This window comes from Canis lupus, chromosome 33 (genome assembly GCF_011100685.1).
Source record: "Canis lupus familiaris isolate Mischka breed German Shepherd chromosome 33, alternate assembly UU_Cfam_GSD_1.0, whole genome shotgun sequence".
Classification (NCBI taxonomy): Eukaryota; Metazoa; Chordata; class Mammalia; order Carnivora; family Canidae; genus Canis; species Canis lupus.
In genome coordinates this window covers 24676330-24906094 of record NC_049254.1, presented here as the reverse complement: position 1 = coordinate 24906094, position 229765 = coordinate 24676330, and the positions used below count along the sequence as shown (strand labels likewise).

The 229765-nt window shown below is 38.8% G+C and overlaps 5 protein-coding genes and 2 long non-coding RNA genes across 27 annotated transcripts; 2 read left to right on the top strand and 5 right to left on the bottom strand.

Annotated features, from left to right (window-relative positions):
- Window positions 1-53308: 53308 nt before the first annotated feature.
- Window positions 53309-153254, bottom strand: GTF2E1 (general transcription factor IIE subunit 1). Of its 10 annotated transcripts, none has more exons than XR_005383374.1 (8): window positions 109326-109458; window positions 104199-104667; window positions 85599-85800; window positions 78887-79125; window positions 74720-75143; window positions 59317-59431; window positions 53914-54095; window positions 53309-53456 (listed from the first exon to the last, which is right to left on the bottom strand). XR_005383374.1 is itself a non-coding variant. In XM_038582964.1 (8 exons), the coding sequence occupies exons 4-8, from the start codon at window positions 104644-104646 to the stop codon at window positions 59362-59364; spliced, it is 1383 nt and encodes a 460-aa protein (XP_038438892.1). In that variant the 5' UTR covers window positions 104647-104667; window positions 139230-139281; window positions 143612-143867; window positions 153134-153254; the 3' UTR covers window positions 59196-59361. The 10 variants fall into 10 exon arrangements, 9 of the variants coding, with proteins under 9 accessions (XP_038438892.1, XP_038438895.1, XP_038438896.1 ...); XM_038582964.1 differs by lacking the exons at window positions 53309-53456; window positions 53914-54095; window positions 109326-109458 and adding exons at window positions 139230-139281; window positions 143612-143867; window positions 153134-153254 and having other exon boundaries at window positions 59196-59431; XM_038582967.1 differs by lacking the exons at window positions 53309-53456; window positions 53914-54095; window positions 109326-109458 and adding exons at window positions 107723-107871; window positions 108616-108820 and having other exon boundaries at window positions 59196-59431.
- RABL3 (RAB, member of RAS oncogene family like 3) lies at window positions 109393-146975 on the top strand. Of its 4 annotated transcripts, none has more exons than XM_038582974.1 (9): window positions 109516-109669; window positions 114712-114803; window positions 128888-129017; window positions 133069-133183; window positions 136294-136444; window positions 140557-140628; window positions 143710-143748; window positions 144295-144400; window positions 146608-146975. In XM_038582974.1, exons 1-8 carry the CDS (start codon window positions 109540-109542, stop codon window positions 144358-144360), a joined length of 795 nt encoding a protein of 264 aa, XP_038438902.1. In that variant the 5' UTR covers window positions 109516-109539; the 3' UTR covers window positions 144361-144400; window positions 146608-146975. The 4 variants fall into 4 exon arrangements, with proteins under 4 accessions (XP_038438903.1, XP_038438902.1, XP_038438901.1 ...); XM_038582973.1 differs by having other exon boundaries at window positions 144933-146975; XM_038582972.1 differs by having other exon boundaries at window positions 144295-146975.
- Window positions 153010-194736, top strand: HGD (homogentisate 1,2-dioxygenase). Of its 2 annotated transcripts, none has more exons than XM_038582962.1 (14): window positions 153010-153199; window positions 158310-158381; window positions 159220-159308; window positions 162981-163086; window positions 175819-175878; window positions 177765-177856; window positions 178958-178992; window positions 179796-179875; window positions 180628-180727; window positions 182811-182935; window positions 185512-185616; window positions 188041-188167; window positions 191608-191789; window positions 194425-194736. In XM_038582962.1, exons 1-14 carry the CDS (start codon window positions 153185-153187, stop codon window positions 194572-194574), a joined length of 1338 nt encoding a protein of 445 aa, XP_038438890.1. In that variant the 5' UTR covers window positions 153010-153184; the 3' UTR covers window positions 194575-194736. The 2 variants fall into 2 exon arrangements, with proteins under 2 accessions (XP_038438890.1, XP_038438889.1); XM_038582961.1 differs by lacking the exon at window positions 153010-153199 and adding an exon at window positions 157868-157948.
- Window positions 159607-188996, bottom strand: LOC102151423. 8 transcript variants are annotated; one of them, XR_005383377.1, is made up of 7 exons: window positions 184356-184876; window positions 182170-182458; window positions 179154-179235; window positions 174082-174178; window positions 170015-170112; window positions 168601-168706; window positions 159607-161946 (listed from the first exon to the last, which is right to left on the bottom strand). It is a non-coding gene; the product is annotated as an uncharacterized LOC102151423 (long non-coding RNA). The 8 variants fall into 8 exon arrangements; XR_005383380.1 differs by lacking the exons at window positions 179154-179235; window positions 182170-182458; window positions 184356-184876 and adding exons at window positions 187607-187909; window positions 188784-188996; XR_005383376.1 differs by lacking the exon at window positions 179154-179235.
- Window positions 194737-209341: 14605 nt separating the features above from the next.
- NDUFB4 (NADH:ubiquinone oxidoreductase subunit B4) lies at window positions 209342-216392 on the bottom strand. Its single transcript, XM_038582960.1, has 3 exons — window positions 216152-216392; window positions 211328-211471; window positions 209342-209463 (listed from the first exon to the last, which is right to left on the bottom strand). Exons 1-3 carry the CDS (start codon window positions 216329-216331, stop codon window positions 209401-209403), a joined length of 387 nt encoding a protein of 128 aa, XP_038438888.1. The 5' UTR covers window positions 216332-216392; the 3' UTR covers window positions 209342-209400.
- Window positions 211730-216114, bottom strand: LOC119877834. Its single transcript, XR_005383373.1, has 2 exons — window positions 215796-216114; window positions 211730-214748 (listed from the first exon to the last, which is right to left on the bottom strand). It is a non-coding gene; the product is annotated as an uncharacterized LOC119877834 (long non-coding RNA).
- Window positions 216393-224145: 7753 nt separating the features above from the next.
- LOC478576 (40S ribosomal protein S15a-like) lies at window positions 224146-224589 on the bottom strand. Its single transcript, XM_038582484.1, has one exon. The coding sequence runs from the start codon at window positions 224568-224570 to the stop codon at window positions 224226-224228; it is 345 nt and encodes a 114-aa protein (XP_038438412.1). The 5' UTR covers window positions 224571-224589; the 3' UTR covers window positions 224146-224225.
- Between the last annotated feature and the right edge of the window lie 5176 nt (window positions 224590-229765).

Genomic DNA, 229765 nt, shown 5'->3' with positions numbered 1-229765 from the left:
CCTATACATCAGTGATATTTGGGATCAAACTCTCTGACTCTGATTTTTACTCTGTGGTTTATTTAACTCACCAGCCCCAGCCAGGTCAGTTTTCAGCTACTCTAAAGAGTCTTTATCAGAATGTAATTTTTAGTTTTATCTCCTGTAGGGCATTGAAATGAATGAAATGAATGAGAATGAAAGCAATTCACTTACATAAATACTATTTGAAAGACAGAAAAGATAAAATTTGGTCATAGTATTGAAACAACAAGTAAGTTTAGTGTTATTGCTTAGGTTAAGGAATAAATGGATAACTTAAATCTAGTTTAAATGTATTTAATTTGAAAACTACAATCTAATGTTTTTAATTGAGTATATTCTGCAGGGTGGCTATTGAACAGTTAAATGACAAGAAAATAAGTAAAATTTTCAGAGCAGTATGTAGGTAATGAGCTTCACTGAAGATGGTGATTACCTTTCTTTCTTTCTATCCTTTCCTACCCTTCTTTTCTTTTTCCTTTCTCCATTCAGCCATGGCTTCCTGACAAAGCCCCCAGACTATGTGGAATTTGGCTCCTCTGTGTTACTGTCTGGATAAGCTGGAGGAAAAAGGCAGGCTGTCTGAGAGAAAAGGTTTAGTAGCTCAGGCACCAGAAGGGGGTGATAAGAGATGACACTAGGTGATGGGATTTCCTTTTCCTTTTCTTGCTTTTCTTTATCTTTCTTGCTTTTTATCCTTAAACACACACACACACACACACACACACACACACGTATTTGACTCTCACTCTTCATTTGCATTTAGCCGTTTAAATTCTTGTTTCTTGTTCCTCTTTTAAACTTTCAAGATAACAACCAAAAAGTATGAAAGTAGAAGGAAAAGAGAGTAACTATTTGATAGTTGGGAGAATGGAGTATCCTTAGTCCCAAAGAGAACTTTTTAAAAATTAACATATAATATATAGAAAAGTACATGTATCATAAGCACATACCTTGATGAATTTTCACAAATTGAATACAGCTATTTAACCAATACTCAGATCAAGAAACAGAATATTAGCATTCTAGAAACCCTAAGCCCCAATGCTTCCTTCTAGTCCCTACTTTTCTCTTCAAACATGACTGCTATCCTGATTTCTAACAGCATAGATTTGCCTATATTAATATTTTATATCATTTGAATCATATCATATACTCTTGGTACCTCATGGGGGCGTTTGTTTTTTGTTTTGGGGTTTGTTTTTTTTGTGTGTTTTTTTTTTTTTTTTTTTTGCTTATTATTACATTTGTGAAGTCTTAAATTGTGTACAGTTTTAGATCTTAATTCTCTATCACAGGATAGTATTTGTTTATTTTTCCTTTCTATTTTTTTATTGGATATTTGGGTAGTTTTTAGTTTGAAGCTACTATAAATAGTGCTCCTATTTACATTCCAGTACATGCTTTTTGGTGAGTATATGTACACCTTTCTTTTGGGTATATTCTGGAAATGGAATTGCTGAGTCATATGGTATGCACATACTTGGCTTTAGTTCAAGAGGAACTGTTGGAATTGTAATGGTTTCACACTCCAGGAAAAGAATTTTTTTCCTGTGCACACACAAATAAATGACATTCCTCTTCCTCCCCTCTTATAGTCACACTGTATTCACATATACCCACCTTCATATATGTGTTATTCTTTTACTTAGAGCTTATTTGCCTTTCCTGGGTTTAATAAAGTTGAGTAGTCTAATCCTAATGGAGCTGTCTTCTGAGAACAGAGACTGAGAATGTTGCCTATAAACCTTCACCATGTTCCTGTTTTCCCTTCTCACAACTATGACTGAAAAATAGCTTAATTTTGTTCAGTGCTGTTTTCAGGGTGCTGTAACCATATACTTAACTTTTCTAAAATTATGCAGAGTTCCATTCCTTAATCATGCCATGCTGTACTTCTCTCCATTCACTTCTTGATTCACCTACAGACCTCACATCTGTTTCTTTAAATGTACTGAAAAAAATCTAAAAATCAATAGGGGGTAACCTTTTCAGTCATATACAGGAGCTACAGCAAATAATTTAAAGGCAGAGAAAAAGAATAATCTTTCAAGGGACATACTAAGAGAATATGAATGGCTTATATGAACTTTTCAAACATTTGAGCCAAGAGGCATCATTAATCCTCTGTCTGTTAATCAGCAATTGATCATGCTTGATGGTCTCAGGAGGGACTCAGTAAAAACTGGGTTAAGAGACCAACTGTGCTTGATTGCTTAGTCTTGAAATCTATTTGGGGTTTTTGGAATTATAGAACTCCACATGACTCTGCAGCCTTCCCATTCAGCCTATTTCAACTCAGAGTTTTGGACCTCTATCCTCACTGAGAGGCTCTTAAAGCACTCTTTTGGTTGAATTAATTCAGGCATATTTATCTTCTACCAAGGTTAAATTCAATTTAAGCATCTATTCACACATATTTATTGAATACCTACAATATACCATGCTGGTTTATATATTTATTTGAATCAGTATGCTGGTGATTTAATATTTGGCTAACCAGACTTGGTTCCTGTGTCCTATAGAATTTATAGCTTAGTGAATAGATTAAAAAATAAATAAATAAGAGATGAATAAATATATATGCTCAATTTGTGATTAGGTTATGAAGAATACAAACAGAATAAAGTAAGCTTGATGAAACAAAAACATGAAAACTTCTTATATAGGACTGCAGGGTCCCTGAAAGGTGATACTTAAGCTAAGACATAAATGATAAGAAGGAATGAACCATGTAAAGAGCAGTGGGGGGAAGTGTTCAAAGGAAACAGCATATGCAAAGGGCCAGTGCAGTTGAGGATTAGTGGGTCATCTTTTAAAGAAATGCATATTCCCCTTCACTTTATTTTGAATCTAATATGAAATTTGGAGTTTTCCAACATTTTTTAAAGGTAGCCAAGACAGTTTTTTAATAGTCATGTACAAATGTGAGGGTTGTCCCTAATTACTCTATGCCAAATCTTTGTGGTTTAACAGCAGGTCTGTGAACTAGAAACAGAAAATGGGGACAGAAATAAGGATTCCAAATTAAGTGGCAGAAAATAATCTGTTCAATGGCACACCTAGGCAGTTGACAAAGACATAGTGCTAACAGAGCTGAGGTCCAAAGTACTTGTCAGGAGCCTGAGTGGCAGTCAAGGGAAACAAAGTCAAGTAAGACTCGAAAGGTTAGCATTTTAAAACTCTAAAATATTGCTATCAGACCAACAGGGTTTTCTTAGTTCTTTGCAAAGGAAGCAAAATGGTGAGTTGGAGAGGTAAGGGACTAGAAGTATATCATGAGAAAGTGAGTCAGATATTGGAGAGCAACCAAGGAGGGAGGTCACAAAACTAAACAGGGAGAAAACCAAATATAATTGGTATGAAGCATCAAGAAGACAGTAGAATTTTGGTAACAGAGGAAAGAGATTTTAGGCATTCATTTTATCACCTCAGAGGAAGAGAGCTACAGTTCCAAAACAGGGACCAGAATTTTAAGAGCTTAAATCTCTGTAACTTCCTTATGTTTATAATATTGCTATAAACATAGTAAAAAAATTGTTTTGCCAAAACAGAAAGAACGCCCTTAAAAGCAATAGTGCCTGTGGACCTCAAGAGACTTTGAGACTAAGGAGCTAAGAAGCCTGTGTCCCACTCTGTGACCAAGCTAGGAGTAAACAGATATCCAAGGATGGCAATAGCTATAGAAAGAAAAACAGAACACAGAGAACTGCTTTGGAAACTTTGAAGCTGAGTGATTGGGGTGGGAAGGGGTGCTGTGTGAAGTTCCCTGACATTTGATGAGGAAATATGAGGTTAATTCTACTTGGACTCATGTTGAATCCCTAAAGAGGTATAGCTGGAAGCTCAGGGATCAGGAATGTAAGTGAAAGGAAGCATAACTGGGCCAGGCAGATACAGTGGTTGACCACCACCTCATCTTCAAATGAAGTAGCTTACTTAGAACTGAGCTAAGATAGGCCCCCAAGAAGAAAATCTTCAGAACCTTGCTTCTTAGAGTGTGATTCATGGACTATCAGCAGTGGCTTCACCTAGGATACTATTACCAATTCAGAATCTCAGCTCCCAGACCTACTAAATTAAAATCTATGTTTTAACATGACCCCCAAGTGATTCCTATGTAATTTAAAGTAGGAAAAGCACTGGTCTAGGATATCCTTGGAGAATCCAAAAGAGGATTACAGACTACGTAAAAAGAAGATGGGAGAAAGGGGTTAATCTGAGGAACTGGAGGTAGATGAGTTGCAGTTTGAAACAAAGCTAAACTTGGGAAAACCTGAAAATAGAGAGGGAGGAATGGGGTAGGATGGCACCTTTTGGTGAGAGAACAGATCCTTCCTTTGGCCAGCAAGTCAGGCAAGAGTTTAAAAATATCAGAAAGCTCTCAAGACCCTCTCAGGACAAAGTTCCAAAGGCAGTGTTCAGGCTAAAGATAGAGGACTCTGAGAATGGCCATGGAGAACCAGAGATAAACTGGTGACAGACTCTGTTACAGGACCAAAAAAAAAAAAAAAAAAAAAAAAGGAACAGAAAGATGGAGAGTCCAAAAAAGGCAAATGGCAGCATCTCATCAAAAAAAGCCAGCCCAACTTACACCAAAAGATTTCCAAGTATGCAGAACAAAGAAATCTGTTTGCTTTTCTTTGTTCCCCTGAACAAAGAGCAGTTCTGTGGAATATTCCTATGAAGACTAGGTTCCATTTCATAAAACCATATTATGAAGAAATCTTACAGAGATCAAAGAGATCCAGTATGAATATTTGACTTCTCCTTGCTTGTTCATCTTTATATGCTACTAGGCTTTCACTCCATACTTTATATTCTAGCAATATTGAAGTAGGTTTAGATCCAGACTTTTCCATGCACCTTAGTATGTAAAAGAGATGCCATGTGGTAGCTGAGAGAAAACATGTGACACTTCTAAGGGATCCTAAACTATTTTGGAGGCTTTTGAAAAAGCTAGATTTTCTGCTAAGCAGGTTGAGGACAGAATTAGAGACATAATTTTATGATGAATTTTGTATCCTGAATTTTACCCTCAAAGAAGGATAAAAGTAAGGTTTCACTGGTAATTATATTTTGTATAACTGTTTGGATAACTACTAAGAAGGCCATCTTTTCATCTTTGTGTTTATAGCATTCAGCATTATTCCTAACACAGGAAAGTTACACAGTTCATATCCCTTGGATGAATGAATAAATCAAAGAATTGCCTTGGCTCAGAGGCTCATACAGTCTTCCTATGAAGGTAAGGATCAGTCTAAAATTTGGCGAAAGCCAGAACATAAAACAAACAAACGAACAGAAAACCATTCCTAGAGTAGATAAGCAATCAGACTGAGAGGAAGGAAGATACAGCAATCAGCCTTGATTTCTCCTTGTTAATTCTAAATTTCCAGCTACTTCCAGAGGTAGCTATTTTAATGACACTAAAACTTAATAGGTCCCTTTCAAAACAGTATACCTTCCTAAATTCTCCTATTCACTAATAACACATGTATTGGGCAGCCTGGGTGGTTCAGCGGTTTAGTGCTGCCTTGGGCCCAGGGCGTGATCCTGGAGACTCAGGATCGAGTCCCGGGTCGAGCTCCCTGCATGGAGCCTGCTTCTCCCTCCACCTGTGTCTCTGCCTCTCTCTCTCTCTCTCTCTCTCTGGGACTCTCATGAATAAATAAATAAATAAAATCTTAAAAAAAAAATAACGCATGTATCCTCAATCTCCCCTTACTCACAACCTCAAATTTACTTTTACTTTTCTTTGGTCCTGGTACAAAGTTCTATGGTTTGTTTTACTAAATTGTCTTTCATTTCTCTTTTCCTATCTGAGCCGACAGTCATGCTTGTATAGGCCCTAATCACTTCACTTTTATATGATCACAATATCCTCTTGGCTGGACTTTTTTCTCTTGTCTTCAATTCTTCCTGGCACACTGTTAAACAAAAATAAAAACAAAAAAACCCAACTATTTCATCTTGTAATTCTCTTGCTTAAGAACCAATTTCTTCTGATTGCCTATTGACTCAAATATAAATGGATAAGTAGAGTTTATGTATTAATATTTCCTCATTTCTTAGTATTCTCTGCTTGGTATAAGTCAAATGGATAGTTTTACCATTTTCCTTCCCACTCTTGGTAATTCTTTTTATTCACTTTTTAATGATTTTCCCTTTGCTTGGGTGGCTCTCAGTATCTCTCCATCAATTCATGGCCATCATTAAGTTAAAATCAGACTCAAGGTATACTTGCTGCAGTTAAACATAAGTCACACTAATAATAACCTTGATTTTCATTTTCATGTACTATCATATATACATCCATATCTAAATGGATATACATAATGTATTATATATAGTTCTTTTTACATATTAGTATTATTTACCTTTCAAACTAATTTATGTAAAATTAAGAGACTTTACTACTTTAATATTTCATCATTTTAACCTGGAATTATACATGAAGTATGTCGTTTTTGGAAGAACTAAATAATTTTGCCTTGAAATTTGCCACTCATTTTTCTTTGTGAATAGATAGATTACCTGATTCATTTGTTTGTGGATTCATTCATTCACTCATCAGTTACTTATTACATACCTTCTGTCCTGAACTCTGAAGTGAAATTAGGAGATCCCAAAATGAAGGAGACACAGTTACTACCATCAATGAGCTTATACACTTGTGATGAAGACAAAAAAAATCTAGATAATTGCAAGTGTATCAGACACCTGTAATTATCATCTACTTTGCAGCAATTCTCCCCTTACTCACCCACACAGTCAAAAAAGACAGTATTACCTACCCTCTTCTCCCAAGATAATTGATCCATCAGTAAGCAATTGACTCAAGAGCATTTTACATTTTTATTGAAGCAATGATTCTTCACATTAATGGAAAAAGGTTATGTTTCTCTCAGTTAGAATTGCTTTATTATTGTAATTATTTTTATTCTTGGGGCAGGCAGAGGGAGAGGGAGAAAGAGAATCTTAAGGAGGCTCCACACTCAGTATCGAGACCCATGTAGGGCTCAATCTCACAACTATGAGATCATGACCTGAGCCAAAATCAAGAGTCAGATGCTCTACTGACTGAGCCACCCAGTGCCCCTCAGTTAGAGTTTTATTTGGTACCCAACAAAACAATAGCAGTTAGAATGAGTAAGCAACCACTGGTGATGTTGGTCTAAAAAGAATGATTAGGGCAGCCCAGGTGTCTCAGCGATTTAGTGCCGCCTTCCGCCCAGGACGTAATCCTGGAGACCCGGGATCAAATCCCATGTCAGGCTCCCTGCATGGAGCCTGCTTCTCCCTCTGCCTGTGTCTCTGCCTCTGTGTGTGTGTGTGTGTGTGTGTGTGTGTGTGTGTGTGTGTCTCATGAATAAATAAATAAAATCTTTTTTTAAAATAAATAAATAAAAAGAATGATTAGAAGAGCCTTTAGAACCTGAACAATATTTATTCTTCAGTGATCACAAAGAATAGTGCTCTGAATAGCATCACTTAAACTGAATTGTTTTAAATTGGATGAGCAGGGGACTTCTAAATAGCCTATTAATTGAGATAATCCACATTATATAATTTATCTCTGGATACTTAGGAATCATTTTATTTTCTATAAATTCTCTTTTCCTCTTTCCTGGTACTCTTTGGTGAGTGGTTCCTATATGATTTTCAGTTACTGAATTTCTCATAATATTGTCTTTTTTGTTCCTTCTCATCTATGTTCTTCAGTGGAACCTAGTTTTTCTTGATTCTCTTTTGGAACATATACGTTAGTAGTGCCATGGTTTATGACCTTCTGATACTACAGGTCCAAGTACACATCTATTTGGTAATATGAGGTGAAGAAAAAGCATTCATAGTGACCTTGATAAATGAGAAAGTAGAATAACAGGATGAAATTGAAAAAAGAAAATTCAAGTTGATTTATAAGACAGAAGCAGAAAAATATAAATGTCAGGTAGGGAACAATACTGTGCAACTGTGTAGAACTTTGCAGCTAATATAATAATTTCTAAAGGGAAGAAGAAAAGAAGAATTAACTGTATTAAAACTTTTTATATACTTGAAAAATTTTAAGAGACTAGTGCTCACCAGTTGTTCTCCACTGACAGGAAGAAAAGAAAGAAAAAGAAAGAAAGAAAGACAAAAAGAAATTGGCTTAAGGAATATAATTTTTGGTTGTATACCAATGAAGCTCTTTACTATCAGAAAGATTAAATACTAAGATGGGCTCCTGAGGGAGATTGGGAAATCTCTAACCATTCAGTAACTATTGCTATCCCTGGGGAATCATCATAAAGAGAACAGGAAATTCCTTGAGCTGGAAGATTTAGTTCTTCACCTCCTTAAAGAAAGATAGCTGGACAATCTTTCAGCATTCTCACCCGGTCTAGAATTCTTCCAAAAACATGATTAAAGGAAACCCAGCATTTTAGAAAATGAAATGTTTAGAGCTGTATATGGAATTGATTCCCAGCTATAAACTGACCTTCTAAACAAACAACCAAACACACAAAACAAGAGGCACCTACATAAGCCTTTCTTCTAATTTTAAGTTTGACTCAAAGGTTTGAGATTAGCTGTGATTTGGAAAAATGGTTTCTATTTTATACAGCATTTTCTTATGACAGCCAGCATTTTCTATCATTAAGCTTGGAATGAAGATTAAAGATAGAAATAATTTTCTCTAATTAGCATAACAACCAAATCAAAATGGCCTGTCTTATAGTTGCTAAGATATGCCTTTGTAAATCTATGTTCTATCCCAGGAATCTAAATTCCTTTTCTTCTCCTGCTGCTACCACATTGTATCTTAATTATAGCCCTAAAGAATCCTGAATTCTAGAAATGTGAACCCTATGATTGCAACCCTTGGCCCAGAAGCCACAAGGGGAAAACTTTTGAGGAATACCAGAGGAAGGACATTCAGCAAAATGAGAGATGACTTACCGAGCACAGCAAGACTGACATTTACTCTAACAGCAAAACTTCCTGTTCTACATAGGAGTTGCCCAATAGAAATATAATGTGAACTACATGTATTATTTTAAAATTGCTGATAACTATACTAAAATAAGTAAAAGGTATTTTTAATATATTTTATTTAACCCAACAGACACAATATTACCATTTCAACATTTAACCAATACAAAAACATAAATGAGATATTTTACATTCTTTGAAATCTGGTTTATATTTTACCCTAACAGAATATCTCAGTTGGGACTAACTACTACATTCAAGAGCTCAACAGCCACATGTGGCTAGTGGCTACTCTAACATACTAGAGAGAGAAGTTCTAGGTCACATATTTAACTTTGGCTGTAAGGAAAGGAAGCAAAGCAAAGAAAGTTTGAACCATCTCTGTGGTGTTTGCTAGCACATCTCTAATTCTTTCCCTTCTTACCACATAGGAAGAAAATACTTTGAGAGGACATTGGACAGGGCTTTATCAAATCTTTGCTTAAATGGCATTTTCTCAGTCCCACCTGATCACTATATGTAGAATTGCAACTTATCCCTTGCCTACATTCTAGATTTCCCCTTACACTGTGCTGTTTATTTCACAGCATTACAACCTTCTAATATATTATTTATTTATTGTGTTCATTGTCTGTCTTCCTCCCATAGAGGATGTCAGAGAAGAGGAAGGCAGAAACATATATCTGTTTAGGTCTAAAGTAACCTAAGTAACTGAACCAGTACCTCACATATAGTAGGTCCCTTACGAATAGCTGATGAATATTGGAGGAATGAGTAGAACTCTAAAGCTTGGAATGTTATAAATGAGAACACTGGAGCCTAGAGAAGCAAAATGACTTATCAAGGTACAACAAACTGGTCAATGGCAGAGCCAGTCCTAAGACCCAAGCTTTTGGACCACCTGTCTAAAGCTTTTTATACTATTCTATGTATAACAAGAAAGAAAGGCAAAAAATAATTCAGTTATTAGATATGAAATTTTTGTTGGATTATGAGTTCCTAGAGGACAGAGACTGTCTTATTCTGTTTTGAACCTTCCTTCCCACCCCCATAATTACGAAGAATATTTGACACTATTTAGGTGGTAAATTAACAAAAGAATGACTGGTCAGTGGTATCTGGCTTGTGATATAATGTGTGGTTTTCTTGCACTAGGAAGACATTGGAAAGACGTTATTGTGTTCACCACAGAAGATTATTAGCTTTTGATCATGGCTTAAAGAGTTTGTAATGAGGTCGACATCTGCTACTATTAGCAACTAGCCTCTGGAACTCAAACACTAAAATCCAAGAAAGGAGAAGAATATTCTAGAGATAGATTTTAACAATTGTCTAGTTTCTAATTCTCCTCAAAATTCTGTCAGGGCGATTAGTATTGTTAGTTTGAATCAACTCTCATACATATGTTTCTGAGAATTTGACTCAACTTTGATATTTATGTTTCTGAGAATCTGACTTTTCAAACTGACAACAATGTGATGATGACAAAATGCAGCTAACTAAATGAACAACAAAAACTGCCCATTGTATGTACCTGGAATAAAATTCAGCTATTGCCGTAACGTTATTATATTCATGAGATTATATGTAATAAAATATAACCTCTCTTTTAATAATGTTCACAACATCTTTAATCCTTTGATACCCCTGGGAGAATGAAAAGAGACAAGTGTTACTTTCCTTCATTAGAAAAGGAAATGAAGATGGGGAAAGACATCTGTTAGTTATTCAGCAAGTTTGCAGCCAGATCACAAATACAGATCTCTGCACTTTAAGGACACCTAAGAAAGACTTTGGATGAGTCTAGTAATCTTTGATATCTATTTAAACTAAAAGGTCATGTCTTTATTTAAAAAAAAAAAAACAACACTAACCAGAACTCTGAGAAGTCCTATTTGCATAGGAAATCTACAATCAAAAGTTTACAGAAACATACTATTGGCATCCTAGTAGCTTGCTCAGCTTGAACATATGCTATCTGATCCTTTTTTAGACTCATGAAAAAAAAAAAACAGTGCTGGAACTTTGGGTGCAGCTTAAAGTACAAACCTAGGACAACTAGGAGCAATGCCCCTACAATTTAATTTAAATTTGGATAATTCAGGACTTTGAAAACCATGGTGGGCACCCCATGATCATTTTTTTTTAAGTTTAGGTTTTCTTTAAGGAACTACAGATGAAAAGCTATTAAAATTAATTTTTCAGAATAATTTGGCTGGGTATGTCAAAATGTCTCCATTTGCCATGGCTAGGGTCCAGTATAAGGGAGACAGTCTTCAGAGGCTAATGTTGTCCTGAGCTGGTAGTATTTTATTATCAGGCAGACACCACAAATGCATTTTGAGTTTCCATCTATGGATTCTATCCTATATTAATCTGATTCTGAAACCAGCAGTTGGGGTTAAAGAAAGAAAAAACTGTCCGGAGGATCAAAAGAATAGGCTTAAATCCACTGAATCACTTGTAGTACAGTCTCAGGAAGATCATTCAACTTCTCTGAGCCTTGGATTTTTCATCCAAAAAAAAAAAAAAAGGGAGAAAATACTAGAACTTTATGAACCGAGAACTGGAGGTAAAGGTGACAGAAGATCTTGGGCTTCACTAGGGCAGAGACAACAAGGGGTGTGGGGGAGGTGGCTTGGTAAAGTTAGATAAGTAGAGCCAGAATAAAGATATGGGCTTAATCCAATGGGCCATTGGCAGTCAGAAGAACCTGAGTAGAAGGTGTGTAAAAGATTGGCCAAGGATGGTAGCAGAATGTATCAGAGAGCAAAATGCCTGGAATTGCGATACTTCCCCAGAAGTGAAGTGCAATAATTTATATATGAGGTGAGGAGATCTGAAGTGGCATTACAGCAGAGGGAATACAAGAAAGAAAATCCGTAGGACTTGATGAGTCTTCCTCATGTTTATCTATGAAAGGAAGAGAAGGATGAGTCAAGGATGACTGCAAGTTTTAAGTCGAGGTAGTGGCAAAGACAATGATGTAATGCACACAGAAAGAAGAATGGGAGAGGAGAAAAGAAAGGATTTCCAAGATATTGAATTAGAAAATGGTGATGGCAAATCATCCATTGGGAAATATTAATTGAGCTTTTGGCATGTGAACCTGGTGGTGTGGACATATGCAGATTAAGTGAGATGGTGACAGTTGAAGCCATTGGAACAAACAGATGAGCTCCCCTGATGAATGGAGAAAAGAGATTTAAGATGGAAAGTTGGAGAATTAGGGATCCCTCAGTGGCTCAGCGGTTTAGCGCCTGCCTTCAGCCCGGGGCATGATCCTGAGGTTCCGATATTGAGTCCCACATTGGGCTCCCTACGTGGAGCCTGCTTCTCCCTCTGCCTGTGTCTCTGCCTCTGTGTGCGTGTCTCTCATGAATAAATAAATAAAAATATTTTTAAAAAAGGAAAGTTGGATAATTAAATGTGAAAAAATATGTAAAGTACTTAGCACAGTGGATGGCATATAGTAAAAGATCAGTAAATGACAACTTTTACTATACTTAAGAACCCACATATTTATTTATTTTTAAGATTTTATTTATTTATTCATGAGAGAGGCAGAGACACAGGCAGAGGGAAAGCAAGCTCCATGCAGCAGGGAGCCTGATGCAGGACTCAATCCTGGGACTCCAGGATCACGCCCTGGGCTGAAGGCAGGCACTATACCGCTGCGCCATCCAGGGAGGGATCCCCAAGAACCCACATATTTAAAAGATAAGGCAAGCAAGGAGCTTTCAAAGGAGAGAAGCATGCGTGGTGAACCATACTAGCCAGGCTTTCTGATAGAAAGTGTAGCTTTCATGGTAAGGGAGTCAGACCTTAGTGCATGTACTCCAAGACTCCCAAAGATCACTTCCACAAAACTCCTTACAAACCATAAAGAGAATTGAATATTAACAGCTTTGTTAGTGTGTTGAATTACTGAGAATTTTTTAATTGATGATTCAGGCATTAGCTGGAAATGATATAAAATATGACCCTCAGATCTATCCTCTCTCTTTTTAAAAGATTTTATTATTTACCTGACAGAGAGAGAGCAGGGGGGAGCGGCAGGCAGAGAGAGAGAGAGGGAGAAGCAGACTTCCCATTGAGCAGGGAGCCCAATGTGGGGCTTGATCCCAGGACCTTAAGCCAAAGGCAGATGCTGAACTGCTTAATCCAGGCACCCCCTTTTTTAAAGCAAGAATCTGTAAGAGTCTTCCATTATTCTCCTCCTAGTCATCTAAGTGTGAATCAAATTATTTTTGCTTGGTCTGAATCCATGGGGAGTTAGCATCAACTGGAATAGGGACTTCGTATTTGTAGTATCTCTCCAACTTCATAGCCATTTGACTTCAGCTCTATACACCTGGACAGCTCTCTAATCAAGCAGCTCTAACCTGAGGCCTCCTAAATACTATAGTACCCATGGCAGATACTTCTAGAAAGTCATCTATTTATTAACTCTGATCCATGCACAATGTCACTCATACCCGAAAAAAAAGGTTCTAAAAAAAGTAAGTCAAAAAAACAGATAGGAGAGTAGAAGGAAAACGAAAGGTGAGAGCTAAAGAGATATGGGCTGTTAATAAAATGCCACAAAGCATTTAACTTTGCATCAGTCTTCATAAATTCTCTCCACTTTATAGCATAGAAGACAATTAGATGTGTAGGCTACTCAATCCTAATTTCTGAATTCAAGAAGAAATTAATGGTTCCAAAAAAAGAAGTTTTTCTACTTTTCCTATATCAATCCAGCATGAGCACAAATGTATCTCTGTTAAGGCTGGGGGGATAATGGGAGGAGAATATGATTACTGCCAGAACAAGCTCAACAGACAGGAACAGAAAAGAATTTTACTGGCAGAAATTAGAAATTGTTCTTTCTCACTCCACCAACACATAAGTAATAAACGCAGAACTACCTTCTGCTGCCTTTATAAGCTGTGTTACAAAAATGATGCCTCAAGAGATACAAGTAGAATCTGCCATGTGATAGAACTACAGCACCCCACCTAGCACACCTGAAACTATTCTAAAGATGTTTAATTTTTGCTCATAATATTTTAATATAGACCCAGCAGTCTAAATAAGTTTGCTAATGAGGCTAAAACTTTTTGACCACAGGCCTTTGCAACCTCTCCAGAATAGACTGAAAGTGTAAGATGCGATCTTTAGAATAAAAACTGTCACACACACACACACACACACACACACACTCATACACACACAAGTTAAGTGAGTGTTTCATGCATGAGACATGTAATGTTTCAGAGGGTACCAGACATGTGGCATGAAATGTTAAAATGAGACTCTGTCTGCCTTCGGCTGAAGCCTATTAGGGTAATAAATGCCAACCATTTCTACATTCCAGGATGAAGTGCTAGATCCCCTAACTAGGACCTGATGCTTTATAAACATTCGTTGATCACCCATTTTCTGCCTAGAAAAAAGAAGTTTGAAGATGCTGAGACAGTTTTTGAGAGACTGAGAAAAGGATTTCTTCTAGAGTGAGTTGTAGAAATGTGGTAGCATTTTCCTTCCTCATCATGCCTACCTTGCACCAACATAGAGCTCTGTTTTGTGCTTCAAGCCCAATGAGGGTGTGTCAAGAACACCAGAGTTCACTTTGTGTCTCCAGGTTAACTTAGAGAAATCTAAATGGTTACAGACTGCTTGATATAACCTGAGACAGCAGGATAGAGCACTGCACCTAATAGGTAACCGTATCCCCACTGACAACAGAGCCAAGGAGCTTGTTTGCAAACACAGGAGGGAGGCTGCTGACCTAAAACTGGTTAGAATAGTGCCCAGGAGGGTTTTCTGTGAGGGACAACTTTCAGCAGAAGGAGAAATATCAGTGGGTATAGAAGTTCTGGGGAGGTACAGAGAGGAATCAGCAGCAGCCAGGGGAAAGAGCCACAGTTGACTACCCACTAGGGGGATCTTTAAAGAGGCCACAAAACACCAGTAGAGAGTGTGCTTTCATCTCTGCCACAGCTAGGGGAAATTAAGACCACTATAGTGGTGCTAGTTACACTTCTCTACTCCACATCTCTCCTGCCTCCCCAGACTTCAATAGTAAAGGAACCAGAGCAAGCCTAGTGAGTGGGGCAGAAGAAAAGGAAGTAATCCACACCCACCTGCATAGCAAGCTTCCAGTTGAAGCAGATCCAACTTAGGGGAAAGAAGATGTAACTGAATGAAGTTCAGAATTTTTACTATTACACTGGCCTATATATATTAATTACTAAACTAAGACTGTTTTAGGAATTCAGATAACCAAAGGAAACAAAATTTTATTATCTAATTGTAAGCATAAAGGGATCCCTGGGTGGCGCAGCGGTTTAGCGCCTGCCTTTGGCCCAGGGTGCGATCCTGGAGACCCGGGATTGAATCCCACGTCGGGCTCCCAGGGCATGGAGCCTGCCTCTCTCTCTGTGTGTGTGTGACTATCATAAATAAATAAAAATTTTTAAAAAATAATTGTAAGCATATAAATTATGAGGTCTGCCCAAGATTATATTTGCAAGCAGAGGAAGATATAACTGCACAGAGTGTAGGCAGTGGAGGAAGAGTACAAAGTTGTTTTCTTATATCATCCTAGTTTTTTCTGTATGTCCACAGCTCCTGCTGATAAAATAGTCCCTAGAGAGACACATTTAGCCCCCGGTGACTTCAATTCACTCCCAATTCCTGGCCATAGTTAATTACACCGGGAAGGGTATCTGATCAAATTCAGCCAAGCAATAGCTCAGCCAGAGACCTGTAGCATGCCTTTGAACAAAAAGATAAGTCAGGACAAATAATTTCCTTGCATGGAAATATAAGAAAAAGAAGAATATGAATATACTTAATCATAGGAGTTGAAGCTAAAACAGTATTCATTCATTCAGCATATATTTAATGAAGGCCCTAAATACCATGTTATAATAAAGAATAAGAAACAAAAAGTCCCTGTTCTGAAGGGAGCTAACATTCTAGTGGGGAAGCAGCGAAAAAGCAGTTTAAAAAGTTAGATAATTACAGATTACTTTGCTATAGGAAATAAGAAGAAAGCAAATAGGATATTTGAATAAGGAACAGCAAGGAGGAGGGATCTACAGTAGTTCCCAAGATAAGGTGGTCTGAAGAGGCCCTGCTGGGTGTGATATCTAAACCAAGACCTGAAAAGTGATATAGATCCATATTTGTGAAGATTCAGAGAAAGAGTGTTCCAAATATAGAGAAAAGCAAATGCAAAGACCCTGAGGAAGAAAATTGCTTGGCACATTCCCAGAATGGACAGGCAGCTAAGGCAACTAGGTTAGAGTAAGCAAGAGAGAAAGATGAGCTCAGGGAGGAAGACAGGGGCCAGACTATGCTGAGATTGGGAGGCCATGTTGAGTCATTATGACCTAATGAGATACAATGGAGACTAGTGTGAACTGATAAAGGAAACAAAGGCAAAAGAAAAAAAATTAAATTTCCTTACTGTCTAGAAACCATTGACAAGTCCTTCACACAAGCAGAGTAACCTCCCTCTCAGAACTCAGCTGCCTTGATGTTAATACTTTGCTAAGGCAAAAGGCAATCTTAACATTATCCTGATGCCCCAGGATCCTATCAGTCTACTTTAACATATAAAAATTCCTTTGGAGACTTTCTTTATCTCTACTGCCCCAAGACATATGTTGGCAATCATCCCCCAAGCATATGACCCACCATTATACATCTGAAGGGTCTCATGACAAGTATTTTATTAGACAGTAATAAATGACCTTTTCCTTACAATAGCTAGCCCCCTCCAGGTCCTGGAAACCTTGCTTCCAAAATTCCTTAGAGACTTATGCTATCCCTAACCCCTTCCCAACTTGGAAGTATGTAATGGGCCACTCCTCATGACCCTAGTGCAGCTCTTTTGCCCAAAGGTCCTGTTTCCATGCTTTAATAAAACCACCTGTTTGTACTGAAATCATCTCAAGAATTCTTTCTTGGCCATTGGCTCCGAACCCAACCAGAGACTGAACAGTAACTATGAGCTATCTAGTAAAACTTATAGCTAATGATTATTGAGTACTTTCATGCCTGTCAATATACTGTATTAGAAATCTACAAACTTCCTGAAAATAGTTAGAAAGTAAGGATTTGAAACTTTCTAGGTCTTACAGACTTGATCACACGACTCAACTCTGTTGAGTTGTTTTAGTGCAAAAGCAGCCATAGATAATATGTAAATAAATTAGCATATTTATGGACACTGAAATTTGAATTTCATACACTTTTTATGTGTCAGGAAATATTCTTTTGATTTTGAAACCATTTAAAAATGTAAAGATCATTTATGGGCTCTTAAAAAAGAAAATGTGAACAGGATTGGCCTACAACCCATAGTTTGCAACCAGTGTTCTACATGATTTACTTATGATTAACTCATATAATACTCTCAACAACCCAATGAGATAGGTTAATATACTCACTTAATAGAAGAGGAAACTGAGGCAAAAATTCCTCACAGAACTTAGAAATTAGCAAAAACAAGAGAATCTGGTTCCAGGTTATATGCTATTAATTTTGCTAATAAATAGTAAATTTAACTTATTCAAAAGAAGCACTTCTGGAATGATGGAGCAAAAATCCATTCCTCCATAAAATCAAAGAGAACATTAGGGAAAAAATAGTCAAAATCAGCTTTTTTTAGAACTTTGGAGATTCACTAAAGACCTGAAGCAATCTGAGAAGCATCTATTCAAGAAAAATGGTCAAATCTTAGTAAGTGAGTTTTGTGGTGTTCTAACTTGCCTTATTTCTACCCCCTCTTCTCAGTTCCTCAGTACCCTTGAAAATTAATAGCTTTGCAAATACATTAGCTGTTAAAATCAGCAGCCTAACAGCCACTGGAGGGAGATATAATTGTTTTGAAGCACCCCCATATCAAAATTATCATTATTTGATTTGTTTCACAGCTCCTTGGGAGCCTCAACTCATGGGCTCTTATTTAATCTGTCTCAGATCTCATTCAGTGGATACAGCCTTTCCCCAGGAGCACTTGTCAAAAACAATTACTGGTAATTGCTTAATGTCACAACTGCCTGAAAGGAAGATAACTGTTGGGACAAATAAAAGGCTGACCAAAAGACTTAAGAAAAAAAAAAAAAGAGCTGGAGAATGAAATACCCATGGGGTGCTGTGAGAAAGCTACAACATATTCCTAGAAATTTAGACCAGCTACATACATGTGCAACTCTGTATGTATGCCCATGAAACACTTGAGAAGGCCCTAATCTCTTGAGTTTGACTGACATTAAGACTGTACATCAGCAGGAAGTGAAGGATAAGGCAGGACTGCAAACTACCAGAGCATTGAAGGTGCACCACAATATGTATGCAGAGCCTATCAGCGAAGGCTAGGGGACCTATTGGCTCAAAGCATTTAAGAAAAATCACTGTGCAATCATTAAGCTGACCACTATGATAAACAAGGAGACTTCAGTAATTGGAACATGACAAAGAATGCAGAATTTACAGAATTAGTTTACAAACAGCAACAATAGCAATAGGGCAAAACCATCAAACCCTAAGAAAGGGGAGGGCAATCTGATGTCCAGAGTTATCACATTATATTATTTAAAATGCCTAATTATCAACAAAAAAGTAAGAGACATGCAAAGAGTCCAGAAAAAATAGTCAGTAGAAACTTCCTGAGGAAGCCTCGACTTTCTAAACAAGAATCTGTATCAGCTATTATAAATATGTTCAAAGATCTAAAGGCAATTTTGTCTAAATAATTAAACGAAAATATGAGAACAATCTTTGCAAATGGAAAAAATCAAGAGATAGAAATTATAATTTTTTAAAGCAAATATAGCTTTATAGAGTTGAAAAGTACAATAAGTAAAATGGAAAATTTACTACTGTGGCTCAACAGCATATTTGAGATGGCAGAAGAAACAAATCAATAAACTTGAAGGTAGGTCGATTGATATCATCCAGTTTACAGAACAGGAAGAAAACAGCATGAAATAAATGAACAGGGTGTCAGAAACCTGTGGGATATCATCAAACATATGAACATATGCATAACTGGAGTCCCATAAGGAGGAGGATAGGGAAAGGGGCAGAAAGAATATTTGAAGAAATAATGGATGAAAACTTCCCATATTTGTTGAAAAACATTGATCAACTCATCCAAGAAACTTAAAAACCCAAGTAGGAAAAACTCAAAGAAGTCCACACTAGAACATATCATAATCAAACTGGTGGAAGCCAAAGACAAATAATCTCAAAATTAGTAAAACAAGCAACTCATTATGTACATGAAGGCCACAATAAGATTCACAGCTGATTTCTTATCAGAAAACATGGAGAGCAGAAAACAGTGAGATGATGTATTCAAACTGCTAGAAGAAAACCAGTCAAAAGAATTCTATGTCCAGCTTTTCTTTTAAAAACAGAAATTAAGGCATTCCCAGATAAACAAAAATGGAGAGAATGTATCACTAACACATCTGCCTTATAAGAAATACTAAAGAGAGATCTTTGGGCTAAAATAAAAGAATACTAGACAATAATGCAAATCCACACTGAAAAATAAAGAGAATCAGTAAAGTTAATTATTTAAGTATGAAAAGCAATGCAAATGTATTTTTAAACTATAACTCTTCTTGTCCTATCTTACTTGAAAGACAACTGCATAAAGCAATAATTATAAAACTGCATTGACAAGTCTATAATGAATAAATATAGAAGTTGTATGACAATTAGAGAAAAAAACAGAATAGGGAACAAGTTTTTTATATATTATTGAAATTAAATTAGTATTAATCTGAGCTGGATTGTTATAAATTAAGATTTTAATAGTAATGCCTAGGGTAACCACTAAGAAAATTTAAAATACAGTAAAAGAAATAAGAAAAGAATTTAAATTGTATACTTTAACACAAAAAAGTCATGAAGGAAAAGAGGCATAAAAAATATGTGAGTCATAGAAAACAAATTATAAAATGGCTGATATAAATCCTACATTATCAGTAATACATTTCAGTCAAAAGGTAGAAATAGGCAGATTGGATTTTAAAAAACATAATACAACTCTATGCTGTCCAAAAGAGATATACTTCAGATTGGAAGACAAAAATTTATTTTAAATATAAGGTATAAAATAGTATACTGTGCAAACTATAACCAAAAGAGAGGTGAAGTGTTTATAACATTACCAGACTATTTTGATTTTAAGACAAAAATTTATACTAGAGACAGACACAAATACTTTTATTTCTTTATTTTAATTTCAGTGTGGTTCACATATAGTGTTATATTAGTTTCAGGTATACAATATATAATTCAACAGTTTAGTATATTACTTAGTGTTCATCAAGATAAGTGTAATCTTGACTGGAGCCCAAGGTAGTGGAGGAGTAGGAGACCTTAGTTTCATCTGGTCCCAGGAATTCAACTAGATAGCTATCAAATCAGTCTGAACAACAGCAAACTCAACCAGAGAGCTCAGAAAATAGCTGCAACTCTACAAATAGAAAAATAACCACATTTGCAAAAATGACAGGACAGAAAAACTCATCTTGAAAAAGAGAATGAGGCAGTACTGACTGCCAGAGATCTAATCAGTATGGATATATATAATATGTCAGAACTAGAGTTCAGAATAATGATTATAAAGTACTCACAGGGCTTGAAAAAAAAAGCATAGAAGATTCTAGAGAATCCATTTCTAGAGAAATAAAAGAACTAAAATCTAATTAAGTTGAAATTAAAAGAGGCTAGTTATGAGATGGAATAAAAAATGGAGACTGTAACTCCTGGGATAAAAGAGGAAAAGAATCAGTGACATAGAAGACAAATTATGGAAAATAAAGAAACTGAGAAAAGGAGAAATAACTACTGGGTCATGAGGGGAGAATCTGAGAAATAAGTGATACCATAACGTGAAACAATATTAGGATAATTGAGATCACAGAAGAGAAAAGAGAATGAGAGAGGGTGGCAGGAGGTATATTGGAGGAAATTATAGCAGAGAACTTCCCTAATCTGGGGAAGGAAACAAGCATTCGAGTCCAGGAGACACAGAGAATTCCCTTCAAAATCAATACAAATAGGTCAAAACCCCAACATAATAGTGAAATTTGCAAATCTCAGAGACAAAGAGAAAATCCTGAAAGGAGCGCCAGACAAGAGGTCCATAACCTACAAGGGTAGAAATATTAAACTGTCATAGCTCTATCTACAAAGACCTGCCAGGCCAGAAAGGGCTGGCATGACATATTTTGGGTACTAAATGAGAAAAATATGCTCCCAAGAATACTTTATCCAGGTAAGCTGTCATTCAAAATAGGAGAGATAAAAAGCTTCCACAATAAATAGGAACTACTAGAATTTGTGATCACTAAACCAGCTCTGCAAGAAATATTATAAGGGGTCCTTTAATAGAAGAGGGAGTCCAAAAATAACATAGACCAGAAAGGAACAGACAACATACAGAAACAATGACTTTACAGGTAATACAATGGCACTAAATTCACACCTTTCAATAGTTGTTCTGAATGTAAATGGGCAAAGTGCCCCAATCAAAAGACACAGGGTATCAGATTGGATAAAAAAGTAAGACCCATTGATATGCTGTCTATAAGAGACTTATTTTAGATCCAAAGACACCTCCGGATTGAAAGTGAGGGTGTGGAAAACCATTTATCATGTTAATTGACATCAAAAGAAAGGTGAAGTGGCAATCCTTATATCAGACAAATTAGATTTTCAACCAAACACTATAATAAGAGATGAGGAAGAATGCTATACCATAATTAAAGGGTTTATCCAACAAGAAGATCTAACAACTGTAAATTTTTATGCCCCTAAGATGAGAGCAGCCAATTATATAAACCAATTTATAATAAAATTAAAGACACACATTGATAATGATACAAAGTAGTAGGGGACTTTAACACCCCATTCACAACAATGGACAGATCATCTAAACTGAGAATCAACAAGGAAACAAGGGTTTTGAATGATACACTGGGCCAAATGGACTTCACAGATATATTCAGAGCATTCCATCCTAAAGCAACAGAATACACATTCTTCTTGAGTGCTTACGGAACATTCGCGAGAATAGATCACATACTGGGTCACAAATCAGGTCTTAACTGGTACCAAAAGATTGGGATCATTCCCTGCATATTTTCAGATCACAATGCTTTGAAACTGGAACTCAGTCACAAGAGGAAATTTGTAAAGAGCTCGAATATGTGGAGGCTAAGTAGCATCCTAATAAAGAATGAATGAGTCGACCAGGAAATTAAAGAAGAATTTTTAAAATGCATGGAAACAAATAAAAATGAAAACACAACTGTTCAAAACTTTTGGGATGCAACAAAGGCTGTCCTATGAGGGAAGTATATAGCACTACAAACTTTTCTCAAGAAACAAGAAAGGTCTCAAATACACAAGCTAACCTTACACCTAAAGGAGCTGGATAAAGAACAGCAAATAAAGCCTAAACCCAGAGGGAGAAGAGAATTAATACAGGTTAGAGCAGAAATCAATGAAATAGAAACCAAAAGAACAGTAGAACAGATCGACGAAACTAGGAGTTGTTTCTTTGAAAGAATTAATAAAAATCAATAAACCCCTGGCTAGACTTATCAAAAAGAAAAGAAAAGGACCCAAATAAATAAAATTATGAATGAAAGAGGAAAGATCACAAACAACACTGAATAAATGCAAACAATTATAAGAATATATTATGAGCAACTCTACACTATATTTTAACAACCTTTGTTCATCCGATCCATAAGCATGGAATGTTTTTCCATTTCTTTGTGTCTTCCTCAATTTCTTTCATGAGTGTTCTACAGTCTTCTGAGTACAGATCCTTTCTCTCTTTGGCTAGATTTATTCCTGGGTATCTTACGGTTTTAGGTACAATTGTAAATGGAATTGACTCCTTAATCAATGGAACAGAATGGAGAACCCAGAATTGGACCCTCAACTCTATGGTCAACTAATCTTTGACAAAGCAAGAAAGAATACCCAATGGAAAAAAAGACAGTCTCTTCAACAAATAGTGTTGGGAAAATTGAACAGCCACATGCAGAAGAATGAAACTGGACCATTTCCTTACACCATACACAAAAATAGACTCAAAATGGATGAAAGGCCTAAATGTGAGACAGGACTCCATTAAAATTCTAGCAGAGAACACAGGCAGCAACCTCTGTGACCTCAGCTACAGCAACTCCTTGACAGACACATCTCCAAAGGCAAGGAAACAAAGGCAAAAATGAACTACTGGGACTTCATCAAGATAAAATGCTTTTGCGTAGCAATGAAAATAATTGACAAAACCAAAAGACAACTGACAGAATGGAAGAACATATTTGAAAATCAATCATTTATCAGCTAAAGGGATCATTTGGCATCAGGGAAATACAAATCAAAACAACAATGAAATGCCACTTCACACCAGTCAGAAAGACCAAAGTTAACAAGTCAGGAAATGACAGATGTTGTCAAGGATGCAAAGAAAGGGAAACTCTCTTATACTGTTGGTGGGAATGCGAACTGATGCAGCCACTCTGGAAAACAGTATGGAGGTTCCTCAAAAAGTTGAAAATAAAGATCCCTGGGTGGCTCAGCAATTGAGCATCAGCCTTTGGCCCAGGGTGTGATCCTGGAGCCCCAGAATCGAGTCCCGCATCAGGCTCCCTTCATGGAGCCTGCTTCTCCCTCCGCCTGTGTCTCTGCCTCTCTCTCTCTGTGTGTCTCTCATGAGTAAATAAATAAAATCTTTAAAAAAAGAAAAAGAAGACATGGTGTATATGTGTGTGTATATATATATATATGCACACACACACACAGTGGAATACTACTCAGCCATCAAAAAATGAAATCTTGCCATTTGCCAACAATGTGGATGGAACTAGAGGATATGCTAAGCACAATAAGTCAATCAGAGAAAGACAATTATCATAACAGAGGATTATGGGGAAGAGTGGAAAAAATAAAACAAGACAAAATTAGAGAGGGAGACAAACCATAAGAGACTCTTAATCATAGGAAACAAACTGAGGGTTGCTAGAAGGGAGGGAGGGGGAGGGGGGTAACTGGGTGATTAACATTAAGGAGGGCAGTTGATGTAATGAGCACTGGGTATTATGTAAGACTGGTGAATCTCTGACCTCTACTTCTGAAACTAATAATACATTTCATGTTAATTAAGTGAATTTAAATTTTAAAAATTTCAAAAAAATAAACATTAAAAAAGATAAATGTACTCTTAATCCTCTTTACCTATTTTACCCATTCCTGCATCCACTTCCCCTCTGGTAACCTGTTTATTCTCTATAGTTAAGAGTCTGTTTTATGGCTTGTCTCCTTTTTCCCTTTGTTCATTTGTTTTGTTTCAAACAAAAATATTTTATTTTTTTTCAAACAAAAATATTTTAAAATGACAAAAGGCCAATCCATTATAAAGATATAATAATTATAAATATAAATGCATCTAACAATAGAGCCTCGAAATATATGAAATAAAAACAGAATGGAAGAGAAAAATAGACAATTCAGCAATAATAGTTGGAGACTTCAATATCCCACTTTCAAAACTAGATAGAACACCTAGGCTGAAGTTCAACAAGGCAATAAAGATTTGAACAACACTATAAGCCAACTCAAACAGACATTCATATAATACTCCACTCAACAACAGTAGAATCCTCATTTATTGCAAATGCACATAAAACATTCTCTGGGATAGACCATATGTTTTACCACAAAAAAGCCTCAATATGTATTTACAAATTCTTAACATACAACTTATGCTCTTTAATCACAGTGAAATGAAATTAGAAATCAATAATTTAAAAAATTGAGAAATTCATAAATGTGCATAAATTTTTTCAAAATCTTATTTAAATTCTAGTTAGTTAATATATAGTGTAATATTAGTTTCATAAATAGAATTTAGTGATTCATCACTAACATATAACACCCAGTTCTCAGGATAACAAATGCCCTCCTTACTACCCAATACCCATTTAGCCCATCCCCCACCCACCTCCTTCCATCAACCCTCAGTTTGTTCTGTGTCATTAAGAGTCTCTCATGGTTTATTTCCATGTCTCTTTTTCTCCCCTTCCCATATGTTCATCTGCTTTGTTTCTTAAATTCCACATATGAGTGAAATCATATGGTCTTTGTCTTTCTCTGACTGACTTTCTTCACTTAGCATAATATACTCTAGCTCCATCCATGTCATTGCAAATGGCAAGATTTCATTCTTTTTTTACAGCTGAGTAATATGCCAATGTATATCTATACCACATCTTATTTACCCATTCATCAGTCAACAAACATTTGGGCTCTTTCCATAATTTGGCTACTGTTGGCAATGCTGCTATAAACATCAGGGTGCATGTATCCCTCTGAACCTGTGTTTTTGTATCCTTTGGGTAAATGCCTAGTGCAATTACTAGAGCATATGTAGTTGTATTTTTAACTTTTTTAAAAGATTTTTTTTATTTGGGAGAGAGAAAAGAGAGAGTGGAGGGAAGGGCAGAGGAAGAGAATCTCAAGCTGACTCCTCATTGAGCATGAAGACAATGTGAGACTTGATCCCATGACCCGTGAGATCATGACCTGAGCCAAAACTGCGAGTCAGGTGCTTAACTGACTGAGCCACCCAGGTAACCCTATTTTTAACTTTTTTAAGAACTCCATACTGTTTTCCAGCGTGGCTGCACCAGTTTGCATTCTCACTAACAATATAAGAGGGTTCCCCTTTCTCCACATCCTCACCAACATCTGTTATTTTCTGTGTTGTTAATTTTAGCTATTCTGACAAGTGTGAGGTGATATCTCATCCTGGTTTTGATTTGTATTTCCCTGATGATGAATGATGTTAAGCATCTTTTCATGTGCCTGTTAGCCATCTGTATGTATTCTTTGGAAAAATGTCTATTCATGTCTTCTGCCCATTTCTTAACTGGATTATTTATTTTGGGGTGTTGACTTTGCTAAGTTCTTTGCAGATTTTTGGATAGTAACCCTGTATCAAATATGTAATTTGCAAATATCTTCTCCCATTTCATAGGCTGCCTTTTAGTTTTGTTGTTTATTCCCTTTGCTGTGTAGAATTTGATATCTTTTTTTTAAAAAAAAAAGATTTTATTTATCCATTAGAGATAGATATTGAGTGCACAAGTGGAAGGGGCAGAGGTAGAAGGAGAAGCAGGCTCCCCATGAAGTGGAAGGCCAATGTGGAGCTCAACCCCAGGAGCCTGAGATCATGGCCTGAGCTGAAGGCACACAGTTAACCAGCTGAGCCACCCAGGTGCCCCTAGAAATTTTTATCTTGATGAATTTCCAATAGTTCATTTTTGCTTTTGTTTATCTTGCCTCTAAAGAGGCAAGAAAAGACTCCAACATGTCTAGTAAGAAGTTGCTACAGCTGAGGTCACAGAGGTAGTTGCTTGTGCTCTCCTCTAGAATTTTGATGGCTTCCTGTCTCACATTTAGGTCTTTCATCCATTTTGAGTTTATTTTTGTGTATAATATAAGAAAGTGGTCCAGTTTCATTCTTCTGCATGTTCCTGTCCAATTTTCCCAACACTATTTGTTGAAGAGACTGTCTTTTTTCCTACTGGATAGTCTTTCCTGCTTTGTCAAAGATTTGTTGACCATGTAGTTGTGGGTTCTTTTTTTCAGTTTTCTATTCTGTTGCATTGATAAATGTGCAGAAATTAAACAACATGGTCATAAATAACCAGTGAATCAAAGGAGAAATCACAAAGGATATTATAGGTACTTTGAGATAAATGAAAATGAAACCAAAATGTACCAATACTTATGGGATGCAGCTAAAGTAGTATTTAGAGCAAAATTTATAGCTGTGTGTATGTTAAAAAAAACATAGGAGTGACATCTCCCAGATGGTAACACGGGAGACTCTTGTATTTTCCACCTCCCATGGATGCACCAAATAGATATATAAGGATCAAATCTCTCTAAGAAAAAATTGAGGAACTAGACGAATGATGCCTACACATTATGTGACTGAGAAACTACATACATCAAAATAGGTAGGAAATGCTGAGACGCACTCTTGTCGTAAATCAACATAATGCTTTATAATCATGAGGGAATCCCCAACTCTCAGTGTCTCCCTGAGGAGTGAAGAGCTAGGACCACACATATCATGCCCTAACTTTTAAGTCTGCCACTCAAGAGGTGGACCTCAAGTTACTTATCTCTGGGAGCCAATGGGATTTGCATTCACAAGTCTGCCAGGACAATAGCAAACAAAGAAGCAGTTATTAACTAGGTACATGAGTTATCCTCTCAGGCTCAGCACAGAAGGAATAGATAAAAATGTCCATTTCCCAGTTTTCCCCTGGAAGTAATTTGCATAATTTACCAGCTGCTACCTGAGAGTCTAGACTCTAATAAGCCCACGTCTAGAGGCTGACTGGAATCCTCCCCAGAGCCTGAAAGAGCCAGGAGGCACTTCCCTCACCTCTCTCTGGCTCATTCCAACAGTGAAAAACAGCATCAACTGGGAAGGAACTAGTTCATGCATCTAGGACCCCAACTTCTATGTTCTATGGCTGCCAACTGAGGGACAGATCTCCAAATCACCTAGCTCTGATAACCAATGGGGTTTGTATTCAGAGTCCCACAGGCTAAGTAATTGCAAATAAAGAAGCAGTTCTTAAATAGGCATATATACTCAGGTTCAGTGTAGAAAGAACAGGCAAAAATGCCATCTTTGTTTCTCCTTAGAAGAAGTTTACTGCGTAGTCAACCAGCTGCTGCCTGAGGGTCTGGCTTCCAATCAGCCTAGATAGGTAATGATGTGGATTGTCCTGGGAGCCCAAAAGAGCTGGTGATTACCCTACATTCTACTTTTGGCTCACTCCAACAATGGAACAAGTCTCCAGCTTCTCCTGGAAGGAATTTGTCCGCATACCTAGCATCCCAACTTTTGCATCTGCCTCCCAAAGGGTGGACCTTCAAATCACTTAGCTCTCTCTGATAGCCAGTGGAGTGTAGTATTCACAATTCCCCCAGGACCAAATTAAACCAAACAAACAAAAAAAAAAAACAAAAAACAAAAAAGGAGTAGTTTTCAAATGGAGTTACAGGCACTACACCCTCACACACTCCCAGGCTCAGCAAAGAGGGAGCAAGCAAAAATGCCTACCTCCCAGTTAATCCCTAGAAGGCTTTTGCCTGCATATTTTACCAGATGCTGCCTGAAATTCTGGCATCTAATCAACCTGCATGTGGAAGCTAATTGGAATCCTTCCAGAAGTCTAAGTAGGCATATTCCCCACTGCATCCCCTTGTCTCACTCCAACAGTGAAACCAAGTCCCTAGCTTCTCCTTGGAAGAAGCTTGTTCACACATCTAGAAACCCAAATTTTATGGCTGCCACCCAGAGACTACCTTCTAAATCACCTATCTCTAGGAGCTAACAGGGTTCAGCATTCAGGAGTCCCCCAGAATCACACAAAACAAGGAAGTGGTTCTACTTGAACTCATAGACACTCCAAGTAACCTATTCCCTCTGGTTCAGTAAAGAGTAAGTATCAAAAAACAAAACAAAACAAAAATCCCTGCTCCTGGTTTCTCCCTAATAGGGCTAGATTACATATTGAATGTCCTAATTTTCCAAGCCACTGCCTGAAAGTCAGGCTTCCAATTAGCCTGCACCATGTAACTGGAAGGGCAAGCAAAATAAGGTCCTCTGGGAGCCTGAGCAGGCATGCATATGGGCATTTCCCATGTCTTTGGGACACTGACAGGTCTCCATGCAACCTCAACTTCTGGTTATAGGCAATCAGGAATTAGGGCTGGGTCGATTGATGAGGCTCATCTCTTACATGAGAGCAATCTGTCAAGGCTAAGAAAGGTGGCTTTTAATTTAATGGGCAAAAATTCAAGGAAAATGAAGAAACAGAGGAATATGTCCAAATGAAAGAACAATATAAATCTCTAAAAACCAACCTTAGTAAAATGGAGATAAGTGATTTACATGATCAAGAGCTCAAAATATTGGTCACGAAGATGCTTCCTGAGGTCAGGAAAGGAAATGAGAATTTCAATAAACAGAAAATGTTTTTAAAGTACCAAACAGAAATCATAGAACTGAGGAATGTAATAATTGAACTGAAAATTAAGTAGAGGGATTCAACAAAAGACTAGTTAAGTGGAAGAAAGAATTAGTGAATTCAAAGATAGGACAGTGTACGTTTTTCAATCAGAAGACCAAAACAAAAAAGTATGGGACTTCAAGAAGACCAATATATGCATTTTAGGTGTCCCAGAGGGCATAATACTATAGAGACAAAACTCTAAAGATGCCACCAAGAAACTACTAGAACTGATAAATGAATTTATAAGGTTATGGAATACAAAATCAATACAGAAATCAGTCATCTTTCTATATGCTAATAATGAAGTAGGAGGTGGAGAAATTAAAACACAATCCCATTTAAACCAAAAATCCCATTTGCACCAAAAATAAGAAAATACCTTGGAATAAATTTAACCAAAGAACTGAAAGACCTGTACTTCAAAAACTATAAAACACTGATGTTTTGAAAATTATGCAAACAAATGGAAAGATATCCTGTGTTCATGGATTGGAAGAATAAATATTGTTCAATATCCATTCTATATGAAGTGAGCACCGGATTCAATATAATCCTTATCAAAATATCAATGACATTTTTTATAGTACTAGTACAAATAATCCTGAAATTTGTATGGAACCACAAAAGACCCCCCAAATAGCTAAGGAAAACTTTAAAAAGAGGAGCAAAACTAGAGATATCACAATGCACAGTTTCAAGATATACTACAAAGATGTAGTAATCAAAGCAGTATAGTACTGGCACAAAAACAGATAAAATGACCAATGGAACAGAATAGAGAGAGTCCAGAAATAAACCCATGCTTATATGGTCAATTAATCTATGATGAAGGAGGCAATAATCCACAATGGGAAAAAGATTAGTCTCTTCAGCAAATGGTGTTGGGAAAACGGGACAGCTACATGCAAAAAAATGAAACTGGACTACTTTCTTATACCATACACAAAAATAAACTCAAAATGGATTAAAGACTTAAATGTGAGACTTGAAACTAGAAAATCCCTAGAAAAAAACAAAGTAATTTCTTTGACATCAGTCATATAAACATTTTTTCTAGATATGTCTTCTCTGGTAAGGAAAACAAAATCAAATTGAACTATTAGGACTAACCCCAAATAAAAAGCTTTTGCATAGTGAAGAAAACCATCAAAAAACAAAACAAAACAAAAAGGCAATGGGAGAAGACATTTGTAATTGATATATCCAATAAAGAGTTAATTTTCAAAACATGTAAAGAATTTATACAATTCAACACCAAAAATCTCCAAATAATCAAATTTAAAAATGAGGAGAGGACCTAAATGACATTTTTCCAAAAAAGACATAAAGATGGACAACAGACATATGAAAAGATGCTCAACATCACTAATCATTAGGTTTTCCTAATGATTTGCATTTCTGCAAATCAAAACCACAATGAGGTATCACCTTACACTTATCAGAATGGCTGACATCAAAAACACAAGAAACAACAAGTATTGGCAAGGATGAGAAGAAAAATGAACCCTTGTACACTGGTTCACTGGGAATGCAAATTGGTGCAGCTACTGTAGAAAACAGTATGGAGGTTCCTCAAAAAATTTAAAATAGATAGATGATAGATGATAGATTAGATAGATAGATAGATAGATAGATAGATAGATAATAGATAGATACTATCCAAATTGGAAAGGGAAGTAAAATTATTGCTATCTGCAGACAACATGATATTATATATAAAAAACTATAGACTCAATCAGAAAACTGCTAGAACTAATAAAGGTATTCAGTAAAACTGCAGGATACAATACATAAAAATCTGTTGTATTTATATATACTAATAATGAACTATTAGAAAGAGAAATTAAGAAAACAATCTCATTCACAATTGCATCAAAAAGAGTAAAAACACCTAGAAATAAATTTAACCAAAGAGGTGAAAGACCTGTGTATTGAAAACTACAAGATATTAATGAAAGAAATTGAAGAAGACACAATTAAATGGAAAGATATTCAGCTTCATAGATTAAAAGAATTAATACTGTTAATGTCCATACTACCCAAATCAATATACAAATTCAATGCAATCCTCATCAAAATTCTAATAGTAGGGGGCCTGTGTGGCTCAGTCAATTAAGCATCCAACTCTTTTTTTTTTTTTTTTTGCCTTGTAATCAGTATATTAAGGAGATATTCATACATTTCAATTGCTTAATTCTGATTCCAGATTTAAGCTTGTGAACATGACTTTTAAACATACAATTAAAGCTATTCATCATAATTTGCTATACTACCAACATTAAATTACAGTTACTTCGGAGCATAAATTAAATGGTTTAAAGTAAGCCTGTCACATACCTAGAAGACACCTTCCTGTCTCATACATGAAAATTAACTTCTCCACATAAATGTCTCTTCACTCTAAATTACCCTGCTCCTGAAGTCATTACTCTGAAGCTTATCATGGTTCAAAGAGATATTGTTTTTGTTTTAATATTCAGCTATAGTAGTGTTTTAAAAGTTAAATGAAGAATAAACTCAAATATAAAAGCTCTGATTTTGCCCTGTATGTATGAGGACTTAAGCATCCAACTTTTGGTTTTGGCTCAGGTCATGATCTCAGGGTTGTGAGATCAAGCCCTGCCAGGAGCTCTGAACTCAGTGTGAAGTCCACTTGAGATTCTTTCTCTCTCTCTTTCCTTCCCTCTGTGCCCCTCTCCTTGCTTGCTCTCTCTCTCTCTCTCAAAGAAAGAAAGAAAGAAAGAAAGAAAGAAAGAAAGAAAGAAAGAAAAGAAAGAAAGAAAGAAATGCTCTAAAAAAAGAAAATTTTCTGATTTAAAAAATTCTAATGAGGGCAGCCCAGGTGGCTCAGCGGTCTAGCGCCACCTTCAGCCCAGGGAGTCATCCTGGAGACCAGGGATCCGGTCTGATGCCAGGCTCTCTGCAGGGAGCCTGCTTCTCCCTCTGCCTGTGTCTCTGCCTCTCCTCTGTGCCTCTCATGAATAAATAAACAAAAAAAAATTTTTTTAATTCTAATGATTTTTCCACAGAACTAGAACAAATGGTCCTTCCATATATATGGAACCATAAGAGACTCCAATTATGAAAGTAATCCTGAGAAAGAAGAGCATAGTTGGAGGCATCATGCTTTCTGATTTCAAACTATATTTTAAAGCTACAGTAATCAAGCAGTGTGGTATTGGCATAAAAACAGACACATAGATCAGTGGAGCAGAATAGAGAGTCTAGAAATAAACCCACATATAAATGGTCAATTAATCTTCACCACCAACAAAAAAAAGCCAAGAATATACAATGGAGAAAGGAGTCTCTTCAATAAATGGTGCTGAGAAAATCAGATAGCAAAAGAATGAAGCTGAGCAACTATCTTACACCATACACAAAAATTAATCCAAAATGGATTAAGAGCTTGAAATAAGACCTGACCATAAAACTCCTAGAAGAAAATATAGGCAATAAGCATCCCAACTGTGTCTTAGCAATGAGTTTTGAAATCTGTCACCAAAAGCAAAAACAAACAAGTGGGGCTACCTCAAACTAAAAAGCTTCTCCACAGCAAAGGAAACATCAACAGAATGAAAAGACACCCTATTGAATGGGAGAAAATATTTGCAAGTCATATACCTGGTAAAAGACTAATAGCCAAAATACATAAAGAATTTCTACAGCTCGATAGCAAAACAGCAACAACAAAATCCAATTAAAAATGAAAAGAATTTCTGAATAGACACTTTTCCAAAGAAGACATACAGATGGCTAACAGGTACATAAAAAGATGGTCTACATCATTAATCATCAGAGAAATGGAAATTAAAACCACAATGAGATATCATCTCATCCTGGTTAGAATGACTATTACCTAAAAGACTAGAAATAAGAAGTATTAGTGAGGATGTGGAGAAGAGGGAGCGCTTGTGCACTGTTGTTGAGAATGTAGATTGATACAGCCATTAAGGAAAACAAAATAGAAGTTCCTCAAGAAGTTAAAAAAAAAAAAACCAAAACTATCATATGTTCCAGAAATTCCATTTCTGGATATTTATTTAAAGAAAACAAAACCACTAATTTGAAAAGATATATGGGTCCTCATGTTTGTTGTAGCATTACAATAGCCAAGATTTGGAAACAACCTGTGTCTATTGATGGATGAATGAATAAAGAAATTGCAGATACACACACACAGGAATATTATGCAAAAAGAATGAAATCTTGTTATTTGTGACAAAACAGAAGGTCCTGGAAGGCATTATGCTTAGTGAATAGGTCAGACAGAGAAAAATACCGTATGACCTGTATTATAGGTGGAATCTAAATATAGGTGTGTGTGTATCTCCTAGCTCATAGATACAGAGAATAGATCGGTGGTTGCCAGAGGCAGGGGGTAGAGGTAGGAGAAATGGGTGAATTGTTTTGTTTTTCTTAACAAAAACAAAAGTTTAAATAAATTTTTTAAAAAGGAATAGTATTGAGAATTAATAAATGATTTCAGAAATTAAAATAAACTCAATATGAGAAAAAATTACTATAATCAAAATCTTGATATCCCCTACTTAAGCCTACTCTTCCTCAAATGTTTTCTTTCTGAGAAAATGACACCATATGGTTTTTCAGGCCAAAAAGAACTTTAAGTTCTCTTTTATTTCTTTTTATTTCCCCTCATATTCAATATTCAATGCACAAATTCTTCAAAAATCATCCCTATCTATCCACTTCCTACCTACCTCAGTCCAAGCTCTCCTCATCTTTCTTCTGAATTATCATGCTACCTCCTGACTGGTTTCTCTGCTTTCACTCTTGCTCCCATACATGTTAGACTCCACACAACAGCCAGAATCACATGTTTATTAAAAAAAAATTATTTACTTGAGAGAGGGAGTAAAAAAGAAAGCATGAGCACAGGGAGGAACAGAGGGAGAGAGAGAAGCAGACTCCTCGTTGAGAAGGGAGCCCAACGTGGGGCTCAGTTCGGGACTCCAGGATCATGACCTGAGCTGAAGGCAGATACTTAACTGACTGATCCACCCAAGCACCCCAGAATCACACTTTTAAATTGTAAATCGGATCATGATTGTTTTTCCATGCCTTACCTGCATAATCCAGTCCCTGGATACTTTTCTGACTTCTGTTATCTAGGAACTTTTCCCCTGGTTTCAGCGCTTCCACCACAATTGATTTCGGACTGTGTTGATCCTCTAACATGACAGCATATTCTTGTCTTAGGGTCTTTGCACTTGCTGTTTCCTCTGCAGGAACACCTTCCCTCATAGCTCCCTCTCTCAACTCACTCAGATCTGTATGCAAATGTTACCTCCTCAAAGAGGCTTTCTCTGACCATTCTATCTAAAATAGGTCTCTTCTACTCTATCTTTTTATCCTGGTTTATTTTTCTTCATAGCATTTACTGTTACTTGACATTGCACATTTATCATTTTTTGTTGTCTAATTCTTCCCATTCAAGTTTAAACTCCGTGATCTTGTCTGTTTTGTTCATTGCTGCATTCTTGGTGCCGAGAACATTAATCAGCACGTGGTAAGTAATCAACAAATATTTGGCAAATGAGGGAAGAAAACTCTAATCAGGAGAGCAAAAAGAAAGTAGCAAAGACAATATTATTTAGAGAATCCATATGTTTCTTAGAGAATTGGAAAAAGCAGCCAGTATCCAGGACCGCTTTGGCTCCCACCAGATTTCCAGGCTCAGTTATAGTCCAAGTATGTCCTCAGAATAGCCAGCCAGCCCTCCTCCTCATTTGTCTCTGTTCCTTACAATTAAAAAAAAAAAAAAAAAAAAAAAGCTTCCAGAAATTGTTAGGAGAATTAGGATGTCAAATAATAGGCCTGAAGAAAGTGTGGCTCTGGCCTATTACCAGGGTAAAGAGCAGTAGCATCTCCTCACCTTAGTATGAGAAGGTGGAAGTGTGGAGTTTGCACTTAAGGCTGGAAAGATAAGCCATGGGCTGGGATATCTTGGGCCCCTGATATTTGTCCTGAAAAGACAAATTTTTCAGGAACTTTGTGGTCACTGCCTTAGAGCATTTCTGAGGAATGAAAGTAAAGAACAGTAGTTTATTACTTTTCACTTTCTTAAGTGCAACAGGAAAGGAGCAATCTTTGTTTCTAGGTTGCCCAGCTGGCTGCAGATGGAGAAAAACAGGAGCGGTGTGTACTCTTTTTTGCCTCTGTCCTATTTCTTACAAATCAACATGGTAGGGATCCCCCACACCAAATGCAATGAAGAGACAAATTATTCTGCCCAGTATTGGAATATCAGGAAGAAAAGGTCTTCTGCAGGGTTTTCCTTCACAAATAACTCCTACAATAGTGTGAGAATTTCCCTCACAGGTAACTCCTACAATAGCATGAGAATTCAGGCAGCATGACTGGCATCCAAAGTACAAACTCCTCTACAGAAAATGGGGAGTGTAAACTGATACCTATAGGGATCCCCTGGTCTTTATCTTGTATCCTACTGTCCAAACAAAGCTGGCCTTGGTGTGCAAGCTTGTCATGAGGAATCAGGCATTGCTGTGGATTGCAAGCCTGGAGTGGCAAGTAGGCAATGGATGAACTGTGTATACACCCATTGGGTCCTTCCTAGAGGTAACTGTTCTATTCAAGCATCCTGATGGTGTCAATTTAATCTGGTTATATCGCATAACCTTTGCCCTGTTGTTTTAACAATTGTTGCTGAGAGAATCAGGCAGGCTCCAGAACCCCGGATCGCTCGATGTGTTAGTAAATGTTTCCCAGTTGCCTCTATTTGTTATTTGAATTCATAAGAAGCAATGAAAGTTTATAAGCTATAGTACAGACTTCAATAAATTCAAATAGACACCTGTGCTCTCTTCTGCCGCATTTAACAATCATGAATATTCAATGCTTTAAATCTTAAAATGATCATTGTTTTTTCTTAAAATAGTCATTTTAAAAACTATAATGAAGCTCATCTCAGTCTTTGTTTCCTTTTTTTTTTCATATTGAAAATTTGAACATCTAAATATATTCATTCGGATTAGGTATGGTTGTAAGTAACAATGACTAAACCAAGTAGAGCTTTATTTCTCTATCTGGTAAAAATAAGGTGGCCCAGGCTAGTATGAGAGTCCACAATCCTCAGGTATTAATTTTCCTTCCAGCTCACTGTTTTGACATCATTGTAACAAAGTCTTTTTTTTTAATATTTTTTTAATTTTTTTAAAATTTATTTATGATAGTCATACAGAGAGAGAGAGAGGCAGAGACACAGGCAGAGGGAGAAGCAGGCTCCATGCACTGGGAGCCCGACGTGGGATTCAATCCTGGATCTCCAGGATCGCGCCCTGGGCCAAAGGCAGGCGCCAAACCGCTGCGCCACCCAGGGATCCCTATAACAAAGTCCTTGTCTTCAAGGTCCAAGAGGGTAGCTGTGAGTTCATCACATCATTTTTTCAGATAGAATGATGGAGAAAGGGATGAAGAAAAAGGGGGAGAAGACACTTACCGGGTGGCTTTTCAGATGGTTTCCTGGAAGATGCTGCACAATATTTCTTTTTATTTCACATTAGCTAGAATTTATCACCTGGTCATCCCAGCTACAAAGAGACAAAGTGACTGGGAAATATCTATACTCAGAGTGGCTATATATCTTGATAAACATTGGGAGTTATATTATTAACAAGAGAAAAGAATAAATATTGAGGTTAATAACTAGCAGTCTGTGCCACTCCTCAGGATAGAACTCTGGAAATCCTGTTTCCTGAGCAGATTAGCCACAATTGTTGCTAAAGATGAGAAGATTAATTCATGTAATCATTAAGATATGCCTGGTTAGAAGTAGAATAAAAGTGGAGGGTGAACATTTAGGTTAGAAAGCAGGGGTAGAATGTTTTGAGTTTAAAATAAAAAGGAAATTATTGATTAAAAAATACAAATGGGAGTTGAAAAGAAGGCAATGCTCAATGAATACCTCAACTACCCTTCATGTTATAGAAGTGAGAGGGTAGCAGATTGAGGGAGGGTCATGTTAAAATGACAATTGAAAGCAGGGGTTGACAAACTATGGCCCCTGGACCAAATTCAGATCACTGTTTTTGTGAATAGTTATTAGAACATAGCCACACTCATCATTTACATCTTTTTAAAAATTATTTTTATTATTTTATTTAAGAATAATTAACACACAGTGTTACATTAGTTTCAGATATACAATATAATGATTCAACAATTCTATACATTATTCAGTTCATCACTTAATCACTGAATCCTCTTTACTTGTTTTACCCATCCCTCCATCAACCCCCACCTCTGGCAACCACCAGTTTGTTATCTGTACTTAAGAGTCTGGTTTTCTGTTTGTCTCCTTTATTTTTGTTCATTTGTTTTATTTCTTAAATTCCACATATGGGTAAAATTATATGGTATTTGTCTTTTTCTGTCCTCACTTAGCATTATATCCTCTAGATCCATCCATATTGTCATAAATGGCAAGATTTTCTATGACTAAATAATATTCCTCTGTGTGTGTGTGTGTGTATGTGTGTGTGTGTGTGTGTGTATTACATCTTCTTTTTCCATTCATCTGTGGGTGGACACTTTGGTTGCTTCTATAGGTTGGCTATTGTAAATAATGCTACAATAAATATAGGGTGCATATATCTTTTTAATTAGTGTTTTTATTTTCTTTGCATAAATAAGCAGTAGAGGAATTACTGGATCATATGATAATTCTATTTTTAATTTTTTGAGGAACCTCCATACTGTACCAATTTACATTTCCACCAATGTGTGTGAGGGTTCCTTTTTCTCACATAGCTGCCAAAACTTGTTATTTCTCATCTTTTTGAATTTAACTATTCTGACAAGTATAAGGTGACATCATATTGTGGTTTTGACTTGCATTTCCCTCATGGTAAGTAATGTTGAGCATCTTTTCATGTGTCTGTTGTCCATCTGTATGTCTTTTTTGGAAAAATATCCATTCAGTACTCTTCCCATTTTTTGTTGTTGTTTTTTGAGTTGTATGCGTTCTTTATATATTTTAGATATTAACTCCTTATCAGTTATATCATTTGCAACTATCTTCTCCCACTCAGTAGGTTGCCTCTTTATTTTCTTGATGGTTTCTTTGACTATACAAAAGCTTTTTTTAGTGTCTAGTACCAATAGTTTATTGTTTTTGTTTCCCTTGTCTGAGAATATATACCTAGAAAAAATGTGCCTATGGATAATGTCAAAGAAATTATTACCTATGTTTGCTTCCAGAAGTGTTACAGTTTCAGGTCTCATCTTGAGGTCTTTAATCCATTTCAAGTTTATTTCTGTGGATGATATAAGAAAGTGGTCCAGTTTTGCCAGCACCATTCATTGAGACTGTCTTTTCCCCATTGTATATTATTGCCTCCTTTTGCCATAGATTAATTAGCCATATATAAGCATGAATTTATTTCTGGGCTCTTGATTCTGTTGCATTCACTGATGTGTCTATTTTTATGCCAGTAACATACTCTTTTGATCTACAGCTTTGTAGTATATCCTGAAGTCTGGAATTGTGATCATTCAAGCTTTGTTCTTTCTCAAGATTACTTTGGCTATTCATGGTTTTTTATGGTTACATACAAATTTTAGTATTATTTGTTCTACTTCTGTGAAAAATACTGCTGGTATTTTGATAAGGGTTGCATTAAATCTGTAGATTGTTTGACATTTTATTTCAAGTATGGATATTTTACTAATATCTGTTCTTCCAATCCATAGCATGGAATATCCTTCTATTTGTTTGTGTCATCTTCAATTTCTTTCATCAGTGTTTTATAGTTTTCAGAATACAGGTCTTTCACCTTCTTGGTTAAGTTTATTCCAAAGTATTTTATTCTTTTTGGTGTAATTGTAAGAGGATTGTTTTTTAAATTTCTCTTCCTGCTACTTCATTATTACTGTATAGAAAGGAAATTGATTTCTATATATTAATTTTGTGTCTGCAACTTTACTGAATTCATTTATCAGTTCTAGTAGTTTTTAATGGAATCTTTGGGGTTTTCTATGTAATCTTTTCATGTCATATGCAAATACAGAAAGTTTTATTTCTTTTTTTACCAATTTAGATGTCTTTTATTTCTTTTTCTTGTCTGATTGCTACAGTTAGTATTTCCACTACTATGTTGAATAACAATGGTGAGTGGATAGCTTTTTCTTGTTCTTGACCTTAGAGGAAAAGCTCTCAGTTTTTCACTACTAAGTATGTTAGCTGTGGGTTTTTCATATATAGCCTTTATTATGTTGAGGTATATTCCCTCTAAGCCCACTTTGTTGAGAGTTTTTATCATTAATTGATGTTGTACTTTGTCGAATGTTTTTTCTGTATATATTGAGATGATCATATGGTTTTTATACTTTTTCTTATAATATAATGTATCACAATGATTGATTTGCAAAGGCTGAACCACACTTTATCCCTAGAATAAATCCCACTGGATTGTGGTGAATAATTTTTTAATGTATCATTGGATTTGGTTTGCTAATATTTTGTTAAGGAATTTTGCATATATATTCACCAGAGATATTGGCCTGAAGTTTTTTGCTTTTTTGTTCTGTTTTGTTTTCTTTTGTTTTTTTTTTTTTATTTTTATTTTTATTTTTATTTTTTTGTAGTGTCTTTATTGGTTTTGGTATCAGGGTAATGTTAGCCTCAAAGAATGAATTTGGAAGCTTTTCTTCATCTTTTATTTTTTGGAATAGTTTGAGAAGAATAGGTTTTAACTCTAAATATTTGGTAGAATTCGCCTGTGAAGCCATCTGGTCCTGGACTTTTGTTTGTTGGGAGGGGTTTTTGTTTGTTTGTTTTTTATGATTGAATTTCATTGCTATAATCAGTCTTTTCAAATTTTCCTGATTCAGTTTTGGAAGATTATATGTTTCTAGGAATTTATCCACTTCTTCTAGGTTGTCCAGTTTGTTGGTATATAATTTTTCATAATAGTTTCTTATATTGCCTTATTACTTCTGTCATGTTGGTTATTTTTTCTCCTTGCCTCTGGTTGCTGTAATGGTAGAGTTGAGTGATTGCAGCAGAGACCATGTGGCCTGCAAAGCTGAAATGAAAATGTTTGTTATCTGGGTCCTTACAGAACACGTTTGCTGACCTCTGGTTAAAATACCTGAATGAGACAGCTCAAGCTCTAACTTTAATACTTGCTATGTTTTTAAAGCAATTTCAGTGGACTATAAATAAGATCCAAGCTGTGATCACAAGGAGGCAATAGTATTATTAGAGAACGGGCAATATTTCTTTTCTTAAATAATGTGTTGTCATTTGCCCTGGAGAAGTTCCTGTTTCTTATTATAGTTTGCTGTGTTCTCTCTAGTTTGTGCATTTTCTAGTTTCCATTAGATGCTCTGCATGGCTGAGCAACCATGGCTGGAGCAACCGAATGTGGACCTTAGCTCTTTTATTTTTTTTAAAGATTTTATTTATTTATTCATGAAAGATACAGAGAGAGGCAGAGACACAGGCAGAGGGAGAAGTAGGCTCCATGCAGGGAGCCTGATGTGGGACTGAATCCCGGGACTTCAGGATCATGCCCTAGGCTGAAGGCAGACACTCAACCGCTGAGCCACCCAGGCATCCCGAACCTTAGCTCTTATGGATAATGATAATATCCCCAAGGAGTCATCACATATACTGTTGCTGCTGTTGATTTAATATAAAAATAGAGATATTTAATTTTCTTAAGCTAATAAATTTACCTATTCAAATAAGCAAAAAAATCAATGCAAAGAGCAACGTTACAGAAAATCATCTTTCAAATTCCAGATTAAATGTCACCTCCTCTGTGAAGGTTTCATGATCTGCTAGATGAAATTAATATTATCCTCCTCCAACTTCTCTAGCATGCAGCTTGTACTTATATTGAATTACACTTTGAGATTGTCAAAATATCTACCTCCTCCTCTAGATGTGAACTCCTTAGTGGTTTAACCTTCATCTTAAATGCCCGATGCCTGGTACAATGCCTAGCACCTAATACGTGTTCAATAAATGTTGGTTGAGTTGAAATGTGAAAAAAAGCCAACTATTAACCTCCACCACATCTCTTCTCTTTCTTCTGCATCATAGAGGCCGTCAGATCTGACTCCAGTCCACATTGTTTGAGCCATTATATTTTTTTCCCCTTCTCATTTTGTTGGCTCATTTATGGATCTACATAAACTATGTGTGTGTGAAAATGTGGTTTTCACAGAGAAATTTTGAAAATATGGCTTTTCTTCTATCCCTAGAAATTCTCACTCTGTGATACTTTTCTTCTCTGGACAATATTTTACCTCGCCCCTTCCCCCGTCCCTAAATTATATTTATCTTTATGCATTCTGCCAAGCAGTGAAACAGAAGAGAGAAAAGGGGCTTTATTTTCCAATATTCCCCATTTCCCTTCCTCTCTATCGATTCAAAACACTTGGACTTGTCTTGGCAAAAACTGACTGAGGCAAGTGCTGCAGCTTCCCTGCCCTGAATTTTAAGCTTCATAATACAGGAAGCATCTCTTCTTACTCCACTTCATTTAAAAATGGCTTTTGCTACAAAAGCATATGATTCCTAAGTTTTAAAAACAAACTTATGAAAAACTAATCATGATGAAAATGGGACCCCACAAGAATAGCTCCTGCCATGATGCCCTCCATAGGCCATGGAGTAGCACTCTTTATTAGCAAGGAGCCCATGAGAAAGGCCAAAGAATGGGCTCCTTTCTGGCTCTCATCTAGCATCTGTGGGTTCTTTTACCCTTTACTGGTGCTGCTGCCAGGGCTGTCTCTTAGTGTCTCAGCTTCCTAGGCACCCACCAGATGCAACTGCCAGGCTGAAAGGAAAGAAGAATTGATTTTAGTTTCCAACTTGAGAATGTCCTTACCTGCTCTGACCTTGAACAGGGCTATTTCACTTTCTTGCCAATCCTCAGTGCATAGCCAGAGTTTTGCTCTCAGCACTGTTTGGATCCATTTCCCCAGGACTTTTTTTTCTTCACTTCTTCTTTGTGGCCTCTCATCTTGGCTGGCCCTGTGCCTTGACCCTCTCCAAACCCAGCAGGGCCTCCTCGCCAACCAGGATAATAATGGGCACTAAGAGAGCTGCAGCACTGGCTTTTGGCAGGCTGACAGGCACTGGGGAGGACCAGTGGCTGGGAGAGAATCAGGGCTACCTGGTCTATCTCTCCTAGTCTGAGAATCTCCTTGACCCTTATAAACAAAGAGAGACTGGTCCTAATATCGAGGTGATGTGACCTTTGGCAGGACCTATTTTTGCCTCCTTTTTTTCATTTATGTATAAGATGAAAATAAAACCAGGAAAGCAATCACACAGACACAATCAATGTCAGAGCAGTAGCAAGAGCTCCTTGGAAAAAAAGCAGGGATTGCTTTGGGCTAGAACCATTAAAGATTTGAGAAAGTAGTGCAGGAACACTCAAATCTGGTCAGACTTTCCACAATAAGATCCAAACTAGATTAGGTAACTTTGTAGTCAAGCAATTGTTCTTCTCTTTTCAGGGAGGGTATCTTATTTTCAGAAGTCAGGCTCATCTAGGAAATACTGCTTCTTGCAAGTACTGCTATTCTAGAACCTTCTAAGTATCCCCATGGCACATTCCTCTGCCCCTGGACCAAGCCCATCAAAAGGTGGCAGCATGACTCTCTCTGAAGCAAACTTAGCTTTACTGCTAGGAAACAAAATGGAGATTCATAGTTTCCTCTGCAGGCTGGAAGTCAGGAATAGAGAGACATATGATCTGGTACCAGTTATACCTCAGCTATGTGGGCAAGTTGCTTTACCTCTCTTGGTCTCGATTTCTTGTCGCTACAAAATAAATAGGCTAAATCTTTCTCTTAGTTTCCTTTTAGGCTCTGCTGTAATAATTCATTCTTAGGTGCATCAAGTGGATCACAACTCTGAAGGCCAGAGGAAAATGGCTCTCAGATGCACTGATTTCTCTTCACAAGACAAACAGAAGCTTTACAGAGGACATTGCTAAGTAGCTTTAGACATGGTGGGGGGGAGGGGAGAATTATGATTAAAGAAAGTTATGCTCCAGAGTCACTGGACACTGATTCCTCTTGAGAATCTGTAGCCTTGATTCACCTTCCTCAACTGGCATCTACAGAGACAGCAAGAATCATCTTTAAGCATCATCCCTACCCTCTACTGCCCCTCCAGTTACTACACATGGAGTGAGCACTTCATGTGCCAAGCACTGTGAGAAATGCAAAAATTAGTAAGATTCCTTTTCAAATCGAGCTCATGATATACAGTAGGAGCAAGGGCCTAGCAAGGTAAAAACCCAAGAGTCCTGCTTGAAGAGTCATTCTGCTCCTCTTTTTCACTGCTCAGGAGGGGAATTAAGTAGAGGTACAGAAGATCTTTGACATCAGACACACCTGCATTCAAATCTAAGCAAATTAATCTCTGTCAGTTTCCTCATTCTTCAAAATGACACAATAACAAAACCTCTCTCAAAGTATTAGTGAGATAATGCATGTAAAAGTTTTTCACTGTCTTGCCACAAATAATTTTTGAGGGGTTCTATGTACTTTGGAAGATAACTAAGTATATAATTTGGAGTGGACAAGTGGCCCTTCCCCTCATGAATTTTTTTAGTGTGGTGCAAATGCTAATTAGATACTATACAAATATATATGTTTAAAGAGTGATAAGTACTATGTATCATTTGAGTCCTTCAGGAAGCAGATGAGAAGACCGAATTAGAAGCATAAGAGATTTACTGGGGTTAATGCCTGAGAACCATTAAGAGCAGAGGAAGCAGAATTGGGCAGGAAGAGCTTCAGACTGCAATGCAGATCTGTCAAAGGCTCAGATAGTTTGAGAGGACTTAGAAGCATAGGTTGCCCATTTAAGGAATCCGACATCAGACAGAAATGACGAGGCACTAGGACCACCCACTATGTCCAGGCATTAGCTTGGAGCTGCCCGGGAAGAATGTGGCTTTGGCTAGAAAGCTGAGCCTGAAGGCACTAGAAGAAGGGGATGTGGTAACTGAGTGATGGGCACTGACAAGGGCACTTGATGGGATGAGCACTGGGTGTTATAGTATATGTTGGCAAATCAAACTTCAATGAAAAAAAGAAGGCAGTCAGTCAAATGCACTCTTTGCAGCTGAATAGCAAATTCTTGAAGGGAGATCCACTTGGCATACCTCCATGGGTACCCATGCTATGAAGGAAAGCTATAAGAGAGATTAATGTGGAATCTAACCTAGGCTTCCCTGACAGGATTATTCAAATGAAGATGTTCAGGACAGGTAGTATGAGCTAGACCAAGAGGGACAAGCAGGAGCTGTCCAGGGTAAGAAAGAGCACCTGTGAATCACCAAGCCAGGAGAGGGCAGGACTTGTGTTAAGAGACCAAAAGAGGGGCAGCTGGGTGGCTCAGGTGGTTAAGCCATGGACTCTTGATTTTGGCTCAGGTCATGATCTTAGGGTCCTAGGATTGAGCCCCACTTTGAGCCCTGCATTGGGCTCCACGCTCAGCAGGGAGTCTGCTTGAGGAGTATCTCTCTCCCTCTCCTTCTGCCCCTCTCCCCACTCATGCACTCTCTCTTTCTCTCTCCCTCTAAAATAAATAATTATTTTTTTTACCAGAGAGATCAAAAGAGAACAAGACTTGAAGCTCAAGAGGTTGGAGCCAGATCTGGCAGGACCTAGAAGGTCATGTTAAGAATTTGGTCTTTATCATAAGAGCAAAGGAAAGCTGGTGAAGGATTTTAAGAAGGATAGGGGAGGAGTCAATAACATGTCAGATTTGCATTTTAAAAAATTACTGTGGCTGCTATGTTGAGGAAAGAATTAGCTGAAAAACAAGAGGAAATGCAGGGAGACCACTTAGGAGGTTCTTGCAAAATAGCTTGTACATAGTAAGCCCTCAAAAAATAAGACTGATCATCATTGTTAACAATAATAAGCTTGAATGGCTTAATCTTACTTTTGCTCCCTGCATTAAATCTAGACACTTCTGCATTTGCTGTAAGCTCTCTACCAATTGGCCTAGCCTTCATCACAAATTACACTGTTTAATAACCTCATTTTATTGCTTTGTTTTAAACATTCTGTTTCATTATAAGGATCTTACTACTGCCCTAATACAACTTGTACATTTTTACTACAAACCAGAGCTCATGTCTATCTGAATACCCTACCCCATTCTCTGCCAAAAATTATTTTCTTCTCTTCTCAAACTCTGATAAAGTCTTCCAGTGCACTCTACCTAGCCTTATAGTCCTTCCATTGCATTATCTTTCTGGCACTAATAGATCTCTCTGTGAGGCTATGGTATTATAATGTGTTCCTTTCATATTATTTTCACTTCTTTTGAACTCCTAGAAATCAAGGACTTTAGGAAATTTTAGGCACTTAGAATAAGGAAATGTAGAATATCTTATCTTTCCAAGAAGTTTATCATTTAAAATTTTTCTTTTAAAAAAAGGAAAGAAGAGTTACAAATGGTCAGTATAGATTGTTTAAGATAGAGAACAGGAGCAAATGGGAAATAAAAACTGACAGAAAAGGAAAAATAAATGTGACATGTCAGGAAAAAATAGCTAATAATAATAATAGAAACAAAATTGTATGTAGCACTGACCTTGTACCAGTCACAGTTCTAAGAACTTTATATTATCTCATTTAATTCTCACAACAACTATATAAAGTATGATTCTTGTTCCTATTTATAAGGTCAAATGATGAAGATCACCCAGTACCCTGAGCTCTGAAGAGAAAGAAAATCTTCTTTAGCAAATAGTTATTGAGTCTTAGCTGTACCATGTGGGATGGAGGGGAGAGGGTCACTGGAAAAGCTAATGGAAGCCACATGACTTCAGAGGTGAAGTTGAATCCCAGAGGTAAAGGGGCTGTGGGAAGTGCAGGGAGGAGAAGCAGATATGAAGGAAGTAGGATTTGGAAAGGAGAAGAGTTCACAAGCTATTTTCAGGAAGGTTTGCCTATCCCTTCTCCAGCTCCTTAAGAAACTTTAGTGAAGATCTATATTGCCCTTTAGAATTTTCGGCCTCAGGTTTTCTTTAGTCTCTACCAAAGTGCTGAATCTGGCCTTGTTGAGAGCTAGATAGTCCAGCTCCTTCAGATTTATCAGGAGGTAAGGTCTCTAAGAACATCAAGAAGGTGTGAATTATGGAAATTAACTTTAGACAGGAAGACACCTCTTTTCCTGGATCTGTAGAGTTAGATGAAGAAATAAGGATGGGAAGGTTTTCTCTATGTCAGTGAAGGAAGATTTTGAAAGAGCAGCTTCATGGAATGACGTCAGTGCCATGTGCTAAAAATAAAAGCAGAGACTTGGAGCAGAAACATTAGCATCTCCAAGTTTATGAAAGCAGACTGAAGGCTTAGGGAGACCAAGGAATAGAGGCTACTTTGAGGCCACAATGTAAGTGGGGAGCCTAAATATCCACTGAAATGGGACTAAATCTGCCCTGTTCTGCTTTCTCTTCCCTAACATTCTACTCATTGACTTTCCCCCAAACCGAAGAAGCAGACTTCACCTCTTCATCCTCAAGTTGCTGGTGGCAGGAAGAATGAGTGAAGCTTTGCTCAAAGAAGAGCTATTATAACTAAATAATTGTAATTAGTGTGATACTGCAGGGAGAGAAACTCCATTTCTTCTGCAAAATTCAGGGCCTTATTTGCATTTGAAAAAATCTCATTAGAGCAGTATATTAGATTATAAGATATTTTCCAGGAAAGTATTTCAGAACAGCCACAGCAGTCTCTTGAATGTGCATGCACACACACAGATGCACACTCTGAATTTTCCAATTAAAAGTACATACATACTTTTTTGAATTAAAAAGCATTCAGAAAGTAAGATAAATTGATTACTGATATTTCTAAATTTAAAGAGAAGAAGACTTGTGGGGGTTTAAAGAGAAAAGAACAGCGGGTTTAGAGGAAAAAACATTAGGGAAAGCTATATGACAAGGTTAAGAAACTTATAGAATTAATGTTATTTAAAAATAATTATGTTAAAAATCTTTCTAAAGGAATTAGTACATTTCATCAAGTAGATGATTATAAAACTAATTCCTTGTTTCATGAATTTTAATTGGGTGGCCACAATCAGATGTATATGGAGATCCTCTCCTGGTGCTAGTATTGCAATCAGCATGTTCAATTCTTTACTGGGGTATGGTAAATCCCCTAATCCAAAGGGGTTCCATATAGCTACCATGCACCAAAAACCACCCCCAAAGGGTTTTCTTGTTTTCATGTGCTTCTTCCAAGTTTTTTACTTTTGGCTAAGCCTTTTCATATGTTAGGCTACTTAACCTTCCTTTCACTCTCTCTTATCCCTATCTTGAAACACACTTCATAGTTTTCTCTTTGTTCAACAATCACAGAAAATAAAACTAGGATTGCAAAGAATGGTAACAGTCATCTTGTCGTATTCTCTCATTTTATAGGTAAGAAAACCAGGACAAAATAGGTTAATTTTCCCAGGATTGTGCAGCTAGTTGAAGGCAAGAGTGGTGAAAGTCCTAGAACCAGGGCCCCCTCCCACAGGCTTCCTGCTGTGCTACCTGTTTTCAGTAGCTTTCCAGGGGCAGTTCTCTCATCTTCTAATTTTCCCTCCTGGGGGCCTTTGCCAGCTCATTATGGCTCCCTATGACATGGAACTCACTATGACTCACACACACAATATGTTTATGCAAGGGCAATCTCAAATGCCCTGATTTGTTTCCTAAACACATTTTGTGGCCTTTTGGCCTACTTTGCACATTGGGCATATGTCTCACTGTAAGTAGGCTGGCCCAAATGCCTTCCTTCTACAAGGAGTCTTAAAATAGGAAAAAGGAACTCAAGAGAAAATCCTCTATCTTTTAAAAGAAAATTTAAAATAAAACAAATGCACAACAGAACACTAGAAAAGTCATGCTATCATTACTTTACCTTTCACTGTAAATAATCACTATGATATACTTTCTCCAGGCTGTCCTCCTAGGCATCACTTTTTAATATCCTTGTATCTGATCTTCAACTTGATTTAGCTCACCCCAGTGTTGAAATAAACAGTCTACAAACTGTCTTGCTCTTCCTCAGAATAGTGAAAGGACATCCAGAGAACACCTACATCTAGAGCCTTACCCAACACATAATTGGGAGTTGAAATAATTTTTTTCTGCAATTTCATGGTGTGGGATTGTGGCAGTGACCGCTACTTCTTAATATCCATAATTCCCTTTTAACTTACACCAATTTTATTTAAGGCAACCAAGTGCCAAACTTAAAAACTATACTCCTGCAGACACTCTTTCAGCTAGTATAGGTCATAAGAAACGGATTTGGTGAAAAGATGTCAGTAGAAATCACAGGGTATAATATTGCAGGGAGTGGTTAACTTGTTGATAAGTGTGTGTGCCCTTCCCTCTTCCTCCTGCCTGCATTGTAGATATGATGGCTGGAGCTGCAGAAATCAACTGTGACCACAAGGCAATCTTGAAGATGGAAACTACAGGCTAGGGATGTTGGCCTCTGAAAGAATAAGACTGGGACATCAGTCACATCTTGGTGCTACTGCACTAGCTCTGGACTACCAACTTCCCAACTTGATGTTATTTGAGAGAAAGTATGTGTCCATCTGGTTTAAGTCACATTTTCATCTGCCTTCTTTTCTTTTTCTTTCTTTCTCTCTCTTCCTTCCTTCTTTCCTTCCTTCCTTCTTTCTTCCTTGTAAACGTTACAAATTGATACCAGGGCCAAACAACCCTGAAATGTTTCCAGCAAGAGTTTCTCTTTGAATGCTTTTTTGGTTGCTCTAATGGTTCTTCTAAGTCTGGATCTTTTGGTTACTTGGGATCTCCCAATCCTCCCTTTGCATCCCTACCACCCAAACTGGTGCCTTGGCAAAGCCAGACCCTCACACCTTGGACAATTTGGACTTGACTCTCTGGACTCACATGGCTGGACTCTTCCCTCTTACCTTTGCTATTTCAAGTTGCATTTCTGAAAAAGGCCTGGCTTTACCTACTCCTTCTAAACCTCACCCCCCTGTCACTCCTACCCTCTTCTCAATTTAGTTTGTGTACCAGCTACAGGTCATTCTGACCAACTTACCACTAAATGCTTAGCAGAAGGTTTACATGTAGTCTTTCTTTGTAGGATATCCTCTAAGGTCTTCTTAAATTTTACCTAGAATTTCCAGTTTTATTTTTTCCCTTCCTAACAGTCTCTAGCAAACTGACTAGTTCCCAAATACTTCCAGGAAGGGGTAATCATGACTGATTAGACCCAGCTTAAAATCTATCCATAAGTGGCTAATGAAGAAGCTTCTGGTTCTATGAAATTTTTTCTCCTAAAGGTTAGCCATAGAAATAGGGAGATCCTGGGCAGCTCCAGTGGTTCAGCGGTTTAGTGCTGCCTTCAGCCCAGGGTGTGATCCTGGAGACCTGGGATCGAGTCCCGCATTGGGCTCCCGGCATGGCACCTGCATCTCCCTCTGCCTGTGTCTCTGCCTCTCTCTCTCTCTGTGTCATGAATAAGTAAATAAAATCTTAAAAGAAAAAAAAAAGAAATAGGGAGGTCCTTATTTCATTTTATTATTTTATCCCTTAATCTTTTTCATTGAGTTATAGTTCTGATACCACAGGATCTGCAATCCTTGGGGTCCAGGTTTACTTAACAGATAGTAAGAACTTTCTTTAAATGCTATGGCTAGAAATAAACATGTAAAGCAGAAAAGTAAACAGTAACATAGGTGCCTGGATTTCAGTGGTAAGTAAAATTCTTCCCTAGGCTATCACTCCACAACATCAGCCTGTGATTATAAATTAGTTTGGTCAAGTGTTTTCTCCTTAGATTCTGGTGGCCATTCATAACCCAAGCCCTCAGGGAAGTGATCTTCTGGTCCAGGTTTCCAAATAATAAAGCACACACAGGACTATTAACTAATGTGATTTAGGTTGGCTCATGTCTGTTCCACACTTCTATGTGGCTTGAGATAAGGAAATGAACACAAGACCTTATTGGCTGCCCCTGGGGGGAGTGGGTCAGAGAAGTCTGAACTGGAGGAGATGGAGGGCTAGAAAAGTGGCTCTCAGCACAATTGTCTCAGGCTTGGCTCTCAAAAACTTATTGCTCTCAATGAATTGAGAACTGGTGTAAAATACATCACAAAGGTAGTCCATTCCCATGAGGACAGTTCTAAAACTTGGAGCCTTCAAAAAAAAACAAAAAAAAAAACCAAAAACTTGGAGCCTTCAGTGGCTTCCTTCTCGGTCTTTAACAGGCACTGCTCGGAAGATCTAATCTAGAAATTAAATCATTTCTTCTCTGGGGAATGTCATTTACCTCCCTGTATAATGCAGAGCAATCCTGCACGCGCGCACGCACACACACACCCCAACTCTTAACCCTGTCACCCATCATGACTTGACAAGCAGAGAGCATTCTAGCTACCAGGACCTTCTCAGAATTTTAAATACCAAAACGTTACTTTCTCTTACACATAGATATAAGAAATGAAGAAAATGGCTCCAAATCTGTTCAGGCGGGGTAGAACTATGGGTGGTTACTTTTTTCTTTTATCTTTCTACTTTCAGTTTCCCCGTATTTTCTTTGATTATATTACATATTAATGAGCCCTAACATTTCCTAAATACTGACTACTGGGCTAGGCACTCTGCTAAGCACATTATATATTTTCTTTCACTTACTCCTCTTTACAAATCTATGGGTTTACATGTAAAGAAACTAAAGAAATTAAGTAACTTATCAGTGGATAGCCTACATATGAAGCCAGATTTATCTGATATTAAAGTCAACTCTCTTAGTTCCTACACTATACTTTTATAATGGAAAAAGTACACATTTATATATATATATTTTAAAGATTTTATCTATCTATTTATTTATTTATTTTTCTATTTATTTATTTGAAAGAGAGCAAGAGTGAGAGAGTACAAGCAAGGGGAACAGCAGAAGAAGAGGGAGAAGCAGACTCCCTACTGAGCAGCGAGCCCAATGTGGGGCTTAATCCCAGCCAAAAGCAGACACTGACTGAGCCAAAAGCAGACACTGACTGAGCCACCCAGGCGCCCCAAAACCATACATTCTTAGAAAACATTATAAGATGTTGAACATAGGAACTTTATTCATGGATTTATCTTAAGGTTTGGTAGTATATATAGTATTGTGGTTAAGAGTGTGGATTCTGGAACCAGAACTGGTGAACTCCGAGCCTCCCATCTTGCTGGCTCTGTGACTCTGAGCAAGTTACATAACTTCTCCATGCCATATTTTATCCATCAATTAAATGGAGATAAAATAGCACCTACCACAGGGTTACTGTGAAACTTAAATGAATTATATTTGTAAAATGCTTAAATAGTGCCTGGCACATAAGTGCTATTGTTGTTATTCTTGTTGTTCATTATTATTGGTATTTTATTCCAAAAGATTTTGAAGCCAGGCTTGTTTTCTCCTGAAAAGAAATTTGGGCTATAATTCTCTGAAGCTCCTGAATCAAGGCTTTCAAGAAGGAGACTGCCTGCCTTTCCCTATGGGATAACTATAAGATAAGGAATGATGGGGGCATGATCAATCTTTTTGAGGGTTGAATGGAAGCAATTTGTGGGGAGAAATCTCCTGCCATCATTTAACTGCAAGCCTTAGAGCAGAAACTTCCCGTTCATCTTTTTTTTCCCCCCTTTCATGTGATACATTTAATTAGTGTGAGAACTATATTATCAAAAGTCTGTTCATCCTTTTTAAAAGCAAGGAAGAAAGTTTCTAGGAATTATCAAATAAAACTCAAAGAAATTAAGGCCCAATATATGAAATAATAAAAATATTTCTGCAGCAAAAACAATAATTGCCTAATATATGCTCAAAAAGCAAAGCAGGTCTTTCTGTTATAAAGAAATGTCTGAGTACAAAAGCTTGAGTTTCTCTACTGAGAGAATGCCTAAGGGCCACATCCTTAGCGGTGGCCTCTGCTCAGAAAGTCACAGGCCTTGAATCCTTAGGCCTGGTCCTCCGGCTGATGTCAGTGGCTTCCATGTTGAGGCCCAAGAAAAAATATGAAATATCAGGTGAAATCAGAGAAATGAATCCAACTGTGGAAAAACAAAGACAGTTGTGGCTCCTTTTGTCTAGGGAATATAAATTAAACAAACAATGCTTCCTCACCTCTCACCTCGCCTCTGCCTCGTGTAAGTAAGGTGTAAGGTCCCCCCAGGTGGCCTTTCCCACAGTACTTCTAGGATCTAGGAGCTCCTTCTCTTTGGGACAACGGCTCAACTGTTAAAGAGCTCCTATGTTAAACTGATACTGCCGCCTTAAGTTTTACTCTTCAGTTTAGCTCTACATCTTGACAGAGGAGAACAAATTTATTCCACCTGTCACAGAAAAGCCTTTGAAATATTTGCAGACAATGACACGGTGTTTTTTTGGTTAACTTTTTTTTTTTTCCTCCACACTAACAGTGACCATTTCTATCAACTATCTCTGATTTCCTGACTGTCATCATTATTTGCCTTGCTCTAGTTGGTTAATATCCCCCAAGAATTGTGGTACCTACCACGGAACCCAGTAGTTCAGTGTGGTCTGACCACAGCCCACTGCAATAGGACCAGCGCTGCCTGTTATCACCACTTCAATTCCCTTCATGCAGTAAAAGATGGGGTTGTTTTTTTCCCAGCAGACACATCATGGTGTTGGCAAATATTCCACTTGCGGTTAAAATTCCCAGTTCTTTCATATGAACACTGTCCAGGTAATCTCCTCCATTCTTTTTTTATCCTAGATATAAAATCCTGCAATATTTCTGATACACTTCATCTTATTGAGATAGACAAGACACTCTAGACTGTCTAGACAATTTTGAATTCTGATTTAGCTCTGTGACTATACTTTCCAGCTTTGTGTCATTTGTAGGTTTCGTAAAAATGCCATAACCTATTGATGCATTGCAAAATAAAGCAAACTTTTCTGACATTATTGAAAGTGTAGGCTTGGGTACACTGTGCAGAATGACTTCTAAATTAGGTTGAGCAATTTATAGACAGCGTTTTTCAATTCTCTCCAGCCCACCTGCATGACATATAATACAAGGCTCACAAAGAAGGAAAAGAGGCCTCATTAGTGTGCATAGTGAGCAAGGAAGAAAACAGAAAGTAGTGACACTACCTGCATCTTACTCCCTATTCTTCTACTTTTGGTCTCAGGATTGGACCTTCTTGTGGTCTGATCCAGGTATCCTCCCCTGAGGGTAGATGAGACTCATGATGTGCTTATAGTTCCTTGTAGACCATAGTTCATGACCACTCCACTTCCCTGTACAGGAAGATCAGAGGCAACAGGTTGGTATCAGGGAATCATTTGAACAGAATGATCATAAATGCAGCAGCTCCTGTCTGTGCAAGATTCAAGCCTCTGATTGTTCTCATCTCCCTGACAGAACCATCACTTCCTCCCTCTTCCCTTCACCTCCACAAGATCAGTACCAGACAGAAAAGGAATTTTTCCCTCATTGATTTATTTCCTCTTAATTCGACCCAATCAGAGGAACTGGAGCCTCACTTTTATTAGCTTAGGGCTAGGAAAACAAAGCATACTAATAAAGTTAACAAACAGAAGCCATTTTATGGCCAGGGTCTGCTGACCAGTATAATAATTTCTCTGATACCATTGAACTGAAAATATACTCTGAATCTCAATATATTCAGCCTGACTTTTATTCCCCTCCCAAAGAGACATAATCATAACAATCATCTCTAGAAAGTTTCCTTACCTGAGCTGATATGGGCTCCTTTTTCCTCATATTCCAAGGTCAGATAATAGCTGTTCTACACAGTCATCAGAGCGGGAGCCATAAAACAAAAGCATACAGGGGACAGGAGAATATTTGGGAGCTGGCCCCAGAATCAGGCCTGGATTTCAGTACTGGCTTCTCTATCGACCAGTCATGGGATCCTGGGCAGATAGAAGTAGAATTGATATGACAAGACTTATTCAAGTTTGTAAATTAGTACAGTCCTTGGCATCTATAAAGTACTTAGTAAATATTAATTATTTTCAAACAGTTTTCTAATATATATGTTCAGCTTGCTTTTATTTTTAAGATTTATTTACTTATTTGGGAGAGAGAGAGAGAGAGAGAGAGACCATGAGCAAGAGGGGCAGAGAGAGAGTGATAATCTCAAGCAGATTCTGTGGTGAGTGTGGAGCCTGATGTGGGGCCCAGTGTCTTAATCCAGAGATCACGACCTGATCTGAAAACAAGAATTGGAGGCTTAACCAACTGTACCACCCAGGCTCCCCCAGCTTGTTTTTCTCTAGTATTTGGTTGCTATGCTTTGACTAAAACAGTTAAGAGACATAGTAATAGTAATAGTAATTAATAGTAATAGTAATAGTAATAATTCTAAGAGACTCTTAGAATCCTAGCATATTAGAGATCTAGTATGAACCATCTTTTTGCAGATGAAGAAATTGATGCCCAGGTAGGAAAAAGGAGTTTTTCAAGGCACACATTGAGTAAATGGCAGAGCCAGTACTCTAAACCAGGTATCCTGATCCCTAACCCCCAATCCTTCCTCAGTTATAGCCTTTTTTTTTTTCCAGGAAGGAATCAGAATTATCTGTATAGCCAAGTGCAGATTTAGATACTGGCATATATGATATATTTATTTATATATAATTTTGTATAGAGAAATTTAAAGTATTATCTACAATGCTTGTGCATATGCCTAGCACAATGAATCTTATGCTGAAGACTCTCACTTCAAAACCCTGTTTACTAAGCACTATGGAATCATGGAAAGAACATAGAACTTGGAATTGAGTAGGTTTAGATTCAAATCCCAATTCTACTTCTTACTGCTTCCATGACCTTTAGCAATTTATTCAACCACTTTGAACTTTAATTTCTTCATCTGGAAAATGGGGGTATTAGCCCCTATTAGTATTTTTGTGATGCATATGGCATATCCAGTATGGGAGCACAATGGCCATCATACATTGGCACCGCTCCTTAGATGCTTCTCTCTTGATTCCCCTGATTTTGGTGCTCTGCTGGAAGTAAGACACTGTCAGGTGCTTGTGAGATGGGAACCATGCTTGAAAGGAAAGACAGTTATCTGTTTTCTTTGTCATGAGTGGAATGGGAACACAGTAGTTGGATTTTTCCCACAAGTCTGCTTGTGAGCTTTTGATTGTTTTGTAGAGAACATCAACTCGGGAAGTATGACAAGACCCAGAGTTGCTTACCATGGGGATATTGTCTCTAGATTGTTCAGTGCTGGGCCTTGGTTTTATTGGCTAGACATAGAGCCATCTATGCATCAGGATAATATATCCTAATCCTCACAACCTTCCCTTGGTAAACCTTATGCATTAGGTATTTATAAATATTTGTGGAAGGAAGAAAGAAAGGAAAGAAGGGAGGAAATAGGGTTGTTTCAAGTATTCAACAGTGACTGGCCTTTGAGAACTAGGAAATAATGTTTTGTTCTGAGAATTAACCTATATAATCCATCCATAATGGATCAGATCAGTATACGCAAAGTCATCTGAAAGCAATAGTGTAGATTCTTAGAAAAATAAAACTTTTTTATCAGTTGCTCTCCAGCCTGGCTAATGATCCCTTAAACATTCAGATTCCTAAACCCTTCCATAGACCCAATAAATTAGACTTTCTAGAGCCAAAAAGGTCTTTATTTATTTAAAGTCTTCCAGGTGCTTTGGGGGCAATCAGCTGCATGCTAGCCAGTAGATTGGCTTTGGGAACCATAGTTCCACTGTAAGAGGTATGAAAAGGATTAACACATATGAAGAGCAATGTGTAGGTAAGAAGAGGGTTGTTCAGCAAAGGAAATGAGGGGAAAGGACATACTTGGCACACTCTAGCTAAGGCAAGCCGGATTCTGGAATTGGGTCCCCTAACCGAAACATCTAGACCATCTGGAGGGCAGATTCCTGTTGAGGGGATACCGAGCCAGATGAGCCTGACATATTGAATATTTGAGTCACCTAACTCCCCTAGTCAAAGTTCCTTGCTCACTGAGCAACCTTCTGATGATCTCTCTTCCCTTGCAACTGGTAATAGGGAGAAAAGGAGTGGATCAGGTCAAGTGTTTCCAACTGTAAATTAATAAACTGGCATTCTGGTTATATATCAGTCTCTTGTGAGTTAGTATGAGTCAGCATCCCTGAGTCTAATCAACACAGAGTCTCTGCCAAGATCAAATTTCTGATGCTGTAAAACTGAGGGCATGACCTGGGACCCCAATGAATTCTTAAGAGTGAAAGTATCCCATTCAGTCCCCAGAAAGCGAGCCAGTTACCCTCTCCTGGGGAAAGGGGTGAAAAGGAGCCCATTTCCTGGGGAAACACACTCTGGACAACTTTCTCAATACTGTATATGCCTTACCGGGTATGTGAATTTGAAAAAAGGGATTAGATTCTTATAATAGGAAAGTTATTTAGAATGCTTTTTCTGTTGTCAAAAGCCTTTCATATGTATCGCTTACTTGACACTGGCACTAGCTTAGGAGGTAAGTCAGGCATATATTTTTATTACTCTTATTTCGGACATGAGAAATCCGGGCATAGTCACTTACCTCAGACCTAAAGTAAATGGCACAGCTAGGACCAGAATCCGGATCTTTTGACTCTTTTCTTTTTCTCACTTCCTCTCTAATAAAGAGAATACCCTAGACAGAACCCTAATAGAGTACTACAAACACCTAAACAAGAGTGGGACTGTGTTTACATGTGTGCATAGGGGCTGGGTTAAGGACACAGATATGGAGAGACAAGTTGACAGAAGAGCAGAAGAGAAATCAGTAGTGATAAGAAAGCACATCAAAGTTTTTTTTAGCCAAGAGAACTGAGAAATGATTCAATGTAATTGAACACATTATTTATTGAGCACCTATTGTGTGCAAAGCCTTTTGTGCTGGGTACTACCAAGAGGAGCAAAGCTTATGAAAGAACATTTTTTAACATGTATTTTGGTGTGATGAAGAGGAACCCACCCCCAATTTTTTTTCTTCTTTATGGTAGCATCAAAAGACTGCAATCCATACCCAGACTGTTTATAGGGAGGTGGAAGAGGGGAGATTGGGGTCCTTAAGAGGCTGACTATGATTAGAACTCTGGCAGACAAGATCATTTGGAAACACAGGCTTGATAACATCTCATCAGGGATAGATGCTTGTGCAAAATCCTTGGGGAAATAAAAAAAAAGATGCAGCTTCCTTAACACTTTTCCATCATTGTATTTTATCTTAGATCTTTAAGTCCTTGGTAACTTCACCAGTGACAGTTCCCAAAATAAGTCCTGTTTTTTAAAATGCTTTTTATAACTGCATGAAAACAAAATCCAGATTTCAGAGGCATAAGAATTATGAAAGGGGCAAGTCCTGGGGCAGCTCTTTCTCCTACATTGACCCATGTTCCATCATGACCCACAGTTGGGACAAGGGGCTGCAGCCAGACCTCTTTTAATTAGCTCACAAACGCTGCCCTGTGGCTTGCGTCAGTCCTCATATTTTGCTAACTGGTTGATTCCATTTTCTCTGTATAAATCTGTACATTCTGATGTGAGCACTCTGGGGTGGCAAAGGGAGAAAGAGCTGCTTGTTCCCCACCCGATCGGTTCATGTCTGGCTGGATCAGCCTCCCACCTCTCAGGCTGATTCATCAGGCTCAGTCTATTCAAACAGATGGGACTTCTATTTAGGTATTTTAATAGCATGTATTTAAGATGCCCTATTGAGAATCTGATCTGACAGAGGTTTGATGAAGTGTTGATGGGCTAAGAAACAAGGCTTACTAGGCAAATAGCTTCTTCTCAAACCAGATAGTTTATATCAATTCAATCAAGTACTTAACTAAGGGCCTACTGTGTGCCAGTGTGCCCAGTGTTGAGTTAATAGAGCCAGAAAAGAAGTAGAATGCTTGGCAGACAGGCCCTTGGAAGCTTCTTTTTCTGGGGAAAAATGGTACATGCATGAATGTCTTTGTAATTTTACAGACATCTTTGACTGCCTACTAGGTGCAAGAGGTTTGCACAAGTAAGCAGCTAAATAGGATAGTGGCCATACCATGTTTATATCAAGCCTACATCAAACATTTCAAGGAAAATGGCTCTTTTGTGTCATGATGAGAAATGTGAAAAAAAAACCCGCATATTTATTGAGCACCTAAATTGAATGTACTGAATGTTCTTCAATGCATCATGTTCCTTCTTGATACCATGCTGTTACTTTTACTGCCCTGACTTTAAGTGACATTCACTCTTCCTTTTATGCTTATTCAAATGTCATCTTTTTTTTTCTTTAGATCAAATATGACCTTCTCCAAAAACCTTTTACACCTAACTTTCCAGCAATAATGGTATCTCTTCTTCATAGCTTTTTTTTTTATTAGTAACATGCTCTTTAGAACTTCAACTTAGTACCTAACAGCTTATACTGTCTTGCATTGGTCTCTAATCTTTCAGGTTTGTGAGACCTGTATAATCAATACTGCAAGCTCTTTGAGGTAAAACTCAATTCATACTTGTATAATCAATATTTGTTGAGCAACTACTTTGCCCCAAGTCACCACTGTAGGAAAACCAAATATAAATAAGATTCCTGCTCTCAAAGAGCTCATATACATTTGCTACTCTGAAATGGAATCAGAATCTCCCAGAAAGTACTTATCATTGTGTCAGATACATAGTAAGTTTTCTAAAAATTGACACCATTATTAGTTATTATTTTGCTGAAACTGAATGGGAGGGTGGAAAGTAGAGAGAAGAATGGATGGGGATCCCTGGGTGGCTCAGCGGTTTAGCACCTGCCTTTGGCCTAGGGCTTGATCCTGGAGTCCTGGGATCAAGTTCTGCATTGGGCTCCCTGCATGGAGCCTGCTTCTCCCTCTGCCTGTGTCTCTGCCTCTCTCTCTCTGGCTCTCTCATGAATAAATAAATAAAATCTTTAAAAAAAAAAAAAAAAGAATGGAGACAGGAAGCTACAACTGTTAGGTTTGGAGGTGTGTAACAGAAAACCCAAATCAAATGGCTTAAGCAGCAAAGGGAATTTATTGGCTTTTCTAACTGAGAAAGACCAGAGATACAATGATGATTGGTTATGATTCAATCAGGGCTTTGGCTTCATCTCTTTATGACTCTTTTCGGTACTACCTTTTTGTGTGTTGGCTTTATCCTCAGGATGGTTGCAAGATGACTCTAGTAATTCCAGGCTTCAAATTTACACATAACATCCAGAGGAAGGGAGACTTCATCTCTTCTGGTGGCTCTGTTAAAAATAAGGAAATTTCCTTCCTCAAGACTCCAGCAAATCTCCTTTCTTACCTCAGTGTACCAAGTGAGTCAAAAGCCTTTTTCTTAACCAATTCCTTGGCCAAGGACTGTCATAGATTGCTAGGGTTAGGCTAGGTTCCTAGTGCAGACTAGATGAGATTACTGTCAATTAGGATAGCCTGCTTATACTGCAGTTACAGCCAACTCCCAAATCTCAGTAGCTTAATACAGCAAAAATTTGTTTCTTGATCTCTGCATGCCAGTGTAGGTCGGCAGGGGGAGCTCTACCATTATGGTCACTCGGACCCAGTCTGATGGAGGCTTTACCTTGGCAAATGGTTTAGCAATCACTGCAGCAGGGGGAAAGGGACCTGCTGAATCCTACACTGGTTCTTAAAGTCTTCTGCCTACAAGTGATATAGATCACTTCTAGTCACATTTTATTGGCCAAAGCAAGTCACATGGCCACATCTAACTGAAACAAGCTACGAAATGCAGTCTTACTAGGTGTCTAGGAGAACTAGAATATTTACAAATAGCCCCAATCATGACTACATTACTCTTGGCTCAATCAGGACCAACTGTATGGAGGACTCTGCCTGGAGCACATGTACTTCTTTGGAAAGGAGATCCCTTAGCAAAAATCAGGTATTACTAAGAAGGGAGCAATGGATATTGAATAGGCAACCAATAATGTTTATTACAGAGGTTATATGAAGGCAAACTGATCTCAGACATCAAATAAATGGAGAAAGCAAGACCACAAACAGTTTGGCAAAGGTCAAGAAGGAGAGGAGCAACCACTGTAGGAATGTAGCCACCTAGAGATCTGAACAGCAGGAAGGGCCCAGATAAAAATAAGCTGGAGTGCATGTGTTAGTATCTTTGCTGCTGCACTTCCTAGCCCAGGCATAGAAGCACAGAAAGCAGATTAGGAACATATGATTTGAGGGGCTTTGGGGGAGATCTTCAGTTGTTAAAGAAGGTGGAGAGCTGAAGAAGTCAAGGGGTTCTCAAATGGGCAGTGGGGCCAAAGTCATAATATAACCCAGAACCAGTCACATTCTCAAACTAGTTTTAAGTCTTTGAGAAGTAACCTCTAACAGTAACAAAGACTTGTGGAAAGTGGTACAGACAGATGGAATGGAATCCAAATCAGGGAAAATGGAGGGCAGCCAATCTGAAAGAGATACTGAAATAAAGATGAGGCCTTTTGTCCCATTGGGCCTACAGATATTGGAAAAAGAAGGTCTCCATGGGAGAAGGGAGTGTGAATTTAGAGTAGAGCCATGTTTGTACCCAGGGGAGGCAACACAAAATAAAATAAAGAATTCTTCTAGATCAGCAGTCAAAAAACTTGGGGTTGAGGCCCAAATACAATATGGGCAAGTCATTATAAATTCTTTCAACTCGTTTCCTCAGCTGAAGAAAGAAGGTAATAATCCTTTCTCTTCCTTCCTCAGAGCTTTATGTGAAGATTGAATGAGATAGAAAAATGTCTTGGTAGACTACAAAGCCCTAGAGAAATGTATGTATGGGACTATAACACTGATGTGGATCAGTGGGAAGAGTTGAAGAAGTTTAGATTTAGGTGAAATGCTGTCTCAAGTGAACAGGGCCCAAAGGGAAGTACAGAGTGAAGGTGGAGCTATCAGTGGGCTCATAGGCATCATCTAAGCTAAGACTTTTTTTTCCTTTCAAGATTTTATTTAAATTCAGGTTAGTTCACATATAGTGTAGTACTAGTTTCAGGTGTAGAATTTAGTGACTGACCAGTTGCACATAACACCCAGTGCTCATTACGTCATGCCCATCACCCAATTACCCCATCCCCCCACCCATCTCCTTTCTAGCAACCTTGTTTGTTCCCTATATTTGAGTCTCTTATGGTTTGCCTCCCTCTGTCTTATTTTCCCTTCCCTTCTCCTATGTTCATCTGTTTTGTTTCTTAAATTCACATATGAGTAAATTCATATGGTATTTGTCTTTCTCTGACTTATTTTGATTAGCATAATACCCTCTACGTCCATCCACATCATTGCAAATGGCAAGATTTCATTCTTTCTGATGGCTGAGTAATATTCCATTATATATGTGTGTGTGTGCATGTGTGTGTGTGTGTGTGTGTGTGTGTATACACCCCACATCTTCTTTATCCTCTCATCAGTTGATGGACATTTGGGCTTTTTCCTTATTTTGGCTATTGTGGGTAGTGCTGCTATAAACATTGGGGTGCTTGTGTCACTTCGAATCAGTATTTATGTATCCTTTGGATAAACAGTAATGCAATTGCAAGATCATAGGGTAGCTCTATTTTTAACTTTTTGAAGAACCTTCATACTGTTTTCCGGAGTAGCTACACCAGTTTGCATTCCCACCAACAGTGTAAGAGGGTTTCCCTTTCTCTGCATCCTCACCAACGTCTATTGTTTCCTGAGTTGTTAACTTAGCCATTCTGACTGACGTGAGGTGGTATCTCACTGTGGTTTTGGTTTGTATTTCCCTGATGATAAGTGATGTTGAGCCAACAAATTAGGGAATCTGGAAGAAATGGATAAATTCCTAGAAATATACAACCCACCAAAACTGAAGCAGACAGAAATAGAAAACTTGAACAGACCCATAACCAGGAAAGAAATTGAACCAGTAATCAAAAATCTCTCAACAAACAAGAGTCCAGGGCCAAATGGCTTCCCAGGGAAATTCTACCAAACATTTAAAGAATTAATACCTATTCTTCTCAAACTGTTCCAAAAAACAGAAATAGAAGGAAACTTCCAAACTCATTCTAAGAGGCCAGCATTACCTTGATTCCAAAACCACAGACCAATATCCCTGATGAATATAGATGCAAAAATTCTCAATAAGATACTAGCTAATTGGGTCCAACAGTACATTAAAAAGGATTATTCACTACGACCAAGTTGAATTTATTCCTGGGCTGCAGGGGTGGTTCAATATCCGCAAGTCAATCAACCTGATACACCACATTAATAAAAGAACCATGTGATCCTCTTAATAGATGTACAAAAAACATTTGACAAAATATAGCATCCATTCTTGATAAAAAGAAAAGAAAAACTTCAATAAAGTAGGGATAGAGGGAATATACACCTTAACATCATAAGGCCATATACTAAAGACCCACAACTAATATTGTCCTCAATGGGGAGAAACAGAGCTTTTCCCTTATGTTCAGGAACAAGACAGGGATGGCCACTCTCACCAGCGTTGCTCAACATAATACTGGAAGTCCTCGCCTTAGCAATCAGACAACAAAAAGACATAAAAGAATTCTGAGTAGGTAAGGAAGAAGTCAAACTTTCACTCTTCACAGACAGAATGATACTCTGTGTGGAAAACCTAAAAGACAGCATTCAAAAATTGCTAGAACTGATACGGAACTCAGCAAAGTTCGTAGGATACAAAATCAACACACAAAAGTCTGTTGTACACACCTATAATGAAGCAGCAAAAAGAGACATCAGGTAATCAATCCTATTTACAATTACACCAAAAACCAAAGATACCTAGGAATAAGCCTAACCAAAGAGATAAAAGATCTTACTCTGAAAACTATAGAACACTCATGAAAGAAACTGAGGAAGACACAAGAAATGGAAAAACATGCCAAGTTCATGGATTGGAAGGACAATTATTGTTAAAAGGTCTATACTTCCCAAAGCAATCTACACATTCAATGCAATCCCTATAAAAATGCCACCAGCATTTTCACAGAGCTAGAAGAGACAATTCTAAAATTTGTGTGGAACCGAAAAAGACCTTGAATAGTGAAAGCAATATTAAATAAGCTAAGACTTAATTGCAAGAAAGAGAAACCCAACTCAAATTGGCCTAAGAATAAAATATATCAACTCACATAATGGAAATAATTGCAAGGGTAAAATGACTTTGAGTGTGGCAGGACTCGAGTGTTATGGTTAGAAATTTGTCTCTCACTATTTCTAGTATCTGCCTTCTTCTATGCTGGCTTCATTTTCAGACAGGCTGTCCTCAATTGGTGACAAAGATTGTCCACTAGCAGCTACCAGTTAAGTAACTCTAGTAGAAAAAAGAGAGTGCCTTTTTCTCATTTCAACAAAAATCTTGAGGTAGCTCTGTCTGGCCTGAATCACATGCTCCTCTCGAATCGATCACTATGACTGGCATCAATCCCAGCTGAATCACATGGATGGAACATGGGGGAGTAAATGAAAACCACCCACTCCTACCATAAGGAAGTAGGCTAAAAGGCTTGTTCCAGAGTGATGACTGTGGATACACAGGACAGAGGAGGGAAGAAAATCAAGGGAGAATTCAAGGCAGAGGGAAAGTTGCACTTATGGAAAAAAGGCAAGTTTAATAATGAACTCACCAAGTGCACTCGGGATGCGGAGGTGGTGTGTAATGAGACAGCTGCTGAAACAGAGATCTGTCAGTCAAAAGGACATAGTTAAGAATTCCCAGAGTGGCCAATGCACTCTTTGAGAAAAAGTAGTTTAGGAGGCAAGAGTAGCCACTGTTACAGACTTTCAGTTAGTTCTTTGCTTGGTACGTGTTTTTGTTCCTGTTAGGGGTGAGGGAGAGAGGGCATAGACAGTGTCTGTCTTGAAGGAGTAGACTAATGCAGGAGGCATGGACATAGATGCCCATAACACTGCCATAATTTTATTGCTCAGCAGGAAAAGCAGCAAAGAAATTATCACTAAATTTACTAGAAGTTATAGCCTGTCAAAGAGATGTGAAATGTGACTGACATACACAGCATGGTGAGTCCTCCTCACCCTTCCCCCCCAAACATAAAGGCCCACCCTGTTTTGCCTTTTTTCCATCCTCTTACATACACATTACACCTACACACAGGCACATAACAGCAGGGAAGCATTCTCTTGGAACACTATCAGAATCATTCTTTAGACCTCCCGGGTAGGTCACTACCCTGAAATGAAAAGCTGCCAGCCTCCTGTTTTTTTGAAGCCAGTGGAATAAGGGCAGCTTAAAGCTAACTGCATACTGAGCCAATACTTGTGAAAGGCAATTTAGTTCTGGATCCCACCTCTGGATCTTAACAGTTGCCCTCACCACCAGCCCAGACTGGTATGCTTTCAAGCATGTTCAAAAGAAGGGCCTCACCTCCTGCTTAACCAAACGAAGAGGTTAGTCCACTTCTGACCCTGGACTTGAAGGTGTGACTATGTGACAGAGCATAGGAGCAAAGAGATCACAGTTCCAAGTGAGGGCACTGGGAGGCCAGGATTAGTCCCTGTTATGACTTAGAGTCCGAATCCCAGAAACAGATGTAAAGAGGAATTCAGAAGTTCCTCCAGGAAAGAAAATCCAGAACTCTTGAATTCTTACCTCATATGCTGGCCTATTACTGTGTTCTCTGTAGCTGTTGCCAGAAAGGCTCTCAGGTCAGATACTCTAGAGTTCTGGTATTCTCTGATGACCCTCACATCCAAAACAGACATCTGGGATTATAAGCCCCACTTCTATTCCCCAATAAATGACAGTAACTATCACACACAGTTCTGGCAGATGTGTATTACTTTAAAAACAAATAGCACAGAAACATGGAATTACTGTATGACCCAGCAATTTCACCCCCCCCAGATTGAAAATAGGTACTCAAGTGCCTGTACACAAATGTTCATAGCGGGATTATTCACAATAACCAAAATGTGGAAACAATCTAAATGTCCATCAACAGCTGAATGGATGAACAAATTGTGGTATATATACACAATGGAATACTATTTAGCCAGAGAAAGGAATACAGTACTGATATATGCCACATGGATAAGTCTTGAAAACAATATGCTAAAGAAGGGAAAGAAGCCAGACACAAAAAGTCACATACTGTACAATTCCATCTATACAATAGATGTATAGATGGAATAGTACCCAGAATAGGTAAATCCATAGAGAAGACTGGTCGTTGCCAAGGGCTGGGAGGAGGGGAGAATGGGAACCAACTGCTTAATGGGTACTGGGTTTTCTTTTGGGATGATGAAAATGCTTGGGAACTAGGTAGAGATGGTGGTTCCAATATCTTGCGAAGGCACTAAATGCCAATGAATTGTATACTTTAAAATGGTTAGTTTTCTGTCATGTGAAATTTTACTACAATAAAGACATCTGATAAAAAGGGGGAAGGGATACTGATTCAGTTGGCATATACCTTTATCCCCTTACTCCCTCCCTTCTTCCTACCTGAAGGTGTAAGTGGATCAGTCAAGAATGGCAAAGCAGAAAGATAAAAGAAATCTGGGTCTTTGATATCATGAAGGAAACTATGGTAACATCAATTTTAATATGAGCCAAATAAAACCCCCAGTTGAAACAGCACAGTCTTTGTTCTTACAAACTTCCTCTTTAAAAAATGACCATAAAAAAAAAATGACCATAACACAGACTAAGTGAACAAATTCAGATGTCAGCCTTGGGTTAGATTTATTTGTTATATGTACTTTTGGTTAGATGGTTTCACCAGTTGCTTGGAAAATGCCCTTTGCTACGCAGATCCACACTCCCCATCTGTAAGCATTCTAAAAGGGAAGATCATTAATACAAAACAGCATCACAAACATTAGATCTACAAGCAACAACAGAAACTGAAAATAACTGTCTTTTATGTAAAGGCCATAGTTTTTACTCCTGGCCTGAATAAAAATAATCGTGTGGTCATTCAGTATGTATTGATGACTACTTACTATGTGCCAACCCCTGAGTCAGAGATATAAGCCAGAAAACTACAGTGACCAAGGAAGATAAAGTCTCTGCCCTCATGGAGCTTACATTCTAGCAAGAGGGAGATGCAAACAATAAGCACATAAAAAATTTCCCATACACTATATATTAATACAATGCATAGGGCTTCCAACCATCCTGATTTCAGTACTGGCTCTTAGCTCTCCCATCTCTGGCGTGGTTCTGCAGGGTCCTCGGGCCCCTCTGTCCCCCACAAGTCAGCAGCACTTTCAACACTGCAGCCTTGATCTCAGTAGTCAAAACGTCTCAGTTCCTCACCCAGGAAAAAAAAAAAACAGATAAAAAACCCTCCACCTGACGTTATCCCCAGGAAAAAAAAAAAAACAGATAAAAAACCCTCCGCCTCACTCTAACCAATCCCACCCCAAAAAGGCGAAAAATTAAACCAGAAGCAAAATCCATCATTGTTCTCAAGAACAAAGAGCCTAAAAGCAGAATGAAGCCTACCTTTATGGTAGAGAGCCAAGGAGGGAAGGAGGGCACACACGGCATTCAGGTAAAAAACTTGTATATAGGGAAAAATGCAAATACTAAGTACAATACATGTAACTCTAGTGCATGAAGAAAATGCCCTGACCAGTGCTGTCCAACAGAAATATAATGCAAGCTACACATGTGAGTCATTTTACAATTTTTAAATCTTCTAACAGCTACATAAAAAGTAAAAACAAGTGGAATTAGTTTTAATAGTACATTTCCTCTAACCCAACATATCTACAGTATGATTTTTTAGACACATAATCAATAGAAACATTATTAATATGGTATTTTACATTCTATTCTGTATTTCCATATTGAGCCTCCAAAATTTGGTATGTATTTTATATTTACAGCACATCTCAATGTGGACTAGATACATTTCAAGTACTCAGTAGCCACATGCAGCTAGGCGCTACCCTAATGGACAATGCAGCCCTAGAAAAAATACTCACTAAACTGCCTTTTCCATGAACATGAAAGCTAATTGTTTCACCAGAATTGAAGCTTCTAGATGTCTCACTGGCTGTGCCCAAGAAGCTATATACCAGCACCCTCCACTGTTAGTCCTGGGTTCACAGGCCTAGGTACTGTGAACCACAAGTAAACATAATTAACTGATTAAAAGACTATACATATATTCATAATTCAAGCAGGGAAAAATGATCAGGCTTGGTGAGAAGGTTGTTCGCCTTGCCAATACATCAGTCCATCCATCCATTCAACATTGATTAGGCCTGCAACATGCCAGAATTAATTCTATGTGCTAGTATCCTGCCTGCAGAGTTTACAGTCTTTTAGGGGAAACGGTGAGAGGCATAAATAATTACGTAAGAAATAAACAAGTTCATTTCAAATAGCAATTTTGCTATGAAGAAAATAAAACAGGAAAATACCGTCATGAATGGAAGAGATTAGTTAATAGCGCAGAGGCTTCTCTGAGAAGGTGGCATTTAACCTGAAAATAAAGTAAGAGGGACAAGGATGGATTAGAGTGTTTCATGCAAAGAAAACAAGGCAAAGACCTAAGGCAGAAAGCAGCTTGGCATATTTGCAAAACAGAGAGAATGTCAATATGGTTAGAGAGTAGTTAACTAGGGGAGAGTAGGGGATGTGGTCATAAAAGTAGTCAGAGGCCAGACCACTTAAGGTCTAAGGAAAAGAGTTAGTAAGGAGTTTGGAAGTTATTCTAAGAGAAAAATCAATGAAGGATTCTAAGGGGGGGAGAGAGTCATCTGATTTACATTTTAAAAAGTCTGTGTGTGGGAATGATCAAATCCCCCCCGCACATTTGGGTGGTAGTTTAAGAGTAGAAGTTGGGGGACCAACTGGCAGGCTGCTGCAGTAGCCAAGGAGAGAGGTGCTGTGGCATGCATGGAGTAGGCTGGTAGTGGCAGTAGTGAGAAGTCAGATTTACAATATACTTTCAATTTACCAGCAATTCCTATCAGCTCTACATTCAAAATTAGATTATATAGATTATATTTTGAATCTACAAGGACGTGCTGGTGAACTGCATGTGAGATGAAAAAAGGGAAGGATGGCTATTAGAATTTCGCCTTGAGTACAGAGTTGAAATGATGGTGCCACTTACGGAGATGTGGAGCTGAAATAGGAGCAAAACCTGCCCCTTCTTCTGTATTTCTGATCTTGATAACTAGAACCACCATCCAGTCAGAAGCCTGATCTTCATCCAAGGTACTGCTCTATCCAGTTACCAAATCCATTAATTCTATCACCCCAGTTTTTCAAATCTGTCTCCTCCTTTCGATCTCCACTGACTTGGACAGTTCATTAGACCAAAATACTCACCAAGACTACTGAAACGGCCCTTAATAATCTCTAGTTTTAAACTCCAACTTAACATCAATGCTACAAATTGTTCCCTTGCCTGCAATTCTCCAACAATCTATTTGAAGAGTAATTTGGCATTACCTATCAAAGTTTAAAATGGACATGCCCTTTGGTTGACCCTCCTTTATGATTCCATCGTTTAGAAATACTCAAAGAATGAAAATATGAGGGCACATTAACAGTGAAAAAATAGATACTACTTAAGTGCCATTCAATAAGGAAACTATTACATAAACCAACCTATAATACAACTACATTATAACATTCTATCCAGTCCTTATTTATTTGGCCCCACACCCAGTGTGAGCCCATTGCGGAACTTGAACTCATGACCTCAAGATCAAGACCTGAGCCAAGATCAAGTGTCAGATGCCTGACAGAGCCACCCAGGCACCCCTAGTACTTATTTTTTTAAATGAAGTAGATCTAAATATATTGATATGAAAAGATACTTCAAAAGCAAATGGCAATGTGGATGTGGTTGCAATTATTGAAAAAGCACTGCAGTACATCTGGGGGCATGGTGTCTATGTTGTTCCTAAAGGCCTTAAGGTCCAGGATGATACACATTAAACTATCAATAATTGTTTGCCTCAGGGTAGTGAGATGGGGATGGGGATGGGCTGGGAGGGGTTCTACTTTTTAAAACTATATATATTTATTATTGGATGAATTTTTAAATAATTACTAATACATTTATATAACAACAAAACTGTACAACCATCCTGTGTGTCTTAACATGATTCAAGTCAGTTTAGGACCTGGCACTAGCCTTTTTTCAGACTAGTTCCTCAGATTTATTTACATTAGGTGGGCGATAATGTACTTTTGTGTGATGGGAAATGTGGGTTGATTGTTGGAACTGGGTTGTGTACTAGGCCTATCTGCTTTGCAACTGGAAGAAAGGCATCATCTAGTACTCAGAGGATGTGAAGCTTTTTCTAAAGAGAAGTTAAGGTACTCATTTCTTTCCTTGAGGGCACAGCAGAATCAGTTCATTCCTTTAACTCTTCAAAGAAAGAAAGAAAATTTCATGACTCTTTTCTCAACCTGTTTGGCTTTACATGGTTTAAGAGGACCTGTACTGATCTTGTTCAGTTTGTTTCTTTCACAATATAGAAAGCCAACAGAATAGACAGTAAATTTGCCATAACACCAGTTCCTTTCTGAAAATCTTCCTCATTTCCCCAAGCAATTTTTAGGTAAAGAAAAACAAAATGATAGCAGCCCAGCTAGAGATCTCCTAGAGATAACACATGTGAAATAGCTTTGGTAGAAACAAAATGTTAAACAAATAAAACAATTTATAAATTCTAAAGATTTTCATGTTTTTTGATTTCCACTTTTTTTTTTTTTTAAATTTTATTTACTAATTCATGAGAGAGACACAGAGAGAGGGAGACATAGGCAGAGGGAGAAGCAGGATGCCTGTGGGAAGCCAGATGCAGGACTGGATCCCAGAACCCCAGGATCACGCCCTTGAGACAAAGGCAGACGCTCAACCACTGAGCCACCCAGGTGCCCCTGATTTCCACTTCTTAATCATTTTTTTTTTAACTCAGGAAAAAAGAGAACAAGAAGGTACATATTTAAGTCTTTCTATTGTTGTCCTGGCTGGGAATCTAGCCTTAGAGCCAACTGGTAGAAAAGAAAATGAACTGCTCTTCCCAATCTTGTTTCCATTCAGTATCCAATTCTCTCAAAATGATACCAAAAAGAGTTATGAAATATTCAATTATTTCTTCCTCAGTCATTCAGATGATTAGAAATGAAGTATCTTGGCAAGATAGGAAAAGAGAAACCTAATTAGCAATTGTTTAGGATGAGGTTTGCTACCTTTTAAATCCTAAACCTACCACCTACACTAGTCCCTTAATTGAAATATCCTTCACCTGGCTGGAATTGCTTTTTGCACATCAGAAAACTTCCTGGCTTGTGTTGTTGTTAGGCCGCATTTAAAAATCTTTGACCTATCACTTACCTCCATAAGACAGCAGAGCAGAAAAGAATCACTGTGATCCTAGCATAATCCTCTCCTTATTAACAGCTGAGAAACTGGCCTAGAAAGACTGCATCAGGTAACAGTGTTGACGTGCAAGTGTCTATTTAACTGCAGCTGGGACCAGAACCTAGTCTTCTGAGTTCCAGGCATGCCAAATTGGATACATTTTTTTAATAATCTAAGCTTATACTCCTTAAGTAGTGGAAATACTCCCTAAGCATTGTTTTGGGGAAAAGGGGCAACTAAGAAAAAGGCTTCCACTTCAAGCACAGATAGAATGAAAGTAGTTTTCCACAAGATATAAGGTTATGATTACCTAAAGTCCCAGGCTGTTATGAATAATGTTTTTTAGTGTGGTAGGAAGAGAAAAAAGTTCCTTTGAAAGCATTAACCTCTCATGCTGACTCTTAGCAGTGGGAAGATGGCACCCCCCTGGTTAGGGAAACATCTTGGAAAGGCCACTTTGGATATAAGAGCTTTCAAGGCCTTACTTGAACTAGGAATAAAATAAAGACATTATTTTCTCTATTACATTTATAACTTTCTAAGGCCTTTGGGGGGAAAAAAGGCTGATAAAGAGAAGAAAACAGGAAGTTGAAATTTTAGCAAGATTTGAAGGCAGGACTCTACTTGGGATGAAACAAAGGAGGATGGTAGAAACTCTTTAAGAACGGGATGTATATGATCTACTCTTACATTCCTTGACTCTGCAATGCTGAGATAAAACACTCATTGCCCACCTCCTGCCCACTACTGTAAAAACTTCAGTGAATATCTGCTACATGGACTTGTGCTGATGGCACTGTGGGAGTTGGTATAGGTGGTGTGGAGGAGAGAAACCAGGAAAGCAAGAAGGCAAAGCAGGATATAAACCACCAGCCCCTTCCACAACTCTCCCCATCAAAAAGAGAAATGAAAGTGGAAGAAGTATCCCATGATATTAAGATAAAAGTGTTCTATTTAAATCTTACAGGAGAGGGAAAGGTTGGGACACCTGGGCAGCTGATACTGGAGTTATAATAATATGGTCAGCTCCATTCAGAGACGAGTTCCTGGCCATACCTTATCATGGGCGGTGGGTAGTAACAATTCTAGCCATCCTGAGATCTACAGACACCATGACTACATCTATCAATCAACCTCGTGTGTGAACTTGCCCTCACTAGAGCTTCAGAGGCTAAGTGGCAGGGTTACCATTTTTGGTCATTTCTGTCACTAACTGGCTCTTCTCAACAGATTATTGTGCCATTCAACAGACAAAAATTTGTCTGATTAAATAATATCAAACTCAATTATTGAGTCCTTAGTATGCTGTTGAAATATGGTAGTAATGTCCAAAATTTTGCATACTGAATTATATTTCCCTACTAATTCTGAGCATAAAATCAGAGATATTTCTCTGAGGAGAAAGATGAACCCAGAATTTTTAAAAAGTAAGTCACACCTGAAAGTCCTAGTATTAATATAAAAGTTTGCTTTTGTTACCCTATTTAATTCTATTGCATATTTTCTACATGAACTTCTGTAAACATCCATTTGATTTTTTTTCAAAATGGAAGTATCTTTTCCATTATAGCACACTAAGACCAGTTAATTGTCATCTCTAATTTTATATATATATCTTTAAATACAAATATCTACCACACAAGTTTGTTATAAAGGATTAAATGAGTCAACATATGTAAAGACATACAGTAAATACTGTGTTAGATACTTTATACATACATATGTAGAAAAACAGAATTCTTAAAACATAATGGATATCTTTTCCTATCAATACATTCTTTTTAACAGCTACAGGACTTCATGGGAGCATAATTCCTGATCAATGCATATTTAGTATATCTATATATCTATATTCTATTTCTAATACTGCTGCAATAAATACTTGTGTCTTCACTTATATTTTTCTGTAGCATAAATTCCATACACACACACACACACACACACACACAAGGAACAAGGCCTTGAGGTATGCTCATACATACAGCAGAGGAGGAAATAAAATCTGAAGACTGAGAAGGAATAGCCAGTGAAGCAAGGAGAACCATGACAGCATAATGGCTAGGATACCAAATGAAAATGTTTCAAGAAGAAAGAATGAATTGACAGCATCAAAGACTGAAGAGCAGTCAAAAAGACTGAAGAATAAAGGGCTGTTACATTGGACAGTTATGACTGGAAAAAGTCATTTCAGCATAATAATAGGGCAAGACACAAACTGCAAGAGGGAAAGAAATATGCAACCAGTTTATATGATTCTCTAAGAAGCTGGTGGATGACAGGAAGGAAAAACTAAAACAGTAGCTCTAAGAAGCAGAACATGCAAGTTAGGCTCAAGAAAAAAATAGCAACATTTATTCACTGAAATGAAGAGCTGACAGTTCATGTACAACTGTTTTTTGTTTTTTTTTTTTTAAGATTTATTATTTATTTGAGAGAGAGAAAGAGAGTGCAAGCGAGTGAGAGAGCAGGGCAGAGGGAGAGAGAGGGAATCCTGAGCAGATTCCCCACTGAGTGCAGAGCCCAACACAGCACTCAATCCCACCACCCTGAGGTCATGACCCAAGCAGAAATCAAGAATCAGTGGCTTAAACAACCTAGCCACTCAGGCGCCCCCAAAACTACGTGTTTTTTTTGTTTGTTTGTTTTGAAACACTTGATTAATATTCTATTTAAATGAACTTTTCTAGAACCATGTAAGTTTAAAAATAATGTTTAAAAGTTGAGTAGACCCATATGTACAAGATACATAAAAGTCGTTCTTAAGGCAGCTTATTGCCAGAAAAAATTTAGACCACATACCATTCCATCTGTTATTTGAAATACGACTATTAAGAGAAAGAAGTCTGAAACACTGTTTTAATGGGAAGAGTATTCATTTTAATTATGCTCCAAGATGTTACAGAGCCAGAAATTAATGAATTTCAGTCAGTACAAAATAGATTTATTGTCAATATTCAGCCATTACTACAACCCAGGTAAATGAAACATCACTTCATACAAGGCTCAGATACTCTAAAATCTATCTTCACGCATGTACTGTAAAATGATAAATACTTAAAAATTACAGTGCGAGGCAAAATATTACAAAAAATACAATTGCTATAGACCCTTGCATGAAAGTTCTTTATTTTTAAAATTCTGCTTTATAGCAAATAATACCATGCTACATATCAGAACCAAAAATAAACTATGTTCCTTGAGGTTACAAGGTTCAACAAAGTACTGGATGCACTCTAAAACACCATGTCTGACAAGAATCAAGAGAGACAAAGAAAACTTCAATGATGTTGAGAGAAAAGAAAGAGAGGAGTAATCAATTATTATATGCTGATTTTTGCTGGAATGGCCTCATTAAACAATTTATAGCACTGTAGAAGACAGGAAAAGGAAAGGGACCAGTCTCAGCTTTCCATAAGGGATTTCTAAATCAGCACAAACTCAGGCAATTCTAAAAGGCACTGTTCCCAATGCTCTCCACTCTTCAACCCTGTACAGGAACTCCTTGTCCTGTATCCATGTTTTCTCCTAATTTCTTTGTAAGGGTTTACCAAGTATACTTGGTAACATCCAAAATCCAAACCAAAAGGCATTAAGCAAAACAACAGACTATTAATCAAGTCAGTTCAAAAGTATTAATCAAGTCAGTTCAAAAGACACAAATTTTGGTTTAGATATTAATCATGAGATTTAGGCATATTCCTCCCCTTACAAAATGGCAATATGAAGTTTTAAGATTTTTTTGTCTCTCACCAATGATCTGCCTGTTGCCAAGCTGCTTACAGCAATATCAGGAATTGTTTGGAATGCTCAGTCAGAACACATTTTTTAAAAGATGTGATCAGTTAATTACTGTAACTTGTCCTAGTGGGCACACAGGAAGAGTTTACCTCACAGGTCTCCTGCACTCATTTCAGAAGGGAGAAAAATGGGTCTTAAAAGTAAAAAGATTAGGTAAATATGAAATACAGTAAGATATTAATACTGTATAGATAGCAGGGAAGGAAATGCTTAAACCTACCTATGGGGAAGCTTCTGGCATAAGAAAATCAAACTTTCTCTCCCACTATGTTCTTTGAGAAGGGCAGAATGCCACTAAACACTTTGTTTCAAAGGTAGGGAATTTCTTTTTGAAATGAGCATTAGAGAAAGGAAGAAAAGGTAGAGAAAGCTCACTCAAAAAGGTCCTCAAACATGCGCTGTCCCATTGCTATGTATGCTTCTTTCTCCTCTGGTGTCATCTGGGCCACCAGCTCTGGCCGTTGGCTCACTTCACTGTAGGAGAATGGACGGCCAGCCACCATAACAATGGGGTCATCTGCTACTTCCTCAAACTCATCCTCCTCCTCCTCGTCATCATCTCGATGATGCGCTGCCACAGCTGCCGGTCGAGGTGGGGAGTCATCATCTGACTCACTGGTCTCACTCTCTGAGTCACTGCCATTGGCAGTGGTCACGGGAGCGGCTGTCCCCACTGAGCCTGCTGTGGCAGAGGGGGTCTTCTTCTCGTGAATGAGCAGTGCTCGCATGACCTCCTCATTATCATCTGGCCCTGCACGGCCCTCTTCACGTTCCTGAAATGCGTCTATATCTATGCCACCTGGAAGGAAAAGCCCAGAAAGTCAGTGTCCTTCAATATAAAAGGCATTCCTTTATAACTAATGGACTTCACTGGTTCCAGTTTTGGGGCAACTGTCTATAAGATATTCAAAATATTTCTCACAAACTGGAACTTAAGTAGCCTGGTTTAAGTACACATGAGTTTTAAGAATGACATAGTCTGGATCTGAATCTTGGATCTTTTATACACAAGCTGTATTATTTCGGGCAAGTTTTGATCTATGCACCTCAGCATCTTTTCCTGTAAAGCAGAGTGATAAAAACATCTACCTTATAGAACTCTGGGTAAAAACATATGTAATTATGTCTACGAAGGATCAAGTACAGTAGTTAGGAAATTAGGAAATCAAAACATGGCTCCTCGTCTTGCTTAGAATAAAAGCCAAAAGCTTTACAATGGCCTATAGAGTCCTACATTACCTGGAACCCCTCAAGCTCACTTGCTCGCATACTTCCCGCTTCTCCTTCCCTTTGCTCATTCTGCTATAGCCATGCTAACCCCATGGGATTCCCTGTATGTATCACATTCACTCCGACCTTAGGGTCTTTGTACTGCCTGTTTCCTCTACCCAGGATATTCTTCCTCAATGTTATATAACTCTCTCACATCCTTTATGTTTTTATTCCAATGTTACCTTCTTTTAATTCACCCCATCCCACACTCCCAATGCTCTATTTTTCCCTGATAGCACTTACTTTCTAACAAAATAACTCATGTCTATAGTCTTTGTCACCTCTTTTCCCAGGATGTAGGTTCTCCACAAACATATTTATCTTTTTTATTTAATGATATATCCCATGCACCCGAAATAGTACCTATCACTTATTAGCCTCCAAATAAATATGTGAGTGAATAAATGCAGTCTTATTTTCCTGAAACAAACTAAGTGCACTTTGAACTCTTTATAAAAAGGAATCTGGTATCAGGAATGAAGATTCTCTTACCACACACCTCCTATCATTTTGTGTACATATCAGGCCTGAAAAATTTAAGGAAAACCATTTGTATTCTGTATCCTAAATACCAAATATACTGCCATTTAAAACATATAAAAGGGTTAAAAATGTTGTTTGGAACCTAACTCCCTGATTCAAATCCTGACTCTAACACTTATTAACTATGATTTTAGCCAAGTTACATCATCTCACTTCGCTTCAATTTTCACAAGTACAAAAAGGGTGGGTAAATAAGGGTATATACCTCACTGGATAATTGTGGTGATTAAGTGAATATCTGTGAAGTGTTTAGACTAAGCCTGGCACTTAGCTCAGTGTTATCTATCATCATCACCAAGAAAAGGCCCAGAAATGACCAATTTGGCCATGAATGAAGTGAGAGCATCTTCTCATTAACACATTAGAATGGATTAGTGTATGTAACCTTAGACACTTATGAGATTGGGCAGCTAAGAGACAGAAAGGGAAACAGGAGTTGAGAAGTTAAAAGTTCAAGTCAGAGAAAACAGGCTTTTGATAACCTGGATGTAAAAATGAGAATTAAAATCAAACTTCACTACTTTAAAACACTACCAAAGGTTAAGGCTCACCCCTAGAGTCCTCACTGCCATCCAGTATTTCAATTGGGAAAAAAAAGACAAAAAAATTGTCTAAGTTTATCATTGCTTCTATAAGAATTTTCCAATAAGCTTAATATTACCAACACAGTATTTTGATTAATGTAAATATAAAATGAGGGGAAAAGCAATTTAGTTTTGTAAACTAAATCATCATATCTGAAAGATTTATGACAAAGGTCTTGAGAAGTTTGGGGGGAAAAGGAACTGCTCTGTTACAGATGAAGACAGACAACAAAAAAGAAGGATAAATGAGCAAATTTCTGGATAGTAACGTGGAAACCCTAGTTCTAGGAAGTCTTACAACAGAGTTATAAGTCACAAAAAAGACATGTATAACAAGAAATTGTTAAGTTCACTGATGATGCTAAGCAATTCTGGATGCTGAAAGGCCAGGCTGATGGTAAAAAATACATAGGAAGAGCTGAAGGCTGTATAAGTGGGCAGAAAACTGGCAGATTTATTTCCATACTGGAAAGTGTAAGAAAATCTGCCTATAGAAAAACAATCTAAAGTATATTGAGGGCAGCCCCGGTGGCTCAGCGGTTTAGTGCAACCTTCAGTCCGGGCATGATCCTGGAGACCCAGGATCGAGTCCCACGTCAGGCTCCCTGCATGGAGCCTGCTCCTCCCTCAGCCTGTGTCTCTGCCTCTCTCTCTCTCTCTGTCTCTCATGAATAAATAAATAAATTCTTTAAAACTAAAAATAAATAAATAAATAAAGTATATTAAAAGACCTGGTCTAAGCTATCTGATACAGGGCAGGTGAGGGTCTTTAAAAATCCCTGCACATGTTTCTGAAGTTGTTGGTCTTAATATGCTTTCAGACCCAAAGCAACAAAGCATCAGAAGGATATTGGAAGTAAAACTCAAATCATTAATGAGGAATCCATACATATACATGTATTACTCTGGCTAATAGATCTCAAGTACAGTATATTATGGTTGGAGATGGTCCAAAAAAAAAAAAAAAAAGACAATTAAAATAAAATAAAAGGTAGACTGAAGTGGCTTGGGGGGAAGAGGACTATTTGTAAGGAAAATAGAGGCAATTGGAATTAGAATAGATTACTATGCTTTCAGTATAGTAATGAGCACATAATTAAGTCTAAAAAATATTAAAATAACGAAGTCTGAGGAAAATTAAGTGTAGGACAATCAAGACTCACTTCTCACATTCACTAGAGCCTATTCTATCATAAAACTTAATAAGAAGGCAAATTCAGACATGAGAGTATACTATCCTGTTTTATACAGAAAGAAAATATTCACAAATCTGAATTGGGTGACTAGGTAACTTTTTAAAAGCCCCTTATGATTCAAATTCTATCATTCTAGGAATTGTAAACATCCAATTTGTTAAGCTTATGAGCCTAACTGTATATAATGCCAGCTAACAATAGTTTTATTTTACTCAATTCTGTTTCTAAGTTCGAAACAAAGAAGGTTTGGTAGCTTTAAGAACAGGCAAGAAACCACGTTGGAGAAAACAAGCCTACTAAATAGTGACACCTGGACTCCTATAGGATCTAAAACAATTGTTTTAAAAAGTAAAATGCTAGAGTTCTCAAATTACTGGTTACTATGTAATTCTTAAGTCTTTAGGGATCAGTGAGATTTCTAAAATCCTCCAGGATGGAGTTCTGTCAACCTTGGATGGTAAGAATACTTAATCCTTTACTCAGGTGGCTTCTTTTCATTCATATATTTTAGGTAGCACAATCACCTTGGTATTTATGAGAAGACAACATAAAAAAGCTTGGAGCAGTATTATAGTTTTGGGTCCCAATTCAGAGAAAGAAAAAGGATATACGTTAGGGCAACAGAAGAATAAAGAGCAAGTGAACTTAGCCACTCTGAATGTAACAGCACTTTTCCATGAAATTAAGACAAAGAAATGCTAATTTCTTCATTCTAAAAATGGAGATTTAAAAAGTGTCTACTTGTTATTTCAACTAAGTTGAAGGATAATACAAGGATATATTGGTTGGTTTTAATGCTTATTGCTTAATTTCTTCCTTCCTGCTATAATGCAATTATTTTGTAAAACAGATATGAATTACCAATAAAACTAAGAATTGCCCACTAAGTCCAGTTCATTTTCCACTGAATCCAAGACATACTTCATTTTACTGACTTCTACTCTTACCTTCCTTCATCTCTTCAGAACTATATGCTCCTTGGACAGTGCTCTCTCTCAACCAAATGGGTCTCTCTTTGGCAGATTTCCCCTCCAGTGAGGCTCGATGATCTTCTTGGTCATCCATGTTAATGACAACATTCTGAGTGTATAAGTCCTCATAGGAGGGACCTTTGGTGGCCCATGCTTCCCGGTGGTGCCCACCTGCCAGGCCAGCAGCTCCAGCAGTAGTTGCTGCACGGTCCTTGCTATAAAAAAGATGAGGGCAGGAAGAAGAAAAATTAAAGTCTTGGTGTTGGAAAAGAAGCACAGCTGGGGAGGTGGTTACTGAAGAATCACAAATAAATGCTATCTGGAAATCATGCATACATGCTTCAGCAATTCTGAGAAACCCCTCTTATAACTCAGGGTATCATATTTGTATTTAACAATCCTCAAACACTGGGTCCTCTGGTGTATATACAAATGAATGAGGTATCATAACTTAAGATGTTTCAATAAATCTACGTAAGGAGAGGGGAGAATAATAGAGGTGACACAATCCACTTAAAGACACCAGTCACAAGAATCTCTCACAGTCACACCTTTCATGAGCATTCTGTTTAAAAACAAAAAGCCCCCAAACAAAACACATTACATTTCTAAAAACCTCTTGCATCTCAACCAAGATTGATTGAGGGTGGTTCTGTGTGCTTTTCTTTGTGTGCTGAAAAGCTAAAAAAGCATTCTATAAAACCAGGCCTCAACTCAGAATTAATGTTCCGCTCCTCCTATCCACCAAATAAGGTATATCGTTATGCATGATTAACTTCTTTTTTATTGAGCTGTATTTTCCATTTCTGTACCTACGCCGACGCTCATATCTATCCCCACCCATTATTTCTACCCTGTAGTAACTGTGATTACTCAGTATGATTTGTTCTGTATTTTACCAGTACCACCCATGATCTTCTTAGCCTCTCCCAGGCCTGATCATTCCTTATCTTTCTCTAGTCACTTACGTTTCCTCATCTCTATTAGTTTTCAGACTTTCTGCTGAAAGTCTATTTTATCTGCTTGTTTCACTTTCAATCCATTTCCCATTGTCTAGATGTACCTGATTCTCTGTGTCTAGGCTCATGCCTTGTCTTTTTCTGCCTGCTACTGATGTGTTCTCTGCATCAACTCCTATGTATAACTCTCCCTCGATCTCTGTTTAGACAACTCTGTTTTATCCCATAAACTATCTTCATGTTTCATGAACTGCTCTCTGCGTGTTCTTGATACGTTTTGCTGTATTCCTGTAGGTACCTACTGACTGACTCTCTTGGCCTGCTTCTCCTTTACTTCTCTTCCATGGGTCCTAGAGTCTCCTGTGTGGAGCCTTGTCTCATTTGAGCCTAATGAGTATTTCTTCATTTGGTTTTATGTTCTGTATAACTTCTCTCTCTCTGAAACCATTCACTATTTTCCCTTTCCTTTGGTCCTACTCCATCTCTGCTTACTCCATGGCTCTTCATTTCCTCCTGGACCCACTCATATCTACTTGAGTTTTTTGTCTCATGCTTGGTTGAGGTTTCTCTGATGTGTATCTCTGTCCATGTATCTGACTGGCCCATTACATCTCTGAGAACACTATGTCTGATCATCTCCTGGAGGTAATTGTGGGCTTATCCTATTCCTCCCACTCTTCCTCTGGATATTTATAAGCCCACTGTCACTTTTGCTATATATATATATATATATAAAATGTGTTCTTTCCAGTCATCCAAACCATGCTGATCCATGCCTGTAGCTATACCCAGGGCTGCTTTGTAAACCATTCTTTCCTATAGCCTTTGGACCAGTTATGTGCTCTCCCATTCTATGTCTAGGCCTACTAGGCATCTCTCCGTACCCAATCCAGCTTTTTGCACATTATATTTTAAAAGTCGTATGTTACAGATGCAAATAACTGGTCTCTCTCTACCTGTTTCTTTCTACATTCATCTAATGTTACTTTTTGCACTACTTACTATGTCTGTCTCAATTTTATCCTTATCTGTTCCCAGTCACTCTATCTCTATCCTGCTTCACGTTGTCTTCTAAAAGGCTGCGCCACTGCCTTCACTAGAATCAGACTCTGCTTACTCTGGTAAGACTTGGCTTTTTGAATTTTGGTCTCTCTTGAGCATTCACTTTTCTTTCTCTTCTTTTCTCTCTTGGCCTGATCTGTGTTTGTATGTTTCTGTGCTCGCTCTATATTTTGACCCTTTCCTTTCTCATCCAGTTTCCTTGACTGTTTTTCATGTCTCTTCCAACCTTAGCCAGCATCCTATCTTGCTGCACTGGGCCTCAAATATGTCTCCATGAGCTAGCCATATGCCTTTTCTGTCTCTCTCCACCCACTCAATGTTTCTCTAGCTTTGACCTGACCAACTACACCCCTGTCCTTATTGGTCTGTCCTTCATTCAGACTCTTAAATGATTTCCTTTCTGAAGCTACGGTTTCTCCTCTATATAGCCTAGAACATATAGTTTTCACCTATGCTCTATCTTTAGCAGTAAGTCTGAAGACTATCTTCTGAAGGTCAGCAAGTATTCAGTACTTGAGTAGAGAACTAGAAGAGTAAAGAAAAAGAACAGGAAATTTAACATAAATGTTAGCATAAGGTTACTTTTAAAAAGTCTTTTGTTTTCACTACTCCATTACAGAAACTCAAGGTTGGTTTTACTCCAGTTAGAAGCAGGAGAGATCTGACCCCAAGTCAAACAATATATATTTTTTAAAGATTTTATTTATTTATTCATGAGAGACACAGAGAGAGAGAGTCAGAGACATAGGCAGAGGGAGAAGCAGGCTCCTCGAGGGGAGCCTGATGGGACTTGATCCTGGGACTCCGAGACCACACTTGGAGCTGAAGGCAGACTCTCAACCACTGAGCCACCCAGGCATTCCCTAACAATATTTTTTAAAAGACTTATTTATTTATTTTATTGTGGAGAGGGCAAAGGGAAAAGGAGAGAGAATCCCAAGCAGACTCCCCACTGAGCACGGAGCCTGATGTGGGGCTCGGTTCCACAACCCTGAGATCACAACCCAAGCTGAAATCAAGAGTCAGATGCTCTACTGACGGAGCCACCCAGATGCCCCTAAACAAAATTTTAAATTTGGAAGAATTTTTTTAAAAGAGAATTTTATTTATTTTTTTAAAGACTTTATTTATTCATAAGAGACACAGAGAGAGAGAGAGAGAGAGAGAGAGAGAGAGAGAGAGAGGCAGAGACACAGGCAGAAGGAGAAGCAGGCTCGATGCAGGGAGCCCAACGTGGGACTCAATCCCGGGTCTCCGGTATCACACCCCGGGCTGAAGGCGGCGCTAAACCGCTGAGCCACCTGGGCTGCCCTAAAAGAGAATTTTAACCATGGAGACTTGATTGCACAGATTTTATTTCTACCTTTACCACAGTTACAGACAAATCTAAATTATCAGCAAATGTGACACTAAGGAAAATCCACATGATAGGTAGGTTCAGTCCTACATATATAAATTTCTTCTATGAAAAGAATGTACACATTCTACTTAAAGATGACAAAAGTGACGATTCAGTTGTGAATTTTTTTACATTATTTTTTTAATTTTTAAATTTTTTTAAAAAATTTTTTATTTATTTATGATAGTCACACACACAGAGAGAGAGAGAGAGGCAGAGATATAGGCAGAGAGAAAAGCAGGCTCCATGCACTGGGAGCCCGACATGGGATTCGATCCCGGGTCTCCAGGATCGCGCCCTGGGCCAAAGGCAGGCGCCAAACTGCTGCGCCACCCAGGGATCCCTTTTTTACATTATTTAAGAAATTTTAGAACTTTCAAGACATATAACTCACCCAGGATGAGGGTGGAATATTATTTCAAAACTAAAATTTTAAAGATCTTTAAGGTGAGTGTTAGGTAAGAGATGACAAAAAAGGAGACATTACTGACAAATAATTCCATTTAAGAAAGAAAGAAAGACTTTGATTATCACCAGTGAGTTGACTTGCTGAAAGGCTGGAACTGTCCATCAAGCTCTTAGGTAAGTCTACTGACAGTTCTACAGAGGCAGCCTCTGGTTTCTAATCTAGGGATAAGCTACAATTTAATTGGTTACAGATCAGTAACCAAAGTAACAATGAAGCCACTTAAAAAAAAAAAAAAAAGTCAATGAATTACTATCATCTCTGAGCTCTCATGCCACTCTACTGATATTTCTTTTCTTATACATAGGGCAAGACAGCTATTATAGAACCGTTATGCTCTGAAACAGATCCTATAGTGCAGAAAGGCTAACTAAGTCAATACCACTTTCAAGATGTCATATCCGGGCAGTGGAGCTTGGCAAATGCTTGGTGAGGCCATCTCAGCCAGGGTAACACCTTCTAATGTAGTTCCAATGGTCCTTCTTCTGACCACATAGAAGCAATTGGATTTAGTTCTGGTTGTCAGCTCCAGGTACCCCATTCTGTCTCTCTTGCTTGCCTCCATTTCTGCCTTTCTTCCCTAGTGACCAACTTGTCAGCCTTTTCTGATCAGTTTACTTCCTCTATTTCCTAATTCTTCTTCATCCCTGGAGTAACCATCATTCCTAATGAGAAACCAGGTGACTAGATACAGAACTACCATCAGGTCTCTAGCATTGCTGTACCACTAGGACTTGTTTCTGGCATGGAGTGAGAGATAGCCTTATAAAGAAAGATCCTGGAATGGGAGGTGAACTGTGGTAGGAGGAGAATATTAGAGATGGGATGTCAATGGTGGTGTTAAATGAATACTATTGTAATGGGAAACCATCTTTATAAATAGGAAAATATCTATAGTTAGAGGAGGAAACAAGAATAATTCACTGATAGGATTACATTGTGTAGAAAACAATCAGAAAATGATGAAGCATGTCGAAGCAATACTTCGACATGAAATAACCCACAGGCTTAAAAATTGTTTTTATAAAATCAATTTTAACTCATAGGCTTCTATGCCAGAGTTATGGTGTTACTTAAGTCAACAGAAAAAGATACGAAAATAAATTCTTGATAAGATACCAAATGAACAGTAAAAAAAATTTAAGGCTGTGATGTGGATGACATTAGTTGCCTATCAAATGTGGTTTCTTTCTTTCTTTGCTTATTGATCTTATTCAAATACTGATGGTTGGAATGCCTGGGTGGCTCAGCGGTTTGAGTGTCTGCCTTCAACTCAGGGCATAGTCCCCGGTCCAGGGATCGAGTCCCACATCAGGCTCCCTGTGAGGAGCCTGCTTCTCCCTCTGCCTATGTGCCTGCCTCTCTCTCTCTCTCTCTCTCTCTCTCATGAATAAATAAATAAAATCTTAAAAAAAAAAAAAAATACTGATGGTTGTTTGCTCCAAAGGACTCAGGGGCCTTCCCCAGCCGTAGGAGATAAACCTTAACTAGTCTAAGCAGCAATCAAATGATCCCACTTCCTTTGCCGATGCTGGTTTAGAAATAAACATATACAGACATTCTAGCTAGTGTGGCATTGGAGGACAGAGTAGGATGAAAGTTTTCTTCTGGGAAAGCCGTCTTCAATCTTAAAATTGGACACTAGGAAAAGAGTCCTTTTTTCTACATTTGGATATTTTCTTCTACATGTGATACCTAGAAAGACACATCCATCTTAGGCTAGTTCCTCTTGTGGTCCCAAGAGGAAAACCAAAAGGCTAACTTCTTCAGAGTATAAACATGGAACAACCTAGATCCTTGAGTATGTAATTGAGTTGTGAAATTGATTCTGAACTATACTGTACTGTACACCTTAGCATTTCTAGTCAGACAGGTTTTTCTTACTGTCCAAGCCACTTATAGTTTGGTTTTCTGTTATCACAGGTAAAGGCATCCTAAATGATCCATGATGCTAGACCAGAAAATTCCTAACAACTTATATAGATACAAAACTTTCTTTACAATTGGATTGTTTTTAACCATCCAAAAGAAACTCAATTTGCTAAGGTCTGCCCAGAACTGGCTTTCCTATAACATCAGTACCATAGCATTTAAAATACTGACAGTGCCCCTGAAAACCACACAATTACACAACACTGGGTTCTATGGAAGGATATAAACTGTGAGCCCTCAGCTTGACACTAGAAAGAAAAAAGAAAAGGGGTAGAGTAGGAGACACTTCTTGACCCCAATTCACATTTGTTTTTCAAAACAAAGAACATAGACCACTGTCTATGGCATGCCAAAACAAAGGTTGCCTCTGTAATTCAAACATTAGAGTACACTGTAAGTTGGGAGCCATAGTAAAAACTATTAACCCATATTTAGACAAGAAATGTACAGTTAAATGCTTCAAAGGAAAAAAAAAAAAAAAAAAAAAGCAAATGCTGTATTCCTTAAAGAACTTCATCCTTCCAAAGTTGGCTAAGAAAATTCAAAAACTCCCAAGAGGCACTTCTAATTTAGGATTAGCTAACAATTGGCTGATTTGCAGCAGGTCCAAGCAGAGTATATACTTGAAGTCAAACTTGACTATTTAAAGATTTTTGCCCAAGGCCCACACTGTTCTGCATTCAGTACAAACAAATTTCATCACAGGCACAAGCTAATAAGACAAATGTGGTAAAACTGAGAATCTATTTAACATCTGTCCTTAGTCTCCTGGGTATATAACTTACACATTCCTGCTCTCCAAAGTACAGGTAGTTTAAAAAAGGGCAAGCTTAAAAGTGTTCTTGGTAAGAACACAGGGTCTACACTCACCTTTGTTTCAAGGCTGGTATTTCTGTGGGTTCTGGCTCAAGTATTTCATAGGCCAAGTTCACATCCTCTGTTTCCCGAAGCAAAGCATAAATGGGCTCAATTTGTTCATTAAATCTTGCCAAAAGTGTGCGTGCATCTTTTTTGGGCATTGCTGATTCATCTTCTTCTACCTCTGTATGGCAAAAAGTACAGCGGAAAGTTCCTACAGAGAAAACAAAAGTCTCAGGTCAAGCAAGAGAAATTATCAAGACTAGCAAACAATTTCTAGCTCTATCCTTCTCTAACATGTTATTATTAAAACTTTCAAATACAGAAAAGTTGAAAGAATTTTATAGTGAACATCAACGTTCTCACCAATGAGATTCTACAATCAGCATTTATCACATATCTATCCATCATTTTTTATGCATTTCAAAGTAATTTCACCTCTACGTGCAGTATAGCAAAGTTGTTTTTAATCCTATTTCTAACATATTTACACATATTCTAACTTAAAACCAAAATCTTTACAACTTACCACTGAAACCTGTACCCTTCTCCAACAGCCTTCCTTTTTTGCACATTACAAATTGGGGCCTGCATTACGAGGAAAGCCAAATACCTAAAGCCAAGTCTCGAGGCATCCTGTACCTTGTCACAAAGCCATTTTTTCAAACTTATTAACCATTTATATCTAAACAAAATTTAATCAATCCATTTCCAAAGTTAAAGTGCAAGAAGTCTTTATTGATTTTACTTCTATATCCCTCACACTCAACTTATAACTAAATTGTAGTAATTCCTTAGAAACATCTCAGATTTTTCACTTCTCCTGTCACTTCACTCATCTAGGCTACTATCACTTAGCCTGAAACAGCTGCCTCAATCTGGTCTTTGAATCCCTAGGTTCTCCCTCTCCAATCCCATATCCTATTACCACCACTTTTGTCCTCTCATTCCCCTGCCCTTAGTTCTTAAGGCTATCTGGTAGCTGAAATTCTAAAATCCAAGCATCAAATCTAAATTTCTTTTATTTATTCATTTTTTTACATTTTTAAAATTTAAATTCAATTTGCCAACATTTTTTTAAAATTCAAATTCAATTTGCCAACCCAGTGCTCATCCCATCAAGTGTGCACCTCAGAGCCCATCACCCAGTTACCCCATCCCCACACCCACCTCCCCTTCCACAACCCTTTCTTTGTTTCCCAGAGTTAGGAGTCTCTCAAGTCCCTGTAAAATTTGGCCCAAAACCATGATAACCCAACCACAGTTCTTTACATGTCAGGCAAATTCAAACACCTGAAAGTTAATATCCTAGACATTAATATTTATTTTATTTGTTTAGTGCTTTCCATTTATAGAATGCATCCATATACACTTGTTGATCCTTATACAAACCTGTAAAGAAAAATCAGAACTGAGGCTCTGCATTTTGTGACTGATCCAAAGTCACAAAGCCAATTAAAGCAGTTATGAAAGCTATTATATACCTTGTATTTATTAAGTTACTGCCAACCCTCTGAGGTTGGTATAAATACAGAGTTTCTAAGGGGTTAGGTAACCTGCTTAAGATCATACAACTACTAATTGTGTGTAGCGGGTAGGATTCAAATCCAAATTTTTTTTTTAATTTTTATTTATTTATTTTATGATAGTCACAGAGAGAGAGAGAGAGAGGCAGAGACACAGGCAGAGGGAGAAGCAGGCTCCATGCACCGGGAGCCCGATGTGGGATTCGATCCCGGGTCTCCAGGATCCCGCCCTGGGCCAAAGGCAGGCGCCAAACCGCTGCGCCACCCAGGGATCCCCAAATCCAAATTATTATGTTGAAACTCACACTCTTGAACATTACTTAATAGTCTACACCAGTAGCCCCACTTGGATCTTTAATTTGGTTCTTATCCCCAGTGCCGGAGATATGCATCCTTCATTTCTAACCCAATTTACCTGAGGGATTAAAAAAGATCATCTACATACTTCGTGCCTGCCACACAATAAGCATGCACATCTAGCTTTAAAAAGCTCTATTATGTGATTGATACACCTTCTAACCCCTCTTTTCTGGTCAAGGAATAAACAGACCAGGCATCTCTGTCTCAACATAAAACTAGATCCTCCTGATACATTTCCAGTAGAGTAAGTTTCTCTGCTGCTTTTCACACATAAACAGCCAATATCATGCAAATTCTTTGTTCTTATACCATCTAAGATACTCTTCATCCATCTTCCAACTGCCAAAATGGTTCCTGGTCTTTTACATCTACTCCAAATAAGTGAGAGAGAAAAGCAGCCCCTTACAGCAAGGAGGTGGCTTGGCATTCAGAGCAAGGCTGTGATGTTCTTCTGTCAGACAAAATCTCATAGGTTACCAACATCAGATGGCTTCTGTGTGCCCATCATAGAAGTGAGGCAAAAACAAGCCTGTCTGAGTCCGAGTACAAACAAAAGCAAGGTTTCTGTAAAATTACAAAAAAATCCCAGCTACCACGAGTGACTGCGGCTTTTTTTTTTTTTTTTTTTTTTACCAATTATGGTTCTAGCCTCACACTGTCCTCAACTCCTAGATAAGGTTTATTAAGACATTCATATCATAAAATTATCCCCACTCCGGACGGTACCAATGCAAAGCAAACCACCATCACTTCCCTGAATTCTCCCCAAATTATCTAACAAAAGCCTAAATTCTAAGTCTGTCCAGCATGGTCTTACTGAGACACTCCATGGTTCCCCATGTGGTTTCCCTTGCTACAGAAAGCAACAATAAACCCAACTTTGTTTACCTGTGAGTGTGCACCTGATGGTCTTTAACTAAATGGACATCAGCATAAAGACTTTAGCTTAACCAATTAGATAAGGATATTATTTACCAAAATAAGGAGAGAAAGAACAAGTTCTTTTTGCTCTATAGGGAAAAGATAAAAAGCTGTTTTAGATATCTGAATTCCTATTGTCCACTAGCCATCAAAATGGGTATGCTAGCTACGTAGAGCTCAAGAATGGGTTTTTTTTTTTAAGATTTTATTTATTTATTCATTTATTCATGAGAAACAGAGAGAGAGAGGCACATGCGGGGAGCCTGACTTCGGACTCGATCCTGGGTCTCCAGGATCATACCCTGGGCTGAAGTCGGCGCTAAACCATTGAGCCACCACAGGCTGCCCAAGACAGAAAATTTGACAGGAGATTCAACAACGTAGAGGTAACTAATGCTGTAAAGTAGGTCAGAGTATCCAAAGAGGTAAGAAGAGTACTATAGGTGGTCAATAAATAAACCCAAGGAAAGAAGTCTTGAGATAAATGGTATAACCAGAAGGATAGGATGGTGTTTCAAGGAGGAAATGATATGGTATTAATTTTCAAAGTCATTAAGAATTTAAAAACAGCTGTTACATTTAGTAACAAAGGATAATTAGCAACCGTGGCTAGAGAGGTTTTAGTTGGTATGCGTTCTTATTCTCTAACTATTCCAGGTTGCCTCAGCCTCTTCTCTTCAACAGAAACATAAAGAACATAAACCATGTGAAAGTGAAAAAATAAATCATATAAAGGTCCAAGTCAGCATTCAAATACCTGCTGAATTAAAAAAAAAAAAAAAAAAAAAAAAAACCACTGTTCATTGTTGAAAGATGGGCAGTTATAGAGACCAGTAATGAAAAACTAGAGAAAAATGCAGAAGTTATCTAATTCAGTAGTCTTCAAAATTATTTTTAAAGGAAAAAACCCCCTTCCTCAAGTGAAGAAGTACCTAACAGATAAAAAAGCAAGTGCTCTGGTGAGGTACAAAAAGGCAGCTAAGACAAATTGTAACACTATAATCCTCTCAATATATGTCTTCAAAGCATTACAGCCCAACCTTCTCAATGTCTTGCACCAGACACACTTGGCTGCAGAGCCTTTGTACTTACTGTTCAGGCCCACAGAATGTTTTCCCTCTAGATAGTCAAATGGCTAGTCTCCTAACTTACTTCAGTTCTTTATTCAAATGTCACCTCAATGAGGCCTTCCTTAGACAACAAATCTAAAATTTCAGCACTGTTCTGTCCTCCCTTTTTTTCCCCCTTATTTGTCACCATCCAACACATTATGTTATTTATCTAGTTTATTAGGTTATTTATCATTAAAACTGTCATGTTACAACCAATTAAAAAAAATCTTCTCAGATATCCCAATTCTCTTTTGAAGACAGCATACATTCCAAACTTCAGCTTTAAGTAAATGAATCAAAATGCCTGTCAATGTAACTCCTCCATATAAAATAGCAAAACGCTTTTAGACTGGAAAAAGAAGAAAAGAGATTACTGTTAACACCATCATTTGACAGAAGGAAATCTCAGAAATCAGTCCTTTAACTTGATTGGTGGAAAGCAAAATAGGGGGAAAAGAAAAGACAGTATGTAGTCATAAGAAATTCTAGCCTCATCCAGGTAAGTTTCCAGAGACCAGGCTTAATTTAGACTAAGACTTAACAAGTTATTTTCAGCAGGGCCTATTCTGCAGCTCTGAAAAGAGTGGCTTTTATATTACTGTCAAAAACAGTGGAAGATCCGAGATGTTTACCCTACTTGTAAGTTAAGTTATCCTGGCAGTTTCATGGATGTTGGAGGAAGACGTAATACTCCTAGGTCAGAGGTAAAGAATTGTATTACTCATGGCAATAGAAGTATGCAATGGAGTTGCATATCCCCCAGAAATGCAGGACTTCCATGTCTGAGAGGATCAAGCAGCTCTTGGAATATATGTTAGCTGCTAACCCACAGGACCGGCCTAATGCCTCTGAACTTGAAACCAGAATGGACCAGGTCACATGTGCTGATTAAAATTCAGGGCAAAGCATCTTGAGTGTTTTTAAACTAGGTGAGTGTACTCTTTTTGTTCTGCATGCCCACTTCCTGGACTGGATTCTTCATCTCGGGGCCCCACGGTTGGTCCTGTGGAGCTGAGGGGAGATGCAGGGTTGAAGACCACGAAGTCCTTGTTATGAGAGACCCACACAAGTCTTGAGATCTGTGGGGTAGAATAAGAGCTGGAAAGTCTAGAGAAGTTTTCTGAGTGGACATGGCATTTGAGTGGAGTCTCAAGTGTTGCAGAAATACTTCTTATCAATTAATAAATGTTGGGCAGCCCAGGTGGCTCAGCGGTTTAGCACCGCCTTTGGTCCAGGGCATGATCCTGGAGACCCAGGATCGAGTCCCATGTGGCTCCCTGCATGGAGCCTGCTTCCCCCTCTGCCTGTGTCTCTGCTGCTGTTTCTCATGAATAAATAAATATAATATTTTTAAAAAATTAATAAATGTTTACTGGAGAAAATGTGGAAAAAAAAAAAAGCCAGTGTCAGCTTCTGTGCTAGTTCCCTGAGCCCAAATTCCTGCTGAGTGACAGAAAGAGGGCCAGGTGACAGCTATACATGCAGTGGGTTATGTTACAGGAGACTCTGAAGTTAAGGAACCCAACTCTTTTATAATGGGCATAAACATGCCTGTCCTTTGCTCTAGAAGGTGATGTTATCTTTATTATACAGGACACTAAGAAAATATGCTCTGGAGGGAGACTATTTTTATTATACTGAACAGTAAGCAAATTTGCCCGTTGCTGTAAAAGAAACAACATTATCTTCCCAGGCTGCTCACTAAATAAACATCCATGAAAAAGATATTCCAGAAAAAAAGGCAGTCACTACTTCTGCTTGCAAGACATGCATAACATGTGACAAAATCATGTACTGTCTCCCAACAATTATCATGTCTGGATAACATTATAAGAGGAAAAGATAGCCTGACATCTTGAGTCCTATGTTTATCACAAAAACAGGAGTTGTAAACAAGAACCATCCTGTCAAAAGCCAGGTCTGGCATTCAAGAAGAAAAATAATAAAAGATTGTACATTTTATGGAGAAAGATTTAAGATTACCTTAATAAACCAGTTGCAAAAAAAAAAAAATAAAAGCGTTTTTAAGAATTTCAATGAACATTAAAAAATGGAAATCAGCTTGAGGCACCTGAGTGGCTCAGTCAGTTAAGCATCTGACTCTTGATTTCAGCTCAGGTCACAATGTGAGTTGTGAGATGAAGCCCAGCATTGGGCTCCATGCTGGGCAATGCTTAGGATTCTCTCTCTCTTTACCTGACTCCTTTCCCACCCTCTCTTATTTACTTAAATTCACTTAGCCAACATATAGAGAAAAAAGTTGAAAAAGTGCCAATCAGCTTTCCCAAAATAAGAGGTCGTGGTGGAGGGGGTGGGATGAGGGACTTAGCACAAACTATGTACTAAGTACACTTCTACTGAGTGGGTGGTGGTAGAACACAGATAGACACAAAATCTATCATCAAGAAGCTTAAAGTTTAGTAGAGATGAAAGATATCTGGAGATAAACATCTGGGATCAGTGCAAAAATAAGGTATATAAGTGTTCCAGAGTTCAAAGAAGGAAGAGGACTTCTAGCTGGGAGCATGATGGAAAGTGTGCCTTTTGAAGTAGAATTTAGAAGAAAAGCAACTGTTACAGAGTTCAAGGAAAGGGAGAAGAGAATAGGACATTCTAGATCATCAAAAATAGGTAGTTGAAAATAATGCTCAGCTGTGGTTTCGGTGTAGTAGGAATAGAGTTATCAAAAAAGAATGGTAAAAGACAGAATTAACAGGATAAACTAATGTGGTCATAGTCTTGAATGCCACCCTTTACCTTGACTTTATTCTTGAGTAAAAGGAAAGAGACTTAAAGATTTTGGGAAAGAATACAAGGTGATCAAAACTAACATTTATAAATACTGATGGGCTTTAGAGGCTTGTGATAGTCTTCCAACAAGCTATTTCTTAACTGTTAACACAAAATCACTAGTAGAATTTTAAAATAATACTCAAGTTCCACCCAAACATGCTGATTCAATAGGTCTGGAGTGGGACTCAGGAATGTAAATTTTGAAAGTTCCACAAGGAAGTTTAACACATACTCCTGGTGGCAGCTGCTGTTAAATAATCAATATGATAAATATCCTAACTCTTCTTGTAATTGGACCACTCTTCACTAAGAAGGGTGCACGGAATGTACTACTTAAGCATAAGAAAAGAAACAAGTTGAAACTCAGAGCTCTGTATCATCTTTCAAGACCAAAAGGGCAAAAATCAGAAATAGCAAATCCAAACCACATAAAGGAGAATATGCAAGCTAGATCTAAGAATGTAGCAGCAAGGAGAAAATGAGTCTACAAAGACTCTTAGGCAAAGCGTGATAAATGATGGGATTAGGAGAAAAACAGTTCAACAATCACACATTTGTTTGATCATCTACACTCAGAAACTACAAAAGAACTAAGAAAGCTTTCACAAATACTCCCGTGTGTTCATCACAAGCCAAGCCTTTGCCAACAGTATTATCCAAATCTAGCATATGAGGAAATAAAGACTCAAGAGTTTTAGGTTTACTAGGTCATAACTTAAAAACAAAAAGCACTAAGCTTGGACGCAAATATAAATCCTTCTGACTCAAAAGACGAAATGCACTTCACAATCCTGAACTGCACATCCCTTTCCCACTTTGTCCTTGAGCCCATCATCTTCTGAGTTGTTTTTGTAGAGCTCTCATACTAGTGGAATAAGTCAAGACAAAAAAATAACATCAGGTGTTGATAAGTGTAATAACAATTTAGCAAACTCTCCCCATGTATATACATAGGTTCTAATTTCAAAATATAAAATAGGAGAGAGGATTTGTAAAGTGCCTATCACATGCCCCACATGCCCAGCATTTACTCAGCTGAGTCTTAGTGCATCAGGTTCACCAGAGGATCAAAATGTATCAGGTTGTAGATAATTAATAGGTATTGAAAGTAGGGAGAAAAAAGATCTTTTACAAATACAGATTTCAAAACTATAGTCTAGGGTTATCTAAATATTAACATATGAATACCCCTATTCTGACTCAAGATTCTTCGAAGGAAGGTTAGTTACCACTCCAAAATGAGAAAAGAAATGGAGACCTAATTGTGGGCATGAGACGGAGGAGGAGAAAGAAAGGGGGAGGAAAGAGGTGTATACAATTTTAACTTTCTCCCCAAATAAAAAAATGTCAAAACAAAAATGAATTGAGGGCAGGTGGATGATGAGATGGAAAGGGGAAAGAAGGGCTGGAACAAAAGAAAAAAAAAAAAAGCAAAGTTAAACAAAATTCAAACAATGTTTTTCTTTTGCTTCATGGGAAGGACTGGCCAAGGTCTTCCACTTCACTGTTTCAAACATGTTATTCATTTTAGCAAACATCACACTGATTTCAATTATGGAATAGTAAGTATAAAAAAAATACTGAAAAAATTGTTTATATTCCTTAGTTTGAAAAAGAGAAATTGTTTTGGAAGTTTATCATAATTGAAGAAAAGGGCAGAAGATATGAGTGAACTCCCTAAACAATTAGACATTATTTAAGATTATATTTTTTCCCCTCTTCACTCTGGTACATACAATGAGGTCATCAGATAATGCCCAGAATTCACTGTCAAAGATTTACCAAGAGTATTAATAACAAATGGAATATTTTTCAGCCATTTTCCTACAAAAAAAATCAAAATATGCCCAATGGCTTTGATATGGCACAGGTGCTACAGTACTAAAGCTGGAGTCATGCTGCAGCCCAAATTTTCAAGGCTAGCCAAGGAAACAGGGAAGAGCAAATGTCTGCTGCTAAACAGCTCTCACCCCAGCACAGTGGGACTGATGTCTTAAGATTCCCACCTTCCTTTATTTTTTTTTAAATATTTATTTATTTATGATAGTCACAGAGAGAGAGAGAGAGAGGCAGAGACACAGGCAGAGGGAGAAGCAGGCTCCATGCACCGGGAGCCCGATGTGGGATTCGATCCCGGATCTCCAGGATCGCGCCCTGGGCCAAAGGCAGACGCCAAACCGCTGCGCCACCCAGGGATCCCCCCACCTTCCTTTTTAAAATAAGATTTTATTTATGTATGTGAGAGAGCACATGAGTGGGGGGAGGGGCAGAGGGAGAGAGAGAAGCAGACTCCCCACTGAGCAGGGAGCCTGATGTGGTGCTCCATCCCAGGACCCTAGGATCATGACCTGAGCTGAAAGCAGATGCTTAACTGACTGAGCCACCCAGGCACCCCGATTTCCCACCTTCCTAAGTCTAGCCCATCATCTTCTGAGTTGTTTTTGTAGAGCTCTCATACTAGTAGAATAAGTCAAGACAAAAAAATAACATCAGGTGTTGATAAGTGTAATAAAGAAAAAGCAGAAAAAGAGGATAAAGAAAAATGAGTGCAAAGGAAAGGGGTATGCTCTATTGCGCAGGAAACTTGGGGAAGTCCCCTCTGATACAGCAAGTGAGAAGAGATTTGAAAGATGTAATAGAACCAGCCAGTCAGGGCAGCCCCGGTGGCTCAGCGGTTTAGCTCCACCTTCAGCCCAGGGCCTGAGCCTGGAGACCTGGGATCGAGTCCCACATCAGGCTCCCTGCATGGAGCCTGCTTCTGTCTCTGCCCTGCCCCCTCTCTCTCTCTGTGTCTCTCATGAATAAATAAATAAAATCTTTAAAAAAAAAAAAAAAGAACCAGCTAGTCAAGCAGATATTTGAGCAAGAGGAAACGGCATGTAAAAAGGCAAGAAAAGTGAAGGTATGCAGACAAGGCACAAATAAGATGACCAGTACAACACAAGAGAGAGTGGTAGAAATAGTGTCCAAAATTGGGGGGTGGGTTAGGGGGCAGATAAAAGACCTTATAGGTATTATTAAGGACTTTGACTTTTCAAAATGATGGGAGAAGTCTTTAAAGGGTTTTACAGAAGAGTAACAGAGTCTGATGTGCTTTTCAACAAGGGTCACTGGCTACTGTAACAAACAGTCCATATGGGCAGCAAGAGTGAAAGCAAGGAAACTAGCTAAGAGAATAGTGCAAAATCTAAGCAAGAGAGAATGGCTAAGATAACTTTTCTGGACAATCCTGTGAAAAACTGAAAAAACTCCCCCTCACTCAAAAACTTCCAGAAAAAAGAAACAAAAGACAATTGGGATGCCTGGGTGGCTGAGCGGTTGAGCGTCTGCCTTCAGCTCAGGGCATGATCCTGGAGTTCCGGAATCAGTCCCACATCAGGATCCCCACAAGGAGCCTGCTTCTCCCTCTGTCCATGTCTCTGCCCCTCTCTCTGTGTCTCTCATGAATAAATAAAATCTTAAAAATAAAAAAGATAATTAACAGTTCCATTTAAAACCAAGTAACAAGGACGAGAACTCCTAGGATTTTAATGAGATAAGAGGAAACTATAAAATTTCAAGACAAATCACTAACATATGGGATTAATTTTACCACACTGTAAAAATCCAGTCACCATACATATATACCTTAGGAAGCATATTTGGACATTGTTTCCCTTCCCACTGAATATTTTATTGTTTATGTAAACATGGGGAAAGGGAGTGAACTGGAAACTTGGGAAAATAAAACTGACAAAAAATTGTAAATATTATTTTCCATCATGCCACAAAGTGTTTCTGAAGATGGCATTATTAAACAGAGCATATTTTCTACATGAACACTACTATAACCAAGAGTTTCAATTCCTAACCAAGGCTTTCAAATGAATTCAAAATGACTAACATCATCTTCTAAAAGCAGTGATAAAACCCTAGCCTCTATATACTTTTAAAATATCAACTCTTCCCCAAAACAAAGGGTGTTCTGAAATTAGAGTTGAGAGAAACCATATATGGTATAGAACAGACTGAACTTATGATTTCACACATGCTAAAAAAAAAGGGGGGGGCCTAGAATGATGACAGGAATCACCCAAGGTGATGATTACGAACACAACCCAAGACTAGAAGTCAAGACTCTGGAATCCTAATACACTGTCACTTTACTGTGTTGGAGTCATTGCTTAAAGAAACAAAACAAAACAAAACTTCTAAAAATGACATTCCGCTGAACACACTGATTATGCAAAAGGACTCCATTGTAAGAAGTACCTTAAAAAAATCCTGACAGTACTATCAGAATTGACCAAGATTTAATATCCATAAGCTGTTATAGCAACAACATATTTAATTAAGAATTACTCTGCTTTCTTAGACATCAAAAGGCTTGGGGGCAATGAGGTGGGGTTGGGATGTAAGGTAGAAGAATTGGAAGGATAACCACAAAACAATAGTTGTTTTTTTTAAAGATTTATTTATTTATTCATGAGAGAGACAGAGAGAGGCAGAGACACAGGCAGAGGAAGAAGCAGGCTCCATGCAGGGAGCCTGCAGGGAGCCTGATGCAGGACTTGATCTGAGAACTCCAGGATCACACCCTGGGCCAAAGGCAGACGCTCAACCACTGAGCCGCACAGGCACAGGTGTCCCACAATAGTTGTTAACACAATGAAAGGTGGTGAGAATGGGGATTAGGTACGTTAGTGGGAGAGCAAAGTGTGGAAAAACTAGGTTTGCCATTTCATTTTACATATTTTTCTACTACTGGAGTCCTTAATACATTTACATTAATATATTAGTTACGTATTTTTAGCAGAAAGAAAACAAATGTTATTCTGAATTCTCCAAAAGCACTCAACTCCCTCTTAACTAATATGAGGAAGTCACACATTCTTGGATTATTCTTTGAAAGCATCATTAAGTCCTTTGTTATAACTTTTATAACTCAAAATACTCAAGTGGCATATATATTAAAATGCTAGTCTCAAAAGTCACCTCTCATTCTAATTTCCAAACTATATTTCATAAAGCAAATTTCAGTTTAATTGGCCAAGGGGAAATGTATGGAAAAAGGAATTGTTATTACAGAATAGGTACAGACATGACAGGAACATAGATATTTCCTCTAATTATTTCACCTATAATAAAAAGGTACTTGAAAAACTATCCCTTAACAATTCACTGTAGAACACATAATACTGTAAAATACTCATTTGTTTCAATTCAGAACATCTCAAATGTATTTGTGATGTACATAGTAAAACCCCACACTCTAAAAGGTCAATTTATCAATGAAATTGGCCTTTGTCCTCCCTTAAATGGACACATCTGGATTTGGTATAATCATACAACATTCCCAGGTTCTGGAACTCACTATAAAAGGGAAAAAAATGTACTATGCCTGAGGTGGGGGGGTGGGGGGAGCAATAAATTGAAGTATAGTACTTATGTAAATACTAATGCCTACAATAACTTCTCTATGTTAGGCCTAAATTGAATCTATCTCAACATGCAGTGAGAAGGCAAAAAACCTGTGGCTTTGATATGACTATTTGAAAGACAATAATCAACAGAATATTATATGACAACGTCAAACTAAAAAGCAACTCTTTACATATTGGCTTCTATGTAATTAGCATCAAAATACAAAAATGATAAAACACAAAAAACTTTTAGTTAAAAAGAAGCCCTCAAATCCTCAAGATCAAAGCAACAAAATTTTTTTAAAAATCAGACTTAAAGGTTTGAGAGAGGTAGGAAGGATAGTAGTCCCTTACTATCTTTCCATAACTTGTTTTTATTTTTATTTGTTAATTTATTCTGATAATCATCTATCCCCCATCCGAAACAAATCCACACCTCTGAACTTTCCAGTATGATTTTCTGATGAATCCACCCTGGGCAAGATTCCAAATCAGCAAATGAGCAAAATAATTCTAGAAAGATTTGTGTGTGTGTGGTTGTTAGCATTTCAGAAACTGAATATACTATTTTTGAGACATCTCATGTCCTAAGCAAAAAGAGATGAAGACAGGAAAAAGTGGTTTGATGTATGAAATGTAAATATTATTAACAAGTCTTTAAGAGTCTCACAAACACAGGACCCTAACAGTTTAAAGATATCCACTTAGGAAACTGAGGAATTTTAATGATATGGGGATCAAGAAACTGATCTGCTTATAAATCAAAAACCTTTACCTGCAGTCACAAGGCAATAAAGGACTCATATGATTTAATCCCAAATTTATATATGAATATCCCAAATAGATATAAAGTTTACTTGACTATTCCAAGTGACTCAGATATAACCAGTAGAAGAGTTACAACATTGTGACTATTTTTAAGAGTTATATATTAGACACTTATTTTCTTTTACAGTTAGTTATCAAAGACTTCTTTTATACTAATCCTAAAATCTGTCTCTAAGTCTTTCCCATGGAGCCACACAAAACAAGCTCAACATTTTTTTCTTAATATTTAATTGTAAACATCCTATGTAGCCTTAGATTTATTACTTTGTAAGATCCTCCAAACTCTAGAGTAAAACACAGGCATATGAAAGTGTACCCGGCCCACACATCATTTAATGAGTCTAACTAGATAAAATACTCTCAAAATCCTATTTCTAAGATCTTATTAAATAGTTATACATTCTTCTTTTTAAAATTTAACTTATTTAAAAGTTTATTCAAAATGGGATTCTTGGGTCTCTAAGTAAATTCAGTAATAGGAACTCCCAAACTATTTCTAATTCAAACCCCTAATGATTTATCTCCTCCTCAGCCCCAGTTAAAACTAGTGTCATAAATGCCTTTAAAGAAGTATAAAACTCTATTCTTTCACCCACTATTCCTACTGCTGAGAACTCTTCTTAGGGAAAAACTTCAATAGGAATAAAATGCTATATCCAAAAGTGTTCAAAGCATCATATCTTACCAACAAAATACAGATAAAATCAAAGTGCCCAAAGGGGATTGAAAGGAAAACTAGGGGGGAAGAAATCATAACTATTAAAACATAGTTTGAGGGCAACCCCAGTGGCGCAGGGGTTTGGCGCCGCCTGCAGCCTGGGGTGTGATCCTGGAGACCTGGGATCGAGTCCCACATCGGGCTCCCAGCATGGAGCCTGCTTCTCCCTCTCCCTCTGCCTGTGTCTCTGCCTCTCTCTCTGTGTCTATGAATAAATAAATAAAATCTTTAAAAAAATAAAAATAAAAATAAATAAAACATAGTTTGAACGATAGAAAAAAACAAGAGGGTTTGGTATACTAAAGAACCAAGAAATCACACTATTTTTAGCTATGATAATTACAAGTAATATGCAAAAGGACAGTGGTTCTGTGGGTAATTTTTTTTTCTCTTCAAAATTTTCTCTGGCATTATGGTTGCATAATTTTTAAATTAAAAATGAAAAATATAGCCTGGGTGGCTCAGTGATTGAATGTCTGCCCTTGGCTCAGGGCGGGATCCGGGGTTCCCGGATTGAGTCCCACACTGCGCTCCTTGCAGGGAGCCTGCTTCTCCCTCTACCTATGTCTCTGCCTCTCTCTCTGTGTGTCTCTCATGAAAAAAATAAAATCTTTAAAAAAAAAGGAAAAATATAAAGCTTTTTCCATATCCTCTAACCTTAACATCTAAAAAGAGAATACGATCTCCCCCTTTCTTTTGGTGAAGCATGTTGCTGAATTAACTTAGAAGTGCCATTAACTAAATTACCTATAGTTAAGACTATCAAAGTAGAAACAGAGATACTAAATCTACCTCCATGGTCACAAAGCTTGCTAAATCTAAAGCACACATTTATGAACCACAGATACTATTTTGCTGATTTGAGAAATTTCATGTCATGTGGTCTTTGTTTTGATTACATGAAACTCGTATATTTCACTACAACAGCTGGTTTTGCCTGATGAAGTTTCTGAAACCAGGTACTAGTGGGCAAAGGCTAGGCCATTCCATTTTAATGAAATAAAGTATCTATACATACATACTATAATGGAAAAACCTCAGTCTTTTTTCTATGTAGGGAAAAGTCCAGCTTTTCCTACTGTGTGTTTCTTTATTGTATGTCTCCTTTACTAGTCACACACAACATGATACTTCTGACCACCAAGTGTGTCGAGGTTTTACCCTAAGCAATTCCCTATGACACCAGCTGGGTTTCCTAACATTCAACTCGATTATGACTACCTGGAGATAGCATCAGACCCCGCAGGTTGATGGCTTAGTCCCAAAAGACTGCGCAGGAGTCCCCTCCTGCAAATTCAGATGCCAGACATAAGCCTAGGTTATCATGGGTGTTTCTGACTCACAAGCTATATAAATGGGAGGTTCCAATGACCTTCTGCTCAGATTCAGCTAATTTGCTAGAGCAGCTTACAAAACTCAGAGATATACTTACTTATGTTTACCAGTTTATTAAAGGATATGATAAAGGATATAGATGAATATCCAGATAGAAGAGATGTGCAGGGCCAACTATTTAGGAAGGGGTGCAGGGCTTCCATGTCCTCTCCAAGTGTACCAATTTCCTTTATACCTCCACATATTCACCAACCTAGAAACTCCCTGAATTCCATAATATTGGGATTTTTATGGAAGCTTCCTCGAATAGGCATGATCACTCATTAAGTCCATTTTCAGCCCTTCTTAAGAGAAGAGGAGCTGGGGTTAAAAATCCCAAGCTTGGTCTTGGCTTGGTCTTTCTGATGACCAGCTCTCATCCAGGAGCCATGCAGGAATCCACCCAAAGTGACCTCATTGGAACGAAAGACACTCATCACCCAGGAAATTACAAGAGTTTCAGGAGCCCTGTGTCAGGAACCAAGGCTAAAGACCAAATATTAGAATAAAAGATGCTGAGTGCTTTTATCATTTACGAAATTACAAGAGTTTTAGAACTCTGTGCAAGGAACCGGGAGCAGAGACCAGTATGTATTTTCTATTATCTCACACATACCAAGCACCAAATATTTGTAGAGAGTTCAACCCAAGAATAGCAATGGCAAAATCCAAACACAAAGTATGAAAAGAACCTATGATCCCTAGGGAAAAAAAAAAGGAGATGGATAGGGAAAAGCTACAGACTGAAGTAGAAAGATCACTGGTTTCTGTCAATTAACACTAGTAAAATAATTCTTGCTAAACTCAGAATTTCCTGAGCCCAGATTTCTGGACACTCATCCAAGAGTCATGACTCTTTGTCTAGTGGCAGAAAGCTGCCCATACACTTGAATGAAAAACTTTTTAACAGGGAAACAGTAAAGTCTAGAAAGCCTCAAATCTCCTTCCTGAAGGCCCCTTGATTGCTAATATAAACCACAGTTCAACTTAATAATTGTTGAAATGGAAATGGAGATAGATGTCCATCAGTTATCCCCTTCCCCAACATTTTGTCAGAAATATCATCAATCTCCAATAACAACCAGGAAGTAAAACAGTTCTGTACAAGACTGGGCTGAGAATGAAAACTATTATCCTATCAATTTAAAGAGAGCATAAATAGTACAGCAGAAAAAGTTCCCTCCTCCTCTGATACATACACCAAATGTTTATTTCCCATCTTCTTTAAAAACTCACTTATGAAAAAAAACTTACTTCTCCCTTACTTCTGAAAAAATCAGCATAAGGGAGCAGAGAGAAAAAGACCAAGATTTCTAATGGGAATGTACAATCAAGGAATGGTCCCAAGGCATCAAGGCAAATGAAAACACAAAACACACCACCAGAACTGACAGACTGGAGCCTAATATCACCCAATTGGCACATGCTCTCCTTAAGGGAAAAGTCCAAATGAAAAGCTAAAGTATAATCAAAAGGCAGGTATAGTCACAGAACAAAGTTTCCCAATGACTAAGAATTTTCAATCATGGTACCTTAGGCTTCACTGTAGGGACATAAATGACAATTAAGTTGACTATTAGTGTTGGCTGATCGGTGAGTGATTCAAAAACCTTGATTCAAATAATCTTGACTACATTTCGGCGTTAGGCCACCTCCTACACAAGTCAACTGACAGCTAGTTTCATTCAGACACTAACCCTAGGTGAAATACAAAGAGCTTCATGGATCAACTTCCTAAATACTGATATATAAGTAGTGGGAATTCTTCCCTTTAGAAAGTCTCAGGAAATTAAATAAGAATCAAATGAATAAATGTAGTAGCAGCACATTACTTTAGACTACTTTCTCTGAGGGACTGGATCATACCTTCAACTGTAGTCAAGAGTGATGAAAACAACCACTGTTAACACCAGCATCTGCAGAGAATCACAAAACCCAGACCCAGAGCTCCTTTAAGAAATCTGTTAGAGTGAATGGCAAAAATGGCGAGACTTTTCTAGTCTATTCTGAAAGAGCTCCAGATATATTCCGCAACATCCCTCTATAGCACACACTCAAGCAATTCTTCTACTAAGGATGGTTAAAATTTTCTTACAACCAAGATCTCTTCCTAGTTAAGCCCTTTTAAGGTAAACAGTGAGGTTCTGACAAATTAAACATTTAATACCAATGTGCTTTAAATCACCTTTCATCCAAAATGACTGCTTCACAATAAATAAGCTATTTCTAGCTCTTTAGGTCAATAATTTTAATTGGTATTGGGATTATTTCCCATTAAAAAATAATTGTAAAATTCTTTAAGATATACAATACATAACATGTACAAAAATTAGAAAATTACAGGTACATAAATCTTTAACTTTTTGGCACTAAAACATTTCATGTGTGAAAGTTCAAATTATATTTTTCAAATAGCTTTTTAAAGATTTTTATTTACTTATTCATGAGAGTCACAGAGAGGCAGTCACTCAGGCCGAGGGAGAAGCAGGCTCCCCGCAAGAAGCTTGATTCAGGACTCGATACCAGGACCCTGGGATCACGACCTGAGCCTAAGGCAGACACTTAACCACTGAGCCACCCAGGTGCTCCTCAAATAATTTTTTAAAAGGCAGATCTATGAACTAGTAGCCTATATTCCTGAATTCTGCATAACAAGGGACAATCTAACTTTACAACATTTGCTCTCTCCATAGATTTTTGCCTCTAGAAAATAATACACAATTATTATCATAATACCACTGAGTAATTAGCAAAAAACTGTAGTCTCTTTTCCAGTTTACAAATGGACAACACTGTATGACATATGTAGTTACGTCTCGTTATGACAATAAGACAACACTACTATACAACCTGGCACTTTAGTTTCTCATGTTAATACTAGATAGATTGCAATTTTAGAAAATGCATGTTTTACAATTTTATGTTGGTAAGAAAAAATCCTTAACTAAAGCATTTAATTAAATGAAGCAAATTACAGATCATGTTGATAGTTCTCTTCCACTAATGAATGGCTAAGAGAATAAATATCTATCTACTTATTAATTTGGAAGATGTGTCCATCTAATTTCATCATGCTAACTCTTATCTTTTTGGTCTCAGCTGTTACTGAACTTCTTCCAGAGGCTTTCTCCAAAATGCCCTAGTTACACATACTACCGATTAACACTTTGTACTTCCACTAACAAAGCATTTAAATACACTGTATTATAACTTTCTGATAGCAAATGGCACAAGAAGGCATTCAAATAACTGTTGAATGAAGAGGTTAAAAGTAAACCTGTCAGGATGGCTTCAGAGTGGTAGAGAAGTCAACCTTTCATATTAGGCTTCAAGGGTATATAAGGGGTGATGGTGGGACAGAGGTAAGAGAGCCATAGGTAGGACTCTGCAAAAGCTTCTAAAAGTAACATGATGATCAAACCATGACCGAAAGACTAAGAATGACATATGTGGACTTACACTAATTCAATCACCTTTATAATGATTATGCACGATTGGTTTAAAAATTAATCAATTTAAGACAAATAATACATATCTTAAATTACTTAAAACACTCATTAAGTTGGGCAAAATCTTACCTGTCATGGGATCAAAGAGTTGATTAGCTTCTAAGTCAGTAAAAGTACTACTACAGACAGGACATTTGAAGGAAGCCCGGTTGGTGGAATCCCTCTCATCAGTTTCAATCCTCCTTCTCATGTGGTCCAATTTATATTTTACCACATTAACAAGAGTACGATAATTAATGAAGTAGTAGTTATGGCGAGTGGTCTTCCCGTCTGCAGCAGTCTCTACCCTCATTCTGCATTTGATGAACTTATCTCCCTTTAAATTATTCAAAACTGATCGAAGTTGCTTCCGATCAAACTTGAGCAGCTCCAGCATATCCTCCTCTTTCACACAGGGGTTCCGGATCAAGATGTCCAAGGCCAAAGCATGCTCAATGCCATAAAACCCCCGGATCACATACTTGGCTAACCTCTTCAATGCTGCGGGAACCTCGGTGAGGACATCAGGATCTGCCATCTTTAGCAGCAAACTTCAACTCTAAATAAACCAAATCCAGGGGAAAAAAAAAAAGATTAGCTAGGCATAAGGACATAGTAATCATTTTAAGTTCAGAATAACCAACCCATTTGTTAGCTGGCAGCTACCACCCTTGAAGAGCCACAAAGGTATCAAGACATTGTTTAAAAGACTCATAAGGCCTAAGCATTTAAACAAAGAATAAGATTTTCCTCTAGAATACAAAGATTATACTTAAAAAGCTTGACATATTTCTTAAATGTTAATCTTCATGATCTACAATGCTTGATTCTACAAAGTAACTTACTACTTATAGGAATGATATATTATATCAAGCCCACTTTATTTTGGAAAGAGAAACAAGATAAATGAAAAAAGATAAATGATACCTCACTACCCTTAATGCTACAGATCATTGGGAACACTGGTAAACCCCCAAGAAACCCATCAGTCAGCATATTCTTAAAGTGTCTTTATTTCCTTTCTCGAGTAAAATTTTTCTACCAAAATCTATTCTAGGATGTTTTATATAGTCATGCTCTCACAATAAGATCACAACACAGGGATCACATAAGTAATCCCCAGATGGGTGTTAGCAAAATTCCTGTTATAAATCTGAAAGAAATTAACACTTAGATCCAGATAACTTAACCAACCTCGCAAAGTTACATCTGATGACCAATTAAGTAAAGAGTTCTTCAAAAAAAAAAAAACCCCAAGATATATTTAAATACAGGATCTCTTCTTGTAGAACAAAGCAAGCAACGGCTAACTGTACCCAATTCTCATGTCATGACCCAGAAGACTGTCTTCCACAAGCCCAAACAGTCATGGGCTAGACTCATGTGGCTGCTAAAAAGTCTAGGCTTTGGAATTCAGTTAGCGTGAGTTTTAGTAGCTGTGGGATCCTGAGCAAACCCCTTAACAACTTCACATTTTAGTCAAGGAGAAATAAATATAACAACTACCTCACTGAGGTTGTTATGGTACATAAATGAGAATATTAAGCAATATCCTTATGAGGAAGTACTTGTTGATAAGGATAGCTTTCATATTGATTTAATATATGTCTTATACTAAATATGGCCAGGCTATATAAACACACTACATCTAATGGAATTCCCCTACATTATAGGGAAATTCTTAACAGTGACATTCCACTGAACTACTTCAATACAAAACTGTATTCTATTATTAACACTAGTTTATATTGAATCCTTTATTTATAATCAGTGGTTATCAATACAATCAGATTTAATAATCTTTTTCAGAAGAAGTATTTTTATACCCACAGCACTATAGTATCAAGGTATTCCTAAACAACTAACCTATTTACATATTTTTTGGTAAAAATATAACACCCTATGTGTAATGAAAGAAAAGTCAGTTATAATATTTCAGATTGTAAGTAATCAAGCATTACTATATACAAGAGATAAAGCAGCACTTAGATCCAAATCTGTCGTCCTAGAACCTTCCTGTCATCCCTGCACTTAAGGATGCTGAGCAAGTGCCTGGGTTCAACACCATAGTAGTATCATAGCATAGTACTGGATACTTTTTGTTCTCCTTTCCAATTTAATCTATACATTATACTTTATACCATTTTTCTGTTTGCTTTGTTTCACACGTTCAACAGTTGGCACAACACAACATAAAACCTCTGAAACATCCAAGCATGAAAAATGGCAGACAAATGTCAAAATAAATTACTTTTTCAGTATTATTTCCTACTGTTATACTGCCCTCCCTGACCTGTCACCCCATACATTCCATTTTCTAGACCAATGGTTCTCAATCCAGGCTATAAAACAGAATCATCTGGAGAGCATTTAAAAATACCCATCCTGGGCCCCATTCCCAGAGATTCTGTTTCAGCTGATCTCGGAGAGCCAGAGTAGGCTTCATGTCATAGTACACGCTGTTTAGGCGACTCCAGTACAGAGAAAAGTCTCTGGCCACTGTTGCAGACAAATTTGGTGGGTGGCTATTACACATCCCGCCAATGCACATTATCATTTTTCCTGTTTCCCTTGCCTGAAATGCCTTAGAGGGCCCTAAAGATCTGAGCAGGGAGTGTGTCACGAGGGACTCTGCAGAACAAAAGTTTGGGGTTTTGAATTCCAATTTCACCATTTCCTAGCCTGTGGCCCCAGAAAATTCTCAGTTTTCTCATATACAAAAGAGATTGACAGCACCTTCCTCATAGATCTGAAGTAAAGATTAAATGAAATAATTCACATAAAGTGTTCTGCTTTCAGGGCTGGAATCATAAGAGTACCATTAAACACTGGCATTAATATGACCCTCTATTTAGAAAAGTGACTCTTAGAACAGTATGAGGAATGGCTTGAAGTACTGAAGATGGCGGCACTGCAGAAGTTATTAGGAGTCATAGTAACCAAACCTAAACTAAGGAAGAGGGCAGGATGAATGAAATTTATTTTAGAAACAAAACTAAAAGAATCTGATAATATATGGGAAATGGAGTAACAGAGTGGGAAAATTTTAAGTAGCCATTTGGGTTTTTTTCTTTGACAATATTTTTTACTGTGGTAAAATACATATAACACAAAATCTATCAATTAACCATTTTTAAGTATACAGTTCAGTGATATTAAATACAATCATAATGTACAATTATCATTACCAGCCATCTCCATAACTCTCTTCATCTTGCAAAACTGAAATGCTACACCCGTTAAGCAATGATATACTTACTGCTATTAAACAATTAACATAAACCTATCTGCTTTGAGCCAGTGCAGCTACGAAGAGATTAGTACTATGAAAAATGGGTTAACCCCTTTAAAAGGAACAGGTTTTGTAAGAAATGAGGCATTCACTTTTTTAAATGCCTGTCTCTGAGGAACTACCACAGAATATTCCGTGAAGACGTCCAGCAGGTAGCTGAACGAACGAAAAGTGGATTCAGGAAAAGAAGGCATGCTGTTCCAGCTCACGTAAAATGTCTACGTTCTAAAATCATCCTTCATGACCATTCTGTTCTCTCCTCTACCACCTCTTCCCCACTTACTATGAATCTCCTACTCAGTCTTTGGATTTGTTACGTTACCGAAGTCAGAGGTCTTCAGTAACTGGCAGCCTCTGTCACACAGGTTGACCCAAAAAACATTCTGAAAACTTCCTGAATTGATTGTCAACGTTTAAAAGTCGTTGAGATTTCACATAAATTTCAACTTTAAGCTTGAAAAGTGGAAATAGCTAAAGGAAAAAAAAAAAGTGAGACTTGTGTTCCCACATGGAAACCACCTGCAGCTCAAGGGCAGCTGACAGTTTTAAACAGGGAAGCAGATGGGCTGGGTCTCTGGAGACTTTCGAAAAGTGTGACCTTTTAGTACCAACCTCCGCCCATCAGTGACCTCCCAGCCTCAGCTTCCTCACTATCCATCCAGACCCTCAAAGACACGTTGGTTTTATTTCTGAACCCTACGTATTTTCATCATACAAAAATTTAGCCAGGCACCAGGCACAGGTTTGGAGAAACAAAGCTGAAATGCACGCTTTCTCCGCACCACCCTACACATCCTTCTAAGCCTCATCTCCAGCCACGCTGGCCTTCCCTCAATTCCAGGAGCCACACATGCTTTCTCCACTTCCAGGCCTGTTGTACTTGCTGTTCTTTCTGCCCACAAAGCTAAGCTCAAACTCTCTTCCCATCAACCTTCACGTCTAAAATTTCTCAGCGAGACCTTCCCAGATCCCCCCGCTTAGTAGCTTAAAAATGTTCCCCTTTCATACAGTGCTTTCCCTTTCTACCTTGCAGTGAGCGAGCAGACTGGTAGCTCCTTCGTGGCTTTTTTCTTGTTCGCCACTTCCCAGCTCCAGCCGGGCTAACCAAGTACTTACATAAAACTTCCCCTGAGTCCGTCCGAAGCACGTGTTCACCCAGTATGCCCCCCCTGCCAGCCTCCCCCACACACACCCCCACCCCCACCCCACACCCACCCAGTTCACTTCCTCCCTTGCTGCTTCCAGGGTATAAGAAAGGCAGGCTACTGAAAACCCTCTCCTGAAACTTCAAGTGGTTTTTAAGCAGGAGGGAGGGGACAGAATCGAATTCGCTGTTTTAACAGACTATGCGGACGGCAGGATGGGAGATACAGGAGAAAAGCAGCGGCTGCGAGAGTCCGGTTACATTATTTCAGGATACCCGTATTCCAGTTCTAGAACGTGGATCGTACACGTCTAACTGTGGGGTTTTTTGTTTGGTTGGTTGGTTGGTTGTTTTGAGGTTTTTTGTTTTTGTTTTTTGTTTTTTGTCACCACGGTTCATGGTACTTTCCATACCTTCATACAGAACGCGGCGTTAACCCCGCAAAACCTGCGGACCAGCTGCCCTCCGCGAACTCGGTTCAGTAATGTTCTCTCCTCCCCAATGACAGACCCGCCCCCCCCCCCAAGCCTCTAAGTTCCCTCGGACTGTGCCAGGGGAGTCCTGGGGTCACACTCGGCGCCGCCGAGCCCGTCCTACCCGAGGTCGCACACAGGGCCGCTCCGGGGTCAATGGCTCTTTGGAGGACCAGGTCAAGAGAGTAACTAAGGGGAGGCGGGTCGCTAGGGAGAAAGGGGAAAAAAAAGGGGGGGGGGGGAGAAGCCCTGAAATGCGACGCCGGACCAGGGAATCCAGAACAAGAAAACAGGGGAACAAGGTTTACCAAAACGAATCCTCGAACACTCCCACTACAGCTCCCCTCAGCGCCTCAACTACCGGCTTAAATGAGCCACGCCACTCGCGCGACGAAGAAAACGCCTTATTCCTGCGACCGGCTTTGGAAGCCCCACCCCACCCCACGCCCCCCGCTGTGAACCGTGCGGGCCAATCAGCACAGCGAAGCCTTCAATCAAAGCAGTCGCGTCCGCGATTAGCCAATGAAATTGAAGCTGGTCCCTTCCTTACCGAGCTCTGGTTGGCCTGGCATCCCGGAAGAGGCGTTAACCCCCGGCGGTAGCAAGATGGCGTCCCTGGATCGGGTGAAGGTACTGGTGTTGGGAGACTCAGGTGAGCGGTTTCATCCACCTCTCGGGCTCCCGACACTTTCGAGTTGCCTGATAATGACCTTCTTCCTTCACAACTCTCCCCCCCGCTCCTCTAATGATCTGGCCCCGGCCAAGGCTGAAAGCCCTCTCAAGGTCTAAAAAAAAAACTACACTTCCCAGAGGACTTTGCTCGGTTGGACGCAGGTGGCGTTGCGCAGGCGCAGAGCCCCGGCCTTTCTCCGCCTTCACACTTTTGCGGGTCGGTCTCCCCGGCGACCGCAGGCCTGCCTAGTATTGTCCTTTTGTTTTAAAAGATACGCAGTGTTGAGTATTGTATTGGGCGCTCTGCTAAGGATACGTAAGTTGGGGTCGTGCCTTCAAGAGCTTTTTGTTCATTGCGGAACTCAAAACATGCGCTGAGGAGGAGGACACTGTGCCAAGTGCTTTCCATATATTGACTCATGTAACCCGAGAGCAGCCCTCTTAACCCCATTTAACAGATGAGAAAAGTGAAGAGGGGAGAGAGGTAAATGACAACCCGTTTGACCCAGAGTCCGCACCCTTAAGCACTGAACCATATGATGAAATGAAATCGTGGGTGGTAGTCCTGTTTTACTCTCATCGGAGCTTCTTGGTTTCTCTGCTCTCTGTAGCCTTAACTGCAAACCTATTATGTGCTAGGTTGTAAGAAGTAGAGCAATTAAGATTTAAAAAACCGTGTGACGAGACAGCTGGGATTTAGTGCTGAGCGCAATTTAATAATCCTAGCTGTCAAAATTCTTCTTTTGACACCTTGGACTTTTGAGAACTAAAATGGAAGTCTGCATTGCCTCCTCCCACCCCACCACCCTTCTCTTACTTCACGATAACTTCCACATCTATTGCTCTTTAAGAACTCGGAATAAATGCTAACCTTGCATTTCGCAGATGCGCTTTTCTGGAGTCAACCTATGAATGTGTGTGCTGTGAGCAAAGGCATTGTACCAGATGCTCGGAGGTGGAGAGGGCACATACCCCAAACAGCTTGAAAACTTAGCCTCACAGACCGTGCACCATTGTGGTAGAGGGCAGGAGGTTAAGAACGTTTCCACGTTGCCTGAAGATCATTTGCATTGCAAAATATTTTATAGATAGCATTATTTAATATTCCCTTAAGAAAGCTGCATTATGAGATTCTATGAATATAATCCAGTTTGTCAACTCCAGTCCTTGAGCTTGAAGTGGTGCTGAAGTTAATTTAATGAAGCCACTCGGTTTTATACAGATGAACAAAGCAATGATGGTCCAAAGGGACTTGGCAAGAGTATCATCACCAAGTAGAATCTGAGACTGGAATCCAGAGGTAATATGGTTCATGATACCTGGAAGTGGGTGTTCTCTCTCATTTTTAACTCAGTTCTCTGTTGGCATCTAACAAACCTTTGATGTTACATATTGTTGGAACTAGTTGATTTTTTTTTTCTTTTTCACAAGAAATGCATAAGTACCTGCTACACAGCAGGCACTATAGTAAGTGCTGAGGCTGTAACTGTGGAATCAGTGCATTACACAACAGGGTTGAATTGGCTGCTGCATTAAATGTGGGAAGGTGATTAGGCAATTAATAAGCTTCTCTTTTTCCTTATAGTTTAGTTGTAAAACAGAAGACATAATCATGCCCACTCGGTTGGATCTTATCACACATTTACAATGTTAGGCCATGTGTGCAGTTACTGCCTTTTTATCAGTTCCCTTTTAACATTGATCTACTGACTTTTTACATTCATCTCCCTTTGTATTCAAACGTCAAAGTTTACTTATGAATAAAGGCTGTTTCCCCTGTGAAATTTTGAGGATTTCATAAATACATGAAAGAATGACTTGAAATTTAGAGATGTGTTTTGTATCCCCTAGGGATATTTGATAATTTAGTAAGGAATCCCGAAAGTCTCATTGATATGCACATATCTTTTTCTTCTTTGTTCTTTCCAAGATAAGGAATGAGCTTTACATATTACTGACAACTAAATTTGGAACCGGTACTTATTTAATTATATTGGATCTTTTTTTCTCCACGCGAATCAAGTGTCTTTTGATCTAATTTGGTTGTAATGGTGGAAATATAGAATTAGCACCTCCCAAAATTCTTCTCTTTTTTTTAAAGATTTTTATTTATTTATTTATGAGAAAGAGAGAGAGGCAGAGACATAGGCAGAAGGAGAAGCACGCTTCACATGGGGAGCCCAATGCGGGACTTGATCCCAAGACCCCAGGGATCACGACCTGAGCTGAAGGCAGGCACTCAACCACTGAGCCACCCAGGAGTCCCACCTCCCAAAATTCTTAAAGAATAGTTAGGGGCGCCTGAGTGGCTCAGTCAGTTAAGCGTCTGCCTTTGGCTCAAGTCATGATCCCAGGGTTCTGGGATTGAGCTCTACATCAGGCTTCCTGCTTGGCAGGGAGCCTGCTTCTCCTCCTCCCTCTTGTCTGCCACTCCCCCTGCTTGCTCTCTCTCTCTCTCTCTGTCAAATAAATAAATCAAATCTTAAAAAAAAAAAAAAGAAAGAAATGAATTTGTGTCAATTTTCCTGGTACTTCAATTGTTCTGTTGACAGTCTATCCAGTGTTAGTCAATTCTTATCACCGAAAGCAGTGAATTCATGGAGAACTATACAGTATTGCTGCATAGATATGTTTACTGACACAAGTTATGCTTAATTGGACGCCGAAGCCTTGCATCAGGCTCATAACTAAGTTCCAAGATACATGCTCGGATATAAACAGCCTACATGTGAACACAGAAATCAACAATGTGCCCTGAAGATCACATATCCGATGCAGTGCAGTAGATACAAAGACAGTGCCAAATTTGTGTACTCAAAAATCTTAAATGTCTGTATTGAAAAAAATAAAAAGTAAAGAGAGAGCTGGGAAAATATTTGATTCAATTACAGGAGACAGCTAATATATAGAGAAGTTAAGCACATCGATAACACTAAAAGCCGTGAAATAAATGGGCAGAGATCATCAACAGATAATTCATAAGAGAGGAAAGAACTGATTAACACAGATAATTGTAATATAGATCTTTACCAGAGATAAAGAAGTGCAGAGTAAAGCAAGATGTCCCTTTTTTTCTTTTATCAAATTAGCTTAGGTGGCTCGGTTGGTGAAACATCTGCCGTGGCTCAGGTCATGGTTCTGGGATGTAACCCTGAGGCGGGCTCCCTGCTCAGAGGAGAGTCTGCTTCTCCTGCCTCCAGCTTGTGCTCTTGCTTTCTCTCTTTCAAATAAATAAATAAAATCTTTTTTAAAAGTTAACATAGATGTAAAAGCAACTACAGAATACTGTTGAGGTGCAACAAGACCTGCAGGCTCATATGTATGGCTGGTGACAGATTAACCAGGTGAAAGTTGTCAACATATATCAAGAACTTTAAATGTTCATTTCCTTTTACATATTAATTTTGCTTCTGGGAAGGTATACTAAGGAAATAATTTTAATTTGAACAAGTCTTTTCTTAGCGTAGAGAAAAAGTTAAATACCTAATAGCGAGAAGGAATGGTTGAGTAAATTGTTATGTCTACTCTCTGAACTACTGTGGAGGCATTAAAAATGTTTATGAAGATTCTGTAATAACATGGAAAATTTTACCACTAAATAAAGGCCCTGTTCTGAATACTGGAGATAAAAACGATAGGTAAAACCCAGTCCCAACCCTCAAAAAATTTAAACAGAGTGAATAAAACCTATTAACTAAGAAATGTAATAATGTGTTTTCAGTGCTTTGTAGAAAAATGTAAAGGGTACAGTGGAGACCCAGAGGATGGTAGATAGTGTCCGTAGTTCTATCTGTGGGATTCAAAAAGACTTTATAACTAAACAGATGCTGAGTCTTGAAGGATTGGGTCACCAGGCCGATGGGGAAGGGGAAATGAAATGAGGATGGGGAGGATATTCCAGATAGGACCAGCTGTGCAAGCAAAGGCATATATTTTATTGTTTTTAAGTACACCATGTACATATTCACAGTAACAACCTGCTTTTAGAAAAACCCTGCTTATGATATTAAATAAACTTACATATTGCCTATAGGGCTCTTCAATTTTTCCCTTTTTAAAAATTCTTTCTAGATTGTAAATACAGCTTTTTATAATAAATAAACGTAACTGATAGGTTCATACACAGTAATGCACACAAAGAGATGGTCTAAGTTTTTGATACAACTAGTGTTGCATAAAGATTCACCAACTCTGCTTGTTATAATGGCATCCCCAAATGCTGTTAATCTAATGAGTGATTCGACACACAGGCATCAGAACTTCCCTTTCCTCTTCATTTGGATGTCCTAAATGCTAGTTCTAGCATTAATAACTACATTACCGAGACGCCTGGGTGGCTCAGTGGTTGAGCACCTGGCTTTGGCTCAGGCGTGATCCTGTGGTCCTGGGATTGAGTCCCACATCAGGCTCCCCGCATGGAGCCTGCTTCTCTGCCTCTCTCTCTGTTTCTCATGAATAAATAAAATCTTAAAAAAATACATTACCTTGAACCCAAGAGATTTACAAGAAAATAAAGTGCTATCTTAGAAGAGGGAACAGAGTATTTCTCTTTTTCCAAAGGGCTAAGTCTGAGCCAAGTTGTTGACTCCCTTTTAAAAATCACTATATACAGGACACCTGGGTGGCTCAGTGGTTGAGTGCCTGCCTACTTCTCCCGCTGCCTGTGTCTCTGCCTTCGGTCTCTCATGAATAAATAGATAAAAATCTTTAAAAAAAAAAAAAAAAAAGAAAGAAAGAAAGAAAGAAAGAAATCACTATATGGGGAGAACTAGAGTGTCTAAATAAGGTATTGTAAAATGGTGAATCCTGGTCACTGACAGTATTCAAGAATAATTTGAGAGAAAGCTGGCTTTAACCATCTTTTTATCATTAAAACTAATTAAATGGTTGGTATAGTGTGACCACCCTTTAAACAACCATACTTTACATATCATTATTACTGCATATGCTCAGACTTACTTTTGTCATAATAAATATTTCAGCATATCTCTTATATGACTAGAATTCTTATATCTTTTGCAGGTGTCGGGAAATCTTCACTGGTTCATCTTCTGTGCCAAAATCAAGTACTAGGAAATCCATCATGGACTGTGGGCTGTTCAGTAGATGTCAGAGTATGTGTTTCTGATATTTCAGTTTTTCTATAATCATATTAAAGATAAGCCCTTTAAACTACAATGATCAAATTATACTACTGTAGTCAAAACTAATAATAATAGCTGGGGTTTTATTAACCACCTACTCTGTGCTAGATACTATGCCAATGCCATACATGTCTTTTCTAATTAAATCTTTTTAAACTGTGAGGTATAACTATAGAAACTAAGGCATAGAGAAGTAAAGTACCTTGATGAAATTGACTCAGTACAGAAAGAAAGCCAAATCAAGATGTAATCCTATATAGTCTTAATCCAATCTACGGCCTACTACCCTGAAGACCCGATCTTGTCTAAGTAGTCTTAATCCAGAGACTTCAATTTTAATTATGTATGTAATTATGTGCTATGTATCTAAAGTTCACTTAAGATGCTCCATAAATAATTCTGTTTACTTTGGCACTAAGACAGACAACGTTTCGCTACAAATCTATGAAAAGGCAGAAGCTTCTGGAGCCTAAGATCTAGGTCTTCTGTTACAGCTCAAATTTAGGAAATTCAGGCGCAGTTTTTACCAAATTAAATGTCTTCCCAGATACTGTTGGTTTTGCTAATCCCAGCTAGGCCTGTTCAAATGTCTCTTCTACTAGTATAGATCTCTCCATTGAGTTAAGAAATAAATAGGAGGGACGCCTGGGTGGCTCAGAGGTTGGGCGCTGGCCTTTGGCTCAGGTCGTGATCCCCGAGTTCCAGGATCCAGTCCCGCATCAGGCTCCCTTCGAGGAGCCTGCTTCTCCCTCTGCCTATGTCTCTGCCTCTCTTTCTCAGTCTTTCTCTCATGAATGAATAAATAAATCTTTAAAAAAAAAAAAATAGGAAAGGAATGGTAGTTAGCTCAGTGGGCAGTTCTTTTCCTTTAGTTCTTTGAAGCTGTTGTTCCACAGACTGACTTATATTTCTGCTGATTGGAACTCTTTTGTCAGCCTAATTATTATTTCCTCTGAAGGTAATTTTTTTCTATTTGCTTTTAAAAGATTTTGGGGGGGGATCCCTGGGTGGCTTAGCGGCTTAGCGCCTGCCTTCGGCCCAGGGCATGATGGTGGAGTCCCGGGATCGAGTCCCACATCGGGCTCTGTGCAGGGAGACTGCTTCTCCCTCTGCCTGTGTCTCTGCCTCTCTCTCTCTCTCTCTCTCTCTCTCTGTGTGTGTGTGTGTGTCTCTGTGTCTCTCATGAATAAACTAATAAAATCTTTAAAAAATAAAAGATTTTTTTTATGTTCTTTTTTTTTTTCAATTTTATTTATTTATTCATGAGAGACACAGAAAAACGCAGAGAGGCAGACGGAGAAGCAGGCTCCATGCAGGGAGCCCGATGTGGGACTTGATCCCGGGTCTCTGGGATCATGCCCTGGGCTGAAGGCTACACTAAACCGCTGAGCCACCAGGGCTGCCCTTTTTTAATGTTCTGTAGTTTTACTAATTTAATTTATATCTATATATGGATTCATTTTTAATCATTCTATCAGAAAGTTTTGGCTCTCATGTCTGTCTTCATTTTCCAGAATTTTTAGCCATTATCTGTTGTTTTCCATCAACCCTCTATCATCTTCTTTTGCACTTCTGTTAGATTTTTGTCCTATCTTTTCATTCTACTTCCATGTTTTTTGTTCTTTATTTCTCCTTTATTTCTGTATTCTGGATCATGTACTCTTATCTGCCTTCCAGTTAATTAAGAATCTCTTCAACCATGTCTAATCTGTTTTTTAAAATATCCATTAAGCTTTTCACCTTTGTAACTGTAATTTTTTATTTCTAAATATTCCTTTTGGTTCTTTTTCAAATGTCAAAATTTTTCACAATATCTTGATTTTTCATTATGGTTTTACTCTTTATTTTAATCATTTTTAACATACTATTTTATGGTTTCTTTTGGATTGTTTTATTTATTTATTTATTTTTTATTTATTTATTGAGTAAATGGTAGATATTCTACTTGCTGTGTGTGCTGACTGTACCTCATGGAAATGTATCTCTTTGTATGGTTTATAATTCTTTGAAGATGATTACATCTTCAGCAGGATTTTTTTCCTCTTCCCTATGGAAGATCTGTATGCTGTGTTGTGAAAGTGCAATACCCTTTCATTTCTGTTGCTTCCAGAGCCCTAGGGATTTCAGTGATACTTGAAATTTCAAAGCTAGGAATTTCCATGCTATCTAGATAATGTATACTCTCCAAATATCTAATTACAGTACGGGCCTGTGGTTTCCATTTTTTGTAAACTCTTTATCTATTCTGTACCAATCTTACCTGAGGTTCCAGTGGATAGTTTTTTACTACTATCTGTCACTGACTGGGCAACTCACCAAGGGTCCAGGTTTCATGAAGAGAGCTATAGTCTAGTCTTTGTCACCCCCCCATATATATTCTTGCCTTTAAAGCCAGAAAACAGATCTCCATTCCTGAATGGATACTAAAACTGGAGGGTCTGGCCCCTGAAGCTATCTCTGCCTCTGGATCAGTTCTTACTTCTTACTCTGTTTTTAAGTTCTTCGTTTCAGTTATTATTTCTTCTGAAGGTAATTTCTTCTATTTGATTTTTAAAGATTTTAGCATCTGAGGATTTCCCTTTGATTTTCTTGAGTCTACCCTCTTTATTTTTAAAAAATATTTTTGTAGCATTTCAGTGAATTTGAAGTCAGAATGTCTATGAATGTCTACGTCATTTCCATCTGCCACATTCCCAAATTCTTAGATGTAGAAGAAAAACAAATACTAGAGAATGAGTTCAGTTGGCAACTTGCCAATAGCAAGTTCTGGAAAAAATTTCCTTTTGGACTTTTCTAAATCCCTTTCTGTGAGAGGGCATAACATTGAAAAGAAGAGAGACAAGAACAGATATTTCTCCAAAGAAGACATACAAATGGCCAACAGATACATGAAAAATGCTCAACATCACTCAGCATCAGGGAAATCCAAATCAAAACCACAATGAGATACCACCTCATACCAATCAGAAGCGCTAAAATTAACAGGTTGGGAAACAACAGATGTTGGCGAGAATGTGGAGAAAGAGGAACCCTCTTACACTGTTGGTGAGAATGCAAACTGGAGCAGCCACTCTGGAAAACAGTATGGAGGTTCCTCAGAGAGTTAAAAATAGAGCTATCCTACAACCCAGCAATTGTACTACTGGGTTTTTATCCAAAGGATACAAACACAGTGATTGAAGGGGCACATACACTCCAATGTTTATAGCAGCAATAGCCACCAAAGCCAAACTATGGAAAGAGCCCAGATATCTATCGATACATGAATGGATAAAGAAGATGTGGTATATATATATAGATATATATATATAGATATATATATATGTATATACACATATATATGGTTATATATGTGTATGCACACACACACACACACAATAGAATATTACTTGACCATCAAAAAGAATGAAATCTTGTCATTTGCAATGACGCGGATGGACCTAAAGGGTATTATGCTAAGCAAAATAAGTTGGTCAGAGAAAGAGAGATCCCATATGACTTTACTCATATGTGAAATTTAAGAAACAAAAAAGATGGGACACCTGTGTGGCTCAGCGGTTAAGCAAGCACCTGCCTTCAGCCCAGGGTGTGATCCTGGCGTCCTGGGATCAAGTCCCACATCAGGCTCCCTGCATGGAGCCTGCTTCCCTCTCTGCCTATGTCTCTGCCTCTCTCTGTGTGTGTGTCTCTCATGAATAAATAAATAAAAATCTTTAAAAAAAAATGAAAAATGAACATAGAGGAAGCAAAGGAAAATAAAGCATGAAAAAGAGGAAGGCAAACAATAAGAGGCACTGAACTCTAGGAAACAGGTTGCTGGAGGGGAAATGGGTAGGGGGAAGAGATAATTGGGTGATGGGCATTAAGGAGAGTACTTGATGTAATGAGCAATGAGGGTTATATTCAACTGACGGATCACTAAATTCTACCCTGGCAACTAATAATATAGTATATGTTAAGTAAATTGAGTTTAAATAAAGAATTTTTAAAAAATTAAACTTCTACTTTCTGGGTCAGTGACCACTCAAGAGTGACCTTAGACTAATCAGTCTCTGAACTTTAGTATATCTTCTACAGAATAGAGGTAAATAGTACCTGCTTTAGCTAGCCTACAGGTTTGTGGGTGGTGTTTACTGTGACTAATTTTACCAGAATGAGTGTGGTACTAATTAACTCCTATAAAGCCAGGCTGCCTGAATTGCATTGTCAATGAATGAGGCATGGAGGTGAAAGTTACTTTGCTTTTATTACTCTTCACTGTATCTTGGGCTGGTTGGTCTGTCTTCCATCTTTGAGAAGAATGCATTTCTTGAATGACAACATAAGTAAAAGGCATTTTAAAATGATAATCTTAAGTAAAGTTGTCATAGACGTAAATTGACTATTGTCATAATAAAGGGAACAGTTCTTTCCTCTAGCAAAAATGATTAAATATGATAAAACCATTACCTAAATAGCTTGGAAGAACACTTTCTCCTGTAGCAGCTTTACATTGCAGTTCCAGCTTCTGTGTTATTGAAAGCTGAGGGAGGGTATCTCCAGAATCCTTGTAGATCCATGAATACACCCTCTTCAAAAACTGTTTGAAACAATTTTCCCTTTTAGCTCATTTCACATCTAACAGCCAACTAAGAATAGAGATGATAAAAGTGATAATGTAATTGTTTAATTTCAAGTACTGGGGGAAACTAATGAGCTTAATGTATGCACTCAGTAATTACTAACATTTTGGATTTAGTATGCAGTAGAGAGGTGTTCATACTGAATTGAAGGAAAAAGAAAAGTTTTGTTTTGCAGTATTTTTCATTCATTACTGTCTTCTAATTTTGTTGCCCCAAGTCTAATGTGACTAATATAAATGCATGGCTACTCCTACTTATGAAAACAAGACTTACAGAATTTAATCTTTTCACAAATTATAAAAAAGGAAATTGACTTGTCATTTCTAGTTCACTTTAATGGGATTTTTAACTCTAATTTACACATTGCACACAATCAATATTTATTGACTTCCTCTTTGGGCAGCATAATAATGTGCAAGCACTGGGGAGAAATTTAAAAAGCAAAGACAATCTCTATCCTTGCTAAAAATGTGAAGTAGGATCTAGTAGGTGAGATAAGGTTTATATATGTGAATGATTTTAGAAATGATAATAATAATAATGGAAGATGGCTAATATTTTCTAGTGCTTACTTTGCCTAGGCACCCATTTACATACTAATTCTTGTAATTCCCATAACAAGCCTTCGAGGGAGGTACTATTAGTGCCCCTATTTGATACCTGAAGCAGTGGAGGCACAGAGGTGTTAAATGTCTTGTTTAAGGTCACATTGTTGGTAAATGATGGGATTGGGATTCAAATCCAGGCAACCTGGTTCAAGAGCCTATGCTCTTGAGTACTACTCTGTCCTGCTTCTTGTTCCAGAAGAGTATTAAGAAAAAACTATTCTACTGCTATTAAATACAGTAACCACTAGACTAATGTGGCAATTTACATTTAAAATAACTGAAATGAAAAATTTAGTTCCTAAGTTGAACTAACCACATTTAAACTGCCCAACAATCACAGTTTGCCATACTGGACACTTCTATCATTATGGAATGTTCTGTGACAGCACTGATAGAGAATATAAGTGTTACAGCAGTTCAAGAGAAAAGGTGAGGTGTTTATAAAGAATGGAAAATTATATTGGGTGTTAACGACTCAATGGACTATTTCTTCAAGAACAGGAATATACAGTATCAGCAAAGGGGAAATAAAGGATAATAAATTCAGTTCTGGACATGATGAAGCTATCGAACTGACACTGTCCAGAAGGCATTCAGAGATGAGGTAGAGAAGCTCAAGAGAGAATTCTTTTTTTTTTTTTTAAAGATTTTATTTTTTTTTTTAATTATGATAGTCACAGAGAGAGAGAGAGAGAGAGAGAGAGAGGTAGAGACACAGGCAGATGGAGAAGCAGGCTCCATGCACCGGGAGCCCGACGTGGGATTCGATCCCGGGTCTCCAGGATCGCGCCCTGGGCCAAAGACAGGCGCCAAACCGCTGCGCCACCCAGGTATCCCTCAAGAGAGAATTCTGAGTTGGAATCATCTGCATGGAAATAATCCCAGACCATGAGAGTTGATGAATTTTTCCAAAAAGCAAATTTAGAAAGAGGAGAGCTGAGGGAAAACCTTGGGGTAGATTTGGAGAGTTGCAGATGAGAAGAGGGGTCAGAGAAAGATTGATCAATGAGGTAAGAGGATAACCAAGATGATGAACTACCACAAGAGCAAAGGGAGATGAGAATTTCATGAAGGAGAGATTGAGTTTTGATATGAAATACTGTAGATGCATAAGGATTGAGAGAGAGAAAAAAATGATGGTGATGAAGTCATTGCTGACCTTTGAAAGTGCAATGGAATGTTAGTGGCAGACACCAAATGATGCAGGTAGGCGGAGAGGAAATAGAGACAAGTTTTAATCAATCTTGCACAGTTTAGAGGTTAGATAAAGGAGTGAATGGGTACAGAATACAAGGGAAAAGTTGCTTTTTTGGTAATAGGCGACATGAGCTTGGCTAGAGCAGCATAAGATTACTGGAAAGGAAGAGACCGTTAGCAGTAACCCTTCTATTCATTCATTTGTTCATTTAGTACATATATTGCATACCTCCTGGGTATCAGACACTGCAAGGAATTGGAAGTATAGCAGCAAAATAGAAAAGTGCGATTCCCACTCCCCTAGTATATTCTCCTAGTTGCTCTTTTTATCCTTCGCCCTTTTCTCCCAACTCTCTCCTAAAACCTCTTGCCTTCTGTCTCTCTTTAGTAACTTTGCAGGCATACATAGTAAACCACATTATTAGAGAGCATTTACAGCATCCAGTGTTTTTAATGTGCATCATTTTCTTTACTAAATTTCTTTCTGCTTTTTTTGGGGGGGAGGGGTACAGTATATTGATGGTATGTGACAACGTAGGGCTTCCCAGGCCTCTCCTCTTCTTTAGAGGGTCTGGAATGGAAACTGTGTAGAAGTCAGGAGATTCTCAGTGTGTTGGTGGATGAGTTGGGGCAAAGACTCTCCAGCAGCTGAGGGCCTCTCTCTTCATGCTGGGGCTAGTGGTCCAGGGAGCTCTTACTCATTGCAGGACATGTGGACCATAAGGTCTACTACCCCATTGGCATGGTGGCCAAATTCATTTTCATACCAGGAAGTAAGCTTGCCAAAGTGGTCACTGAGGGCAGTGCCAGCCTCAGCATCGATGATGGAAGAGTGGATGTCACTGTTAAAGTCACAGGAGACAGCAATCCTCAGTGCAGCCCAAGATGCTCCTTGCTTCACCACCTACTTGATGTTATTGTATTTGACAGCTTTTTCCAGGTGGCAGGTCAGATCCATGACTGACACGTTGAGGGTGGGGACATGGGAGGCCATGCCACTGAGCTTCTCATCTCAGGGAAAACCTTGCCTATTAGACTGGCGGTGCCAGTAGAAGTAGGGATGATGGCCCTTGGCCGTCATGTCACAGCTTCTTAGAAGAGCTGTCCATCATCTTCTAGGTAGCAATGATGGCATGGACTGTGGTCATGAGTCCCTCCATGATGCCAGAGTTGTCATGGATGATCTTGGCCAGAGGAGCCAAGCAGTTGGTGGTTCAGAGGCATTGCTGACAAACTTGAGGGAGTTGTCATATGTCTCTTGGTTCATGACCATTACAAAGTTGGGGGCATCAGCAGAAAGGGCAGAGATGATGACCCTCTTGGCCCTACCCTTCAAGTGAGCCACAGACTTCTCCATGGTGGTGAAGACCCAGTGGATGCCACGACATACTCAGCACCAGTATCATCCCATTTAATGTTGGTGGGATCTCACCCCTTGAAGATGAAAATAGGCTTCCTATTGATACAAATTTCCCTTTCTCAGCCTTGACTGTGCTGTTGAATTTGCCATGAGTGGAATCATACTGAAACCTGTAGACCAAAATGTAGTTGAAGTCAATGAAGGGGTCACTGATGATGACAGTTACCCACTTTGCCAAAGTTAAAAGCAGCCCTGGTGACCAGGTGCCCAATATGGCCAAATCTGCTTACTCCAGTTTTCACCATTGTATCTCAGGGTCCTGGTTGTCACTGCACCAGAAGGGGTAGCTGTCTGTCAATTGGGTAAGAGCAGAGAGCCTCTTTCTGCTTTTTAAAAGTTACAAATAATAAGTAAACTCTTCAAATGAGGCAAAACCTTTTGTACTCAGTCTTGATTTAGTTTCCAATAAAAAATCACAAGGTGAGTAAATGAGAAGTACCAAAGTAACAGCAGCATTGAGAAGTATGGTTCCTTTTCCTACTTAATGATCAGCACATACTTTTGCTACCTATTGAGAAAATCCTTCCTTGTATAGCTGTCAATCTGTAATGACTCTAAGTATATCAGATCCTTGATGACCTGATTTAAATATAAAACATATTTCTTATAATTTGCCGTAATTGTCCCATCATGTTGGGCTGTTAGCATAGCATCAGCTTACCACTTACTATGTCCAAAGCAATACTTGTTGTAATGTCAAGCTTTCCCTTCGATCATTCACCCATATAAAAGATATAATATCATAGCTACAAGCTATAAGCTACTGGTTGAAAGTTCTTAGACTCATTCCATTTGAAATAAGTAAAGCTAAATATTGATTGAGCAAATTGGAAAGGAAGAAGGGCACCTTCTCTTGTAACTCTGCAAGGAGACATGAAAAGAATTGATTAGGGAAGATATTTTGTGGTAGAGAAGAATATAGTTGAGGAGGTCAGTGTGGCTTGGGAGTATACGTAGCCTAAGGGAGCTGCTAACAGACTTAGTACATTGCAAGACTAAGAGAGCATGCTACCTGGTGTATTACATGGTGGCTATTCTTAAAAGAGTCACTAAAATATTTTAGGGGAGGCAAAATTAGACATTTGAAATAATTTTAGAGAAAAAAGGTGATGTACTGCATTGGTTGCCAAACTTAATTATGTTACAGAATCACCTAGGGAGCTTTCTTTAAAAATACAGATTTTTGAGTTTCACCCCAGAAGCTTCAGGAGTGGTCTAAGAATCTGTAATTTTTTATTTATTAAATCAAAAATGCAACTTGAGTCTGTATTTTTTAACAACTTTCTATTGGTTCTGTTTTCATTTGTTCTCAGAACTGTACTTGAGAAGCACTGGAATTCAGTAAAAGAATAAGCTTAATGTAATAAAACCTTGGAAGATGAAATATCCTGAATTTACTCACTGATTTAAACAAACATATATAAGCATCTAATATGTGCTAGGTATTATGCTCTTTTCTAGGTCTACCAATACGAATAATGCGCAGCCCCTTGCCTTATGCTTACAATCTAGTAGAATATACATCAGCAGATAAATAAAACAATATGGTTAGCGAAATAATAGATGGATCTTAACGTCTTATCAGGGTGCGATGGGAGCAAATAGTAGTACCTAACTGGCTCTGGTTGGTTTGGGGCAGGGAAGGGAGGCAGAATCAAGAAGGCTTCACTAAAGTGACTAAGGTTTTCAATAGCAGATAACTGACTCCTTATTAATCGTCTCAGTGGCTTTGCTTAGAAATCATTATAAGATATAAATTTCCCTCCTTTCTCAAACAAAACTCCTATAGTTTAACTTTTTTATTGATGACTTGGCATGATCACATCTTATCTTAATCAGTTATTTTGCCATATAACAAAATAGTGATACCTTTATCATAGTATACAGGAGAAACTTTCATTGTCCACAAGGGTCCCAACTGCTATGACTTTGCTATTCTCATTTTTCTGTCCTATCCTCTTTGTCGTCAGTCTAATAATTGTCTTCTCTTGTCAGTATGGCTGTCTGTAGAGTATCTTACTTAAATTTTTCCTTAGACAAAAGTATTTGGACAAAAAAAACTGTGAGTAAGTAAAAAGTGTGAAGTATTCTGTTAAGTATAATATGTGAATTTTAGTACATTTTCTGATATCTATTTTAACTTATCTGCTATCTTTTTGTTAATTCAAAGACACTAAATACATGATGCAACTTCATTGTATAGATAGGTAAAGAAACTGAGGGTCAAAGATAATGGTGATCAAGAATTTAGTTTAGGTCTCCTGATAACCAAAGTAGTTCTATTTTATAAAATTCAGCAGTTCTTAACTAGGGGTTATAGCAGAATCATTTGGAGAATGGTTCAAGTTACACATGCCCAGAACTAAACCCAAAGGTCCTAATTTAGTAAGTCTGGCTTATGTATTTCTTTTTGTTCTCTAAGGATTTTTTTCTCTCTCTCTTTTTCATCTTTACTGAGGTATAATAAATAAAATTGTAAGATATTTAAAGCGTATATCATGACTATTTATTTATTTATTTTAAAAGATTTTATTTATTCATGAGAGACACAGAGAGAGAAAGAGGCAGAGACACAGGCAGAGGGAGAAGCAGGCTCCATGCAGGGAGCCCAATGTAGGACTCCATCCCGGGTCTCCAGGATCACGCCCTGGGCTGAAGGCAGGCGCTAAACCACTGAGCCACCCAGGCTGCCCTATCATGACAATTTAATATAAATTGTGAAAAGATTCCTCTTATCCAAATAATTAACAAATCCATCACTTCACATTTATTTATTTATTCAGTGGGAACATTTAAGTTCTACTTTCTTAGTATATTTCAAATACACAATACAAAGTTATCAATTATGGTTAGAATGTTATCAATTAGATCCTAAGATTATTCATCTTATAACTGAGACCTTTTTACCAACCTTTACCATCCCCAACTTCTGGCACTTTTCTACTCTGCTTCCATGAGTTTGACTTTTTATTTAGATTCCACATGTAAGTGGTACTATGCACTATTTGTCTTTGTCTGGCTTTTTTCACTTCGCATAATTCGCTCAGGGTTCATCCATGTGTTTGCAAACAGCAGGATCCTTTTCACATAGCTGAACAACATTCCTGTGTGTGTGTGTGTGTGTGTGTGTTTACAGCACATCTTTATCATTCATTCATAGACTGACTGGCACTTAAGTTGTTTCCATATCTTGGCTATTGTGCAATGAACAGGAGAGTGTAGATAGCTCTTCAGTATCCTGTTTTCATTTCTTTTGGATAAATCCCCAGAAGTGCAATTGCTGGATTGTGTGGTAGTTTTATTTTTAATTTTTTGAGGAACCTCCATATTGTTTTCCATAGTGGCTGTACCAATTCATATTCCTGCCAGCAGTGTGCAGAGTTTTTTTTTTCCTCCACATCCTTGCCAACACTTATCTCTTGTCTTTTTTTTATGAGAGCCATTCTAACAAGTGTGGGGTGATACCTCATAGTAGTTTTGATTTGCATTTCCCTGATTAGTGATGTTGAGCACTTTTTCATGTACTTGTTGGCCATTTGTATGTCTTTTTTTCAAAAAAAAAAAAATGTCTATTCGGTTCCTATGCTTATTTTCAAGTCAAATTGTTTTGGTTTTTGCTATTTAGTCATGTGAGTTCTTACATACTGGGATATTAACCCCCATCAGATATATAATTTACAAATATTTTCTCCCATTCCATAGATTGTCTTTTCATTTTGTTGATAATTTCCTTTGCTGTGTAGAAGCTCTTTCATTTGATGTAGTCCCACTTGCTTATCTTTGCTTTTGTTGGCATGTATATATAAAAAAAAAAAAATTCTTGGGATATCTAGGTTGCTCAGTTGGTTAAGCATCTCCCTTTGGCCTGGGTCCTGATCGGGGTCCTGGGATTAAGTCCCACATTGGGCTCCCTGCTCTGCAAGGAAGTCTGTTTCTCCCTCTCCCTCTACCCCTGCTCATATGTTCTCTGTCACTCACTCACTCTCTCAAATAAATAAATAAAATCTTAAAAATTCTTGAAAGATTCTGATTTATACCTCTCAACCACCATGCTGTAATCTGGCTCTTGGATATATTCTAATAGATATGATTGCCATATATCAGAATCTGTTTCTGAATAGTTACGTAGTACAGTCAATAAATGTCTATAGAATCTAGACTACAAGAAAAAGAGAGATTTGAGTTTGAATTAAAAACTGTTGCTGAAGCGTTTTGAGCAGAAGAGGATATGATCTAACTTGCATTTTAAAAGGATCACTCTAGTTACTGTATGGAAAATAAATGGAGTGGGGGGGGTGTGAAAGGGGGAGAAGTAAGCAGGCAAGGCTGTAGTAGGGATCATTCAGGATATGATTACGTTAATTCAGGCAAAGAGATGAATAGAGGCTTTGATCTGGATGTTAATAATGGAAATGGTGAGAAATGAACCAATTTTGGATATATTCGTAAGGCAAAAACAGCAAGATTTGCTGACAAATCGGATATGTCATATGAAAGGAGTTGAGGATCACTCGTAAGTGTTTGGCCCTTTAAGTAACTAGGATAGAATTGCCTTTTACTGGGAGAATAGGCTAAAAGAGAAGATCAGGAAATTATTTTTAAATTGTAGTCTGGTGGATATGGTAGCCTAAAGTTCAAGGGACTAGTTGATGGATTATAAATTATAAATTCGAAATTCATCCTAATAATGAATGACATTTAAAATCATAAGATTAGATGAAGTTGTCAAGAGAGCCAGTATTAATAGAGAAGAAAAGAGATCCAAGAACTAAATGTTGGGACACTCCAACAATTAGAGGTCAAGAGAGGCAAAGACCACTGAAATGGAGACTGAAAAGGATTAGCCAGTGAAATGGAAAGAAAACCAGAAGAGTGTGATAACCTGGAAGCTAAGTGAAAAAAGTGCTATAAGTTGTATCAGATGGGAGAGTAAGATGAAAACTACTCATTGATCATTGGATTTAACAATGTGGAAGCCATTAGTGATCTTGATAAGGAATATTTCAGTGGATGATTGGGGCACAAGTATAATAGGAATGAGATCAAAAGAGAATGTAAGGAAAAGAATTACAGGCTGTCGAGAATAAACAACTCTCTGGGAGGCTTTTGCTGTAAAAAGGAATAGAGAAGTGGTGTGGTAGCTGAAAGAGGACATGAGTTCAAGAGAAGGTTATTTTAAGATGGGAAAAATTATGGTATGTTTGTATGCTGATGGGAATTGGGGGCGGGGAGGGTTGATGTAAAAACGAAGAATTGATAGAGCTTCACCTTTGATAAGAAAGGGGAGATAGGATCTCATGCATAAGAAGGGACTTTGGCCATGGGGATACAGAGAGCTTATCTGTAATGACTGGAGGGAAAGCAGATTATATGGACACAGATGCAGGGTGGTGGATAGACATATGAAAAGCAGGATGTAGAAATTCTTTTCTGATTGCTTCTGTCTCCAAATGCAAGGTTCTTAGCTGTTATCTAAGTTTTTATCCTTCTTAAGGGTAGGGAAGAAATTAGAAATTTGAAAAAAGAAGAGAAAATATGAAGTGGTTATCTAGGAGAGGAAAAGAGGAAATGGCCTACGAAAGTGATTAAAGTTCAGCTCCAAAGGTAGACTTGAATTTAAAATTAATCCAGGCAGGGGCACCTGGATGGCTCAGTGCTTTGAGTGTCTGCCTTTGGCTCAGGTCATGATCTTTGGGTCCTGGGATCAAGTCCTTCTACTTCGGCCTATGTCTCTGCCTTTTTCTCTGTGTCTCCAATGAATAAATAAATAAAATCTTTAAGAAAATAAAATTAATCTAGTCAGCTTGAATGTGTTTTTTTTTGTGAGCTTCTCATCCAGTTAGCTGGCTTACAGACATGGAATTGGGGAAAAAGGTAGATATAGTCAAGATTGGAATTTTGTCTGATGAATACAATGTGAAAGAGGGGCAAAGGAGTGACTAAATTGATGAATCACGGAATTCATACTTAGGAAGGAAGTGAGAATTTGGAAGTGGAAGGGGAGCTGTAAATAGTGGTAGGATTATTATGAGAGCTAGAGTATTGAAGGAAGGAAGCTTCAAAGACAGGAGGCGATCAGAGTCAAGTGGTATGGGAATGATGAAAAAGTCATGCAGATATGGAATGTCCAGTGTTCTAAACTAGCATGAGGGTGCTACCAGTGCTCTTAGTGGCTATAATAATTATTTTGATGGATTAATTTGTCAGGTTCATGACTACAAAGAAGGAACCCCAGAAGAGAAGACCTACTATATAGAATTATGGGATGTTGGAGGCTCTGTGGGCAGTGCCAGCAGTGTGAAGAGCACAAGAGCAGTGTTCTACAACTCTGTAAATGGTAAAACATTTTTATTTCTAACATATATTAATGACCTAGGAGTATAAATAATCTGACATAGAATGCTGTGGGTTCCTAGATAGGTCTTATTTTAAGAAAGATCTGATACACTCCCAACTCTTAATTTATATCTGCATATCACATTTGAATTCCTGTTTGTAGATTCTAACCATGTAACTCAGAACATTATTTCCTTTGTTTGTATTGATATCATTGTCGTAAACTAAATAAATAATATTTTATTTTGGGTACTTGACCTAAAATTTAGAACTTTCTTGGGGTGCCTGGTGGTTCAGTGGTTGAACTTTGGCTGAGGACGTGATCCTGGGGTCCTGGGATTGAGTCCTGCATCAGGCTTCCCGCAGGGAGCCTGCTTCTCTCTCTGCCTATGTCTCTGCCTTTCTCTCTGTGTCTCCCATGAATAAATAAATAAAATCTTAAAAAAAAAAAAAAAAAAAAGCAGAACTTTCTAAACACTGTCCCCTGGGAGTGCCATGTTTCCAGTCAATGGAGTAGGTCCAGTAGAACCATTAGGAGTCCCATAGTCTAAGCCAATGTCGCAGAAATATAGGGATTTCTTTCATCTAGTCCTTGGAAGGAATCCTATGTAATTATAAAGAGCTGCCTAAGAGTGTGTTTAAGGATGCAGATAGTCAAATACGTGGAACACTCTTCGAGATGGAGGTATATAATGGAGGACATAATTGGAATTCATAAGGTACCTATTGTGTCAAGGGACTAAACCATTGGCTATGGTTTACCTATGGAGGGTTTTTTTTGTCTTCTGCCCCCTTTTTAATTCATTTTTTAAAATTATTTATTTATTTATTTATCCATTCATTCATTCATTCATCTATTCATTTTTAAAAGCTTTTTTTACTGTGAAATATGATTTCAACTTGTCCCTGATTGATGTCCAAGATTTTACACATCACCCTTTTCCTTCTGGTAGATGCTTAGCTCTTAGTTGCACCTCATTTATACTGCTTAGATCATACTATCAGGTAAACATTGTAATTGGTATCTTCTTTATTCCTTATATTCCTCTTTCCATATCTTATCTTCCCATATCATATTGTGTTGTGGATACAAAAAGAAGTAGAGAAGGTACTTGCCATTGGATACATACTATAAAATACAGGATGAGTTATATTAGTTCAGACCTGTCTCCCACTTAGCTCAGAACTCTATCTGAAAGTGTCACAATCTATTTGAAGAAACAAGACATTCATAAATGAAACAAAACACGGTTATAAGATGTTGACACAAATATATGACATTGTCATGCAAGAAAGTACATGATGAACGGCATATATTAATAGAATGTATATAAGTGAGAAAAATAGGTAAGACTGGTATAGTGTTAGGTGACTTCTTAGAGAATAGGAGAGAAAGAAATAAAGCCTGGCTTTGATCTAAAATCAAGTGATAAACTTGGATTATATCAGCCAAATGACTTCTCAAAGTTGATATCAATCTGGTCTGACAAAGAGAAGTTTGGATATATAACACTTTTGCCATTTAGATCTTTTTGAGAAAGAGTTAAGATTAAAAATTAAAAAGTTAAATTTAAAAACTATAAATTATTATAAAGTTAAAGACCATTTAAATCCTAGAAACTTTATGGAGTTCTGAGTTGCATATTCATTAAGTACTGAAGAAGAAAGCCATATAAATCCATATTTATCTTTTTTTATCCCTACTATTCATTAGTGATTTGTCTCTTCCTTGAATATTATTGAAATAATTGCATTTACCCTATGTTAATTTTACAGATAAGACTGAGAGGTATTCCTATTTAAAGTTTAAATAGAAATTCCTGTTAAGAAAGACCCAGTTTTTATGTTTTTTTATCCTAACTCTGGAACATTTCCCTTGGTAGAAGCACTAAAGGTTCCTTACTCTATCTCTCATCCTTAGTTTCCTAAGAAACAGAGCATAAGGATCAGTCCATTTAAATGTGCAGTCTTTATTCTTAGCATTAACATTCTTCTCTCAATATCCTACCTTCCTCCCACTGTGATAAGACTACTCTGGCAATCCCTATAGGAGGAAACCTGTCAAGTATCTCTACCTCTTTCTAAGGTCGGAACATATTCTGATCAACTATCACACTGACTTCTTTCCTTTGAGCCCCACTATGGCCCCCCAAGCCCACAGTCTACAGACCAAGAACTCTCAGCCCAAATGAAAGTGGGACAATAAGCGAAAAGGGAGATCCTTAAGAGAGATCCCTCAAGAGACAGAACATAAAGACTCCTAACTCTGGGAAACGAACTAGGGGTGGTGGAAGGGGAGGAGGGCGGGGGTGGGGGTGAGTGGGTGACGGGCACTGAGGGGGACACTTGACGGGATGAGCACTGGGTGTTATTCTGTATGTTGGTAAATTGAACACCAATAAAAATTATGTTATTAAAAAATAAAAGAAAAAGAAAAAAAAATAAGAAAAAAAAAAAAAGAGATCCCTCAAAGAATAGACTCCTCCCTAATAGCTCATCTAGGCCTTTGTAATCCTTTCACCTCTTAACCAAAAGTTTCACCCATAGTTTTTTGATATTTTTATCTGGGAAGTAAGGGAGAGGAGAAAATATCTACCACAACTTTGCCTTAAAATGACTTAATTCTGCTTTCCCCCAATCTTTTACTGTCTGTTACCTGAGTTCAAATTTTGGCTCCCTCACTTACCATGTGACTTCAGGCAAGTTACTCAACCTCTGAGCCTTAGTTTCTACATCTGTAAAAAAGATGATTCTCATAAGACTATCAAATTAGATAACACATGTAAGGCACCACATGTAGCACATAAGTGCTGAATAGATGTTAACTATATTCTTTAATGGCAGTTCTTTATTCCTTTTTTAAATCTGTCTTGTGTCTTGTGTCCTTAATGCCTGATAGAAGCCCTTATTAGGGAGTGCAGTAGATATGGGGCAAGTGTCAGATCTCTATTTCTCTGTTTCTCCCAGATGCCAGGGGGAACAGATTTACCTGAGCTAGCTAGACCAAGACAACTGTAACTTGCACAAATATCTGTAAAAGCCAGAGGAGCCAAATAATTTTAATTCTTCTGCCCTTCTTTTTCAAATTGACATATCTCCCATCTTGAAGAAAGAAGAATCATCAGTTTCACGTCCTCTCTTCACGGTAGAATCTAGGTAACATAGGAAAGGGCTAGAGGTTTGAAAATCTAAAGTCTTTTGACCACAAGAGCATACTCTAAATTCCACTAGGGCATTCAAACTTTTCTTCTTTTGTCTATGATATTGTAATCATTACCTGCTTTGCCGTTCTGTCTGCTATCATATCTGATTCAATTTAATTGTATTTCTGAACATCATTTTGTTATTTTGCTCAGTCTCTGAAAAATCTATTTTCTACTACTCACACTTCTTGAATATCTTTTCCTACCCTCTTCTAGTGACATATATCTTTTGCTCTATTAACTAAGGTATCGAGCTTTTATAGATAGCCATTAATTCAAAGAACTAAAAAAAACTAGACTTTTGAGTTGATTAGGCTCAGGTGATTTATAGGAAAATATTTTGTCAGCTGAAAAATAGCAATTAAATCAAGATCTTTTTAGATTTAATAGTTTATTGAGTATAAATAATAGAGTGTGTGTAATACCTATGACAGTACTATGCACAGTGGAGAAACTGAACTTTTGTGGAAATATAATTTCTTATATACTTGAAGTACTTTCAATTCCTTTTATTGATGAGGTAGTTCTACAATTAGGACCAGACAGAGCAGGCACTCTTTAAGTGGTGAATGAGGGGAAAAAAGAAAAGACATTCTAAAAGCTTAATGACATTTTGTCAGCCCTTGTAGAATTAAAAAGTGTTATATAACTGACGGAAAAATTTGTCATTAATTATTCGTTGGAATTTGTATATGACATTTTAAATTAATTGTGTCTGAGTTTGTTAATCATACTGAAATGCTAGGTGTATTCAGCAGCCTAACTCATATACACTAAGCCTCCCTTTGCCAGTTGTGAAATGAAGAGGAATTGCTGCAGTACTGACATCATTTGCTTTGATTATTTTAGGTATTATTTTAGTACATGACTTAACAAATAAGAAGTCATCGCAAAACTTGTATCGTTGGTCATTGGAAGCTCTCAACAGGGATTTGGTGCCAACTGGAGTGTTGGTGACAAATGGGTAAGCCCAGATGACTTCACTTTTAGTGTGAAATGGTACAGCAACCATCGGAATATACCCTCCAGATTAACACTTCGTAAGATGTTTGATTTGCAAACTTTTTCTCCCAGTGTGCAGATCATCTTTTCATTCTCTTTAACAGTTGTCTCTCAAGCATTAGTTTTTTGTCACAATGCAGTCTGATTTCTCAGTTTTTTCCTTTATGTATTATTGTACTTTTGATATAACATCTGACAACTCTTTGCCTAATCTCAGATCATGTAGGTTTTCTCCTGTGTTTCTTTTAGAAATTTTGTTGTTGAAGGTTTATTTGTAGATCTGTGATCCATTTCAAGTTAGTTAAATGCATGAAGTTTTGATTGGGGTTGACTTTTGTATATGAATGTCCAATTGTTCCAATACTGTTTGTTAAAAATATGATCCTTTCTCCATTGAATTGCTTTTACTCCTTTGCCAAAAAATTAGTTGACCATGTTTATATCGTTCTGTTTCAAGAGACTAAATTCTGTACAATTGATTATTGTAGCAGTATAGTAAGTATAGGCAGTATGGTTGCTTCGTTTTCAAATTTGTTTAGCTATTCTAGTTCATTTGCTTTTCCATATAAATTTGAAATCAACTTGTCTGTATTGACAAAAATTTGGCTTGGATTTTTATTGAATTGCATTAAGTCTGTAGATAAAATTGGGGAGAATTTTTGTTGCATCTTCCAATCCATGAACACAGTTTGACTCTCCATTTATTTTTGAAAGCAAATCCTAGATGTTGTATCATTTCATTTACATATATACTTCTGTGTTTAACTTTAAATGATAAGGACTTTTTAATATAACCAAAATATAGTTGTCACACTTAAAATTTAACAATAATTCTTTAATATTAAATATTATTTTAATTCCCTAAATGTCTCATAAATGTTGTTTATATACTATATAATACTATTACTATACTATAGTAATACTATATAGATAGTATTATATATATAAATATATACTATGCTGTATTATATATATACTATATATACTATACTATATAGATACTATATTGATAAGGTCTACTCATTGTATTTAGTTAATTAAGTTTTTTTTAATCTTACATTCCCCTTTCTTTTTTTCTTTTCCCTTTTACTCTCTGACAGTTTATTTGTGAAAGATGGCTTGCTTGTCCTGCAAGTTTCCTTCCCTGTAGTGAGTGTCTGCTTAATTTGTTTCTCTGAATCCTAAATCTTCCCTCAGAGGATAATTAAATTAAAAAAGAAGGTCTAAAACATGCAGGGCTTTTGGTTTTTTGTTCTTGCCAAAGTATTGTGTATATAATTACAACACCTGGTTGTCTGTCTCTTTGTGATGTTGTCATGTTACCAGCCTTATCCATCCATGATAAAATTCCCTATTAGTTTTTCATCTATTGAATTTTTAAAAAAAAGGATTTTGAGATCAAATTTCAAATTGGATATAAGATTAGTGAAAAAGTGAATAAAAAGGAAAGCTAAAAAGACAAGAGAATCAATTAAATATATATGGCAACATATATATGTTACATGTGTAATACGTATATATGTTAATATGCAACATATATATTACATGCCATGTCTATACGTTATGTTACATATACAGTACATATAGTTGTTAATGTATGAGAGATTATGCAATACCAGTGACAGAGATATATGTCTATTAAAGATCATGGTTGATAAATATATACACAAATTTGTATGTAAGCCGGAGTTAGTGAGTGTAGGAAAAGGAAATATTCTTAAAGGGGACACTCTCAAAATTTTATTCTCTAATAAAGCAAATTTCAACTTTGGACCATGTCTCCTAATTGATATTGTCTCCTGTTGATATTGGTAAACAGAATCAGAGGCCTTGAACTCAAGCTATTATTGGCTTTGATGCAATAAGTATAATGATAATATTTTTAAGAAATGGAAGGTTTAAAAAAAATGGGGATGTTACATAGTTCAAAACACTTATGTTCCAAGGCCAAACAGTAGCTGAGGCTCTGTAAGATTATTATGAAGGGCAAAAAGATTTGGTAATTTTGCACATACTCTCTTACACACCCCTAGTTTAGATTATTAAAAGAGAAAGAAAAATAATGTCAAAGGAAGAAGAAAAGCTATGCTTAACTGGGTTATATTGATTGTATCATGCAATATTGATTTACTGTCATAAGGTGTTTGCAGCCAGATTTTACTGACTGTTGTAAATTGAGCTTATAACATGTCAGAAATCCAAATCTGTTTTATTTCTCATACATGAATAGAATTTAAGTTAAATGGTCAACATTGGGCTCTAAATTCCTTTCAGTAGTAGAAGGAATACTACTCTGTTCTTTTGGTAAAACTAGGGAGGGGGAGGAGGATTGTAATAGCCACTGACCCAAGGCCCCTAACCCTAAGTGATTCATATCGCCGCTCTCTTCCATGGCTCTAAAAAAATTATTTGGTGCTTAATTCTTTTCTTTTACTCTTCATTTTGCATTTCAGCTGCTTCTTTTCCTTTCCATGTTTTGAATCTACCTTTCCCTGGGCTATAGCATCATCTGTGGTCGATTTTTCTGGCCATCAGCATCCTTATTTCTCAATTTCATAAAATGATATATTTCTCTTTACTGTTTGTAGACAGAAATGTGTATGGTGGTAGGTATAGAATTTATGCATACCCCTGACGTTTGCCATTTTTCCCTCTGACCAAAGGTTTGAATATCATCCTAGATTCCTGTTTTCACTCCACTGAAGTTTGAATCCACTCTCTGTATCTACCTAGAAAAATTCTTGAGTTGTTAGCCTTAGAAGACAGAGCTTTGGGAGAAGTCAAGTCAGCCTGCTTTCATATACCTGGTGGGCATTCAGTTAGTCTATAGAGAGTCAAGAAAATAAAATTTGAGTAGTTAGATGAATAGCTGCAAACTCTGTAGATGGTGAGGATGGGTTGATAAATAAACAAGTAGATGGAAGAAATTGGGACAAAATAGGTTTATAGGTGGGGGCCGAGCAAGAGTCAGTAAAATATCAGTAAAATAGTATAAGCTACTTGCATTTAAACATTAGACATCTATATCAGAAAGGTAAATTCTATTCACCTCTTCATTATTACTTATCACAGGGATTATGACCGGGAACAGTTTGCTGATAACCAAATCCCACTGTTGGTAATAGGGACTAAACTGGATCAGATTCATGAAACCAAGCGCCATGAAGTTTTAACTAGAACTGCTTTCCTGGCTGAGGATTTCAATGCAGAAGAAATTAATTTGGTATGTATTTTCACTAATGCATATTTCTGTTATCATTAGTTAAAGACTTAACAAGTCATAAATTCTCACAAAAGCAGCTTTATACTAAAATCAGGCATTTGGGTTCGGGTCCAAAATGTAGTGAAGATTGGAACCAACATAGACTGTCAGAGGAGGACAGGCAGTTCAACTTCCTAATATGCTGATCTGTTAGAATGTTCAAACTTTGTTCTATGAATAATATAAACATGGGCTTTTTCTTGAAGATATTTTAAGATCACACCAAAATCAAAATAATTAAAGTAACAAAGAAGGGTCACTGACACCTTGATTATTCTTGCTTTAGAAAAGCTTCTTAAACTACAGAATTTAACTTAAAGAGCAAATAAATAGATAAATGAGAAAACTACAGAGTGTAAACTAGGAGTGCTTCACGAGCAGTAGACAAACTTGTATGTATATAGAGCATTGAGTTTCTTCCTGAGATACATAGCTCAATTAGAACTGGATGCTAAAAAGGATAAGAAAAGTTCTCACGTAAGCTAGATAGATTTGCCTAGAGAAAGATCTTGGCCAGTGCTTCAGTCACGGTTTATGTGTCATTATTCACAGGTAGGATTTCTGTAACATATTCAGTGCCCTGGCAATTCCAGGTGGAATTGGTAGTGGTGGTGGTAGTGGTGGTTTAATAATACTAATGACTATAATTTACTGACCACTTACTATGTGCCACACCCTGTTCTACTGCTTTATGTACATTATCTCACATGTTTGTCGTCATATCAACACTATAAGGTAGGTACTGTAAGTATTTCCATTTTAAAGATGATTAGAACCAAAGAGAGGTAACTAGACCTAGTCAGGCACTCTGACTCCAGGGCCAATGCTCTACAATTAAGTCTATTTTCCACTTAATTATTCTCCAGCTAACATTTAGAACCTTAGAGCTGAAAGAACTCTTAGAAATCATCTAGATCACCAATTAATACCCAAAATTGCCTGTAAACTCATGTTATCAATGTAGCTGTGAAAAAATTTGAATAAGTGTTCCACAGCTGGAACTTTTTTTTTTTTTTTTTTTTTTTTTTATTTATGATAGTCACAGAGAGAGAGAGAGAGAGGCAGAGACACAGGCAGAGGGAGAAGCAGGCTCCATGCACCGGGAGCCTGATGTGGGATTTGATCCCGGGTCTCCAGGATCGCGCCCTGGGCCAAAGGCAGGCGCCAAACCGCTGCGCCACCCAGGGATCCCCACAGCTGGAACTTTTTATTCATAAGATCTGACAGGAGGACCAAGACTCCGTAATTTTAATTAATGACTCAGGTAATTCTGATGCCCTTACTCTGTGAATAAACATTTGTGAACACTGGTTGGTTCAAACCAACCTCTATCCCATAACTGAATCAACTTCTGCCTGCCATTCCATTGTTTTTTACATTCTGCTTTGCAGTGGGTGGGTGCCTTATTTTTCTCACCTGCCACCATGGAATCTTTGGTGTAAATGTCCCAGCTAGTTACACTGGACCATGGTATTCCAGAGGACTCCTGTTACATAGAATATATAATAATATCCTTGTTGAAGAAGTGCTGAAGTTCCTTTGTTTGAACATTATTTCCCATGGAAATTACCATTGAATATACTTAATTTGTTCCAGTAATTACTTTCAGTGTATTTTGGAATGTATCTCTTTGTAGTGCCTGTGGGTTTCTGTGACACTACCCTGATATGTATTTTTCCTATTTTTCTTGCAAAGGCAGAGCCGTCTCTTAATTGTTAATAAGATATAAAGGTACTCAAGTAATGGTACTTTGACACACATGGTTTCCATAGAGTTCACACACAACATACTTTTGGCCTTTATCAGTGTACAGCTTCAAGAACACAACAGAAATAAGAGGGTTTTGAGGATGCAGAAGAAGGAAAAATGAGGAGGAAAATTTGATACAAGCTTCAAAAAGAGACAGCAGTCAGAAAGACTTAGCAAGTAAATATAAAGCCTCAGGTAAAAATGTAAGGTGACATATTAGCACTAGCATCTTCAGTTACTGTATGAATTTACTTAAAACTATATATTAGAAAAAGGGAAGACTTGAATGTATATATCAGAGATGAACTCAAAGTTACCATCTCGTGCCTGAAAAACAAATTGGTTTAAATTATAAATAGGGAGACAATTGCTTTTTTTTTTTTTTTTTTTTTTTTAAGTCCTATTAGGCTTATTGTGTCTAGGACAAATTTTTCTTTTTACTTCAAAATGATTATATTGAAGCATCTTCCCTACTTAATATTCCTTTCTCAAGCTTAGCTAAGCTATTTAAAGCTATTAATCTTCAATCTTTGCCCTCAGCCATGATCAGTGGCAGATGGCTCTTTAAACTCTAAAATTCTCATCCTAAAATCATAGGGTTTCTATAGCCTACTCAACCTATAACTGGGAGCCCTTAGAATTAAGTTTCAGGAGGTTCTGCTTGTTTGCTGTTTGATTTAGTTTTCATATTTAGCACTATAGCTCGATTTGGAATCATCTCTGAAGTCTTTTGACACCATGGTGACTATGTAATCAATATCCATTTTGTAAAACACGTCCAGCACGAGTCTACCTCAGGTTTCTCTTATGTGCCCCAGCTGCCATATGAATGTGTTCAGACATTATTTCAAGTACAGCAGTTTATACTGTGATGTTTCAGTTTTTTTGATCCATACATGGAATTAACTTTTATTGTGTTAGGTGCTTTTGTACCTGAAAATTCAATCTGGTAGCATTTTCTTAGAATGAAAAGAAAAGGGAACTAATATTTCAGTACCTGCTATGTATGTGCATTATCTTCTTTATCTTCTTTAATTTTCACAAAAATCCTGTGGAAAAAGTATTATGTTATCCTTATTTCACAAATGAGCAAGCTCAAATTTAAAGGCAGAGTAACCTAACCAATGTCACACAATCTAGAGATGTTGGGACTGATAGTCAGATTCAAAACTTGGTGGCTTCAAAGACCTAATTTTTCTAGTACTCTGTGATTTTTGAAAAATTTCTCATAGTCTTCTTTTTGGGTGATTTTGGAAAATTTATTCTAGTTTCCAGCCAAAATTAAAAATGTGAGCCTCGAAATGTTATATGTAGATAAAATAGGTAATTATTACAAAATTTACCGGAAAGGACTCGTGTCTTAGAGATTACAAAACAGAATAAATGCAACAACAGTGATTTCAGTAATTGCCCAAGGGACACAGACCATCTACAACTGGAAGACAAATACTATCTTTGTAATGGAGCCTACACAATATCCTCATAGTTTGGTCTTAGGTGGCATTTGTGGTAAAATTCAAAGTGCTCTGTCTCTGGAAATAGATAATTATTACAAGCAAAAGCTACTTAACATTAGAATTCCAGGAAAAGGATAATAAACCTTATAAGATCTTTACTGATCATTGTAATTTACTAGTTATCTCGTAATGTTCATCTCTTCTGGGCCCCATTTTTTTTCCTATTTTTCAAAATCCTATTTAATAGTAATGCATCTATTATTTATTATTAATACTTAATGATATTTAATAATAATAAACTTACTCTTTATTGTTTATTATTATCAAAAATGTATCTATTATTACCTTTATGGCCTACCAGGTGGTATAGTACTTTGCAATTCGATGAGTGAGAAATACCTGGCAGCAGTTGTGTGTGTTCTTTGCTCTAACTCCTTATTTCCATGATTCCTGCTGTTCATATGAACTGCACAGTACTTAGATGGTGCTGGTTAATAACTAGTACTAAAAAGGGAAGTATTAACAGTTTTTAATGGCTGTTTCTGTTTTTAGGGTAGGTCACTTGATTAGTGTCTTAGTTTTGTTATTAGTAAAATTAGCAATCCTGTCTTCCTTTATGAATTATTTGATGATGAATACATTGGTTCAATGTCCTCTAATATTCAATAAATAGCCAAAAGTGGCCCTATCTTCCTTTAGCACTTTCCTCTTTGCTTTGTGCATCCTAATTTGAAAATTACTTAAATATTTTAGAAGAGTATTATGCCTAACATTTGATTATAGAAATGTGCAACAGGAAAAGTAATGACTAACAAAGAGCTTATGTTTCTTAACTTTTAATCATGCATCTTATGCTTTATCTTCTAGGATTGCACAAATCCACGGTACTTAGCTGCAGGTTCTTCCAATGCTGTCAAGCTCAGTAGGTTTTTTGATAAGGTAATAGCTTCAATTAAGTTATTTTTAAACTTAATTTATATAGTATGAGAGTTAAATTCTTTGTAGAATGCTTTGTCCTTTTATTCCTTCGTCCTGAACTTGATAGCCTGAATACTTGTTTTGATCTCTCTTATCTGTTGGTATAATTGCTCAAGGCTTGCTGACGTATTTATTTTATCACCAGTGTTCTCTAAGCAAAGGATGAAAGCTACTGGATTTAAGTGAGTTATTTTAAAAGATACCTAATTTCCCTCCTTAAAACAAATTATGTTTTTCTCTTTTCCAGCTCTTTCTCTACTTATTCACATCTTCTCCACCCCCACAAAAGGCACTGAACCCAGGAGATTCTGCTTAAAGCTCTGAGTTCTTTTTGCTCTCCCAGCTATCATAGTTGTTCTCCACATAAATGTCACCTGTACTTTTAAGGTTATGTCATCTCCTTGATTCCCTCATTTTCCCTCTCAGAACACTTGCATTCCAAATATTGACTCTTGCTAGCATCATCTTATGTCCTGAACTGGAATGGAAGTATAGAATGACTCAGCATACTGGTAATTTAGGGCACTGTTTGTCTTTCCTTCACAAGGCCATGTGGCTGCATCATACACAGTATTGACCAAGTCTAAAGTGTTTGCCTAATGTTGGATTTACGTAGTAAAGTAAAAGAGAGTATATTTCTGTCTGTATTACTGAAAAAGACCAATTTCTGTATTACGTTTCCTTTAAGGGTACAAGAAAAACAGTGCCCTCCTCATAGCTCTTTATGATAATCATTTTTCTTTTACCCACTTAGGGATCTAATATTTGGCCCTTTTGCCCATAATGTCATAAGATAAGCCCCACAGCCCTCCCTGTTTAATAGTAGACCCCTGGGAAATGTTTGCTTCAACTCAGAACTTCCCAACCAGAGTGTGGCAGATAGAGTACAGGTGTGCCAAGATAGCAAGTCCCTCATTTCGAGTAGCAAGGGTTCCCCAGGCTGAGTGATCAGTAACCCCCTTCATTTGGCCCAACATGCTGTGCAAATATTAGCATTTCCTAAATGCACCATGACATGAAGAATGTTGCAAAGCAGTGCAAGGGACTGGATCTTCTTTCCATGCTATTTTCAAACTTCAAACATAAGAACTTCCATTTAGTTTAGATCCAGGGCCCCCATCTGATACTCTCTTCTGTTGCCTGAGAGCAACAGCTTATAAATCTTTGTCTAACACAGGAAGATCCTACAATATATTGCTTAAACTTGTTAATAATTTATTAATTTGGAAATTGTTGAAAGGAATAAAAAGGTACAGACTTTGAGTTATAAAATGTGTAAGTCACAGGGATGAAAAGTACAGCACAGAGAAGATGGTAATACCGTAATAGCTTTATATGGTACAGATGGTAACTACACTTACTGTAGTGAGGTTTTGTCATGTAAATAATTGTCGAATTATTATGTTGTAATAACTGGAAACTAATAGAATACTGTATGTCAACTATACTTCAACAAAAAATAATTTTTAAAAAATGTAGTAAGTTAGATCCTAGAGAAACAATGGGTTATGGACTAGTGTGACCTGAGTTGTCAGGGAAGACTTGATTCAAAAGAAATCAGAGCGAGCTTGGTTAGTTCCAAGAAGAGAGCAAGATTTGGTAAGAGAAAGATACTGCAAGTTGAGAGTAAGGACTTAAGAGCAAAAGCGAAAAGGTAGCTTCTCTCTTCATTACCTGAATCACAGTGAAACATATGTGGATTAGGAGGGTGGCCAGACTTCCAGACTAATGTGGTTGCCTGAAACCACAGTAGCCAGCAACTAAATTTTGCCCATTTTCTATCAGATCTTCCAGAATTTGGTATAAAGATTTCTTTTCCAAGAGGGAATCTAGCTCCTCCTCCAGACTCCCTTAAGTAGTAATTCCTCCCCACTTTAGAATGATAGAATTTTCCTGACCTGCTATGGAGGGAAAGAAGGTCACCCTCTTTTTTGTGTGTGGGATTGAGTATTTTGAGATATATACTGATCACAAATCAGCTTTTCCACCTTTGGGCCCAGTGAATGCAACCTTACCCTGGGTCACCTGTGGCTAAAAGTAACCCAGCCATAGTCTGAAAGATAGAAAGAATCTAGATAATTTGGCCATCAAGCCAGTGAAAGCAGGGTGGCACAACCCTGGAAGAAGATACCATGCTCTTATTCAGGGAAATTCTTAGCTTCATAATTCTGGATTCCAGCATCTTAAAGTTAATCTGCAGCTAATATGTATTCTTATCTGATTGGCTTTTCTTAATCACAACAGCTCTGTGTAAAGAAAATCATACTGCCTCTGTAAGCATTACAGTTTCTCAAGTGTTAGAACAAAATTCATTATTTTTTAAACATTTATTTATTTATTTGAGAGAGAGAGAGCACAGCTATCATCTGAAAACATAGTGCTCTTAAACTCATTATATTAGGGCCTATATTTTAAGAGGTTTTCTTCAGCAATAGTGATGGATTTGTGCAGATACATCCACTGCTTTACCTCGTTTCTCCTGTTGACCAAATACAGACAGTTCTAAAACTACTGAATTAAGGATACAGATTCACTCCATGGAAGGAAGTTCATTGAATGCTTTTGACCTACCAAATTTATCACTGTGTTTACTCCAGGGGACATGGCAGTTGACTATATTACACATTCCCCTGTAAGGAATAGCTGTACTATTGTAGTAACGGTAAAAGTGCTCTGCTTTTCTTATGGATTCTATTTTGTATCTTTGGACTGACTAGTAGGAAATTTTGAGCAAGATTTGCTTCTGTACACTGGAAACTGCATGGATTATTATGTCATTCTCTGGTTATTTAGTCATTTTTGTGCATTCATTTATTTTTTTGATCTATTATTAATGGTTTGGGGAATAAGGCAAGCTTTTATGGAAATACGCCCACACTCCTGATCTTAGCACTAGATTTAACTCATTGTACTGGATGTCCATAACTATTGAAAAAACTCTTACCTTAGATATGCCTTTTAGTCCCGTTAGTGGCAACTGCAGTGTACCACTTTTCCAGGGATGTTTGCTAAGCCCTTAAAATCTTTATTTGTTTCTCACAGGTCATAGAGAAGAGATACTTTCTAAGAGAAGGCAATCAGGTCTGTATTCTTGATAAAGTGGGTTCTAAATTTGGATAAGTGATTTCAAAATTTACTTTCAGAAGTGGTTAAAAAAAAAGTAAAATCTTTTGTAGGCACAAGCATTTTCTTCTGTCCTGCTAAACACAAAAGAAAAAAAAAATCAGATCAAGGGAAAATAGGGTTCAAAGAAACAAAAAGAATGCTGGGACAAGGTTATATTATAAACTAATAGAAGAAAATCATTTGCTTAAGACTCTATAGGTATCTATCCAGAACCTGTCACAATGCAGGCAATTCATATAAAAGTGCAATTGATATATGTTATGAGAGTCACCTTCATCTTCCCTGATTTAGATGACACTATCACCAATTTGTTGGCAAATATTTTCCATTTTGATAGAATTTATTTTATTATTTAATCTAAGTAAAACCTCAGAGAGATGGTTCTTTGAGGAACAACAGGCCGACATACAGAAACAGAAAAGAAGGGAACAAATCGAAAAGGCTATTAGTATTTGAACTCTGCATGCTAAGACGTAACATGATTATCTTTCTTGCCTACAGATTCCAGGCTTTCCAGATCGGAAAAGGTTTGGGGGAGGAACATTAAAGAGCCTTCATTATGACTGAATTACACTCATCCTCTGGAAGAGTGAGCAAGCAGTGGCAGGTTTGCACAGCTTCCTTCTTGCTGTGTTGATTATTAATGTTTCAGCCTTTTCACAGAACCATCTTAAAATGCCGCCCTTCAGCCTCACCCTTTAATGGAAAGCTGAAAGGAAGTGACCGTGTGGGAGGTCCAAACTCTGTCCCCATCATCTCTGTTCCTCACCTTTCTGTCCCCATTTATAGATTATGTCAAAGCCTCATGGAAATATGAGATGTTGTCAAAATGATGCAGGAAATGAGCAGTGACAGAGTGCTGCAGAGAAAATTTACTCTTTCCAGAACTGGAAGGTTTTTATGGGTCTGTAATTTTCCCACACTCCTTGCTGAAGGCCTAATTAAGTACTTCAGAAATGTAGCTCTGTTGTTTTACCTTTTGAGGGGAAAGGTTATGTTACCCTGGATCGTGCACCCCAAACAGCCTCTCTCATTTTCAAAGAAGCAAAATTGTGTTATTTAATTGCGTCCACTTTCATCACACACAAGGATGCCTAATAATAGCAGCCCTCATCTCCCTCTCTCTTCTCCTTTGCAAGTCGTTCAGTGGCTAGAAGAGGCGGACTCAGAGCTGGAGTTAAATATAAATAGATTAATAATACATAGAGAACAGCAGTACCGGAAAAGAAGAGTTCTCCGAGAAATGGACACCTCCCTAAATCCTTCACTCTATGTTCCAGTTGTCTGCACTGTCTTACAGATTTCTATTTGGAAAGAGGTAGGGTGAGATCTCAGACCTGCATGAGGGCAGCAAGAGAGATTTACAGCCTCTTCAGTTTCCATGCTTTTAAAGGAAAAGTCAACTCCTAAAATGTCTCTTAAGTGCAGTTGGTAAACTAAGAATATTATTCTCTGTGTCAACAATGTATTTATGGGGAGAAGTAAAAATAAGTTCCACAGCAACACATTTACATGAATTATGGACTAGGATTCTTAGATTTCATAATCCAACGTCTTTTGGGTGGTGTATGTGTGTATGTATGCATAATTATTCATCGTTTCTTTTTTTACCCATCTTTTCTGCTTGTTTAATTCTCTATGCCCTGGTTCTTCTTTAATATATAGACCTGGTTTCCAAAAACTGCAATTTGCTGCTTTATTTAACACCCATTTTTGCTCTCTGGCTCTGCAGCAGGTCTTTGCACTCCTGATTTTGTTCCATATTAAAAAAATAATAATAATCACACAATTTCAGCTTCTCATTTTAAAACTAGGCAAAAAACCCACTAAATTCATTTCTATTCCATTTTAATTACATTTCAGAAATACTTTGGAAATCAAGGTATGCTAAAAGAGGATCTTAAAATAAAAATGTTAGCCAGTGCTTTTAGAAAGGCAGTTGTAGGAATTTGGCAAAGGATTTTTAAGGCACTTTTCATCAACCAGAATATTCTTTCTCTGCATCCTTGCCACTAGACTTAACCCTGATTTCTTTTTTGATACAAAGGAGAGCTATGCAAATCAGGCTCTGTATGTGTAGTTTGGCACAACCTGTTGTGACAGAGGCCATGCAGGTAGGCAGCAGAAACCAAATTCATACACAAAGACTTGACCCAACTAAAGTTCTTTGTGTTCTGTTTTAAAAAAATTAATTAAAAGAAAATTATACTTACAAAAAAAAATACAACACCAAAGCAAAAATCAATATATAGCCCTTTCCTTCCTCCCCCCTTTCTTCCTCTTTCTTGCCCTTAATTTAAAAATCTATCTCAATTTATTTTCTCCCTTATTAAAAAAAAAAAGTAACCCATCACTGATTGCTTCAGGGTCAGCCTTGAAATCTTAACAGTACTCCACAACTCCCATTTCTTCTTGCTGTCAGACTTGACTCCCCGGATTATAGTTTTCTGAGAAAAAAAAAGTTTTTAATCTATGGTGAATTTATTGCAAGTATTAGTATCAGCAAGACCAGGCTCTTTGCCAAAATGAATGTTATTAGCCAAAGTTCTTCAAAAAGAATGTTTTGAAGCATAATTTTTGCTAAGATTTCCTGAGATGTGCTCATCAAAATTGCTTTTGATAATCAACAAATGTAAATACCAAAATACTTCCTGAGAAGTATTAATTAAATCTTTAATTTTCTTGATGGAACAAGTGGCTAGCAATAGAGAAAGATTTTTTTTTTCCTGTTGTGATTTAGATGTCTAACCAATGTTATTTTTTGTGGAGGCAACCAGACGTGAAGGCATATATGGTCATTCATCTGTCCCTCAGGTGACAGGGCCTCTCATTGGAAACCAACTAAAGATTTGGGTTGTCCTCTCCACTCTGTGCTCTGAAAAGAATTGCTGCTCCCAAAGGGATTGATCCATATCAGCGTTATCTCGGGTTCTCAGAAGTCCCTAAACTTGAGGCATCCATGGCGGATTCCAAGTGCCTTAACACTGCTGTTTTTCTGTCCATTCTGAAAATGGACTATGTGGAACGGATGTACTGGACCATCAGACTGAGATGAAGAACCCCTAATTGCTGCCATGACCAAGCTTGAGTGTCTGTTTTCAATAGTGTATGCTGTAGCACCCAGCCCAGAGAGGACCTTGTATGGGTTTTTAATAAATGTTGGTTTAATTGAAATTTTTAAAGCATGTGTACCATCTATTTTAAGAAGTTTGAAGGTCTAGCAGGATATCTGCATTGATTTAATATTTGTTAAAATTCAAAGGAGGATACTGTTTGGGGGAAGGAGGAGAAGGAAATAAAAAATTCATTCCTCTGTAGTCCCCAGACTGAGGTAAATCGCTGTGGTAGGAAAGGAAAGAAAGGTTCCAGATGATCCAGCCCTGAAAGAATCCTGAGCCTCCAAAATAGTCCCTGGTATGTTTGTCTGAAGCAAACTTGGAGCCTACCAGAGCTGCTCCATAGAGTATGACAGGGGTCTGACTTTCATTATTATTAGCACCTCCATTGAAGGACTCAGTGGCTTTTAAGTTCAAATGTGCATAAAAATCCTCTGAAGTGTTTAAAATGTAAATCTTGGAATTTCATCTGCCCCCTCTTGCCCAATTCTGTATATATGGTATAGGGGAGGATTTTGTATTTTTTAAAAGGCAAACCAGATGATTCTGATGCAAATAGTCCAGGATCTATGCTTTGGTAAAAATAATACATATCACAAAGCAGAGAATACAAAGAATGTAGACTCTGCTTAATGGCACCTTTACATCAGAATTCACCCTCACCTTAATGAATAAGCCATTCATTCCTCTCAAGGTTATACGTGCCACAGCAATCATGAAATGGTTGTCACATCCTCTATTGGCAAAACAGGAAATGGTTGTTTGTGACGTACTACTACCTTTTTTATTACTATGTTCCAGGTGTATCTATTTCTATTAAGATGTCTTGCCATCTTACAGTCCTCTCTTGTACCACATTTGTTTTCTCAGCTGGCTAATCATTAAGCTTTACCAAGGTAATCAGTAAGAACTGGTGAAAAACAAAATCCCTGAACTCCCAACAAAGTTGTAAAACCTGGCTCAGTCTCGGCAAGTACATCTTTGAGTTCCATCTGTTTCTTGGAGACCCTCTAAAACTCCTCGAAGTCCATCCTGGAGTGATTGCTCTGCGTCACATTGCTTCACCATTACCCTGTAACAATCCCTACTTCCCAGGACGTAATGTTTTCCAGTTTGCTGGTGTGGATCAGTGGTCATCCAACGGGGATGGGTACAAGTATCCCCTCCAAGAGGTACATGGGCACAAAGAGTTTTAGGGAAATCATTTTACAGGTCATCAATCTGCATACGTATGTTAAAATCGATCAGCTTATGAATGCAACTCAATGCCAATTACTTCCCACCTGTGCATGCTTTCACACTCTTTTTCTGGGGCAGCCCCGGTGGCACAGTGGTTTGGCGCCGCCTGCAGCCTGGGGTGTGATCCTGGAGACCCCGGATCCAGTCCCACATTGGGCTCCCTGCATGGAGCCTGCTTCTCTCTCTGCCTGTGTCTCTGCCTCTCTCTCTCTCTCTCTCTCTCTCTCTCTCTCTGTGTCTATGAATAAATAAATAAAATATTTTTTTAAAAAATCTTTTTCCCACAACAGAAATGGAACCTCTTAACATAGGAATATGTTATATTGCCCCAGGGTGTAAATGTCTTAGGATGCCAACAAAAAGACAATTCTCAATATTAGCTTTATTTAAGGACTCTGTTCTACTCACATAATTATTTTTTTAAAAAAATCAGACTTCTCAAGGAAGAATTCCTGAGAACAAAGCAAAGAGAGTTTTGGTAGGAAATATCCAAGGCTGTGGCACATTCTTTCACAGCAAGGCTTCTTGCTTGGTCTATTCAAATATCAAAATAACATTTTTTAAAAGATTTATTTATTTATTTATTCATGAGAGAGAGAGAGAAAGAGAGGCAGAGACACAGGAGGAGGGAGAAGCAGGCTCCATTCCGGGAGCCCAACGCGGGACTCCATCCCGGGACTCCAGGATTGCGCCCTGGGCCAAAGGCAGGCGCTAAACCACTGAGCCACCCAGGGATCCCCTCAAAATAACATTTTTGTGAAAAATAATTATACAGGCAAAGGGGAATAAAATTTACATCTATTATTTCAGCTCTTTCTGAGTAAATGAATTAGAAAAAGCACATCTAAGTGAAAGTAACATTTAATTAAAGTCAATGATTCCAGGCATCCCTGGGTGGCTCAGCGGTTTAGTGCCTGCCTTTGGCCCAGGGCATGATCCTGGGGTCCCGGGATCCAGTCCCACATCAGGCTCCCTGCATGGAGCCTGCTTCTCCCTCTGCCTGTGTCTCTGCCTCCCTCTCTCTGTGTGTCTCTCATGAATAAATGAATAAAATCTTTAAAAAAAAAAAAAAAAAGTCAATGATTCCAGTAGCTGAATAACCAAGCCTTTTCCAATCAGGTTTCCTATTATTTCCTTGCAACCAAATTAAATAAGAACCTAACTGAGTTGTTGATAGGTCATTAAAAATGATGTTTAATGATAGATCCCTGATTTTTGATATTTAATTCAGAAAGAGAAGTGATATTGTAACAATTCCTTCCATTCTTACCTACTTATTTATGACAAATCTTCTTAACACATCTGTGAAACCAAAAAAATAAGATTAAATGATGCTGACTCCTATCTTCTTCCAGAAATAAGAATTATAAATAAAAATTATTAATTCATGGGTATATGAATGAATGAGGGGAGGCATCCACCTTATTAAAAGAAGCATTTCCAAAAAAATTTACCTTTTATATTTATTATTTATCAAAATATGTAATATGTATGGGTTACTGTCCTAGAGAAGAATCTTCCAGTCTCCTGGCTGGAGAGTAAAATACTTTCTGATAGCATTCTCTGGCAGTTTAGTGGAAAGAGGCTGGAGGCTTCATAATCACTTATTACACTGGGTTTTGGACTTAGGCTCCACTTCCTGGTGTTTGTGAGTCTGGAACTTCGCTGAATTTTCTTCTGGAGCTTCTGTTAAGAGTAAACCTAATTTGTACTAGAATCTTAGAGAAGCAGACACCTAATGTCTGCAGTTCCTGGTCCTTTTCAAGTTCCCTACCTCATGTGTTCCCTTTATCAATTCACTGAATCTGTTCTCTCTGCCTGGTTTTTAGCATCTTTGTTCTTGTTGCTCACAACTTGGATACTGTTGACTCTGGTTCAGTTGGTTCAGTATATGTTCACCTTGTCCCTACACAACCTGCTCTCTCCGCTGGATGTCCTTTTGAATGCTAAAAAACCACCCTGGCCAAAAGGCACACCTCCCCCTGTTTCAGATGTCTACCAAAACTCTCCCTTTCCCAGTCTTCCCTCATAGACCCCTCCGTCCTGCCCTAAACACATTTCTTTAAATACACTGCCCTTCCTCTTCTCTGCACACACTCTTTCCTCTGCTCAATGCCCTATCCAACTCATTCTATGCAACTTGGCTCAGGTATCAATCTCCTTTGGGAAGGCTTCCCCGCCGTCCTATTCAGGAGGAGGTGCCCCTCAATACCTCCCATAGCACCCGGGCCCTTCCCTGTCACAGCAAGTATGGTTCTCTGTTGTAATGGCCTGTTTGTTTCAGTCTTCTTAGGTATGCTTCTCTAGTAGAGAACAGAACTGAGTCATCTTTGTGCCCCCTGCATCTCACAGGATCTGGCACATAGCAGGTCCTCGAAAATTGTAAAATAAAGCAATGAGCATGTGATTACATTAATCGAAATGGGAAACCATAGACATAGAATGAGATAGTTCCTGAGTTTTGTTTATTCTTATAACCCTCAATAGTATGTGGCACATAGTAGTTACACAAAGCAAATACTTGTTTTATTGCATCACAATTATAAACAAAAAGGAAATACAGTTAGGCCAGCAAATATTTTCAAGCCCCTCAAAGTAATTTTCATCCAGTCAGGGATCTGTGACACTTTCTTACTCTTTTGGAAATCTCCCACACCTCAGGAAAGAGCTTAAACCTGCTTTCCCAACTTCTTAAATCTGCCTTTCCAACTGATTCAGTGGAAAGAGCATAGGAAGTTTACAGAAAAATAAAGAAGTAAAGCTTTTCTCTTATCTTTTATTGATTCCCATTCATGTTTTTCCCCTAACCACCAAAACTAATCTCCAGGATTAATAGATTTAAGATCCAAAGTACTCAAAATCAAATGTAAGAAATATTTTTTCTTGAATTCATTTTTTGATTTTGAGTCTGCATACTACAGTAATAGCAAAAACTTAGCTTCAGTAAAATTGGGGCCACCCCCAACACATACCACTTCCTTCCAGGTGTGTATATAAATTCCAGGGAAGCTTGCATAATACCACAAAGTCATCTGTCTATGCTGACATATGCTGAGATGTCCTAAATTGCCTGGAACCCAGGCATCAAGCCGCACAGTTTGTTACCAACCTGTCATTTGTTGCTTCAGTCTGGCCCTCTCCCTGCTAACACCTCATACACAGGCAAATCATTCTGCTGCTACTGCAGTATGCTGGAGCCTGGGGACCTCTGAAAGTAACCTTAGACCCATGTATATGGAGCAGAGGGTCTAAACTGGCAGCCCATAATCTTTTCAAACCTGCATGCATGTCTTTGACATCACTGTATCCATTATCTCTCACCACTTAACAAACCACCCCAAAACTTAATAGCATAAAATACACCATTGTGTTTGCTTACAATTCTATGAGACAGCAATTTGGACTAGGCCTTGCGGTGGTTCTGCTGTTTTCACCTGAGATCATTCACATGTCTGCCGTTATCTTGCAGCCAGATTGCCTCATTCACATGTCTGGCAGTTAGTGCTGGACTATCTTGCCTTAACCTCTCCTTTCAAGGGGTTTCTCATTCTCAAGAAGACTAGCTCAGCTTCTCTGTGTGGTAATCTCAAGTGGAGAGAAATGGACAAATCCTAAGGCACAAGCACTTTTCAAGCCCCTACATGTGTTGTGTTTGCTCTTAACCAAAACAAGATTCAAGGAGGGTATGAGAAAGACCACATCTCTTACTGGGAAGAGCAGCAAAATCAACATTACAAAAGAGCATGCATACAAAGATGGGAGATAATTTTTGCAACCTACCACAATGGATTTATCCATTCATTTATTCGTTTGTTTTAGTTGCCAATGTTTAAAAATTAGAGCTTCATATAGAAGTCTTATCTTGAAATATGACCTAGCCTATCTACATTTCCTGCCTGGTCTATTGCACTTGTGTCTGTGATAATAAAACCTAGATTACAAGATTGTTTTTGTGAAATTAAATGAGATAATGTCTGTGGAAAAATCTCGAACAAACAGGTACTTGATAATATGGTTTCTTTCTTTCTGAATACAATTAGCTAAGAAGTGGATATCTGACTATGGCTAAGGAGAATAGCCAAGATGAAGGGCAAGGGAGTCATAGAAAAGGTGGCCAGGGGCAGCCCTGGTGGCGCAGTGGTTTGGAGCCTCCTGCAGCCTGGGGTGTGATCCTGGAGACCTGGGATCGAGTTCCGTGTCAGGCTCCCTGCATGGAGCCTGCTTCTCCCTCTGCCTGTGTCTCTGCCTCTCTTTGTGTCTATGAATGAATAAATAAATAAAATCTTTAAAAAAAAAAAAAAAAGGTGGCCAGGTAGTAATCTCTTTGTTTTTAGAAGGATACAGATATTAAAAAACAAGATTCTTAAAGAATTTATTAAAACACTACATATATTTAAGAAATGAAGAGGAACAGTAGTAAAAATCACAGTTTGCTTTAAGTGAAGCACTCCAGGGTCTGGGCAGTTCCCCCAGCTTATCCCTTGGAGACATCTCTGGACATCTGTCTCGCCCCTATCACCATTTCAAGCAGTTGTGTGTAAACACCTATGTCAGAGCACAATTTGTCGTCACATTCTGCAGAGAGTGAACATCCTGCCCTCTTCCTTCTGGGCCTGAGTCAGGACTGTGTCACACACAGCAGGTTCTAACTACCACAGTTCCTTTCCTGGAGAGCTTTACGTTCTCTGTCTTTAGTAATAAGCCTCCTTCTTTTCACTGGAACACGTAATTGGCTAATCTTTACCTCAGGTGAAGAGAAGACAGGCTTCTGCAAACTCTTCCAAAAACAGCTGGGTTTAGTTTAAAAAAAAAAGATATTGTGTAAGCATTTGGAAATAAGCATTCTGGACTTTCTCCCTAGTTATCAGTGAACTAATTCTTGTGGCTGATTTGAGCTGCCTGCTAACCAGTGAGCCCAGTGAAGTGGTGGGAATAACATCCAGAAAGTGGGTTGAAGGAGAAACCGAAGTATTTTGGCTCCATACCTTCTCTGAGCCCACATTTCCTGAAGTCATCACGCCTGCAGCAGAGGGAAAATGGCCGAGTTAAAGGTAAGAGACTCTCTGCTAAGTTTGCTGTGGATTCTTCAGCCAAAACTTATGGAAGCTTCTGAGAATTCCAGAGTGTCACAATCAGAGAGGACTTAGCAAGGCCCTGTTCCAAACCCCTGTGTTCTAGAGGCTTCGCCATGTCTGCAGGCATAGCTGGGGCTGGGGCTGGGGCTGGGGGGTTGCAGGAGAGGTGATAAAGAAAAGAAATGAAGCCTTCATTGTCTATCTCTTGCCTTTGTTCATTTGAAATATTGTCTTGGTAATGCATAGACATCGTAAGAGCTCCCCTCCACCATGGGCAGACACATTTCTCACTGCTTCCCAGCCCCAATGCCCTGCCATCTTCCTGTTGCTGCAGCTTCCTGGACTGCCTCCAGCCAACCAATTAGATTTGCTTAAAATATTCAGTTATTTTGAGGATCCACAATCAGTCCTTGGCCAGTAGAAGCCCTAGCACTTCCTCTAGGAAATAATTCCTTTTAATGATTTAATGTGCAATTGAAAAGTATGTGTGGGTTATGTGCTATTAATGAATTAACTCATATTGTAATCCTCAAAATAAATCTGGACTGTAGGCAGTCTTGTTTCTACTTAACCAATAAGGGAAGGAAAGTTTGGAGAGATTGACTTTCCCAAGGTCACTGCTTATAGATGATAGAGACTGGATCAGAACCTGGTTTGTCTGAATCTAGATCCCAGGCTCCAAAAGGAGCCTTATCAGCATCTAATGAACTTGTGTCTTAAAGGGATTATTTTCCCAGTGTCTCAAACCACACCTAGTGTCCAGCCTGGGCTTGGAACAGTGCCCAACACATGCATGTGGAATTGATTAGAACTGCCCAGAACTTAGACTCAAGCCAGGAGGGCCACACTGTAGGCTTCTTTCAGGATACATAGTTTGAACACTTCCCTAATGCCTTTCAACTGATACGAATTTGAAGAATCAAACATCTCCCTAGCTGATAGGGATCCTGAAAACACTCAACACTGAGGTAAATGAATTTATCCTACTGCCTGACTAAGAGAAAGGCTGCAAAAGAACTGTCATTCATTGATTCAGCAAATATTGTGTGTTAGTACTGATGCCACAGATTAATATTGGAAAGGAACTGAGTCTGGGCTAGGTAGAGTCAAGAGAAACTTCTTGAAGAAGGCTGTTCCTGAGTAAGTCATAAGAGATTAGTAGAAACTGGCTAAGTTGAAAGAGTTGGGAGGCAGAGAAAACAGTGAGTACAAAGTCACAGCACATGCAGATAGCCCAGAATGTTCTGGGAGCCAAGAGAGTTTCAGCTAAATTTGAGATGCTGTAGGGACAGCTAAGTTGAGATACTCAGGATGCAGTGTGATGTACGGATCTGGATCTCAGGGGAGTGGGTAGGGCCAAGAGAATGGATACTAGATCATGGCATCATATCAATGGTTGTAGCTGAAGTCTTGGAAGAAGGAGAGTCCATAAAAACTGTTTCCTGATGAAAATCCTATGAGGGAGTTCAGCAGAGGTTGGAAACATCCGTACCATTTATAAATAAATTATATCCAAAATCCTATCCTGCTGAAATTTTTAGCAACTTATTATGCATAGCACCAGCAGACCAATGTAAGTTGCATGCTGGTCTTTGTTCTCAATTTCAAAGGCTTTCTTCCCTGCCTGCTGTCTAATCTCCACAAGCAAAGGTTAGCTCTAGAGATCAGGAATCCAAACACAGAGAGCCAGATTGCATCATTCTAATCAATAAACATTATGTAAGTCAAAAAATACACTTCTCAGCTTTTATTTCTTCATTTTAATGGATATAGCAACACAAAGCCTCAAATGAAATCACATTTACATAAAAGCAGCCCAACTGGGGGAAGAAAATTCAAAAGATAAAATAATAAAATTAATTTTCAAATCCACGACCCCCTGTTCTTAAGTTGCTTCACTTCTACAAATCTTGATTTCCTCATTTCAAAAATGAGGATCTGTTTAATATCCAGACTTTGCCCCCACTCAAAATATTTTGATTCACTAGGTCCAAGTAAGTCTGTGTTTAACAAATTTCTGGGAGTGATTCTATTAGCTAAAGATGGGACCCACTAATTTTGTCATTTTGTTTCCTGTTTCTGCTGTAACAAATGACCACAAATTTAGTGACTCAAAACCACACATATTTATTCTGTCACAGTTCTAGGAGTCAGAACTGTGAAATCAGTTTCATAGGCCTAAAATCAAGCATCCCCAGGCTGCCTGCATTCTGTGACTGAGGCTCCTTCTCCAACTGCGCGGTGCACCACTCTAGCCTCTGCTCCGGTCATGACACTGCCTCTTCCTCTTCTGTAGTCAGATCTCCTTCTACTTCCCTCAACTAAGGACACTTGTGATTACATTTAGGGTGTACCCACATGATCCAGGGTAACTCCTCATCTCAAGATTCTTACATCACTCACATCTGCAAGGTCTCTCTGAGTATATGAAGTAATACAAGTCCCAGGGCTTCCGACAGAGATATCTTTGAGGGTCATTTATTCAGCCTCCCACAATGACCTGCAAGCTCCCAACAATCTCTATTGTCTGTTCCCAACACAGTTCATTGGAAATGCTGGACTCTTTCCACAGGAACAAGGTAGCTCTAGTTGCATCTCTACCCTGACTTCTCTCTCTTTCCTTTAAGCTCAGTAAAAGGCAGTGAGGTGCACCATCTGCTCATCCCATCAGGGTGTTACCCACAATCAGAGTCGGGAGAAAGCATGTCATAAACCTACTCTGACACACAGAGCACATGCCGGGATCCAGGGGAGGATTAAAAAGCTGTGTACTAGGCAGTTGCCAGACCCCCGATGGCACTGAAGTTGAATGGAGCCCCATGATTTGTCCTTTCATTTAGAAAAGATTCATACTATTCTCTTGGGGAAAAAGTGAAATCATATTTTTATGCTGGGTCCAGCTATTCAGAAACCTGGACTGAAGAAAACATACAAATTCATTTGTTTAATATTAGATTTTCTTTCCTTCTTGCATAAGGTGTATTTGTACATAGCCACTGAACCAGGTGCCGTTGAACACTTGGATTTTCACAGCTGATATAAGCAGAGTCCAGATCCTGCCCTTGAGCTCAGCACCTTGGGAAAGCAGCTGCAGAGTACTGCTTCCTCAAGTCAGATGCCTTCGGCAGTAGGGGACATGGCATTTGAAAGCTCTAATAAACTCATCTGTAATTCTTCCCTCCGAGGATTAGGAAAACCGACTGACTGGAGAGTGAGTCAGCATTTTCCGCCTCCTCTTCAGCCAATGCACCACAGCTAAGATGCAGAAACCGGCTCAGAACTCACACCTCTCTCAGAGCTGGGTGGCTCCCTTCCAAGTCACCAGCTGTTCTTTCTACTTTCTTTTCTATTTTTTAAAGCAGTCAGAAACAAATGCTTCAGAACTACCTATACTAAGTCTCCTTTCCCTTGTCCCAAAAAATACATACAACCCTGCGTTCTTGTTCTGAGACCAGCAGCAGTGAAGAATGGGGAAGGTTAGTAAGTAAACCCACCCATGCCTAGAGAAGGTTCTGCTGTCTAGTTGGAGCCCTCCAACTTCCCTGCCTCCCTTGCAGAGAGAAACAATGAGGCAGTTGAACAGAGTGAAGGCTCTGTAACGCTCAGTGACTTCAGTCACAGATTGATCCGAAGGTCCATTCCACAGAATTGAAGATAATTTGAGGTCGTTACCATTTCTCAGCATTTCAAATTCAATCCTTGGATTGAATCCCTGACAGTGAGCGTGAGATCCATTCTGAGAGAAGAAAGAAAGAAGAAAACTTTATCTAGTGGAGAGCCAGAGTGCTGGTTCCCAAAGAAATCAGTCCAAACTGCCTGCTGCTGCTGCTGCTGTTAACCTATCTGTGTTTAATAGGATTCATTTTCTTTTAGTGCTCATAGATCTTCAAAAATATATTTTAAAAAATTGTGTCTGGAGGCAAAAAGAATAATTTCACTTCCATTGCTAAGTCATAACATTTCACATTTTATATTTCTTCCAAATATAGCAGTTACCGGCCTGATCATTGCTTACACATCCGGGCATATCGCATTTAGCTCATCCTTATCCATGCTGCTGAGAACTCTGGAGGGCTTACCCTCCACCCACTTACATCCTTCTTATATCTCTTAAAGACAAGTGCTCAGATGGTGGTGTTTCACTCACTGAGCAAGGCTGCACTTGCACTATCCTAGGCTAAAATTAAGTGCATTCATTAGGAACAATAATGGGAAGAAAGGACATTTTTTTATATTTAAATTAGAGAAAAGTGGGTTATGATCCCACTTCTAGCAGCATACATACACTCAGGATAGGCTCTAAATGAAAGGCTAAATCAATCTATTGAGTATCTTCTGGCAAACCAGACACAGAGCAATAGAGGTAAACAAGACTGCCATAGTCACAGATTCCATGGGGCTTATCCGCTAGCAGAGAAATCAGATAGATGCCATTGTACCATTGTGGACAGACTGGTTTGGCACTTCTCTTGAAAGCCTCTCATATCTGCAAACTTCATTTTCATGTATCCACAAAAATACAGATACATACACAAGTGTTCCATAGGTGAACCAGATAACGTAGGTTTCTGACTGGAGCAATATTAGTTTGGAGAACTTTTGCTTATGATTGAATCCACATGCCTCTTTATGGTTGCTTGTTTCAGAGTATGGAGGGGAATGGAGCTCCATGTTCAGGAAGGTTGCCATCCAGGCCCAGCAAGTTCCTATGAATTTGGAGTTGAGGTGATGCCTGAGTTATCTCTTTTCTCCAGAACTCCCTGGTGGAAGAAGAATTAAAGAACCTGTCCTTGGAGTAGAATCATTAAGAATGAGCCCATAAATCAACAAGTACAGATAAGGGTGGAAAGTCTATACTATATCTAGCAGTCTTCTCCCAATTAATTGGTGGTCTTTAAAATTCACACAGAGCATATTTCCTTTCCTGAATGGCCTACATGCTACAACACAGCAAACATATTACATATGGAACATCATACACAAGCACATGTCCATATAGAAATTCTTACCTTCATTAGATTATCAATGTTGTGAAATGCTCTTTAAATCCTGTTAATGATACCCTTTGTGTCTTTGTCATATGCAGTACATCCCCGGATTTGGGAATGAGTGTGCCTCAGAGGACCCTCGCTGCCCAGGTGCCCTGCCAGAAGGACAGGTATGAATGACTAGAATATTAGCTCAGAACACTCTGAATTGTAGGATCAAATAACCAGCCCTCAGGCCAAATCACTTCCACCCACCATTGTTCCTGGGAATTGTCTAGAAGTTTTACAAATCTTGAAGATAATTAGGATATAGAACAATGGCAATACAAAGATTAAAGTGGGACAGTGGTCACCTATGGCAAAGCACCCTATCTGAAATAGTAAGACTAACTATAGGAACTTTCAGGAGGATCCCTGGGCTCAAGGTTAAGAGGACTTCCTTGTAGTTCCCTTGAACAGCATAAGATATGAGAGTGATCAGAAAATAGCCAGTCCTAAAAATGTATTCACAAAGATGTTTACACTAGTGTTGGTTACAATAGCAAAAATATGGCAACAAAAATTTTTTTTTTCAAAAAATTTAAAGAATATTTAGTGGCATGGCAAAATGCTCACAATATGATATTTCCCCTTTCAAGAAAAAGTCATGATCATTATAGGACTACACACATCATCCTTCACTGGATCCCCATTTTGGAGAATAAGATTGAAAGGAAATACCCAGTATATCCACATTGGGTTATTTCTGGATGGTGAGATACTGGGTTGTATTTTATAAATGCTCTACATTCTGCATGTATTGCTTTTCTAATCGGTGGGGGGGGGGGGGGAGGGGAATCACCTAAACAGGTGCTACAAAAAGTATGTGTGGGTTGGGGATGGTCATGTGCAGTGCCCCAGAGCATCCCCATCCAGGACAGAATTCCCCACACTAAATTGCTTGGTGGGAAGGTGGGATGCTTTTCTGATTGAAGTGATGTTGTTTATTGCCTCCCCCCCTTTTTTCAGAACAATCCTCAAGTCTGCCCTTACAATCTGTATGCTGAACAGCTCTCAGGATCTGCTTTCACTTGTCCACGGAGCACAAATAAGAGAAGGTACAGGATTAGGTTAATTCTGACCTGCAGACTGTGGGATTTATGACTGGTACTTAGTGCTGGCTCCTACAGCCTTCCATGGCTGCCCAAGATTCTGCTTTTCTCAGGCTGTGCTCTGTGTAATAGTCAGGGGATGGGCCTCATCTCCAGCTGAGATGTGGAAGTGACTAATGGAAGAAAGGAAGAAATATCTGCACAGGGTCTGGAAAGCACACATGTCCAACTCCATTTACAAATTCTCACTTTTATTCAGAAGAAAATGTCCCCAATAAACTGGCTTTCCCCTAATGGTCATCCAGTTGGGTTTTCAATTTTGGTTTACTTGGGTTTTTTTGGTTTTGTTTTTTTTTTTTAATAACAGTTAACTCAAAATTACAGAGGATTCATTATACCTTCTTCAGAAGATAGAAGTATTACGAAGTATTAGGTTCTTTGCATGAAAATATTGGATAACTAAGCTTGGGCAGTTGACAGTCATGAATTATGGCCCCTTGTGGTTTGAATTAATAAGATTTTACTCTTTGGAATTTGCCTTTGCTGGAAACCAGCACATTCATTAGCACCATGTGTCATGTTCCATGTTTGCTATAATCTCACAACCCAGGTCAATGAACTTACTCCTTTGATTGACTCCCATGGGATAGGTTGAACACAAGAGATGTGTGATTTGGGGAGGCAGTAAGTGCCGTGACTTAAACAAGTAGTGTGGAACTATAGGAATATCAGACTAGGGTCTCTGCAAAGAGGGCTGCTCCTAATATTGGAGACCTGAGAGAGAGAGCAGTTGATCTGGTACTGCTTAGTGGGACAGACGGGGTTTACCGCCACAGACTCCTCCTGAGAAGCAAGTAAGATAACAAGTACAACACCACAATGGACCACACAAATGATTAGCTGTTTTCTTTAGCAGTTAATTATGCCCACTCTAGAAGAAGGTCCCCTGAGTTTAAATCCTCTCTCCTTCTCTCTTCAGCTGTGTGACCTTGGGCAAGTCTTCTACCTTCTCAGAGTTTCTGGTTCCTCGTTTGTAAAAGAGATAATGATAGTATCTATTTCATAGTTGTAGTGAGGATTAAAGGAAAGAATGCCTATAAAGTACTTAGCACATTGCCTGACACATGGTAACAACTTTTCCAATCATCATTATTGTTACCATAGCAGAGTTTCTCTCTCCAGTACAGGGTACCCCTTAGGAGGCTGTCAGAGAACTGAATGTGAGCTATGGCAAGTATTATGCTTCCACGCCCATATCAATATTGCTTTTCTCTTGATAACTATGTGCATGGAGGGAAGAAAAGATAGTTTCTCATACTTGCCAAAATCTAGGGTTAATTCTATTGCTCTTTAATCATCTCTTGCTCTCTCTTTTTCTGCAATCCCAAACAGTCCAGGTAAGGTAAGCACACTGACAATTCCTGTCCATTCTAATTTATGACAACCTAGCCTCCATGACTATATTCTTGACTTTATGGCCCATTCACTAATGGGACACCTGGGCTCCAGATTCTGCGGCCTACCCCCATTATTCAGTGATATCTTCAGCCAGCAGGAGCTTAACTCTGTTCCAGGAGGCTGAAAAGGAGCTGTTGGCATTTCATTAAGAAGCTGGCACAATTCCTTGAATCAGAATTAAATCTCTGTCCAGGGCAATGTAGTGCTGCCTGGGGAGGTTTATAAACAGCTAAAAAATAAGGGACACTAGGCATGGCTCACCCATCTGTTTAGAACTCTCCAAAAGTATCCACAGTAATTTTGTGAAAATGCTCAAAATTCCAAGGAAAGAAAGAACCAGTTCCATCCATAGGTGAGCAAGCCTGGAGTTCTTAAAGTGAGTCACCACTCATTTAAACCACAGAATAGAGGGCTCTCACAAAACTATCAGAGATTATACCTACCAAGGGTTAATTTTTATCAGACTAGTTAGCTGATCCCTTTGTACTGAGAGGGGAGAGTCAAGATAGGGAATTTGGAAAATTTGGACCATCATAAAAACCCAGATGATTATCTGGGATTATCAACTCATATCTAGTAAGTGAGCACCTACTGTGTGGGGGGCATTCTAGATACATAAACTGAATCCTTGCAACAATCCTAGGAGATAAGGATGAGAAACAAGGATCAGGAAATTTTTGTAACTTGCCCAGGATCACACAGTTACTTCTAAGGTACACATACATGTCCTTAACTCCATATACTACTGGAAGCTGCAGAGGCTTAGTTTATTCATAGCCTGAAGTCCAAGGTCTGAGGTCACATCATTTAGAACTGGAGGAATCAATTGGAAACTGGACAATCTATCTCTTTTATCTCCCAAAGGGTTCAGTGCGGGGCCAGACAGACTCTGCCCCTTGGAGTACAGTGTCCTGGGGCTTAAGTGGCCAGAGCCTATTCAAACAGGTCTGGTCTTCCATTGTCAGAGGTAGTACTCCTTGTCATTCTATATGCTGCCAGAGTAATGGCCTCTAAAAGGACTTGAGTCCCTCTTAGCAAATTTCAGTGTTCCTCTCAACTTCTGGATAGTTCTCTTGATGTCCTTCAGGACTCCTGCATCAGAGTCTTCTTCTCTTCCTGAAGCCTGAGGTCTGGGTCCTGGCAGGGAAATCTCTGGCTTAGGCCTTGCCATATACAGATAATAAAACTTGAAGGAAGAAAGGAAGGAAGGAAGGAGAAAAAAAAAACAAGTTACAAATATACTTAACTATAAGACTATATGGACAGATCGTCTTACAATTTTGGAGTACAGAGTGTTAATTTCCTAAACCTCTTATAAATTAATATCAAAAAAGATAAATAACCCAATAGAAAAATAGTAAAGGACCTGTACAAGTAATTCACAGAAAAATTACAAAGGACCAATAAACATACGGCTCCTCGACCTTACTCATAATGAAGGAAATACAGAATAAAAATGAGATATTACTTTTTACCTCTAAAGCCAAAATTATTTTTAATAATACCCCATATATGTGAAGATGTGAGCCATTAGGCACTCTCACACAATATTGTTGTGAGAATAAACTGGTACTGTGATTTGGCAATTCTGTTTATACATGCACTGGTGACATCTGAGAGAATATACAAAAATATGGTTAAGCTCTGATGTTTCTAATAATTGGCCCTGAAGAAACTGGAAGAGAAATTGGAGAAGCCATTTACCCTTAGGGACTTTTGAATTACTTAAATTATTTCTACCACCAGCGTGTATTACTTTTATATTTTTTTTAAATTACATTTCAAAAAACTACCCATATTCTTTCAATCTACGTAAGGAGTCGTTGTCCTCACCTTCCAAAGCAAAAATTAGTATCCAATGACGTATATACACTAATGTTTTTCTATGGATTTTCCTGTACAGATATCCTTCAAGGTACTTCCCCTTCCTTTATAATTGTCTTTGGGAAAAACAATTCTTCATTTTTTTGTCAGAATGGGAACCACCAAGAGCCAGAGCCTCAATTTGAAGAGTGATGGGTAGAGTGGAAAGGTGGGAAGAGGCCAGAGCTATGGGCAGCAGTGGCTATTAGGAAGTGATGCTGTGTCATTGTTGCTCACATTAAAGCCCACAGATCGTTGTTGACTTGAGCATCTTCCTGATGGTACTTCCTGAGCCAGTCTCTGTATCTCTCATAATATCACCCAAAACAAAGCTTACTTGTCCTTGTTTTCCCCCAGTTGGCTGTATAGAATTCTACCTTCAGTTTGTCACAAGCCCTTTGAATCCATTGACCAAGGCCATGTCACTCACAACTGGGATGAAGTTGATCCTGACCCTAACCAGGTAAACTGATCCTGTGAATTGGAACATACCATGCACCCAAAGCCTTGAATATAAATATTTAAGGCAAACCTGGGTCTTTGAGAAATTAGATGTTTAAAAAAAAATAAATGCTAATATATGTCTGGTTTTTTGCTCATACTTGGGTGGGAATTTTGGAATTGATTGTGCGTATGTGTGAGTGTGTGTGTGTGTTTATATACTCTGCTTTCAGTAATGAGACCCAATACTATAGTGGACTGAGCTCTGTTTTTGTGTTTTACCTTCGAAAAATTCCAGTATATTCCTTTTGTCTCTAAACTTAGGTACATGCCACTGATAACAGGTATATAATGCAGGAAGTTAAGCAGACCTGAGTTTGTATCCCTGCTCCTTTACTTAGCCTCTGGGTCTTTGAGCCCCAGTGTAAACTGGGGTGATCACAACATCTGCCATGCAGTGATGTTGTGAAGATTACATGAGAGAACAGGTGTGACCATGCTTCACACAGTGCCTGGCACACAGGAGGCAAAATTCATGACTCTGATACAACCATTTTGATATATTCACTTAAAGGCAGCATCATAAAATCAAGTATAAAATCTCAAATCTCATATTCAGGTAAATTTGTGTTTTCATTTTATGTTTTTTAAAGATGTTATTTATTTATTTATTTGAAAGACAGAGAGAAGGCACAAGCAGGGAGAGGGACACAGACACAGGGAGAGAGAGAGAGAAGCAGACTCCCCGCTAAGCAGGAAGCCAGAGGCAGGGCTGGATCCCAGGACTCTGGAATCATGACCTGAGTCCAAGGCAGATGCTCAACTGACTGAGCTACCCATTTGCCCTTGTTCTGTCACTTTATATATATATATATTTTTTTTTTTTTTTTGAGGTCCCTATCTGTCAAATATACAACTTCATTTCAGCCTTCCCTGGGAATCACTGGTTTTAAACAATGCCAAAGTAGAAGTAGAGGTTGGGCCTTTCTGGTTGGTCCTCCCTCACTGGATAATGTTGAGATGTCCACTGTTCTGCTGCTATCATGCAGAGGCTTGGGCATGGAATCATCTACAAGTCCACTTCTGGTTCTCTTGTCCTGGATATGCCACACAACTATTCCCTCCTTCTAAGAGTTGCCAAGTACAGGTTCAAGAGTCTCCTTTGTAGGGATGCCTGGGTTGCTCAGTGGTTGAGTATCTGCCTTTGGCCCAGGGCATGATCCTGAAGTCCCGGGATCGAGTCCCTCATCGGCTTCCCTGCATGGAGCCTGCTTCTCCCTCTGCCTGTGTCTCTGCCCCTCTCTCTGTGTGTCTCTCATGAATAAATAAATAAAATCTTTTTAAAAAAAAGTCTCCTTTGTATTCAAAGTCCACACAGATCCATCAGCCAGATCATTTCTCCCCTCCCCACCCCCTCTTATTCTCTCCTTCCCACAGCTCAAGGAAATCTGATGCCTCCCTTTGGTTTACCAAGACATTATGTCTATACCTACAAATCCCCTTCCCCTAAATACTTAGACTTTTTTGTAGAACAAAAGCCAGAATAATCATAGTCACTTTTGGTTTCCTGATCTGCTCCATCTCTTCCTAATTATGGAAATCTCAGGGAACTGAGTACCTGTTTAAATGCAACTTATTCCTCTCCAACAAGGACAGATAGGAGACATTCAGAGTGAAAAACAAAAATGTGAGTTAACAACTTAAAATGTAGCCATCTCACAGCCATTTCAAAACCAAGATATGTTGTCTAATCCTCCCTGTTCACCACTGCTCTATTTTTACCTCTCAGCATAAAGGAAAAGGTTAGTCTCTGCTCCAGCCCCCAACCCTGCAGGGACCATCTTCTACCAAGACCCAAAGCCAGGCTTTCCACTCCTGCCTGTTTCCCCTTCCTCCAGTCAAGACTTTTGTGCAGAACACAGTTTGCACAACCAACCTGGGGACCTTATCTTCATCTGGTCCTTGGGTCTCACCCGGCCTCCTAATCCAGTCCCATCTGACCACTTTCTCTCCCACCTTCAGGTTAAGAATGCATCTGGCAGACCATCCTCATTTAACCATCTAGTTGCCCATTCAGCTCATAAAGGGCCATAAATCATTCTAGCCAAAGTCACTGCTCATTCTCCGGGAATCCGCTGGATTTCTCAATGGGTTACATCTCAAATTCACTAATTTCTCTCTTAGAGTTACCATGGTTGTGCTTGTTTGTTTTTGACCAATAAATAGACCAGACTGCTTAATAATAGGACTCTATCTTCTGTTAGGTAGGTCTCTATCATCTACCTGTACTTTGATAGGATTCCTAGTCAGGCTAAATAAATTAAGCATTTAATATACACTAGTTTTGGAAGGTTGAGAGGGTATTTGAGCCACAAGAAGTTTCTCTATTCTTTTCTTAAGGCAGCATAAGGGAATACATCCTATTAAGTTTCTGATAGTTCTCTCAAGTGGAGCCAAATCTCAAATTATACAAAGGAATAGGGTGGTTCTACAATCCAATCAGCAAGTAAGACAAAAATTAAGTACAAACAAAATTATCTCTGAAAAATCCCTTGAATCACCTGCAAATTATAGGATACATGGTTTTGCATATACCATCCTATATAGTAATTCTTATGTACACTGAATTTGAGAACTGACTATGCTAAATTGAACTAGACCAAATGAAGGATTATAGGGAAGGGTCATAAGCAAATGTTCAGGAATTCAAATCATGGAGCCTTTACAACAACTATTAAATAACTAGTGGTAAATAAGGCAGAGTGGGAAGTTTCAGTACCCCTGCCTGCTCATATCATCCACACCAGACCTCGAAGCTTCTATAACCTTAATATATCTTCATAGATATGTTTATGGATGTGTGGTCAACATGCTTATTTTATAGAATTTATTTGGTCTGGGGGTTAGGTTTTAAGTCTAACCTTTAAGGAAAATATGGTGTGATGTGAGTCTACTGTGAGTAGGATATGTAACATGCTCAGTAATATCCTTTTATTACATTATTATTATTATTATTATTATTATTATTATTATATATTATTATTATTTCTAGGACTATTGATACATTTATTTAACAAGAATATAGCCCCTTTATAGTGTTTATTTTGTAGTACAGGTGGCTTATCCATGGAAGCTAACCTCACTCCAACAGAATTTTTCTGGTTTTGTCTTATTTAAAGTAATACATAATTATAAAAACTCAAATGATGTAGAAATTAACAGGAGAAAATGGAAATCTCTCATCATAGGTGAGAGTCAAGTGTACCATTTTTGCATACCATTTTGCGTATTGCTTCATAACTAGTTAACATACATTTTGAGAGGCAAGTCTGAGGCAACTGCATTAAAAAGCCTGTGTTAATGTAGAGGCATCAAAAGAGCTGCATCAAGTTTCTGCCTGCTTTCTAGTAGATACTCAATACACATTTTTTTCTCTGCTTCCCTGTGTTTTCCCATTCTAGCCTTCCTTTGCACTCCTCCTTGAACTTGTTACCTTTCTTCTGTTTTGAATTCCTTCAAACACATTCAATATGATGGCCACCAAATGAATTTCTTCTCTAGTGTCTCCCTTTTTTCCATTTATGACCTTGGTTCACACGCATTGGAACAGCTGTGCTCCAGAACAGTGCCTCTGTGAGCAACAGCTCTGATAAGGTAGTGGTTTCTCATCCTCTTGTTCTGTGACTTACATCCCCTGCCATCCTGCCTCCTTTGCCCCAAGACACACATCCTGGCTGTTCGTGTTACCTCTATTCTTTTGTCTTTTCATTTACACCTTCTTGACAAGTTAATATCTCTTTCCAATTTTATGCTTCATTAATAACCACAGCAATCTGCATTCATCACTTCTCCCTTCTCACAACCTCTTCCAAATATGGACACTAGACTGTCATCAAGAAAGTCTCAGAAAATTATATTTAGGTACCCATCTGACAGTCCTTCTCTGTTGAAGCCTGTACTGTAGGTATGTCTTCACCTGTCACAGACCAAAATAAATAATTCATCAGCTTCACCAGCTCCCCACATTAGTCATCTCTGGGAATTTTAAGACTTGAGAATTATCTAATGTTTCCTCCAAGATAGTATCATGGGATATGCTATCATCACTCTCATCTTTGATACTTTCCCGGGAAGATTGAGAACAATGTTCCCAAAACCTTTATTTCCTCCTAGTGTATATTTAATCAATTGTCTAAGAATTAATGCTCTTTTTGAGCATATTTAGATTCAGCCTGTGGACATAACAAGTTCATTCCAATAGTATTTCACATAAGAAAGATACTTATTTTTGTTCATCATATACCTTTCCTCTAACTTCTGGAATCACAGAATTTAACAAATAAATCTGCATCCAATTTACCTGTGATTTTGCAGATTTCAATTAGCATTCCTGAATCAGCATTCGTCTTTAAAGAACAGAATCCTTTTTTTTATTTTTTAAAGATTTTTATTTATTCATGAGATATATATATATAGAGAGAGAGAGAGAGAGAGAAGCAGAGACACAGGCAGAAGGAGAAGCAGGCTCCATGCAGGGAGCCTGATGTGGGACTCGATCCCGGGACTCCAGGATCACGCCCTGGGCCAGAGGCAGGCACTAAACCGCTGAGCCACCCAGGGATCCCAAGAACAGAATCCTTTAAAGTGTATCTTTCTTATTACTACATCTCTAACCTTTCAACTTTTGGAAAGTCAGACTCTGAGCCAGTAAGCCTCAGCTGAGGGAATTACCTCTTAGTTCTCACCCAGTGTTATTTGGACGAAGTGATAAACACCTTACTTCTAATTAAAGACCAAACCATAAAATTCCCTTTACTTCCAGGACATGCAAACTACCAAAAATGCTTCCAAAAAATACCCCCTCCTAGGGGATTTGCTGTCTAATTTGTCAAACTATTCAGTTCCAAAATCCCTAAAAGCCCCTCTCTCCAAAAATATCCTGAGTTTCCCACTTCCTTAAGCTTTTGATCATGTCTCTCCTATTCACACCAGATTTCTTGAGAAAGAAATCTAGACCCATTTTATCACCCCTACTCATCCCTTAACCCTTTAACAGTTCAGCCTGCCCAGGACACCCTATTGAAACTTGTCTTCTTTAAGCAATAATGCACTCCCCATCATTAATACATGTTTTTATTCAAAACTTACATAAAAGTGCCAATGCCCAATAATCCCACTGCAAAGCTAACCACTTCTAATGTTTTAGTTTCTTTCTTTCCAGTCTTAAATTATTTGTACATATATGTAAATAAATAAGATCTGGAGTCCCATGCAGCCAGAAACCAAAAGTAATTGAAACTAATTCCAATCTTCATTTGCTTCTCTAGAGAACATTAAAGAATACTCAATTCTTAATTGACCACTTGGTAAACTCCTCAGTTCCCCTAGATTTCAGTCCTCTCACACCCACACAGCTCATCTTCCCCAAGCTCCTCAGCCCTGCCTCTGGATCACAGTATGCCCCCTCCTCCTCTTTTCTGCCCCTAGAGAATGAGTGTACAGTGTAGGTCACCATCCCCTTTCCTAGGAGACTTACACATGAAACATGGATCTACATGGTGAGGCTGGAGTTCACAAGCTTGAGAGGAGTATGGATAGGCAAATCAGAATTTTCCAAAGGAGCAGGGAAATTTGAAGAAGGGCTGTGAATAATCATATATTAATGTTGTTTTAGACATTAGTTATACAAACAAACAAAAAAGCAGAAACAGATCCACAAATACAGGGAACTAACTGATGGTTGGCAGAGGGGAAGGGAGTGGGGACATGGGCAAAATGGGAAAAGAAGGGGAGGTACAGGCTCCCAGTTATGGAATGGGTAAGTCATGGGGAAAAAAGGCACAGCATGGGGAATATAGTTAATGATAGCATTTTATGGTGACAGATGGTAGCTATACTTGTGGTGGGCATAGAATAATGTACAGGCTTGTCAAATCACTAAGTTGTACACCTGAAACTAGTGTAACATTGTGTGTCAACTATGCTTCAATTAAAAACAAAATCAGTTACATTTATACTTATTGAAAATCATGCTGTAATAGCTTTACATTGTGGGTTTTTTTTTTTATTTAAACATATTTTGTGCCTTTTCCCATGTATAGGAAATTCCTTGAGTATAGGTAACTTTTAATGCAGCATTATAATCCAATATATGTTTATAAGATAATTCCTCTATTGTCAGATATTTAGAGTGTTTTCATTTTTACAATCCTAAGTCCATTGCTTCTCGGCCTTTTGGCTAAGATCAAGTGTACAATCATAAATCTTCTTCCTGTGCAGGCTCCCAAGATAGGCAATCAAGAGCCCTAATTTATTATCATGTCTTCCAAACCCTCTCCTCACTTCCATGTGCCCTACTCATCGCCATACTGGAATTTTTATCATTTCAGGGCAATACCCTAAGTATTCCTGCCTTAGCACTTTATGCTCTTTCATCTACCTGGAATTTTCTCTTTTTCCCTCACAAGTGGTCACCCATCCAAATCCCACCCATAATTTAAGACTCATCTTAAATACCACTTTCTTCCTTGAGCCCTATCTATATTTCTCAGGGTATTTGAGAATTGAATCCATGTCTCCATTATCTTCATATGACCTGCTGTGTTCAGCACATGTGTTCTTCCAAATAGTAGAACCACAAGTATTTGTTGAATTAACTCCCTGATAGCTCAGATCCAGTCATCCTATAAACAGATTGCATTATCCTAATCTGTTGTTTGCCAAAAATATTAGAGTGCGTGTTGAGCCCTTTTGGATAGCTTGCTGGCTCTTTTTACAGTAAATCTTTATCAACTTCATTTCACGCCTTGGAAAGATGTTGGACTTTCTGAAAACCAGAATATTTCATTGTGTGTATTTCTTATTTTCCATGTATACGAATGTTAAATATCCCCCTATGCCAGGACTTATTCCTGCAAGAACATTTCTCTTCCAAAGTCATTTCTACTTACCTATTTCCTTGTTTTCCTATCGGAAAGTGCCCACACTTCCAGGGTCTTCTGAAATAGATTCCCTGAGGTCAGAGACTGTCATATTTTACCTCCAGCACCTAGCATAAAACCGGAGTTTTGAATTCATTCATTTGAATGGATTAATATAAGAGGCTTGAACAAAAATGCTGATAGCAAATGACTTTAGCAAGGGTTGGATCCCAGGAGTCAGACTGGGCCAGGGCAACTTAGCACTGAGTAGTAGTAGTATATAGTAGAAGTAGTAGTAGTAGTAATAGTAGTAGTAGTAGTAGTAGTAAATAAATGTGTAGTAGATAAGGGTGAGACCAAGTATAAGACCATTAACAGGAAGGAAAACCTGGGTTTAGAAGCCATACGGATCATGAATAATTTGGGAAGGAGATCAGGATAGGCTGAGATATAAGGGCTCAGGCTGTAGGTTACTAAGAGAGACTGGGAGAATCTTGGTATCTGTTCTTAGTAGAGAAAACTTCTCTAAACCATCATCAGTTCTTTCACTTCTAAAATAGAGATGATAATCATAGGCATCGCAGAAGGTTGTCATGAGAATTCAATGTCATCCAACAAATATTTATGGAGTGATTGAGTTCCATGCTGTATGCTAGATGCTGAGTCATGGTTGTAGTGCTCCTAGTTTTACACTTAACGGCAAGGTCAAATGGGAATCCAGGTTTCTATTAATGAAAAAATGTCATTTAAATCCCATGAAGGGTTATCTTTTTTATAGCTTCATGAAAGACTTTTTTAAAGTTAAAATTTAGTTAGTTAATATACAATGCAATATTTGCTTTTGAAGTAGAGTGCAGTGATTCATCACTTACATACAACACCCAGTGCTCATCATAAGTGTCCTCATTAATACCCATCACCCATCTAGCCCATTCCCCATCCACCTCCCTCCACCAACCCTCAGTTTGTTCTCTATCATTAAGAGTCTCTTATGCTTTGTTTTCCTCTCTCCAGTCCCTCTTCCCATATGTTCATCTGTTTTCTTTTCATGAAAGACTTTTGAAAGCTTGAAGTATAGTGACTTGCATCCTCCTTACCTGTGCTCTTGCTTATTACCTCGAAGAACTCCAGTGAGAGAGAAATGAAGAGAATCACTCAAAGCCTGATTTATCTCCATATAACTCATGTTGACTTTTCTCTTAAATTACTAGATTTGCTGAAGAATTCAACGAACCACTGTTTTATTTTATTCACACACACACGTATACACATACCTTCCCAAGTCTGTACTAAAACTCACTGTAGTGGGTTTACCCTAGGCCTCTCCTAGCCATAGCTACTGCTTATAGTTGCTTACAAATTGTGATTATTCTGTATCTATAAGTTACTTCCAAATTCTTAGATAGATGGTATCAGCCTCTAATGGTATGTATACCTCTAGACAGTCATTGTTGTTGAGAGTATCTAACTCAGCCAACTCATTCTAGTTGAATCCAGGGCAATTTTGGAGGGAATTTCAGTAAATCAAAGAATAATAGTGTTGAAATGGATACTCAGATCATCCAGCCCAACTCCCAGTCTTCTGACTCTGGAAATACTGAGGCCAATTTTCTAATTTCCTCTTCATTCCTGAACATGCATTTTCAATCTTGACCATTAAATGTTGCCACTGATTCTCTGTTTTTCTCCTTTGGTAACCTTAAAAAAACTTTAATTCTAACTTTGGATTCCCTTGAAGATGCTTTTCAAATTATTTCTAACTACTTCATTTCTAGTAAGTAAAAGTTTATTTTCCAGTAGAATTTGTAGGATACAGCTGCAAAAGTATGTGAAGCAATGTTAGAACTGGAAGGAGAAATATATAAATCCACAATTACATTTAGAAACTTCAACATCTGTCTCTCAACAGTTGATAAAACAACTAGGCAGAAAAATCAGGATATAGAAGAACTGAGAGTTCTGCACATACATAAAGAATTGACTTACATCCTAGAAAAAAATCTTTGGACTTTTAGAAACACTGTGGGCACCTGGGTGGCTTAGTCACTTAAACATTTGCCTTCGGCTCAGATCATGATCCCTAGGTCCTGGGATTGAGGCCTGGGTAGAGTTATTTGCTGAGTGGGGAGTCTGCTTCTGACTCTCCCTCTCCCTCTCCCCCTACTTGTTCTGTCTCTCTCTCAAATAAATAAATAAAATATTTTTTAAATAAACATTTCCCAATTTACTATTGCCTGAATGTCACTAGATCACAAATAATCTCACACATTTATGTTAGTCTTATTCTTTGAGATATTAGCAATGTTCTTAGTGCCTTGTATTTATTCTTCATTCAATCATTCCACAGAAATTTATTAATATCCTCTAAAGTCAAGACATTGCATTGAGCACTACAATTGATTTCATTGATTTTGAAATGTTTAATAATTAAATTGTTTGGAGGGTTATTTAGCAATAATATAGAGTATGAATTTTAAAAACTTAAAAAAGTTATATGACTAAATCAACTAACAAGCATCATTTATCACTTTCAGAAGCTCTTCTCCAAAGAGAATTCTGAAATTATAGTTTCCTTCAGTATCCCATTGTTACATGTAAGAGAAAAATACAATCCAAAGAGAGAAAATTACTTGATTTGCCTGAGGTCATAGAATAAATGGAAACAGAGACAGTAGCAAGACCCAGATCTCCTTCCTGGCTCAGCCCAATGCACAGCCCCCTTAGGCTGGCCTTGGATCAGAGGGTTACTGCTCCACAGCATGCAATTAAGCTGAACATCTGGCTTTAGCAGAAGATGTTTCTACCCTCCACTTCATGGGTTCTTCCTGTTTCATCTCCCCAAATCTCCCTCCTCACATTCAATAACATATCACACCGAAGCTCCTGACACAAATCTCTTGCCTGAAGAGCAAAAGTTGGCTTCTTCTTGTGGGTACTGGATTTATCAGAACCAGCTTCGGTTTTTATTATCCTTCATAATACACTGAATATAGATTCTGTACAATCTGCTGCTATCAGACCCAGCAGATAAATTACTTCTCTATACTATCTCCATCATCTGAAGGCTATTATTTTTGCATTAGAAAAAGGTTCTTCAGGACTACTGCCTCATCTAGTGTGTGGGCCCTATTGAAAGCATGCTCCCTACATCATCATGTAGGTGCCTGTCCACTTGACACCCCTGATATGCTATAGAAGATTGAAAAACTGACCAGCAAAAACAATCAAACCAACCTCTTAGCCTCTCTTATTTAGTTTTTCCCACTCACAGAGACAAACCTCTTCTTTGAGGGTCAGGACTTTATTTCTACCGACGACAGGTATTTCAATTTCAGAAAGATCTACAAACATATTGTCTCAATGCAACAAATAGGTAGTGCTCCTCCTATTACTGGAATTTCTTCCTTCCTTCCTTCCTTCCTTCCTTCCTTCCTTCCTTCCTTCCTTCCTTCTTTTCTTTTTTCTTTCCTTCTTTTTCTTAATAAAAGAGATTTGAGAGAGAGAGAGAGAGTGTGTGTGTGTGTGTGTGCATGGGGAGGGGCAGAGGGAGAGGGAGAGGGGAAGCAGACTCCCTGCTGAGTGCAGAGGCCCAGCAGGAGTTGATCTTATGATCCTGAGATCATGACCTGAGTGGAAACCAAGAGATATTTAACCAACTGAGCCACTCATATGCTCCTTCTCCTTTCTTGCTCTCCTTTTTCTTGGGTTTGTAAATCTTTACACTTGTATTATTTAAATATCCTTGCTATTTGGTAGCTAGCAAGTCACTGCCACATTTGGCCAAAGATACCACAATTTAGTTGACTAATTAATTTGTTGATAGGTTGATTGAGAGGACTTTTCTAAACATGATGCTTGGTTCAGCAAATAAGAATCACAGAATCTGGCTGGGTGTGGTGATTCTTAAACTGTAGCTGCTCCATTAGTAGAACTTTTATAAAATAAAGTTTTTATAAAATACTGAACAGATTCTGAGTTAATTTAGTCTTGGGTCTTAAAGTTCTTCTGGGCAACTGTCATGGGTAATCAGTTCAGAACCTCTGGATAGGTCTAAAAGGTTGCCCAGGCAACAATTGACCTGATGCTTAAATTCCTACCATTGGGAAATCTGGAATGATGACTCTTCTTGGGACCAAGACGCCAGGTAGCCTAGTCTTCCAGTCTTCCTAGGTATACAAACTCTGTGTGCTGCTACTGTAGAGAGAAGCAACATGTAGTGATTAATAGTAGACTAGAACTTGCTCTCATAAAGCTAGCAGTACTTAGCCATGGCCCTTCCTGATGTCAGGGAACTATCCTCCTAGATCAGTGGTTTTCAACCAGGGGAAGTTTGTCCTCCAGAAGACATATGACAATGTCTGGAGACATTTTTGGTTGTTACAACTTGGGGGAGTGCTACTGGCATCTAATGACTAGTGGTCAGGGATGCTGCTAAACATCCTACAGTGCACAGAACAGCCTCCCACAATGAGGAATTATCCAATGCAAAATGTCAATAGTGCCAAGGTTGAGAAACCTTTCCTAGATCCTTGCTCTCAGGTTCCTCTTCCTCCCAGGAAATATCATCTTTAATGAAATTAGTTCTAAACCTTTTCCTTCTTCTTTTTTTTTTCCCTTCTTTCTTTTTTTTTCCAGGGCTTGAACTCGTGACTCTGAGATCAAGACTCAGATGCTTAACCAACTGAGTCACCCAGGCAACCCTAAACACTTTCTTTTTTTCTGAGGCAAGATTTCAGCAACATTTTTCAAATCAACATTTTACAACCTTTTTATGTAGTACCAGGATGAGATAATCCAACTTCGCTTTTAAAAAATAAATACTGCCACCTGACTGTGTATGTCAAGGAAGCAGAATAATAACCCCAGTGCCATCTTTCCCACTTACTGCTTCCACTCTCTCTTGGCTGCCTTTCTGAAATACAAAATGAGCCCCATGACCTATCAGAGGCCCTGCCTTGCCTGCATTGAGCAGGCGCCGCAGCCAGTGGAGCCAGCTGTTGGGGCACAGGCCACTCTGTGAGATGTCCTCAGGCTGCTCAGTTTATCTGCTGCCAGCCTGGCTGGGTCAGGCCTGCTGCCAAGTTGATTAATAAGTGCTGGGACCTTACTTCTAGTAGGTCCCAGACCTGCTGTTTTTTCTTCCCACTTCCTTAGATCATTTCTTATTAAATTAAAGATTGTTGTGATTTAAACTGAATTGTCAGGCAGCCTGGGGACAAACGTGGGGTTTGGTTAAAAAATTGAACCTGGTACTGCATTTACTAAATCCAACCTCAGTTGGGTGCTTTTTTTTTTCCTCTTAAAGAAATAATTCAAAACTCCCAAGGCTGGAAGTAGAAGTAGAACCTTCCCCTGCAGTGTCAGGAGCCCACACAGAGAGGCTGGCATGCCAGGAAAGGGAGCCGATTATAAATAGCATAAAAAGCAGCATCAGTCAAAACTCACTGATGTGCCTGAGCGAAATGTTAAAAGAAACAAACAGCTTCTGAAATAAGAAGCAATGATCTTTTTTTCACTTTTTTAATTTAAAAGTGCTAAGGAATGAAAACAATATAGATAGATGATAGATAGATAGATAGATAGATAGATAGATAGATAGATAGATAAGATGATAGATTAAACACACACACACGCAAATACACACACAGAACCCAACTGAGATCCTTTAGGAAATAATGGGTAGTTATTAATTTTAAAATAACAAAATTACAAGGAGTTGGAGCCACACAGAAGAACAGCTATCCTTTTTCTGTGTAATCAGTGCTATTTATTTAGAAAGCCGATGGTTTCTCCTTCTAAAAAAATTTTCCTGTTATATGTAATTTTTTTTCTAGCTTCGATGGAAACCATTTGAAATTCCAAAAGCATCTCAGAAGAAAGTGGACTTTGTGAGTGTAAGTCAATACCATCCACACCTTCCTTCTGCCCTCCTTTCTCCCCCAGTGAGTGAGTGATTCAGCCATTTGCTGGCTGAATGCCAAGCAGAAGCAGACTTAGAGGCCGGCAGCAGAGACAGCACCACCTGCCTCTGCTTCCAGGGCTGGCCAAGGGATGTCTTACTTCCAGGCAACAAATGGCCCCTGACACCAAAGGGCACTGGTGAGCTATTTACAACATCTCTGACTGGCCAATGGAAATTGAGCATTTGCCTACCTCAGGTATCTTTGTTTTTGGCTAGAACAGGGGTCCTTATCCTTTTTTCCCCTGGACTCCTTTTTTTTTTTTAATTTTTTTAGTCACCATACAATACAATATTGGTTTCTGGAGTAGAGTTCGGTGACTCATTACTTGCATACAGCCCAGTGTTCAACACAAATGCCCTCTTTAACACCCATCACTCGTCCAGCCCATCCCTTGCCCGCCTCCCTCCATCAGCCCTCAATTTGTTCTCTATAGCTAAGAGTCACTTTTAATTTGTTTCCCTCTCCATGGACTCCTTTAATTGTCTAGTAAAGCTTGTGGTTTTAAATAAATTACATAAAATTACAAAGAAGTTGTCATATTGAAATACAATGATAAACATATTAAACTAATAAATTTGGTTTTATAGTAACATATGCTTCTAAATCACAAGATCTATGAAAAGATCTAATAACTTTAGTTGATAGAAGTATAAGCATAAACAATATTCTGGAAAAGCGTAACAACTATAATGTGATCTAAAAATATGTGTGATCTCTATCAGTGAGCAGGTCACAGGTACTTCTAATACTTCTGTACTTTGTCGCTTACATTCATATGAATTGAAGGAAATTATACATTTCAGAGGTTAGTGAAAATAAATATATAATTTTCTCTCTGTCCAACTTCACGAACTTCATGAAATAGACCCTTGGGCTAGAATAGCATTAACTCAGGGTGACAGCTCAAGTTAATGCAATGATGATTAAAAGTTCTGCTCGGTAGTTATAGGTGTTGGGAGTATTGGAATACTTGAGCTCAGAGCAAACTGTATGTAGGGGAGAAAGAAAAGAGCTACAATGCAGAGAGCCTCAAAGAAACTAGTTTGGCAGACCAACCTCAGCCCATGGCTTATTTAGGGAGAGTCCAGGTGCCCAGCCACAGGCCAAATTGTTTGGATTATGCGGAATTCCTTATCTATATTTTAAGTGCCCCAAGCTCTGTGTAGAACCATCTAAATTGATCCCAAACTGGCAAACTGTGTTAAAATACAAAAAGAAATCCTCCACTCTGGGCGAATTATGGATATCTGAAGGAGAGAGCTCTGTCCTTTCCATCTGCAGGTTTGGGGCTGAGGGTTTTGAGAAGACCCATGTGTTAAGGTTTCTTCAACTGCAGATTATCAGCAGACAGGATTATCATTGGTCAGAATGCTCCCACTTCCCTGTTGTGGAAAAATTAGGGCTGATCCCATATATAAGCACACGGCTGCCTACCTGATAAGGTGCATGTAGCTGAGGGGCATTAACTGGTCCCTCATGTGGCAACCTTCCTCCCTAGGCTTCCTAGGTGCCCGGTTTTACTTTTGAAAGAAACTCTCCTCTAGGCTCATCTTAAGCACCAAACTGATAAAATGCCAAGTAAGGTCATTTTAGCCATTGAGATAATCCAGATCTAGGGCCATGACTAGCGACTAGAGAGAGCCACCACTTACCAAACAAAATCCACAAATCTCAGGCTGTCCAGAGCAGACTGGACCCCAAATGTCCACTTGTCCTGTGGAATAGAACCTTGCCTCATGGCTCTCCAGACCAGGAAGAGGGCCAGGCTCTTGGACGAGACTTACATACACCCTTCCTTCTCCTGCGGTCTCTCCCAGGGCCTGCATACCTTGTGTGGAGCTGGAGACATAAGGTCTAACAATGGACTTGCCATCCATATTTTTCTCTGCAACACCTCCATGGGGAACAGGTAAGCGGCTTGATGCTTGCACAGAACATCCTGATTTCCCAAGAGCTGTTGGCCAGAGAATGGAAGCTGGGTAGTTGTTTTATGTTACTGTTTTTTTTTTCTCCCAGAGCAACATTGATACACATTTATTAATAAGTGAGCATTTCAATCGTGACTGACTCCTAGAACATAAACAAGAATTTCACATAACAATGCAAATAGAAAAGAGATGGTGGGCATTGGGAAGCAGAAGTAGTCCAAGAGGCATTTTCACTTCAACCAGATTTGGGTCAGAATATCTCTAATTTTTTCAACTGAGTCCAAAGTCATACTGCATGAGCAGCCATTAAGGGCCACCAGTTGGTAGCGGGTCAAGCTGAGACTTCGGCTTCAGCTAATAACTGTGTAAGTTTGACATTCCTCAATAGAGGAGCTTACATATTGGATTTTTTTTAATCGGAAAAAATATGAAAACGGCATTCCGCCTTTCTTGGGGAAGCAAAATATCACAGTAGATTTGCAGATTATCACTGGAACCTGACTGTTCTATCCAAAACCCTATGCCACTCCTCCTGGCTGAGTAATCTTGGGCATTTAACTTCTCTGAGCCATGACAAGGCCCTGCAGATGTCTCTTTGGATCCAACCTCATATCATAGCACCTTCTTCTTTTTACTCGAGCTGCACTAGCCTTCCTTCAGTTCTTTCAACCTGCCTCAGACCATTTGCATGTGCTGTTCTTTCTGCCTGAAATGTTTTCCCCACTCCCCAAACTCTTGCCTAGATAATTCCTTCAGTTTTCAGCCAAATGTCCCTTCTTCAGGGAAGCCTCTGCTGACTCATCACATTAGATCAAGTTCATTATTCCTTCATTCCCCTGAACTTGACTTTCATAGTGCCATTACAGTTTACGATGACAGAGTTCTGTAATTATTTGATTGCTATCTGACCTCCTACTAGACTCTAAGATGTCTGGGGACAGAGAAGGGGTCATTTTGCTCACCAGTTCATATCCGGCACTGAGCCTGGCACATGGTGGGTAGTAATCAATAATACATGAAGTGAATTCATTTTTCTGGACAGTGTTAAAATTGAAAATCACAGGAATTATTCTTTGTTTTAGATGCTTTTACAATTCAGATGGGGACTTCTTGATTGGTAAGTTCTGAAGATTTCAGTATGAATTGATCTCCAGTCACAAGCTGCTTTTCAATTTTATATATATTATTTTCTTTTGTCCTTCAGTCTGTCTTATATAATACAATCTACAGACTGAGATCTAGAGGCCATGAGTGGTCTGGAAAAGATTCCTGGTGTACCTCAAAGCCCCTCATCTATTTCCTGGTCTCTCTGTCTCGGCCCATCCTTGGCAGACATTTCTAATACGGGAGATCTGGAAAGCTGAAAAGAAATAGAATAATACCAACATGTGATTAACTTATTAAGATAACTCTATTTGCCTTCAAATCCGCCCAAGACCATCTGTCATTGATATCTGCCATTTAGATAGAAATTTTCATGATGCTTTCTGAAACAGAATGTCTATTAGAGAGTCCTCTTGTCTACCTGTTCTATTTGATGGTTTCAGTATTGATATTTTGTAATCACTATTTTGGTGTAGATATTAGATATGCAAATACTGGACTTGCTGGAACTATCAGAAATGAGTGGTTTTCCATCCTATTTCTGCTGTCCTTTCTGGTCAATCCACAGAACTGTGCATATAAAAACTCCTAGCCTGGCAACCAAATATAAGCAGAGTCGATTTTTTTCATTCGCTTTCTTCTAGGTAATAAAATTGCTAACCTAAGTTCTCAGAATATACATTTCCCCACATGAGACTCAATAAAGCTCTTTTCTTTTGGAATGAAAAATCAAATGCAGCCCTTGAGCCTTTTACTCTTCATGAAGTGGCCTTCATGAGAAAAGAGTTGTTCACTGGGCCCTGTCTTTTTTGTTAGTTCCCCAGAAAGGAAAACTTCTCATTTACACTGAGTTTGGCAAGATGCTTGTGCAGCCCAACGAGATCTGCGTCATTCAGGTTGGTGATGTGTCCCCTTCTCCCCTGCCTATCCCTAATTTGGGAGCAATCAGATGCTGTAACTACTGTCATTTCCAACCCTAAAATTTCTTGGTGGATCGTGTCTGAGCAAAGGGAGGGAATTTAGTCATGCAGGAGGCTCCCTGTGCAGAAGGGTAAGCAGGCTTGGGTGCATGATTTGTTTTAAAATAGGACACAATCACAAAGCAAAAAGCATTGTCAATATGCTTTCCTAAATACTTATATACACTTTGGATAAGGCTCTGTTCCCACGGATTGATGCGGGTGGGGGGAGGGGGTTCAGTGAAGATTAATTTCTTAAAAATTTGGCTATATTAGAGCACTGGTATCTCTGAACCTAATGAGCGATTAGACTAGAATTGATTTGGGTCACAGATATGATTAGGAGTTAAAATTTTCATTTTAACTTATCTTTGAGTTGGTCACCTCTCAAACATAGCTTAGCAGATTATAGCCTTATTTTTGCATTTGGGGATAGCTGTGGCTCTGGGGAAGATTTTTTTTTTCTAAGATTTTATTTATTTATTCATGAGAGACAGAGAGAGAGAGAGAGAGGCAGAGACACAGGCAGAGAAAGAAGCAGGGTCCCCGCAAGAAGCCTCATGCGGGACTCGATCCCAGACCCAAGGCAGATGTTCACCCACTGAGCCATCCAGGTGTCCCTGGGGCAGCTTCTTTATAGCTACATGTATGATTTGGGAGTGCACACCACCATCTACTTCCTGTTCCAGAGAGGAATGCGGTTCAGCATAGATGTCTTCGAGGAGACCAGGGGCTATATCCTGGAGGTCTACGGTGTCCACTTTGAGTTGCCTGACCTGGGACCAATTGGTAAATCTTCACTACAAGCTTTTAGGCTCCCTTGAGATATAGGACAGATAATCGCCTGAGAGTTAAACATCCTTCTTCCTTCATTATCTTTCTCCCCTCATTATCTCACTCAAATTTCAACTTTCCTGTCTAGACAACTTCTCTAGACCAAGTGTAGCTGGGAATTTCAGAAACCTATTAAAACTCTCTAAGCAATCCCAGACACTTTTTTTCAACCCTCCAAGGTCAGGGATTCTTTACAATGGCTGACCCAGCTGATGAAATGAAATCATTAATTAGCTCATCAGTGTATATCTATCCATCAGCTAGTCTTGTCTCTATGTTGTTCTAAGGGTACTGATGGGAATCGCACCAAGGGTAACAAAAGCCTCATAAAATACATACATAAAAGTAAACAACCAAAGTCAACCCATTATAAATCTCTTTCTAGAGTAGCATATAGACGGTTGGAGAACAGAAGGTATATAATAGATTTTTAATTATACAGTATATATACCCTAAAGGATGTAGAAGTTTGGGTTACTAGGGGCCAAAGTCACTAGGAATAGCTTTATAGAAAAGGTAAGATTGACTAAATCTTGATGAAAATTTGAGGACAAATAAAAAGGAAAGAGAACTGCTTAGGCAGAGACAAACATGTGGGAACGAACTTTGTGAATAGGAGGGAGGTTATTTTCTTAAGTCAATAAGTTGTATGTAGACAACAACATAGCGCAAGCCGTTAAACAAGGGCTATATTCCTATGGAAAGGGATATAGACCAAAAGATGTATCATCTACATACCTAACATTCCCACTCGGCACATTCCACAAAATCTACACATTAATTCAGAGCCATGAAGGAGCTGGAAATCTCCTCCATGAGGCAGCCTCCATGAGGTAAGATTAAAACTTTCAAAAGTGAATCAAGGTCCCCCCACCCCCGATTCTTCTGGCAAACTGGAGGCAGGAGATGCAGGAAAGAAGTGAAGGTGGTAGGAGGAGTTGTTCTCAAAACATCTCTTAGAGTGAAAAGAGTGGCTGCGAAAATTGGCCCTTGGTTTCATCTTTGACATGTTTGCTAAAGGTGGTGGCCACACCTCCCAGTTCTTCCTTTCCTTGTCAACAGCTTTTTAGAGTAAAGCAGGACAGGCCAGCATGTGCCTTCTGGTCACTCCCCTGGGGAGATCCAAATAGTCAGAGGAAGGTGGGAGGCAGCAGAGAGGCAGCTGGAGCCATGGTGGGCCGTCTGTCATTCTGCTCACCACCCGCTCTTCCCACTTCAGTCTGGCTTCCTGCTGCTCTACAGTCAGCATAGACTGCAGGTTCCATGGAACATGTACCCTCAAAAATATATATAATTTACTAACCAGTTGGGGGCTTATATTTTTTAACCCCAGGAGATGGAAATGATAAAACACTCCCCAGGTCTCTCTCAGAGTTAAATTATGTTTTTGCACTTACACTTTTTATTTTTGGTCTTTTGATTTATTTTCTTTCTCTGGAGGCAACACTCACTCCTAAGCAAAGGTAAGCAAGCAAGTCCTGAATGCTTTTTCTCCTGAGTGGCAGACAGATATGTCAGGCTGGAGAGCAGTTTTGCAGACTTGTATTGATTCTGAGTTCTGAGAAGCAGAGGCATGCCGAGGCAACAGTATGTAACCCTTCTTTTCTGAGATCAAGGACTGGAGATGAGTTCTAGAATCATCATGGTTTTCTTGGAGGAAAGTTCTAGTATTCTATCAGAACTTCCCTTTAAAAAAAAAAAAAAAAAAAAGAACTTCTCTTTACCTCTTTTCTAGTTTCATCCTCTCCCCTCAGCTGCCGTGATGCAATAATGCATGTAACACGGTTGATAAACCATATTTACTCTACAACTTTAGGAGGTGATGCTGGTGATCATGATGATGATTTTCATGATTCTTTTTCCTGATCAAATTCCTTGGCTCCTCCTAGAAGGGTACCAGCTTGGGATTCCAATGAGCCTTTGAACAATGAAAACAAATTGTGGAACGGCTCTTGACGTGGAAGAGAGCCCTTTCTCTTTGTGCAACTGCAGGCATCTTTCCTATTGTCTAAAAAACTTTTGGGTCTCTGTGTTCTAGGAGCCAATGGCTTGGCCAATCCTCGTGATTTTTTGATACCCGTTGCCTGGTATGAAGATCGCCAAGTACCAGGTGGCTACACTGTGATTAATAAATACCAGGGGAAGCTATTTGCTGCCAAACAGGTAAAGTAAGAGAGGTCAGCAGACAGAAAGGGAATAGTTATTAAGCACCTACTGTTTGCTAAGGCCAGTGTTAAATATTTTACATATATTATATCCTCTCGTCTTTACCATACTACTAAGATATTACAAATAAGGTACTATTTGCCTCATTTGTAGGCATGAAAAGGTAGTGACATATAATTTACCAAATGTCATAGTAAATGGCAGAACTAGTATTAGAACCTATATCTGTTTGACTCCAAAGGTTGTGCTCTTTCTCCTCACCAAGCAATAAAAATCCTGGAAAAATGTAGGTCTCTAAAATGGTATGTAAAATATAATATACAGGCAGGGTAATATGTTATGAAAAGGAAAATGAGTAAATAAGCAGATCATCCAAGATTTATATTACCAGAGGCCACCACATTTCAAATACAAGCTATGACTAATATAAAACAAGTAGAACTCAGTTAATTAACTTGACTTAGTTTATACCAGTAGCCTTGTAAACTCAGGAGATAGATAAAAGAATGGATAATAATAACATAATATGTAATTGTTGATATATTAGCATATATTATATTATTAATGTACTGAATATATATTTGCAGAATGTAATTATATAAGCAAAATAATCCGAAGATTTCTTCTTTTTACCATTATTTATTACCACTATTTTGGGCCCTTTGACCTATAGCTTCTATTTCCAAGGCATATTATTTTCCTTGTACAGCATTTACAAGGTATGCTAATCAGCAGAGGCCAACTAGTTTGGCACTTAAAATTAACCCCTGAGAGTTAATTGCCAGCCTCATTGACACATTGTCACCTTCATATCGTCTGGGTCAGGATTTCTCAAAATGTGGTTTAGAGGCCATTTGCATCAGAAATTCTAAGGGAAGTTATTTAAAATGTGGATCCTTCGATACTATTCCAGCTTGACAAAAACGATAGCTTCTGGGCATGAGGTGTTGAAAACCTACACTCATCAGAGGCATGCTCCCCATATTATTTTTGAATTTAATTGATAGAGAACCACCATTCCAGAGGTGGCCAGCAGTTCCATGGGTTTCTGCTTCCTAAGTGGACTCTGCTGATTGTTTTCTTTTTTTTTTTTTTAATATTTTTTTCTTTATTTATTTATGATAGTCACACACAGAGAGAGAGAGAGGCAGAGACACAGGCGGAGGGAGATGCAGGCTCCATGCACCGGGAGCCCGACGTGGGATTCGATCCCTGGTCTCCAGGATCACGCCCTGGGCCAAAGGCAGGCGCTAAACCGCTGCGCCACCCAGGGATCCCTGCTGATTGTTTTCTATCTGAGTGCCCACACTGATCCATTATCCCTTCTCTGCCATGACCTGTACCCTAAGAGCTTGACCTGCATGGGCTCCCCAGCCAGCTGGTTTTTGGTTGGGTTCAACCAGTGCGAGGTACTCACAGGAAATTGGAAGGCAGGAGGAAAGACAAAAAAGTTGGGAGTTTTTCTTCTCCTTTTCTTCCCTATGTGTGACTGCAACCCTCCATGATCTCAGCTCTTGTTGGATAGCCCCAGTGGCATGCTGGAGCCAGTTCATACTGGCACGCAAGAACTGATATACACATTCTTCCCAGCTTTGTGTTCAGCAACATTATAATAGTAGCTCAAAACTGATCGTGGTAAGAATATTTATACCCCAGAAATTAGCAAATGCTATAAAAACAGTGCATTTTTCTTTTGAGAGCTAGTTGCTAGTTGTTAAATAATTTACCAACACACCACCAGGCAGCCCCTTCATGGTTCTAGCTCTTGCTGGAATCCTGTAACAACTTGTTCTTCCCATATCCCACAGGCCCTGGAACAGCCAGGTCTTCCCACTGTTACTAGGCTCAGAAACCTCAGTGTATCTAGCCAGTTCACTGAACCCTAATCTCTCCTCTGTAAGTAGGCTCTTCAGTAAAATTTTTAGAATATTCTGAGTTAGATTCTGTTTCCAGAACAGAAGCATAGTTGCCGTGGGGACCACCTTTGTGTAACAGAGCACTGATCCTCTCCTATTCCAGAGCAGGCCCAAGAAGGATCACATTGGGATTGCTCTGAAAACTTAAGTTCTTGAGGCTGGAACTCTTAGATACCATCTCACCTTCCTGAACTCACCAACCCAGACAGTGTACCAGAAGCTCCTCTAGGCAGCAATTACCTGGAGAGCAGTCCCAGCAAGTGCACCAGGAAACCCAGACGGTGGCCCAGATTGTCGGAGAATTGCTGACATCCACAGTTTCTCACAACTGTGTTAAAAATTGTTGAAAAGGCACTACTTGGAGAATGTGCTATGCTTCTGCTGCACATGGAATCAGAGGCAGCTGCAGCTTATGAACTGGAAAAATAGGGTTAGTGGCTTAGCAGGGAGGGGATGGTTTGAAGGCATGTGAAGCAACCACAAAATGATTCGGGGTTATACTTCTCCCAAAGGATGGTGTTATTAAATTCTGAGCAAAATCAAATCAAAAAGCGAGACCGTGATGCCAAGTACAAACTGTGGAAGCACAGCTACAAAAGCATTAAACGCTAAAATTACCCTTTCCTGTTTTTTGTTTTGTTTTGTTTTTTTGATCAGAATGTCTCCCCATTCAATGTCGTGGCGTGGCATGGGAACTACACCCCCTACAAGTACAACTTGGAGAACTTCATGGTCATTAACTCGGTGGCCTTTGACCATGCAGTAAGTCTGGACCATGGAGGGGCCCTGAGAATAGGGCAGCCAGTGGGTGGGAGGCATCCATATTAGGTTCCCGATACTCACAGATTTAGCATTTCCAGTGTCACCCTTGGAAGCCCAAGATATAGTCATTGTGTTGACAGGAATTTGAATCATCTGCAGCAAAGCTTTGATGAAAGACGAAATAATAACAAGCTAGAAATAATAACAGCCTGACAGGCAACACTCACCCTTGAACACAGCTTAGTTCTTATAGAGTATCACAGCAACTCCTATAGATGGCTAAAAACTTAGTATCTTCTTGGCCAATGTATCCCCAAAAGAAACTAACTGCTAATGTTAGTGATAAAGTGATAAGAAAGAAACAGCTCTGGATTTGGAAAGTTCTTTCTTGTCCTGCTCACAAATGCTGAGTCTGCTGGGTCCGGCTGCCTACTCAGGTACCTCCACTCCTGGCTGTTTTTAGCAATGATGGAGCAGATAGTCCTCTTCTGAAGTTCCTCAGAATGTTCAGTGCTTGAATTTAAAACAAAGGATGTTCTAAAATGTGAACTCAGTCATATTTTTCACTCAATTAGAGGGCCACAAATAGGTCCCTAAGCCCCCAAGGCCCCACATTCGTGATAAAGTGCTAGCTCTGAGACCCTGCAGGAAAGTTCATTTTGCAGCCTAGTTCATGATAGATTAACTTAACCCAAAAGCTGGAGGGATAATTAGAGCAGGAGCCAGAGAACCAAAGACAGAAAGATTACTCTGAGCCAGTTCAGCTTATCTCTAGGGGAACAAAACTACCTTTTGAAGAGAGACAACTTGTAACAAAACCAAAAGGGAATAGAAAATGAGGCATCAAGCCCAAAACAGCATGAAAAGGGATCCAGAGACACTGATAGAGCTTTATTTGAGACTCACTACGTTTTCTTTAACAGTTTCAGATCATTTCTCAAGACAGATGAAGAAGTATAAAGTCTCACGGTGATAGGGGTGGGTTCGGGGCTTGCCTTTGCACAGGTTCAGTCTCTGTTGTGCTGCTACAGTTATTCTTCCAAAATCCAGCTCCGACCATTCTACTGCTGCATGAGAAAACCTTGCAGCCTCCCCATGGTTTAGGATTGTCTGAGCTCTGAAGCATGGTGTTGGATGCTCTCCACCATCTGGCCCTAGACTCATTTTTCCAGTACCAGCTCTTACCCTCTCTCCCTTCTGTAAATGAATTCTGGGCTTTAGCCTTCTTGCCTTTTAGCAAAATTTCTGTGCTTTTTGATGCCTTTTCTATTTTCTGTGCTTAAAATGCCTTTTCCTTTCTTTCCTTCTTTCCTTCCTCTTGCCCTCCTTTTTCTTTCTTTCTCCTTTCATTTTTCAAGACCTTCCTCAAATACCAACTCTTCTTTGAAGCCTTCCCTGATCTTCTCAGGTAGGCAGGCATTCTGTACTCCCTTGGATTTTTATTTATAAGGCTAGATTGACCTTGCCACCTTAGTGTGATTAGTTGTTTACTTACCTGTTTTATGACTCCTCCAGCCCCCAGACCCCTGCCACCAACAATGCTAAAGGGGCAAGAAATAGATCTCAACCATCTTTGAATCCCAGACCCCAGCATGTGAAAGCAAACATAATTGATTTCAATTAAGTTGAATCTCAATCTTTCCATTGAAAAATCCAAAATTCTTTTGAAATCGTAATATTGTCCCCCAGCCTATGCCTTCTACATTACCACTCCCCAAACTAATGATGTAATTGGTATAATTTAGACCTGAGAGTCAAACAAGGGAAAGAAAGTAATGAGGGTACCACCTGGAATCTCCGTGATGCCCCCAAAGAGAACTATATCCTACAACTATACCAAAAGTTGGGTACTATTTTATTTCTATTTCCACCTCACTCCAAGCATCCTTTCTGTGGAGAACTCCCTGTGGCACATACCAGCTCTGGTCACCCTGACCTGAGATTGGGAGGCAGGCACGACTGATTCTCAGACCCACAGGGTAATACTCACATGAAATGGGGGCTCAGCAGGGTGAAAAAGCAGCTCCAAATCCTCTCAGCTGGTGTTAATTCACTTTTCTTCAAGCACAGCAAGAAGGCAAAGTCAGATGAGTGATTTCTGCACCTCAACGACAAGCCCAGACTTAGCCTGGCCTGTGTGGCTTGATCAGAAATTACAGTGTTGGGGCATGTGGGTGGCACAGCCTTGGCCTCTTGACCTCAGTTCAGATCTTGATCTCAGGATTGTGTTTTCAAACCCCAGGTTGGGCCCCAGGTTGGGCACAATGCGGGCTCTAGGCTGTAGGTGTGGAGCCTACATTAAAAAAAAAAAATTAAAAAAATTAGAGCCAACTCAGAAAGCCTTTCCCATGTGGGTGACATGTGTACCATTGTCCAGTCACCACCCTTTTACTGTGGGCTCAGTGTCTCTTTGTGCTTTCACAGGACCCATCCATCTTCACAGTGTTGACCGCCAAATCTGTCCGTCCTGGAGTAGCTGTTGCTGATTTTGTCATCTTCCCGCCTCGATGGGGGGTTGCTGACAAGACTTTCAGGCCTCCTTATTACCACAGTAAGTCTCTATTTCACCATCTAATAAACATTTCTTTAATCACTAAATGCATCACCAAGAATGAATAAGATATTTCATAGCCACACTTAATGAAGTTGGCATTTTTAATTGTACACTAGTCAGCTGTAAATCCAACCTAAAGGTCAATGTACAATTCCACTTCCTGGAGATTGCATTTTTGTACACAGAGCTCTGGAAAGACTCTGAGGTGCATTTCATTTGGAACAGTCTTAAAAACAATTCCCTTTCCTTAGTCAACCTCAGGCCTTCTGACTTATATATATACTAGCTCCCAGGTCCCCCAGATCCCCAAGATATAGCAGTGCACTGAATAGGCAATTTAGGCATTTATAGAAGGTATGGAAGTATGGAAGAAAGGCACTTAATGGTCAAATTCCAGCACCACCTTTTTCAGGTGACACCATTATGGTGGAGAAAAGGATACAATCAATTACCACTACAAAGACACCAGATACTTCATTAATACAGTCAAAGCAAACTACTATCTTTTCTGAAGAGTGTCAGGCTCCTCACAGGCCCTGACTGTTCTCCTGGAAGTTAGTCCCCTAGAGGATCTGCTGTCCAGGAGAGAGAATTACTTTAGTTTAGCCTGTACCTTACATGCTAGTCCTTGATAATTCACTATTTCACAGAGTTATTGTGTTGAGGTTACTTTATATAGCGGTTTTCAAATTTTCATATGTGTCAGTGTCACTGGAGGGCTTGTTAAAACACAGATTCTTGGGCCCCACCCTCAGAATTTCTGCTTCAGTAGGTCCAGGGTGGGGCGTGAGAATTTGCCTTTGTAACAAGTCCCTATATGCTGCTGATGCTGCTGTTTCAGGAACCACACTTTGAGAACATCGAGAATATAAAAATCACTTAGAATGCCTACTAAAAAAAATTCATCCCAGCACCCACTCTCAGAGAGTATAATTAGTTGGTTCTGAGATAGAACCTCAGAATCTGCATTTTGAGTTAACAAGTCAGAGGATTCCGACATAGAAGGTCTATAGGCCACATGTTGAGAAGCACTGGCCTGTGGCTCATCGCCCACCCAAGGAGAAGGCCAATAGAGCCGTCTAAGTTAGACACGTTTGCTATTATGTTACAGCTTTCAAGCTACTTTGGTTTGTAGTTCAGTCATCTGAAACAAATGACCTTGTGAAATGCCTCTTATAATTTTTTAAAAGACTCTCAAGTACATTTGACCCAGGATAGATAAATATCTGAAAGGTATGGTTGCCTGTGTTAGTTGGAAAAGCCACAGAACCCCAAGTTAGAGATTATTTTTTCCAGAGATATTAAAACTATTGCTTTAGCAATAATCAAAATCTTTGCTACTTTGATGTGACTTTATAGGAAAAGTGGAGAATTATTTCTGTAGAAATATTGCCTCCAGTCATCTTAATGTATTTGAGTCAACTGGATTCAACATTAATCAGAGAGGCAAGGTCTACCCTCCCTCTGTCCTTTGAAATATAGAAAACGATATAGAAATGTCATCACCAAAGTCATTGCTACCTAAATTCATATTCAGATCAAAGCTGAATTCTGTACTGCTCTCTTCTTAAAATTAAACCATGAAGGTGACCCTGAGGACACCTAGATTGAGGAGTGTGACAGCATATTTCAGTCATGAGCAGAACTGCTTTTAAAATATAGGCACATTATGCTTATAGTTACTTCTTTTCCTCTATGTCTGCTTCATGGAGAAATGAGTAGAGCTATGATCTGGGTCTTACCTTTTCTATAGGGGCCTGCAGCAGCATTTTGTTTCCTAGGCAGGATGAACATGGTTGCCTAGGCAATGACAGAAATATTTTGGCACTCAGTTATACTTCACATGTAAGGAAGAGGGCTGGGGCATTTATCATGCCAAATGTCCAGCTTTGCAAGGGTTGCCAATGCCATAGCTCTCTGCTTTGTTCATAGTCTGCACTCTCAGCCCTCTCACAGGAAAGACTATTAGAGTAACTTTGGATGGGCTGTGACTTACTCCTTTCTATCATAGCACTTAGCACAGTGTCCAATTACGTATGTGAATGGATGGATGGATAGACAGATAAATGGGGTAGGGAATGGACAAGTGTGGGTAGATGGGTGAATGAATGAAAAGGAATTTAAATTTTCTCAGGTATTGTATTTAATTCTTGCTCTAAGTGTGCTGTTGTTCTAATAAAGAGCTTTATTTCTTTTTCTTTAAAGAGCTTTATTTCAATAGAAACATATGATTGAAAGAGTGGGAATGTGGTGATTTTTGTAAAATTTTGTTGACTCCAGAAAGCACAACTAAGACCAATGTGCTTAACTTAGATTAAAGCAAGTTCCCATTTAATATGAGAGAAATTACTAACACCCAGAGCTTTTAATAATATACTAGGTTGCTTTGTTGAGTAGAGAGCTTCCATTCACAGGAAGCATGCAGGCAGACCCCAGGAAGTAATCAGTCAGGAATGATATAGAATATTCTTCTGTATTGAGTAGAAATAGTGATCCTTTCCAATTTTAAAATTTTAGAATTCTATAAAGAGAATATCAATGGAAATAGAAAAAAAAAAAAGAATGAACCTAAGAGGCATTTTGGAGAATAGAAAATAAGATGAAATGTTCAGATACAGAAGATAATGTTTGTTAGACTATATAGCATTTATGGACAATTTTTACAGCTGCTAAGATACTTTCACAGAGATTATCATTTGGTAATAGATTCCAAGTCCAGGGTTCTTTCCATTATATGAATCTTCCATCAACACATTCCCACACATACACACTTCATCTCAGTTTTCTGAATTGGAAACCAGAAATATGGTGATACCATGTACTACTGTGAGGCTATTTGGAGGAGGATCAGATCAGATCTAGAAAAGAAGATGAGGGAATTCCCAGGTGGCTCAGCATTTTAGCACCTGCCTTCAGCCCAGGGCATGATCCTGGAGTCCTGGGATCAAGTCCCATGTCAGGCTCCCTGCATGGAGCCTGCTTCTCCCTCTGCCTCTCTCTCTGTCTCTGTCTTTCATGAGTAAATAAATAAAATCTTTAAAAAAAAGGAAAAGAAAAGAAGATGATTTTAATATAGGGCTTATCAGCCTATCAGCCCATCCACTCTTTATTATAACTTTCATTTTAATTATTATTAAAATTCTTCTCTGGGCTATGGTTTTCTTTAGATCCAACATCATTTCTTTCAGGCAGTGGAGCTTAAGACCTCTGATAATCCGCACGTCCATCAAGTAGAGTTTTGCCCACCAGGAGTTCCACACTAATGAATGTTTTGCAGGTTCCCCTCCCTCCCATCTATCTTTATTCTTTAGTAATCCTAAAAAAATTATAAAATTCTCCTATCTTCTTGGCATTCCATAGACATAATGCTTGAGAGGTCTTGGTACTTTACCAGTCTTGATTGGATACTAAAAATAATACTATTTCAACCTTCCCAGGGAACTGCATGAGTGAATTCATGGGACTTATCAAAGGTCATTATGAGGCAAAGCAGGGTGAGTTCCTGCCAGGAGGAGGCAGCCTGCACAGCTCAATGACCCCCCACGGGCCTGATGCTGACTGCTTTGAGAAGGCCAGCAAAGCCAAGTTGGCACCCGAGAGGATTGCTGATGGCACCATGGTAAGCAAATTGAATGCCAGGCTCTGGCAGCCTCTGGGTTCTCCAAATTTCTTGAGAGTACTGGCTAGTTGTTTTTTTTGTTTGTTTGTTTGTTTGTTTGTTTGTTTCATTTTTCCAAAGTCACAGAGAAGTCAAGAGAGGAGAGTGTGTGTCTGTGTGTTTATTTATTCCCATGTGTGTATGCACACACCCCTGTGTGTATACTAGATTCCTGATGTGGAAGGGTGAAAAGAGCTTTGGACTTGAGTCAGATCTGAGATCAAATCCTAGCTCTTAGTTCTTGCATGACCTTGAACAAGTCACTTTAACTTCTCTGTGCTTCATTTTCCCCATTTGTAGAATGGGTGTGGTGCCCACCTCAGCAGGTGGCTATATTTAACCTTATAGACTGTCTAGCACTGTTCAGATATAAGGGAATATTGTGAATATTACCTGTATGCAGCCCAGAGTATATACGCTGTGTCCCAGAATCATCTCTGCTTTTTGAGGTGACCCTCTAGGGCTACACTACAGTACCCAGGGATGCAGGATGTCACCTTCAGTGGAGTTCTCAAGCCAAGGAGAATCAGGAAGCCTTTCTTCACTATAGTCAGGGCTTGTGAGCAGCAGTTCTCAACGGCTTTCTCATTTTCTTTTGCTCTCCTTTGGCATGGGACGAAATTGATGGGATTGAAAACCTGTTTTGTATTCTTCCTGTATCAGGCTATAAACATTGAAGCTGAACAAAATTGCAGTTGGCTGCGGTACTTGATTTTTATTTTATTTTTGAATTCTTGGAGGTGGAGTTTATGGACCACAAGGAGTAATTTTATGCTAAATCACATGCAAATTTGCTTTACCTTTTCAAACAAATGCCTTCAGTGTAATCTGACTTTAATAAAATCAATAGCACAGGCCTGCCTGACTCCATACCTAGTTTGCAAACAGAGAGCATTATCTGTCTCTCTATCCAATGCAGTTTGATTTCAGTCCCAATTCCAGGACCAGAGTTGATGGAGCTGATCTGCAAGGGAAAAGGTGCAGAGTCCCACCTACTTGACCTTGGCTCTTTCCCTATCCAAGAGCCTTTGCAGAATTTCTGTGCAACCCTACTTCTCTGTGAGATGTGGTTTGACAATTTCCATTAAGCTATTGCCTCCAAAGTCTCTTTGGGGTACATAGGCTACCCTAGAACTGCCACTTAGTAACCTTTGGTGCCCAACTTGGCTCTGGATAGTTAGTGTTATCAGGGAGCAGTGTTCTGCATCAGAGAAGCAATGACAGGGCTGTTTTTATGAGGAGCAAGACCTTGGGAATTGCCTAAGGCTTGGGGAACTAGCCAGAAAGAGCTATCCTTATAAGGGATTAAGGGCAGGACAGAAGCTGGGTAGGGAGTTCAGGATACCTGGCAGGGTTAGGGTCCGGCACTTTGCCTAGACCTAACTTTAGGTCTCCATCCTCATTTCCCATTATATAATTGGGACCCAGGCCCATCTATACACCTTATCCTTATTCCGGTTTGGAATAAATAAACTTTGTTCAATACTGCCTCCACAGCTCAACTGGAATGGGGTTTTGTCGCTCTAGTCAGACAACAAGGCTCTTAAGCAGTCCTCAGAAATACAAGAACAGCCATAATAATAACCCTTATCTCCAAATAGTGTTCATAACATGCATAGCACCTCCGTGTGATCTCATCTGGTCCTCACGTTAAGCTTGTCATGGGAAGGCAGGCAGGGGCAATCATCTCCCTTGTTTATAAGTATAGGGAGGCTCATGTACATTAGACACCAGTACTAACACGGGTACTCTGGGATGTGACACAAGAGAACTTTAACTTCCTTTTGTGCATTTATATTTTCTAAATTTCCAGTAATGTGAACACATAAGAATTGTAGGGTTTTATTCCGTTTTTGTTTTTATTTTATATTTAAAAGCTTCAGTGGATAGGAAAATCAGCAATTGGTGAAGCCAGAATGTCTAAGCTGCACAGAGCATTTGCATATTCTTTCTGTTGAGGACAAAAACCTGAACACAGCAGGGCATCCACCATTCAGAATCTTCTAGAATAGGGTTCTTGAAAGTGCTACAGTCCTGCCTGCCTCCTCCTTCTCTTCTCCTCCTCCTCTTCACGCTCCCTTTTCCTTCTTCCTCTTTTCCCAGCCCATCTCTTGGTTGGAGTCCTGAAAAAGAGAACTCAAATCCCATTCTGCCACTTCTTACTACCATCACCTGACAAGCCATTTCCCGGCTTTGAGCCATAGTTTCCTCCTCTGCAAAATGGGGAGCAGGGCCTCCCCACAAGGACATAGCCTCAGTATGATGGTTTCTAAGAAGATGAACAGTCCTCGAACTCTCCCTTTCTGCCCTTGGATCTAGCAAATTTAGCTCCATAATGCCGTAAGGACAATGTGAGGCTTATGGGCCCAATTCTGTTTTATAGAATGAAACGTGGAGCTCAGAGAAGTTAAAGTCTCACTCACATAAGTGGCCGAGCCAGAGTCGGAACCCAAGGCCTGTGGTCCTCCCCATGTCAGCACCCGCAATTTATTATTCAGATTCTGCCTACCTACATCTTTTTCTTTGACGTGTAATCAAATATGTTTTATTATCCATCTCACTTCTTCTTTCTTGTCCCCCTCCTCATTTCCTACAGGCATTTATGTTTGAATCTTCTCTAAGTATGGCCGTCACCAAGTGGGGGCTCAAGTCCTCTAGTTGTTTGGATGAGAACTACTATAAGTGCTGGGAACCTCTCAAGAGCCACTTCACCCCTGATTCCAGGAAACCAGCAGGACCTAACTGAGACTGGAGCATTTGCTGCCAAAATTGAAAATGGATCTGTGTGGTTTTGTTTAGAATTTCATGCCCTCTGGTAGTATGGGGTGGGGGGGGGTGGTTAAAATGAGAACTCATTTTTTCACAGTCAAGTAATTCAGACATTTGTCGAAATGTATTTGGAAAGTTCTGTGTCAGCTTAATTACTCAATAAATACTTGGCTGATGCTCTGTGTAAGTAGTTAGTGGTCATAATCAGGTCTTGATGATACCTGTCATGGCCACATTAGGGGCCCATGAGATCATCTCAAAATTAAGAGCCCTTCACATGAGTTCAACCTGAATGCCTTTATCCCAGGAGTGCAAATCCAGAGTGTCTACCACAGGCCACAAGACCAAGTCACAAGGAAGGACCATGAACTGAGGCTGAAGCCAAGGTCATGGTCCCAGGCATAGAGAAGCACAAGGGTTCAGCAGAGCTCCAAACATCCAGTGTCATCCTAAAACACATGGGCAGCCAGGCCAGCAGGCTATCTAATCATGATAGTCATGTAGCAGCTAATATAAATGATTATGGACAAAAAGCCCAGCCACGAAGAAGGAGCTTCATTCACTGAGGGGACCAAATGCCCTGATTTTCCTGCTGAAAGCCCCATGTCTCAGGAAACTTTCAAGTCTGGTCAAACCAGAGTGGTTAGCTCCTTTAGCTCCCCTACTATGCACTCATTTATCAGTCCATTTGGCAACCATTCATTGAGTCCTTGCTACGTGCTGTCTACAGAGTGAGATGCTGGGGGTGAATGACTGAGAAGGAAGGAGTCATCTCTCCCCTCCCTTAGCGAGCTCCCAGTCAGGGGAGATCAGGGCCAAAGAAGATCAAGGTCCCAGTGCAGCACAGAGCCACAGAAAATTGAGGCAGTGCAGTGCACTAACACTGTTCCTAACAGCCCCCGCCTGTGGCCAGCACCCCTGCTAGAGCACTAGGCTGTCCAAGACTTTGAGGGTGAGCTGATTAGGTTCTCTGAGGGAGAGAAGACTATCAAATCAGAATCAAAAGAATGGCAAGTGTGTTTTTCACTACTCTAGTTCGGTAGTTTTAGTACATTCCTCCCACTTTGTTACCCTTATAGCAATTTTGATATGCTGCTCTCAAGTTTTGATTTAAAAACATGTAGTGAGAGTCAGCCATGTATTAGGGCCTAGGAATAGGGTTGCCAAATGAAACACAAGATGCCCAGGTAAATTTGAATTTCAGATAAAACCTGAATTAAGTTTTAGTACAAGTATGGACATAGAAGCCTGTATTTTTATTTGCTAAATCTGGCAACCCCATGTGGGATCTGGTGCAGGAGATAGATATGATCGTTGCCCTTATGGAGGGTACATCCTGAAGAGGGAGATTGATGAAATAAGCAAACAAAATAATTAAGAATTGTGAAACATGCCAAAATAAGCCAAACAGGAACTGACTTGGGAAGGGGAAATCATTCTTTAGAGAGGCAGATCTTTAGTGAAGAAGTGACAGCCAGACCTAAAAGATAAGAACAAGCAAATCATCGTTAGATTTGGACTGGGATGCAGTAGAGAAGAGGAGCATTCCCCCTCCCCCCGCCCCCCAAAAAAGCCTGTAGGTTCAAGAAACTGAAAGAAAAGCGAGTGCACAGAGCCCAGGAGCAGGCTGTTACAACAGTCCCAGCAAAAGACAGCACTGCCCTGGACTAATGTCCACAGGGACAGATATGAGTCAGTTCCTGAGCATTCTGGAGTAGACCTGAAGGACCTGGTCAGCGATCCGCAGGCAAGGGGTGAGGGGAGGACTTGAGGCAGAGCCAAGATGACTGCTAGCTTCTGGTAGTGATATTTCATGGTTTTAAGCAGTAAGGTGGTATCTTTGATGGTGCCGGGGGCTGGAGTGCCTTCCTAATGTTCCTTAATATAAAGAGGTCTTGATGAAAAATTAAACTTTGTTAACTAGTAAAGCAGTTAATACTTTTAAACCAATTTTTGAAATTAACCAGTATGGCAGTTGCTAGTGGCCCACCTACATCCCACCAGTGAGCACCATACGGTGCTGACCAGCCACTTCCAGTTGCCTGCACCACACCTGCGACTCTGCCCAAGGCCCCAACCAGAACCCAGCAGAGGTGCTGGGATCCAATGGCCCCAGACCCAGCCCTCAACCAGTGACAGACGGGCATCGGTGGACAAACACACCAGCTCTGTTGCCCTCCCCTCTGAGGCCTGTGTTTGGCCCTGGCCCTCTGCAACTTCCAGAAGGATTAAGCTCTACCGCTCATGGTGGCGCTGTCCAATAATGCCCTTTTTAAAAAAATTTTTTATTTATTCATGAGAGACACAGAGAGAGGGGGGCAGAGGGAGAAGCAGGTTCCATGCAGGGAGCCTGACGCGGGACTTGATCCCGGGGCTCCAGGATCACACCTGGGCTGAAGGCAGATGCTAAACTGCTGGGCCACCTGGGCTGCCCCAGTAATGCCCTTCTTATTAGCTTCCTTAGCTTCCTTACTTTCCTCTCCCTTCCCCTCTCTGCGGTGCTTCCTGGGCTTTCCCCCCAGATGACCCAAACTAAGACAACCGCTCACATAACTTCTTCCCAAACTCCAACCTTTCCAGAACAAACTCCTCTAACTCTGCTCTTACCCACATACCCAGACTCTCATCCATCATCAGTCCGCTGGCCAAGACTTCCCAGAGCTGAAGAAACATCCAGTATTTGCGTCCATTCAGCCTAAGCCATTGTGCTTTATCTTCTCCACCTTATCTTGTTGGCAGCAACTCCTCAGCAAGAGACCTTATTTCACCAGGCCGGGCTGTTCACGCTAATTAAAAAAAGATTTAGTTCCCTCCTGTTGTGCTTCAGATCAGCAAGAAAGATCTGTATCCTTTCCCTAATTCCTTGTTCTCGAAAATACCTTCCTCTACCATGCTCCTGAAGAACTATCCCAGCTCTTTACCGAGAAATAAAAATTCTTGAAAAGGCAGGGGACACTCTGATTACCTTTCCTCCAATGACAAGAGGGTTATCTGACAGATTCCCTTGGCATCATTATATATTTTCCTGTCTGCGGGGTGCACTAGAAGCCACCCTTCTCTTTTTTCTCTTTGAGAGACTTTTCTCTCAGGGCAGGCAGCAGCAATGGCCCTAGAGCAATGGTTTTCAAGAGCAGCGATTTTGTACCTTCCCCCAAGACATCTGACAAAGCTAAGAGACATTTTTGGTTGTCACAACTGGGGAAGCTGCTACTGGCACCTAGCAGAGAAACGTTAGGGACCCTGATAAACATTCTGTAGTGCACAAGACAGACTTCCACAGTGGAGAATTAGCCAGGGCTGAAGGTCAATAGTGCTGAGGCTGAGACACCCTGCTGTGGGCCACAGTGGTTCTCAACTTCAGCTGTACATTGGATATCTCTTAGCAGCTTCAGAAACTCCAAGAGCCTGAGGTATACCTCAGATCAACTAAATTAGAAATGCTGAGGATGGAGCCCAGATGAATTTTGTGAAGTTCTTTTTTTAACTTTTTTTTTTTTTTAAGATTTTATTTATTCATTCATGAGAGACACACAGAGAGGCAGAGACACAGGCAGAGGGAGAAGCAGGCCCCATGCAGGGCGCCTGACATGGGACTCGATCCCAGGCCTCCAGGACCACACCCTGGGCCAAAGGCAGGCGCTAAACCGCCGAGCCACCTAGGGATCCCATTTTTTTAGCTTTTTATTTTAATTCCAATATAGTTAATATACAGTGTGGTAACATACAGATATACAATAAAATGATTCAACAATTCTATGCATTACTCAATGCTCATCATGGTAAGTGTGCTCTTCGGTCCCCTTCATCTATGTCACCCATCCCCCTAACCAATTACCCTCTGGTAACCTTCTGTTTGTTCTCTATAGTTAAGAGTCTGTTTTTTGTTTCATGCCTTTTCTTTTTCATTTGTTCACTTGCTTTGTTTCTTAAATTCCACAAGGTGTGAAATCATATGGTATTTGTCTTTCTCTGACTTATTTCACTTAGCATTATATATATATTTTAAAGATTTTATTTATTCATTCATGAGAGACACACAAAGAAGAGAGAGGCAGAGACACAGGCAGAGGGAGAAGCAGGCCCCATGCAGGGAGCTCGACGTGGGACTTGATCCCGGGTCTCCAGGATTACGCCCTGGGCCAAAGGCGGCGCTAAACCGCTGAGCCACCAGGGCTGCCCTCACTTAGCATTATACTCTCTAGCTCCAACCATGTTGTCGCAAATGGCAAGACTGTTCTTTTTAATGGCTGAATAATATTTCATTTTGTATATATACTGCATCTTCTTTATCCATTCATCTATCAAGAGGCCCTTGAGCTGCTTCCATATCTTGGCTATTGTAAATAATGCTGCTGTAAAAATAGGGGTGCATGCATCCTTTCAAATTAGTGTTTTCATATTTTTTGGGTAAATACACAGTAGTGCGATTACTAGATCATTTTTTCAGATTTTATTTATTTCTTTGACACACAGAGAGAAAGAGCTCAAGCAGGGGGAGCAGCAGGTAGAGGGAGAGGGAGAAGCAGGCTCCCCACTGAGCAAGGAGCCAATATGGGGCTCAATCCCAGGACCCTGCAGTCATGACCTGATCTGAAGGCAGATGCTTAAGCAATTTAGCCATCCAGGCACCCCCTATATTTAACCTTTTGAAAAACTTCCGTACTGCTTTCCACAGTTGTTGTACCAGTTTGCATTCCTACCAACAGTGCCTGAGGGTTCCTTTTTCTCCACAACCTTACCAACACTTGTTTCTTGTGTTTTTTATTTTGTCCATTCTGACAGGTGCGAGGTGATACCTCATTCTACTTTTGATTTGTATTTTCCTGATGATGAGTGATGTTGAGCACTTTTCATGTTGAGTTTGTTAGAGTGTTTTGGGGTGTGGAGTGTGTAAGTTCTTTATAGATTTTGAATACTAAGATTTTGAGGTTTTTTGTGGCATTTTTCTAAGATTTTATTTATTTATTCATGAGAATACACAGAGAGGAGAAGGAGAGAGAGGCAGAGACAGGCAGAGGGAGAAGCAGGCTCCATGCAGGCAGCCTAAAGCAGGACTCGATCCCTGGTCTCCAGGAGCACGCCCTGGGCTGAAGGCATTGCTAAACCGCTGAGCCACCAGAGCTCAGTATTCAGGGCTGCCCTGAATACTAAGATTTTGAATACTTTATCAGATATATCATTTGCATATCCCATTCCATAGGTTGCCTTTTAGTTTTACTGATTATTTCCTTTGCTGTGCAGAGGCTTTTTTTCTTGATGACATCCCAATAATTCATTTTTGCTTTTGTTTCCCTTGCCTCTGGAGACATGTCAAGTAAGAAGTTGCTATGGCTGAGGTCAAAGAGGTTGCTGCCTATGTTCTTCCTTAGGATTTTGATGAATTCCTGTCTCACATTTAGGTATTTCATCCCTTTGAATTTATTTTTGTGAATGGTGTAAGAGAGGGGCTCAGTGGCATTCTGCTGCATGTAGCCGTCCAGTTTTTCCAACACCACGTGTTGAAGAGACTCTTTTCCTAATTGCATATTTTTGCCCTGAATGAGAGGGTTTGTTTTTTTTTTTAAACTCCTCAAGTTATTCCAATGCACAGGCAAGACTGAGGACCAGTTTTGGAAACTACTTTAAACACAGTAGAGGGAGTTTTGGTGCCCAGGTGGGGCACAGGGAGAGTGTGGGAAAGAGGAGAGGAGTTAAGAAACCTAAGGCCTAGATGTAAATTCTTTATAAGTTAGAAGTTAGTGTGCAGTTTCTGTTTTATGATTTTCCAGAGTGATGAAAGAGTTACCACTATGGACTTGAAAGAAGTTATATCTTGGAAAGATATCTTACTACCGAAAAAAAGGAAAAAGACTTGAAAGCTGACATTTATACTTCTGCATTACATTTAGTGATCAACTAGCCCTCAGTTTCATATAATCAACTTTATATAATTGCATCACAAATCTGAGGTATGCCCAAAGTTTATCCTTCTGTGAGTCAGCATAGTGCATAGTTAAGAGAACAGATGCTAGAGCCAGACTGTCTGGATTCAAATCCAGGTTCTACCAACTATTACTATGTGACCCTGAGCTAGTTAACTTCTCTGAGCCTCTGTTTTCTCAGCTGTAAAACGTAGGTAATTCATAAGAAGTCCAAGACTCTAGAATTGAGACTGTGCTTTCATAGCTGAATAAGTTTGAGCAAGTGACATAACCTTCCTAGGCCTCACCTTCCTCATTTGAAAGAAGGAAATTATTTATTTCACAGGGATTTGGTGGGGACGAAATAAAACCATGCACTGAAGACACCCATGCTGATTTTGTCACATAGGGAAATATTAGCTCTTACTATTGTTATTGTTTATTGCTGCTATTGCAACTCAGTGAATACTTCTTTATCCCTGCCTCAGTGAGGCTATTGTGCCATTTACCTTAAATGGCACTGGAATGAATAAGCCAAGGTCCTTGTTGCTAAATAAACAACCATTTAGCTGATGATTCTAAGGCAATAAGTAACAGAAGCCCAAAGTGTAGAAAATTTGTAAGTACTTCTTTTCACCATCTTTTAGGTCTTAAAACAAGAAAATGATGTTAAAGCTCAATTTAAGATCTCAACAGTGCATATTAATAGCTCAATTAATGTGAAAATTAAGACAGACTCTACACTTTGATGTAAGTAGTTTGCATATGACTAGCTACAGAGCTTTTCCTGGAGGAATCTTGCCTAATCATGTGGGCCGTTGGGACTCTAATTAGCCTACTCTTGGTTTTTTAAATCTAAAATTATGGGGCGCCTGGCTGGGTCAGTTGGAAAAGCATTGCAACTCTTGATCTCTTGGGAGATGAAGTTCTGGAGCCCCACAGCCCTGCGTAAGGCTCCATGCTTAGTGGGGAATCTGCTTCTTTTTTTTTTTTTTTTTTAAGATTTTATTTATTTATTCATGAAAGACACAAAGAGAAGCAGAGACATAGGCAGAGGGAGAAGCAGGCTTCCCGCAAGGAGCCGGATGTGGGACTTGATCCTGAGACCCCAGGATCATGCCTTAAATCAAAGGCAGACTCTCAACAGCTTGGCCACCCAGGTGCTCAGGGAATCTGCTTCCCTCCCTCTTCCTCTGCCTCTGCCCCTCCCCTTGTTCACATTCTCTCTCTAAAATAAATAAGTACATCTTTTTAAAAAACAAATAAATGTAATAAATAAATATAATATTATGTCAGAAGCTTTGACATAACTTACCACAGTGCTATTAGCAGCAATACTTTGTAAAAACCAAATGCATGCAATTCCATATATTCCCTGGAAGAGAAATTTAACAAATAGAGCAGTTTTGCTCATTCACGAGCATTTATTGCCTTTATTTTGGATCCTATGAATAAAATTAAAATCTGAAGGACAGGTATGTTGTATGATATGGCTTCTCTAATAAAAAGACATGGTATCAGTTAAAAGAGCACTCATCTGTAAAACCAAAAATCTAACATTAGTTTAACAACTAGGACTTTGTCTCATAAAAGAAATCTGAGGTTGGCAGGTCAGGACACAAAGTGATCCTGGATGCAAGTTCATCCTGGTTTTTTGCTCCACAATTTTTGGCAAATTGTTTTATCTTCATTTCATTGCTAGGCCTTATATCCACGTTCTTAGAATAAGAGAAGAAAGCAAAAGCAGGAAGGGACAGAAAGGGTTTCTTCTTGGGAAATGTCTTTTTATTCAGGAAAGGAAGCCCTCCCTCCCAGATTCTCCGGATGTCTTATGCTTAGAACTGGGTCCCATGTCCACCCTTAAACCAATCCCAGATTCATTCTTTGGGGCTGGGGTCATGCCTATCCTACCTGAGGTAAAGGGACTTCCACTAACCTCCTGAACAAGTCAGGGTTCTATCAGAAGGAAAGGAGGGGTAGTGGGTGCTGGTGGGCAAGCTGGTGCCTGCCAGGGATACCTTCCTGAGGGAATCCATCAAGATTGAGTTTGAATCTAACATCTTCACTCTTGCAACCTCAAGAGACAAATCTGTGAATACTTGCTTTAGAAAGGAAATGCTCCAAACATCTGCCTGATTTCTCCAAATACATCCTATTAAAATGGTTTTTTGAGTCATCTGTATGTATGAGGTAAAGAGGTTGGTGAGCAATTGTCTCTCAATCATTCCAAGTCTCATTTTTAATCACAAACAAGGGACATGAACAATCAGAACCATTGTTGTTAATCAAAACCTAGACTCCTAATCCTCAAATTAGCAGGGTTCTCTGAAGAATAGGACAATTTATTTCTCCTCCTCAAATATTTCCTATAGAATTAGGCTGAAACTAACAGATCTTTAAAGATTTTTCTGGCTCTAACATCTTATACCCCCATGAATGTACCAGAAAATCTAAAAATGCAAGGGGCAGTCCCTATTCTAGAAAGCGCCACTTCTTGGGGATCCCTGGGTGGCTCAGCGGTTTGGCGCCTGCCTTCGGTCCAGGGCGTGGTCCTGGAGTCCCGGGATCGAGTCCCACATCAGGCTTCTGCATGGAGCCTGTTTCTCCCTCTGCCTGTGTCTCTGCCTCACTCTCTCTCTCTGTGTCTCTCATGAATAAATAAATAAAATCTTTAAAAAAAAAAAAAAAAAAGAAAGCGCCACTTCTTAAACTCTCCAGACCCTCCAATTCTTTCTCACTACTGGACTCCGAACAGCATCAGTCTTTATCACATTGAAAGAATGATTAAAGATATGCTTTCTGGAGTCAGCCTGCCCAAATTTAAGTTCTAACTTAACATAGTCAGAACTTTGTTCTGCAAATTATTTAACCTCTCCAAATCTGTTTTGCATAATGAGGATTTTTAAGGTATGTTGTGTGGTGTGTAAAGCCTTTACTTCAGTTTACTGTCTAGAATATACAAGTAAAAGTTTAATTAAGTGCTGGCTGCTGAAATTGTTTTTCTCCAGTGTGTGTTCCTCTAAGAAGGAGCTATATGGTTTTCATACAAGCATCCTCAATGTTTAGTAGTGTTTGGTCAATTCAGGAGACCTGACAGTCAGTGTCCTACTAGAATTCAGTAGGACACAGGCTCCTTCACCCCAGTGGTTCCAGGAAACCCAGTACCCCAGTACCTGCAGACCAATAGCAGCTCATTCCCCCTTGTAGCCTACATTGGTGTTTCCTCCCAAATACCATGACGGGACCAAATACTTCTGTACCACTCCTTCTGTAAAGCATGATTTTGGAGAAGAAGCTGTCTATCCAGCTTCTAATAGATGGCTTCAGGGTAATTGACCACCCTTATCTCCATCTACCCTCACTCAAGCCACTTCATATAAAAAATGATAACTCTTTGATTCTGTCTCCATCCTATATAAAGTATAAATAAACCTTCCCTAACAAACTTAGTGTTTTTAATGATGAAACATAATGTAAGTGGGAAAAAAATGTGCCTAACTGTGCAAATGTAGATTCAAGAGTCTACACTTTCTCCTCCTACCCACAACAATTTCATATTAGATTGCAACCCCCGAGTCCCTCCTATATTGATTTCTGGAACAGCCTCATTCCAGCCTTGATTTTCTGGAACACCAGTTGTCTCCTTCCCCTACCCCATCCCCAACTTTTTTAGAGCCAAATTATTAAATTTGGAAGGATTTAAATGCAATTGGTGATAGAAGTAAAGAATTGACTCAAAACTGATAAGGTGTGGTATGCCTGGGTGGCTCAGGGGTTGGGCGTCTGTCTTTGGCTCAGGGTGTGATCCTGGGGTTCCAGGATTGAATCCCACATCAGGCTTCCTGTGAGGAGTCTGCTTCTCCCTCTGCCTATGTCTCTGTTTCTCTCTCTGTCTCTCATGAATAAATAAATAAAATCTTTTTTAAAAATTTAAAAAATAATAAATTAATTTTAAAAACCTGATAAGGTGATATGCGTGATTATGGAGGAAAAGATTTTGAATTCTTTTTTTTTTTTTTTTTTTAGATTTTATTTATTTATTCATGACAGACACAGAGAGAGGCAGAGACACAGGCAGAGGGAGAAGCAGGCTCCATGCAGGGAGCCCGACGTGGGACTTGATCCCAGGTCTTCAGGATCACACCCCGGGCTGAAGGCGGCCCTAAACTGCTGGGCCACCAGCGCTGCCCAAGAATTTGAATTCTAATGGTAAGTTTGCTCCGGAAATCTTAGATGTTTCACTGGGGACATTCAGAAAGTGGATGTAAAACTTTCAGCTTGACTTTAATCTTTTAAATCCTGAAGCTTGGCTAATATATCAGTGCACACTGTACTTTCTTGGGCTGTTGAAGGGTGTCCAGGTAGATGACATGGCTTAGCACCCCTCCAGGTTACAGTATCAGCAGAACGGGTCTCTATCTCAACTAGGGAAATAGCAGTAAACAAGGCAGCTGGAGGGGAAACAAATAGAAGTATTAACAAGCATAGGTACAAATGGATCCTCTAACAGAAACACGATAAAATTCAATGCATTCACAGGGCACCTGGGTGGCTCAGTTAAATGTCTGCCTTCAACTTAGGCATGATCCCAGTGTACTAGAATCAATCCTCACATCAGGCTCCCTGCTCAGCGGAGAGCCTGCTTCTCCCTCTCCCTCTGCCACTCTCCCTGCTTGTGCTCTCTTTCTCTCATAAATAAATAAATAAATAAATAAATAAATAAATAAATAAATAAATAAATAAATAAATAAAATCTTTAAAAAAAATGTGTTCACAAAAAGGTAGAAAGTAGCAGCAGAAACTTTGAAAATTCGGAGTCTTTTAATATATTTATAGCATTATATAATTACTAATTTTAAAGTGCTGTCCATATTTTAAAATCATGCATATTTGATCAAGATAGTTTCTCCTACAGTCCTCTCATCTTTTCAAATATTCCATTAATGATCCTAAAGAATGGAGAAATAACCAATATTCTGTATCTTCCCCAAAGCTGTGAGAAGGCTGTGTCAAGCATCACCAAGAATAAGAAAAAAATAAAATGGAAAATAAATCAGGGAATGAACCCAATGGGATTTTGATTAGAGCATGAACATAAGCTTTTTCTCTGGGCAGGATCCATAATAAAGGGTAAAAAGATATAGTACTTAAATGAACCAGCCTGTTACAGAAGCAATATTGTCCCAGAGAGGGGAAGGGATGTCATACACGGTTAAGAGATTATTAAGAAGACTGGCTCCTCCTGCATGTGCAAAAAGGAGAACTAATAGAGATAATATATTTAGACTTTCATAAAGCTTTCAACAAGTTCACATCCAAATGAGTCATCCTGGGATCAGCAGGGACTGCTTTGTTCTGCATAAAGATCTGTCTCAAAACTGAAAATCATTTCTAGCCTAAAGTCTTACAACAGCCTGATTACTGGTCATCCTGTAGGCTTTGTTGCCCTGAGATCCTCCTCCAGGATCCAGAATGATCTTCCGGGGGACGCAAATCCCGTCAGGTTATTCCTGCTTAATACTTTCGGTGGCTCCCATTGCCATAAGGATGAAGTCTAAACTCCTTAATTGTGATAGGGGCCTTATGATCTGGTTCTGGTTCCTTGTCATTTTTGGATGTTCAGCATTTGAATCACTTTCTTATGTTTGGGAATTCCTTATCTGCATCACATTTTAGAGCTGAACATGCCACATGTTTGCTTTTTCAGCCTTCCCTGTAGCTAGAAGCCAGGTATAGCCAATCATATGCTCCTAAACTCAGGAGCAAATGATGGGAAGATATAGGGACCTTAAGGAACTCTTTCTGGTGGTTGTGATTGTAACAAGCTTGAGCTTTTGGGCCAACAGAGGCAGCAATACCATGTAGGCTCCTGTGCCCAGTGATCAGGACCAGCAGTATCAGTCAGACACATGGTAACATTAAGCACTCAGACGAGGTGGCAATTGGTATTCTCACCAGACCACTTCTGGGTGTGGTTTGGGGCATTGTTTGTGGTAATAAAAAATCTTCAGAAATTGATTAAACTCTTAAGAATACATTGTTCAATAATTCTGAATGTTAACAAAAATGTTTTGCAATCCACAAAACTAAAAGGCAACCTATGGAACAGGAGAAGATATTTGCAAATGACATACCCGATAGGCGGTTAGTACCCAAAGTACATAAGGAACTTTTACAACTCAACACCCAAAAAACAAATAATTGAGTTAAAAAATGGACAGACATGAACAGAAATTTTTCCAAAAACGTACAGATGGCCAACAGACACATGAAAAGATGCTCAACATTATTCATCATCAGGGAACTGCAAATCCAAACTACATTGAGATGTCATCTCACACCTGTCAGAATGGAGAAAATCAAAAACATAAGAAACAACAGGTGTTGCCAAGGATGTGAAGAAAAAGGAACTCTTGTACACTGCTGGTAGGAAGGCAAACTGGTGTAACCACTTGTGAAAAACAGAATGGAGTTTCCTTAAAAAGTTGAAAATAGAACTATTCTATATACTAAATACTTTGTAAGTAGTAACTCATGAAATGATGAATTTAATAACAATGTATCATTAGTAGACCTATTTTGAATTTAATAACAATATATCACTAGTAGATCTATTTTAAAGATAAGAAAACTGAGTCACAAAGAACTTAAATGCTTCCCAGGTTACTTCACCAGTAAGTGACAGAGCAGGGATACAAAGGCAAGGTGATGGTGGTGGGGGGGGTGTTAAAAGTTTCAACCCTTGGGATGCCTGGGTGGCTCATCGGCTGAGCATCTGCCTTTGGCTCAGGGAGTGATCCCAGAGTCCCAGGATCGAGTCCCACGCCAGGCTCCCTGCATGGAGCCTGCTTCTCCCTCTGCCTTTGTATCTGCCTCTCTCTGTGTCTCTCATGAATAAATAGTCTTAAAAAAAAAAAAGTTCCAACCCTCTAATCACACAGTTGGTTCTCTTAGCAACCAGTCCCAGCCTTAGGTGTGGCCCCAAACTTGCCTCATTAACATAACAAAAGAATCTCTATCTCATTACTTAGGAAATCCTGAGGATTTTAGTAGCTCTGTGCCAGAAACCAGTACAAAGACTAAATATATATTACTTGTTATAAATTACAATATCCTAGGATTTCACTTTAGTCTGAGGCTGTGATTACCTCCTGGTCATTTGGGGCTTCTTGGAAACAGTAGACAAAAAGAAAAACAAAAAGTTTTCATTTTGGCAGCACTAAATGACCTTCATTAACGAGGACTAGGGTTGCTACTACACAACAGGGCCCAAAGGGATATGTTGGGAAACCCAGAGGAGTCACTGGTGCTTCTGGTGCTTCCATGTCCGGTGATGTAAACGGGCAATTGCTGTGACTGAGGACCGATAATCCAAGAGTAACTGAGGTCCTGGCATTTGCAGATAAAGGTCCTGGTGAATCTGTTATAGCTTCAGACCAGTTTCAACAGTGGGGGACTGAACTTGTCCCGCTAACTCTCCACTGTAAATGACACGTTCCAAATTAATGTGTGCACAGATCCAAGCAGTACATGGAGTGGACGAGGAAACCGTCTACCTCGTCTCTTTTCTCTTGGCCAATCTTTTTACTCCAATTGCTGCAGCTCTGAGCTCCTGTAGGTGTGACCTGACATTATGCCACCTGAGCTGTACAGCACATCACTTCCTTTCTGCCCTAAGCTTCCTTCCCCCTCCATGTGAGAAGCCTGTAAGAACCCTCAACCATTCTGAGGCACACACCTACCTGGAAGTGAAAGGAAATTAACTGCAGGAGACAACTCTTGACCACCTGGAGGAAGAACTAGTGGGTAATAGTTTTTTCCTTGTCTGCGGGAAACGTTCTGTGTACATTCCACATGGCTCCTCAGGTCCCTAGTGGAATGGAGCCCACTACTCTGAGGCAACAGGCCAAACAGCACACTTGAAGGGCTGTCCCTCTAGCCCTGTTTCACTCGTACCAGCCTCCCATTTGTTCTTTCAGCGCACTCCCTCCTATAAACTACCTGCACACAAGCGGTTTCTCATGCTGTGTTAAAGCCACAGTACTAACAGAATCAGCCCTGAAGAGCAGGTTCTCCCTACGGCATCTTACTTCACCTTCATAGGTCAAATAGTCATCCTGGTGTTTCAAGACTGAACTGTGGAGCATGTAGCTTTGTTTTACTGAGCAATACGGTTACCTCATTTTCATCTTCATGACCTTATGAGGAAGTACGCATTACCATCTCCATGCCAGAGATGAGGCAACAGGAGGCCTCATATTCCAACTGTTAAGCTTGGGCTAGGATTCTGACCCCAACTTAACCTCCAAAGCCCATGTATTTCTGTTCAGCTTGGCCTCCTCTGTCTTCTCACCCCACAGTGGCATATATCTCACCATACCCAACATACCTTGCCTTTTCATGCTTCCATTTTGTCCTGTTAGCCCTGTGATCCTCAGAGCCTAGATCAATGCCATCTCCCTACAGAGAATTGCTGTTCCATCACTTCCTGAATCCCTAACCTATTTCTTACCACACTGTTGCTACTGTTCTCTTGCATTTTCCCACTGGGGCTGGAGCCAGACAAGAGTTTAGGTATTAAGTAGTACTAGCTATGGGCACTTAAGTAACAATCACTGAATAAACAGCTGTCAGAGTATGTACTCCTTAAGTACAGGGCCTACGCCTGTCTTACTGACTGCTGTATGGTGGGTACAGAGCACAGTGCCTGGCTCATAGTAGACATTCATTTGTTGAATGACTGAATGAATGAACATGGATCCGTTTCTTCATGAAGCTGACTCTTACATTGTATTATCCAGCAAATGTTTGTTGAATAAAGGTAATATTAAGAAAGAAAAAGTATTTAATGATTAATAGATTTATTTAAACAATAATACATAGAGTTATCATCATTGCCAGACTTAATATGAAATGTTCAATGTTCGATCCAATTTTCCTTCCTGGATAAGTTTTTCTTTCCTATCCTGTAGAGACAGAAACAAAAAAAGAAAAGCTTTGTTAGAAACAATACATTCTGACCTGTGTTCACTGCAACATTATTCACAATAGCCAAGATAAGCCAAGATACAGAAACAATCTAAGTGTTCACCAATGGATGAGTGAATTTGCCATTTCACAGGTACAAGCTTATAGATAGAGAACAGACTGGTAGCTGACAGAGCCAGGGGGTGGGTGGTGGGCAAAATGGGTGAAGTAGGCCAAAAGGTACTAACTTCTGATTATAAAAAATAAATAAGTCACGGGGATGCAATATACAGTATGGTGACTATAAGCTAGTAATACAATATGGAATATTTGAAAGTTGCTAAAAGAATTCATCTTAAATCCTCATTATAAGAAAAGAAGATGGTCTTTTTTAACTATGTATGGTGACCGTTTTTCTTTTTAAGATTTTATTTATTTATTCATGAGAGACAGACAGAGAGAGAGAGAGAAGCAGAGACACAGGCAGAGAGAGAAGCAGGCTCCATGGAGGGAGCCCGATGTGGAACTCGATCCTGGGACTCCAGGATCACGCCCTGGGCTGAAGGTGGCCCTAAACCACTGAGCCACCTGAGCTAAGATTTACTGTGGTGACAATTTTGCAAAATATACAAACAAACAAAAAAGGTATGGGAAAACACAAAAATAAAAAACCAATGTATTCTGGCATAACCCACAGTATGAAAAACAGGACTAAAATACTCCAAACTGAATTCCAATCTCCCCGTTGGTCCAAAGCCTAGGGACTATGAGTAAGGAAGTAGCAATCTGAAGAAATAAAGGGATGATGAGACAACCATCCTATTAGAAAACATCTTACGCATATGTTGGAAGAATTCTATTACCCCACTAAAAAGCCTATGTCAAAAGCACAATGCAAACATCTTCTGGTTAAGTGTGGCCTCCTTTTAGTTAAGCAGATAATTTATCAGAATCAAAATATATAAGCTCTAACAGGAGAGTAGATTGACCAGTTTAAGGCAGAGCTAGACAGTGGGCTCCAGTCTAGATGGCAACTCAAGGCCTGCTGGGGGTCTACTACCAGAGTGGCCTAGTGCCAAAGATAAGCTTGGCTTTCTCTGTGATCACATGGCCTCTGATGGCAGATTCCCACCACAGGCTGCTTTTGCCTTCCTGTTGTTAGGGTGTTTAACAGTAATCCACAAAACATGACCAACATAACTAGAATTCATACAAACAGGGAACATACTAAATGATTTATGCATTCTGCTAATACTTAACCCCCCTAAAAAAAGCTTTTTAAAATAAATGAACTAAGAAAACTAAATATAAAGGTTTGCAAAGATAATATTTAAAGGTAAATCAAAATAGTAAAGTTTAACTTCTGTATTAACCATTTTTAAGTTTTTTGAGAGAGAGTACATGTGTGTGCACGCGGGAGAGAGGCAGAGAGAATCTTAAGCAGGCTCCATGCTCAGTACAGAGCCAGATGTGGGGTTCGATCTCACAACCCTGAGTTCATGACCTGGGCTGAAATCAAGAGTCCAATGCCTAACTGACTAAGCCACCCAGGTGCCCCTCTATATTAACTTTTTAAATTCTAGAGCAGCTATTAAATTAAATTTGAAAGACTCAGAGACTATCATCATTTTTAGCAAAGTATACTTCAATAGGAGTTAAACAATAAAACAATAAAATCAAACATGTAATTGAAACTTTAACTCCTGCTAGAAAGGAACAAAGATAAAAAAGAGAGGAAAACTGAAGGAAGAGTAAAGGACCGAGATGGAAGGAGCACTAGTGGCAAATGCCAAGAGAAAGAGCTGCAGCCAGCACAAAGGGAACCTATCACATAGAAACTAAACATCAGGTCCAAATACTTACTCTGTCAGTTTTGAAAACATAAAACCAGAAGAAGAGGGGCCCAATTCCAAACAGAGCTCCTAAAAGTGAAGTCTTGGGAGTGGGCCTAAAATTGGGATAGATGTTTGATCTTGCATAGGTCCAACGAATCAAGGCAGGGTCCTCCTAAAATTCAAAAAAACAAAGTTACAAGATGTTAAGCAAGGTCTGAAACTCCATACTGAAACAATCTCAACAAAACTTTTATGGGGGAGCACAGGAGATGCCTTTTGTGTTCCATCATCATTAAGAGTGTACCCTAATATTCCTAAATAGCTTCAGGGAAGATCTTTCATTTCTAGTATTGTTGAATACTCTGATAATCCTGTTCAAATCCTTCAGAATTTAAAAGATTCTTATATCACCCCTCAGCTTTCTATTTACTTAAGAAACCTAATCTTTTTAAGCCGGCAGAGGCCATTTTTTTCTCTTTGATCATTTTTTTTTCTGGATTGTTTTGCAGCTTCATTGTCTTTGTTGAATTGTGATCAACTGAACCCTAGTATTCCTAACGAGGACAGGTTTCATATGCTCTATCATGCTTCGTGCTTCGTTTCCAGGATCCTTTCTAATGCTATCCCGCACCCTGTTCTGTCTTTCCAGGCTTCAAATAAATTGCAGGACGGTGAAGGCTGAGGTAGGCTAACTCTGAACTTTAAGTTTTTAAAGCTGACTTGGGGGCAGCCCGGGTGGCTCAGCGGTTTAGTGCCACCTTCGGTCCAGGGGGTGATCCTGGAGACCTGGGATCAAGTCCCACATCGGGCTCCCTGCGTGGAGCCTGCTTCTCCCTTTGCCTGTGTCTCTGCCTCTCTCTCTGTCTCTCTCATGAGTAAATAAATAATTTAAAAAGAAAAAAAGAAATATAAAGCTGACTTGGCTGATATTTTACATGACATAAAATTATTACATTTCACACTTAAAATAATTTGTAGTGAGGACAAGGTTGTTATCAAAGAAAAATAATCAGACTGTCTTGGTTAAGAAAAAAAATTGTCCATTGTCATATATTTAAACTAGAACAATTATGTAAGACAGCAAATCTGCCCCAAACACATAATTAAATTTAATTAGCTAAATCCCCAAATGACTTTATAAAATTATTTACTCCGATTAATGGATAGGCAGATTAAAAATAAGCAAATGAAGTCAGCTTTAAAACTTTAATACCAAAGGAGAACATTCAAAGTCCTATACTCCACCAAGAAGTTATGATTGGTAGGATTAAAATAATTAAACTGGATCTTCCACAGATACATTTTAAACCAAAGTGTTTGCAGAAAAGGTGAAGATACAAGATATAGACAGGTTCAAGGGGGTGTTTGAGTTTAATTCCTGAAACGATAAAAACATCTATTCTTGTATCCATCCCTTTTGCTATTAATGTATTTGAATGATGCTCCTACGACAGATTTCTCAATCTGCCAGTCATCTCTCTACATATTTCTCTCTCAGATCTGTCTTCCAGAAACAGACATTTCATTTCATAAAAATATCAACAGCCCCATGACCATAGTTCACTGAACCTGGTACTGTGATTAAGAGAGGCTCCAAGACACACTCCATGGGAGACAGTTCTTCTTTGACACCACTCCATGTCCGCAGGATTATCGGCAGCATCTGACACGAACGCTCCTTGGAACTGTTTCTTCTTTTGGTTTCCAGGGCACACACCTGTCTGGCTTTCCTCCTAACTCAACGGCCATTCCCTCTTGGTCTCTTTTGCACTCTTCTTCCTTATTTCATCAATCTCTCAATATTGGACCTTAGACCTTGCTGGTCTTTTCTGACTACATTATTCATTCTCTTGATGATCTCCTCTAGTCACACAGTTTTAAATATCCATCTATAGGCCAATGATTCCCAAAACTGTACCTTCCCAGACCTCTACCCTGAACTTCAGACATGATATTCAATTACCTGCTCAACACTGTCATGCTGTTTAACAGGCATGTCAAAGGTGACACATCTCAGACTGATTTCCCAATATTTTACTCCATCTCCATCCCTGCTCCTCTCACATTCTTTTCCATCTTGGTAAAAACCAACTTAATCACTTGTGTCAAAAAACTTTGAAGTCATCCCTGACCGTTCTCTCTCTTACACCTCACATCCAATCTGCTAGCAAATCTGATTGGCTTGACTTTCAATACATACTCAGAACTCACCACTTCCTACCAACTTCCACCGCCAAAACCCTGATGGATTGCCTCAAAAGCCTCCTAAACAGTCTCCTTGCTCTTGCTCGTCCATAATGTATTTTCAACCAATGAACCAGAGAGGTGTTCAAATGTAAGGGCAGATTACCTACTCGGTAAACGACCTACAATGACCTACGAAGCTTGGTGTGATCTAGTTCCAGGACCTGTCTGACCTCATCTCTTCCCACTTGGCTCTCACCTTTCTCCACTTTACTCACAATCGTCTCTTCAGTTATTTCTGGAACCGGGCACACTTCTGTCTAAGGACCCCTACACCTGCTGTGCCCTGTACCTCAGATGCTACTTTCCAGACAGCTGTGTGGCTAGCTCCGTCTCCTCACTTCCTTCATGTTGCCTTCCCTAGGGGTATCTACAATTTCAGCTGCTATCCCTTCTAACTACACAACACACATTCCTAATCCCTTCCTTGCTTTATTTTTATCACTTGCCACCGACATGCTAAACGATGTAGTTTTTTTTTTTTTTTTTAACCTGTTTATTACTTGTCTGCCCCACTGGAAAGAAATCTCTTCATAGACAGGAATCGACACGGTCACCTCAGCAACCAAAACGGGGCCTGTCCCTATAACAGCAATTACTCATTCATGGAGTTGATCATTTGTAAAGATTATGCAAAGAATTTCTATATACCGGTTATTAAATGATTAAGTGCCAGGCACTCATTTAATTAACAGAACAACCAACGAGGCAAGTTATTACAGGCTTTTTTTTTTTATTATTCACGAGAGACAGAGAGAGAGAGAGAGAGAGAGAGAGAGAGAGGCAGAGACACAGGCAGAGGGAGAAGCAGGCTCCACGCAGGGAGCCCGACGCGGGACTCGATCCCGGGTCTCCAGGATCGCACCCTGGGCCAAAGGCAGGCGCTAAACCGCTGAGCCACCCAGGGATCCCCTATTGGCTCTTTTATATGACAAAATTGAAACTATTTTAGGGCACAGAACCAGAAAAGAGAAAATCTGGGGTTTAGATTTCAGCTTTTTGGTACATCAAACCCTGTGTGAGTACGTAAATAACAAATGTCTCCCTCCGCACCTTCTTCTCAAGTAAACAAGGTTCTGACTGGAGGTGGTGCAGCCAACTAGTTAAGGAGATGTTTTGGGTTACGTAGTTCAGGGTTTAAACTCACTTGCTAAAGGGGTATTACTCTGTGACCTCCGTGTCCTTCCCCATGTTTGTCTTCTCACCTGTAAAATGGGGATCATAACAGGGCCTAATGATTTGAATACTTGTGACGTTTGGATAATATTCAGAAAGGGTTTATTATTTTTTAAAGATTTTATTTATTTATTCATGAGAGACACAGAAAGAGAGAGAGAGGCAGAGACACAGGCAGAGGGAGAAGCAGGCTCCATGCAGGGAGCCCGACGTGAGAGTCGATCCCAGGTCTCCAGGGTCAGGCCCTGGGCCAAAGGCAGGCGCTAAACCTCTGAGCCACCCGGGAGGCCCTCAGAAAGGGTTTAGACAGTGTTGGCACGATGTAAATTTCCTTCCATTCTCACAACTTCCAAAAAAGTCCTACACACCACCAGTGCAACCGCTGGGGAAAGTTTTGTTTTTAAGATCACGGTCGACATGCTATTTACATAGCACTTATGCAGAAAATTACCGAAAAGCCACTCACTAAGTAACAGCTGTCGGCCCAGTGGTTTTAAGCGCCTGCGATGTCCTACAAACTATCTCCTTCAACCTTACAATGATCCTGTAAAGAATGTAACTACTTTTCCCCTGTAAATAAGACCAGAAGACCAACGTAAACTAAGCTCGTCGAGCTTGCCCTTGTGTTCTTTCTGCCTTGGTGTCTGACTTTAAAGTTTCAACTAGCTGCGGAGTTTCTGTTGTTGTTGTTTTTTAAACGTTTATTTATTCATCAGAGACAAAGAGAGAGAGAGGGAGGCAGAGACACAGGCAGAGGGAGAAGTAGGCTCCACGCAGGGAGCCCCAGGTGGGACTCGATCTTGTGACTCCAGGATCACGCCCCGAGCCAAAGGCAGATGCTCAACCGCTGAGCCACCCGGGAGGCCCTTTTTTTTTTTTTTTTTTTTTGAGGTGGGGGGGAGGTGTCTTCAAAAGATATAAACTGAAAAAATAAAAAAATAAAGAAAAAAATCACTATGATTCCCATCAGGAGAGAGTAGCATTGCTATGACCTGTGAACTGAGAGGTGGAAAATTGCTCTCAAAAAAAAAATTAAAGAAAGGTCACACACAGGAAACATTTTCCTGAGCACTCACTACACAGCCCAGCTCCGTGTCGGCCAGCCCGGGGGCCCCATCTCACGGGATCCTAACAGCCGCGTTGGGGCAGGAAGGACCGTGTTGGCCCCATTTTTCCGGGCGGGAGCTGGGCCACTTCCGGAGCGATCCCGCCGGGGCTCGAACCCAGCGCGCCGCGGATCCCGGAGCGTCGTCTCCGTCTCCGAGCTCTCCGCCCAAGGTCGAAGGCCTCGTGGGAGGGCCCGCTCCCTCAGCCTGAAGAAAACCGAAACCTAAGCTACCCACCCCGGCCGCGCGGCGTCCCCCGGCCGGAGACTCCGGTCTTCCGCCCCCGCCCGGCCGGCGCGCCCCCCTCCCCCCACCCCGCGACTCACGATGAGCCCCCGGCGGCTGGGGTCGTTGTACTGAAGCAGGTACTCCCGTTTAAGTCGGGATCTTATGGCCAACCGCTCGGCTTGCGCCCTCCGGGCTTCCGGAGAGATGTCGTACTCGGCTGGGTCGAGGGTAGCGGGCAGGGTAGCCAGAGACGACGGCTGGTACTTGGGGGCCGACATCTTGGCAACCCGCGCACAACCGCGCCTGCGCGACTCCGAGGCCCGCCCCCTTCACGCCGACCTTCCGCCCGAGGAAGTGCGCTTGCGCAGTAGCCGACGGGAGGCGAGAAGAGTTGAAGACCCGGAGCTCCGCCTCTGTCCTCCCCGCGGTCTCAAGGTCCTGGGCCTCGAGGGGCGGTCTGCGCAAGCGCAGTGTGCTTCCCTTGCCCCTTCGGTTCTACCCCTGCGGCCGCCTAGCTACCCCCGATCTATTATTGCTATTATTGCTGGTTGCTTCTTCCTAGCACCGTGGCTCATCTCTACGGACAAAACAGAGCTTATTTTGTGAGGTTGAGCTGTGGGAAAATGGCACGCACAGGATGTGGGGACTGGCTGTAGCTAGGATGCTGTTTTCAGTGTGGGTCACTGGGGTGGGGGGGGGAGTGTGACTTTGGACAAGTCATTTATTTTTTTTTTCTTTTCTTTTTTCTTTCTTTCTTTTTTTTTGGACAAGTCATTTAACCCGCTCTGAGTTTCCTTCTGGATTCTTCCATCCTGGATAATGACCCCCATCCTATCCACCTAGCAAACCTGTTGTGAGGATTAAATAAGATAAGGAATGCATGCCAACGTGTTTGCAAAACACAGTGCCCTACCCAAGAAAAAGAACGCTTTTCTGTACGTTGCCACCTGAGATTGGTACAGCTTTAGGTAGAGGCGTGTTTTTCATGGGCACAAAATAATGTTTAATAGGAGATTGATGCCAAAAGAGAAATGATGCTTGCCTACTGTAGTAAGTCATTAACAAATGAAGTACTGGCTAGAGCTCATGAAGAAACTGTATCTTAGTTAAAATACTAAAACCTCTTACCTAAAATCCTTAGCACTCTTTAGGTGCTCAGAATAAAGATCTCCTTAGATGATGCCCTTATGCATGGGGGCATGGTATCTTAATGTGAAAGATGGTTTGGGGAGAAAAAAAAAGGGTACGGGAAAGAAAACCTTCATCCCTACTGTCCTTCTTCCCCCACTATCACCAAGGGAAAAAAGCAATTTCAAGTTGCATAGCAGGGTCTTTGGGTATCAATCAGAAACTCCTTAGGGGAAAACATGTAAACGATATTTCCATAGCTCAGGCAAGGAAAACTGGACCCAAAGAGAGCTTCAGGTTGAATGAAATGTCTAGGGACATATAGGTATGTTGGGAAATGGTTGCCAGGCAGAGAAGGGACTAGAAAGTGTTGGCATCTTTCCTCATGCAGATGAGGAGCAGCAGTGCTGTCAGACTTATTCAACAATTTAATACAGTTTTTAAATATTTATTAAGCACCCACTGGGTGAAGCATACTGCACACTAGTCAATCTTAGTCAATCTTCTAAGCTCAGTGGGGAAAATGCAGAAGAAATGAAGGACGTGATGTTTGTCTTCAAGGAACTGACAGTACAGACAGTACGGAAAGAACAGACAGGATATGATAATATTTGCAAAGCAGTTTAATGTCCAAATGAATATAGAGCAAAATGGGCTCATGAGAATGGAGGCTGAGAAAATGTAGAAAAAAGAAGTTTGAAACAAATCACTTATACTCAACTTTAAAGGGATGATGCCACAAAACAAAATGAAAAGCAGGAGCAGGTTATAAATTCTAGTGACAATCTTGATAAAGTTTCAAAAGCCTTTTGGTCATAGATTAGACACTGATCAGGGAAGAAGGGCATGCAAAAGAATAAAAGAAAGAAGAAAAGAATACAATGACTACGCATGACAAAGTGTTAAAAGACTTTTTAAAGTTAAGAGAGGGAGAGAGAGAGAATGACAAAGAGAGAATAAATTTCATTATTTCCCTTTGGATTAGTTAAGGTATTTATTCCCACATTTGCTTATCATAAGGTTCCCTTAAGATGTTTGTCAAAAAGAGTCCTAAGTTCAGTTCTGCTCTTGAAGATTCCAAACTGATCTGGCAGGGGAACTCAAGAGTGTAATTTTTACAGTTTCCTGAGGGGATTCTTATACTATTGTGTGTTTGGGAGACATAGAGATGAGCACAAGAGGTCTTCTCTTCCCTCTTCCTTTTTCCAGGAAAGGTCCTCCCAGAGTGAATCTATTTGAGATGGGGATGTAGATTCCATAATGAAAGAAAAAGACTTGATTGGGGTTTTATCTTGAAATAATGCAATCAAAAATTATGAAAACTAATTTATTTTATATGTGCTAATTTTGATAGATTAAGTGTTAATTTCTGGGCACAGTTATTTTTATATAGCTTATTATCCTTCACTTTGCATTTGATTTTTGCAACAGGGTCACATTTGCAGAAATGTTGGAGGACTTTATCCAGTTTTCCCAAAATCCTCTCTTCATCCTTTGAAACTTAATTATTTCCTTTTGAAGCATTGATATCATCATCATTCTTATTGCTTTTCTTTTCTTCCTTTATTATCTGGTTCAACTTTGAGATCCTCCTTTATTAGTGACTTTGTGTGTGGATCCAGCAGTTTACCCACATCACTTTCACCAATTTTATGAAAGTCCATAAGATGTGCAATAGACATCTATTGTTTTTGAGGACTAGATATTTCCAAACAGATGACTAAGATTTTGATAGGAGTGGATGTAGTGGAAGATGGAAGAGTTAAGGTGGGGAACAATTTCACAAGTGGTCATTTCACCAAAGAACATTTCATGTTTTAAAGACTTTTGCTTCTCCTACTAGAATTTATCAGAATTTTTGGGGAGATGGATTACAGGGACTAAGTATATGTACCTGTATTTGGCTAGAAGAGGGAGGATGAAATGGTAAAGTAGTGGAGAGAAATGCAACTTTACAGGGGTCAAGTTATAAGAATGGGACAGGATTTCAGGGAACAGAAGACGAACAGGTGAATACAGAAACTGTAAGAAGCAGATAAATTCCTGCTTGCAGCAATATGAAGAGCATTCCTTCTCTTAGTTGGGTTGAATCATAAGTAAACTTGTGAATAAACCCAATACCCAGAGATTTTTTTAAATAATAAATTTATTAAAAAATAAATAAATAAATAATAAATTTATTTTTTATTGGTGTTCAATTTGCCAACATACAGAATAACACCCAGTGCTCATCCCGTCAAGTGTCCTCCTCAGTGCCCATCACCCACTCACCCCCATCCCCCACCCTCCACCCCTTCCACCACCCCTAGTTCGTTTCCCAGAGTTAGGAGTCTTTATGTTCTGTCTCCCTTTCTGATATTTCCCACACATTTCTTCTCTCTTCCCTTATATTCCCTTTCACTATTATTTATATTCCCCAAATTAATGAGAACATATAATGTTTGTCCTTCTCCGATTGACTTACTTCACTCAGCATAATACCCTCCAGTTCCATCCACGTTGAAGCAAATGGTGGGTATTTGTCATTTCTAATGGCTGAGTAATATTCCATTGTATACATAAACCACATCTTCTTTATCCATTCATCTTTCGATGGACACCGAGGCTCCTTCCACAGTTTGGCTATTGTGGACATTGCTGCTATAAACATCGGTGTGCAGGTGTCCCAGCGTTTCATTGCATCTGTATCTTTGGGGTAAATCCCCAAAAGTGCAATTGCTGGGTTGTAGGGCAGGTCTATTTTTAACTCTTTGAGGAACCTCCACACAGTGTTCCAGAGTGGCTGCACCAGTTCCCATTCCCACCAACAGTGTGGGGGGCTCCCTTTTCTCCGCATCCTCTCCAACATTTGTGGTTTCCTGCCTTGTTAATTTTCCCCATTGTCACTGGTGTGAGGTGGTATCTCATTGTGGTTTTGATTTGTATTTCCCTGATGGCAAGTGATGCGGAGCATTTTCTCATGTGCGTGTTGGCCACGTCTATGTCTTCCTCTGTGAGATTTCTGTTCATGTCTTTTGCCCATTTCATGATTGGATTGTTTGTTTCTTTGGTGTTGAGTTTAGTAAGTTCTTTATAGATCTTGGAAACTAGCCCTTTATCTGATATGTCATTTGCAAATATCTTCTCCCATTCTGTAGGTTGTCTTTGAGTTTTGTTGACTGTATCCTTTGCTGTGCAAAAGCTTCTTATCTTGATGAAGTCCCAATAGTTCATTTTTGCTTTTGTTTCTTTTGCCTTCGTGGATGTATCTTGCAAGAAGTTACTGTGGCTGAGTTCAAAAAGGGTGTTGCCTGTGTTCTCCTCTAGGGTTTTGATGGAATCTTGTCTCCAGAGATTTAACTAATCAGTGATTAACAGCAACTGACACTTAGTGAACATTTTCCTTTATTATTGTTTTTAAAAATCTTGTCTTAACATTGAATATCAGCAAAGGATGTACCGTCAAACTAACGCAGGGTCCCCTCCTCACATGAGCCCTCTCCAGAACGCTGGGAAGAGCCCTCAGAATGTGTTCACGTGGCCATTCTGCTTTTGTAAAATTAGAAGAAGTAAGATATTTAAATTACAACTGCCTAATACTGCTGTGTCTCTCCTCTCTGACTTCCCTCCTATGACATTTTCCCTCCTGTTGGGTAGATCACAGTGGCCTGAGGTATTTGGGGGATCCAGCAAATGAAACTTTGAACTTAGTGGAATATATTTATTTGATTCACGAAAATTTCAAGTGGAATTAAATTATTACTAGTCGTCCAGATGCAGGAATGGCTTCCAGAGATACCATTAACACCCAATGTGCCATGAAGGTGGAGGACTAGAGTCTGTGTTGTGATAAAAACTTCTCCTTGTGAATCCTGGCGCTGGAAATACATGGGTAGAGAAGGAGAAATAAAGTCTAAAAAATACAGAATCAGAAGCCAATCTGTGGGGAATTCTTCTAGTCATCACTGGCATGTTTTTCTTAAAGAGGCAAGCCCCTCCCCCACCCCAAATTATATAAACTTCAAGTCCCATCAAACCCTGATCTTCCTGCTTATCAGTCTTGTTAAAGCTGCAGGGGAGAGACACCAAGTGCTACGTGCATTATTGCAAGGAGATCTAAGAACATGGGGTAGATAGTGAAGTCACCTCTCATTTGGTTATGTAGCCACCCTGCGGATTTGTCTTTCAAAATTGAAATGAACAGCAGTTCCAAGGGAGAGTAAGAACAATATTTTAGAGCTTCAGTGTCCTACCTAAAATCAAGTAAACCACTTTTTCTTTGTTTACCTAGCATTTACTCTTCCTCCAAAAGAGGATATTATTGAGTCAGTTTGACACTCTTCAATCTAGAGTGCCTCCAAGCACCACATGGGAGATTGGCTTTCACTGTGTCCAACTTATCTGCAGCTTTGTTGATTTGGGCACTGTCCAAGATTACAAGATTACAAGACTGTTTTTACCCAATAGATACACTAAGTCACAGAAATTTATCATATTTAGAGAGGACTCACATAGAAGTGATATGTCCAGCAGGCACATTAAGACTACACAGCCTGTTCATTACAAACATACATCACTTTCTGTCTGTTTCTACTATAACTTTATAATGGGTCTTCGTATTTCAAGGAGGCAAATCTTTCCATTTTATTATAGTTAGAAATTGTCTTAGCCACTTTTATTCTTCTTTTTCAGATGAATTTAGTATTAAGCTATTAAGTTCCATGAAAAAAAAATCCAGTAGGATTTTGATGGAACTGCACTAAATGTATAGGTTGATGTGAGAACAGACATTTTTATAGTATTGCATCTTCCCATCTGTTAGATCCTTTATGCCCTTTTATGATGTTCTGTAACTTTCTCCATAAGGAATTCTCGCCTCCTCTATTAGATTAATTCTGCTACATGATAAATTCCATTGCTGTTGTTTCATTTCTCATTACATTTCCTAAATGGTTATTGATGGTGTATAGTAATATTACTGATATTTGTATACTGATCTTGGAACCAATATCCTTGTTGAATCTTTTATTCTATTGGCTTTTCCATTCATTCCTTTGGATTGTTCTATGTAGTTGGTCAGACCTTAGGAAAATACCAATCTTGCCTTTTCTTCTCCAAATCTCATCTTGTTTTTTTCTCTCTCTTATTGCATTAGCTAGGACCTATAGTGCAATGTTTTATAATAGTAGAAATAGGGACATGTAGGTGGCTCAGCGGCTGAGTGTCTGCCTTCAGCTCAGGGCGTGATCCTGGAGTTCTGGGATTGAGTCCCACATCAGGCTTCCTGCATGGAGCCTGCTTCTCCCTCTGCCTATGTCTCTGCCTCTCTATCTCTCTGTGTCTCTCATGAATAAATAAATAAAATCTTTTAAAAAATAGTAGAAATAGAGAATCTCCTATCTTGTTCCTATCTTTAACAGGAAATCTGGTCTTACCATTGAATGTTTGCTGCAGAATTTGGTAGAAACCCTTTATCAGGTTAAGAAAATCCTCTTATGTTCCTTGCCAAAAGTTGTTTTTTAGTCATGAATGAGTGATAACTGATCAAATACCAATTCTACATTTTTGTTATATAGTCATATGGTTTTTCTGTTACTCTGTTAAAAATGCAAAGAACCTTAGTAGGTTGTTCTGATGTGGAATATTTTGCACTCTGAAATTAACTCTATTTCATGGTATGATTTTTTTAAATACGCTGATTAAATAATTAAACTAAATTAAATTTCTTAGCATTTTACTTAGAATTTTACCATTTAAGTTCATAGATGAATTGGCTCTATAATTGTCTTTTTCTTACTTTGTTCTTGTGTAGTTTTGGTAATATATTTGCATGAAATGAATTGGATAGATTTCCCTTTTTTTTCTTTTTAATTCTCCAAAATGATTTAAGACAGGAACTATATTCCCTGAAGACTCTGTAAATTATCTTTTAAAACCATATGGGTCTTCCTTTTTATTTTCAGGGGAGATTTTTGGCTATCAATTCAATTTCTGTAATGGTTTAGGTTTTTTTCAGGTTTCCTATCTCCCCTAGAATGAATTCTGGTCATTTAAATTTTCTTAAATATCTTGTTTGGAACTTATTGCTATAGAGTTTCTAATCTCATGTTATGTTTTGGGGGGGATTCTCCACTGTCTTTATAATTGTGATCCTCTTTTTGTTTCTAATATTGTTTGTTTTCCCTGCACTCCCTAATCCTCATCCCCTATTTCCCCTATCTCCTCACCTACCTCCCCTCTGGTGACCATCAGTTTGTTCTCTATAGTTAAGAATCTGCTTCTTGGTTTGTCTGTCTCTCTCTCTTATTTTTTTCCTTTGCACGTATTGTTTCTTCAAGTCCACATATGAGTGAGATGGTATTTTTCTTCCTCTGACTGACTTATTTCACTCAGCATTATACTCTCTAGCTCCATCCATGTTGTTGCAAATGGCAAGATTTTCATTCTTTCTTATAGCTGAATAATTTCCATATTTATCCACTCATCTATCAATACACACTTGTACTGCTTCCATAGGTTGGCTGTTGTAGATAATGCAGATAATGTTGCTATAAACATAGGGGTGCATAGGGGTGTATTGCTTTGAATTAGTATTCTTGTATTTGGGGAGGTAAATATTCAGTAGTGCAATTCCTGGATTGTAAGTGGTTCCATTTTTAATTTTTTCAGGAAACCCCATACAGTTTTCCACAATGGCTACACCAATTGTTTGTTTATTGCTTCTCTTTTTCTTCATCCATCCTGCTAGAGGTTTGTCTACTTTGTCTTTTCAGAGAGCTCACTTTTTATTTTGTTTATTATCTCTAATCAGTTTCTCCTCTTATACTTATTTCTTTTATTTTTCTTGAGATTACACTAATGTTCTTTTTCTAGTTTCTTAAGCAGCATGCCTACCTCATTCATTTTCATTTTTATGTACTATAGCTTTTATGCATGTAATTTTGTCTGTTTCATTTTAGCATATATCCCTAAGTTTTTGTTTTTGTTTTGTCCATTGAGGCATTTTATTTGCACGTATGAATTACATCCCTAGAAAAAGGATCCCAGGATTTTCCCTCCTGTGTGTTATCGTCTTGCTTCTTCGTGGTCCATGATGCCAGCTGAGGTTGTCAGTACAATGAAACCAAACTGGAGGGATGGGAGCAGGTTATTCTGCCATTTTTCTAGATCTTTCAGTTGTACATCAAATCTGGGGCTGATCACTCCACACTTATTTAACCTGCCTGTGAGGTTCACAATTTTCCCAGCTCTGTGATCATCGATGATTTCAAATTCGCCATGCTTCATCATCACAGTGAGAAATTGGACGATGACTTTGGAGCATGGCCGGATAAGAACCTGGCGCTTGCCTCTCTTTTCAGCATTGTTGATGCTCTTGAGAGCATCTTCCAGGACGTTCATGCGCACCATTGTGGCGGCTCAGAGAGATGGCAGAAAAAGCCCTAAGTTTTTATTAGTATTTTCATTGTCATGTAGTTCTTAGTATTTCTTAATTTCTATTATGTTTTTTCCTTAACTCATAAGTTATTTAAAAGTGCATTTTCCACTTTCCAAAGATTGTTTTGTTCTGTCTATTTTTTATTGTTAATTTCTAATTTAGGGGCGCCTGGGTGACTCACCAGTTGAGCTTCCGCCTTCCGCCCAGGGCGTGATCCTGGGGACCTGGAATCGAATCCCAAGTCGGGCTTCCTACAGGGAGCCTGCTTCTCCCTCTGCCTGTGTCTCTGGCTGTCTCTCTTTGTGTCTCTCATGAATAAATAAATAGAATCTTTAAAAAAAAAATCTAATTTAATCACAGCGTTGTGTAATATTAGTCCTTTGAATTTGCTGAGGCTTTCTTTGGGACTTCATATATGGTCAATTTTTGTTTTTTAACAAACTTTTTTGAAATTTAACATACTTATAAAAAGAAAAATGCACAAATCATACATATGTTGTTCAATGAATTATTACAGGGTGAACAAAACCTTGTAATCATACATAGTCATTTTTATAACAGTTCTATGTGAGCTTAAAAAGAATGTATACTCTGTAGTCATTAAGTACAAGGTTAGATCAAGTTTGTTAATTATGTGGGTTAGATCACTTATATCTTTCTTCACCTCACCTATGTGTCCTTGATCTATTTTCAATATAGAAGTGCATATAATTTCCCAATGCAGTTGTGGTTTGTTCACTTCTCCTTGGGTAAGATTGGAATACGCAGGGTGAATTGAAGGTGATATGGAAACATCTTAATGTGCACGCATCTGTGAATTGTTTTTACCAAAAGACAAAGCAACTCATACATAATGGTTTGCTCATTCCATCCATTTAGTGTGCTGTATACAAACCAACCAGGAAAAAAAAAAAAAGATTTCTGCTTAAAATATACAGTACACTTAGAAACACATCTGTCATGTAGACATATCCAAAAGCTTATGAATATTACATTTTGCATTTCTCTCCTTCAGAGACAGTCTTTTCCTCCTAGTCTTAGCATATATCTGTTCTTATTACTAAAGTCACTTACATAAGGATATATTTGTACTTGAAAGGAACAATAAGTTTCCTACAGAGTGTAAGGTGACATTTTCTTGCAGGTTGTCGATTTAACATAAAAGAGGGTTGATCCTCTTAGCTGAGGCTGTGTCATGCTTTTTCTGTAGTATAAAATGCTGCCTTATCATCATCTTTTGCTTGGGGGGGACCAATAGCCTCCTGGTTGGTTTTCTTACCTACATCCACCCTTACCGTACTCATTTCTTTTCCCTACAGCAGCTAGAATGAACTTTATTTTTTTTAAAGACGTATGTATTTATTTGAGAGAAAGAGTGCATAGGCATGCACACAGGGTAGGGGGAGAAGCAGAGGAAAAGAATCTTCAAACAGACTCCCTACTGAGCACGGAAGGGAGGGACCTGAGGCAGGACTCCATCTCAAGACCCATGAGATCAGGACGTGAGTCAAAAACCAAGAGTTGGATGCTTAGCCAACTGAGCCATCCAGGTGCCCCTAGAGTGACCTTTCAAAATATACATTATCCTAGCACCCCCATTTAAACTCTTACATGACTTCAAGACCCACTAAGATTTGCTTCCTGCCTTTTCAGCTGCACTTGGCTCCATGCTCCCCATCACTGTCTGTGCTCTAGCCACATTGGCCTCTCCTCATTTCCTTTCTTCCATAGGCCTTTGCACTTACTCTTCACTCTGCCTTAAGTATTACACACTATACTTCTATTTATCTTTCAGCACTCACTCAATTCTATAGCCCCTTAACTAACCAACAAGATCCATTCCCTCTACAAGCTTTGTAGCATTGTAGACCTCTCCTTTATAACACTTACTATAATTCTAATTTTACATTTTTTGTTATTAGTTAATTCCTGCCCCACCCCTCACTAGAATGTAGCCTTTTTGAAGGCCAGGCTGCAGCCAGCTGGACTCACCCTGCATCGCAACACTGGCACAGTGCTTGGCACATCACAACAGTGGTGCCAGGCTGAATGATGAGTTGCCTTTCTTTACTTCAAAGTGAGTATATTAACCAAATATACCTTCACTCCTCTTGCTGCCTCTGCTTTCATCCCCTGCTTACTTCCAGCCATACTCCATACTCACCACTCCTCCACTTTTCACTCCCCTCCACCCATGAATTAAAAAGTCAAGTCCAAAAGCATTGTCAGTAATGTAGCCTTTTACTGAAGATTTTGTGTGGTTGCAGAGGAGGGAGTACATTATAAAGTAAAATGCCCTAACAATGCCCTTTTAATATCTCTGCTTTCCCCCAGCCTACAGCAGCTGGAACAGTCTTATACCCCTTCTTTTGCTCCCCTGGCAACTGTGTTCTGGGAATCCTTCCAGCCAAGCTGCCTCCTCTTCCACCTGCTTCCAAGTCTACTCAGCAAAACAAAGCATAGCCATAGGCCGAGCCATGACTCCTGGGTGCTTAGTTCATAGGGTCACCTGCATTTATAAAAATTTGGAATGGAAAGTGTTGACCTTTTATTCATCTTTTCTCTTGTTTGCTGATATTCCATCCATCAATGCCATCCATGCCCTCCCTCCCTGCTATCTATTTCTGACTGAAATCTTATATCCATCGAGGCCCATTTCAAATGCCCTAACTTCTGGAAACCTTTCCATAAGACCCCTTAAATTGAGGTGATTTTTCTCTTCCCTAAATATGCCCACTACTTCTTTTATTTTTCTTTGTATTATAGGAAATCTTAGGATTTTTTTTCTCCCTCTCCTTTAAGAGCAAGTTATGTTTCTTACTCTACATGTCTCCTGAAGAGTGTGGCTCAAGACTCTGTATTGCAGGCTCCAGTGCTGGTTGAATTATAACAAAATATTTTATATTTCTTTTCTTAGGTTTTGGTAAAAGCCTCTTTGAGAAAGCTACTGATATCCAGTATTACCATTTCAGAGTCAACTACCAGAAACTACTCCCCCCACCCCACTGAGAAGAAACGCTGTACAAACTGTAGGAGGGAGTAGTATAGCTTTTGGTTTAATGGGTTTGGAGAGAAGGCCTCAGGTAAAAGATACTACTTACCTTCAGGTAAAAGATACTACTTACCTTCAGGTAAAAGATACTACTGACATTTTGCCTGTGTTGACTCTGGCTTTCCAAAATGCAGCAACATTCTGGCCCCTGAAAGACTGTCAGGACCCCTGAGACAGTCTAACTCGGATGACTTTTTAAAAATGCCAAGCAGATGGCTAAATAAAAATGTTGACATATGAATTTAAGCTCCTGAGGTCTAGAGAGAGAGACCTGTGGCCAGCAATCTGTGTTCTGTTATCATTGGTGTGATCTCTCAGTGATCCACGGTCACCTTGGTCAAACAGAGGGTGGAGGCCCTGTCAGGAGGTTTGCTGCACGTGCATATGGCTGTCTGAGGGCAGCTAAGATGGAACTTACCATCACTTGCTCAGATTTTCTACCAAACAATGTTTCTCTTCTCAACATGAAGCCATAAATATGTCTCAATTCTTTCATTCCTATAAGCATCTTCATTACCCTGGATTAAACAAGATAAAAAGTAAAATGTAGGGCAGCCCGGGTGGCCCAGCAGTTTAGCGCCACCTTCAGCCCAGGGCGTGATCCTGGAGACCTGGGATAGAGTCCCATGTGGGGCTCCCTGCATGGAGCCTGGTTCTACCTCTGCCTGTGTCTCTGCCTCTCTCTCTCTCTCTTTGTCTCTCATGAATAAATAAATAAAATCTTAAGGAAAAAAAAGTAAAATGTATTTCTTTGGTTTACTTCTTAACCGTTTTTTACATTCTAAAAGTAATACATTTCGTTATATGAAAACAAGACATATAAATTATAGAATGAAAAATTAAGATACAAAAAAATCCATATTTCTACAACCAAATCCACAAGCCTTTTGACTTTTTTCTTCCAATGTTTTCCTTCCATGTCAAAGATGTTTTTAGAAAATTGTAATAATTCTATAGATATACCATATTCTACTTTTTCACTTAAGTTTTTAAATAAGCATTTTTCTGTAGCCTTTATTATGGATAGTAATACTCCAACTAGAAAACAGTATTATAATTTTTTGACATTATTATAACTTAATTATCTCTTTTACTTGACCTTAACGTTGGTTACAGAAAAAGAAGTATAAAAAGTGCTTAAACACTGATTTTCTAAACGTTTTACATTTATTCATGGAATTATTTGCTTTTTAACAGTTTAATCTTTGCTTCTTGCCCCTATTGGTTCTCTGGCTGCCGTGCCCACCTCTGGCTTTTCTGGGAACCCTCCCTCCCAGTCATCCCCACGAGGCTCTGAGTTAAACAGACTCCGTGCTTCCTTGACATTCCTCACTTCACCTATGAGCTTTTATCACCCTGTCCTCTCTGCCCAGGTGGACATTCTCTTACTTTCTCTTGGTTTAGGCTCCACCTAAACAGAAGCAGGCCAATCCCAGAAAGTCAATTCAGTGGGAGCACGTTTGTGAGTGACCACATTGTGAGCTGACCTACAACCAACCACATTGAGTGAGTCTGAAGACTGTGGAACATAGCAAACTTTGAAGCCAGACATATGGAGCTTCAGACTCCTGACTCTCTCCCAATGCCCCTGCAATTTATCATCCTATTGTCTTTAAGCAAAAGAGTTGATCTCTTTAGCCTCAGTTTCTTAAAATGAAGTAATTCGTTCAAAGCACCTGATGTAGAACCACTGTGCCAAGGCATGAGAAAAAATTATTAGATGCCTTCTTCTCAGGAAAGTGGTCGCAAAGACCAAACACTTGGCAAATCCAGCTCCTAACAAGTCTAATTCTTAAAAGGACCAGCCCTCTTTCTCTTCTAAATATTCCAAAAACATAAAATCCAACCAAAGTTTAATACACATTTTTGTGATTTTCACGAGTGATAAAAACAGTTGAATATCTTCCCATTTTTAAAATATTGGGGTAACTTTTATTTCTTTTACTATGGAAATTTTCAGATGTACACCAAAGTAGAGGAAATGATATAAGGAACCCCTTATACTCATCCTAAGCTTTTACAATTTTAAATATTTTGCCAATGTCATTTTATCTATCCTCCTATATATACATTTCACTTTTCTTTTTGCTGGATTATTTTAAAGCAATTCCTGAC

Coding starts and splice junctions, on each gene's coding strand:
- GTF2E1 (XM_038582964.1), bottom strand. CDS start 104,646: ATGGCAGATCCTGATGTCCTCACCGAGGTTCCCGCAGCATTGAAGAGG. Junction 85,801..104,198: donor ACTCTTTGATCCCATGACAG/GTAAGATTTTGC, acceptor TTTTCTCTGTAG/GAACTTTCCGCTGTACTTTT. Junction 75,144..78,886: donor TTCTGAAGAGATGAAGGAAG/GTAAGAGTAGAA, acceptor TTTTCCTTCCAG/GTGGCATAGATATAGACGCA.
- RABL3 (XM_038582974.1), top strand. CDS start 109,540: ATGAAATTGAAGCTGGTCCCTTCCTTACCGAGCTCTGGTTGGCCTGGC. Junction 114,804..128,887: donor GCTGTTCAGTAGATGTCAGA/GTATGTGTTTCT, acceptor TTAATTTGTCAG/GTTCATGACTACAAAGAAGG. Junction 133,184..136,293: donor GGAGTGTTGGTGACAAATGG/GTAAGCCCAGAT, acceptor TACTTATCACAG/GGATTATGACCGGGAACAGT.
- HGD (XM_038582961.1), top strand. CDS start 157,883: ATGGAGCTCCATGTTCAGGAAGGTTGCCATCCAGGCCCAGCAAGTTCC. Junction 157,949..158,309: donor CCTATGAATTTGGAGTTGAG/GTGATGCCTGAG, acceptor TGTCATATGCAG/TACATCCCCGGATTTGGGAA. Junction 191,790..194,424: donor GGATTGCTGATGGCACCATG/GTAAGCAAATTG, acceptor CATTTCCTACAG/GCATTTATGTTTGAATCTTC.
- NDUFB4 (XM_038582960.1), bottom strand. CDS start 216,331: ATGTCGGCCCCCAAGTACCAGCCGTCGTCTCTGGCTACCCTGCCCGCT. Junction 211,472..216,151: donor CCAGCCGCCGGGGGCTCATC/GTGAGTCGCGGG, acceptor TTTGAATTTTAG/GAGGACCCTGCCTTGATTCG. Junction 209,464..211,327: donor ATGTTTTCAAAACTGACAGA/GTAAGTATTTGG, acceptor CTGTCTCTACAG/GATAGGAAAGAAAAACTTAT.
- LOC478576 (XM_038582484.1), bottom strand. CDS start 224,570: ATGGTGCGCATGAACGTCCTGGAAGATGCTCTCAAGAGCATCAACAAT.